Raw genomic sequence first — 270,594 nt, forward strand, 5'->3', positions numbered from 1 at the left:
ACGAAATCCAACCCAAAGTTGAAAATTAGGATTGTCATGTGAATGTGAATCAGTGAAACAGAAGTAAAATGGAAGTCGAAAATGAATGTATAGAGGAAAAAGTAAAATAATTAAAGCACAAATATTAGTATGAATAGAGCTAGGCTCCTTAATTTTAAGTGTAATGTCAGGCCATGTGGAGAAGTGTATAAGTAGGTGATGATGTGTAATATAATATGTTCACTAAACTTGTGTGTTCACATTTGCCAAAGTATAAACTGTACTTTTTTATTGAAGTAAATACTGTATAGTAAATAACTCCAAAGTTAAGTCTTAGTAGATTGCTGAACAAAGCTTTTTATGCTTTTACCTACTTTTAACCAAAATATTTTAAAACAGATATTTTTGAACCCATTTAAGTGTTAAAATCCTAATAAAGCAGCTAGTTTGAGATCACTAAACTGGAATGGGTTGTAGAAAACTGTGCCTGTAACAGTCTATAATGTCCCCTGGGTAACTTTTCAGATGGTCTCATAATTTTGATTCTACAGTTACAAAAACTACAGCTAATAGCGCTGTAAAATGATTAATAAAGTATACATAAAATACAATTTGATCTGGCAGTTGTTCTTTACATTGTTAAAATAACTCATTTTGAATGATGCATGGGCCAGTAGAAAGGCTCCAGTTTTTAAAATAATTTCCATTTATAAACAATAAAAGTATATTGGTCACTCCCGTTACTTTAACACAGCTATCAGAACGGTAGGGCTTTTTACCACCTTTGGTTAAACTTTGCATGTGTGTGTGTGCGTAAGTGTGTATAAGTGTGTGTTAACGGAGCACATCTCTACCAGCTGATGCCCTGCATTGATACAAACCCCCCAGCACCAATCTCCCCCCTTTTCCCACCCTCACTAATTGCTGAGCCGCAGTCTCGCGCACATGCGCGGCGCACTAATGCTGCGCGCACTATGCAGGAGGCCGTTTCTGAGGGCACCGATCCATAGCCTCTATCTGCTGCTGCTCTATCTGCCTGCGCTGCTTAATCGACAGGCCTGGATGAGTCTGAGCTCACAACACACGCCTGCCACACAAAGCTGCAGGTGGTGTCCACTGCCATTGTCCATTATGGGCCATCAGGTAATAGGGGACATTTTTTTGTTTATTTCAAATTCAGGGGAAGCTTATTCACTACAATCTTAAAAACAAGATTAGAAGCAGAAAGGTTTCGCTAAAACATAAAAAAAATACTTTTGGTTCACAAAAGAAACTGATTTATTTTTAAAGAATAATATTCATAATAAAATGTTTTAATGGGTGAATGTTAGAAAGTTAGTTGTTTTTTTGCTTCGGTTAAAATAAAAGAAATAATGATTTAGTAACTTACAGTCAATGTATAATATAAATACTGTTACCAAAACAAACATTACATTGTATCAACACACGTTAATGCTATAATTTACCCCTGACAGCTTTCTGAATGAGGCAAAATACATAACAACAAATCCCTGTAAAAAGACAGTTTAGACAAACAAAACACACTCACTAGATACTGAAATAGTTGACGTTAATTTAAAAGTGTAGATGCTTTGTGTAAAATCTAAAACATTATTTTTCGTTTTACACTGAACGCTAAATTAAATAACTGTAGAATACGTCATGTAAAAATACCGTAGACAGTTTTTTCGGTTATCATTCCTATTATTTCTTATTACATTTGGTACAGCAAAATACAGCAATATCATATAAAGTGTATAACTCCACAAAATATATTTTGTTTAATGTTTAAATACACTAGTAAATTAGCAAACAACACTTTAATATGCAAATCATGTATAATGTAAGCTCATTGTAATGGGACTGGCTATGCCATTAAAGACCTAGCTATACGACATGCCTGTTCCATATTACCAAACCAACTGTCTTCCCTGACCTGATGTCCAATAATACCTGAATCCACCTTACTAACCCTATATCTAAAGGGTAACCTCCACTATTCAGCCACACTGCATTTTCCTGCAGCTCTACAGTGACGGAATCAATAAGCTAGATTTTCCCTGGTCGTGCAATCCATACGTCAGCCTCCAGCTTTCAAGGGTTAGTGTGCTAACTACATGCATTTGTCCAAAATGTTTAAGGGCCGCCCGTGGAAGTCGATTGACTCGTCCATACAAGAGCTCGCGCGCCACCCTTCACGTTTCTCATTGCGTTAGAGGAGCCCGGAGTCATCCAGTTCTCTCTAATCGAGACAATTAGTCCTGAATTATCCCAGGGCCCTGACAGACGTTCCTTGTAACTCTCTTTTATTTTCAAACGGGCCCCCTGATCAGCAGCTCTCATTACAAACGCTGATTAAACTGCAAATTATCCAGCAGCGGCCCCTTTCGCGCCCGTAACGGCGCGCTCAATATCAATTAGGCCGAGCAGGCCGTCTGCAGCCTCCGCGAGCCTCCAACTGCTCCATGCTGCCATTTATTAGTTTGGAAAACAAGGAAAATACTAATAATCAACGGTCAGGGAAAAGGTGGGACACAAAGAGAGTTTTACGCTTGAAAATGACTCTCTAGGTCACTTCGGTGGATTTGGAGGGTGCAGGGCGAAAAGCCTATATATATATATATATATATATATATATATATATATATATATATATATATATATATATATATATATATATATTTACTGAGTATTATGTCGACGTTGTTTCACTTTTTGTCATACATTTAAAAGGTGCTCTCCGAATTTAATGCTGTAAAACAAAAAAAAAACAATGTCTTCCATTAAACGTTGTATGTGAGCAAATAAAAAAGAAGCATTCCAGAAATTTACACATCCATATGAACTGTGCATTTACACGAAGCTTTTATAAAATCATGATTTTCTAGTTCTAATATACATATTATTCATATATGTAAATAAATAAGTCCTCTTTCGAAAACAACGCAGATCTAATATCCAGTGCATATAGTAAGTCACTGCACATATAGTTTAGTACTTCCCTTTGATGCAATATTGATTTATTTTGATAGGCTCAAATTGAAAATGGGTCCCAGGTGATCTCATATAATGGCTGGTGCCAAAATTTCTAGATGTGGGCCTACAGTTCATCTGAGCTTCATTTCATTCACGTCAGAGATGGTGAGCTGGGGAATTATTGCATTTTAATATGTTTAGATTTGTTCAGTAAAACAAATGAAAACCTTACAATATGAATACACATTTAAGGGGGTGACGAATGATACAAAACACATTTTGTACACATTTTTATGCTAATACGATAGCAAGAATCAGAAAAAAAGATTTTTTTTACACCGAATAAAGCTAAGATGTAGAACACGAGTCAAACTAAACATGTATACCTCTAATATGTAGTTAAGACCCTGCAAACAAAATAAAACTCACATATTTTTTAAATAAATGCACTAAGGTCAAAGTTTCGACAATTTCGATCAAATTAACTTCACAGGAAAGTAAACCATCTATGTTGTTTCAGTAGAAATAAATATAAAAATATTTTACCCCAGGTCACTTTAGAACATTTCTACAGGCCGTATAACGTATAAACGTCAATAATAACATTATATGAATAAAGGAATACGCCAAAAAGTGTTGCACTACATTTACAAATTACAGCTCTTAAGACCTTTAATGTTTTGACTTAAATCCCAAAAACACTAATACATGCAGATAGGGTCACAAAAGGGCCAGTATCTTTGTACTAAACGCATAAGGATAATCTCTATTTTTAATTATTGGCATCATTCTGTGTCCTTTCGCTAAAAAAATGAAATTGGGTTCTCTGGGTTGGTGTTAAAAGGCAATAAAACATTTTAAAATATTTATACTAACACTTAATATATCCTATATCCCTATATCCTTTTCCACTGTAGTGCAACACTTTTTCAACACGTTTTAATTTATTCGTATAATGTTATTCTTTACGTTTATACGTTTTATGGCCTATAGAAATATTTCAAAGTGACCTGGGGTAAAATATTTTTACATTTACTTCTACTGAAACCACATACATTTTTTGCTGAATGTCTAATAATACACAAAATCCTCATTGTTCGGAGATCACACAGCTGACGAAAATAGTTTTGAGGCCGACAGAGTTAACAGTAATGAAAACAACTTTACAGTTTAGTATGGTAGTCTGCACTTTTACGTACAGCCACTGGATTTGTTTCTATTATTTTAGCATTATAGCTTCAGTACAAAACAAATACGTAAATACTAAAAAAAAACATGAATTTGGGCAATTGGTCATGCGTGTTGTAAGGGTGAAAATTGTGCCAATTAGAACTTTGTCACTGAACTGTTGTCCTAAATTGACATCTATTACCGCATAAGCAAGAGCGGCGCTGGTGGGCACTGGGGTGGGTTGTTAGCACAGTGTTAATTTCTGGGGCAAGAGAGGGCGCAGTCCCAAAATGTAACATTAGAAGGTTTGCCCTCTTGACCTACAAGCATCTACTTTGTCAAGACATATAAAGTTTACGATTTATTAAGATGGGACAACTTTTATGTTAATTTTTAACATAATAAAGAAATATATTATTATTATTATTATTATTATTATTATTATTATTATTATTATATGTACATGCTTCAGGCAGAACATTTAGTTATTTAGTTATATTTAAATATATAAGATATTCAATGTTTCAGTTTTTTAGTAACTGGTGGTACTTTAGCTAACCGGCCAAAAAATAGCCTCGGTTGTAAAAAAATAAGATGTAAAATAAATTCTTTACACTAATATCACTATAAAAAACAAGGTTCCTTTATGAAACCAAGAGTGGTTGCTCTATGGCACTTTTTACAGAGCCAAAAGCTTTTATTTTTAAGTGTACATTGTTACTGATGTAAAATAGTATATTGTGTCCTTATACACCCCAGCCAGTACCATGGAAACAAGAGAGAAGTCGCATCCAGGTCTATTTTCCCTCAATCTGGTTCCCTAATAGGTCTAAATGAAATAAAACTCCACAATAAGGTCCACTAATCAGAGCTTCATCATATGGAAATGGAAGATTGCACGAGGCAAACCTTGTAGCCTGGATTCCTCTGCAGTCAGCTTCTCTGAGCTGGAAGCAGTAAATTTGCCCATGACTCATTTGGAGGACTTAACTTGGCTAACAGAGACAGGATGCCTTGATGGAAATGCATCAAAATCCCAAGTAATTGACATAAAAACATGACAAACTATTTCAGGCTCTGTGAGCAAAGAACACACATGGCTATGGATGTGCCCCATAATGCAGCTGATTAATGGCGGCTTGCATGAAAAATGAATTCCCTGCTGTCACTGCGACAAGCTAGCAAAGCCGGAAAGAGACTATTAGCACGGGATCATTATCAATAGCAGTATTCTCGAGCTCTATCATTGCAATCAGGCCTGAATTTATTCAATAGATTTAGCTCATTTGGGCGTAATTGATAAATAATCAGAATGTATCAGCGCAACTTGCACGGATTTCACCAACAATCAAGTAAAAGCAGCCCATTTACCACCTGACTTGGTCCGAATTAGAGCTAAATCGACGATCAATTAATCTTGGAAGGGCTCGCGCCGTATTTTGTGGACAAGCAGCAGAGAAATAGACATTAAATGAGTGGAACGAGCAGAAAGGAGTTGAAACGTCACGGCCTGGGGGATAATGAGCTAGGCAGTAAATTGTCAGATTTATGGCGTCAGTTAGCAGCTAGAGAGTCAAACACGTGATAGTGTTTTCAGAGAGCAAATATGGAGAAGATTGCTGTGAGAAATCAGATGCACGATGACTGAAGATCATTGTGAATAGCCTACCAGATGAGATGAGGGCCTAGTCGAATGCATGTCTGTCCCACTTGGAGTGCACCTCCTCTGGGTTGTAAAGCCTCCAGGCTGCAGGAAAATATAAATCATAAATCAAAACATTCAGTGTAGCCTATAGCTTAACTTAACATTCCATTGAGTAAAGTACAATTGCAAGAGTGGGGGTTCATGTTTCAGGGCACATTATGGCATCAACCTTTTATTAGAATTATCTATAATAAACATTTTAAACTGACTAAGAGAACTGCCATGTTATTCGGGCTCATTACATTCTCTTTTACCTAACTCATTATGTCCCATAATGCCTTACATCATCCTAAAAGATCTTACCTGATCAGGGTTGAAAGTTAATACCATAGCGGTGATAAAAAATAAACAAACTATAAGGAACAAATAAAGTATAGGGAGATGCCATGACCAGACATTTGTAAACCCAATACCAGACAAACTACCTGCTGTTTGATTTCACTTCCAGAAAGTGATGGTAAACAAAACAATTGTCAAGGCAGTAAACTACTTGCATTGTTACTTTTTATTGTTAGCCAATGAAAGACACATGGTTGGATGAACAGCAATTTTTTGTATGGGAGGGGAGTGGTTTGACTCATTTAAGCTTTCTGGTTCGCTATAGCCTTTCAATGTACAAGGTCAGTGAAACTAATTATTTTCAGTACTAATTTGCTGATGCATTAAATTGCATTAGCAGTGTGATTATGCTGGAATTTAATAATTACCAGCACATGTTCCTAATTTAGAACAACTCAGAATGACCACTGACCCAAGTCCTCCCTTCTTTCAAGCCATTGATCCTCCTCTCTGAAATGAATGATGGTAGAAGCAAGCTATATAGGTTATAGTGCACTTGGGTTTCTGGATTTCTTATACTCTTGCACAATAAGAGTATGTTTGCTCTATAATCTGTCCCATCAAACTGTACAATACACGTTGTTGGTTTTCTTTTCTTATAATTTCATCTTCAGTAGAAATAAAGTTCCTCTTTCATGTGCTTTGTAAAATTGGTTGTGTGAGGACTTCTGGTGCTTTAAAAATGTGATATGACCTGAAATTTTGTTCTGCCTTGGTCTTCGATCATAAGTACCTTTGGTTAAAAATGGCAGATTAGCAGAAACCACGTTTTTTCTTCCCCAGACTTATTACAATCACAAAATAACGCGAAGACGAACTTGGAGCTAACTGGTCATTAGTTGTTTAAGTTCAGCCTAGGATAGTCTATAATTATGCGTAACATATATCGGCCTAAATCTGGAAGATGCGCTAGTGACTATAGTAAACATGTGTCCATCAAAGGCGACGTTAATGGAGTGCGTTTTACGCGTTTGGAGGACAGTTGTCGTGTTCATCCCCCAAAGTCTCATTACCCGCCGTAATGGAGGCTAGTTACTCCGTGACACACCAGAGCTCTGTTTCATTACGGTAATCGCCGTCCAATGCTGATTATTTTATTTAGCCCCTTAATTGTATTCTTTCCGGATAAGTCACGTTGTAATCGGGTCCGCGCGGAGCGCCCCCAGTCTAATCGCGGTTTGAAATGCGCCTGAGGGTCGCCACCTTGCCTGGACGAAGGAGGACACACCCCATAAAGTCCTTCTTGGTGATGGTAGTTACTCTTGTCAATGACAGATATTATCAAAATTGTCCGAACGGCCACGAAAGGATGGAGGGAAAATTGATGTGCATGCGACTACTACTACTACTAATAATAATATTAATAATGATACAAATAACAATAAAACGATTATTATTATTATTATTATTATTATTATTATTATTATTATTATTATTATTATTATTATTATTATTATTATATTATCATTGTTTTTATTATTGTTGGTGGTAACAGTAGTATTAATTACTAATTGTTATTAGACAAATCTATTTAATGTCAGGCATTTAGATTACATTTAGAATAAAAGGGAAAACATACAATACTAAAAAATCAATAAAAAAACTGACAGAATACAGAAGAATAGTTTGAGCATTTTCTTAAAATTGTAGTTATTATGTTAATTATCTGTAAATAATCCACAAACTCGTCCATAAGGCATGCTTTTTTATCATTTTTTGTTTAATTTGTGTCTTGTGTCTTCTAACGCTATTATGTTTGTAATTCGGGAAAATAATCACTTCCAAAAAAATCACTGACCATTAGATGCTCCTTTTGTTGCTTCTGAATGGACTCCAGTTTGAGGGTTATGGACGCCTGAGAGATATCCCGTTTGTTCCGAACTGGTTTCATGCTCACCGGCGGCCCCTCGGCGTTGTAGTCATATACACACACATACACACCGAGAAGGGACAACCTCGGCTCGGTCATCAGACTGATCGCATGTGTGTTGTGTTGTAAAGGTGCCGAGAAACCACTATTGAACGTTGTTCGGCTGAGCGGAGGCTCATGCGTAAAATCATGCAACTGCATTCGGTGCATCACCAATTTCCTAACGGGCCAAAAGTGGGTTTCATTTATTGGGTTAAACTGCGTGTCATCCAGTTTGAATGAAATAAATCTAATTAATTGCACCAGTGCTGATGATGACATGTTGACACACACACACACACACACACAAAAGCAACATTTCAGATTTTTCCAAAATAAACTGCCCAAGTCATTCGCACGATCGCAGTGTGTATTCACCGCCTCATAACAACACACTGATCTCACTGCAAAGATCAGATTTGGCACTAACTGCCTGAAGTGTTTAATGGCCTCGAAAATGACTAGTTGGAAATGGACTTTGGATGTGTGCTTAGCTGCCTCAAAGACTTAATCTCGCTCATGATGGATGGGTTCTCCTCAAACAGTTAAAGACTGTGTAGGCAGAAACCTGAAACAAGAAAACCCTCAAAATCATCGCTGTTTTTCTTTTTCTTGGCGTGGAAATATTTTTCTCCCCAGCACGACGAAAAGCAGCAGGGCTGCTTGTAACTTCGTCCTCTCTTTTTTACCCTTTTAGTTTGACTTTTTTGTTGTTGAGGCTTGGTGTGCGGGCTAAACGCACTGTATAACATTTTTCTAGCAGAAGTAGATTTATTATAAACTGTTTGTGTGCTATGATTATGAAGTCATTTATCGCCTATAATAAGGGGCTGATACAATAAATCAGCCGCGCTATTAAGGAGACAGTAATTGCAGATGGAGCTGCTTTGTGGATGCCTGGTGGTTGGTTGCGGCCATTTCCAGGCTTCAAGCTCTGATTGGCTCTCATCTGAGGAAGCTCATGGGTTCATCCAACTATTAAGCGCCTCCCTGTCTCTCTAAAGAACATTATAATGCTGGGAGCCTCCTTTTTTAAGCACACCGCGAATTTTTCTTCATTTGCCCACTATATGCTTTTTAAAGGGAGTTAAAAGTTTTTAGGGCTAGCAGGAGCGCTGCGCCATGCTCTCTCACGCCGACCTCCTGGATGCTCGCCTCGGTGAGTTATCGCCACCCAACTCCGGTCTCCAGCTCCACTGTAAGCTAGAGGAACTTTCAATCTATACAATTATGAATTGATGTGGACTTAATTCGTAATCTAATTTTCAGCTCTAAACGACTTGATATTGTAATTCATTATCTGCTGAATTAATTACATCTAGCTCGTTTCATCAACCTGTCTAAATATTGATAGAATGCAATCATGACTTAACGATGGGATGGAGTTTGAACTTTGTTGGTTTAGACAGGTTGAAGAAGATCCTAGTGTAAGCCTAGTTCAGCGTTTAAACCCGAGTGTGTGTGTTTTGTTTTATTCTCTCCTTGTTGATGCTGGTACTGACTTGATGTTTGCAGTTTTCCTGGTCAGATGGAAAAGCTTAATTCTTGCCGCCCCGTGTTCTTGCAGGGATGAAAGATGCAGCAGCAGAGCTGCTCGGCCACCGGGATGCTTTAAAGTGCAGACTCGGCGCCGCGGACGGCGGCCATCCAGGCGACCTGAGCTCCGGCGCGGTCGACGCGGTCGAGGGGACCACCCTCCTCCCCGGGGAAGACATAAGCAATGGCGGATCAAACCCCAACGGCTTGCAGCAGGTCGGCTCCAAAGAGCAGGACAAACAGCAGCAGCAGCAGAGCTCGGCTCAGGGCGGCGGACAGCAGAGCCAGAAACAGAAACGCCACAGGACCCGCTTTACTCCTGCGCAGCTTAATGAACTGGAGAGGAGCTTTGCAAAAACCCATTACCCGGACATCTTCATGAGGGAAGAACTGGCGCTCAGGATCGGATTAACAGAGTCCCGCGTGCAGGTGAGAGCAAACAAATTAGGATAGTCCTGTTTTTCACAAAGGGCATTCCAACGTTTTATTAGATAAAATACTTCAAGCGGAGTTGTGTGTATAGTTTCACTGAAAATTAAGAAAAAAATAGTAAAAGGAATATTTAAATAAATCAATTGGAAAAACATATAAAAATGGTATTCTTCTTCTTCTTCTTCTTCTTCTTCTTCTATTATTATTATTATTATTATTATTATTATTATTATTATTATTATTATTATTATTATTATTATTATTATTATTAACTGTGGAATCGTAGCTGAATAATATGGTTGAAGTAGACTTACAAACATATCTATTTTTTTGGATTAAAATAATATTGTCTCTTATTATTATTATTATTATTATTATTATACCAACGCTGTCCGTGGTGCTGACTAACAACCTACCTCTACTGACCCTCTGTACTAAGATAATACTAAGCTAAATATATTGGTTTTTTTTTCTTTGTTTATTCGTATACTAATCCTAAAATTTCATGCTGCTTAAAATATATTTTTTAGACTTGCATATGTCAAAAATATACGCCATGTTAAATTTCTACTTAGCCCGCTTGCAAAATATTTTCTTGATATATTTAATAACTTTACACTCGTTTTCATAATTAACCGCATCATCATCAACCAAACATTGCATTAGCAGTAACGACTCGGGACCGTTTTCATATGATAATTATTCACTAAATGATGCCGCGCGATTCATTCAGCTGAACGCGATCATCATTATTTGTCAAACCAAACGTCTCAGACGTTTAAATATTGAATGATATTTTCTACGAAAGAGAGAAGAAAATAGATGTTAAAAATAGCGACCGCGGTTTATGATATATTCATTCTCAGCCTTCATTCTCAGCCTAGGTGATAAAGCACCGAGGCCAGCCAACCATTTATCTCCAGGAATGGCCTTTCAACCATAACGGCTTTATCCCATCCATGCCGGCAAATATTACTTCCCAGCTTTTCTGAAGAACTGCGTTTCTGCACAGCGCCAACTATCCAAATGTTGGACTTTAATTGCGCTCTTAATGTTTGTATTAATTATAACCCGGGTTACAGTTTGCAAGCGCTGTGGTGCTTGTTTTAAACGAAACCTGTATTAAAATTATTATTTGTTTAATATAATATTTAAAATTCCGGAAAAAATGTCGTTATAATATTATATTTATATTGGTCTGTAAGTGTAAATCATTTTCAAAACGGCTTTATAAGGACTGTGAGGCTCTGATGGTAATAATAGTTTTGATATTGTTTGTCAAGCAAATGCCTCAAATTTCCAAATTGAAAAATATATGTATTTTACAGAAAGTTTCAGTGAAAATCTATGTAAAATATGTTTATTTTATATTTATATTTTAAGCAATTTTAAAGTATTTTTATTAGTCCATTAATATCTTCAAGATTCACATAAAATCAAAAACAAAAACATTTCGAATTTCGTTTTTAAAATATGTTTTAATTGCCAAGATACCTTTGCCAAATATGTTTTTAATAGGGCAGGAAATAAACACGTGTTACTCAAAATAGTGTTTATGGTGTCCAGTAAGTAACCAGAGCGCTTTGAAATATGTTTGATTCCAAGTATGTTGAAATAGAGTGTATAAAATATATTGGTGTTTTGGTATAGTATTAGTTACCTTTCATAAAATGATATGCCATTTCACCTTCAAGGACCTCAATACTTTAAGCCAGTTAGGATTTTTTAATTTTTAATCCATCTCGACATTTTCAGGTTTGGTTCCAGAACCGCCGCGCCAAATGGAAGAAGCGCAAGAAGACCACCAACGTATTCCGCGCGCCCGGCACGCTGTTACCCACCCACAGTCTGCCGCAGTTCCCGTCCGCCGCGGCCGCCGCCGCCGCTATGGGGGACGGCCTGTGTTCCTTCCACGCCAACGACACGCGCTGGGCGGCTGCCGGAATGCCCGGGGTCTCTCAGTTGCAGTTGCCACCCTCTCTGGGCCGCCAACAGGCCATGGCACAGTCTCTGTCGCAGTGCAGCCTGGGAGCAGGACCGCCCCCAAACTCCATGGGCCTTTCCAACAGCTTACAGTCCAATGGTTCCGGGCTGCAGTCGCACCTGTACCAGCCCACCTTTCCCGGCATGGTGCCCGCATCCCTCTCCGGTCCGACCAACGTGAGCGGCTCGCCCCAGCTGTGCAGCTCGCCGGACAGTGATATGTGGAGAGGGACCAGTATCGCTTCACTGCGCCGCAAAGCGCTCGAGCACACGGTGTCAATGAGTTTCACCTAACGGGACAGACCGAAATTATACAAAAAAGAGGTCCTCGCAAAAAAAGAATGAAAAAATGAAAAAGAAATAAAAAAAAACACCGAATAGTTCACCAACAGTACAGGAGCACTCAGGAGCTGAGGGTGGGCTAACTATGGGGATTTATTGGAGCAATTGGCAGCCATTAAGGAAAAATGGAAAGTGGAAATTTCAGCAAAATCCATACCATTTTTGCACAACTGTTGAAAAAAACATTTGTTGACTTAACCGTTTTTAAAAGTGAGTGGCCTGGCAACCTTAAAATCAGTCATAGAACTTCGAGTTACAAGTTAACAAACAAACAAATTGTTTGTTAACTTATGATTTACTTATCAAAATCACAACATTTAAGGCATACAGGTGAACTTACAAACTTACCCATTTAAACTAATTTTTACAACGAGTTTTTTTGAACGGATGGTTAACGTATTCTGGGCCATCTGGTAAATGCAGTACCTGTACAGTTTCTGCACTACAATCAACTGTAGTCTTTCCAAAAAGCAAGAAATTTGTCTATAAATAGGCTAAGACTATCTTTATTTCGTTGGAAAGTAAATGTAACAAGACCTTTATTGCAGATATATGTCCCCTGTAGCAAAAACAGATGGCTCATAACATCACCATCCACCTTATTTTATTAATGTGTTGGAGAATTTCTGGTAATTTTCGGTGTATTTTTCCATTGCCATTTATTTATTGATTTATTTACTTATTTATTAATTTATTTATTCAAACGTATTTATTGTTTTTCTTCTTGCGTGTGTTCCTTCCTAGTAAAAGAACAGCCACGCATCCGGTGAAATTATGTCATTGATCAGACTACTAAGGTTGATATTTGTTTAAGGAATCCCCGTGTACTGCATGCCACGATTGGTTTAAAGCATGGGGCACATGTGGGTTGGTTCTCACCGTTTTGTACAGGCGAGTATGATGTATTATGAGCAGGTTCTCCAAGAATCCGGTTCAGCTGCATGTCCATTGGCGAGGAGCACCGAGGGGAGTTGACATAAAGCAAAATGAACTTGACTAGGATGTTCGTGTAGATAAAAAGCATTCTTGTTACCTGCTGGTCTGTTTGTGATATGTTTTGACTTACTGTATGTGCTTATTAATGAAGTGTTTTTTGTTTTTCTTTCCTTTTCTTAAACGTTTATCCTTACCAAAATGCAACACACCTGGGCAGGTTTATATCAATTTATTGTAAATGGGTGAATAAAATCATTTTCAGTAATGTCCAACATGAGAATGGTTCATCATTGCATTGCGGGACATAGACGTGTGAATATCAATCAAGGAAAAATATCACCCCTTGATGTGGAGAGTAAAAAAAGCCTCAGCAATGACGGTCATTTTTTAAGGAAGCGCAATGGAGGAATGTTTCAATTATTAGATCAGTTGACTGTGCTTCTTCAGGCACGTCATTTCATCTCATATTGGCTGTCAAAACGCGCTAAATGTTCTCAGGTTTCACGCCAGTATGTTGTCTGGCACAATTTCTCGCAGGTTTGCTCACTGCATCACAGGGAACATAAATATTTTGGCTTATAAGGTCTGCACTATTGTGTTTGTCTGCCTTTATGGCTAAGGCTCTGCATCTTCAAGATCACCGTAGTGCCTCCACTCTTGGATGTTTATAGGCCATTACATGGCAAGAGATCTATATACACTCATAAAAACAAAGATGCATAAAAGGATTCGTTGGAGCGATGCTTCAGAAGAACGTTTCCGTAGGTTGAGCTAGTTCACGTGTGAAAATGTGTTCACATTATGGTGAATACATTTTAAGCGTTTAAAGAAAACAAGATCTTCTCTTAGGAACAGTTTGCTGAAGTCAAAACCCAACAACATCATTTCAATTAATCATTACAGATGTGCTAAATGTGGTTATGAGACATTTCTATAAAGCAAATTTCATATTTTAATTCAAATGTAATTTATTGGCCATTTTTGAAGACAAAAACAGTGAGGGCGGGTGTCAAACATGGGGACACACATATACGTGCAAACACATGAAAGCACTATCAAAGGGTGCCATGGCATATCTCAAACAACACAGAGATCTAGTGATTGACAACCAGCAGAGATGTCTTTTTGTCCACAATGGAAGGAGCAGGATTGGAACCAATTAGCGAGTAATCACAGACATGTTTTGCTCCTGCACCCTTTGTGTGCTTTGAAGCAGTTGCCATTGGGGAAGCGTTAGAGGCCACAAATATCTGCTTTGTCCCACCAGCATCTCAATAATGGTCAGTGTGTGTTTAAATGCATTTAGCAAAAGGGTCCTGCAGTCAGAAGAGGCTCATAATCAAGCAATAAGTCCGTTTATTAAATGCTTCAAATAGTAGCAATAATAGCCTTTGAGAGCAGTTAACCACAAATAACAGCATACAATTAACACATTTTACGGCATTCCCAGGCAGTATCCATAAATAAAGCTGTAAATATTATTATTAAGATTGCTTAACGGTGCAATTAAGCGGTTGTTTCTCAATAGTTAATTAAATTAAAGAATACTAACACATGTCTGCATATACTATAGTATTGCAAAACGTATTTCGTAAATAAGGTAATGCTGTTTTTATTTAGTTCCACCAGCAGCTCACCTGATTTATTTTAAAGCATTTAGCTATTTTAATTGACAAAAACACACATCAGTTTGGTCTGTTTAGAGAAGAATTTCCATTAGATTATAGATTATAAAGAATTCTCCATAGCAAATGAAAACGTACGCTCAGCTTCTGGCTGACTATGATCAAATAATCAATCAATCTTAACAGGAAAAGAAACCAAAAAAAGAACAACAGATAAGCATATAATAATTGTGATGTAAAATTATTGTTTTTTTTTTTATATTTGTATAATATGTATTTACGTAAAGCTATTTGCACCATACACAGAAGTAAACTTTTAATTATTCAGAATTTTCAGATACATCGTTCTTGTCCTGTTAGCAGATTCCTGTAAAGCTGCTTTGAGGCATCAGTTGTAATCATTTTGATTTAAACATTGAACATTTTTAAATATCCTTAAAAACTCACATAAATGTTTAAACAGCGGACAAACTGATCAATCTTGTAAACGGAAGATATCTCAATCAGAAAAGTATCAGGGGCAGGTTAATATACGTTGATAACGTTGATAGTTATATGACATATATACGAGAAACCTCTCATTTCCTAACAGCAAAAAAACATTAAATAAACGTTTTTTTTTGTTGCATTTGGTTATTTTTTACATTTTTTTACATTGAATTAAGGTTCATTGAAAGAAAGTAAATGTATGGGGTTCTTACAGCCTACATTCACACTGCTTTTAGGCGAAAAGTGCTCCCTTCAAATAATAGCAGTTTCTATAATAATATTAATAAAATTATTCATATTCAAATGTTCCTCTCTGCACTAAGATACCACAGGTCAATCTATAAAAATAGAAATACTACAAACAGCATACACAAATACAAACAATAAGTGCAAAATCCAAAACGTTAAATTAATGTTAAAACAGTGTAAAATCCTTGTGCACGAATAAATCCATACTGGTGTCTGAGATTAACGTTTATTCAACATACTTTTGTTAATTGAGGATATGCATATGTGTGCATGTATGCATACATGCATAAGACGTGGAACATTTACAATGCAAAAATAACCACAAGGCTAGTCAGTATATGGCCTCTCTTTTTTCACCCTTTTCCTTTCTATGGAAAGTTAATTGTCTCTGAGAATTAGTGGATGAGATCTCATGAAACAACAGAATGTGCAGGGCCTGCAGGAGGCTCCCCTGGTCCCCGCACAACCTCCGCTTACACATCCATCATCATCAGCCTCAGCATCTGCTCGGAGAGGGCAAGGCGCGCGCTGCCTCCTGCGCTTCCCCTTTAGAGGCGCATTTCTTATTTTCTGCAACGTGCCAAATTTATGGTAAACATCATATGATAATCAGATGATTGCGGAATGTCAGTGACTTGGGGGTCTGTCAGATTTGTCGAGTGAAGCTTTGCACTGTAGAAAATATTAAGCTCTTTGTGAAGCAGAATTACTGTGCAAATTCCTGTGTGATTTTTGTGTTTTCCTGATTGTGAGATTCCTCATTAAATGTATCAGCTAACTTGCAATCAAACATCTAATTAGTTCAATCGGGCGTGCTCGAGCAGGGGAGCATACATTTAATAAATAAATTGCGTACCGAAATGGACGTCCATGACTAGATAGGGGCATACCTGCTTTAGATGAAGCAACTGTGGGTCAACGGTACAGTAGTAGTGTTTTCAAAAACTTTGTGATTCAGTGATTTATGCAAGTAAACGTGTAATTATTTGTGGAGCAAACATAAGCATAAGTTACATTAATTCTCACCTACATGCTGGATAATATTGATTAAAAGTCCGGCACACCATTATTCACACTCCCTCCGATTCCACCGATTTTTCCAAGCGTTCAACATGTTTCTTTCCACCATGAGTCTAAAACATCAGACCGTGTGTTCATAACCATTTTGTGTAAAAGCTTTTTTTATGAAAATGACTTTACTTTTAAACAATCTCAATTTTAGTGAAGACAGTGGCGGCGATAGGAACAAGATATTCCAATGCATTTTATTAGCATAAATTCACAAAAGCTAAATGGTTGTGTAAATGGTTATGAATGCACTGGTATATTTAGTCTAGATTTGAGAGGTTTTGGCATTATTATTTTTTTAACGAACAGTGAAGAAGTACACAAAAACAGCCTTAAAAAAGAAAATATGAAGAGTACATATGCAAAAAAACAGATAGATGCTATTCTTTAAACATATCTTTACCTGTTTTATCAAATGAACTATTCTTATATATTTTATATTCACTGCTGTTTTCGTATATTCATATTACATAGGTGTCCAAATAAAAGTAGCAAAAATAGAAAAGCAGATTTTACCTGTAGTTTCTATATCAAGAATATAATTTTACCTAAAAAACAACATATGGATAACATACATGGATTTCTTCAGTATTAAAAAAATCTTATTAGTTTTTAACTGCACATATAATGTTAAAATATCAACAAGATTCTTTAACAGAACAATAATATTCTTAAAGATATTAAGCCTTAACCTCAAATCACATGGAAAAAGTAATCCAGCACCAGCAGTTACTTTATTGCCTTTTTCAACCAGCATGAACTCTCACTGTACAGTGAAGAAAATGGTTACTTGCTCTAATGGCCTATAACACTGTGAAGAGGCAAGTCAATTATTATATTGTACAAAACATTACTGAATATTACTGAATAGAGAAAATAGCTTTGGTGGAAAAGACTACACAATGATAGTGAGTTAGTGTTGGTAGGACACACCCATTATTTAAATAAATTATACCAGGAGCCAATAGGAAAGATAAGGAACTTTTAAACTGTACTAAGACAAATTACTTCAGAAACTTTTTTCTTTTTAAAGAAAATTACAACTCTTAGCACAACCAGTATCCCAATGTATAAGGAGCTGATTTCCCAGTGTCCATTATCTGTGCAGCATCTATTGCAGTTAGTTACTGTAATTAGGAAGGAACAGTATTTAATTTAAACAGTACTTTACTGTTAGATTTTCACTGTTCAGTTACATCAATCTGTTACAGTGTAGTTTCCGACCCTGAAAACACTGTATACCCAAAAAGCCTGAGCTGCTTTTTAGAAACACACTCTCTGCTTTTTTCCTGCAGTGTTCTAGCTTCTCCTGCCTATACTTGCCCTTGAGTTCCTCTGTGTGTGCATGGAAAGCACCCTATAGGCCCTGACAGGAGTGGCAGCTCAACGGTAAATCAGAAATCAGTGCCGGAGAGAGGAGCAAGCCACCATGAAGGTCACAGCCAGGAGCGTGCCATCTCATGTCTATCCACACAGTGCACACATCCGTGACCAGCAGGATGTCCCTGTCTGGGACCTGAGCGGGTTGTCTATCATAATCTGGTGATCCCCCAGTGGTTTTGATACTCGATTATCCTGCACAGATGCATGACATTTAATTGCACCTGCGCTGACATAGATATATAAAACACACACAGAAACACACACACATATAAGACCAAAAAAATAACAAACAAATAATATGTGTCTTTGTGACATAGATGTTGGCTGTTAAGGTGTTGCTAGGTGGTTGCTGGGGTGCTAGGTAAGATAAGTCCACAGTCTTTGGGCTAAATTTTGGAGTCCATAAACATTTGCCTAAACGGTAAAATGCAAATATGTTTGGCTTTTAGAGCTGTTTTCAAAAAAAAAATTGGATTTTTTTTTTGGCACTAATATGTCCACAAGCGGTTTGGCAAGTTTGTGGGAGTCCAAAAACATTTGGCTAAATGGGAAACTGCAAATATATCCAGCTAATAGAGCTGTGCCAGACACGTTGGCCTAAATATTGCAGGTAAATATAGCTAAATAGTGGAATACAAATGTTTTTGGTTAACAAAGCTGTGTTCATAAACTTTTGGCCAAATTGTGGAATGTAACGGAGCTATAAGCTAATTACGTTGTGTCCACAAACTTTGGGCTAAATGTTGGGAGTCCAAAAACATTCGGCTAGGTGGAAGACTGCACATATATCTGGCAAAAAGAGCAGTGTATGAACACGTATGGCTGAATGGTAAACGGCAAATATATCCAACCAACATAGCTGTGTCCCCAAGTTTTTGGTTAACATATTTGGTTAACTTTGTTGTTTTATTCTATAAACTATGGACAACATTTCTCCCAAATTCCCAAACATTTATTTGCAGATAACAAAAAAGATGCAGAGCTTTCAAACCTCAAATAATGCAAAGAAAACATGTTCATATATACTTAAAAAGTTTGAAGAGTCCAGAAATCAATATTTGGTGAAATAACCCTGTTTTGTACTCACAGTTTTCATGCACCTTGGCATGTTCTCCTCCACCAGGAGGAGAACACACTGCTTTTGGATAACTTTCTGCCAGTCCTGGTGCAAAAAATCAAGCAGCTCAGCTTGGTTTGATGGCTTGTGATCATCCATCTTCCTCTTGTTATATTCCAGGTTTTCAATTTGGTAAAATCAAAGAAACAGTGGTCCCTTATTTTGTTTTTGTTTATCTAAATGGTAAACTGATATTATAAGAATGTGTCCACATACCTTGGCTGAATGTTGGAGTCCAAAACATTCAGCTAAATGGTAAACTAAATAAAAAACAGTACATCTGACTAATAGAACTGTGTCAACAAACGTTTACCTAAAATTTGTAACTAGTGAAAACATAATTGCTTAAATAGTAAGGTTCTAGAATATTTGACTAATAGAGTCAGAACACAAACTTTTGATTAATATTTGGAGTGCACACAGTATTTGTATAAATGGTTCATTGCAAATATGTGTAGCTAATAGAGTTTTGTCCACAAACCTTAGCTAAATGTTGAATTTAAAAATATATATACATTTGTAAACTAAGTCTGTCTTCTCTGTTACTGGTCAGAAGGTACGTCTCTAGATTGATGTGCTAAATATATTCTGGAGCGTTCACATTGAGCGCTAATCTCAGTAATCTGCATTAAATTTGGACCATAATCCAACTAGATACGCCTGTATGTTTTCCAATGGAGAGGAAATGAACACATTTAGACAGCGTGTACGTGTGTCTCACGTTTAAACACTGCCACCTGCTGGTTACATGGCTGCTGATGAATTTCCTCCCTGAGTGGAAAATTAGCCTTTAGCAGTCTGGCACTTTTTACATATTACATGAATATATATTTAAATTGGCCTAACAGTTTAAGTTTTTACCTTTTAAGTTTTTACCTTTATCCTAGCAATTCCTAATCAAGATGAATACAGTATGAATATATTTATATTTTCTAGCATGCAAATGAAGTAAATATATAGTAAATATAATTCTGACCAGTAGGGGGTCTTTTGGTATGCTTAGGGCCTGCAAATTTTCAGACACAGTTCTGGAAAAAAAATAAAAACTGAATATATATGAATAGATGTGTTAAAGGTTAATCATGCAGAAAGGGTCTTCAGGAGTTCAAAAACATTTGTATAAATGGTCCACAAGTTTTTTTTCCTTCTAAATGGTAAACTGCTCTTATAAAACTGGCTTATAGAGTTATGTCACAAACCTTTGGCTAAATGTTGGAATGCAAATGTGTTTGGCTAATAGAGTTGTGTCCACAAACCATTGGCTAAATGTTGGAGTCCAAAAACACTTGCCTAAATGTTGGAGTCCACAAACATTTGGCTAAATGTTGGAGTCCACAAACATTTGGCTAAATGTTGGAGTCCACAAACATTTGGCTAAATGTCAGGGATCCAAAAACACTTGGCTAAATATTGGAGTCCAAAAACATTTGGCTAAATGGTAAAATGCAAATGTGTTTGGATGTGATGCATCTGTCCACAAATGTTTACAAACAGTCCCTTGAAAATAAAACAAACAAACAAAAAAAATATGTAATTGATGTCTAAGATTATTTAAATGGGCAGGGATATTCCAAAAGGATGTTATGGACTGGGATTTTCTGTACATGTTTAAATAATTTGATTTAATAGTTTTATAAAACAGAAATTTAAAACAAATCAATGAACATCCCTTTTATTATTGATCAAACACAGATGAAAGTTGTTACACAGCCTAAAGCATGAGGTGGGCCTACAATTAAAACAACATATCCAGAGTTTATAGTAGAACATTTACACTACACTGAGCAGATCCACTGACTAATGCAGCAGCTCACTCCTTCATTCACCTCCCTCAGTGCAGCCTCACATTAGCATGAGTATGAGGGCACAGATGGCATGCACCCACCTGCTATAAATACAGCTGGATTCATTTCAGGCTTAGAGGCTACGTGTTCCTGCTCACTCTGAATGGAACACCCTGACTTTTCCACTTTCTCACTCCAGAGGTCACCTTATTGCACTGGCCCAAGATTAGCCTTGCATTGGAGCAGGAAAAGCGGTCATAGTTCAGTGTAAAATAATGATTTTTACTTCAGAGTCTCAGACTAGGCCAGTCTTTTCTGTGCTCTGTCCAATAATATGAGTCCTCCACTACGGGCCTGTAATGGTATTATGAGGGACACATCATTAATCCACTTGCAGAAAAGAAAATCATCCCAGTAGAAAGTCTTAGCCTTTCTGCTGATCAGATCAGACAAGGCCAGGTCAGTATGTATGGCCTAGAAGAACCAATATGGAAATCTGATGTTATTATTAAGAATTAAACATATGTTTTAATATACAGCTCTGGAAAAAAAAATAACAGACAACACTTAAAAATGATGAGTTTCTTTGATTTTACCAAATTGAAAACCTCTGTTATCCAAAAGCAGTGTGTAAGACTGGTGGAGGAGAACATGCCAAGATGTATGAAAACTGTGATTAAAAAACAGGGTTCTTCCAAAGTTTACAAACATGTTTTCTTTGCATTATTTAAGGTTTGAAAGCTCTGTACCTTTTTCATTATTTTGACCATTTCTCATTTTCTGCAAATAAATGCTCTAAATTACAATATTTTTATTTGGAATTTGGGAAAATGTTGTCCGTAGTATTATAGAAAAAAACAACAATGTTCATTTTCTGATTCAGAAACTGAAATGGATTTGTAATTTCGTCCACAGCTGTATATATAGTTTAAATATATGATAAATACACCAATATTGATTTTACATTGCCTTCCACTGAATGTTAGGAAGCTTTCTTCTTTCGACTGTAGTTGCAATAAAGCTGGCATTTAAGTTGATTTTAAATTAGTCTATATGCTAAATAAATATATGAAATGTAAATGCATATGTACATATGTTCAAACATGAATGAAATATATTGCTGTTGTCAGACAAAAAAAATCATATCTCCACAATGGCAACTTTAAAGGAGAAAAAAAGTACTTTTGAAGCGTTCCAGCGATGCTTTTATCATGAAAAATATCAAAATGGAGACACAAGGTTTTAGCATGACAGCAACATATATATCCTATATTTGGAAATTGCCATGTTTCAGTGTGTGCACCACAGCCTTCTATTTCTAAATGTCTGTGGCAAATCCACCATTTTCTTTTGATGTGTAAACATTCATATTACTTATATTCTTTCTCCAGCTACTTGTGTATACGCTAATCCAAAAATGTGATGGTTTTGAATGCTTTTGCTATTTAAATATTTTTAGTTTGTAATAATTTTAGATTATCTTCATTAAAACTAAAAATAAATGTTGATTGAGTGATTTATTGATAGATCTATCAATGTATTTTTAGAGCTAGCAAGCATTACATTGCTTAACTAAGTGATCATTTTAAAGCAAGTTATCAATATATCAAGTATTTGTAGATAAATACCTTCACTATGGATCCAACATTTTATTTATAGGATAAATGTATACATGTTCAGAAAAAGATGAAGAAATTTTGTCTACTGGAAAACAAGGGAAACACATTGAAAGAGACAGGACTGTTGCCATTAAAAAGATGGACACAGTTTTTTACCCCATTAAAAAAAAATTAAATATAATAATAATAAAAATATATATTATCTCTATTATCTCTTTTTCAATGCGTATTCTTTCTTTTATGACTATTTAAATTGTAGATTCTTACTTAAGGCATTAAAACTATGTATGAACACATGTGGAGTTTTATGTTAATAACAACAAAAAAAATTATATTCTAGTTTCTTCAAAATGGCCACCCTATGCTCTGATTACTGCTTTGCATACTGTTGGCATCATTCTCTCAATGAGCTTCAAGAGGTGGTCACCTGAAATGGTTTTACAACAGCCTTGAAGGAGTTCCCAGAGGTGTTTATTAGCACTTGTTGCCCCTTTGCCTTCACTTTGTGGTCCAGCTCACCCCAAACCATCTGGATTGGGTTCAGGTCCGGTGTGTTGGATTTGAGCATATGGTTCCACTTTAAAAACATGGTTACTTTTAAATTAATTGTGTTGAGCTCAAACAGCTACTATATTGTTTTTTAGTCAAGACAACTGTTGATTAGTTCTTACTGTTGAACGCCTTTTGTTCTCTGTTCTTAAGCATAAGTTTCTTAACATTCTTTCTATGCTTTACTAACAAAAAAGCACTCTTAATAGAGTGGACACAGTGTTAAAAACTCCAGCAGCACTGCTAATCTACTGTCTAAACTACTCGTATAAGTGCAACACACACTAAATAACACATCACCATAATCCCAATGTCACTCTCTGCATTACTAAGAATTAATTACTGCTAACTAATCACCCAAATAATACATGTCCTGTGGTGGTTCTGTGGGGACCTGACCATTGTAGAACAGAATAAAGAAGGATAGTACAGTAAAGCAGAGAGCTCCTATATACTGAAGCTGATATAAATGGATAATGGGTGTAAAAAAGAAAGAAATGGTCATAATGTTATGCCTGTTTGATCTGTGTATGTCCACCACTGATCCCAGCCTTCAGCCTAGTCTACTACACAGTGAAAGCATTTTACGCATCGCTCTGGTCAGAAATGGCTAGACAAATTCCACCAAACACACGGAGCAGTTTTATTAGAAGGGTTTATTGAGTCTAGATTTCCAGTAAGACCTGCAGTAGTAGTGGAGATTGCTGAGGGCACGGCCTGTGGATGTTTCATCAGCCAGGCTCTCAGCTGGACGTTCTGAGATGAAACGGCTCATTTCCTGAACTGAATGATGGGTGCTGGAACTTTGATGTCCTGGCCCTTCTCCAGCCTCTTCTCACACTCAATCAGAAAGTTGACACCGTCGACCACGCACTGAACAAGCTCAACCTGGAACAGTGAAGGTTGAAATGAGCCAGCTTGCTATTAATACACCTTAGTTGTCTAAAACAGTGCAGGCAGTTTTATCACACACAGGTTTGGTTTTAGACAGAATTATACTTACATAGAAAGAGTCTATTCACTCCTTTTTTTTTTATAATTTTATTTCTAATTTTTCCCATTTTCTCATAGACGCCCTGTGCTGCAGACATCACCATAGGAGTGATGTGGGGTGAGAGCGCCATCTACCCACCCAGAGGGAGCAGGGCCAATTTTGCTCCGTCTGACGCAGGCAGTAAAGCTGCATGAGCTGGGGTTCCAACCTGCGACCTCCTGCTCATAATGGCAGTGCTTTAGGAGTCTATACACTTGTAATATACATGTGCTTGAATATATACAGTTCTACAACAACATGATAATGTTATAAGGTACAGGACTTTACATGAATGTTCTTATATTTAAGCAAAATATAACTTTAAAACCCTAATAGAAATGTAGAATCAGGAAGAAAATGCTTTAGAGTGAACACCATACCACACAGCCAACACAGAGTCAAAAAAAAAGCACCTCAGAAAATGATGCTTGCTTTTACGGCCCACAACATAGAGGCTAGAGCTTAGATCAGCCCAAAAAATCCAGCCTGACACGGCCCGAGACCGTTCTGCCCAAGCCCGAACCGACCCACCCCATAAACTGTTTTTCTAAGCCAGAGCCTGGATTAAACCAAACTTTTTGAAATAAATAGAGCGTTAAAACTGAGCTTTTTAAAAACATTTTCATTTTAGTGCAAAACAGGGTTTGGGCAAAGAATCTAAGCTTTAATAGAAGTTAATACAAGTTTACCTATAAGGAAGCTGGAGGAAAATCACTATACAGTGAAAGTGAGTATCAAAAACTGGGGGGGACTCCCAGGAAGCAAATACATTAGGCCAAATGCCCAATGAAAAAAAAAGAAGAGGTGAATGGCAACAGACTAAATTCTAAAATTTAGTTCCCCTAGCTTAACATAGTTTAGTAATGTTTGGAAATTGTGGGTTTACAGTGTACTTGCAAAAGGTTTTAAAAATCTACTGCAGGGATACAGTTTTCGGCTATTATAAGGCTCTTGAAAATAAAAGTGACAAAAAAGATCAAAGTGCTCAATTCTGGTCAGGCTATGTTCAGACAGCAGACAATCCGGATTCTGCTTATTTGCATGTGATCAGATCAGTCCAAACTGAGATGCATCTCTATAAATGTTATTTTAGTCACATTTTCAAATCACCTCACACTGAATTTTGGAAGTGTGAAGAACTTGTTTTGAAGTATATTAAATGAAAATAATGATTATTGAACACTTCAAAAATTCAAGAACACTTACATTTATATGGACCATTTACATTATGTAATGGTTTTATGAATATAAAAAAAAATCTGTAAGTGGTTATTTATTCTATGGCATTATAGTTTTACTATTACTTTTTACCCTTAATACAATAATGTGTTATTGGGAGCTTGCCACCAGTCACATTTTACATATTTTCATCTTTTTGGGGAAAAAAAGCACTTATTGAAAAAAAAGTATTTGAACCTTTTTTACCTGTGGTAACTTCGCTACTATATGACTAGAATCTGGATTATCTCTCGAAAAGATTTTAACCACATGCTGTTACACTTCATAGACAAGTGTAAATGCATTTATCTCATCTGTTTTAAGTATTAGGATTATGTCTGAATAAAGTCAAGCCACTTAAAATGTGCGAACACACCAAATACACACTTAAAGTGTTTTCTAAAAATAAGCATTCCTACAGTATGGCAAGTATTTACCTCAGATTTGCCCAGTCGGTCGAGGTTGGAGATGTCAAAGGTATCACCTACAGCAGCAGTGTCCACACCACCTGTTCCACGCTTCTGTAGCCTGAGGTTATCCAGAATCTTAGAGAAGCGTGGGTCCTTTAGAGAACAGAGACGTGCAGGATCATAAGAACCTCACTTCAGAAACTTCTGCACTTTACCTAAGATAAATGGTTCTTCACATCCAAGCTTGTAGTGTATACACAGTATTTAATAGTGATGGGTCTGACGACCCTGAAACCTCGACACATGCGCCGAGCTGTCAAGGCGAAACCCCGTGTCGGTGCGCGTATCAAGTTAAGGAAAACCACGTGACCGATACACTTCCTGTATCGTTTGGTAGCGATGGGTCTGACGACACTGAAACTTCAGCGCATGCACCGAGCAAACAAGGCGAACCCCTGTGTCAGACCGCGTATCATTTTAAGGAAAACCACGTGACCGATGCATTTCCTCGCGCAGTTGCTTGCAATGACTTTCTTAGTCCAGCAGATGTCGCCATTAAGTGATACAGCAACACAGTTTCAACACAGTGTCGATACAGTTTGGGAAATGTGCCATACACCCAATGAGGCTTCATCTGCCCATCACTAGTATTTAAGCCGGACGACGCGGCACATTATATTTAAAGTCGCTTACTGCCCATTGACAGTATATATTAACTGGACCAAGCCATCCCGCTGATTTCAACGGAGCCAGGTGAGGCCAATCGTGTCACTTCCTGATCGGCTTCTCGTGGGGCGTTAACCGGGAAAGTGAGAGATTGCGCAGGCGCCAGCATGACGCAAATCTTTCGCCTGCCGTGAAAACAACCGTACTGTTAATATGAGATGCACAGACCTATTCAGTCCACAGTGAGAAAAGCTCCATTCCGTCCCAGAATAGGGCTTTTATTGAATGAACAGCAGATATAAACTAGAATTACTGATACCCAATATTAGTCCACGGATTTACTGAGGAATATTCATAGTTTGTCTATATAACAAGCATTTAGAAACTCTGTAATGATAATAATAAATGTGTAATATAAATTATAGTTATATCTATACATTATAATTCTTCTATTTACTGCTATCTTACTATCTACAATGTATTATCACTGTTAGTAGTAGTATTATATTTGCATAATAAAAGGTTACTTTTTAGCCCTGTTCTAATTCAATCAGCTCTGTACTTTTAAATTAAGAGGAGCAACTTCTCCAAACATTACAGCACGGTATTTTGGGTCGCGGTTTTTTTACGTCATTGTTAGCATAGTTGTATAAAAATTTTATTTTCTAAAGCTATGAACAGATTATTAATCTTATGGATCAAATGGCAGAAAATCCGATCTTTGTAAAAAAAGAACATGGTCCGTGTCATAATCGAAAACGGCTTGGAAATACATTTATTATTAGTTCAAAGACACCCCGAAATGAATGGAAGTGAATGGATAGCTTCGCTCAAATGGTCCTCTCATCCCTCAGCAGCACACTTCCGGTGGCACGTTTTGGAAGGGAAAAGCTGGGGGGCTGTAACTGCCCTGTACATTGTTTACTTCCGTTCAGAGACGGAGCTAAGACATGATGCTGACAAAGTGGGCGGGGCTGGACGGCATGACGCTAACAAAGTGGGCGGAGCTGGAAGCACTGAACGTCCAACTCCGCCTTCCTGCAGGCTGCAGTCAGTACCCTCTCAAAATAACCGGAAAAGCCGTGGAGACAGTTGCTTCAGGATGAGCACGATCGTTTGGCGAATTTGAACTAACCTAGAGTACTGTGCCTGAAGTTACTGCTGCTGGTATAAAAACCACAATAGCAGCAGCACTACTATGGAGACGAAATGAATCTGTTCATTCGTTTTATCCAATCAGCGTCAAGTTAAGGAAAACACATTGATACGTAAGTGATGATGAAAGCATGTAGGAGTATCACACAAAGGTCTTTGGTGCGCTCCCTAAACCGCAGTGTGAAAACAAAAATAAGCAGACCAAATATATACAATTTAGCAAACACATGAACCTTGGACTTTCAGGTGTGAAAGCACCCTCGTGGGTAGCACTTTACTACAAGGGTGTTTTAATGAGACATTACTTTTAAACATTTAAAAATGTTTTTACTGCGGTAAGTACTGTTATTGTGTTACTGATTCACGATTTAATGTGTGGCAGTACCTTGCTGAGAAGTGGCAGACGGACATGGACACCAGCCCTGAGTCCGGTGCCCAGGTTGGAGGGGCAGGTCAGGATGTAGCCCAGATGTTCATTCCACATGAACTCCCAGCCTCTCTCCTGAATCAAACCCTCCACCTACAGGAAAGTGATACAATATCCATGTATGAATATATGAATTTCTAATGCTACATAATGAGCATACGACAATCACATTCCTGTAAAAAGTTCAGACACACCTGTTTCAGTCCTCGGCAGAACCTCTCAAACACCCTTTTCATATTGCCGCCCTTCTCCATGGAGATGACGCGGGTGTGGTCCTCCTCGTTGATCCAGATCAAGAATGTTTTCTCATTGTTGTGCCTGTAAAAAACACATCAGTCAGGTTTAATATTGTGTCTACATAGAAAAATACATTTAATAGTCTGTTTAAATTTCCCAAAAGCTACTTTTTAACATGCATTACTTGATTAACATGTATTTTGTTGCTGTCAAACTAAAACCTTGCATCTCACTGTAAGCAAATCTCATAAAACTTTTTTATTTTCAGTGGAAATCAATCTAAAATATTTTAGCTTTTAATTCTGTTATGAGCATTTATTTTCTATTCTACTCTATACATTCTACATTAAACAACTGTCAAATTAAAGTTACTATTAAAAAAAAAGATACAAGGTTTTTGAATGACATAGAAAATATCCTTTTTCGTTAGAATAGTCCAAAAATAATGAGCAAATTGTCTCATATTAACCTTCTGAGGTCCACAAACCTGATGGCTGTCTCAAATAAAATTTTCTATTAATATATTTGCTGTATCAGCACAGTTGTTGAACTGTATTTGATTCATATACTAAATTATGAGGCTATGAAATTTTTTTGAGGAAGTTTTTTTGTGGAATTTTAAGGCTGCATTTACAGTAAAGTCATTCTACAATTATACCATGAAGGAAGTCCTTAGGGATTATTTAAATATCCATTGGTCATTTTTACATAAAACATAGACAGAAAGATTTACAAATTACAGAAGAGAGGTAGATGACAGACATGGCACTGGACAGAACATAAGACTCTCAAATTTGCATATTAAGGCATAGATGTAAACATAAACATTGAATTGTTTGACGCGTCAGCAAGTTTATGGACCTCAGCTGGTAAAGGGGAAATTCTATGTTTTTCCAAATTTGTACTGTTGCATTACAGAGAGACTTACATTAAATGTAAATGTACATATAGTTACTGAATAGTAATCCATAAGGCCTATCTGGGCGGAATTAGTTTTTTAGGGGGTCCTGGGGTAATTTTCTCTTAATGTAATGTCCTCTGAGAATTTTTTTTTTAGTAAATGTCGCATTTTTTCACTAGCATACAAAAAACAAACAAAACAAAAACTGTCAATTCTCATAATCATGAAATGTATGTATGTAATATACATGTCAGTCAGTATATAAGGCATGCAGTCTATAAGTGGTTACTGGTGGTGCAAATTCTCATGCACCATACCAGATTCCTCTGGCATCAGGCCAGTCGCGAGCCATCCCTGCACATGTCAGCAGGGGTGAGACAGGCTTGTCAAACAGGAAGTGATCCTGGGATAAACAGACCAGTCAAGAACAAAGGAAAAAAACGAGAAGGGGATTTTAGCAGGATAGGTAGGGTCAGGATTTAGTGCTAAAATGTCTCAATTGTAGCTCTCCTCCCTGCCCAGTCATTCCACCAATTATCTCCTATTTCACTCTGATTAAGCCGTTTAACTAGTGATTCATTCAGGTGCAGCACCAATACACTAACATAATGACACACTGGAGTGCACTCAAACATAAATGTAGTGATGTGAACCTTTCAATAGGAGCAATTATTATTTTATTGGATACTTCTCTACAGTTTTAGGGTTTTGGGTCTTAAAATCATCACTGTTTAACATTTCTAATGAAAGTTAACTAAAAATGGAGCTTATTCAAAACACTGTTTTAGATGAAGATTTACGAAAACTTTACAGTGTTTTCGTGTGTATAGGGGAAATGGAGCTTTATAAAAAAAACACTGACATCACAACACACTAATGCTTCTGGCTGAATCTCAAATCTACCTATTTACTCCTTATATATAGTTACCTAAATAAAGCATAACACTACAATGTGTAACAACTACAAATATTGTCAGTGAGAGTATTTATTTGCAGAAAATAAGAAATGACTGAAATATTAAAAAAAGATGCAGAGCTTTCAGACCTCAAATAATGCAAAGAAAACAAGTTCAAAGTGTTAAGAGTTCAGAAATCAATATTTGGTGGAATACCCCTGTTTTTTAATCAGAGTTTTCATGCATCTTGGCATGTTCTCCTCCACCAGTCTTACACACTGCTTTTGGATAACTTTATGCCACTCCTGATGCAAAAACATCAAGCAGTTCAGCTTGGATTGATAGCTTATAATCATCTATTTGGTAAAATCAATGAAACTCATATTTTTTAGGTTTTTTTTTTCAGAGCTGTATGTAGAACACTGTTCAAGCTAAGTTTTCTTCTATCTTTGTGGTGTTTTTATGTCTTTGTCTATGAGGTTTTGTGTCCAATATTACACCCTTTGCTAAGCATGTCACGATGCTCATCACTGTGCAGTAAAATACCAATCCACCAAAGTCAATGTGCAATGTGAATGGAAAGTGACACAGTTGGAAACATTACGGCCTAAACGCATCTATTTTTATTAATTAAGAGAATTAGTAGTAAGTGTAATGTCCATATACGACTGTACAAGCTTTTAATGACCATTGGCTAAAGTAGAGATAAAATAAGGTGTGAAAACTTTAGTAGATGTTTAGATTTTTTTGCCAAAGTGGACAGACAGAGAAAGTATGGTCACTCCTACAAAATACTAGAGACTAGCAAACCTACACTCTACCTGGAGCTAACTACGTCCTGTTCCTTACCAAATGCCTCGAGCATCAGGCCAGTCTCTGGCCATACCAGATGCAGTGAGGAGAGGAGACACAGGTTTATCAAACAGGAAGTGCTCCTGACATCCGCCAGCATGACAAAAGAACAGCAATATGTTTGTGTTAGGTAGCATAACAGATTTTGTGATTGGGTCAGTTTCCCCAAACAGGGAACTACACAGCACTTTGAAGGGATATTTCCCATTGAACAGAAAATATAGTCTAGGACTAGGCTTAATCTTTGTCTAAGAACCAAGCTTCACATGTCTACCCCTTCTAATGAATGCATTTAGCTATTTTAAAGTGGTGCCCACTGTTGATACAGCATCATCAGCGGCTCCTCCCACCCCTCGCACTACTTGCCCAATTAAAGTTAGCTGTGGCCTCTTTTTAAACTGCCTCCTGTGTAGCATTACCATGCAGCCAATGTGCTTGAAGAAAAGTACCAGATCCCTGGCTCTGATTCATCAGCTAACAGACGCCTATGAAGACCAACATTACATTAGAAGTCATGTGTGGAGAGAGACATATCTACCCACCCAGAGAGAGCATGGCTGGCCAACTATGCTCTCTCGGACTCTGGCTGCTGATGGAAAATGAACATGAACCAGGGTTCAAACTTGTGATTCTCACAATCTTCTAGAGCAGTGGTTCCCAACCTTTTTCTTCAGGGACCCATATTTTTACCATTGTAAGCTTTGGTGACCCAACATAACCCCCCCCCCCAAATGTAAAAGATGTAAGTGTATAATTGGCAGGGGCTTAGAAATGACAAATAAAAACTGACATTTACTATAGATGAATAAAATAAACACGTAAAAAAGGAAAAATTGATACATAAAACATAAGGATTTTTTATCTTATGAAGAAAAAAATAATTAGATCAATAAAATAATACAACTATTTAAAATGAATAAAAAATAATTAATATAAAATAAAAACAAAAAAACAAAAAAGAATAATATCAGTTTCAGTTTCAAATCAGTAAAACAGCTCACCAAAACCTCAACCTGTCCAAATATTGGACAATAATTGATTAACTTTACAGGCCCTCACTCATTTTCATTTATTTAACTAAACTTTTTATATTCTTATATTATTATATTCAGCCTCGCGCTGAATTCAGCTCCGCGCTGCCGGAGAGAGCGCCCGCGCGCGCGCCAGAGAGAGAGAGAGAGAGACAGAGACAGAGAGAGCGCAGCGCAGCGCGGTGCTTACCCTAGACTATATATAGTATTAAAATTAAACCCCTTAAAATCAAGAGGGCTTCGCGACCCATCGTGGATCTTTGGCGACCCATAGGTTGGGTCGCGACCCATAGGTTGGGAACCACTGTTCTAGAGTTTGGTTATAAGAGTGTATGATAAGCTTATGATAAGCACTAAAAGTCAAGACTGTTCCAGAAGCTTCTCGTCTCACTGGTGGCCTGAAGCACAAATGCCTTTAATAAAAGGTAAGCTCAGTTAGCTTTAATGAAATATCTTACGTCAATAAGTTGCTGCTGCTCCTTATCTGTCATATCAGTCAGACTGTAGTATTTGCCGGCCAGATCCCCTTTCAGGCCAGACAATGCCTGAACCACCACACGCTCTACCTCACGCCTCTCAGAGCGTGTGCAGGCTGGGGGCAGGCTCAGGCCACGGATGCTGCGTCCTGTACGCACACGGGATGACAGCACATAGCGCTCATCGAACATCCCAGAGGTGAGCTGCAACAGGAAGAGACCAGAAAGTTATTAAAACTTGTTATACGAGTGTTATCCCAGTCTAGTCAAACAATGCAAAAAAAAAAAAAACATTAGCGAGTGAAATTATCTAATTTCAAGACAATAAATCTTTTTTTTCTCTGATGAGAATGTTTGTCTTACTTTTGTATTGTAAGTTTATGATTGTTTTAGTTCTTTTAGAAATAATGATATATTAATGATATTGATATTAATGATATTAAAAATAATAAAGTATTCTAAACTCAAAATAAGTCACCCGTCAAGTTATTTTGATTATTGTGAGCAAAAAGTCTTTGCCTGAGTCTTTGCTTTTAAGCCCTTCTTTACTCATTTTTTAAGAAAAAATTGCTTACCCCATTGGCAGTCTTTCTTGTAGTTAATCTGAGCATGTAGTCTCAATTTAACATATGTTTTGCCTTGTTTTTTGCTAATGGATTTTTGGTAGTGTGTCTTAGCTCCCAACACCCCAGGCACCTGCAGACTCAGACGGTTGGAAAATTAGCTCTAGAGAGGCACAAAATAAACAATGGGCCTTACTGGCTGGCTGTCTTGTGGGGAAAAGTCATTGGCACCTATTAAGGTACCTTTCTTGCAAGAAATGTTATTGGTGTCTTAATAAATGTCAATCTTTTGGAGCCCTTCTGCCCTTTTAGTAGAAAAGAGTGACATTATGAAGTGCCTTTGATGCAACATCTACTAGAAATTGTTAAAAATTATGCCACACCAATGGACAAAATGTGACATGGCGCTCTAAAGGTGCCCTCAAAATGGTATAAACTGTATTTGGTGAAAAAGTAAAAAAAAAAAAAAATATTCCCATTAAAAACAAGCTTCAGTTTCATCCATGTTTCTAGATGCCCTTTTGATTTTTCTATATGCCAAATATCAATGGTACATGTTAGCTTGTTCCAGGAATAGTAAGAGCTGGGATACAGCAAAAATATAAAAAAAATTATATCAAAAATATCAGCCCATTTTGGCAGCTTTACCTTGGAGCTGTCCAGATCCGTAGGGTGTCTCATGGTCGTTGGGTCGTAGCCGTTGTGTCTGTCCTTGATGACTGGGTTAAAGAGATCAGCAAACACCTGAGGATTACAACCATACTCATTAACACCGGCTGGGAGTACAACGAGAGGCTAAACCCACAACTCTCTCTGAGCTCTGTAGACAGTGTGTGGCAACTGCACCTCATAGCTCTCCTCGTCGCCGGCCACCATGCCCACGGTCTTGATGAATGGGTGTCCAGGGTTATCCACCCCAGTCTGGATGCACTGGTCAAGTGTCCAGTCATTTGGGGTGAGCTTGTCCCTCAGACGAGCGTAGATGGCAGGGGTCAGAGCAGACGCCATGCAGTTGTTATGCTTACGAAGATCAGGGAAGTCAGCGCTGTAAGAACGTAAACACAAATTCACATTAATACCATGTTAACAAATCCCGTGTTTTTTGTTTAAAAAAGTAACTTTGTAGAAAAACAGATCTGTCAAGATCTGTGGATCTGAAGTGTATTCCAATAATCTGGTGACAAGATCTGTAAGCTTGTGTTTTTATATATGCTTACAGAAAGCAAAAGTCAAAAGTACACTGATATGCCAAATGTCACGGGACAGGAACTTATATCGTGTCTCATGACTTTTGCCATGTCCCATGAAAGTTAAAAAATGCTGAACTGATCTACAGGATATTTGTGTGGGGTCTCCTGCATTACATATGGATTTTTTTTATCAGTTTTTTTGTCTGCTCTTTTAAAAGTTCAAGCCAGATGCTGTTGGTCACAATCATTACCACCACACTGTGCTGTCCACTGTGGGTGGTAATCCCATTACGTTTGTAACACTGTGGATTGAGGAGTTTTAAATGCTCTCCCAACTTCAAACTTCTAAAATGACGACAGACCAAAGCACTTAGGCCATACACTTCATTACGTGGAACTTGTACCAACCAACTACAACCATTTAAATGATGTTCTGAAATATTAATCATATAAGATTTTAATAAAGTACTCCATAAATGTGCATATACATTAAAATGGCCTACCAGCACAGACAGTTTATTACAGACATCTCCCCTTACTCAGAGCGTACAGTACGTACAAGCCACGCTCCACGAATCGGGTCATGTTGCCTTGCATGTGAAGTCTGGCACGGAGAGTGGAGTAGAGTGTGACGACTCTGTCATTAGACCTGATTTAGAGCATTTTGGTTCCTGAGCCAAGTGTGTGAAAGCTCCTTAGGATACACGGCCTGGCCTTTTACAAACATCACAGTGCTCCTCAGGCTTCAGCGAACAGTAAAAAACACGTTTTACAATTTGTATTAGGAGTATGCAGGTCGTTGATGTAGCTCAGAAACTGCTTATTTGTTTTAGTCAACTCTGATTGTACAAGAAGTTTTTTTTTTATTTGTATAATCTTATCTGTAACTGAAGGCATGCCAAGCTTAAGCTTTGTGTTTATGACATTTTAGTCACAATGATTCCACCTCTCACCTGGGAGGATAGAGCTTCTTCTTCTCGGCAGCAGAAACACCTGATTCGCTCATCAGGTAGCCAGCCCCCAGGGTGCCTGCCCCGAGGCTGGCCATGAGTACAGCCGTGTTACGGCCGGACAGCATCCGAGTGAAAGTGCTTGCCATCCTCACTGCTTAGATATCCAGTCAGCTGGTGGGGATTAGAAAGAGATTAAATTTTTACTCTTCAATAAGGAGTGACTGTCTTAATACTATCTGAAGATATGCATATAAATGTACACATCATTTTGCAATGATGAGGTTATGGCTATGCATAAGCTATATACAGGATATTTATATCTATCCATCGTCTATATATGTACAGACAGTATTTCATCATTGAAAAATTATATTTGAGGTTGTATGCATAAAATGTTTTGGTGGTTTGCTCAAGTGAAAAGAAACTAACAAATCTTAACTAAGAATCTTAAATAAGTTTACATTTTCAATTCAAAATTAGCTGTAAATGTGATGTGTTTAACATGAAAAAACATAATATAAAAAAACTGATGAAACCTTTCTACAGACCTATTTGTACACAGCAAATTTGCAAGCAATTATACCAGTGTGAATTTGCTGAGTATATTTTATTACGTATCTAGGTTTAGTATATATTTATTTTCATCTTTGTATTCTGTGTTCTTATGTTTTCTGTACAGATTGCATTAGATATGATACGAGATAATATATTATAAATACAGATACAGATAAATATATTTGAATAAGAATTGAAATATATAAGAATATCATCATTGCCCATAAATAAAAAGTATCTTCAAAAGTGCATCGTTACAGGAGAGAGATAAAACCTTAACTTTCAATAGAAGTCAGTATAAAAAGAGTTTATTTGAGGTAATTTTGGATAAGTTCTATTGGTCGATTCATCAAGAAGTTTTGACACAGTGTAAGGGTCAGTTTATGAGTTCAAATTATTTAGTAAACTAAAAATCAGCAAAAATGAAGATAGAAACAATATAAAATGTTTTATATATGCATATATAATATATATATTTTTCTAATTTAATACATTTATAACACATACTTATAACATATAAAACATAAATCAATTTCCTGGACATGGATTCAGTCTAGTCGAAATGTATGTATATTTTCCTTATAACGGAAGACTTCATCTCTTAAAATACTGTGTATTCCAGGACTAGGCTAAAATCCCCCATGTATGCAAACATTTAAAGATGAATATCAATTTAATTAAGATATTAATCATTTAGCAAGGTGTGTCTAAGAAATTGCAAATAACATTCTTCTGCCTTTGAACTCTGTTCGTATCAAGGTGACTGTATCAGTATGTAACATACACTATCTAATATTTCAAATGACCCCAAATGTTCCAGTCTCACCTTTGGATGAACTTTAGAGTCTTGGGAAATGTTTAGTCTAAAGGTTAGGTCTAAAGTTCAGTGTAAAACGACACTGGTGTCCAAAGCAACAAGACATATTGCAAACATGAAATATTATTGTAACTTCAGTGAACCACGACCTACACAGACTAAACACAACACGTCACACACACGACATCACCAATCTATATACGACACTGAAGAAACTAGTTATAGGCTCCAGACAAAGCTTTAATTCTGCCCCGGGGTTATTTTGGCTGACGGCTAAGAGGCATGAGTGAATGTGGGGAAGCTAGAGTGCTGCTAGAGCGCTGTCCTGCAGCTGAAACCAGCAGCACTGACAGTATTAATAGCAACAAGTGTAGATTAAGCATTACTGCCAAGTCTTTGCTGGCAGTAATAAGCTCCACTGACCACATGATCCACAGTGACATTCTAAACCGGTCAGAGGGCTTACATATGAACAGGGGGTGGAAAAGAGAGAGAGGCCTGGGGTGATCAAGCCCTGCAGTGCGTACAAGATGGAAACTGACCACTTTACAGGTGGCTAAAGTTTTTGCTGATAAAGAAACTAATCCTTGTGGTTTTTATAAGCATGAGTCAGTTCAAAGTCAAAACTAACAGATTTAAGAGAAAAATAAATTATAAATGGCAAAATGTTATCAATGTGAAAAACTGGAAATTTCAATTTAAAGTCAGATTTAACTTTAAATTGAAAAATAATAATAATAAGTGGAATTTTATAAATGGCAAAAATTTTATCAATCGCAAAATTACACAGAAATTTCTATGTCGTACTATGTTGAAACTAACAGATTAACAAACAAAAAAATATAAACAAACAATTTTTTTTTAAAACATAAGGCAGTTCTTTTTTGAAACCAGTGTAAATTTACATTTTTAATCACTGACAATATTGCATTGAAAAGTTAAAATAGCAATAATAAATATATTTTTAAGAAGTCAGTTTTATTTTGACACTAATGAATACTTTTTATTAATTTTATTAATTAAATTTATTAATCAGTGGATAAATTACAATGAAATGCAAAAATAGCAAAGGAATGAATGAGTTGAATTTTTTAAGCTTAATTTTTTAAAATAATTTAAACAAAAGTTTGACCTTACAAAACACAATCCACTGTACTGTTTTAGTACTCACGTAAATCTCTGAAATAGAAGCCTATAGTTATTTACACTAAATGCACACAGCCATAATCCTCCATTCAGCCCATACTGCCATTCATAAATTATAGCAAATATTTATCCCCATAAAAAAATAATCAAAATGTCTACTCCCTTTTAAAAACTGATTGCCCTGTACTCACTGTGGAGAAAGAAGGGAGAGAGTGGAGGTGTGGAAAGAAGGGAATGAGTTCCAGTCACACAGTCCTGCAGGTAGGGCACTGTGGAGTGAGGCTGTGCTGGGCCCACGCTGCCAATAAGAGCTCATCCCAGCAGCCAATCCAATTTCGGCCGTCAGCACGCGAGAGCCCTCGGCACCTCCCTGCTGCTTTGCCCTTGAGCTCTGTCCCTCACAGAGCGGTCAAAACCTTCGGGCCTTTCCACACACCGGGACCTGACCTCTCCGGCCCTATACTGTACACAGCTATACGTACAAACGATCACACGCCACACCTTCAGCATTCCACGGTCACATGAGCCCACCACCATAGCTTACAGTAGTTACATAATTGTCTATGCACAGTATTTTATTATATTAATATTATAAGAGAATTTACAAAATATCACAAGCTGTAATTTGTTTGAATGAAGCTAAATGAAACTAATGGATCATGTATATGAGCTTTGTAATAGAGTAAATAGAGTAATAAAGTAAATTCTATTTAAAAGGTACATTTAGTTATAGAGAATAAAACATTTTGTGTGCATGCATAATTAAATAAAAAATAATAAATGTGCATACTAATACTTATGTCAAGTATATACACTTTAATGTAGCTGAACACACAGTACATGTAAAGGTGGTTAAAGGCCTCTGGTACGTGTATATCTGAAGGTTGTACTGTGGTTAAACTGGTGAGAGCTGTGTGCAAGAGAAACCTGAGAGCTTTGGTATTATCAGGCTTAATACCAGAGCCCCTGCTGGGTGGACACTTTAATCTCTCTCTTCCTCCAACAGATTAGAGATAGAGATAGAGAGAGAGAATGAGACAGAGCGAGAAAAAGACAGACAGAAAGATCTTACTTACAATTCACAGATCAAGTATAACATTATGACTACATCCTTGTTAGTACACCCATTATCCATTTTTATTTTCAGTTTCACTGATTGTATACAGTAGGAGCAACTTGTAGTTCTATAGTAGTAGGACTACAGATTGTCCTGTATGTGCCTTTTTGCATACTTTATCATCATCTTCCTTTACCCCTGTTCTTCAAAGGTCAGGACCTCACAGGATAAACCACAAGAGAGGAGGCATTATTTGAGTGGTGGGTCATTCATTTTCAGCACTGCAGTGACTCTGATTGGGATTTGGGGGGATGTAGGGCCTCCTTTTAGAGTGGATGAATCCGATTCCAGGTTATGTTCAGTCAGAGAGAGAGCGCACTCAGCCAGAAACTTCACTTCAACCACACACTTTGGTTTTACTATGAGTGAATGAGCCCTTCTGAAGTTTCCATTGCTCCACCAGCCGCTGTGCATTTGTAGGTACGAAAATGAGCCAAAGAGTTTATAAGCTGAGAGAGTGTACAGTTGTAGGTCAGAAAACGAGCCAAAGAGTAGATAAGCAGCGAAAGTGTACAGTTGTAGCGCGGAAAACGGGCCAAAGAGTCGAAGAGCTGCAAGAGTGTACAGTTGTAGAGCAGAAAATGTGAGATGGTCTTCCTGTACACTGGTACCATTAAACACAATATTAAGTCCCCTTTTCAATCAGAAATGCTTCTGCTTTCAATTTAGAAACAAAACAAATGGAAACTGCTGCTTTCATTTTAAATATCTTTTCAGTAGATACGAGATATTATTCTCTCATATTATACATTTTTGTGTTTTAGGAGTACTTCAGCCCCCTGAATGTACCGTTACCGTGCGTCCACACCGAACGACGCAAGAGCGTTGACAAGAGCTCAACTTTATGCAAATGAGCAGTAACAGATTCCCATATGTCCGGTCTGAAATCTCTGCTCTGATTTTCGGGTCCTATTGAAGATTTATTCCACCCGCAAAATGAAGAGTGTAAAGTAAGTGTAAGTGTTTCTAAGTAAAATACACCACTAACCCAGCAGCTACCCCACTATACTACTAACCAGGAGGATCCTTACAGAATTTCCTTATTTAATCGAAAAATATGTATGTCATGGTCAGCACAGAATAGCAGACAAGCGCAGATACTGATAAAAACAATATACGTTTATTATAAGAATAAACAGATGTAATCAGGGTCGATACAGAAACAGGGTTGATCACCAGTAAACAGAGCAATGAAGACAAAACCATACCATAGACGAGAGACAGTCCAGAGTTCATACACAAGCAATCCAGTATCAGAGGTAATCCCAGAGGCAGTGGTGAAAGCACAGTCCAGGTCATACACAAACAATCCAATATCAAAGGCAGAGGCAAGAATCGGCGTCGAGAAAATAAAAGCAAGGTCATACACAAAGTAAACTGAGACAATAGATAAGTAACGCTTTGTATGAGGATAACCTACAATACGCGGCGTGGTAGTCTGTTTGGCGTGCACCTTTATAGTACCAGTAATCAGTATTCGGGACTTCCTGGAGAAAGCAGGTGAGGTGTCACGTGATCAGGTGAGTGCGTGATGTCAGCGGGTGGTGCATTCTGGGTAGTGTAGTTGTTAACCTGAGAACCTCCGTTAGAGCTTGGTGTGGAAGGGACAGAGGAGCTAACAGCACCAGACGTGACAATGTATTAAAACTGTGAGAATTATTTATTAAATTAATAGAACAATTTATGAAAACTGAGGGAATTATTTATTAAATTAAAATAAAATTTTATTTAAACCGAGGGAAATATTTATTAAATTAACAGAACGATTTATAAAAACTAAGGGAATTATTTTTTTAAATTAACAGAAAGTATTATTAAAACAAAGGGAATTATGTTTAATTAACAGAACGGTTTATTGAAACGAAAGGAATTATTTATTTAATTAAGAGAAAGATTGTTTATTTAATCAAGATGATGATTATTTATTACATTGAGGTAACATTTTTTTTTAATTATGGAAATAAGGAGATGGTTACAAGGTTATGCTTAATTGGTGCCAAAACGATTTTTTTGAAAGTGTAGTTTTTCCTTATTTTTTCACTTTGCAATTGTTTTCAAAGAGGAAATATCTACAATTTCCTAAAAATGCAACACACATAAAGTTATGTAAAAACTTTGACCAGCCCAATGAAAATGTATGTGCTCTGTGATTTGTATTTATATGGTCTATAACTTATTCATACCAGTAAATCTGACTTTTTGAAAGAAAATATGTTTGTGCCTGAATGGGTTAAAGAAAAAATGTATATATTTTAAACTCTTTCCATTCAGCACCAGTGTTGCCTGTGACATACAACACACTGAGGGTCTTCTGTAGGGGTGTGTGAACATGTTACGTGACCTGCCTCAGACTGCACAAAGAGTGAAATATGAGATTCTGTCAAAGAGCCAAGAAATGCCGGCGTCACTCGCACTAGCTGGAAATAAATAGTTCTGCTAAAAGCCAAAAGAGAGTTTGATCTCAACAGGACACACTGAGGACAGTTCTAGGACATCCTATAGGTCCAATGTAACATTAGACACATTACACCTCTCTTCTGCATCACTGTTTTTTACATTCAATTAACATGTAATGTGTTCTAATAGAGATTTAATGAGGCTTTAAGATGTACTGTACTGTGCTAATGTGTATATTGAGGGTGTGGGGAGATATTGGACCTTTAAATGTTGATAAATATTTAATACTTGTGATTCGCTCTTAAAACCACAAGGTGGCAGCATAAGCATTTGAGCGTATTGCTGTCACAATCTAATGAGAGTGTTTAAGGGTGTTTAAAAGATTCTGTTACATTACGTTTAAATATTATATCATATAATAAAAAATATAAATACGTTTAAATTAAATGTAATACGCAAGTATATTAAATAAGAAGTTTAAACACATCTTAAATTGATAAACGCAACATAAACCTTTAACTTACCTGTTATGTTATGGGTCAAACTGACCTGTAAAAAATAAATAAATAAATAAATATAAAAAATATAATACATATCTAATAAAAAACACACTTAGAAACACTTAAATTTTTATGTGTTTATATAATATGCCCATATATTAATATGTGTTGCTTACATACGTTATTATATTACTTATAATATGCCCATATATTAATATGTGTTGCTTACATTCGTTAATATATTACTTACACATACTGTTCTGGTAAATGTAAAGTTGCAGTGACAGGCTTCAGATGGTACAAACATCAAATGTATTGCAAAATTGAGCCAATTATTTGCTTGTGAATGATAATAATTAAACCATGAAATGTAAAGTGGTGACATTTTTATTAAATATAAATATTGAGTATATAGAAATATTCATTCAGCTAAACATAATGTTTATGGAGAATTTATATACTTTTATAGGGTCAATTAAAAAAATATATGTTATAAATATTTATTTATGTATTTATCTATATATTTTTCTGTATATGGATTTTATATGGCCAATGCTTTAAACTATAGGTCTTTGTGATGTCACTGCCAAAACGTATAATTACGCAATGTAATACTTTCTCTGTCCAAGAAATGTATTATCTTAGTTTAATGTACTTTCAGTGTATTATGGACATTTTCTTCATAATAATCATAAAAATATCTAGTATTACATTAACTCTAGCTAAATTTTCAATTCTACCTTAAATGGTGTAGCACTTACAGAAATATTAACACATATATAACCAGATAGCATTCGTCTTTACAACTGAACATGACCAGAACACATGCATATATTCTCCACCTAGAAGGTTTTTATTTAATATTTTTAAACAATCTAATAATGTAGCTGCAATATCACTTGTGTCGAGGATTTAATTTTTAGTTTTAAGAATGTAACTTCTAATGTTTTCTTAATGCTAGTATTTATATAACTGGGAATGCTATGTAAAAAACATTCTAATAACATTGTGATACAAACCATTATTATATCATACATCTTTAGAATGTTCCTGGAATATTATTTCTGTGACTTTACAGATTAATCTTCCTGGAACTTTTTCAAAAACATTGCTAATTGCTAAATTGTTTTCATAATGTTCTCTGTTAGCTGGAAAAAAAACAGGCAAACTTCAAATAATTTACTTGTTCATTTTTATTTGAAATGAAAGCATGGAATCTGAGTACTGAAGCTATACATTCTCTGAAAGAATCATTCAGCAAAAAAAACAAAAAAAAAAACAATAAATAAATCGCAAAAGGACAAATAGTTTCGACATCATACAAAAAGCATTTCACATAAGGAATCCTGCTTCAACATGCGTCAACATGCAGCACACAACAGCAATGCCATGTGCACACACTACTGGACAATTCAAACAATAATAGTAATAATAATATTAAAAAAGGAAATAGACAAAGGACTGTAAATAAATCAGATATGCTACATTTCTTTTGCCTAGTTTTGCAAAGTGAAACAGTACACTAGAAGTGCTTGCAAAATGAAAGTATTACTTTAAAAAATCACCATAACATAAACCTGTGAGTGACTATGTACAGAAAAGGGTCGAATAAAATACAGAAAAGGATCAAATAAATAGGTCAAGAAATAAATAAATACTACTATTACACACTCAGGTAAGCAACGCTACATTGCTGAAAGTGCAACCCACCCTTTGCAGACCCGCTCCCATCTCAGACAACTCGTATACCTTTTTAATGTAAACATCCATCCATCCACACACACACACACGCACACACACACATACATACACACACAGAGGAGAAATAAATCTAACCGAGAAAAGTTACGTCAGACAAAATTATCATTGTCTTCATACAGCACAGTGGTAGATATAGATCGGCACAGTCATGCAAAAACGTTGTATCTCGTCAACAGAAGTCAATGTAAGGATGTGTCATTACCAAGTCATTTCTAATGGATAATTTCTATTGGTCCAATCATGACTGAAATTACAATAGATTGTAACAAATTGTGGACATTCATTTTAATAAATGCACTCCAAACTCTAATTTAGACTGCATCTATTGCTGACGCAGGTATGCAGATGCACATGCACAGCTTGACTAGTCCCTGTCACATCGATGTTAAAATACCAGGTAAAAAAAAAATAGCCAGCGTGTTTTAACATTTTGTGTGTGTAAATTTACAAACTGTCAAGAGGCAAAAGCCTGTCTCGAGCAAAAACAAAAGCTGCAGGTAATTTGTATGGCAGCCGAGGAGAACTGTGAATTCGAGAGGAAAATAAACACTAGAGAGAAGACAAATAAAGCTCGAGAGCAATATTTTGTTCAGCTTGCACATGTTTCTCCCATTATTCCTCGCGAGCTTTACATTTGCCCTCATGAGAAGTTAATTTACACACGCAAAATGTTAAAACAAGCTGGTTAATTTTTTTTCACCTGGTATTTTTGCGCCCCCGACTTTTGACATTGATGTGGCGCCATAAAGGTGTGGGCTTAAGGGTTATAAAGTCACCAAAACAGGATCAACTCTTTTTAAATCCCCTCGGTGGTGTCCCAACACTTTTGTCCATATAGTCTGGAGATACAAGGTTTTTGTGTGACAGCGACGAAAGTTATGGCCAGTTTTGACAGTTCTCTGCCAACTATATGCATATGAAATATCCAGCTTTCATAACCCTAAGAATGGACAAAAGAAAAGTGCAGTCCGATGAAAAAAGTCGTCCGTCATTCTTTTGAGGTTTTAATAGAAAGAGACTATACAGCAGCTTTAAAACACCAACACGAAGCATCTCTCACAATGTCTTTTTCCAGCATGCAAACATGGTGTGCTGCATGCAAACTGAACTAATAGAAAGACTGCCCCCTCAGATCCGGGGAGCTTATACTGTAGTGTTAGAAAACAACCAGTTACTGTGAAGCTGTAATGAAGATCCTTCAGTGAAGACCCATTCATATACATGTAGAACCGTTTTTACCAGATCGGAATACCCAAAGGTACTGTACAGCCATGGATTATCAACTAGCATGATATTAGCTCTGATACTTCAAGTGCAAAACATGACCTAAACATTATTTGTGCTCGATGCTACAACCTGATCTTATTCTAAAGACTGAGCTGGAAGGGTTAAAGGATGAAAGGAAAGTGTGAAATGGCTTTTGTACCTCTGGTTTCTTCAGTTTACGACTGCAAAGCAACTTTGCTACAGCGACTAAATGTTCTTTGTAACTACTGTTGCAAAAACATTGTTTTTTTTTCATGTATTGGCAAAAGGCACCTTATTATAAAGACAATTTATGATCATTTTTATTTTTTACATTTTCTATATATTTTCTATATATTTTCTATTATGTTTACTTTGTCCTCGTAATATGATTTAGGGATGAGTGGGAGTTCATTAAGGCTATGTTCAGACTGCTAGGCCAAATCTGATTTTTGGCGACTAATTTGTAGATCATATCCTGATTGATTTTTGATAATCTGAACTACCGGAAACCACATAAATATTTTTGTGGAAGTGCCAAAGTTTAGTTCTTGAGGCGGTCCTCGCGAATCTGAGCAGATCATTTGCAAATAACATTGCAGACAGTCATCTCAACGGATCAGATTTGCCTGCACATGTCTGAACATAGTCTAAGGGCGTTTTCACACAAGCCTTTTTTTCAGATTCGGGAGTGCTTTCTCTGTGAATTCTGTTCTTTTGGTCGAGATTGAAAGCTGCTTTTGAGCCTGGGAGTGGTCCAGAGTAGGGGTGGGCAATATTATATCGTATACAATATATCGTGAAACAGAAATATCATGATATTAAAAATCCATATTGTGATAATAGGGCTGTTCTGTCTTAAAAGTAGTCTATTATTTACTGTGAAGCTTTAGGTGTATTTATTGTATAATTGTTTTAGTTTGCAGTTTATATGCATGCACTAAATATTCTGCAATATTATTTGCTGCATTATATTATTTTATGCTATATTTTTTTATTTTGCCAGATTATGATTATTCTGTTATACTATTATACTATATTCCTGAAATTAATGAATTATTTTAGTTTCCCTATATCGTCAAGTATATCGTTATCGAAAAATACCCTGAAATATCGTGATATTATTTTAGAGCCATATCGCCCACCCCTAGTCCAGAGTACCAATTTCTGATCCTTCTGAAAATGATAGTCTGGGGTTTACTTCAGGCAGACTCTGGTGAAGTTTGCTGTAGATTTGGATGCCATGTGTGGGGTTGTGTGATTGGTTCTTTTTGTTACATGGCTGTTCAACTTATCCTGTTACCTCTTCTTTTTTATCAGTATATCCAAATAAGTCTACACTAGACTATAGAACTGGAGCTAGTAACTGTAATAAGCTTAACTTTCGGGAGTGAGTATGAGAACTGACAGTATCTCGCACTGGACTGCATGGATAAAAATATTTTTGGACAAGCTTTTGCATGGTGAAATGCCACGAGTCCCAAAAGCTTTGTTCCGCTGCCCTTAAGTGTTTTAATCCAAGCAAAACAATAAAGAACAGCAAACAGCCTGGTAGTCAATCCACAGTTTGAATGGAGTTCTTGTGCGTTAAAACAAACCAGGGCTAAAAAAAATCAGAATCAGTCCTGGGTGTGGAATTAATTACTTGGGACAAGTGTGAAAACGCCTTAAAAGATTTATACATCATTTAAAGAAGCACAATCTGCATTAAATATCCTCTGTAACTCTGATACTTAAGTCTGTAAAAAGCTACTGTACATTCGGATTCGTTTCAAACGCACCCATTAAAATTAAAGTTACAATCTGTTTGTTTTGGTTCACTGCAACTGTCCTGTGGCAAAACAGAAAGGAATGAACTGGGACTGACGAATGACGAACTAAAGGAAGTCCAAAAAACATGGAGTGAACCCACAGTCTAGTTCATGCACAAAATCACCACCACAACCTATTAGAGAACAGATCTCGAGCCCCTACAGCAAATCTGTACCACCACTCACCGTGTAAGTTCTGGCATAGAGTTCTACTACTGTACATGCTACATTACTTCCCTTCATTGCCACCTTTCTCCACTCTCTCAGCAATGTAATATAATATATATATATATATATATATATATATATATATATATATATATATATATATATATATTCCCCCTTTCACTGCCTTTACCATTAACACTCACTTGACCCTTGACCTGCAAGTCAGTGGCAGTGGCTCATTTAGCTCATGTCTCATTCAGCTTCACTTCATTTGGAACTTCAACTGAGGAGCTTTTTGACTCGAAGCGCTGAAATAATGATGACTTTTCGCTCTCCTCTCCTCACCCACTCACACCTCGACCTCCACAGCGGTAACTCTCCGTTTCCATGTCCTGTCTTCAGTATCAAATGAGAGACAGAAACCACAACCCTGTGAAAGAGAAGCACATCTGGAAGGGGGGCTGCCTGCTGCTGAGGCTGTGGTTCAAGCAGGGAGCCTGGGCTCGATCTTCAGAGACAAGTCATACAGCGTGTCTTCATCCATGATCAAGGCCTTATCCAGGAGATACTGAGTGACCTGGGTAAGATAAAGATGGAACAGAAAATGAGTAAAAATGATATTGAAATATTGAGTATTGGTTGATTATTGGAAGCTCTTCACTTCACAAGATGAGTATCTAAATATAGATTTTAGGTAATGCAAATGCTCAAACAATAAGACAGCACATGTGTGTGCTATTTCCAGCTAGATTTGCCTCACCTTTATTTTTCATGATGTCTGCATCACTCGCATAACCAGTCGTAATTCATTATTAGTGGCAGTGCAGTCTAAAATTAACTCTTGAACAGTTAAGCTAACAAATATTTGTAAAATAATAATGCATTGGTAAACCTGTGCTTCTGGATGCTCCTTTTGTCACTTTTCAAATTTTGATTTCCAAGATGGTTATAATCAAATCCACTCTACTAAACCATCCACTAAAGTTTGTTAGACCCCTTCTGCTCTCTCCCAGCATTTCAAAATACAGCACTTTTAGCTGATGCTCCCAACAGGCTTACAATGCTAGTGATAGGGGCCTGGCATTGCCCATGCAAAGAAATCACTATTTTTACACCCCAAGTTCATTTAACAACAGATTTCTTCTTTAAGTCTACTCAATATTTTGAATGAAGATTTTCCATTGAAAGAAAAGTATAGTCTATGAATAGGCTTAATCCATGTCTGAGAAATTGCTCATTAGTGTTAAATTAACACTGTATGTGTTAAATTCTATTCAAGCTAGAGCTGAACATCCTGAATAAGTTCTCTATTCCTCCCTCAGAAGGCAAAAAAGAAAAATACAATCTATTTTGAACAATAATAAATATCTTGCTTGGTCTATACTTTCTATATTACAGCTCTGGAAAAAATTAAGAGTCAAAAATTAATCAGTTTCTCTAATTCTGCAATATATAGGTATTTATTTGAGTATAGTGAATACTGTTGTTTTATTTTCTAAACTACAGACAACATTTTTCTCAAATTCCAAATAAAAACATTGTCATTTAGAGCATTTGTTTGCAGAAAATGAGAAAAAGCTGAAATAACAAAAAAAGATGCAGTGCTTTCAGACCTCACATAATGCAAAGAAAACAAGTTCATATTCATAAAGTTTTAAGACTTCAGAAATCGATATTTGGTTTAATAACCCTGGTTTTTAATCAGTTTTGGCATGTTCTCCTCCACCAGTCTTGCATACTGCTTTTGGATAACTTTATGCCACTCCTGGTGCAAAAATTTAAGCAGTCCAGCTTGGCTTGTTGGCTTGTGATCATCCATCTTCCTCTTGATTATATTCCAGAGGTTTTCAATTTCGTAAAATAAAAAAAAAATCATATTTTTTTTTTCAGAGCTGTATTTTAAACAACATACTGAGCTTTATATATCACAATAGTAAATTAATTATTCCTTTAGGTAAAGGGATGAAAGGTCTGATTAAAAACTTTTGTTCTCACCTTGGGTTGATGCTCTATTCTGTAGGGAGTTTGCTGGAACTGCCGGATCTCGCGAATGATGTGAGATATCTGTTTGTAAAGAGACATTTTTATAATCAGCTGCCTTTTTAAATAAGCTATATTTGAATGGAATGCTGTGTCAAAGATCTTGAATCTACCATCCTCATCTTCGAGAAGTTGACCAGACCCTCTTCTGTAAAGTTTGGGGTTCCTTCTTCAATAAACGCCAAATCTGTCAGATACATTCCCAGATAAGGGACACTAGGTGGATTGCAGCTGCAGAATGAGAAGAATAAAAGTAGCAATAAAAATCAGTAACATAACAAAGATAAAGACGGTGAGTGTTTACGAATAGTGTTTATTTAACTCAGAATCTCACTTTTTCAGGGTTTCTCTTAGATTTTTAAACCGTCCCTCTGATGACACTGTCTTCTGTAGCTTGTCCATGAGTGCTTTAGTCTGTCCAGAGATAATAAAAAAGCATTATGTCAGAAACAAATCCAGCAAGTGCTTAGCCAGCTCAAACACAGAGCATTATGGGTATTTATTTATTAATCTGTTGCCTGAAATAAAACCAACAGCCTGCATCTTTGGAGTGTTCCAGTTTTGTGTCTTTTCTATACTGATATCTGTGGTATTATAGTATTATAAGTAGTATTATAGTTACGACATTATGACTAAACTATACTATATTGATAAAGTATTAAAAACAGTAATGCAGTAAGAATTTAAAAATTAAATGTACTGAATGGTGAAAATATATACTTAATTGTACTTAAAACATTTAGAAATGTCTAAGTATGCTGTAAATATACAGATTTATGTACTTACTGAAAATATATTAGATTATTAATATTAATATATATAATAATTAATAATATTAATTAATATTATGCTTTCATCAAATGTTTGAAAGTAAACTTTGATCATACTTTTTAAAAAGTACATTATAGTGTATTTAAAAAAAATTGATTACTATGAAGTACACTTTTAGTTTAATGTAATTTAATATACTTCCAAAATACTTAAAAAGTGTGTTAAAAACTACTGTTAGTAGTCCACTTAAAGTACCATGTGTATTTTTTTAGAAAGTAAGTTAAATTACTATAAATTACTACAATTAAAACATTTTACGTAAACTTATAACACGCCAAAACTGTAGTATAGTATATTAAAATATATTTTTATACCTAACAACGTACACTAGAAGTGTGCTACTTACAAAAGACAGGAACAAGAAGCATATTTTTAACATCATATACATTAACAACATATGTTTTAACACATATATTTAACATACATTTTTAGTACATTTCCAATATACCTGGTGTATAATAGTGATACAGTTGTAATACTAATTAATTGTATTATAATTGTACTGTAACCACATTTAAAATATGGGGTTACATACATAAAGTAGTATGTTTAAATATTACTTAAGTATATTTAAAATAGTTTCATTTTAGTACAGTTAAGTACACTTTAAGCACAATTTATGTAAGACTTTTGTACTATTTTTATACAATTAAAGTTTAATAAAGACAAAAAAGTAGTTCCATTTTAACACTATTTAATTAGACTGATTAATAATGTGGCTACAAGAACACTTTAGTGCACTATAGCATAATTATGCTTATTATAATTGAATCTACTTTTTTCACTAGGGCTAGCTCTAAAAAAAAAAAAAACTGTCTTTTAACCTGTTTGCTGATTTTAGCCCATGTCTTCTTTAGCCTGTAGATGGCGCTGCGGTTCAGAGCAGAGGTAATCTCCAGCACACCATTGTAATTGTTCAAGCAGCGACAAATGTCAGCCACGGCCACCCACTTCTCTATGGAGCTGGCCCTGGAGCCTACATCTGTGTGGCTCATAATCTGAGAGGCTACCAGGTTACTCATCTGCAACAGACAGACAAAGAAAGATACATGTTTCTTCAAAAGCCTAAACAACAAAGCTTTAATCTGGAACAAACTGCAATAATTGTAGTAAAAGGTTTCACTCTCACATCATTAAAATGTTGGCTAGTCTTCATGATATAAGGAGTTCTCTCAGTTTTGTCCATCTTCATCCAGCCCTGGCCCAGAAACTCCCTGAGTACAGAAAGACAGAAGGAAACACAGGGTCTTGTTACTGTCCATTCACCTGTAAGCTTTGCCCTTCACCTGGCAAACATCACATGCACAATCAGCTATGGATAAAAACATATATATGTAGCCTTTATTTTAAGTATAATTAGTTTATGTAATGTTGGATTGTATTGTTTTTTCATCCCCTGTTTTTTAAGTCCTTATATATTTCAAACATGTATTGTCCACTGATGTTATACAATGTATCTGCATGTGTCAGTTCTTTATTTTTGATAAATGGATCAGGAAAGGGTGTAAAATTACATGATTCATTAACTTTGGACCGCAATGAATCATTGACAAGTTGCAAAGTTGTTCCCGTGGAAAGGATGCATTAATTTAATTGAAGTCATATTCATTTAAATACTAAACTCTTTTATTTGATGTTAATGCTGGACCATAATTCAATATAAAAACATATATTGAGCTAACAAATGTTTCAATAGAAGTGATATGTTTTTTTACATTACATAAATTGACAAATTAATTGCAGACAATCTTGGCAGTTGCTTTATTTCTGTGTATATTAATATCAGAATTAAAATGTATAGATATAAATTAAGAAATATATTGTGTTAAATATTTTGCCATATTATTTAGGCTTATTTCACACTACTTGTCTCAAATGTGTAAAATTATTTCCACAAAATAACTTAAGCTTAATAATAGTAAGGGTAATAATAGTAGAAATACACAGCAAAATCTTTCCACTACTTGTTTTACACTGAAATACCTTTTTATTAAACCTATTGCATGTCTTTATAACACTGCAAAATCATGTATTGATCACAGTGGAAATACACACAGAAAATTACCCCTAACTCTACTTCTGTACACACAAGTTATAATGGTGGGAATGTGATATCCAGGTATTTACTTTACTAGAAGAATAGAAGCAGTACTTTACTTTGTTACTATTTTAAGAGACAGTATTCGAACAGTGTGCTTCTTTGGAATCAGGCCAATTTAGATTTTTTTTTTATTTCAACCTAGTATTTTTCAGGGATGGGGTTATTGGTCACTCACTCATAAGGAATACTCCGGAAAATGATGTGGTCCAGCAGAGTGATCTGCTCAGCTATCTCCATCGCTGACAGTGATTCAAAGCATTCTGCCTTCGGGCATTCAGCCTATAAAAGAAGAACACACACACACACAGACACACACACACACACACACACACACACACACACACACACACACACACACAGACCCACGCATTAGTGTGTACAAACAGCCCCTAAACACTCCCATCTACTGAAGATCAGCCCTGCACCCAGTTCTAAGTAAGATAAAAACACACCATAAGGTTCCACAGTAAGCCTGGATAATAATGTCCATTTAGACAAATGATTATCATTTGCAAAATTATAGTCATAAAAGATCTTACTCTGAACCTGGTTCACTTACAAAAAACACAAGTTTTTCTTGATGATAATATAATTAAAGCTGGGACTAGCTTATAATACTACATGATGACTTATAATGATAATGATAACTATATTCTGCACATCCCAAGTTTCTTGATATTTGATTGGTTGGAAACCGAAATACAGCCAAACTGGTGCCATTGTTCTAGACTTTTATCTGAACTTACTCATTTAACTCTCGACTTGAGAGCAGATTGTATGTATGCAGAGTTACAATGTATGGACAAAAGTATTGGGACACCTTTTATACATTAAATTCAGCTGCTTTATCAAAGCCATGCAGTCTGCATTAGTGAAAGAATGGGTGGTACTGTAATAGAATATTCCACTCCGTCAGTTGTGAGTGGTAATATTAAAAGAGGAAGTGTAGTAAAGCCACAGAGCTGGGTATTCAAGTGCTGAGGAGCACAGTGCAGAAATCCCACCTGCACTCTGCTGATCAATACCTGCAGAGCTCCACACCTGCCATTAGAGCTGCAAAGGGGAACCGACTGCACACTAATGAAATTGGAAATAGAATTTAAATGTCATAAAAGCTACTGCAGTTGTAATCTCCACAAGTCCCAATACCTTTTTTCCATACAGTGTACTTGATGTTACTTAAATGCAGGGTAGCTTTCTTTACCAGACTGAAAATCTACATTATCACTTAGCATTAGCAGATTAGTCAGTTGGTAGTGATAGACAGATTGAACATCTGTGTCTTTATAATGTTTAAAACAATTTTCCATTATTCCAAAGCAATATTGATTTGTTTTAAACCTGACTTTATATAGACCCGTAATATATATATATATATATATATATATATATATATATATATATATATATATATATATATATATATATATATATATATATATTCTTCCTGTGTGTACATAGCAGCAAACTGAACTGCATAAACAACATAAAAGTGACAGCAGATGTCAAATTAAATGACAACTAATTAGCCCTTGGTATGTGTGCTGGTGTTAGTGTATGTGTGTGTGTTTGTGTGTCTGTTTGTGTGTCTCAGCACACCAGTACACAAGCTGACTATATGTGACAATACACGCTCTGATAGTAATTAGCAGTCTGAATTCCTGGTGCCAGGGCACACACTGAGGTACGGATCAGAGTGTGTGAGTGAATATATTTACACCCGTGCCAAACAATCTGTATGATGTGACATGAATACAGGATGATGATTCTTATAATTCTTATTATACAGAATAAATTCTTATGTAAAGTCGAAAGTTGTCCCTGGAACACAGCACAAAATAAGCAGTGAGATTTTTTGTGCATTTTTAGTGCATTGTGGTGAAGTAGTATATAGTGTATATGCCTAAAAATGTGTGGAAACTTCCTCCAACTATATAGATCATGCAGGCTTATTAAGTAATTTCAAAAAATAGCTTAAAACATAAACATCATTTTGGCTTGTCTTTAGATTTATATTGTATAATTCTTATTTATGCTATTATTTTTAAGCTTTTTTAAGTCCTGACGATTGTTTGTGTAAAAATGAAAGAAGTAGTATTCCTGAGCTGGGAGAGGACAAAATATTCCAATTAATAGTACAAGTGTGTCCAAAATCCCCTAAACTCATGGACTGTTGCTTTAATTAATAATAATTTTTTTAAATCCATTTAATTTTATTATTTTAACACATTTTATTTTTTAATTTATGCTTTATTTCTTCCCATTTTGCCCACTTTATCAAATGTTTTATCTTATAAAATTCATGTTTTTTGCACTGTGAGCTGCATTTCAATATATAAAAGACGCTATATAAATAAATAAATACATAAACAAATGCTTTTTACATTACCCTACAAGATTAAGAGCTGCATATTTATGAGAAGTGAAGAACTGGATCTCCTAGCATAACCCATACAGAACAGATACATACTGTAGGTGTACCAGACACTGTTTTTTTTTTGCTGAAACATGAATTGTTGTTTTGTCAGCAGCAAATGAAAGGCTCTTCACTGAAGCAAGCTTAGCTGGAAAAGCTTTGAAATGCAGTAGTGAGTTAAGCGCGTTGTGAGTGAGGGCGCAGTGGGAATACGCGCTGTGTTGCTGCTGGGAACTGTCCCAAAGGGAGCGCTGCCTCTGCAGTCAGGCCAGAGACGGCTGGAGGAGGGAAGAAAAGCAGCAGCAACAGGCTCGTCCGTCTCACTGCCTAAAGTTGTAATTATGGGCCTGTTGCTCAGAGAGACTCGCTGTTTGAATGTCTAATTCAGTCTGACATTGCTTCTCAGTCTCAGGCTCCACCATGGGGGAAGTAAAAGCTGGCTTATTTTCTCTTCCCTTCATTTCTCTTCCAAGCAGTGTGATCTTTAATCGATGCTGTATTGAAGAGAACTTGACTTTGAGGACTTGGATTTTCAGTCATGACTTTCACAAGTTACCAGAAGTCTTCTATAAAGGGTGTGAACTTTAATCCCTTAAGATTCAGTGAAAACATCCCACCTTTTAATTTTAAGTAAATTATCTTCTTCAAACGCACTGCACTGATTCTGAGCTGTACAACACAGACCCTTCATTAGTGACACTAGAGTAGTTTGGAATTTACTATGTATAATATGTAATAAGAACATGCAGTGGTATTTTACACATTTGTGCATATATTTGACTTTCATAAGTAGTCCAAAATAAGCAAGTTAAGAAGTAATAAACAAGCAAGTCATCTGTTTTCTAACTCTTTGACAACGTTGTTTTAATAAGGATTACATCTAAATTGTCAAACAGTTAGAAAATAAATGATGTGCTTATTTATTACTTGAGCTCAATAACCTAATATTACTACATTACATTAATCTGACATTTTAGGTCATACTAATGCAGACATATAAAAAACTCTATGTTAAAAAGGTTCACAAACTCTATGCAAGTATCATTGCGTATCTAGTATCTTCAATCAATTTATCTCCAACAATGTATGTTACAACGTACAGTTATAAAAAACACAATATTTAATATCTAGTCATTCTGAAGCATTTCTATTGGTACATTCAATTTGAACAGTTAACAAAATATCAAGATCACCTGTTAGCTTTAAACTGTTTTAAACTGTAAAAAAAGATGGTTTTGCACAGCAGAATTGCTAAGCTCTAAACCTCTTTACTCTTGAAAATATTACAGTTTTATCATTATTATTAATATAATTGCAATTTTGGTTGTGCAAAAATTGACTGCATCCCTACTATGAAGCTGCATCTAAGCTTTACAGGTCCAGTTAATGACTAAAACAAATCAGTGTAAAAGAGAACATGTGTACTCAGTGTACACTGACTAATGTTTCCTACACCTTCAAAAGACTCTAGTACAGGAAGAGTCAGGTTTGGCTGACCCACATGGCAACAGCACCTTTAGCTCAGATTAACATTGGACTAAGCCTCAGTTTCAGCAGTGAAGAGAAAAAATGGAGGTCTGAGCAGTGAAGAACTGCAGAAATAAAGTAATTGCTAAGATAAGAAAATAAAAAAGCAGCTTGTCTATCCTTACTGAACTATCAGATAATGATTAGTCTGGTATTAATATGGGGTCTGATATTATATAATTGTACTTAAAATTTTAACTATATTTGCTACTATATGTGTCTTAATATTTGTCAATCTATCATATGAGAATATTAATATAAATATCTTATTGACAAATCTATTATAAAGAAAACATTAAACACTATTCTTTTAAATATTTTTAATAAGAAAATTAATATCACAGGAATAAAACTCTGGTTCTGACTCATAAGGCCTTTTGTGCGATGACTGTAAGGTCAGAATGTTAAGAAAAGGTACTTCTAACCACCAAATTGAATGTCACAATGAAAGGACAGAAGCAGCTCACCATCTGCAGGATGTCCTCTATCTTCAGCTGAGCATCTTCCTGATCGTCTTGAGAAAGGGCACTGTCAAAGAGAGAAAGAGAAAATGAAAAAAGCTGCAATAGACTGAGCGACACCAAAGAAATACTTCTTCAGAGATGACTTGAAGGGAATTCTATTCTTTACAGGTGCAGAAAAGAAAAAGAAATACTTGCATTATGCATGGGACCTACTTCAGTATGTTTGCGGTGGCTTTTCTCTCCTGAGGGAGGAGGTCTGGATCTCTCAGCACCTCCTCCAGAAGACCCATTACACCCATCTTCAATTCAGTGTTCAGCTCAAAGTCCTGCACAAACATAACAATGAGCATAAGAAAACCTATTCTGGAAGTATTTTCAACACACTGTATAGCACATTAGCGCCAAATGATGTATCCATGTTCCACACAAGAAGAACAAACCATGCCACCTAAATATGTTTGAGGTAAAGTGGCTGAAAAACTTGATTGGCGGCAGCACATCTCAACACAGGCTGGAAAAGTGAGTGGCACTAATACAAAACAGCTGCAATAGGAGCAATTTGCAACTAAAACACATGACTGGCTATAAAAAGAGCATTTTACAGATGAGTTTTTGACCAATCTACGTGTATTACAATTGTGAAATAATTATTTTGATGTGTTTGATGTGATGTGTTCATTCCTATTGTCTTTTGAAAAACAGAAAAATGAATGAAATCTGAGGCTGTAAGTTGGAAAGTCCACATTGTTATAAGTTATTACAAGAGGTGTTATCTTCTGAGTGAGGCTGAGCACTGACCAGTGTGCCCATGGCAAGGTACCAAAAATTTTGAGTAAAGATGGATGAGACCTGATAGTGGGTACCAGATGAAATGGATAATTGTTTAGATTTTTTGCGATATTTAATAGGGCCGGGACAAAATATCAATATTGTGAAATATCATATTGTTACATTAAACACAGACACTCTAAACTCCCTTAAACTAAACCCCATTAAGACTAAAGTGAGTGGTACTAATACAAAACAGCTGGAATAAGAGCAATTCGCGACTAAAACACATGACTGGCTATAAAAAGAGCATTTTATAGATAAGTTTTCGACCAATCTACATGTCTTAAATTTGTGAAACACTTCAGAAAACTATTTCTTAACATAAAAACGTGAAGACTTTCATATCCCACAATCTACAATACCTATAATACCGAAATACCCCTAGCATTTAGAGAAATCCCTGTGACGCATGTGACACATGTGGCAGTCAACATTGGATGTTGGTGATCGTTAACATAAAAGTGTGAAGACTTGGATTTCCCACCATTTACAGCATATATTATCAAAATATTCTGAGAAATTGGAGAAATCCCTGTGACTAAGGTATATGGTCGATAGTCAGTATTGGATGTTGGTGACCTTTGGGCCCTCAGATGGCACTGCATTAAAAAAAGCATGATTCTGTTCAGGTTATTAATGTTTGAGCTCAGGAACGCTTTCTGTGTCTATAAGCACAGTTCTATTTTTAATGCAGAGCCACCTGAGTGTACGAAAATCACCAGCATTTAATATTGCCTTTTATAATATTAGCCTTATCCAGGGATTTCTCCAGATTCTCAGAATCTTTTGATGATATTATGTACTATAGATGTTGTGATATCCAAATTTATGCGCCATTTTACACTGAGGAACATTTTTCTAAAACGTTTCCACAATTTTTAGACACAGATCGTTGAACCTGTGTCCCTCTTTTTAAATTCTCTTTTTATATCCAGTCATGTGAGTTAACTGCATATCCTCCAATTGATTTTATTTTATTTTATTAGTAGCACATATTTGTCCAACTTTTTGTTGACCTGTTTTAATGATTTTGAGATGTGTTACTGCCATAAACTTATTAGTGACTTCTTTTTTTCATCAAATGGTAAAAAAAAATGGTTCTGTAAGAATTGTAAATTATTACATTGTGTTTTTATTTACATTTTACAAAGCATTAGGGCTATACATCAAACTCAGTTTAAATGTGATATAACTTAATTTAACCGTACTGTTAAAAAATACACACACACACACACACACAGGTACAAATACAGGCATATATAAGACCGCTGATTATGCAATATCGATAAGCGAGGAGTGACCGATGTCCACAGATATCTCCTAGCTTGCTTTATACAGCATTAACCGCAATATATTTTGTCCCTTTGACAAATTAGGAGCCTTCTCCTCCCATCTGACCATCTTAAGTAGGAACGGCATGAAAAACCGGGGCCACATCGCTATTAATAAGTTGCATGTGGAGTCAGCAATGTTTAATGTAAATGAAGCAAATATGCAGCTCCGCATTACGTACCCTGAACACAGAAGAATGGAGTGCCCATGCTCTATCAGGCTTTTCTATCAGAGATTGCACTGCCTCAGCTTTCCGGCCCCCTGTGCGCTAATCAATGGATAACTCGAGCTCTCCTCTGCCTCTGCCTACGAGTGCTGCGGGTGGGTGGCTAATCTCTGGTGCCTTGTTTATAGCAATGTGCTGCGCTCTTCACCAGGAAGCTCAGAGGACGATATGAACAGATGATAAAAAAGACATTTAGATGCAGTGACTGCAGTTATATTCATGTGTATTTTGATGTGTCATAACTCAGTTCATTCCTATTGTCCTTAGAAAAAAGAGAAAACATATCATTCAAATAAATCTGGGGCTGTAAGTTGGAATGTCCACATCAGTATAAGTTGTGAGGTGTTATCTTCTGAGTGAGGCTGAGCAATTACCAGTGTGCTCATGGCAAGGTGACAAAAAATTCGAGTAAAGTCTGAGACCTGATAGTGGGTACCAGATAAAACAATTTTCAAAATTTTGCAATATTTAATAGGACTGGGACAAAATTGCAATATTGCGATTCGTATCGTAGCGTATGGCAGTAATAAAAGGTGGCATCAAATATCAGTACTTTTATTGAGACATAGGCACCCTAAACTCTAAACACCACATGGTGGCACAAATCAAAACTATAGGGTAAACCTGCGGTGAAGAATATCGCATGTCAAATTCTATAAAACTGACACAGATAAATACATACTTTCTGTTATTTGCTTATTCAGGAGGATTTTAATTTCTTCACTAACACAAATGGCATGAAATATCATAAAGAACTGTCTTGTGATATATCGAGTATTAAAAAAATCACAGTATCATATAATTGTTTTTATGGGAAATTGCAAAAGTCACAGGACACAAGACTATGTCTTGTAGAATACAAAGCTTTATGTTAGAGCACAGGTAAAGCAATGGGCGCCCCCTGAGCAGAGGGGAAATGGCATTGCATAAAAGGCCCAACAGTGGCCGCTTGGACAGCTTAACCTGGGTGTTAAACCCACAACCCCTTGATCCATAACCCAATGTTTAAACCATCACTGCCCTTACAAAATAAAGCCTGAAGTACCTGCAAAACCAGCTAACAAAAACTATAGTTCAACATAGTTTATTAAGGTACAAGCATTGGCTGACCATTAGCAAAACCAGATTAGCCAAATGTTCAAGGTTATCCCACATATAGCACAGCTGGGCCCGGAATCTCCCAAATTGCATCTATAAATCAATTCACATACACAGGCCCACTGAGTGTGTGTCTTGTTTGCATATGCTCGCTATGAAAAATGAACAAACCAAAGAGGCTTTTATGCTCTGAAGCACACTAATGGCATAGCAATTGCACAGAGACTGAATGTAAAAAAGAGAGATGTTAAAATGTAACAGAATTCACTGTCGTGCCAGCGTAACTGGGCAAAAATGCAGGTAATTACCGGATGCCATTTTAAAAGCCGTGTTAAAAGCACCTCAGCTGAAGCTCTGAAGACAGCCCCATTCACACGGTGCATTTTAGACGCATGCCATTCAAAAAGGACTACTATGTAGCCACTTTATAGGAAGGGAGCAGGGGGATCTGAGCTAGAAGATTTGGTAAAGAGTAGAGTTAAGCTATTTAACATCCCCATCTACAAGCTGAGGGAAAATACTGAGCTTAGCTGTGCTGCCTTTACTGAACATATTATTAGAATAATGTTGGGCTGACAAAAGGCCCTGTACTGAAGACTGAAGGTGTCTTGGCATCATACATAATGGCACCATAAACAATAACACCAGGCCTTTTGGATGGGTGACACATGACAATAAATGGTTTGTCTTGGTGCTGACCACACATGAATTAGTTGGTCATCTCCTCCAAGACAAATACAGAATGGCAGCCGGTCATTTAGAGTGACAAATCTCTCTTTTATCTTGAGCCATTGTAACGTTAACTTTAACTTCCTCCACTAAATGCACATTCCAGTGTAGATACTGCTGCCTTCTCTCAAGAGTTTGCATTGAAGACACAGATGCTATTCCCATTAGAAAAGCTCCACAATCGAGTAGAAAGCCTCCCCTGGACAGGAAAGACATCCTTATTCTTAATTTCAGATAAAACAATGAATGAGCAGTGACCCAATACTTTCAAGCATATATTATAATTTAAAGCTTAGATAGTACCACATAAATGTTAATACGGATACCTACTGTACACAATATACAAATAAATTGATAGATCAATACATGCCATATTGGCATCAGTCCAGAATCCCCCTAATTCATACTTTAACCCCGTAAATTTATAGCTATGTGGTGACATTGCAGCATGCAATTTGTTTGCTTTTTTTGTAGTTTCACTAAAATAAAGTATAATTCTAAATGTTAGGGCCTTCAAATTAATGCATTAAATTTTGTTTTAGGTTAAACAATTGCCTTTCTTTGTGCCCTTTGACCCGGCTATTTGAGGTCAAAGTGGCATCAATCTGTCAAAAATTAGCAAAAACATGTTGACTGGTTTTCGAGTGGGTAAAATTGTTCAGGAGATTTATGATTTTTTTCATATATACATGTATAGTATTTAAATGTCTGCCTTCTTTGTTGTTTGTTTGTTTTGTGTGTTGAAACTCAATAAAAAATAAATAGCCCAAACTGTTAGAATCGGCAGTTAGCTGTTAGCCATTATGGCTAATCTGCCATTTTGAGCTTCATGTCAAAAATCCATAAGGCCAGATCATATAAATTAATAGATGTATAGTAAAACAAAAGAACATCCAGTTTTTATTTTATTTGGAATTTATTTAGTAAACTTTTGATTAGCATATTGTGAAATCAAAATTCTGCTTATATCTAAATCTCATTGTTATGTGTTTTATGCAAGGCTTTGTGTTTTTTTTTAAGTTGTGCATTGTACGTGTGCAGTGAACTGTGGGTAACCGAGAGTCTCGAAGGATCAGTTGAGTCCTCCAAATCGTTCCAAACTTGGCTCGTCTTTGTATAAATGATCCCTTCGGTTTTTGGTTTGGAACAGCATGTTGTCGTAGCGTAGAGAAATAAGGCTTTGGGATGCAGCTCTTATTACTGCTATATTTCACCCCAAAGAATCTAAAAAAAAACAACAAGAAATAAGAAAAGGAATGGTTCTGTAAACTACAGCTCTTGTCTTCTGTAGCCAGGATGCGCTGGACAGATAACTGTACAGAAACACAGACACAAGAAAACAGCCGAGGTGCCGCGATGCTAATTAAGAGAGCTGCAGCCCCCCGTGCTGCCTCCTGCGCTCTGGGCCGCCCCACAGCAGCCAGTGGCCAAGCCCTGCAGTGCCAGCAAGGAGGTCATATAATTATCCTCATTTCAGCACACACTGCTGCAGCTGCCGGCACAGCCAGCCCCACGTACTGCATACAGCGGGAACCAGAAACGGCCTGCTGCTGTTTCATCCATCGTGTTATTTTCCTTCTTTAATAGAGCAGACATTAGAGAAAGATTTAGCTAACAAACTTACTCATTTAATAACTGAATATTCACCTAACTAAATAAATTATTCAGTAAAATGTACTCATTTGCTTAATAGCCCTTCATAAGACACGTACTTACACAAATCAAACTAATCGAGCTATTAAAATGTTTATGTGGTCCTTTTGTTCATTTTGGTAGATAACATTTGCCCCAATTTTTGCAATCTATAGGCAGGCCATCAATCACGCACTGTGCAGCTTGATTTAGGGCGTGTCAGAGTGTCTTTGCTATCGTAATGACGGGAAAAGTATGCCTTGCCCAGCTTGAAACGTGCAAAAGGTATGTAGTAGTCCTCTTAATTAATCATGCGTGTTTTTTCAAATCAAATCAAATGTATTTATTTTTATAGCGCTTTTTACAACTGATGTAACAAAGCAGCTTTACATAACAAAGAATCAGACAAAAACACTGAACATATAACAGTTTTTGGGCATAACGTGAAAGAAATTAATCGAGCATGTCATTTTCAGTAAAGACATCATTCAATGTTATTTTATTTTGTATTCTGTTTATTGTTGATGTAAAAGTTGAGTTTGTGCTCTGCAGTGCATCCTTGTGTGTGTGTAACGAGCAGGACTGTACACATGTTGTGCGCATGTGGTGCACCTGTGTTGCCAAGATAGCAATGAACGTCTGACTGTTGACTGTGGTCAGAGTTCAAATCAGTCAGTGGCGCACCTGTGGTTTCCGTTACCAAGATAGCAATACACCAGAAATTTACCTGAACACACCTCAATTCCAGCCAATCGGCGTAGATAAATTCGTAGATATATACTTTGTTGCAGAAAATAGACTGTACTGTAACCAGCAAAAGCTGTTGTGACCAGAAAAAACACCCAGGAGGGTGAATATATGTGGCTTTGCAGGGATGTTTTTTTTTATTTTACAATATTTTGTCCCCTTTCTCCTTAGTAATACTACTGCTGTCAATTCAAACGAAAAAAAAAACTTAAGACTTAAGAAACTTGTACTTTTATAAAATAAAATATAATAAAATGTAATAAAATTATAATAAAAATATTTTTATATAGTCACACTATTTGTTTTTCTGTTTTTACCCAACCACAGCCAATAAGTTGTAGATTTATCCAAGCAAAACTTGCACATATGCACTAGGGACGTAATACACAAAAAAAGATACTTGAATAAACTGCACATTTTATTTTCAGTGATGACAGCAGTGAACATAAAAATATACATTTGGTGCTGCATTTGAATGCTGCAATTATGCTTTTCAACACACACACAAAGCAGCAGTTCATCAGTGTTGGAGAAACAGACCCATCTAATGGCAGCATTTGCTCAGATGTGGCGTGTGTTCAAAGCAGGCCTCTCTCGTTTTCCAGCCGACCAATTTAAACGCTTTGTTCCTCCCCCTCTCCTCCCTCACGCCCGCACCGCTCACCTATGCCGCCGGAAAGGTCAGTTTTAACAAGCGCTCTCCAGATGAATTTGCTGCAGCCGCCTTGGCATAATTCGACAAAAGGGTACAAGAGATCAATGCAATTAGTCCTCGGTGCGCCTCCAAAACAGACAAAGGGAAGCAAATTGCATGATGGCCACTTACGTCAAGGCTAACACAAAAGCCACAACACACTTTCACTGTTTCAGATGGTTTGACCAAAAACGGGCACACAGCACATGTGTGTGTGTGTGTTTGCGTGTGTGTGTGTGTGTGTGTGTGTGTGTGTGTGCGCGCGGCACAGATCATGAAAAAAGATCATAAGCCGATTTGGCTCAGTAAAGCTGTGAACATTAGTGCAGTAATATCCCGCAGATGGAGACATATGAGCCAAAGTGGCACACAGAGGAACGCTGCAGTCGGGAGGGAGGGAGGGCAGGGGGGATGTGAAAAGTTTATGAGGAAGCGACACTATAATGAGAAAACAGATCAATAGAATGGACACAGCAGGTCCTAACACGCACACACACACACACACACACACACACACTCACACAGCCAGAAAAAACAAAACGACACCAGTAATAACAATCTGGTGCCAAGCAAAAGGAATAATGAACCCAGTCAAAGGAATTAAAAGGAATTTACAGTAAAAACTGCATTTTTACAAATACAAAGGGCCCTATCTCACATACTGCGAAAGTTATTCCACGATGCTCATTGCTATCTTGCACCCCACAAACATCTACATTGTTGCACATTGCTTAAATATCAAAGACACTTATAAATCTACGCTGAAGGGCGTGGTAGTCTGGAAGGTGTGGTGGTGTGTTCAGGTAAATTTCTGGCCTATTGCTATCTTGACAAAAAAAAACACAAGAGTGCCGCTGACGCTACCATCTTGGCAACGCGTGTACACTCCCCTAGCTCGTTACAACACTCATGGACACAGCAGTGCACAAACCTAAATTTTACATCAACAATAAACTTAATAATGAATAAAATAACATTGCTGTTCCCATTAATGATCTGCTCGCGCCAGTTAATTACACTGCTGAGAAGCGCTGAAGCACTGCGCAGTTAAAGTACCAATGCGCCAAAGTCAGAGAACACCTGGCTCTAAAAGGGGATGGCATGTGACATGCTGATTAGTCTATTTCGCATTACACCCAAAACACACCTATGTTTAATTAAGAGAATATGCACATACCTTTTATGTGCTTTGAGCTGCGCAAGGCATACTTTTCCCGTCGTTATATGATAGCAAAGACACAGTGAAACGTCCTAAATCAAGCAGCACAGGGCATGGTTGACGGCTCATCTTTAAATCTCTAAAATAGGGCCCTGAATAAGTAAAGGGGTGTCCAAAAACTTTTATCTGGTACTGTATAAAATTGCAAAGGGTTAATCACAGGGTCACACCAGAACCAATAGTCTATTTTTTACTCAAGGAAAAAAAATAACAGCAACTGTGTTTAGTTTATTTTTACGTTTTTAGAGGCAATCCACAGTAAATGTGAACTGCATGCCTAGATAACCCGGGGGCACGGGATGACACTCCACATCTCATCACTTGGAAGCAGGGCGACTGCACACTGGCGAGGAATAATCCCCGTCAGAGTGGGAGTCGAGGACAGGCCCAATAAAGACAGACATGTCTAATCAGCGCTCCGCAGGGAGAGAATAGACTGCTCAAACAGCGGGCTTTCAGTGTCTGCGTCAATAGGAGCGATCAGCGTTTATTGCTGTTATTGAACAGGCACTTATCGAGGGTTAAGTGCGCGGAATGCTGATTCACTCCTGCTAAGTGCGAAGGTTTAGATGTTTAAGGTGCTGTTTCCTACACTTTCATTACATCTGGATTTAATAGCCGTGTATCACGAAATAAAACGCAGTTGACTGGCTGCTACTGTAATTAAAATCTGGCACTGTTTGAACAGGATAATTGGTTTTGCTTGTGATAATGGCTTGGAAAATGTGAAAGGGATGTCATGCTTCCTCTAACTTGTAAAACAGGAGGCGTCGAGCCCAGAGGTTAAGTCTGGAAGCTGTCTATGCGTTCACAGCCAGGGGATCGACGAAACTCCGATGGCACAGAGAAAAGAACTCGCCTGAGGAGCTGTGGAGGAAATAAAGTGCTCAGTTTCTGCCAGTTCTAACCTCTAGTTGGTTATTCCCCTGCTTAGCAGTCATCTGGAGCAGGTCAGTAAGTTGAGGGAATACACATACTCCCAAAGGTTAGAGTTCAACCTCTTTAAAAACAGGCTTGAGGGTGTAGGCATGTGGTGGTCAAATGGCAGAGCTATATAGCTTTTTTCAAATTTTAAAATGTAAAAGAAAAAGTAGTGGCATCAAGAATGTATAAAATATTTTCTGGAGGTGACAGTCAAAGGTTCTTAAGCTTCAACCTATGGTTTTTACTTCAATCCAAATGTACTAGCCAGTCTAGAAATCAGATTGCAATGCTATTCGGAAGGCAAATAAAGTTTTTAAAGTTACCAGAAACAATAAATGATTTAATAAATATAGACTGATATGGGTAGTGTGTAATGCATACATAAAGTTATAGTAGATGTTCCTAATGGTGTCCATTAGAAAAGAGTGAAGTGTTGATAGCTCAACCAACAGAATCCCACACATTTTTAATGGAGGATAAGTCTGGCGATGCAGCTGGCATATGGCAGCAGTATGTGGACGAGCATTGACCTGTTGAAACAGTGCATTTGAGTTCAAATCAAGTTAAACCCACTGTGTCCTGAATCCAGGACTATATACCATTGATTTTAATTATATCCACAGCACTACTGTGGTAATTATGGATATTGGAAACATATGGATGTTATGGAGTCATCAATAACAGATATTCTGGATGTAAAAATAAAAGCAAAAGAATCATAGAGAGCCCACCTGGGAGTGTTTGGAGACCCAGTGGCGTAGGACATTCAGAACCCGGTTAGTAGCAGCCCGGCGTATGATGAACTCTTTGTCGCACGTCCTCTCTGAGTTGTTGAAAACTAGAAACAAAAAGAAACAACAGCAAATAGGCACAATTTCAGCATAGGATATTGACTTATTCTTTTGTTAAATTTAAATATTACAAATTTCTGACAACTGACCATATCGTAAAACTTAAAATCTGAAAAATATGAGAAAAAATCAGACAAATATATATATATATATATATATATATATATATATATATATATATATATATATATATATATATATATATATATATATATATAAATATATATATATATATATATATATATATATAATTATGTGCCATCTATTACTGATTCTGTGTTGTTCTCCACCATGTAAAACAGTAAAGGGTCACCTCAACTCGGGAACCCACTAGAAATTACAACTTGATTTGTGGTATATGTGCAACTTCCCAGTAGGGAACTCATTTTTATCTTAATTCTGAAAGCATTCTACTTATCACAGATGGGTATGGTTTTCCAGCACAAATCAGATATAGAGGAATGTAATTAAACAATTACTGATGGTTCATGGTTCAGGGGTAAGATCTAAGATTGTATGTCTTAATCGTACAGTTAAATAACCTCTATAAGTAAAGAGATCATGCTGTTTTGATACGCTATTTGAATATAATGACACAGTTATGCAATTCCACTTATGCACTAATTCACTATTCCAAGGACCCCAAGGCAAATAAAAGATATTTACATCTTTTATACAAGTCATCAGCCTCAAGATTTGAGCCACTATAATCTAAAACTGAACTGATATGTACAGTATAACTAATCTGAACTGGCTGAATCATCATTATCTGTGTGCAGCTCCCATGGCTTAATGTACAGAAAAGCTTGTGTTGTAGCTACATTGGCTCGGGTCTATAAAAAGCTCGGAGAAGGACGTGATGTTCTCTGCTCTGTCTGTGCTGGAGCTCTGTTGTCTGCTGTTAAGTACCTGGAGGGCTGCTGTGGCCGGCTGCTGCAGTGGCGATGGCGAACGCCGAGGCGGGAGAGACCGAACAGCGCGAGTTCTCTGCAGCCGGGACTGAAAGAGAGGGGGAAATATTAATATAACGTGCCTTTTGTGACTGGAACACCGTTTTAAAAATACATTTTTCAATATCTACTCTGATTGAACACATTATTATAAATATAGAAGAATTTTACACTTCCCTTTAAAGTACATTTATTTTTCATTTCATACAGTTTATACAGAGTTTTAAAAGAAAAATATTTTCATACAGTTTTTTTTTAATTATTTCAATGTTTTAGTCTACTTGATATAAACATCCCTTTAAGAAAGTAACCTTTGACATCAGTGACATCACAACCTTCACACAAGGCTCTTTATGAGGACATACAACGTTAAAATCTTGCAAGTACAGGCAGCTGCAGGTTTTACATGCACTCGCTGCAGCTGTTCTCCTCTAACTGCGCGAGCCGAGAGACGTCCTAATGGCGACAGAACTTATTACCCACAGACTAGAACATCCCCACACACCTGCGATGCTGTTTCTGTTCATTCCCCAATATAAAAATATGATATAAATCTCTCTTTAACTAAATACTGCACATTATAATGATATTGTGATGATCTTCTCATGATCTCACTTGTCATTTTATTAATGTAAAGTACACTAAAATTACTTTTGTATTGTATATCTTTATAGAGAAATCCTTTTTCTCTCTAAAACTAAAAACGCTTTGTTATTAGTATTATAATATAAGAGGGAAATGCAGGGCTAAATGCAGAGCTAAGCATTTAAATATTACGGCAGGTAGGATACAAAAATAATGTATAATATTTGCTTTGATATAATGCAATTCATAATTTACAGACCATTTCTTCTCCTAATAATAATCTAGCTGTTATTCTATCTTATATCCATACTAGCTTATATCCATGTAGTTTAATGCAATATCAGATACATTTTTACTTTGATTCCTTTTATAAGAACTGTTTTAAAAATCTGATAAACCATCTGTCAAAAAAAAAAAAAAAAAAGGAAAAAATTAATTCACAAAGACAACAGGCTACATGTACGAGAAACAGGTCAATGGGGTAATGCAACATAAAGTAAACAAACACAAGGTTTCCATTGACTACAGCATAACTTGACTGCCAGTGTTACTGAGTGTATACATGAAGGAGTTTGGAATGAAAGGCACTTTGGGAAAATTTCCACCTGGGTTCCACCAAGGCTAACCCAGGAGTTAGCAACCATTTGGAAAGAGCTTTCCATGGAAAATATGTTCGCATTAGAGACTACTGAGGGCTGGGTCACACAAATGTGGGTCAAAGAAGAAAATAATAATGTATATTTATGCTGCATACATGACATTAACAAAATAGCAGGAGTGTACTAATAACAAACAAGATGAAAGCCTGCAACGAAACCGCAGAATAAATTGTTTGGATGGAACAGAGTCCGGCTCCGACCCGTACCAAGTATGGAAGTAATTAGGAATATAGACAAATACTATACAAGCTACAGTCAACTCTTCTATACATAACACTCCTTTAATGTCATCCAAACACATTATTAAACTGACTCTAGCCCAAGATAAATTGGTAAGACTGACACACTAATACACAGGGGCCATTTATTAGCAGAACTGGGCTTCTTTGAGGACTGGCCTGACCACGCTTGGCTTAAATTTAATGCATAGTGGTTATGCTGAATGCTGTACCAGGCCACAGGAACTACTGGTAACAGATGATGGAGAACTGGGTCCACTTCCCAATTCTAATCTACTTAAAAGTAATAAATAAAAAAAAACTAATTCACATACTGAAATTTTCTCTTCTTATTATAATGAGAACACCAGAATTGCTGTGGTGTTTTTTTTCAGCTTTATTTTTAATTTGGACATGTCACAAAAATGTCTTGCTTTAATTGTTCATGTTTCCCCAAACACTTAACCCAATCCTAACTGTTGTGACAGCTACATGAGTTACATTTCTTGTAACTACATTTTCCTGAAGCTACAATTTCTTGTAGCTAGATTTTGGGCATTAAAGATGTTTTTATCAGATTTTATATATCTGTATTAAGAAAGAAAATCATGTAAATATGTGATTTTTCACTAGGGATGCAACGGTTCTCGATATTTTATCGAACCGTTCAGTTCGGCCTGTTCGGTTCGATACACCTGGAAGAACCGCGATATTTCAGTGCGCGCACAAACAGAGCAAACAGACGCTCTCAGTAATACACAGCCCCGCAGTGAAGCAGCACTGTAGGATAGCAGACTCGGCCACATGGCCTGGGGAGGGGCTGCTGAGGGCGTGCTGCTGATGAAGCACGTGAGGACATGTGTGTTTTCCTCCTTTCCTTGCCCTGCCCCTCCATCTCCACCCCAAAACCCCACCCCCGCCCAACCTCTATTTTTTTACTTTTTACAGAAGAAAAAACTCTTAATTTGAGTTTGCTAATTCCCTGTTAAAAAAAATAAACGTTTGAGTTTATCCAGCTGTCTCTGGTTGGTTCTGGTGACAAAACTTTAATGTTTTATTTGTGGTTATTGATTGGATACTTTCTGTGTATTCTGTCTACTGGGAGATAATCAGGACTGCTTTAGGACCCTGGGGACACTTTTATTTATATACTTCTCTTGGCATGTCTCTCCACAACCATGCAACAACCAATCAGATTATTTTCTGAATTTCCCAAATGCAAATCTCTGAAAGCTCTGAAGGCAGATTTGAGGGCTAATTAAACAAAACTATCTCAGCTGCGTGATCACGTCCAGTGAACGCGAAACAGAGAAAAGGACATTTAAAGAGGAGTCGTCAGCTTATAAATCCGCTGTTTGGGACCATTTTGGCTTCAGCGTTGAGTTTGATAAACAAGGCAAAAACACAGTCAGCAGATAAAGCACAGTGTGATATCAGTTTAGTATTTTCCTAAAGTATGTGACTGGCTGACAATATTTGTTGGTTGAGTTAATTGAATAATATTAATATTTACATTTTATATTACTGCACTTTATTTAAATTTGCCTGTCTTTGATAAATAGTAAGAATAAGTGATCCTTTTTTATAATAAATGTTGTGATTTTAATTAATCTGTTCCTTTTTTCTGTTTAATATTGGCTCTGCAAGTGTGAGTAGGAGCACCTTGTTAATTTGAAACAGAAAGGGCTAAAAACATGCTGCATGTTGGAGCTAAATAATAAAAATATATATCGAAACCGAACTGAAACCGTGGCCCAAGAACCGCGATACAAACCAAACCGTGGCCACACTGTACTGTTGCATCCCTATTTTTCACTATACTCAACCTGCAAAACTAGCTTAGCTCAATTTTCTTTCCCACACAGAGCAACGCATAGTAAACCCAGCGTTACCTCCAGGCCCTCTGTAGCGCAGGTGCCGTGGGGTTGAGGGAGAACGACAGGGTGAGAGATCTCCAGCTTCGCTGCCTTGTGGAGACTCCGGGATAAACTTGTCCAGTGAGACAGACTCCAGCACAGCTGATGGAGGAAGGAAACACCATCAAACACACAACAGGTTAGTGTTAGGCTGTTTATACTGTTTATAGAGTGTTTATATTTTTTAAGGCATGGAACAATGTATCGGTATCTGTCGTTTTTCAACCAAAATACACTATTGGCTGATTGTTCTGATCAAATTCGGGACCCAAGATTACACTGCAGCGCTGTTTGGTCATACAAAGCTGCATTTCCTTGTCCAGCCACTAAATGGACTCCGGAGATGGAGCACACATTGAGACTCAGCAGCCACTCAGTGCTACATGCTCAGCTGGGCTTAGCCCAGTCAGTCTAGAGCTGTTTCTGCAGTTCATATGCTCTTTCACTGGTACACCTTTCAGCCCAATCAGTGAGTAACAGAGCTAACAAACACCACTAACAATGAACACCACCAGGCACTCAGGAGCTCAGTCCAAGTGTTAGATTATTGTTGTTACTGTTAAAATAATAACTTACATATTTTAACAATGAGGGTGAAGAGTAGCACATGCCTGCTCCAACACATCTGAAGTCAGCCACCGGCTCTGTTTGAACTGCTGCTGATGCATCATTGCAAGCAACCAACGTGCTTGGCTCCTTGTGTTGATCGACATCACCCTAGGAGTGATGTAGGGGGAGAGCACCATCTACCCACTCAGAGAGAGCAAGGACAATTATGCTCTCTTAGGGTTCCGGCAGCTGAAGGCAAGCTGCATAACCAGGATTCAAAACAAAGATCTCCCGATCATAGTGGCTTTAGACTTTAGTGCTGGAGCACTCAGATATCACCCCATATCACCTGATGTTGAAAAGCTAAGACATAATTTTACTTTTATTGTATTTTACTGATATCTGGAACTGTATATGAGTGTGTTAATAATGCACTTCCCTATATAATTTATGTGAATAATTTACTCTGTAGACTGCAGTAGATCCTGTATTTTGATAGTATTAAAAGATTGTTCTTGCCATAGCTTCCGTAATATTGGTATAACTGGTACCTTTTAACAGATGATTTGCTTGTCTTTCTGTAGACCCTATATTTATGTCATATATTTATATCTGTTAAAACAAAATGACATAAATATATAAACAAACTCCCGTCATCTCGTTGTGTTTAAGTAACAGGGCTACATAAGCATCTCACTGTCGACTGACTACCAAGCAGCAGTTCTGGCCTCAGTTTCATTATAAAACAGCCTCAATCTAAATAAAGATAGCTTCACATAAGCAAATGTATGAAAGTATTTTCACTGATGAAGACAAAATGGGCTTATTAGCACTTATGTCAACATTTTGATACAAGCAGCACTAAAGCACCTCTACAGTACAAAATCTCCTCTCCCACTACCGTACCAATAGATAGTAGAAAAACTAATCAAATCTTGGGGAAAGCAAATGAAATTGTGTGATTATTGGATTATTACTTTGTGCAACGCATTGTAAACTGGGAAATGAAAACAGTAGATCAACAAGGCTCTCCGAGGATGCTCAGATGGTGTGTAAAAGCCATGCATCAATGCTAATGATATAAAGAAAAAGAAAAAAAACATCCTTGTGCCAATGTCGCTGATTTCACAAGCAAAGGAAACAACAATAACAAGAACGCAGGATCATTACTGCAATTTGTAAAGAAACGAATGGAATCAGAACAGCAGCTGGATCTGGGCTAGTTCTGTGGAGTCTAAACAGCACCATCTTTCAAAAACATTCCCAAAGAGCAATTATGGGTCTATTTAGCATGCAGCTGACTTCAGATCAGTACTCTGACAGAGCTGACAACTTAGAATACAGATGAATCAATTTGCTGAAAACAGAGTGAGCTGTGCTTGGATGCCAGTAGGTTCTAGAAGCCAATAATAAAGAGGAGGAATGCTTGCTTGGCCAAACAGTTTAACAAGCTCTGTTTCACATTAGGAAAAGCACACAAAATCGAGAATGTTTGCTCATGACCTGCTCCCTGCGGTTTATAAGGAAACACTAGAATACTTGTCAGATGTATTTAAAAGAAAATGTGTTTGTTCAGTTTGGCTTTCAGACTAAACGCATTGGTTTAAAATGCTATTAAACTCACACAATTCAGGATCATATAGAAAAAACAATGCTTTGGGTGAGAGATTAAAAAATACAGAGCCAGAAACTTCATCCTGGCATCTAATGAGGCTAGAAAAGTGCTTATTGAGACTTTCATGAGGTAAAAGTTAGTTTTGGTGGGGTTTACTTAAAATTTGATCAGTCATTTAGCTGTGATTTAGCAACAAGCTGCAAGCGACATCGTGACAGAGCAACAAATTATCTTTTTAATATTCTTTATCTTTGGATCTCTGGACTTCGATCTCCTACCAAACTTCATCCTTGTCCTAAACGCGGATACTAAACATGGAAGAGATAACTGAGAGAAAACTGTCGTTTTATATGGCTATTCAGAATGAAGCTTGAAGCTTGACACTGAAACATGTTCACCATGACAACTTAAAGACTTGTCGTCAGCCAGTGTACACACAGATTTAGGATTCAGACAGCTGTCATCACTTATCTTATCATTATTCCTATACACAACAGCATTTTCGTAGTATTATTCAGTTAGGAATGCTGAAACTACATTAGCAAATCATATGGAGTCCTGAAACTGATGCAAATTATGAAATTAATATAGTTATAAAAGTGAACAAAAAAATGTGGACTCATATACAGGGTCTAAGGGGTTAAGGCCCTGTTGACAGGTGTCTAGAAATTTTTAAAAACAGAATTTTTTCTCCCTCCATTACCAACCACAGTGGACAGTGTAGAAAGTGGAAATGATCGTGACCGATGGTGTCTGGCCAGAATTGTCCATGCAAACAGATAAAGTACTTAGAAGTAGGGGTGGGTGATATGGCCCTAAAATAATATCATGATATTTCATGGTACTTTCGCGATAACGATACTCTTGGCGATATGACGAAACACTGCACCAAAATGAATATTACATTTTCTTATTGCATACAATATAATATGCACACCCAAAAATGATACTGGGCAGATATAATCTGTCTCTAGTTGATATATAATGGGAAATGAGAACAGTGTGTATCTAAAAACAGCAAAAAAAATAGTACCCTGATGTGATTAGGGGCGGGTGATATGGCACGATATTTCAGGGTATAATATCATTCACGATATTGAAAAAAATTGGCGATATTATCGCGTACGATATGATATGGCACACCCCTACTGTGAAGCTAAAAATGACATACTTGTTTAATGCAAAAGGACTAATCCCACAGGTCTCACAGGTCAGTGCATCATTCTTTAGCTTTAATAAATCATGACATAAGTCATAGTATAACATCAGTATTACTTAGTTAGTATTGACTAACAAACTGTGCATAAATAGAATGAGAAACAATTAAAAACAATTGAATTACAGAATGGTAATGTAATGGTAACACCATCACTATCATCATGATCTCTCCAGAACAATCTATGTGGTCTTAATGATGGTCTTACCTCTCCTGAAGCTACGCCGATGTTTACAGAGGGCGTCTATGCGGGGGGCATCTGGGTTGTCTTCCGGAGCTCCAGGACTCTGCTCAGGTGAGGAGGGGCTCTGTCCTTGGCTCTGGCCTGGGGGGGAGCGGGGGTTATTGGAGGGTGGAGGGGAAGTGGTGGGGTTGGAGGAGGTTGGGCTGCTGGCAGCTGAGAAGGAGGTGGGATTAGAGGACAGGTCCAGTGCGCCCACTCTGGAGTTGAGGGGGGAGTTGAGGGAGAGCTTTCTGGTGCGGACGGGGGAGGAGGTGCGGGACGGGATGGAGAGAGGCGGAGGAGAGGAGAACTTGCGACACAGCCGGGGGGATTTGTCGTTGGGGTGGTCACCACTGCTGTTGGTGCGGTTGTTCTGATTGGTGGCAAAGAAAAGCTCCAGAGATCTGAGTAAAAAAAATAGAGAATGGCAGCAAGAAAAACATGTATGAATCAGATTGTGGCCAAAATCTCTACTATGTTCATATTAAACTGGTGTGCCAACAGTCATGGAACAGCAGGACGTAACTCAATCATAATGTGGTACCCTATAATGTGGACTTGCATGGGAACTGCCACACTTGTATAAGTTGTGAGGTGATATCTAGTGAGTGAGAATTTTGTACACTAACCAATTATTGTTTAATGCATAAATTAAGCAAGGCCTGATAGTGGGTGCATTTATCCATTTACGAAGTTCTGACAGTATTAAATATACATCATATGAAGCAATACCACCCATCCAGCAGACATAATAGTGGTAATAATTGTGACCGGTGGCTTCTGGCTAAAATTATCCACAGAAACAAACAAGCAACCCTAGAAGAAATCAAATCCACATTCAAAGCCAGAGACCCCACACATATCTTACAAAGGCAAAAATCATGGGACACAATAATTTTTCCTGTCCCATGACATGTGGCATGTCAGTGTGCAAACAAAGAGTAGCAATCCAATATTCTGTAAAGGTTGTCCACCCTGGCAACAGTTTGTATGAATAAATCAACTGGATGAAAAGTAGCTTTTCTCTCCATAAGTGGACAAAATGAGTCTCAATATATATCTATTCATCTTTATCTAATTCTTGGTTCCACATGTCCCACATGTCAAATACGGACTATTCCAGTCTCATCAGAAAGCTCATGTGAATTTTAGCCCAATCATCAACTATCCTAGTGTACATTTCCACATTTTTCAGTGACATTTTTGTGTGGTAAAAACTGACACCTGTTTCTTCAGCCTCAGAAGCAAGTTACATATGTGTGACATGTGAGGGTGTGACTGTGCAGCACAGCAGCATGCTTCCTGCCAGAGTTTTTGGATAAGGGGAAGTTGGCAGGAGGGCCTGATTATTTCTGACTGGAGAACAGACCAAAACAATGCAACATATGGATGATGGATGGGGAAGCAGGCACAATGAATCATCTGAGCAGAATTAAAAAAGAAGGATCAGACTAAATCAAGTTATTATAGATTCACTAATGAAAAAATAAATATATTGTTTTCTAGCCACTGATTAAGCCTAGCAGAAGACTAAAGACGCTTATAGTGAATTTTCATTATAGATGGTAATATATCTGCTATCAATCTCAGCCGATACTGATCTTTAATTTGTATTGAATAGAATCATTTTAATAAGAACATATAAAAGTAGGTCATCAACCTTAAACTTAATAATCACTCTATTATACCAAAGGAACAAATATACTGCAACATATAACAGTTTGAGTGTGGCTATTAAAAGCTGTATTTGTTACTGAACTGGTTGGGTTCCCTAATTTCCTTCTTATCCCCATTTCAGTTCTGGATTGCAATTGCAAACAAATATCAGTAGAAGTCTAAAAAGAAATTGTTTTACATGGTGCCAATCTTTAAAATGTCAATAGGCAGGCTATGAATGTGATAGAAACCAAATTAAATAACTGATAAAAAAAACTCGTCAATAGTTCGAACTGTCTAGATTAATAATAATGTACAAAAACGTTTTCTGATTCTGTTTTTCTCTACTGCTTTTCGAAGAGACCTTTCCCAGGCATGTTATAAATGAGTGGACTGGTCATTGGTTGCAGTATAAATGGGAGTTCTCATACATCTCAGCATGACATCTGTTTAGAAATACACAAAGGGCCAATCAGCTTGCTGTTTACACTGTAAGAGAAGAAGGGTCAAGAACAGTGTAGCACTAGCAGAAAAAAACCCTTAATGTGGAAATCTGTGCAACCCCATTAGGCAGAACAAGCCAAAATAAAATCATGGTTTTGGAGCAGAGGAAGGTCGGCAGTATGGAGAAGCTACTGGAGAAAACCCTCCTTGATTTGGAGATCTGTGTAAGCACTGTAGCTAAAACAAGCAAAAAGAAGGCCCTCGAGGAGATCAGCGAAAGTGCATTAGCCAGAACAAGTCCGAATTCATGTTTTTGTGCATTGTTGATCCAAGCAGTACAAAATATTCTTCAGTTTTTATTTTATCAGTTCTTATCTGTGATTTAAAATATGTTTTTGTCTTTTGGTCTATTCCTATTCAGAGAGATTGCGACATGGTCTTGTGTGACTAGAAACAGTTGCCCAGGGGAAAGATGGTCATTGAGTGAACTGACTTTCTAAAAAAAAGTTCTAATAGCTCCAAAGGATTTTCGCAGGCTTTTGTTGGTAAACAGATGCCATGCCAAGGGTTACGGAATCTATCATTGATATTGTAACCAGTAACAGATAGTAATACAGTAACGGTAACTGTAATACAGTTCTGGGAAAAAAAAGAGACCAGAAGAAGAATTAAAAATTCTTTTTGATTTCACCAAATTAAAAACCTGGAATATAATCAAGAGGAAGATGGACGATCACAAGCCATCAAACCAAACTGAACTGCTTGAATTTTTTGCACTAGCAGTGTCAAAAAGTTATCCAAAAGCAGTGTGTAAGACTGGTGGAGAAGAACATGCCAAGATGCATGAAAAACTGTGAAATTTCTGAGCTCTTAAAACTTTATGAATATGAACTTGTTTACTTTGCATTATTTGAGGTCTGAAAGCTCTGCATCTTTTTTTGTTATTTTAGCCATTTCTCATTTTTTTGCAAATAAATGCTCGAAATGACAATATTTTTATTTAGAATTTCGGAAAAATGCTTTTTGTTAGAATAAAACAACAATGTTCATTTTACTCAAACATATACCTATAAATAGCAAAATCAGAGAAACTCATTCAGAAACTGAAGTGGTCTCTTAATTTTTTTCCATAGCTGTATATCAGTACTACTTTAAGCACTGGGAGCAAATGTAGATACTGAGCAATGCCATCATTAATTTCTAACTGTAACTGTTGGTGAATATCAAGGTCCACTCAAATTCATTCTACAAAAATAACCAAAACTCATCGAAAAGTGTTTGATGGGTTTTGTAGATCGCAGAATAAAGGACCATAGGAAAAGCAGGTTGTAGAGGATATAAAGCACAACAGGGGTAAAAAAAGAGAGAGTGCAAGCAACTGGGCTGGAGAGAGTAAGATGTAGAGAGATAGAGAGAGAGACAAAGTAAGAGAGAGAGACAGAGACTTTGTATGTTACTTTGATTGGTCCATGGCAATCTTCCTGATCTTCAAGCTGTAGTCTGGACAGATGGATGTGATGGACAAGCGGTCAAATGAGTGGTATTGAACCCTGTGTGATAAAGTACGGAGGAGGATGAGGGACAAACACATCAAAGACCAAAACAGACTCCACAAAAAGTATGAAACAGTGATCGTCAGAACAATGAAAGTCAGACACTGGAATTCACAACATACACAACTGCTTTCCAGGGAAATGTCGGAGAGAAATGTGGTGATACGGTCACAACAGCAACAAACTACGCTGACAGGCATTATATATATTTTTTTGTTGGTTTTTGACAAGTAGCTGTTTCGACGAGTGGAAAAAGTCATAAACTAGAAAGCACAGCGCAGAGGGAGATAAACACTGATGACACTGATGAATTTGAGGATGCTGAGATCTTCAAGGCTTTCTGAGCTGTTTTGTTGCTTTGATCAGGCCAAGTAACTACGGTACAGCATTCTAACCCTGGAGAACACCTGCTTTTTTTGAAAAAGGAAACATTTTAATGGTCTAAAAGGTCGTTATGTCAAAGGGAAAAGTACACACAGGGCAGATCCAAAAGTATTTGGAATAATTGTTGTATCACACACTGGCAGTAACTGATGCACTAATGTTTTACAACTGTTTTGATGGGCTTTAGATCCACTAAAATTAAGGGGTTTCCAACAAGACATTAGGGCACTATGAAGCTAGTTAATTTTTTTTAACACTAAGGAGACCCTTGTCTTGTACATTGTTTTGAGCACCAGAGCAGTCCAGAGTTGATCTCTGGTCCTCCTGAAATCAGTGGTCTGTGGATCATTTTAAGCATGGTCTAAGTGAGGGTGTAGAAGCAATCCGCAAAGCTGGTTTATGTAAAGTCTGGCCACTTCCAATTTCCCCCTTTATATAAAATATAGAACTTTATAACTCTGAAGAAAGTTTATTGTTGTTAAATGATGACTCTCATTACCAGTTTTCTCCTACTCAGAATAGATTGCTAGTGGCAGGTCTCACATCTGCAAAAAAAACTATAGTTCAAATGTGCTTTTCACCTGTTATTATAATGGAACTATTCTGGATTATTTCTTTTTACAACATAGCCCGTCTAGAATATAGCACTGCAACGATCAACAAAGCTAACAAAAATATACTATTGACTCAGGGACTGGTGTAAGCATTGAAACTTTTATTTCAGTAATAGTTTTAATGATTCATGTCTTTTGCTGCACTTTTTTTTCTTTTGTTCTTCTCTTTATTTTTTTTCTTTTCTCTCTCTCTCCTCCTCTCTCTCCACTTTGTTGTATAATATATGCTGTATGTTTTGTTCTATAAATACATAAAAAACTATAATCACAAAAAAATAGAAGAAGAAGAATTCTACTGTAGCAAATAGAATTATGTATTTTTCCAAAAAAGGAAAAAAAAAAAGAAAAATGAGTGCCTCAGAAAAGTGTCTGCTATCTACTCCCAGTGCTGCATGTAGGGTTGTGTGATTGGTTCATTTTGTAGCACTTTTCTCATTCCTTTCCTTTCCTTTCCTTTCTTTTCCATCAGTAAATTCTAATAAAACAACACTTTATTAGGACTAGAGCAAGGTAACTGTAACATGGTTAGTTTTGTGGACTAAGTGCGGGTGCTGACAGCGCGCCAAAAAACACACATTTTGCGTTGGCCTGTGCGGACAAAAATCTTTTAATAGGCTTTTCATGGTCAAACACAACAAGTACTTCAGGAAAATATAATCTTTTTGAAACTAGCACACAGTTTCTCCTCAGGATGCACACCACCGCCAGACTGCTAGTTATCAGAAAACAGGTTACTATGTGAACCAGGCTCAGAAAAGCAGCACTCTGGGAAATCATAGCTCAGAATAAGCAGCACTCGGGGAAAATTAAGACTCAGGGAAAGTGAAACTTAAGACCGTGACGCATGTAGAAAAGAGTGCTTGGGAAAGGTGCCACTTAGGAAAGTAACCCCTAGAAAACCAAAGTGGTGACATTAACCTGCTTTTATTTTTTTAATGCCAACCGTAAAGTGAAAAATTGTGTGTTTTATTTTGAGGCAAAATATTATATGATTGTACATAGGATGTAAAGCAACATCTGAATAACTGAATAGATGCAATATATGGTATATTTGTATAATTAACAGGTTAAGTGTTAGATTCAAACTCCAAAGTACAAAGGTACCATTTTGTGTAAAAAGATACCAAATCCTTTAAAGGACCTTCAAGTATATATCAATTGTATAAGTATGTGGTTATAAATATAAACCCCATGTGTACTAATTTTGGATAAAACTGATTTAAAAAATCAGAACTGGGGAATATTTTGTAGCACGGGGTGAAATGTGCTAATTACCAAAATACACAAACATTAAAGTACTAAAAGGATGCACACACCTGACAGGGATGGAGGTAAAAGGCTTCTTGTAGATGTCAGCCAGCTTGTCCATGACCACGGTGGCAGTGGTGAAGATGCGGTAGGTGTGCAGGAAGGTGTTGAGGAAGTCGATGGAGAGGAAGCGCAGGTCGGTCAGCCTCTCCAGCAGCCGCTCCACGCTGGCGTAGCGGATCTGGGGAACCTTGCAGGAGTTGAGCGTCTTGCTGAAGCAAATGTCAACATCATCTTTATGGAGACGCGCATCGGATCTAATGAAGAGCACACAGCAAAGCGGCTTTACGACCCGAAGCCTGGGGCAGCGTCTACTCAGAGGTGCAACGACAAGGCAGTCAGTAGCGATGGACCAACATTACCAAGACAATGAAGTTTCAAACAATGGAAACATAAATATTGGAGAACTTGGTGAATTTGTTTAACTCAGTGGTTTCCAACCTTAGTCCTGGGCCATTTGTGTTTCGAGTAGAGACAGACCAACCAGTATTTTTGGGGCCGATACCAATTGCTGATCATTTTTTCAGATCAGCTAACTGACCACCAATACCAATCAAAGGCAGTGCTATCCATTCCAGGCAAACTTGTTAATGCTGGTAATGTGTTGTGCATTATCTCTCAAGATGAAAGGAACTATACATTTTCAATTTATTTTATTTATTTTTATTTATATAGCACTTTTTACATCACAAAGCAGCTTAACAGATAAAAAAACTATGTAGTGTTAAAACACCATTTTTAAAAAATATAATTCATTTAGATTTCTGACTGTTTGTAAGCTAGCTCTGTTGTGTTGCTGTGCTAATAGCTACTCACTGTATGGTCTGAAAGATGCACTCTAAAGAGGGGTTTCCAGTTCTGTGGTAGTGTGAGGACAAGTGGTCAGGAGGTTACCGGAGAGAGGTGAGGCAGAGACGCAAAAACAGTCTGGAACCAGGTAAGAATCCCTTTTGAAGTGTTTGTGACAAATTAAGCACCCGAACCCAAAAACAAAAATGAAAACAAAACGAAATTTACAATATATATACAAACTATTTACACGCTACACTGGTAGGAGTTAAAGGTGGATTGGCAGCTACCACCACAAATGCTAATACTCAGCTCAATAAACTCCCGTCGGCATACCAGCCACGCTCAACCAGCCCCCCAATAGTGTACCCGCCTGCCTTTAAATACCTTTAGCCCATCCCCGGCTAAACCAACAAGTAATTAACTTGAGGGCAGGTGGGTAAGACAACTATACATGATTGTATATGTACAATATTAACATATTTACAAACAGAATGACATGCATGTAAACATTTGGACGTCCAGGTAAGTATTGATGATAATTTTACAATGTTAATGTATTATTTTCTCTGTTCTCTTTTTCACAGGTACCCCCAGGCTCCCCTGCCCCAGGACACCCCTTGGTCTCTACCCAGACCTTAAGGACCCGGGTGGCTCGCGCGCCGCCATTTCCACAGGATCCAGGTAAGTACTGTGTTTGTGTAAAAATGTCTTTGCAGGTAAAATGTCTCTGGAGTTGGTGGTGATGTATTCAGGGCCCTGACATCATCACACACCCCCCCCCTCAAAGTCAGAGCTCCTCAGAGTCTCTTGATAAAAAGTCAGCAGTCACATTCTGAGCTCCTTTTTTGTACTTCACTACACATCTGAATGGTTGTAGTGACAAGTACCATCGTGTGATTCTTGCGTTTGTGTCCTTCATTTTGCGCATCCACTGCAGCGCACGGTGATCAGTTTCCAGTGTAAACTCACTGTTAATCAGGTAGTACCTGAATGAATCTAAGGCCCACTTGATCGCTAGAGCCTCCTTCTCGATTGTTGAGTAGTTCCGTTCTCTCGGGAACAACTTCCTGCTTATGTAGGAGATGGGGTGCAAGTCTCCCCCCTCAGCTTGTAACAGGACTGCACCTAATCCGACTCCTGATGCATCGGTTTGCACAGTGAACGGCTTACTCCAGTCCGGGCTTCTCAAGACAGGTGCAGAGCACAAGCACGACTTCAGCGTCTTAAAGGCCGCGTCGCATTCTGGAGTCCACTTGACCTTCTGTGGATGACCATTTTTTGTGAGCTCTGTGAGGGGTGCCGCGATTGTGGAGAAGTCGGGAATGAATCGGCGGTACCACCCCACCAGACCAAGGAATGACCTCACACGTCTCTTGGTGCTTGGAACAGAGGCGTTCATGACAGCCTCCACCTTGCAGGCTTGTGGCCGCAGCACACCATTCCCCAGCACATACCCCAGGTACGTGACTTCGGACTGCGCCATATTGCATTTCTCCGGATTGATCGTCAGTCCAGCCTTCTTGATCTTCTCCAGCACCACCCTCACATGCTCCACATGGTCTGCCCAGGACTCGCTGTATATGACAATGTCATCGATGTATGCTGCCGTGAAGTCCTCCGTGCCCCTCAGCACCTTGTCGATTAGCCTCTGGAATGTAGCCGCTGCCCCATGCAGACCAAACGGCATCACTGTGAACTGATACAGTCCACTCGGAGCTCTGAATGCTGTGAGCTCTCTTGCACTTGGATGCAATGGTACTTGCCAGTACCCCTTGCATAAGTCCAATGTTGTTAGGAACCTGGCTCTGCCCAGCCGTTCCACTAGCTCATCTGTGCGTGGCATTGGGTATGAGTCGAATGCAGAAACTGAGTTGAGTTTAGAGAAGTCCACGCAAAATCTCAGTCCCCCATTCTTTTTGGGAACCAGAACCACAGGGCTGCACCACTCGCTGGTAGATGGCTCTATAACTCCCATTTTCAGCATGCTCTGGACCTCCTTCTTGAGATCAGCAACGAGTCTTGCTGGAACTCTGCAGCTTGTCTGTCTTATGGGATCCGTCTCTTTCAGCTTAATGACGTGTTCCGCCAGACTTGTGCGTCCCGGCTCTTGACCAAACAGTCCATCTGGGATGACTTTACTCAGCTGCTCTTGGTGCCTTGGGGAGAGGTGGGCGAGGGAAACGGTGGGATGATGGTCTTGTGCCACTGGAAAATACTGTTCATCGTACTCCTCCTCATCCTCCACAGCTCTCAGCCAGAGATGGACGGTGGTCTCTGCTTCCCTGTCATGCCAGCGCCTCAGCATATTGATGTGGAAGGCTTGAGTAGTTTTCTTGCTGTCGGGCACATAGAGTTCATATGTGGTAAGACCCAACCGCTTGGTAACCCTGTAAGGACCTTGCCACTTCGCCAGAATGCTGCTCTCGGACGTTGGCAGCAGGATAAGAGCCTTGTCCCCTGGCTTCAGTTCCCTCTTCCTGGATGCTGCGTCGTACCATCTCTTCTGGCTGGCTTGAGCTACCTTCATGTTCTCTTTCACCAGGCTTGTAAGTTTCACCATCTTCTCCCTCATCTTGAGGACATAAGAGAGGACATTGACCTGACGTTCAGGCTTCTCCCCATCCCATGCTTCTCTCAGCACATCCAGTGGTCCTCTGACTTCACGTCCGTACAACAGTTCAAAGGGTGAGAACCCACTGGATGCTTGTGGCACCTCTCGGTAGGCAAACAGGAGGTAGGGAAGCCACTTGTCCCAGTCAGACCCAGATTCTGACACAAACTTCTTGAGCATTGCCTTGAGTGTCTTGTTAAAGCGCTCCACCATGCCATCGGTCTGTGGGTGGTACGGAGTAGTCTTAATGCCTCTTATGCCTAACAATGCCATAACATCCTTCATAAGCCTAGACATAAAATTAGTGCCTTGGTCAGTTAGGATTTCTTTTGGGACCCCTACCCTTGAGATCAACTGGATCAAAGCATTAACCACTTGTCTGGCCTTCACCTTTCTTAAAGGGAATGCCTCAGGGTACCTGGTAGCATAATCACAAATAACCAAAATATACCTATTACCCTGCTGGCTTCTAGGCAATGGGCCTACAATGTCCATGGCTATGCGCGAAAATGGGACTTCAATGATTGGTAAACTGACCAGGGGCACTCTGTCTGACTTTTTAGCAGGGGCAGTTAGCTGGCATGCTTGACATGTTTTGCAGAAGTTGACTATCTCCTGGAACATTCCTGGCCAGTAAAACCTGCTGGTTATTCTTTTGATTGTTTTACTCTGGCCTAGATGTCCTGCCAATGGATCTGCGTGAGCTAGATTTAGCACTTCCTGCCGCAAAGGTTTAGGAATTACAAGGTAACGCTGCTCATTTTTGACCCTGTACAATTTACCCTGTTGCACAGTAAACTCAGTTTCGCCCCCTACATCCTGTCCTGCTTTATCTGCAGCTTCAAAGAGCGTACGCAGAGAATTATCGTTGCTTTGTAGACTGCCTATATCAGTAGACAACTTAAGCCCCACTATATCTGGTTCAGCAACCCTCTCTTCTACTCTGGTACCCCTTACTTTATCAACTCTTCTTTCTCTTTTGCTTTTACGCACTTTTACGTCACCCGCAAAAGGAAGTTGTTCACTAATTTGTTTATTTTCTAAGCTCTTGCTGAGCTTGGTTTGGGCTCTAGTAGCTACGCACACATCTGCTGCTAGGCTACTTTCACTCAAGAGGTCTACGAGTATTGGCAGGTCCCTGCCCAAGATTACATCATACGGTAAGTTCTCCACCACCCCCACTCTTAAACTATAAGCCTGCCCATTTATTTCAACTATGACCTCAGCTGTAGGGTACATTTGTTCATCGCCATGCACACACCTAATTTTAACTTTGGTCCCCTGAAATTCTTGGGCTTCAGGTAGGCTTCTCCTAGTTAAAATGGTTTGGCTCGCTCCCGTATCGATAAGTGCCTTGAGTACTTTCCCACCAATTTTAACCCTGACAACTGTGTCACTGTCACTATTTGCTGCCTTACAGTCACTAGTTTTGGGTACATATAGGAGTCTATTGGCCCTAGTGTTCCCCACTGGACATTCCCTGCTCTTATGTCCCAATTTACCACAAGTAAAGCATTTTAGCATGTTCACCATTTGTTGCTCACTGCTACCTTTGCTTACTGTGTAGGGCTTTACTTTGGACCTAGACCAACCACTTTCTTGACTGAACTGTTTATAAGAGGCATCAAGACTTCTCCCATATCCCCCAACAGTCCTACCTGGCTTTTCTGCCGTCAGGAATCGTCTGCCCCAGTCGAGGTGCCGGACCCCCTCAGAATGCCGTGCAGTGATGTACGCATCAGCCAATTCCACTGATCTGGATGTTGTTTCAGGGCTGCGTTCAAGAATCCAGCTTCTCAGTTCAGGAGACAACACTTTCAGGAACTGTTCATGGATGATGACGTCACCGATTTCCTGTTTCGTTTTCTGTTCGGGCCTCATCCACTTTTCATACAGGCTTTTCAGTCTGTTATGCAGCTCCCTGGGGGTCTCCTGTGGCTTGACACATGCTTCCCGGAATCTTTTCCTGTACGTGTCTTTGTTGATTTCATACTTCCTGAGCACTGCTTCTTTCACCTTTTGGTAGTCACCAATGTCGTCAGTGTCCATTGAGATGTATGCTTCTCTTGCCTTGCCCTCCAATGCCGGAATGAGATAGATAGCCCAGTCCTCAGGTGGCCAGCCTGCTGTCTGTGCAATCCTCTCAAACATCGCGAGGTAATGCTCGATGTCATCGCTCTCTTTCAGTTCTGGTAGTCTAGGTGTCGGGCGAGGTGCAGAACGCTGTGGTGGTGAACTACTTTGTCTGTCCACAGCTGCTCTGGTCTCTCTGCTGTGTCTCAGGATCTGTGATGGATTCTGTTCTGAACCAGTTTCCACTTCATCAGCAGATCGTCTCTGCTCTCGCTTTTCTTCTTGAACAGCCTGCTGAAAAAGTGTGAATTGGTGTTGTAGTGAACGCCATCTATTTTCTTGTTTTGCAGCTTCTTTTCGCCATGCCTCATCTCTTTCTTGCTGTCGAAGAAGAAATAACTGGAGGGACGCTGCAAGCTGCTCCACATCTGGGGTTGAAGTCTTTTGCTCTTTTGCAGCAGCTTCATCCATAATGGGAAGATTCGTTGCCCTCTTGACTCTTTCAGTCGATTCACTGAGTCGACTCCTTGCTGAGTTTCGGTTCGCAGGGCTTGAACGGATCTCCGTTTTTTTTTTTTCCACCCGTTTTCGTCCCGCTTCTGCTGCAGCGGATCCCGGGGCTCTTATTTTGACAGGCGTTGTTTGGGCGCGTCACAATCCGCTCCTTGCTCCCTTCGTAGTGTACTTCCGGGTGCTCGCGTTGGCTTCTAGCGGTGTTTAGGACCACACAGCCGGCGACTTCTCCCTCTGTTGCACCGCGGCGAAGCGCGTAGCGATGGGAACTTTTCCGCACTTCAAAGGCGTCTTCACTACCTTCCGTCGTAGTAACGTCTCGTACTCTCTCCCTTTTAGACCGCTGCCACCATTTGTGGTAGTGTGAGGACAAGTGGTCAGGAGGTTACCGGAGAGAGGTGAGGCAGAGACGCAAAAACAGTCTGGAACCAGGTAAGAATCCCTTTTGAAGTGTTTATTGTGACAAATTAAGCACCCGAACCCAAAAACAAAAATGAAAACAAAACGAAATTTACAATATATATACAAACTATTTACACGCTACACTGGTAGGAGTTAAAGGTGGATTGGCAGCTACCACCACAAATGCTAATACTCAGCTCAATAAACTCCCGTCGGCATACCAGCCACGCTCAACCAGCCCCCCAATAGTGTACCCGCCTGCCTTTAAATACCTTTAGCCCATCCCCGGCTAAACCAACAAGTAATTAACTTGAGGGCAGGTGGGTAAGACAACTATACATGATTGTATATGTACAATATTAACATATTTACAAACAGAATGACATGCATGTAAACATTTGGACGTCCAGGTAAGTATTGATGATAATTTTACAATGTTAATGTATTATTTTCTCTGTTCTCTTTTTCACAGGTACCCCCAGGCTCCCCTGCCCCAGGACACCCCTTGGTCTCTACCCAGACCTTAAGGACCCGGGTGGCTCGCGCGCCGCCATTTCCACAGGATCCAGGTAAGTACTGTGTTTGTGTAAAAATGTCTTTGCAGGTAAAATGTCTCTGGAGTTGGTGGTGATGTATTCAGGGCCCTGACATCATCACAAGTTCATTGTGTTAAACATTTTTCTTACACAATCTACAAATCCTTAACTCCCGAATGTGATCTGTTCCATTCTTAGGACTGGCTAAATTAAGAAAAATATCCCATCACATGTTTTCACCTAATCTAATTCTGATGTGTTTTCTACACTCTGTGAATAACAACAACCAGAATAAAAAAAGGAAATGGGTTGAATTTTAACTTGATTACATGGAAAATATGGGCTGCCTTGTTGCCCATCCTGTCTCACTTAAAAGGCAGTTTAATGATGAAGATCTCTGTATCTGTGTTTTCAATAGCTTACTGTGAGCTATGAGGGTTTAGCTTTGTTTTCATTAGCTATAATCATTTTCATCCAATAAAATAGAAGACTAGATTACTAAACTTTCATTGTGAAGATGACTGTGCACTTTCCTGCCTCCGAATTCTGTCTGAAAAGGCAGCATATCGTACGTTTCAGACACGGCCATTACATGGAATAATGTATAAAGGCAGCACCAAAATTAGAAACCACTAGTATTTGATGGGAAAATGCAACACAGTAAAGAACCTAAAGTAAATATACACAACAGTTATAATGATAAGCCACTGAAATGTGCCACAGAAATGCCATAAAGACAAGAGCGGAATAAGTGCCCATTAGCACACATACACAGACCCACACACGTATACACACATACAGCATTTATGAGAGTGAAAACACACAGGCTGTTACTCTCTCAGACTTACTTTATCATGTGCGGCACGGTCACTTTGGAGTTCTCCTCAAACACACTGGTCATCAGGCCGTTGCAGCGGATGTTGTCTATGCACTACAAAAAACAGAAATTCATCAGTTCTCTGTATAGCAAGGATTGTGTATGTGTTATTTATATATATATATATATATATATATATATATATATATATATATATATATATATATATATATATATATATATGCCTATATTAAATCATGTTAATGAAAGCCAATTGTCAGGCTACTATACTATATTTAGGTCTGTCATGATATCCATTATTGTATTGATGTGTTGTTTACAATGTCCCAGAAATCATGGGAATAAATTATATTTATAAAGACCATTTTATATCACTAATATAATTATAATAAAGAAACATAACAATGAAATCACCCCATTTAAAAAAAGCAATGAACATTTTTGATAATTGAGAATAGGCAGACTTTGGAATCGGAATATAAATAATCTTTAAACATAATATATTGTTGCTGTCCAATGAATAACTAAGCTTTTTGCCTATTTTTTTATTATCATTATTTTATTATTTTATTAAATCATGTGACAATATGTTTTTAGATGTTATATAAAAAAGTTTGCATTTTTCTACTGAATTTATTTTGTCATTTTTGTCGATTTTTACTTTAATACATATTTTGAACACACAAACTGTTCCTTACACTGTATCGAAATTCCCTAATGAATGGACCAATAGAAATTCTTCCAAATGACATGAATTTAACTATTTTTTACATTGACTTCTATTGAAAGTTAAGGTTTTATCTCTCTCCTGTAAAGTTGCCATTTTAGAGATGCATGTTTTTAATTGACAGTGCTGATATAAATTAAACAAAATGTTTAATTAAATGTACCAGCTCACTCCATTTAATAGACTCTCCTTATCACTGTGGTGTATAATGAAATAACAATTGATTCAAACTTTATGAAATATTTTTTTTCATCAGGTATACTATTAGTATTAGTTTACTGCAGGGTTTTTTTTTTTGCAGTTACCAATAAATTCTGCCCTCTATTTTTGGGGAACCCCTGGTAAAATGACACTTTTTGTTAAAAAAAAACAAAACAAAAAAAAAAACACTGAGAACATGTCTTTACATGTCCTCCTTTATTAATGCATACCTACTGTTTATTTGCTTCTTTATCATCTTTTTTCATCTTGTGTAAAGAAATAGCATATTTCTCATTGTGCTCATAGTGCATTAATTCATTTTAATCAACAGCAACAAAACCATAGAGGCCATGTTTACTTTACATGTCTCATTAATCAATTCCCATTTGTTCTGCTCAGATTGGATCTGCCTGCTGGTCTCTATAGAAAACAGTGGGAGGAGAAGAGTAAAATGCTTCACATCATTGCAGTATAAATGTAAAGTTATCATACATTAACTTCATTGTTTCAGATTGGAATTATTCAGGTCTGTGTGGACATGTCAAATACAATTTTTTCAAATCATATTTGAGTCACTTTTATATGTGGTTCTAAATCGAATAGGTGTCCTGTTCATGATCATGCAACATGAATGTAAAAGGTCTATATGCCTGCGCTTAAAGTTAATACCAGTGTTCAGACTTCCTACCAGAATCCGACTCCTTTAAAGTGAAGTGACCATTTAAATTACCAAGACTAGGTTCCCTTAACTGAACTAATATCCACAATTCAGGGCTTATTCCCAATTATAATAAGGTTTTAACTATTATAAGGTTTTACTAAACCTTAGGCTATAAAGGCTATATTGTATAAATATTGCAGAGTTGTTTAGTTTTTTTAGTCTGCATTTTCAGTCTGCATTTTAGTCAGAAGAATAGCTACGTTCATTAAGCTAGCTAGAAATTCTTTACAATTTGTGGCTGTTTAAATGTTAAAATGTAAACCGTTTTTCGTCTTTTCAATGAATACTTTGAAAAATTTCGAATTAGGATTGTGTCTGGTTGGTTTTACTGCTCGACTGTATGAAACTATCCTCTAAACCATTGATATTTTAAAAAAAAAGCCAAAACACTTGTCATATGTTTGTCAAACATCTCTGGAGTCCACTTCAGTTTCTGAATCAGTTTCTCTGATTTTGCTATTTATAGGTATATGTTGGAGAAAAATGAACATTGTTGTTTTATTATTTAAACTACAGACAACATTTCTCCCAAATTCCAAACAAAAATATTGCCATTCAGAGCATTTATTTGTAGAATATGAAATAAGAAATGGCTGAAATAACAACATAAACATTATGCATATTCATAAAATTTTAGGTCAAGTTCAGAAATCAATATCTAGTGGAATAACCCTGGTTTTTAATTACAGTTTTCAGGCATCTTGGCATGTTCTTCTCCACCAGTCTTATACACTGCTTTTGGATATAAATTGATGCCACTCCTGCTGCAAAAATCATGCAGTTCAGCTTGGTTTGATGGCTTGTGATCATCTATATTCCTCTATATTATATTCTAGAGGTTTTTAATTTGGTAAAATCAAAGAAACTCATCGTTTTTTAAGTGGTTTCTTATTTTTTTCCAGAGCTGTATGCTCTTAGAAACTTGAAAAAATTTGTTTTTAGGATTATTTTAGGAAAGTGCTGATATTGAAAAATGCATCTATACATTATGCACAAAATTACTTCACAGCTCCATTATCTCATTGTTGGACTACTGAAATATCCTGCAATCTAGGTATTCCTGGAAATACCAAAAGAATCTTCCATAAGTCCAGAATTTCGTTGGCAAACCTATAGACAACTCTAATATAAAAATATGAGCCACTGCTGAGTGAATGACCAAACTGAAGGAGTCTTTCACCTGGCTGATATCGCTCGTCCAGGCTGCTTTCTCCTGACGCGATGGAGCCAGAAGAACCACGGTAAAGGCAGGAGTATCTGCAGGCTCCACCACGATCTTGAAGTCCAGGTGGCCGAACACCTGCCCTGAGGTTTTAGCTGAGACAAACATATACAATAAGTGTATTTATTCAACCAACTATGTTTTAATAAGCTACTATAACATTTCATAGAATCCACCAATCTGTAAGTGGTGTATCACAACCATGCCTAAAATAAGCTTAACTGTATTATATTGATTACTCCAGGAAACCTCTCCAGAGAATATATTCAGTTGTAATCCTTTTATTGTGCTATGGACACATAGCTCATTTTTATTACCACTGGGTAAACACTAAAAGCATTATAAATAATCAGATGGCAAGCTATCATAACACCAGAGATAAGCATGCACTTAATTAGCCTCTAGGGATTTCTCCAGTTATCATGAGAGGGTCAAGATGAGGTAATCATAAACTATTCAAAGGGCATTCTTGCTGGCCTTTAGAGGGGCTAATTGATCCGTATGATGATGGCATTGATCCAGGAGACATTTACGAGAGCATGGTCTGGGCTCCATCTTATGACCTCGCCTTCTGACAGTTAATTAACCTGTGCCATATACCACAGGCAAGTTAACGGTGCATGCAGTCAGACCTCTGTATCCCCAGATTATTGGTAAGTTAATGGGGCGAGACTCACAGTCTTCATCACTGGCGTCGGGCTCCTCGATGAGGGTGCACTCAATCAGGGACAGCACGCCACCTTGCTGCAGGAGGGTTAAAGCAGAGGTGAGTGATTATGATATGAGCTTTACTTAAATCAGTTTCTGTTTACACAACTAGCGAACGGAACACTCTTAACTATGGAAGTAAAACAGTCTCACCAGATTTTGATATTTAAAAGCACTTGAATTTCTCGCACTGAATTATTTTACATAGAATTATTGCACATGATTTGTTTGCCTCTAAATTAAACACTTCAGTTTTTCAATATATCATTTTCACGTATTTTATTTAAATGTAAAAAAAATCAAACGCAGAAATTCAAGTTTTAAAAATTCTATTAAAATAAATTCAGGTTGCTCAAATTCGACCTGTCAAATTCACTGGTTGGTTCTTGGCTCGATTGAAGACAGAATCGATTGCTTTTCCTGTGTGTCCCGGATGTTGACAGTGAATTTTGAACAATGCATTTTAGCAGTGAATTTGACAGGTCGAATTTGAGCAACCTGAATTAATTTAAATTAAAATTTTAAAACTTGAATTTTTGCTTTTTATTTTTTTTTACATTGAAATAAAATGTGAAAATTATATATTAATTCAAGTGTTTAATTCAGAGGCAAACAAATCACATGCAAGAATTCAATGTAAAGTAATTCAGTGCTAGAAATTCAAGTGCTTTTAAATTTCAAAATCTGGTGAGACTGATTTACTTCCATACTTAACACTTTTAAAAATAAATATGCTACAAAGGCTTCTTTGAGCAATTTCAAGAAAGAAGAACCCACGTTGTTGCATTACATAATGTAAATAATGCTTCAATTTTAAAAATCCCATTCTTTAAGCCTTTAAAAGATGCTTTGCATTTTATAGCATCTCCTAAAGAGCCTGTGGTAGCACCTACACATGTATTATTTTAATAGGTTTAGAACGGTTGACGAGCTTTAGCTTTTAACCAGCTAGACAACAAGTATGACAAAGCTTGACCAAGATGGTTGACCAGCATCAACAAGCTGGTTGAACAGAAGATAGATAGATAGATAGATAGATAGATAGATAGATAGATAGATAGATAGATAGATAGATAGATAGATAGATAGATAAATAGATAAATAGATGGTCAGAATGACCAATAGAATGGTCAGCATGAATGGTCAGCAAGTCATAAGCTGGATTTTGCAGCAGACATTGTCTCTACAGTTGCATTTTTTTATGTTATTTTTACTATGCTATGTTGGGAAAATCACATTCAGAAATTTAAACACTGTTAATATTTTTATGTGTGTACTCAAATTTGTGACACTTCGGCTTGTATAGCTATCATAAACATAAGACTATCTCAGGAAAATCTTTCAGCTGAAGCTGTACGAATCAGAATTGCTCAGTGAACCCCACATCTCACCCTTTCTCCATGCTCAGCGAAGAGGAACATGTTCATAATTGATAATGCAACTTTATTTCCACTGGTAAAACACGGAAAATGCCAGAAGTAGTGCAATTACACAAAATCACAACCTCTGATCTGCCCCTGCTCTTTCAGAGACAGCAGTCAGCAACCTCGCTACCGTTCCAGCAGTTTAATGCAAACATGCCTTCACACATCCCTTCACGTTAACCACACGAGTTCTTTCAGCCTGAGAGAAAATAACTGCTCTGATTCAGATTAAATTATACAGCAAAACACCCAGTTAAAGCAAAAAGAGCACGTTAGCCGGTTGTGGTACTATTTGAAAATGAAATTGTGGCAGTGTGTGCAGAAGTGTGTTCACTAAAGGTCAGACGGAGAGAGAGTGGGTGGGCTTAATTCCAAAAGGATCAAGCTTTTGAGTAAAAAAAAAAAAATGAACAGGGGGATGTGGAGCCTTGTTGTATGTGATTAACACCACTGACGTAATCAGAATGGTGAAATCTGGAGCCAGGTTTTACACTGACATACTGAACGCTAGGGTGAGTTTTGTAATCATACAAAAGTCTGTGCTTGAATTAAAAAAGAAAATAACATGCTAATAAACAAAAACTACTTCTTTCAACAGGAGTTACTCAGAAATGGAGCACATGTATTGCTATATTTATCATTAAATTAATTAAAAAAAAAAAATAGGATTTACAATGTCGCAAGTTAAAAACTAGCAAAATGACAACAATGATGTATGAAATATATTAACAATAAAAGCCAAAGCTCTTCATTAACGGATCTTTGAATAAAAAGTAAAGACTAAAATGACTGTTAAAGTTACAATTTATTCAATTATAACAATTTTTTTTCCACAGTAAGAGCTTAAAAGTTTGTAGCACCTTCATCTTAATGTAACCAATATAAAAATCATTGTGATGCTTCACTAACTTGTAATGAGGAGAACACCTTTGTTGTTACTCTGTGCTACTCTCGCTTCAGCACACCAATAACTGCACTATGTCACTCTGGTGAAGTTGGCAGGACATGCTCATTAAAACTGCATAATGCCCTATTACTCCAATCACATTCATGTAAAATCCTGAAATATTTCTACCTTAAGCCCTATCCTGACGGGATTAGTTTCTCAGGGGGACGTCTGTAAAAAATATTTCACACTTTTACTCAGTGATAAAACTCTTGCATCAGGACTGCAATAAAAAAATTAAATAAAATTTTGGCTTTCTCGATCACATGATATTGCGTTCAGTAGCTCCTCCATTCTTACTTTTTAAGTGATGGTTCTTTATCCTTAAGTCTATCAGCTTGTCCAGACATGCATGTGTAAAGTGTGTCTTTTAAGGCTTCTTTACACTCAACTTTAAAACGGATATGAACTAATTGTATATCTTGGTGAACTAGAGGACTCACTTTGAGCAGGTGCAGTTTGCCTCCTGAGCTGCGTGTGCAGATGAGGAAGTGTTTGGTGAAGAGGAAGCACTGTCTCTCTCCTTCCTTCTTTAGAGAGAGAGAACCCAAGCGCACCTTACTGAGCTTTCCCCTCTCCACTGAGGGCAACTGGATCAAAGAGCCTGAAAGATAAAGAGAGAGAGAGAGAGAGATTTACAGCTTCTATTTCTATGATTTTTTCATGACTTTTCCATACGATTTTTGAAACATCAGTGCAGACGTGGACAACAAAACCAAAAATCTACTAAAACTATAATTAAAATTGATTATAGTAGGTCTAAAATGAATCAGATAATTTTTTGTAATAATAAAAAGTATGTCAGATCCTGAGAGCTCAACTGTGAAGAGCTTATTTAGTGAATTAAATCTGAGCTGCTGTATTTGTTAGCTCAAAATAGATGTTTTCCTTTGATTAACATGAAAGACAAATATTTGTAGAGCACATTTCCATGACTTTTCCAAACTTTCTGGGTATTTTTATTTTTCCAAAACTTTATCCAGACCTGGAAATTGCTATTTACAAATTCCATGACTTTTCCAAGTGTTTTCATGATTGTACTAACCCAGCTATTTTCTTATCTGTACACTATAGTTTTGTTTTATCTGGAGGTCTGCAAGAAACTGATTTGGCATAACATCTAGAGTATTAGTTTCAAATGTTTAGAGGAATATAAATACACGTGTATTAACAGGAAAGATATGGATATATTTTAACTTTTAGTGTTTGTTAGAAATTATATAGAGGGGTCAGATCTGAGCTGCTCTGTAGTTCAGACACTGCTGGAACAGAATGAATGGAGCTTACCTTGCCTCACAAATGTCTGACTGGTGTCCAGGAGGATATCACAGCCCTCTACGATCATGCGCTCAATGGCCAGGTTTTTACGAATGTTCTCCGTGTCACTCACCTCATCGTGCATCACCCTAAGCACAAATATTGAGGGAATAAACCATTTATAATTAACAAACTATACTACTTAGTCACCAATATCTTCCTAAAATATTTTCTATTTAACAAATTTGATCTTGAGAACAAACATTTTGAGTAAACGTTTTATTTATCGGATTTTAACAGCATAACTGTTCTTAGCTCCTTTCTTATAATGATAATCCCATTGTCCTCAAAAATTAAACACATCCCAAATAAGATGGTCAGTATCTGTATGAAAGCTTTGTCTGGTTATAAATGTTGTTCTTCTAAAGTCCCACATAGATTTCTAAACTGCAGTTCAGTACTCTAACTTTCTACAATTTAAATATATTTTGCTCACAATATCAACACTCATCATATTAACACTTGATAAAAAGCATTTATACATATTTTAATAAAGGCTTTTTATTTTAAAAGGCTTTTTTTATTTGCTTTTTATTTGCTATGATTTTCCAAAATGGGCTCATGAAAATTCAGCTACATTTACCTGGAGAGCTCTTCAAGCTTAGACTTGGCAAACTCCAGACTCTTACGCTCCACATGCTCATGAGGTGTATGGGCCAAGAGTTCATGGAGGGTTATAATATAGCGAGGGATCTGCCACAATAAAACAAGCACAACACGATATGAGACAATAAGTATTCACATGTTTGTTTGGTAGTACCATAGTTTTGTGTTAGACAAAACACAAAAAACAAAAAACTGCCATTTTGTGAAGAAACTGTGCACTGATACCATGTGCTATATGCAATTTTATCCAGTGAAAACTGAACTTAAATCTGTCATTTGCTGAAAGTATGTACAGCAGTGCTCTAATACACATTATTGGCAGGGGTCTGGGAGAAGGAGAGGATGTTTCATTATTAGCCATTGTTCGTTTTTAGGCTTTTTCACTTATTCGTAAATTAAAATGTGTTTTTTTGCCCTTTCTGATGAACAATTTAAATGGCCAAATATTCAGTGGTTTAATATAAGTTGATCTTCCTGTGCCCCTGTTGCTTTTAAATTTGACTTAAATTTGACTTTAAAATAGTCATAGTACAAAAAAACACAAACAACTCAGTATGGTTTAAGAAAATGAATTGGATGGTTATGAATAAGGCTGCACAATATTGGAAAAATGTTCAATGTTCAATATATATCGCAATATTATACAATGCAGGGCCCATAACATCACCAGCCCCTCCCACATCTATGCGCTGTCTCACCAAGCGCTCAAAACCCGAGGAAAACAGCAAAACAACAGTAATCTGCCCTTTAATCAGGCATTTAAATGGATTTTTAAAAGGTAAATAAGAGCGTTTTTCTCAGATTAATAGCGTGAATTCAGCTGTAACTGGAAATATCTGCGCAAAACTGTGAGGGGCTGAGGTGCACAGCTTTCGACTCGTGCATTCACAGGCATGTGCCCAACCATGTGGATAGAGGCCATGCGGTTACCTCGTGTTAACTCCTGCCCCCCCCTTACACTCCCCCTCATGCTTCTCAGGCAGCAGCAGCCTGTCACTTACACAGACACAGAGACAACGCTGTGTATCTAATTCTTGTGTCAAGAATTAAAACATTGCAACATGATGTGTTTGATTTATTTGCTTTAAGTGACATTGCACGTCCTCATGATGATGATACTTAAGCGATATATCGTGCAGCCCTATTTACGAGGTTTCATTACTTGTACATCGAACTTGAAAACTAAAAAGGCCAAAACTATAGCTTATCAGTACTATATGGAGTTGTTCTGTAATTTAGACTTTTTTCCTCCAAATTGTCATTTTAGCAAAATAGCATGGAGTGTCGGTCACACCTGGAACATGGGGTACGTGAGGAAAGTCTCCAGCATCCTTCCTTCACAAGCAGCATTGGACTCATACTGTTTCAGCAGCTTGTCAAAGTCTCTGTTCTGCTTACAGTTGGCTAGAACCTGCAGGCTGTACTGGTGGTTCCGTACAAACTCCTGATAGATGTTCAGCATGGGCAGCAAGATGTCGAAGAGATCAGCTGAAAGAAGAGAGAAAATGGGAGGCAGCTTAAACGTGAGTTTAATTCAATAAAAAAAAAGCCTCTTTAAAATGTATGACTGAGTTCCAACCGATGATGGAAATCTACAGCATAATTGACATTAAAAAGGAAGTGGCCTCAGTCTTGCAGTCAAGGTTGTAAGTAAAAGGCTGTATTTAGTTGGCAGGTCTGGCGAACGCTTATCTGAAATGATGGAAGGGTGTTTTGTGGCGGTTTCATTGTTACAGATGAGCATGTGTCTGCGGAGATAGCAGGAAGTCAGACGTCACCGAGTGTGTTTGACTAAGATGCTGTGCTTCAAAAGCTCGTCCTTGACGGTCCGCCTGTCAGCCTGCCGTGCGCTGTCTCAGAGTGCTGTACGGCTCTCGAGTGCAGTAATTAGGCTTGTGAATGGAGATGCTGAATAGTGGCAGCTTACCTAAAACCAACGTGGGCCAGTTCGCTATCCTCGCCTTCAGGCCCTGGTGGAATATCTCATGTAGAAACATGATGGTTTCACTGCGGAAAAGGAGGAGATCAAACGTCACTTTTGCACTCGAGAGAGAAAAATGCAACACATTTCCAATTTTCAACTGTTTTAAACTGTTATTTCACGTAATATACTGTCTCCCCTGGATTTCGCAAGATCTGAGCCAGATAATATGTCCAAAAAAAGTTTGGGGACAGTTCAATTTCATGCATTATATGTCCAAATGTTTGTGGACATCCTGTCTAATAAGTGAATTCAGCTACAGGTACTAAGTTGCACCTATTGTTGATTCACATGAACACAAACCCAAACAAAGCTTGTCTTATCCATGTACAGAAGTACGGCCAATAGAATAAGAGAAGGCTAGAGGGGTGTAAAGCCCCCTCAGCATTAAGGAGTGTGGGGTAAGGAAACTGTGTTCTTTAGAATGATAATGCTCCATCCAATAATTTTGGGATGAGTTGAAGATAAAGTAGGACTATGATTATTCAACATCATGACAACCAATGCTTGTCACTGAATGCAATCAAATCCTCATAGCAACTCACTCTATTACCTATCATTTTGGAAAAAGCATTACTTCTGCCTACTAGTAAAGTTATAAGGAGTGTTTGAGTCTAGAGATCCAATCCAAGGCAGCCAAACACAAGAGATCAAAATCTATTCAGTCTTAAAAAGCAGTTTTTTTTAACTAAAATATATAGCAAGCCAGTGGCCATGTAATCTGGTTCAAAGTAAAAACAGTTAATGTGTTTTCACACCAGCACTATTTGGTTCAGTTAAAACAGACCAAATGGTTTGTTTGTGCCCTTAGTGTGATTCATCTCAGCAGGTGTGAAAACAGTAATTGCACTCGGTGCAGATCAAAACAACTGGACCGAGACCAGCTAAAACAGCTAACGAACTCTAATCACTCTCAGTGATTAAGTATAGTCTAGGACTGCACAGTATTTTGAATGGAGATTCTTAAGAATTTGAACAACCCACCAGATAAACTCAGGAAGGCACACACACACACCTGTTCAGGAAGATGCTGCTGACATCATCATGGCTTATAGGAGGTTTCTTGGAGCTGGCAGCCATGCGCAGTGGCCTGAGGAAGCAGTTGACCAGGATGGAGAGCTGGTGGACGTACTCGGTCTCAGCCTCCACCATGTTGAAGACGATCTGGTTCCTCTTCCTCATGCTCTCAGCGTGGGGTGAGCAGATGTAGTCCTGAACGATGATCTTCCACTTCCTCCGACACAGCCAGCCTCGCATAAAACTCTGGACCTACAGCACAGAGGTCATATAGGTAAAAACATATGACTCAACAGCTTTACCATGATTATTGCATTTAGACCTTCCATCTCCTTATAATTAATTTTCAGACACTCAAGAGGGACTTTATTACATACATCAGGTGTGTTAGATTAAGGATTAAGGTTGGAGCTAAAGAATATTTTACAATTCATTAAATTTTCCAAAAAAAAACATCAATCATTTATCTTAAGTAATTCTAGTCAAATTATTCCAAATGTTTGCTTTACATTATCTCATTGTTATCATATAGAAATTGGAAAAAAGGGAATTATGAAAAAAATTATAAAGGGAAATTCACAAATTACATAGAGCTTCTTCACTTGGACGTCTACGTTGTTTTTTTTTTTTATAGGAAATCCATAAACACTAACACTTTACAAGAGTCTATAATATCGATCAGTTTTTATTTTCCAGTTTAACAAATTTAACACACTCCATTCAGCAACTAAATGGAAGAATCCGGTATGAGTCTTCTTAGATCTGCAATAAAGCTCTTAGTTAAACCCTATAATTTAATGTTCATACACAGATTACCCTCCAATCAATCTCTATAAAAAAAAATCATTTTACAGTGAATCTCTTCCTCTGGGTAAAACATTTAAAAATGCATACAGCATATGGTACCTTTTTAATTTTCTTTATATCTGGATCCTCCTCCTCTTGGTACACTTGGTAAGGTCGCATCCTCTCCTTGGTTTTGTTCAAGGCTATGATCTTCAAGAAAAAGAAAAAAAAAAAACAACCAAAAACAAGTCTGATCATTTTTTCTGGACATAGCTTAGATTCATCCGTACACTCATCGATGGCAGGCAGTTCAATAATGCTTCATTTAAAGAATGTTCTTTTCTGTATATATATTAATAACTGTACTACCCTTTATTGACACAGCAAACTTAAAATAAATCCAGTCTGTTTGTCCCATACTTTGCAACGTATTGCCAACCTATTCACTTGCATACAGAGTATTTCTATTGTTACAGTGTGTCTGGTTATTGAACTCCATTTGTCCTGGTTATCTGCTTGGTTCACGGTTCATTATTTGTTTGTAGCTCACATTATATTACTATAATATTACATTGCTAGAATATCTTATTGTTCATTGCTCATTGTCATGCACCAAGAAGCTTAAGCAACATACATCCATACATACATAGTGCATACATGCCCATACAAGCATACATAGTGGACACATGCCCACGCACACATCCATACTACATATACATACATTTTTAAAAAGATAATATAAAATTCATACATATATTCATATAATGAATAAACTGCATTGTACACTAGTCTGACTTAACAAACAAGAAGTTGTACCAATTAATTCTAATTTAATTCTCCCCCTATGAACAGTTCCGCATCCCATTTCCATATCCTGGTAAAAAAAAAAACACAGATCAACGACTTTTATTTCCTTAGTATTTCAGCAGTGATATTGAGAAGGGAATAACAGAAAGCTGGTAGCAATTCTTCCTGCACTTTAGTGCCCTAAATGCTTCCCACAAGGCAACAGTTGGAAGTCCTAGACAATTCTATCTGTATTTCAACCCTTAACAGGCCAGGATTTTGTCAATTGTCTGCCTGACATTATACCAATAAATCTTGAGGATTTCTATTTAAGCATTACATTTAAAAAAGCGTTCATGTTTGATAAGGAACATTACTGAAAAGCATATTTGTAATTGTAATATAAATTGCTAATGTCAAAATGTAATGTATAAAATCATAAAATCATCTTTTTCCTGAACTTCGTTTTAAAAAATATATATTTTAATATTTTCCTGAATACAAATCAAACAGTTCATTTACTCCAAACCTTTATGTTTGTCTAGTTTTTACATCTATTTCCAAACATGCAGAATTTGGTTTGATTCCTGTTACTGATCTGGAATTATTAAGTGGAGCAGAGAGAGTGAACAGGCAGCTTTTCCAAGTGTCCTGTAGGAAATTTCAAAGCCCTCAAATTTTCAGTAGTTATTTTACTGTAGAAAAAAGGTTTTTGTATTACTGTAGGCAGTATACAGATATAAGGCATGTTAAGGGGTTAAACTAGTTTGTAGATACAATTGAGAATTGAGAATCAGAAACTCAAAGTTATCCAAAAGCAGTGTGTAAGACTGGTGGAGGAGAACATGCCAAGATGCATGAAAACTGTGATTAAAAAACAGGGTTATTTCACCAAATATTGATTTCTGAACTCTTAAAACTTTATGAATATGAACTTGAATATGAAGTCGGAAAGCTCTGCATCTTTTTTGCTATTTCAGCCATTTCTCATTTTCTGCAAAAAATGGTGTAAATGACAATATTTAAATAATATGTTATTTGGAACTTGGGAGAAACGTTGTCCGTAGTTTATAGAATAAAACAACAATGTTCATTTTACTCAAGCATTTACCTATAAATAGCAAAATCAGAGAAACTGATTTAGAAACAAGGGAAAAAAAGTTTTATATCACCTACATCTGTAGCCTGTATATGGGTATAAGGCATGTAAGGGGTTAATCTAGTTTGAGGATATAGTCAATTGAGAACTGAGTATCAGAAACCATTAAAAAAACACACAGTCCAGTCATAACATTATGACCACCACCTAGTCTCTACATTTATTAACCTTTTTTTTAGCTTCACTGAACATATAGCAGCACTTAGTAGTTCTATATACTGTAATTACATACTGTAATTCATTTGACTCCGTGCATATGTTATTATCCTCAGTTCACGCTGTTCTTCAATGGTCAGGACCCCACAGGAGAGACCACCACAGAGCAGCTATTGTTTGGCTGGTGGGTCATTCATTCTCAGCACTGCAGGGAAGGTGGTGGTGTGATAGCGTGTATTGAGCTGGTACAAGTGTATCAGACACAGCAGTGCTGCTGGAGTGAGAACTGTACACCAATCAGAAATATCCAGCCAACAGCGTCCTGTGGGAACTAATGAAGGACTAGAGTATGACCTACACAAACTGTGCAGCAACACAGAGATTTAGAGCTTCTGTCTCTGATTTTACTTTATCTACAAGGTGGAGCAGCTGTAGGTAAAAGTGTGTAATTGAGAGTGAGTGACATTGAGTGCTTAAACACAGTGCTTAAAAACTTCAGCAGCACTGCTGTATCTGATACACTCATACTCCACCCAAATAATAGCTGCTCTGTGCTGGTCCTAAGGGGTCCTGACCATTGAAGACAAGGCCTATCACAATAGCATTTTTTTTTTTGTGGACGATATATCATCTCTGAATTTATTAATTTAAAGACTATTTAAATGTCAATAACATTTATACAAAGCATTTTTACACTTTTAAACACACACAAAAAAAAATCATAGTTTGGCAAATGTATACTCTTTTTTTACCTACTGCAGTCCACACCATGGTATGGAGTTGCAGTTACTGAAGATATTTAACAGCATGACTGGCTAAAATACTGTTCTCTGTTATATATGTGAAAAGAAATTCAAATAAACACAAATAGGCAATGTCACAGTTATCAAATATTATTGAGGGAGTGTCCATTCATTGTAATTCAATGTAATTATTGTGACAGGCCTATTGAAGACCAGGGTGAAAAGGGGATAATATTAATAAAGAGAAACAGATACACAAATACAATGTGCAATTATAGAACTACAAAATGCTCCTCTATGGTCAGTGGAGCTGATAAGTATAAACAATGAGATATGTTAATAATCTTCTGACTGGACTGTGGGACTGTAAATATACAGCTCTGAGTTCTGGAAAAAAATAAGAGAGCACTTAAAAATTATAAGTTTCCTTAATTTTACCAGACTGAAAACCTCTGGAATATAATCAAGAGGAAGATGGATGAACAAAAGCCATCAAACCAAGCTGAACTGCTTGAATTTTTGCACCAGGAGTGGCATCAAGTTATCCAAAAGCAGTGTGTAAGACTGGTGGAGGAGAACATGCCAAGATGCATGAAAAATGTGATTACAAACAGGGTTATTCCACCAAATATTGATTTCTGAACTTTTCAAACTTGCATTATTTAAAGTCTGAAAGCTCTGCATCTTTTTTGCTATTTCAGCTATTTCTCATTTTCTGCAAATAAATGCTCTAAATGACAATATTTCTATTTGAACTTTGGAAGAAATATTGTCTGTAGTTTATAGAATAAAACAACAATGTTCATTTTACTTAAACATATACCTATAAAGAGCAAAATCAGAGAAACTGATTCAGAAACTGAAGTGGTCTCTCAATTTTTTACAGAGCTGTGTGTCACTGAAAAAACAACAACAATTAAAATGCGACTAGTCAGCCAAAATGGATCAGCCTGCATATAATTTGTACTGATAATTACTTGATTCAGAATGGCATGCAGTCAGATAGCACCAGGCCTCACATACACACTGGCCTCAATGAATATTCAGTTAGTCAGGAATGTGGGTCACTAAGAGGCTGTGTGGGTGCTCTCACAGCAGATAACCATCTCACTTCCTCTCCACACACTCAATCTCCTCTCTTCACTCAGCAGCCAGCATCAAACGCCTCGCTCGCCAAGCCTCTACCGGCTATTCAGCCTGTAAGCAAATTGTGGTTTAAATGTCCTTTAGGTCATCGTTTATTAAGCATCAGCCACACACAATGCTAACAGTGCAAACAGTGGGTAACTTTAGCAAGTTACAAGCTGTTTAAATGAGGAACAGCTAATTAGGGGTGGGCGGTACGGCCCTTAAATAATATCACAATATTTAAGGGTGTTTTTGCGATAACAATATTTATGGCAATATGACATCACATTATTTTTTTAATTAATTTAAAATATATACTACTGCAACAAAATAACTATTTACATTTTATTTAGCATACATTCAGTAGAAACAAAATAATATTTGTCTAATGTTTGTCTATTTCCTTCTAATTTGTTTTTTTCAATTTCCATTAAATCCCTTCTCCTGAGTACTCATTATCCTGTCATGTAATTAAACCCTGTCTGTTGTGTTGTGTCTTTGCAAAGTAATGCCAACTGATCTAGGCGTAAATACCAAAACAAAAGTGAACAAAGCAGCCATGAATTGAATGAACAAGATAGATTTTAAAGCATATTTAAAATATCTTTTAAAGAATGATCATTTGCTGCATAGTGATCATTCTATTTCTGTCTGTTACCTTGCCTGAATGACTTTCTCCTCTATTTGGTTTTGCCCCTTTAATCTGGTTTAAAATCTGGCTTGTTCATTCGACTCATTACTGCATTATTCACTTTTGTTTTGGTGGGTTTTTTTTTTTGTTAATGCTTAGCTCTGTTACCACCTATCATCTACAACTTTCGCTCATTAAATCTTTGTATTTTATATCTGCAACTGTCTGGTCTGTAAAGTCTTTTACTTTAATGTTACATTCAAAGTTTTTTTTGCCATAACATTTTACAATACTCAATGCATTATTACAATGCAGGCATTTTTTTCTGAATACACACATTTTATGGTGGTAAGTTTGCTTTCCAAAAGTACAGAAGTTTATTTTCTTGGCTCTTAAATATTCATGGTTATTGGAAAATCAGCTTTTTTGAATGAATTAAAAATTCTGCATTCAATCTACAGCTCTTTGATTTTATCAAATTAAAAACCTCTGGAATATAATCAAGAGGAAGATGGATGATCACAAGCCAACAAACAAGCTGAACTGCTTGAACTTTTGCACCAGGAGTGGCATAAAGTTGTCCAAAAACAGTGTGTGAGACTACTGGAGGAGAACATACCAAAATGCGTGAAAACTCAATGTACTCAAATGCATGAGAACCAGGGTTATTCCACCAAATATTCATTTTCTGAACTCTTAAAACTTTATATGAACTTGTTTTATTTGCATTATGTGAGGTCTGAAAGCTTTGCGTCTTTTTTTTATTATTTTGGCGATTTCTCATTTTCTGCAAATAAATACTCTAAATGACAAAATTTTTATTTGGAATTTGGGAGAAATGTCCATAGTTTATAGAATAAAACAACAATGTTCATTTTACTTAAACATATACATATAAATAGCAAAATCAGAGAAACTGATTCAGAAACTGAAGTGGTCTCTTAATTTTTTCCAGAGATGTATATCTCACACTGAAATTAAGTACTAACAACTTTATATACAACATATAGAGAGCTACATTGTCTTGATGTTACATTATGATATAGAGGTACGGTTCAGGTTGAGGTTGTATGCCATCTAGATGCTAAAATGCTTTTTCTCCACTCTAACTCAGTCCTTCTCAAATGCACCATCCAAACAAGTGTCACAATGTCTGTACATCAGAATTAGATACCAAGAAAATCTTTAAAATACCCCTGTATTGAGAATATGGACATGTGATAGGTTAACATTCTTCCCATTTGAGTATAAAACCCACCTACGCTGTGTGCTCCCTTTCTCTCTGATAGCAAGTATTAGGTTTATCACGGATACAGCGGGCCCTGGCTTTACTACACCACAGGTTCCTCAGCTTTGCTCTGACATTTGTACAGGAGTGAGCAATAACACATCACTGATCCTATAATGCAAATAATGGGGCATGAGTTCTGTCCCCATGGTGACTGGACTAATCCAGTGGGAAGGATAATTCCCCAGTAGCTCAGAGCTGGAAAGGCAGAAGTGTACAGCCCAGAGGCTGCACCACATCTCACAGCATCTCACCAACATGATGAGATCTCAGCAGCACAGGACAGGGCTGCTTATAAATACAAAATACTAATACCAATAACGATTGATGCTGCTATTTTTCTATATACAGTATTCTCATACATATAAGCCATTAGTATGGGGTGCTGACTAATGTAACAGACTTCAAACAAATCATAAAGCTTTGATGTTAAAAACATGCATAGAAAATGCAACTTGCAGTATAGATTCTGGAACAAGCATGTTTATTGGTTCTTGGTTCTTGGTTATGTTGTTTGTACTGTAAAACTATTAAAATAAGATTTATTAACACATTTCCTTTATTTCCTTTTATTTTAAAGCAATCATACTACTTTTTGTAGTTAACCATGACTAATCATATTACTTAGTATAATCATGACTAGTCAAATACTTTATATAACAAATTAAAATAATGAATATCTTTGCAAAGCTTATTTCCAGTCATGTAAGATTAGGTTTTCATCTGTTTGAATAAGGAGAGGCCAAAATACAGGAAACCAAACGTCTGTTTACAGAGACTCAAAAATGCACAATTTTTGGGGGGGCTTGTTAGGCTACTGCCCCTGCGCACATCTCCACAGCGAGCTGGGGCTTCCCCAGTAGCACGCTGACTCTCCTTCTATGCACAACAGGTGCCATGATTCGCGTTACAAAAAATCCCATTTACACATTGGTCAGTGGCCTCTCTCCTAAATAATAAGGTCTCTGCAATATTACACCACCGACACTGAGCCAGTAAGTGAACAGCTCACGTACCTCTGCTTTCAGTCGCTCAATTTCCGTGTCCTGGTCCTCCAGCTGTGTGCGCAGCTGATTGGCCGCCACCTTCTCTGTCTCCACGATCTGCACCAGGTGGATGTACTTCTGCATGAGCACTTCACGCTCAATAATGATGTCAGAGTAACTATAAAAAAAAGAACAAGAAAAGATTTAAAACTTTTAAATAGGGCTGCACAATATCATAGTATCATTTTAAAATTAATATCATAGTGTTTACAGGTGCACAATATCTACGTCACAACACACACATTATAATATGCCCCAAATTATATATTTTACTCTACTTTATTAATAAGTAATTAATGTCATGATGTAGTGGATGATCGACATTTAGTAAAATCTGTGAAAATACCTTTATTTTATAATATCGCAATATACAGTATTGGACACACCTCTTGTCATTCATGTTTTCCTTTATTTCTCTATTATTATTTATTTTTTTTCTACATAGCAGACAAATATAAAGGTCATCAAAACAATTAGGAGACACATATGAAATTACGTAGTAAACTGTAAAAAATAAAAAAGTGTCCTCAACATTAATCCCCTGATCTAAACCTGATCAACTGAGATGGTGCTTTGAGGTGATTTAACTGAGATGAGCTGGAACTTCACAGCATGAAGGAAAAGCAGCAACTATTGTTCAGTACCTCCAGGAACACCTTCATCAAGATGCTGAGAAAACTATTCCTGTGTTCCTGTATAATTGAAAAAGAGTCTTCAATATTACATTTACAATGTACAAAATCATAAAATGAAAGAATACACGTTGAATGGGAAGAGTTGTGTCCAAACCACATATCACAGAACAACAAAACATCACAATGTCAGTTTTTCCAGTTTATCGTGCTGACCTAATTTTAAAGCATGCCTTACATACATTTTTGCAGTCAGTGACTTAATGCACCAACTGGCCTACTGCCTCTCCACTGAAAAGTGGAGAGGCAAATCTTACATCCCCATTTAATGTGCTACACACATAGTTGTAAATGTTCACAGCATTGTAACCCCCACTGTAAATATGACACATCCACTGCACCACACCAACCACTGTGTATGTAGTGTATGTATTTATTATTAAGTCATAATAATAATATGCAGAAGTGTGACTGCAATGAAACGCTCTGACAGAACTGTGCATTACTGCTCTGTTCTATTTATTTATTTATTTTATTTTTAAGCTTGGCGCTAAGGATGGTAAGCCGGTGGGCCAGCGGTGGGAGCACCCAGGGGTTAGTCTCACTGCTCAAGACCACATCTGTTCAGGAGTAACCCGCTAATCCCTGTCATTCCAGCGGATCGCGCCAGTGACGCAACTCAAATCTGAACGCTACAGCTCCACTTGTATAAAAAGCCTGTCTGAGAGATGCTGCCAAGCATTCAGAAAGCCTCACATTCCAGATGGCCTGTGAACAAGTGTGTGAGTGCTTGTTTGTGTGTGTGTGTGTGTTTTGTAGACACTCTCATTGTATCCCTCCTGTCTGTCTTTCACTTTGTAACTGATTAAACTGAAGAAAAAAAACTGAAGTGACAAATCCTGGCCAAAAAAAGGTCACCACCTGAATTTAACTAGGTAAAAGCTAAACCCCCCATTTGCAAAAAGTTATTTAACCCTAACTAATGCAGTGAGTAGCTTCTCATCTGTTAAACAACCATGTGGAAAACTAGAAAGACAAATCCTTTAGTTGTGGAAAAGATGGGTCAAATTACTGACATGTATTAAGCAGAGAAAACATCTTCGGAGGTTGCTGAAACTACTAAAATCGAGGGAAAACATTACCTTCGAGGAAGGAATGTGGTCGAAAAACAATAAATGATCTTGAATGAGCATTTTCGAGGATAACTGGAACAGTTGAAGACATTAAATCATAGAAAAACCACACTAGAACTGATATGTTTAATAGTGAAAGTAAGAGCTTTTCCTCTCGCACAATGCAATGAAGGGAACTCAAGGAATTGGGACTTAACAACTGTGTAACCTTAAGAAAAACACTTATAAGTCTAAGTGGAGGTAAATCAAAAAAATCTCCCAAATCTCCCAAAGGAAGCATAAAGAGTGGACTGAAAGAGTGGAGCACTAGAAGAAGGTCATGTAAAGGTCTGATGAATCCAGATTTCCAGAGGGATGGAGAAGTGATGCACTCATCATGCCTAATGCTTACCATACAAGCCTGTGGGGGCAGGGCTATGATCTGGGGTTGCTGCAGTGCAGTTGGTCAGGTCTAGGTTCAGCAACAGTATGTGCCCAAACAATGAGGTCAGCTGACTACCTGAATATACTGAATATAGACCAGGTTATTCCATCAATGCATTTTTTTTTCTAGGATTCAGGGAGCATGAGCACAATCAGACCTGAAGTCCACTACCAATCTTTGGGATGTGCTGGAGAAGACTTTGTGCTGTGCTCCAAATATCCAATCCAATCAACATCTTAAGGAAACATTTATGCAACTATGGACAGAATAAATGTTGACATTGCAGAAGCTTGTAGAAAATGCCACAGCAAATGTAATCCAACCAAACTGCAACCAAATTTTAGAGTGTGTGACTTATTTTGGCCAGGCAGTATACATCCTTGTGTGATAAACTAGCTGCCCGCGGGGAAACCTGCAATAACAGTCTTGTGCAGCAGTTAATTGTTTGTGCAGTAGTGCTTTCTCGAGAGCCCACGAGAGAAAGGAACACCAGAGCTGTCAGGCTCAGTGCTGTTTATTAGGTGCGGAGCTGCTTCACAGTGACAGCAGTTGTTAACGCACACCGTGCCAAATACAGTGCTTGAATTCCTTTATTCTGAACGGTACGGGGCTTCATCATTCGCTAATCCTGGGAATAAGACACTGTCATGGATATGAGGTGTGTAAATAGGGGAATTCTGAGTACAGACATGCTGGCAGAAACATCTTATCTGTTAAACTCTCTTCCTGTTTGAAATACCTGAATTAGTTTGTTGAATGTTGTTAGAACTAGTGCTAGGACGAATGACACTGGTGCATCAGCACTGTGCTGAGCGCACAAGAGTGAAACCCCGTATTGGTACTTACGTGTACCAATAATCCCATATTATATTCCTTTAAACAAATCACGTGACTGATACAGGAAGTGTATCATTTGGATGTGCCACGCCAAATTTTATTTTAGTTTATAAGGAAACAAACTGTAACGACATGTCATGGATTTGTTAGATGGAGTTTTGCCATTGCTTTTGGATTTTTAATTTTATTAAATTAATATTTATTTCTGTATTTTTTTTAGTGCACAATCTCTGAAAACCTCTTGATATGGAGGTTGATGGAAACAAAACTAATACCACAGTACCATAAGTACCATAAGTGAGGTGCAATGCTACCTGGCTGAAAGTAACACACCCAGAACACACGATCCATTACAATATTGGAAAGATAACCACAAAACATATCCACATCTTTAGATATTTATGCAAACAGTCTTAATCTGTACCCTGTGAAAGTTTTTTCTAAGGCAGGAGAACTTGTATCCAAGAGGAGATATCGCCTTGGAGCCAAGAAGCTTCAAAAACATTTGTTCCTCAATAAAATAAATAAATTAATGCACTTAGTCATTTTTTTGTCTTTTATATTATTTAACACTTTCATTAATGAAAATCCACACAAGTTGCACATTTTAGCTGAATTGTATTAGACAAATGTTCTATATTTTACAGTTAGCTTAGCATTTGTACAAGGCTTTAAGCAAATTTTAGACTCTGAACTTAGACTTACACTTTTAGAACTGAACAAATTGAGCAAATAAAATTATAAAATGATATCATATTTTCAGTGAACTAATGTTGATTAAATATTTTACAAGTTGATGAGTTTTCAGGATACTTTTTCAACTTATTTTTTATTTTGTTTACCTGAAATGATGTTATAACTACTGCGGGGGTCACTATTGAGTGACCAACATAGTGTCAACACAGTTTGTGTAGTGTGTCAATAGACTCCTTGAGGTATCATCTTCCCATCACTAGTTAAAACCTTTTCCCCTACGAAACATATGCTCTATTTTAGCTTAAATATATGTTAACCTGCTCTCTAAATAAAAACACTACTCAGAAAATGTCCAAAGTTAGCATTTATTTCATTTTTACTTGAGCATAGTAAAGACTTACGTTTAGCAGCAATGGAGTATCTCAAACAGAGGTAGCTGCACCAATGAGCCCTTATATTATATAGGGAAGTTTCCCGCCTTTGGAGTGGGACATACCACTCTTGAAGCTAGAGCAGGGGGGTATTATAGTGGTATCTTGTTCGATTCTGCAATGATTTTGTATGTATTTGTAATTTGTATGTAAATGTAATTTTTGTTTATGTTTGAATATGTAATATTTGGTGTCAGAAGTGGGATGTCTAAGTCTTGGCAGAAACGAAGGCAGACAGCAGCCATCCAGGGGCCAACTGGACAGCAGGATGAAGTTGGAGCAGCAGGTGGAGGTGCAGAGGACAGAACCAGAATGTTCAGAGCTCACCAGAGCTCACCAGAATGTTTTAATCCCACTTCTGACACCAAAAGTTACATTTTGAAGCAATAACAAAAGATTTTTTCTAACAAAATCATTGCAGAATAGAAAAGATACCACTATAACACCCCCCTGCTCTAGCTTCAAGAGTGGTATGTCCCACGCCAAAAGCAGGAAACTTCCCTATATAAGGGCTCATCGGTACAGCTGTCTCTGTTTGAGAGACTCCATTGCTGCTACATGTAAGTTTTTACAATATTCAGCTTAAAGGTTAAAAACTAAATAAATTTTAACTTTTTTCCTTTTTTTATTTGTGGAGCAGTTTAACATATTATTAAGCTAAAGTTGAGCATGTGTTTGCTAAGGAGAAAATATTCTAACATGCAACAACCTAAGTCAGGTATTGCAAACCAAAGGAACGTTTAACAAATAAGATGTTTTTGTCAGCATGTCTGTTTAGAATTCCCCTTTTACACATCTCAGATCCATTAACTTATTTAGTTTAGTTTGTACACCATACATTAAGCCAAAACATTATAACCACTTAGCGAACAACACTGACTCTTGGTGCTTGTACACTTTTTAAAACAAGTTTCAAATTGTGCTTTATTGAGCAATGCTGCAAATTAACCATACTCCTCCATTAAAAAACATGATTAATGGAAGTTGAACTTGGCTTATTCTTTCTATAGGTTTCTCCTCTGTTGCCAGTTTAGGCATCCAGTTTAAGATCATACAAAATATCAACATAAGTGATAAGGAGGTGCAGCTAAGTGGGTTGTATAATTGTCAGATCAAATTTTAAGAAGAAAGTATTACTTTTTAATTGCAGAGGCATAATGCCTCTTTCAAATATGATGTGAAACAGAAACGAATCTACTATTTATCTGTGGTCTAATCACGATAATGCAGCATCTCTCTGGTATTAAATGTGGGATGTATTTATTTAATTTAATATTCTTAACATTTAAATAGTCTGTTTCAATTTATTCCACTGTTAATTTACATCTATTACTCTTAATGCACTGAACAGCACAGTAGGAAATGCATACAGTAACTGTGATATGGAGGTAAAACAGACAGTCATAGCCCTGTGTGTAAAAACTTTTAAAAGCCTACAATATAATCAGGCAATCAGGTAAGATGCTGGCTAACATAATAGCTGCCCAAAAACCCAATGCATTAGCTTCACCAGAGCTTTATAACTGAGTTTTACATCCACAAAATAACAGATGTATGGATGATTGGGTGGCTGTTTTGAATGTCACCTGGAGAAAAAGCATCTCCACTAGCTACACTAGAGGTCCCTCTGCTAGAACACAGTGGTAAAAACAAAGGATCAGAGCTGAATCTGAATAAAATAAGCAGATAAGCTGAAAACATGCTGATCCACAAACCTAATCCACTGGACTGCACTGGGACACCCCTCACTCTAAAGTCCCTATATGTTGCCATATAATACGACTACTGTCTGTGTCACACAGCTCACACAACCCCGCTTGTGTACCTGGCCTGCTGGATGACCTCCACCCATTCGTCACACTCCGCTTCCTCCTCAGTGCGCAGCTCCAGAGGCTTCTGGGCATCGTGGCCAAACACAATGAGGAAATAGTGCTGTGGAAAGACAAACACAACCTCAGCACACAGGAAGAAATGACCAGAAATAAGTACAAATCACAACATAAGTCTAAATGCAGTTTTTATTACACTGTTGCTTCATTTAAACATGTTCGGTTACCATACCTTTAGCACTTTGTGCAAAACCTGAACTCTAGGTGTGAATTTATAGTTGTAAGCATACTGGGGAACTGCTGAAGTCCGTAGGATATTACTGTGAAACAATACGTGGTACATAAAGGAGTATCTACCCACAGTGGAATTATTTGAGGCCCTATGACAGAATATTATGGAGTGGTAGAGCAAGGGTGTTTTCACAACTGTAGTTTGTCATTTCTTTGGTCCGAATCAGTTCATAAGTTTGTTTACTTGGAGTGTTTTCTCCCTTTGTTTGGTTTGGTTTCACACAGGCACAAACTTAAATGCACCTAAATAAATACCAATAAACCAATATTTGTTCTGATTATTCAGAAATGTCTTGTGGTGGAGCAAGAAAGTAAATATAGCGAGAATATTCTGTGTTCCAGTGGTATATTTGTACAATTAAAGTTGCTTTAACAAAGAACGCTGAGAATTTGCCGCTGCGCTTTTAAACACAGTTTTCAATGGGAGGGCAGCACAAATGTTGTGCAGCTGCAAGAAGTGAATGCAGCACACATCGCTCATGCAAACAGCATGGAGCAGAGACAGTGTTTGTTCAAGGCTGTGGTATTTAGCATTATCTGGTTATTATCAGATTAAACTGTGATTTATCAGATTAATCAGCAGTTTAGCTCAAAAGGAGTATATTTGGGTTGGATAGAGACTGGATCACATGAGATCCACAAAAATAGAATACCCTTCTAAAACAATGCAAACGCATTTTAATTTGGCATTTTTTAACACTTAATATCTGTTTTATTCAATTCACAGTGCCAGCCTTGTTTAAATTAGGTGGTGCAAAAGAAAACTGGATGTCGCTACATCCATACTACAAGCAAGATACACTTCTATGCATTGCTTATTTGGAAACATTTGCTGGTTTGCTGGGTTTTTTAATGAGGATTCCAGTCTTAAGACACCAATGAGTTCATCAATAAAAAGATGAATAATTTTTGTATTAAAACTAAAACTCAACAAAATAAAAGATATGGGCAAAGGCTAAACATAAAATAATGAACATGTATTTTCCCACATTTTTAATACTTGTTTCACTTTTTCCACTATTGCACTAATAACATACGATCAATCCCATAAATATATTTTCTTTTAAAGGAAAAAGCAATAGCTAAGAACAGCTGACCAAAAATTACTGAACATTTTAAAAACAAGGCAGATTGTATCCTCAAAACATAATTATTTGTGATTTATTATTAGGTATTTTCATGTATTAAGACAAACACAAAAAGAGTTTCTTCCCATTTTTGTACAAATAAATCTGTGCAAAATGTACTTGGTACATCTCTACTTTTCACTTAGTTCAGTCGTTTCAATGGGGAGAGTGGAAACAGTTGGAACTTGAGGCAGTTGCAACACTGCAGATTTCTCCAATCAAAAACAGGCTAGAGTGAGGACACTAATACTGCTCATGCTTAGGTGGTCCCTCCTTCTATTTGCAAGATTGCAGCCAGTTTTGTTTATCTTTTCTAGGAGAACCAAAAAGCAAGTTAAAAAGGTATGATAAATCATAAAATATGATCAGAAATTCAATTTTAATCTGTCTGCCAATATGAGGAGAGTTGCAAACAGTCTCTGAGTTACTGAAGGTAATGCAAAACGTTTTTTTTTTTACTTTTTTTTCCTCAATCTCTCATACTATGTGCACTTTTCTCCATATCCTTAATGCAAACAAAAAAGACAGCCCAGCTGCTTCAGTAAAACTACAGCCCCTACTCTTATACACCCCTACACTACATATACAGTGAAGACATTACCCTGCCTGACACCCCGCTGAGGGTGATGACCCTGTAGTAAAAATGGCTTAGAGGAAATGAGCTGAAAACATGAGAGCAGTGGATGAAGAGTTCAGCCTGAGGCCATTTCCCAGGCAAATAAATACACCTGGTCACCTCACTGCAGCTGGAGGAGAGCATTGAATCAGCCATTGTCATTCTAGCCTGAGGGAGAGGTGATGGTGTTAAAGTGAGGGCACCTTTTAGAATGAGGACTGAAAGCCCTTAAAGCCACATTGTGCTTTACAGGTGACCCTGAGTTTATGGTCCTGCAGAAGATTTGAACCATAAGTGTATTTCCTACGTATAACCCCTGCTGTACACTTTGCCATAACAAGCAGGAGCTAGGTCTTTTGGTTTCAACAAAAGACAAATACAGAGTTAGAAGAGTTAAGAAATCAATATTTGGTGGAATAACCGTGGTTTTCAATCACAGTTTTCATGCATTTTGGCATGTTCTCCTCCACCAGCCTTACACACTGCTTTTGGATCATTTTAAACCAGTCCTGGTGCAAGAATTCAAGCAGTTAAGCTTCTTAATTATATTCCAGAGGTTTTCAATTTGGTAAAATCTAAGACATTTATCATTTTTAGGAGGTCTCTTATTTTTTCCAGATATTGTATAGTACAACTAGTCACACTGGTGCATTGTCTGTAATCTGTTGGATATTAAGGAATTTTAAAGTGATTTTGTACTACAGAAACTTCCTACACTCTACTGAGAAGACTTTCCACTCTGAGTTGAAACATTGCTTTGAATATATGTTTGCATTCAGCCCCCAATAATATAGTTTCACTGCTCCACAGACTAATGCCTGGGGTGCTTTATGCATGGTGACTTTGCCAAATCATGATATATCAGTATGTAAATTGATTGTGTGAGGTGTGGCTTCAGCCCCGTTGTTGTGTCTGTTAGCATAACAGCTCCAATCCTGCAGAAGCTGTTAGCATCAGGGCTAACCTAATCCAATCCTGCCGAAGCTGTTAGCATCAGAGCTAACCTAATCCAATCCTGCAGAAGTTGTTAGCATCAGGGCTAACCTAATCCAATCCTGCAGAAGCTGTTAGCATCAGGGCTAACCTAATCCAATCCTGCAGAAGCTGTTAGCATCAGGGCTAACCTAATCCAATCCTGCAGAAGCTGTTAGCATCAGGGCTAACCTAATCCAATCCTGCAGAAGCTGTTAGCATCAGGGCTAAACTAATCCAATCCTGCAGAAACTGTTAGCATCAGGGCTAAGCTAATCCAATCCTGCAGAAACTGTTAGCATCAGGAATAACCTGCTCCAATAGTGCAGAAGCTGTTAGTATCAGGGCAAACCTGCTCCAATCCTGCAGAAGCTGTTAGCATCAGGGCTAACCTACTGTAATCCTGCAGAGGCTGTTAGCATCAGGGCTAACCTGCTCCAATCCTGCCGAAGCTGTTAGCATTGTGGCTAACCTGCTCCAACCTGTTGTGCCTGTTTGCATCACGGCTCCAAACCCTGAGCTGAGGGCAGCTGTTCCAAATCTGTCTAGCCCCAATGTTTTACATAGAAATTAGTCATTTGCTGCTATATTAATACTTATAAGGTCAGATTTACCACCATATTTATGTGGCAACACCGCAAAAACACACACAGCAGCTACCTAAAAGAGATCAAGCAACACAAGCCAAATGTGCATCCATGTGTTTTTGTTCTTTGAACTGAAATACACACGGCACTGTGTGTAAGCAGGCCAGGACCAGCCTTCTTATGTGATGCCAGGTTACACTGTGTGGGATTACATATCACTGTTACCTAACTATACATATGAAGAGCAGAACCGGGAGCACAGTCCAGCAGTGAAAGTAGAAGCTTCTTCCAAAGACAACTCAGCCTCTATCCAGCGCAGCCACATCATCTCTGTATCACAGATCAGGGACAGTATGTAAACACAGTAGCTGTATTTGAACTGGCCAGCGGTTTGGAACTCGAGTGATGTCTGAAGGTATGAAAACAAAACTGTGACTAGTTTCTATTCAGCGCCACAACCATGTAAGGCTGAGAACACAGTACAATGTTAAAAACAAAGCTGACCAAAAAAAGCTTGTTTGGAGAAATGCCACAGAAGAACTGCTGTTATTGCAAAAATTCGATTCGATTCTCGATTTTCCTTTTTTTTTTTTTTTACAGCAGAGAGGCCTATGCCAGTTTTAGGTTAGTCTATGGTCAGTCATTGGTTTGATTACGGTAATCAAATTTACAATATCTTATTTCAAAAGGTGGGCTTGATATAAGTGATGCAATGTGATACAATTGATGTGCAATACACCACATTAGGCACTAATGGTGAAATTTAAATAATTTAATTAAGATATATATTTAATGCCATCTAGTGTTTTTTTTTGGTAGCAGCAGTGTGCACATAACAAAATAAATAATAAAAAATTACAGGAACAGTCATGTACAAAATAATAGAACAATTAGAGCCTTAACAAACTGAACCCTATCCTACTATAACAGTTAAACATGAAAAAAAAGACTCGGTCCCTGAGAATGACACGTTTTTTTTCTTTAACAAAGATATATTATTAACTTTATCTGAGAGAAAGATGCTCCTTAAGGTACCAAAACTATTAACATATTTGACGCTAGACAAAAAAACTGTTATTTTTTCATATTTTCAGGTTTTTCTTTAAGAAGATGAAAATGTCCACATTCTCGAAATTGTGACACCCCTATTTATTACGGTACTTTATTTACTACCCAATCTGAATTAGGTGCCACAATTTATTGTTACTGGTAACTTTTATTTTCCCTCCAAACAGCACTGCAATCTGACATTCCCATCTGGTTACAGCTATTGTTTATTAATGAGTGTATATGTGTATATACTGTATAATGCTCTGTTTACAGTCAGAATACATTATTTAACATTTTTTTTATAGTATTTTACCATAAAGGGAGTAGTTTGTAATTAGTGATTAAACCTCTGTGTTTTTTCCTTTCCTCCTGGTGTATGGAGGTCTTACTTTCTGTGGTACTATCGCCTCATATAGGGTGACATATAGTATACAGCTTGGGGAGAAAGAAAGAGACCACTTCAGTTTCTGAATCAGTTTATCTGATTTTGAGTAAAATTAACATTGTTGTTTTATTCTATAAACTACAGACAACATTTCTTCCAAAACAAATATTGTTTCAGACCTCAAATAATGCAAAGACTCAATATTTAGTGGAATAACCCTTGTTTTTAATCAGTTGTCGTGCATCTTGGCATGTTCTCCTCCACCAGTCTTACACGCTGCTTTTGGATAACTTTATGCCACTCCTGGTGCAAAAATTTAAGCAGTTCAGCTTGGTTTAATGGTTGTGAGCATCCGTTTTCCTTTTGATTATATTCCAGAGGTTTTCAATTTGGTAGAATCAAGTAAAAACATCATCATTAAGTGGTCTCTTAATTTTTTTACAGAGCTGTATAATCAATATAATCTTCAGCCTAAGCTTCATTGTCCTACAATACAGTATACAAGTAATTTGGAAGCCCTGCCCTGTCCTTCTTCTTCTGTTTACCGCTATTTATTCATGTACATGTCTATACGTACACACCCGCACTTCTCAGTGTCTGAAGTCGAGTTCAAGGGATTAATGGTTTACTGTTTTGGAGCGCAGACATGCATGAGAGTTCTTACATAACCCTCACTAGATCTATTTAAAATCTCTCGGGCTGGCTGCTTGTGGGCCTCTCCTCTCTGACCCTTTCAGCTGCCTGGAAACAACAAGGCTGCAATGTTCAGACACTGCCACCTCCCAGCTCTCCGCTGTCTGCTGCTGCGTTATCTAATTGTTCCCCTCCACAAAATCAATGCAGCTGTTTGCGTTAGGAGTTTTTGTGCAAAAAATCTTAATTTTTCTCATAGCCATCAGTCCTTACGTCCCTTTTTTACGTGTGATATATAAACGTCAGTGCTGCGAACAGTGCATCCTGACAAGGTCTCTGCTGAAGTATGTACTGCAGTGGCACACAGCGCGATTACACCATCGCTGTAGTGGGCTTCCTTAGCAACAGGATGCTTTCAAGGACAGAGAGGATGCGCTGGCTGCACACAGAGAGCCCTCCGCAGCCACAGCCGCTCGAGAGCAGCAGCAAGTTTAATTGTCAAAACAAGTTTGCACTCGTCACCCGTCAGAGATTAATAGAGCATAATATGTTTATGCTTTTTGCTGCGTCTGGAAAGTACGGTGGCCGAGAAAGCCCAACGCAGTGCAAATTGAAAAGCGCAAAAGCACAAAACACATCCATCAAAATTACAACACAGGCGCAGCAAATGGAAAAACGCGCTGCAACTAGAAAAACGCGCTGCAAATAGAACCACAACACAACGGAAGTGAGTCACAACACAACGGAATTTTCCCGGGGGACCTTAAAAGATACTGTACCAGCTAAGCTGCGTCTTCAGTAACGTCTCGGACTTCACTATGTGTACAAAGGACAATAAGTGGCAAACAAGGCGTTTTGTGAAGCAGAACTTTTAATAATATGCACACAACCGTGGTAATCACAGGTAATAAACATAACTTACTTTTCAGAAGCTTGTTTGCCACTTACTGTCCTTTGTATACAGCTGGTACAGCATCTTTTAAGGTCCCCCGGGAAAATTCTGTTGTGTTGTGACTCACTTCCGTTGTGTTGTGGTTCTATTTGCAGCGCGTTTTTCTAGTTGCAGCGCGTTTTTCTATTTGCTGCGCCTGTGTTGTAATTTTGATGGATGTGTTTTGTGCTTTTGCAGCGCTTTTCTATTTGCACTGCGCTGGGCTTTCTCGGCCACCGTAGGAAAGTCCTCCACACATGAGAATACTAAAAGGATGTGACTAATTTAATCAAGCACACAAGAACGCATTCAGCAACCCTTGAAAACAGCTATAAAGAAAAGATCCCTGTAATAGCATTATTAGCTTCTAATCAAATGTACGCCTAAAAATCCGCTATTAATTACAATAGTTTAACTGAATGTGTGGATCCTAAGAAACATCAAGCATGCTGATTAGGGCTGCGAATCTTTGGGAATCCCACAATTCGATTCAGAATCGATTCTTGGGGTCACGATTCAAACATTAGCTGAGCTCCTCGGTACAGTTAAAAAGCTCCGCACGACAGTAGCTGAGCTCCGCGGTACATTTAAAAAGCTTTGTGCAACATTAGCTGCACCCGCAGAATTTTTTTTTTTTGAAAATTAGAATTAATTTTGAATCGTTCAATGTTAGAAATGCGATTCAAGCTCAAATCTATTTTTCCTGCACCCCTTATGCTGATTAGTCTAAACTAACTGTCAACCACAGTTTCATTATTTAGTTAAAATGTCTGAGATCTCTGTAAGTAAAAGAGGGCAATGATTTGAATTAATTGACAGAGAATACCCTCTTTGAACCATATATTCTATACAGAACCAGAAAAAAGGATCATAAAACTTTTAACAAAAGTGGAAACCTTTCAGAATAGTGGAACTGGTTCTAAAGATTAAAAGGCCAGTTATTTTTTACCTTAGACAGCAAGTATTTGCGGAAGCCTCAAGACTTGCCTACACTGAGACTAAGTGCCCTACAGGCCACCTCATAGCATTATCCCTCCTCAACCAAACCTTACAGTTACAGCTCTATTGCTACAGTATTGGTGTGCTTTGCAATACTTCATCCAACGCTTTAGTGCTGGGCAGTATACTGGTTCATTCGGTATACCGTGGGGTGAACTTGAACGTTTCTCTCATACCGCCATACAGCTAGAGGGCGCTGCAGAGCGCCATGCGGAACAGCACTGTCAAAGAAGAGAGTCAAACGCTGGTCTAGCTCCGTCAGAAATCAGAACATCTCCTGCTGCCGTTTTACATATATTAATGCTGTAGCTTGAAGGATGATATAAATATATTTGTTAACTGGAGAAAGAAGGGAATTGTAGCTAATTTAAATACTTTAATTCCTCTAATGGTTTCAGGAATAACATATAGTAAATTGATATTACACTTGTGTCTTAGTTGTGCAATAGAACTTTTGAGAAATATCTCTTTGAATACTTTTTTTATTGTTTATGGATCTATTTATTAAAATATTTAATTTTGTAAAGGGAGCCGTGTTAAATTTGTTAGCATATCTATTTTCAAGATCTATTGTTTACATTCTTTAGCTATTTTTCTGATGATGAAGTCTGATTTCTTCATATACTGTGTAATTTTGTGAGACAAAGTAAACCCAATACTAATCAAAGCCTTAATTTAAAATATTTTATATTATATGCACTACTAACAGTACAGTAACTCACAAACCTATATTAAAGCCCAGTCATGCAAAAAATAATCATAAAAATAAATGAATAAATATACCGTGATGTACCGTGAAACCATCAGAATCTTGAAAAATACAGCGGTATGCATTTTTGGCCATACCACCCAGCACTACTCACCATTATACCTGGTAAGGTAAGGACTGCGTACAACTGCTCAACCTTTGAGACCCATTGACATGCCATGAAGCTTCCAACACCCAGTGTTTGTGTTGATGTCAATGCCAGAGGACGCTTGTCCATTCTGTAACATCATGTTGAGGTTATTGTTGTCTTTACTAAATGTTTCCACTTTTTAGTAACACATCAGCATTCAAAAACTCAATTGTGGAATATCTCAGAGGGCTGACTTGTTGCAGTGGAGCCATCCTATTACAGTACAACACTAGAGTTCAGTGAACTCTTTAAATCCACCTTTTCTTTTACTCATGATTGTGAAGGTAGACTGCATGGTTAGGTGCTGGATTTTATACACCTGTGGAAATGGGAATGAATGGATGAATAGTACACCTGAATTCATACAAATGGGTTCAACAACCCTTTGGGCTGGAGAGCTACCAGTCTGTAGCACTTAATTTTCCAAAACAGAATATTTTTTTTGTGGCCCGCCACATAATGGCTTGAAAAATATATGGCCCGCTGGAAACTTAATTGCAGACCCCTGATATACAGTATATCACACAGTTATACACACTACTTCTTTATACTTGATTCTGTAAGCTGCCAGGGGGCAGTGAACCATGCCCCAGTGACAGGCGAGTGTTCCAGGCTCTCCAGGCTCTTTCAGCACGTTGTGGGTTTACGGGTCGGGGGAGCCGACATCATCACGCACACCTCCCTGACCGCTCAGCTTCCCTCAACAACTCACTCTCTCTCACATATCCAGCTCAGTAATTGGAGCTGTGGATTTGCCAAACTCACAGAAGGAGAGAGAGACATTCAGAAAGGGAGAGAGAGAGAGAGCAACTCTTGCATAACATTTCTTAACAAATGTCGAACGTATTTTCAAACTCTGTCACTTCACCAGCGAATCCCATTTCCATGGCAACGTGGTCTTGAGAGCACGAGCTGCGTTTAATAACGTTTTTTTATTCATTTACCTCCTCGTCATTATTCATTTAAGCTCCTTTCCTCTATTTATCCTTTTCATTCAGCGCTGATAACGAGGAGCACTTACATAAGGCAAATATCAGCAGCTGCACAGTCTGTTACACTTCCATAGTTCTACACCAATACTTCTCCATACCTCTCCATACAAATGCAGAGCCACGCATGACGCCGGCTCCTGGCTCAGCACTGATGACGGACTTCTGGGCTCCAGCACAGATGAAGAGAAGGAGGAAAGGTCTGAGCCGGGCCGCAGGTTGGCTGCCAAAACTAACAGAAAATATACTGCAGCCACAGTGCGCTTTCTGGATATGATTAAATCCATCTTTTAAAGATTACAAAACAGAATGGCAATATGTTCACCGCTTTTAATAAGCACTGGGTCAGGCACTGTAAGATCTACCTAGTTGACCTTATTTAAAAAAAGCATGCATACCCACTGCCTTAATGTAAATTTAATTGGAAAATGTATTGTACGTTGTAATACCCAATGCCTTTTAGAATAGTTTAATTATACTTGACATTAGATGTGCTTCTGACAACCCTGTACAGGCAATTAGGAGTATGCCATATCGTATCATACACAACATACTATGTACAGTAATATCACAGTAATATCGTGATTTAAAATAATAATTTTATCATTGTGATAATTGCAGTATTCTGTCTTGTCCAGATCACTGTTTACAGACATTTATGTTTGCACTTCATATGCATGCACAAAATACTCTAGATTTTTTTTGCAATACATTATTATTTTATATATAAATTTTTCATATCATATCGAGAAAAATTATTTCAACTAAATTATTTCAAGTGAAATGTCCTGTAAAAGTTAACATCACTTTATTTTTCACTACCTGAAACAATTTAAATGCCAAATTAATTCATTTAACTTAAACCCACTCTCAGCCGCAGAGAAAGTGTACTTGCTCTTACAGCCTATAACACCAACACCTAGAAGTCAAGTATTACATAAGGTATATCTTCGCTGTCGGATAAAAAAAAAAAAAAACAAGTGTCTATATTTGTATTAAACTACATAGTTTGAACAGACTAAATATCTGTTACACTGTGTCAAAATGTATTAATGAATGGACCAATAGAAATTCTCCTGAAATAAACTCTTTTCACATTGACTTCCAAAGGCAATGAAATTTAAGAAGGTTTTACTTCTCTCCTGCAAAGCTGCTGTTTTTGAAGTGAATGTTTTTATTGGACAGCGACGACATACATAAACATAAGAGAAGATAGCCCAGGGGGAATGACAACACATTAACAGTGAGTATCAGTGGCAAAGGGAGGAGCTTAAGATGTTTTACCCTTAATATTTGCAATACTTAAACTTTAGGAAAACTCTTATGATCACAATAATTTTACTGAAGAATCTTAGTTTAGTCTTTTATCAGCTTTTATAATATGGTCATCAAGAGACTGAACGGTGCACTCTAATCAATAGATAAAGTAATTTTTTTTACCTTGCAACTAACTGAAACTAAAAAACAGCTAGTAAAAAGTGCATTGTGTGTTTTTAATTATTTAAGGCCTGAGATCTACAACATTGTACAGCATGAAAAAAAGCAGCTTGGCCCTCAGTAAGGGAGGACTTTGAAAGCTGACTGCTGCAGAATCAAACGAAACGGGCCCACGGCCAACACATAAGCATGCAAAGACCGCAATGTCTGGATGATGAAGCCACTGCAGATTCAGTTTGACCACCCAGGAGAAGCAGATGGAACCATTTTTTTTCCTTTCTTTTTTTCTCATGTCGCAGCTTTAAGAGACCTACTCAAGAACCCCGCTGCACTCACACACAAGGGAAACAGCTTTCAGTCTTCTATCAACACAAACCTACGGCCCCTCGCTCCATTTTCTAGGCATTCATTTTTTGTACCACCAGTCTGGAATCTAAAATTCCATTTTCAGGCACAGGAGAGCATGTTTTAAATAGAGTTCACTGTACACCGAGATGAGTGACCATAAAAATATGCTCAGGTGGAATTTACTGTTTTTTTTAGTCCAGCCAGACAATTTCATTCTGAGCTGCTCGGGTTCACTTTCAGCTACATACTAGAAGAGTGAGCCAGCAGAGCCTGGAGCTGGAACTGAGGGTGTTATGACTCCTGCCTGGAGGACAGCTCCTGGCAAAAAATGATATTTTATTTCTGAACTGCAACCAGCTTTTTGCTGCCTAAACCTGAACCATCACCAGATCACTATACCAGCTTTCCAACATAACTCAAATGTGGAGGAATATTTCCAACTAAAACCATTTATAGTAGTTTTGCATTAAATATACAATATTAAAAAGAAAACATCAAAATGTGTAATGTAGCAACACTGGATCAGATTAGATATATTAGAGCTGACACTATGTGGAAATTCCATTAGGTTTGGGACTCCTTTTTTGACTATGTCCAAAATGTGTCTTCCCTGGCATGACTCCCATAATGATTGGTTGTGATTCCAGAACCTGATCTTTACATTGTGTATGATTTTATGTCCTTGTTTACTGAGGGGTTTATTCTGATTCAGGTCACATTATACTGTTACAGCTGTTATTCTTGTAAACATGTTCTGTTTTCTTTTGCAAAACCCGAATAAACAGATTGATGAAAAACAAAAAAACAAAAGAAGGAAGGCATCCTCAACTAGCAATAATATCCTAAACATTTTTTCTGTCTTTTACAAAGTGCTAAACACATGTTCTTTTTTATTCTCTACACCTTTCTGTTCTCTCCTTTGGGTTTAAAAGGCCTGAAGATAACCAATTGTTCCCCTTTATTCTGACTTAAACCTTTTTTTTTATCTCACGAAATAATAGTGGATTGGACTGTACTTATTCAGAAATTTTAGACAGTACTATAAAATTATGTTAAGCATTATGTACAGTATATGCATTATAAATTGATCAGTTATTTTTTACAGGTATTGTCTAAGTTAAGGAACAAAATGAGCACAGGATAAAGCATGAAAAAAATCATCAGTCTTAACAAAACTTTGTAGCTCTATTTTCACTGTTTTTTTTTTTTTTACACATTTTGACATAATGTAAATCTGTTATCTGTCTGTTCTTTCTATTGTGTCAGAATTCTATAAAAAGCAAATCAAGGATCACGGAAACACTACTGGAAAGATTTTATTTCTAGTCATTTTGGAACATTTCAATCAGTTATTTTACCATGCAATTTGGAACAAATAAAGATATTGACTGGCAGATTCACATTATCTTGTGAATCATATCGTATCTTGTGTTTAGGATGACATGGAAGCTGTCCATTAAACAGTGTGAACATTACATGATCCAAAATCAATTGGAATAAAAAACAACATTTATATTTAATTATATTAATTGTAATCTTGCATTACTTAGTAAATTCACTATTCTTGAAACACTACCATTTTTGGACAATAACAAAATGCTGATCACCAGCAAAACCAGCATATGTTGCGTTTTAACCATGCTGACTGACCATCTGAACCAGGACCAGACCAGCATAAAATAGAATTCCTGCTGATCAGAGCTGTTCTAGAGAGAAATCATGGTCAAAACAAATGTGTAACAGAGTTTTATAATGATTATAACTAAAAAAAAAAAAACAGTACTGAATGTGAATCAGCTACGTATAGCATTACCATAGGCCTATATTTGACCTGTTTAAGAAGGTCAGTGTCAGTGCTAAGGGTATACATTTGTATAAATTTGAATTTGAGCTAACAGTGACCACTGGTTTTAAAAACATTTTGTACAAATGAGAAGATTAAACCTGCAAAACCAATTTTATATCAGGAAAACATCTAATGATAATATTCAGGCCACTGTGGGCCAAAGCCCAACCTATACTTCAGTCCAAGCTAACGATTAAACGTAAATGAATATGATTATCAGATTTGTGTGAGCAGATATGAGCATTCACAGTGGGCTACGTGCTTAGGAAAGAAGTTACTGGCTAAAAAGAGATGAGGGCTCTGGAAATAGCCTTGTATTATTAATAATTAACAGCAGATGAGGTTCAATCATTCCCAATGCCTCAACAGAGATATAAAAATGGCGTCTGAGGGAAATGACACATTAACTCTCAGGTTAATGTGCACTTAACTCATCTGTCTGTTCATTCAGCCACTAGCTTAAACAGCTACAACCACTGACATTGCTAACTAATAACAAGGCATGACATTCTTTTAGCATTAGCATGCATTAGCAGGCGGGAGAGCTACTGCAGAGTTGTGATAAGATGAAGCCTGAACACCAGCTGTGCCACGGCCACTGGCAAGCTCAGTATGACATAATTCACAATCTGGGGTGAGCGCAGTAATGAGGAGGCCAGTAGCTGTGCAGCTTTGAATGCTGGGAAGAAGTGTGGCAGGGTCGTGTCCTGGAAATGCACTGGGTCAGTATTAAAGACAGTGAGATTGAATTAAGCTGAAGAAAAACAAGCTAATTTGGAGAAACATCTTAGCTAGCTTGGTGGTGAGGCAAGCAAATCATTAGCAAATCACTTGAATAGCTTTTGGATAGAAAAGGGGCTTGAGGTAAAAGTTGGACAATATTGACCTTATTTGTTATTGTATTGTGATACATTTTCTTATCCAAGCAGTGCATGCCTAAGACAGTAACATTCGCTAAACTAACGCAACCGTAGCATTTGTCTGTTTACTAAAAACAGGTTGTCTCTCTCTGTACTGTGGCTTTGTGTCTCCATGTGTGCTGAGGGATCAAACACGTTTTTAACATCTCAGTAGAGACAAACCAACAAAGCATTATACATTTACCTCAGCAATGCCATTTTAATCATGATGTCCTCATATGGGGACAGTTATTATCCTTGCCATTTGGGACCAGGTTGCCTCAATTACACTAAAAATACAATTTAAGTTTTCTACAGTAAGAAAATAAACTAGTTTTAAACATAAAATTCGCTGAGAATTTTGGCTGTAGAAACTTTGACTGGGATTCCTGCCAACTTATTTTCAATCAATTAAGTTGAACAATGTCATGTGACCCCTAGATGGTACAGGTGATGGCTTCCTATGTGGCCCAAGGGTCAAAAAATTATGGTGCAGAGAATTAAAAACCTAACGTACCCATTTAAGGACACACTGTCTCAAGAGGTTAAGTCACATGTAAGTGAAATTTATATAGAGAAAGGCAGCCAATCTTTTGGTAAACAAACAAATGCTAAGACTATGTTAACTAGCTAGCTAACATTTAATTTTAATGTAGCCTACTTTTTAGGCTAAGGGCAGAATATTTTAACAAGCCAAATGTCTTATTTCAGAGAAGCTCAATCCACCAGAAGGCCCTGGGTTTGATCACTTTCACACAGATTAAAGTTATGCATGTATAAGAACTATCCATAAATGAATAACAGCTTTCCTGGTTTTCCTCTGCCAGGGCAACATGTAGAGATTGTATCTACGGGTGAGTCATTCCCTAAGACCTGTGCCAAATTGGCATGTTCATTAAAATTCTCTTTCATGTAAAAAAAAAAAAAAAGAACAGGATATAATTTGTCCTGCATAGTTTCTATGACATATTGTTTCTAATAAAAACAGACTCGCCCACCTAATTAAGCATATGTTTTATTTTTAATCAAGCGTTACTGAAGATCCTGCATAGATGTGACTGGCTGAAAATAATGGAATATTTGACAGAACTGATACACGAATTGGCATTGATGATGCATAATGTTGCTCTGGTCCTCTAGTGCTTCAATAATGAATAGCTCAGTTTTTAGCCGAGACATTTTTCATATTAGTGTCAGCTTCAAAATCAGTATTTTAAATGCCTAGCCACATTAAAAATGATGTTACATGCAGTGAGACTACCAGCAAGCACATAACTGGAAAGCTTAAATGTTATTTTTGCATCATCCTGACATCAAAAACAATCCTGTGTGCTTCTTTTCGGAGCATCTGGCCCCCTGCCAGCCCCACTGTTTTCCACATGCAACAGCACAACCACTGCCCTATTATCTAAGTTATGCTGAGCACCATGCATCTGCTAATGCTGTAAAAAATATTATTGTGTGCTATCTGGCTGTTAACAGAGTCATTAAAACAACTATAAAACAAGCCACGGAGTGAAATATTGTACAGATAAAAGGTCAGATGATTATGTTCATTACTGTTTATTGCATTAGCCATTACACACAGGCTCCAGGCCTTATGGAGAATTTCCTCACCTACACATTTCTTACATTGGAAAGTCATGCCAATGCAAATCTAATGCAGTACCTTGGCTACATTTCAGGTGCATTTTTCCTTAAATGTGCTAAAATCTAGCTTGGAAAGTAAGACACCTCACAAAACAACTTCCATACACACTGCTATGGAGCACAGAACAAAGTAACCACTTTGTTTTTCAGAACTACAATAGAATGTAGCACAAATGCAGCAATGCAAGATCCTCTACAACTACAACAGATGTGCTATTACTTCTGTCATAAGTCCTGATAAAATGCTTAATAATCCTTTAAAATCGTAATCTTATTCTAACCCACATCATAAAAAGTTGGGACGATATAAAAAACACATAAGGTTCTGCAGTGTTTTTTTACATTGAATATATCCTAGGAATTATCAAGCATTTACCACTTTTTAATTGCTTCACACAGTACCTAAAAGACATGTTTGCCAAATATTTTCTGCCAATATGTCTTTCAAAATGTCCTCAAAATTGTCAACACATTTTTTTAGTAGGGACAGGTCATAGACTTGTATCCTGAATCTCCACAGTCATGCCTTTGTAACGTGTGCAGACTGTAGTTTTGCATTGTCTTGCTGAAAAATGCACAGACTTTGTTTGAAACAAATTTCAATGATTCACTAGGATTACTTAGTATGACCCTAAAATGTTATCACAATATTTTAGGGTATTTTTGCATATATATATATATATATATATATATATATATATATATATATATATATATATATATATATATATATATAAATATATATATACATATACACTGCAACTTAAATTTTACTATTGCATTCAATATGATATGGCACTCGCCTAACTGAGACATTAAACTATACAAGCATTTTATCAGATTTGTAACAGAAGTCAATGATCCAGAATGTCATGATACTAATAATGAACTCCAAATATCTCCATATATCCAGGATTACAGTAAAATAAATTATACTGGACAGATAAAATAATTGGAAGTGAGAACAGTATGAATTATTCTTTTGCTAAAAACAGCAAAAAAAAAGAAAAAAAAAAGAAGTAGTACCCTGATGTAATAATTAGGGGTGGGTGATATGGCACGATATTCAGGGTATAATATTGTTCACGATATTCAAAAATGTTGGCTGTATTATTGCGTACAATATGATATGGCTCACCCCTATGAAAAATACTTAATAGACAACTGCAAAAAAGTTTTATTTCATATATATTTAAGTATAAAAAATGTAAACATTCAGTTGAAACTTACCAAGACAATGTAATGTAGCAAGAAAATCTACCTGAACAATATTAATATTCACATAAATAGCATAAATACCTGTAAATTATAGACTGGTTTCAAGACAGAATACTGCTATTAACACAACATGGTTTATTATATAAATAAACATTGCCTTAAAAAGGTACCTGTGCAGCAATATTCAAATGTTAACTCACCCTGTATAACAGCATCAGCATCAGCCAAGAATGCCATTAATGTAAAAGCAAATGTAACACTTTAGGTATGAAGATAATAGTACTGAGCCAACAGATCTCCATTAACATGATACTTAATGCAGGTTATGGCACAACAGCCAAACTAACACTCACATGCTTCCTTTAAATAGGCCTAAATAATGTTGACATGTTGGAGATGTTACTGATTTCTTTATTCCCTGTGGTGCACCACATGAGGCTGAGCTATCAGACACAGTTGGAACACTCAGATTATGAAAACATGGTAGAATTTCCAACTTCAACATCAGACATTAATAGAAACATGTATCACGCTTACAGTGCCAGTCAATTTGTCACGAACGGGGTGTCAAAATCTGTTAGCTCTGATATGAAGGCTGGAATAACAGTCATTATGCATAGAAAATCTGATGTAATGAGACAGAAATACACCTCTGTTACTCTAGAGATTAGAAAGGGTAGGTGGATATCAAATCCTTAAGATAGACTCAGCTATAAAGTACGCAAGACGAGCCAGAGAACACATGTTTAGATTGAATGAACTACGCTAAATCGTGACACTGTAAGATGTGGAAGCATTAGCACATTTTTTTTCACACTGAGAATTTTAATTTTTGATTATGTAAAAATCTGTGATTCAGGATTTGGTGTAAATATTGTTTGATTTGTGATTAGCTACAGAGGTTGTGTTTACTACTATATACTTTTAAATAGGGATACACTAAAATGCATATTTTTGTCTAAAGCTGTAACCAAAAAAAAAAAAGGAAACGTTTGTGTAAAAGCCGAAAATCAAATACAGAACACAGCTTTTCATTCATTTTGGCTCTTTTTTATCCTTGCGGTCGACTGGCTGTGGACTCCCAATAATATTTCAACTAGAGCTGGGCGGAGTTAGTGATCAAGAGAGGAGCAACTAGCTCCCGTAATCTGGAGTTGGTTCGGTTTTTTTGCGTCGGTCAAACAGGTCCTCGCTAAGTTGTGTTTAAAACTGATTGCTTTTAAAGGAAGCAGCACTACTAGTTTATCTCTACACCTTAAAAGCATGCAGTGGAGTGGGAGAAGTGCTGCTCCCATCAGAATAAACGCAGCAACAGCAGCACTAGTTCACCATCCAAAGTAAAACAAGCAACCGTCCCTGAGACATCTTCCAACCGTGTACCAGGTCCTGTATGCACTACAGTTTATGATTTTTTGCATATTAAGGGGAAAAGATTATCTCATTTTTATAGAACACTGGCACTTATTTAAAAGCTTTCTTTTGCAAGTCAAGCCCAATGGGAAAAGGTCTTTACTTAATAGCATATTAAATTGTACTTGTTTTCTCTTTTGTCATTTTTATCAAAAATGGCACCATTTTATTTATTTCTATAAGTTTTTTGAGGGCTCTTTATTTATTTATTTTTTAAGTTTGAGGGTGCATTGTGTCAGTAACTAAACTATGTTGGAGAAAGCTTTCTAAAAGTTACTGGATGTAAGTTTCTTACTGTTTACAATTGTTTTTTTTGCATGTTTCTGATTGTACTTTAACCACAAATGGGAAATTTAAGTAAAAACAAAATAAATAAAAACTTGTTTTTAACCATTTCTTTCTTTTCTGTAGTTTTAGTATGGGGGAAAAAAATCGATTAAAATCGAAAATCGGATTTTTAAAAAATAAATCGATTTTTTTGGGGGGCCATATCGCCCAGCTCTAATTGCAACCAGCAGTTTCAAAAACTGATTATAACCTATTTTACAGCATGCAAACTTTTAACATCGATGGGCCGGTGGGACGAAGTTTGTCTGGAGCCTTGCAAATATTCGGTGCTTTCCTCTTTTTAACCCCAAACTGTGCCTTTTGGCCAAATGTGCCTAAACTTTTGTATAAGACAGTACATGTTTCATTACTTAAACCTCCCCCCCTCTCTCTCTGTCTCCCCCTCTCTCTCTCTCTCTCTGCCTGACTCATTATCTGAGCTTCTTACGGATGATGATCCACACAGGCCTCTGTAATATGCAGCCTATTTCCCTCATTTATCAAACTGATTGCCTGTCAGATAACCTGCTCCCATAATTAGCTACTATATGCTAGGTCTATTGAGCATTACAGAATCTACAGGTAGTGTGCAGATAAAAATGATGTTATATATATATATATATATATATGGTAAACAGAAGGGAGGATGGGTAAATGAGCCATAAGACAAGAGGCTTTTTCATTGGTTAAGAGGACTGGAGCACTCTTGTCTTGTATGAAAATGCTGGACATGTGTAGATGTGTATTACGCTGTAGTGAATGATGCAGTTAAGTGACGTGTACATGAATTACATGTACAGCAGCTACTTTATTGTATGTATTAAAAGCATTTCTACAGAGTGCAATCCTGTTTATGTTTCTCTGCATACATTATAAGCCTTCTTTACCCTGGTTATCAATGGTAAGGATCCCACAGGACCATCACAGAGCAGCTATTATTCAGATGGATCATTGTGAGTACTGTAGTATACACACTATGCTGCTCTGGGAAAAAATAAGAGAGCACTTAAAAGTGATGAGTTTCTTTAATTTTACCAAATTGAAAACCTCTGCAATATAATCAAGAGGAAGATGAATGACCACAGGCCATTAAACCAAACTGAACCGCTTGGATATTTGCACCAGGAGTGGGATAAAGTTATCCAAAAGCAGTGTGTAAGACTGGTGGAGGAGAACATGCCAAAATGCATTAAAACTGTGATAAAAAACCAGGGTTATTCCACCAAATATTGATTGAATATTGAAAACTTTATGAATATAAACTTGTTTTCTTTGCATTATTTGAGGTCTGAAAGCTCTGCATCTTTTCAGTTTTTTCAGCCATTTCTCATTTTCTGCAAATAAATGCTCTAAATGACAATATTTTTATTTGGAATTTGGGATAAATGATGTCTGTAGTTTATAGAATAAAACAACATTGTTCATTTTACTAAAACGTATACATATAAATAGCAAAATAATCAAAGTCCACTACATTAAGTCTCATTTGTCTTATAGTGGTTCTAAGTGGTTCAGCAGGCCAAGCGCTACCACTATGATCAGGAGATCGCTGGTTCGAGTCCTGTTCATGTAGCTTGCCATTGGCTACCGGACCCCCGAGAGAGCACACTTGGCCTTTCTCTCTCTGGGTGGGTAGATGGCGCTCTCTCACCACATCACTCCAAAGGGTGATGTCAGTCAGCACAAGGCGTCTGTGAGCTGATGTATCAGAACCGAGTCTCTGCGCTTTCCTCCAAGTGAGCTGTGATGCTACTCGGCAATGATGCATCAGCAACAGTTTGAAAAGAGGTGGTGGCTGACTTTAAATGCATCAGAGAAAGCATGTGCTAGTCTTCACTCTCCTGGTGTTGGGGCATCACTAGTGATAGTGGGAGTCCTAATGAGCAGGTTGGGTAAATGGCTGTGTAAATTAAGGAGAAAAAGGGGGGAAAATAGAAAAAAGTCTCATTTGTCTTTTCCCTTGCTCTTGTTTTCATCACAAACAAGTAAAAGAGGTATATTAGCAGTCAGAGGGAGATCTGTGTGCAGCCAGCTCAGACTGCTGAGATCAATGGTACTGCTAGTGAACAGTTACCAAGTCTCCAGCAAACTCCAGCTGAAACAGCCTCATGTGCTCAGGCTGGACAACACATTTAATAAATGAAATGAAACAATAGCCCACAATATTTCCCAGGGGCTACTTTAAACCGATCTAATGTTCAGGCAGTAAACCTGCAGTGAATATTAATTTTCAAATTTTGTGAAACCGAGACCAATAAATTAATAATTCCTGGTATTTGCTGATTTAGGGCATTTAGAGTATTTTATCCTCTTCAGTAACACAGATACTATGGTGATTGTACTGTAAGATGGCCTACAGATTTGTACTTAAAAGAGTACAAAGCTTGTCGCTGGGGCTGTATCTTATATTGATGTACATAAGAGTAGGTTTCAGTAAAAGTCTTTTTTTGTACCCATGTTTTTTGTACCAGTAAAGATTACAAACATTATCATTAACTGAATGCATGTCAATAACGTGATGCTAAATTGTCTGGCTTTCAAATAAAAAATGTATAAATAAAATATATATTGTATAATAGTAAAGTGATATAGAATACTAAATGTACCTTTTGGCTAGTTAAATGGTACAAATATGTACTTCCTGCTATTAGGAAAGACTTTGTACTTTAGAGGAAACATATCTGACCATGTAAAGAACAACATTGTACCTTTGGGGGTACAATTCTGAAAAGTGTACCTTTGAGTACAAGAAAGTACTTATATCGTACCTCTGTTTTTAGTGTGTATACGGCACCTGGACTTTCTGAACTAAATTAAAAGGTCATACATTACACTACATTTCTGGTGTTAATTACTTAGCCCTGTTCAAATTCAGCAGTCTCATAAAAGCCAAAACGGTTTTATTATTCGCTCATATAATGTCTGTTTTGATATTATTAAACTTTTATTATACCCAATAATGTAATAAGTAACAGAAAAGGTCCCAAATGACTACTGGCTGGAACTGGCTGTTCTGCATGCAATTACATGAGTTCAATTGCTCCACTTCACTGTAATATCAGCTCAAATCAGTTATTTAACAACCAACATAAACCGACACATTTTTTAAAGCCCACGTGAACGGAACTGTAACCGTTCTGTCTCTGATTACAGTCTTTAAGCCCTCGCAGAAAAAACACCTGTTGGCCAGTTAGTGTCTTCTGAGGGTTTTTTCCTCTGTATATCCTCCACAGGAGCTGCAGCACCTCTGAACAACAGCAAGCGTTCTCTGTGGGCTAGTCTAGATTTATTTCTGTGTGTGTATCGATGTGCATACACATACGCAGCTGCGTGGGCGTCCGTGGGTGTGTGATTAAGCTGAGGCTTCTAGATGCTGAGCGACTCTGTTCCTGCAGAAGAGAGAGAGGTCAGACCTGGACACTAAAGCTACACTGAATCAGCTGAATGCTTCGGTTTGTTCAGACAGGTACATGGATCAGGCATAACACTGTGACCACCTCCTCATTCCTACACACATGATTCACATTAATCAGCTCCAATGATCATATAGTAGCACTTTAGTAGCACTGTGTAGTTCTGTAATTACAGACTGTATTCCTGTATCAGTTTCCCTGCATACAGTATGTCATTATGGTATGATTTGGGTGGAGGGTCACTCTCAGCACTGCAGTAACTGAGTATGGTGGTGGTTAGTGTGTTGTGCTGGGACAAGTGGATCAGATACAGCAGTGCTGCTGGAGTTTTTAAACACCTCAGTGTCACTGCTGGACTAAGAACAGTCCACCAACACCACCCTGCAGGCTTCGTTCTGTGGGTGTTGTCTTGAGATCACTGGTCAAAGAGTATAACCAGCACAAACTGTGCAGCAACAGATGAGCTTCCTGGGTGTAGAATGATCAGTGTAAATTCAAATGCATCCTTAACTGGGCAGAATGTGTTTTTTTAATTGTAAATTTTTATATATTGTTTATATTTATAAAAAAAATGGCTATAATAGATTTGCTTTCTTGATTTCATTAAATAGACATGATCATTTGAATAGGCAGAGTTGCTATTCAAATAGTTTTTTTTTTTTTGAGAGAGAGATAAAACAAACCAGGTCTTTAACGAACTGCATGAGGTTTGAAGATTCTAGACTATAGAATGCCTCAAGAACTAGCAAAACACTATGTTTTTTTCTAATGTTTTTTTTTTCCTTTATTTCAAAATGTTCTGCATTGTAGATTAAAACTGAAGTCATCCAAACTATGAAGAAAAATATATGGACTTATACAGAAAAGATAAAAGTGTTAAACAAACCAGATTATGTTTTATATTTTAGATTCTTCAAAGTAGCTCCTCTTGCTTAGAAAGAGACAGCTTTGCACACCTATGCATCTATTGGGTTTTTAATCAGTTTTATGAGGTAGAGTCACCTGTAATTCAGGCTTTCAGTTAACAGCTGTGCTGAACTTGTCAAGAGTTAGTTACTTACTGCATTTTTTGAATCTTAATGTATTTGAGAGCATCAGTTGTAAAGAGGTAGAGTTGGTATACAGTGAAAAGCTCTATTTAAATGAGAAATGTTCTAATCCATATTACGTCAAGAACTACATAACTAAAGTAAAGAAAAAAATACTTTAAGAAATGATGTACAGTCAATCCAAAACATTTCAAGAACTTTAAAAATATCCTCAAGTGCATTCACAAATACAATCAAAAAAGTTATGATGAAACTGGCTCTCATCAGGACCACCCCAGGAAAGGAAGACTAAGAGATATCTCTGTTGCACAGGATAAGCTCATCAGAGTTACCATCCTCAGAAACGACAAGTTAACAGCTCCCTGGATAAGAGCACCTAAATGTTTCACAGAGTATTTTGGGTTGTTCAACAAAACTTAAGTTACTACATGATTCCTTATGTGTTCCTTCATAGTCTGGATGAATTCAGTATTCATTTACAATGTAGGAAAAAAAAATTAAACATTGCATGTGTCCAAACTGCTACTGTATATAAAGCTTGTATTAAAAGGATCAAGAATAATTGAGGCTGCTTAAGTTGCTTAAACAGGAAGTTTTTATTATTGTTTTATGTAGTGAAATAATACAATTAACTTTTAAATATATAAGTGCTACAAAGTGCTTTAAGGACTGCTAAAGAACCATATTTGATTCCAAGAAGTGTCATATTTGTTAAACAGTTGAGACAGTAAATTGCCTTTCAACTGGTGAAAAAAATAATAATTTAATAGAACAAAAAATGGGTCCTCTATGGCATCACTGACATCTCAGAGTTTTAGTTAAGTTTGGGAACCTTAAGTCACACCTCTGTTTTCTTGCACACATTTGCACATACAGGCAGATATTTGTATTAACTGCATTTATATTTGTGGTCTACTCTACTTGTAGTCTATGCCCCTTGTCTATAGTCTATTTGTAGTATTGTTTCATGTCTGTTATCTATCTGAATTGGATTACTAAATGCTGCAGTGTAAACAGGACTGCTAGCACTATTATAAATCCTGTATGATCGATGTATTCTGGGCACCACAGTTTGTCACAGGGCGTCACATCACGTTTAACTGCCAGAGGAAACAAATTACTCAAAATACAAATTATCATGACTACCTAACAACACTGGAACTTGTTGTTGCTCCACACAAAAGGAACAAGCTACTCTGCCAAGAGCATCATCATCCCCACTATGTTATTATATCCATCTTCATTTCATAACGCTACCAGATCCCACATGACTAATGCCCAAAAAGGCTGATCTGATTCAAGCACATTCCCCCGTGATACTTCTCCCAGCCCACGGGTTAATTCGCTGTGTAATCTGCATGAGTAGCTTTCATGTCAAATTAGGGTTGCCTATATATCTCACCGTGTTATCAGAGGCAAACAGCCATGTAATCCTCCATTGATTCTCGCACATTCCCTCTGCCGTGCCCAGTCTACACCATTACAATGTCCATCCCTCACCCAGATACTGATCATTACTGCTACACAGCCTAAAGCTACACCTGCTGATCAGAGGGCTGTTATCTCTCCGTCCAAAGAACAACTGAAACGAAGCTTTACTAAAGGCTATGACATCATACCACCACAATGAAAGCATGCAGAAACAGTAAAACAATGAATGAACTGCTTCCCTTAAGTCTTAGAAAAGTGGCAATATTTTAAATTTAGAAAGCTCAGGAAAAAAGTAAGAGACCACTTTTCAGTTTTTCTGATTTTGCTGTTTATAGGTATATGTTTGATTAAAATGAACATTGTTGTTTTATTCTATAAATCGCAGACTACATCTCTCCAAAAATGCAAGTATATATATCGTCATTTAGAGCATTTATTTGCAGAAAATGAGAAATGGCTGAAATAACAAAAAATATGCAGTACTTTCAGACCTCAAATAATGCAAAGAAAGAAAGTTTTAATGGATCTTGGCATGTTCTCCTCCACCAGTCTTACACACTGCTTTTGGATAAATTTATGCCACTCCTAGTGCAAATTGCCTTGATGCTTTGATGACTAATTGCTGTGAAATTTTATTGCAGCGTTTACTCTAACGTTATGTTTTTTTTTTTTTAGCAGAGACAACAGGCAACCCCTGTCCCTGTTGGCATTTCATATCAATACGCTGCTGGAGCCAGCAGTGAGAGCTGGAAAACGGCAGGTTTAAGGTCATTTTTTTATTTTCTCACATCAACAAAATCAAATATATTATTCAGCATCTAGTATGAGTTTACTAGTCCTTCACAAACTGTATTTCTTCCAGTTAAAAGATACAAAGTGAACAGGGCTTGGATTGTAACATTTGCTGAGCTAGCTTAGCTTTAGCATTTGTTTGTTTACTAAAAGACTAGCTTCATTTTAAAGACTGGTTAATTTCAGGTTAGTAAGCTGCATGTGATTTGAGGAGCAATGCTGTGGTAAATTTGTGACTAAATTTGCCCTTTTGTGGTAGTTAGCTAACTAAACGTGTGATTAGAAAAGCACTGCTGAGGTAGATGTATTGTCATTTGTTGGCAGTTATAATAAAGTAAATCAGCCTGCTTAATAGGGCTGTGTCTTGGCAAGAATTTTGGTAATATGGTATGCATAAAGGTATGGGGATCACGATTCAATATTACAATATACTGTGATACTGTAAGCAAGACAATATATTGAAATTATTTAAATAACAATACATCATGTATCTAAAATCTAAAAAGAATAGCTTACTGTTTATCCAATCAAAACAGTGGGATGTGAAAACATATCTTGAGATCCTTGGATATAAAACACATATTAAATCTATACAATATTACAAAACAAAATATTTTAATACTTCTATATATTGCATTTAATTTAATCCTTCTACTGCTTAATTCTACAGGTGCATCTAACAAAACAGAGCATCAGCTTATATACATTAATTACACACATAGTGATCTATATCAATCATCTGAGTTACTGAAATAAATGTACCTTTCAATGAAATATTTAGACGAATTAAAAAAAAAATTGTTAAACTAATTTTCACCGTTTCTGCTCCATACTTGCGCTCAAATGAGGAAGTTGAAAATGTAAAATACAAGAAGAATACAGGATATGGGCCCTTTAATGACAGCACATTATACACACTATGCAAATTATATCACGCTAGTCGGCTTCACTGATACTACAGTCTTTCATTCATATTTTGGTCAGGTAGGAACGTTTGAATGACAGATGGCTTTATTCCAAGCCTGAGAAATTCACACTAAGACTACAGCAGTGTTAAAGTTAAGCCACAGTAAAATGCATTACCTACAGAAGTGGAAGTGAACATCAAAACATACAAAACCTCACAAGTAAGCCCAAAAAAAGACTTGACTGGAGGAGTGGAGGAAGGGATGAATAATGAATAAGGGAAGGATCTGGAGTGCACAGTGCAACAGGCTACTGCTCACACGGATCCCATCAAACAGAGACTATATAAAATAATATATATATATAAAGCATGGTCTTTTTTTTAGAATTGCTTTATGATTTGCTATATAAATAAACGTTGGAGTAACCGTTTCTATTCTATTGCATTTCATGAGCAACAAGAGAAATAAGCACAACCTCACCTGATTCCCAATGAGGTACCTACTTATTTCAAAAGTATTGGATAGAGGACCATCATTCCACACAGTTCCACTGCTTCATAGATCAATACTGGGAGCTTTGTCCATATTTGGAATGGGGCACAATGGCAACAGGTGCTTCAGAGGGTCCTATTCTATTGGCAAGCTGTGTGTGTCCACCCCGTTACAACTATTAACATCAGTGATATAAATACTGTTTCCTTTTTGAGAGACGAAGACATTTGCTGTATGTTCAGCATAAACTAATTCAATTTTTTAGTTTAAATTAATATTTTTCATATGGTCTCCATAATAAGCTGAGGTAAAGCTTAAGCTTAAGTCCACCCTTTCAAATGGTAAAATAACACAGTACTTAATATAATTTAAGCTAATTAAATGTACCCATCAAACAAACTGTTCAAATTAAATGTTTGCAGTCAGGAACCAGTTCTTTTTTTTTTATCAAATGCAATATTTTAATCAAAATTGCCCACTCTGTTACAACAAGCTGCATAGCAGGAAATAAAAAGTTTTATATGTGTGATAAATAGTCAACAGGACCAAACGAGGGCCACAGTATTCTAATAATGACCCACTGGTAGGACTTGAACCCCATACACATGGCTGGTTAGCTGGTTGGTTACAGGTGTGGGAATCCCTTACTCCCTTACTTCAGCATCACTGATCCCATGTTACCAAAGCCCCCAAAACCATACATACACACATCTCTGAAAAAATAAGAAACTACCTAAAAATTATAAGTTTCTTTGATTTCACCAAATTGAAAACCTCTGGAATGTAATCAAGAGGAAGATAATCAAGAGGAAGATGGATGATCACAAGCCATCAAACCAAGCTGAACTGCTTGATTCTTTACACCAGGAGTGGCATAAAGTTGTTTAAAAGCAGTGTGTAAGACTGGTGGAGGAGAACATGCCAAGATGCATGAACACGATGATTAAAAACCAGGGTTATTCCACCAAATATTGATTTCTGAACTCTTAAACTCTTTACGAATATGAGTTTGTTTTCTTTGCTCTGCATTTCTCATTTTCTGCAAATACATGTTCTTAATTACAATATTTTTATTAGAAATGTGGGACAAATGTTGACAGTGGCTTATAGAATAAAACAACAATGTTCATTTTACTCAAACATATACCTATAAACAGCAAAATCAGATAAACTGATTCAGAAACTGAAGTGGTCTTATTTTTTCCAGACCTGCATACACGAGCATACACTTTGCGCGCGCTTGTACACTCACCAGCTTATCCAGGGTCTCCTTGCCGCCGGTGGACACCTTGGGCGCGGGGACGCGCTCGCATGTGCAGCCCTCGAGCAGGTAGATGCCAGAGGGGCGCGCGCTCTGCTCCGTGTCGAAGTAGAAGAGCACGTTCTGGTAGAGAGCAAAGTACTTGTCGTGCCAGCGGCTGTTCTCCGTGGTCTTCTTGCTGAGGAAGCCGCGCTTGGTTCCCTCCTTGCGCGCCACCGCGGACAGGTACAGAGCGTGGCCCTCATTGTAGCGCACGCTCTTCTGCATCTTCTCCCCTCTCTCCGTTCACTCCCGGGGGGCGCGCGCGCAGCCTTCAGCCGCTCACCATCACCCTCCTCCTCCTCACTCGGTGTGTGCGAGCGAGCGCGAGCGCGAGCCCTCGCCCTCACGCGCGTAAATAAAATGAATGAGCGAGAGAGACACCAGCGGGCGACGGTAAATGAGCGAGGCACGGCACGGGGGCGCACGGAGGGGCGCGCGGGCGGTTTAGTTGTTCTGGCGAGTTCAGCAGAAGCCAGGAGGAGCCGTGGCGCGCGCGCTCAACTCAACTCATCCTCAGAACTTCACGAGCCCCTCATCCAAAAGAGTTTACCGTCCAGTCCATTCTGGCGCTCGAGCGAAACTTTTCGAACTCGGAACCGCAGAAACCCGCTACACACCGAAGTTCGAGTCCGGCTCTGAGCGCGTGTGAACACTCGGACAGACGGTGAAGAGAAATCACGGGCGCAGATGAAGAGCTGTAAGCGGATTTAACCGAGTCTTAAAGAGACAGCGCCCCTTTTCCCAGCGCGCAGAGCGCTCAACACTCGCCGGGATTTGATGCGCTTTATGTGTGCGCGTGCGCAGCGCAGCATAGCGTATTTAATTATCTCCATGGGCGGAGCGAAGCGCACGCAACTTAGACCATTACTTAGTGCACGATCAGAGATTTTATGCACAATAAATTAAACAAAGCTACTATGGGTCTGCAAGAAGTATGGAAACCCTGAAAAACCTCAGAAACAAAGGTTTGGTGTAAAATAAACTTGGGTTTAGTAAAACTGATGATGAGTATGATTTTTTTTTTTGTCAAAGAACTCCTTTTGCCCCCAGCAACTCTGTTGGAAGCATCAGTACAATCTTTTATTACTGATGGTTCCAACAGGGTTACAATGATAGCAATAGGGGTGTTGCCCATGCAAAGAAATCGCTAAAAAAAAGAGTTTTTTTTTTATTTACCAAATTGAAAACCTCTGGAGTATAATTTAGAGGAAGATGGATGATCACAAGCCATCAAACCAAGCTGAACTGCTTGATTTTTTGCACCAGGAGTGGCATAAAGTTATCCAAAAGCAGTGTGTAAGACTGGTGGAGGAAAACATGCCAAGGTTTCTGTGATTAAAAACCAGGGTTATTCCACCAAATACTGATTTCTGAACTCTTAAAACTTTCTGAATATGACCTATTCGTTCTTACTCGTCAGTCAAAATATCTTGACTTAATTTCAAGACAGTGGCACACAGAAAACTACCTTAAGGTACTGTGTGCATAAACAGTGTTTTTAATAAGTTCTCAGTACCTCATTTTAAATGTTAGGGTCCTCAGAATTCTACCAATGAAGTCAGGAGCCACTCTGTGCCTGTTAAAAGGTGTAAAAATAGTTGTTTCTTTGACCCTATCATTAGCACTGTTGGGAGCACCAGCTAAAAGCGCTGCATGTCAGAATGCTGGGCAAGAGTTTGTAATCGTTATCATGTTTTACTACAACCCAAGTCCATTTTACACCAGATTTTTCCATTAGGATAGGCTGTCTACACTGACAGGATTCTGAGGAAACAAGGCATTATGTCAGTTGAGTAATTTAGTCTTTTATTTTATTGGGTGAAAATGCTAATGGCTAATGTCAACACAGCTAAACGCTAACATGGAGCAGTGAGTTGACCATTCCTTAGCAACAGCTGAACAAAGTTATTTCCTTTAAATTAAGATACAGAGACCTCAATCACTACACTTCCTTCCAAGTAAGATATAGTTGGCAGCAAAGCATTAAGCATAAAACATTTCTTGTTTTTTAGACACAGGGCACATTCCTTTTGAGATTACTAATATGCTAAACTTTGAGAACTTCTGAGAAGTTTAGCATATTCCATTCTTAGGCAACATAACAGTTTTTTTAAACATACTATTTAGTGTACAACAAATACATCAATGTACATTTTAAAATACTCCATACCTGCCTTAAATGTCACTTCACAACTTTCTTATAAAATAATCATTTTTAAAGAACCAAGATTTTCTGTCCGAGATGTTATCCTCCTTGTTATCAGTGCGATGTGGAAAAAGTGCAGAAATTCATTAAAAAACTCATCAAGATGGTATCGCACTGCACAACCCACCCCCTCCCCCCCCACACACACACACACACAGAGCCACTCAGAGCTAGAGTTCACAGCATGTGCAATCATCATAATCAAAACATTCTTATACATTCTACCAACCCCACATTCACCTGACTTCAGAGCTGACATCTGAGTGGAAAGGTCAGGCAATAAACAGAACAGGAAAGTCAGAGGTGCTGTATGAGACAAAAGTATGGAATAATAGAGAGCCTGCACTTATTAGCACAGCTTACACCTGCTAGTTTTTTTGAGCCAAGCAGTTATTATTTTTGTTCCTCTGCACACGCTTTAAGTCATCGTGTTTAAACACTTTCCTCGTATGCCTGTCTGTCACCACACTGGGCGTAGCGACAAAGTGGAGAAAACACCTGTGGGGGAAAAAAAACAGTGTAAAGAGTGTGGGATGTGTTCCATTATGCACTTTTTTCATTTGGAGAAAAAAAATAATATTCTTCATGGTAGCATGGATTATGTGCCATTATTTCAGGCAGTGGTTCACAGTCTTCCTAGGGAAAGAGAGAAATGGCACAGTTTGCATTTCTGTCATTTTTAACACCAGATCATTAGGCCTCATTCAACAGTATCTTCCCAAGGACTTCAAAATTTATCCTGAGATTATGCTATGTTCATACAGCAGACAAAAGTAACCCAAATCTGTTTTTTTTTTTGTGACTGTGTGAACGGCAGAAAAAACATTTTCCTCGATTAGTCAATTATTCTAACAACTAAATTATTTATTATTATACCACAGTTAGTTCTGACCCTGTCATGTGATTGACTTAGAGCCATTCCATGAGTGCCAATATCAGCCTGTAATGCACTGTAACCATAGCTCTCCATGTATTACTCCGCCACATACAGGTAACCTAGCAACGATGCAGCGCTTACCAGCCAAACAGAGCAGCTACAAACAGAGCAGTAATGGAACTATTTTAACTCGCAGAGTGTTTTTAACCAAACAGATCAAATTTTCTCATCATCTTTAACTCAAAATCTTTTAAAGAACAGTGAAAATAGAACTGTATAATCGCAATAATACACACGTGCTTCATGCTATAACATGTAATATTGGCAGAGTGCCGTAGATCAGCACAGCAGTGCCAATATTACACATTATAGCACAAACAGAGTGTGGCTTAAGTCTACATTTTTTTGTGTGTTCAACTTAAATAAAAAAGAAAACTGTGTCTCTCAATAATTGCAAATGTCTAAAATCATCTGCTTTTGAGAAATATTTTTTGGTCTTAACAGGTAGCTTCTGTTTAATATCTGTTTTATGGACCAATCATATAAGTGCCATTAAAAGCTTGCAGAGTGTAAGAGTAAGTATTACTACTTTATTATTAATGATATTATAGTTAATAGTGCAATATAGACCCATACATCACTGCAGTTCCCCTCCCAAAGTGCTTCTCCCTTTTTTCTTTCTTTTTTTTTTTTTTTTTTGGAAATTTGCTAAGGTAAGAGTGGAGTCAGTTAAAATGAAGGGGTCTATCTATTCTTTAAAGCGACAGTCTGTAAAGTTTTGGACATTTGAGGAGTGAAATCTCTGGTGAAAATGTGTAACTGCACCAAGTCATTTTATTGTAGGTTTATGTAAATATTTTGCTATGTGACAATCTATTTTAAGTATATTTTTTACTGTTGTTTATTAATGAAATACTGTCTAAATTAGTGGAATTACATCTAACAAACCTACCAGACCATTCCTTTTTTTCAAATATATATTAGACATGGCAGAGATGATCATGCTAGGACACTGATACCATTAAACACAATAGTTTGTCCCCTCCTAACTACCAAATTTAAAAGAAGAAAAAATCTTAAGGACGGCTGCTTTAATTAGTGGACCTAAAACTTAATATGTAAACTTATAGACTTACTTATTAAAGTTATAACTTTCAATTATTTAATCAGTGGGCTCCTGTATTTTAGGCAAACCTGAGAAGGAAACAGATACAGGCTGAGTAGAGTAGTGAAGAACCGCTGCATGTGCAGGAAGAGTGCATGCTTCATGTCCTCAGTCCATCTGTTTACACTTTCCAGAGGAGTCATTATAATTCACCTCAGCTCCCACCTTGTGCCAAGCCAACAGCATAATATTAAAAGAAGCTGGAAGGTTTCATATGTTAAAACAGCATTAGGGAACCTGAGCCAATCAGATAGCGCCGATTCAGTCTGGGCTTCAGAAATAGAATTAAAGAACAACTAGACATTTTCCTGGCAGCTAGAATCTGCCTAAAAAAAAAAACAGATCTGTGTCACATTAAGGCAAAACCAACAACCCTGTGACCAATAACCACTGCACCTAGTAGATGGATTAGCTGGGGTCAATTACAGTAGGCTACTGTCTGTCTGAGAGCTAAAGAGGAGTAAATTACCTCAGTTTCACACTTTTAAGAAAAAAGAAGTAACATATATAAATAAATAAGTTTTAAAAAATAAATCAGACGTACAACATTGTACAAAGGACCATTTCTGATTTAATGATTTAATCATCATTTACACACATTATTTTATATTGTGTACACACTATTTTCCTGTCCAGCTTATCCTGACTGAATGCACTGGTTCTACATTTATAGCACCTTGGAATTAGAAAACACGTGGCTTTATGAAAGCTCCTGGTAAAGGTCTAATGACTAAAAAAAGGTGGAGATGTTAATGGGATTCCTAGCAGCAGATCATAAGTGTGAGGAGAGTGGAGATTAGCACAAATTGCAGGTTTTTTTTCACTAGCTTAGCACTCCTCTCATTAAAGGTTTCACTTTTTCCACTCGAGCAGGGCTTCCCTGTTAGTGATTTTCCAAGCTTCAGACAGTCCTTTCACAGCTCTCCTAGAGAAACACAGAGAGAGAAATGAGACCATTGTTTAACTGCAGATCATTAGACCACATTCATCAATATCTTCCCCATGATCAACTTAGGTTTGTCATTCGAAAAATTCCTAATGAAGGCCATGTTCACACAGCATGTGTTTTGTGAAAAACATTTGTGTTACAATTTTACCTCAATTTTCGGATCACTGGTTGTTTTTGGCACTGAGAAAAAGTCTTAGATTGGAGGCAAATCAGCACTCAAGTTTTTTTCAGCACAGTGAGAACATCTAAAAGACACAACCTGAGTTGATTGCTGATGCCACACAAGACTCCAACAAATATCCAGTAGGTATAATTTTTGGACCTGTTGACAACTCAAAATGATGTGAAAATTGTTGTGACTGGAAGTTAATGCAGCAACTAGCAACAGCCAGTAAGAACGCACACCGCAGGGTGAAGAAAAACTTAAGAGTGGAATTTTCATGATCAATTAACACAACATTAACAAGCCTGCATTTTTATATCCATTTATTTTTGGCATTTTAAAATGTACATTTTCTGCTGCATAATGTACTGTTTCTTAGGGACATCCATTCTGAAACAACAACAAATAAATCTTGATTATGTTTTTGTGACAAAACATGGTTTGGGGGAGCAAACAGACTGTGTGCTCCTCCTGGTGAAAGATCATGCCATAAAATGAGAAATGAAATCAGTTCTGATTTGGGCCACTTTCACGTGATTCATCAAAGAAAAAATGTAAAAAGCTCACAAATGAAATTTAAAAGAAAGTGTCCATAGCCAAAAAACAAGCTCTGGTTTCAGTGAACTAGTATAAATGCATGACAGTCACACAGTCAGTGACCAGCTGTGAGCGACTGGAATAATTTAGGAGTGTAATATTTAATAAAATTGTAAAAAAAAAAAAAATTTTTAGATTTGATGAGAAAATCAAATTTAGGCATTGTTTCCTCTTTACTGTTGTGTTGCCTGCAACACTTATATTATTATTATAACTGTATGTTGGTTGGCAAATATAACTCATCATTCTTGGTCCCCTCATTCATGCCTACAGGTGTTTAACTCTTGCTAATCTGGACGCTTTGATGTCAACCTAGATAAATACTGGCTGTAATGGGAAGTGCAAGCAGCACATCCAACCGGTCTGTACACACAGGCGAGTGATAACCATCTATGGAAAGCAGTCTGCACTGCTTGTTGCTGCAGCAGGAACACATTTGCTTCATCACTGATATTATGATTTAGCACATCACAGCAATGACCCAATTTGCATTTAGACAATTCAATGGCTCTGAGATAACAGATATTACAAACATGGCAGTTATGATAGTCGAAAGCAGCTGCGTGATGATATTAATAAAAAAGCAAACAAAGCTCTCACTCTAAAGCACACCGCTGCACATGCCTCATGCAGGTACAGCAAGGGGCGTGTGTGTAAAGCTCTAGAAATGACAACAGTATCAAAAATCTTTTCTGTAAAGTAAGTCAGAGACCTACTACTATTCCACTTTTTTTACGATATGTTCTGTTCACAGGATCACTATATGAACTACTTTAAATCAATGGACTAATCAACTAACAGCAGAGTTTAATTAATAAAGTTTTAGAAGTTCAAAACATTAATATTTGGTGGAATAACCATGGATTTTAATCACAGTTTTCATGCATTTTGGCATGTTCTTCTCCACCAGTCTTACACACTGCTTTTGGATAACTTTATGCCACTCCTGGTGCAAAAATTCAAGCAGTTCAGCTTGGTTTGACGGCTTGTGATTACTCAGTTTCCTTTTGATTATATTCCAGAGGTTTTATAATTTGGTAAAATAAAAAAAAAACAAAATTTGAAAGTGGCTTTTTTCCAGAGCTGTATATCTCAACACTCATTTAACACCCATTCTTTTCTTTCCTTCAGTCATGGACAGCAGAACGTTTAATAGATGTTCTAATAGATGGGGCCAGGCAACAGTGGTTCAATTCAATACATAAATTTAGATTTAATTGGTCAGATCAAGTTCAGATTAGCACTCAATAAACCAGTCAAACTTGAAAGAGCAGAAGTTAATTGTGTTTGATTGAAGATATTTCATGTTATATCTGGTCAGCTTTTTATTGATTAATTTACATCCATTCCTGTATTTCAGCCTTGCAACACATTACAAAAAAGTTTCTAACAACATTTAAAACATGTTTTGTCACAGAGCATACCAAGTGATGTCCCATTTTTTGGCCCAATCCCATTTCACCCCTTGGCCCTATCACTTAGCTGTACCACTCTGTTTTTTGTGTGTGCACGTCTAAGGGTAGGGTGTCCTGATTCCTGTTAGGCTGGACAGGAAGTGTTACATGATTCTTCAAACTGATATTTTTAGAGGCACACTTAAAACAGAAGGCTACGAGAATCACTATCAAGATGGCGACACAAGCAATCAAAGAAACCCTTAAAATAGAGTCTTTTTCTTGTTGTTTTACCATAGTTTAATGCGTAGTTTCAATCTTTTATGGCAATTTTCTCCATAGCAAGCATAATAGCTATCTTACTTATTCCACCTTAAATGCTGCATCAGAAATTAGAGGCTGCATTATTTAAGGTGGAACAGAAAACTAAAATGAACTATAAGAAAATAAAATGTAAGCTAATTTCAGCTCCCCATCACAGTGAAATTAAGGAATAGACAATAATAATTAATTGCTGCCCCCTTTCTGAAGACATACAATGCCCTATAGTTAACTATGCTGAATTTTAGCTCTTCACTGCTATAGCTATATATGTATCAGATGCCTGAAGGGTTATCCCAATTGTTAAAGGGAGAATTTCACCCCTTCCTGTGTAACTCTTCTAAAGGGGTATGTGAAAGACAAATGGGATTGAGCATTAATTTTAAATTGTTGACAAATTAGAAATTCTCTACCCATATTTGCTCCTCAAAGACTCTAAGCCTATCTTAGATACTGATTTTGGAACAAATTTTGATTACAGTTACATATTTGACATCACATAATTACTTAGCCTAAATTGCACTGTCCAAACTGTTTTGGGAATGTCCTGCAGGCCTGAAAATTAAATAACTTTGACCAAGGAAAAATAAAAAATATATATTGGATTCTTTTGAATGAAACAAAAGTCTAAGAATCTTTATTTCTATTTTCCAGACTAAGTCATTTGCTAATTTAATGTTGTGTAGGATAGATCTAGCTTTTCTACAGTAAAAGCTGAATAAAAATAAATATATATATCTATATATAAATAAAAAAAGCGTTTTCCCATCTGTGGTAAATACTGAGCTTTAGAAAGCTGTATATAAGGGTACACAGCCCACGTACTGTACCTGCGGCTATTGATAATGGCCTCCAGCTCTTTGGATTTGAGCGCAGCAGTCCTGAGGATGCTCTCGGGGATGTTGGCCAGCCGGGCCACGTTCAGCCCGTAGCTCCGGCCCGCTGCTCCCTCCGTCAGCTGATAGAGGAAAGTGATGAACTCTGGCTGCACCTCCTCCTCTGTGCAGGAGAAAATAAAAAGAAAGAGATAAAAGTGTGTTATAAAATCACTTCAGAGGAAAGAACTCAAGAAAGTAAAGGAATAACATATATCTATCTCTATAAAATATATTGCTCAATCTAATATAAAAACAAGTAGAACTGGACAATATGACAAAAACAAATCTTATTTCCACCTTCTTAAGAGAAATGGTGATATACTATATGAAGAAAACCTAATGATGTTATTTTAAATGGGCAGATGTTATAATAACAGTATAATCTGCACAGAACAATACACCGTTGAGTGTCATCCCTCTAGAAATCATACAATAATATAATTATATTACACAGCTCAGTTTCTGAATTAGTTTATCTGATTTTGCTATTTATAGGTATATGTTTCAGTGAAATGAACATTATGGTTTTACTCTATAAACATTTCTCCCAAACTCCAAATACAAATATTGTCATTTAGAGCATTTATTTGCAGAAAATGAGAAATGGCTGAAATAACAAAAAAGATGCAGAGCTTTCAGACCTCAAATAATACAAAGAAAACAAGTTCATATTCATTAAGTTAAGAGTTCAGAAATCACATTTTGGTGGAATAGCCCTGGTTTTTAATCACAGTTTTCATGCATCTTTGCATGTTCTCCTCCACCAGTCTTACACACTGCTTTTGGATAACTTTATGCCACTCCTGGTGCAAAATTTCAAGCAGTTCAGTTTGGTTTGAAGCCTTGTGGTCATCCACCTTCCTCTTCATTGATTTTACCAAATTAAAAACCTCTGGAATATAAATATAATATATAAAATAAGTGCTCACTTATTTTTTTCCAGAGCTGTATACTTATATTATATATTTGATATTGTTTAGTCTTTGACATTTTAGCATTGTGGTTGTTTTGTGTTAGAAATTTGTTTAAAAAAAACCCAAACCAATAGAAATGCTTCATGATGAAAAACATTTAATAAAACACCTCTAAACTAGCTTCCAATGAAAGCAGCTGTTTTTCTGCTCCTGTAAAGCTGCTATTTATGCGATATGAGACGCATGTTTAAAAATAATTGCACTAACCTCTGTCTTCTGTCTCTCAGTTTGGATTTTAACCACCTGTTACTGCAGATATTTTTCTTTAATTGATTTATTCAAAAAAAAAAAAAAAAAAAAACTTTCCAATTTATTTAAATTTTAAAGTTTTTTGGTGAAGTGTATCCATCCATACTGAGTTTTCCATTATGTCTTTGCAGTCATGCAAAAATCTCATGACAAAAAGAAAGAGTAGACCAAAAAAACATTTCTTCATTTCAATATAAAAACAAACTCTAAGCCAGTTTGATGCATTACTTCAATGTAAAGAACAACTGCGGGACTCCTTCTAAATGATCCAAAATGGTACTTTTTTACAGGAGAAAAAGTAAATTTGTGCCAACAAATTTGAGACTTTTTTTTATTTGTCCAGCTATTAAAAAGGTGCGACACTATTATCAAAAATACAAGTAGAATTTTTGTTTTTAACAGAAATGAGATCACACTTCTCATACATGAGAGAACTTTTAAATATGTTACATTCTCAAGCCTTTTCCGTTTTTTTTAGACTAGTTGAATGTATCGTACACACAGACAGTTCAACATTCCTCAGCCTTTATTTAAACTAAGCACTCTCTCATGGAACCACAAACCATTCAACTGCTTTATGACAAACTACTGCACCTCAGAACCTTAAGGCTACTTTATTACTGAGCCGAATGTTGGCTGGTGGATACGCACACTGTTCTCTGGATGAGGGGAAGTATATTTATTATGCAGCAGGCTTAAGGTCATGCATAACTCACTCTGACTGGATGTGCTCTTGGGAGTCTCGGCCCCAAAATTGCCATTCAAATGATGTTTTCAAATGTAAATTCAATCTATTTCACTCAACGAGTTTAATTTTCTAAATCACAGAGAGTACAGGCTGCTTTTATATTTCCATACTGCAAAAAACGCTACACATCTGATGCAGTGGTTAAAAGTTTAAATGTTTAAAAGCCTCAAAATCAAAAGCCACAGCATTTACGTACAGAAATTCTGCATATCACTAGATTGATCCCTGTCATTTACTCTTATTTCCCTTGAAATAGGTTTTATCTTTCATTAAATGTCAGGATGTGAAGATGTCCCATTAGACACCATATCTGAAAAAGGATGTGCCCTTTATACTGTGTGAACATAATAATGGAATAATAAAGGACCAACGGAAATGGAACGCAATAAAATATAAAACTAGAAAAGGGCATTTCTAGAAGGAAATGCTAAAAGGTTGAGCATCTAAAGTGGTTCCTATGGTTGCTATGGTGTTGCTATGTAGGCAGTGTTGCTATGGTATAGCTGTTGTTATGGATTACAACTCAGTTTACCTGCCCTAAGAAAGTACGTCAAGTTTTGGGGGCTTTCAAAACACAGAAACTCTATGGCTTGGGCATGTGTAAAAATGAATGGGAGTGAAGGAGAAGAACGAGGGATGAGAAAAAGACAAATAAATTGATAGTGTGGGTCAGTATAGCTTAACAAGCAGTTAAGTGGCTGCCGAACAAAAGGAAGACTGAGACTTGGTAAAAGCAAAACTGAATGACAGTAAATGGGACTAAAAAGGGATAAATGTAAAATGACACAAATAAATTGTTTATTAATAATAACAGCAATTAAAAGACAACATTTATTCTAGCAGGCATGCCCTGAGATAGTATATCCAAAATGGTGCCTCTCGGTAGAGCAGAATTACAGCACCCTATTCATTATTATTACATATAATGTTTCTTAAATGCCATTTTTACTCAAACATGATTATTTTGCTTTTGTCTTGGTCTTAAAATAAAAAAGTGGCAATTTTTGCAAAATTGCATTTACACACTTTAAACACAGATACCAGTTAAAATATACATACCGTCACCCACAATCTCTGGCTCATTAAGCAGAAAGGCCATGTGGTAGTTTCCAACATGCAGTGGATAGAGCTTCTCCAGCTCACACAGAGGAGGGTAGTGGGTCACAAACAGGGTCAGACACTTCACCTGCAAAACATTCAATATTACAAGAGTGAGCAAGCAGCCCTTTTTAACGAATGAGAGGCTAATTAGCATGTTTGATCAACATTAAAATTCAGCAACAGGTGGTAGCACTTGTATTCTCACTGAATGAATGGCTATCATCTACCTAATGAAGCAATGAGTATGGTCTAAAGTCTACAGAGCACAGGAAACAGTAATTAGTATCCTAGAAGGGTTAAAAACAAGCATATTATAGATTGTGTTTGTAAGAGCGTGATGAATAAATGCAGCTCACGGTTTACTGGAGTGTTTGGTTATTGGTTATCTTATATTATCTTATCTTCTCGTGAGCTGTCTGCCGGGGTAAATCTGCTTTGTGAAGAGCAAACTGACACTTCCTCATCTATTAAATTTATGGACATAATCAGCCTCCTGGCAGACTGTGTGTGTGTGTTTTTGTGTGTGTGTGTGTGCGCATGTTCATATCTCACAAATGTGAATGTATTTTTTTTTTAGCTACAGAGAGGTAGGAATGCACTGAATATTGGGCATACAAAATTAACTCAAAATGAATGTACAGTATAAGACAGAAAAAGACTAAATAATTTATATCAAAGAATTACATTTCTGATGACCAGTGTTGGGCACGTTACTTTGAAAAAGTAATTAGTTATAGTTACTCCTTACTTCTCCAAAAAAGTAACTGAGTTACTAACGGAGTTACTCCACTATAAAAGTAATTAGTTACCAGTAAAAGTAACTATCGCGTTACTTTTTATTATTCGCCCGTCAAAAAAAGGAAATCAATTATGCATTTACTATTATTATTAGAAAAATAACAAAAAATAACAAACGAAAATAAACCCAAAATGTTGACAAAAATATAATCTAACGAATTTCAAAAAAATAAAACGAAATTCTCCACACAACCAAAGAAAATTACTAAAACTTGTAATACTGAAAAAAGCGGAAAAACGCGTCTGGGGATGAAATTTAACAAACCAAGCCACACTCAAAAGAAATATGTATATATAAAACAAAATAATGGACAAAAACAACAATTTAATGCCCGTTAAAATGGTATTAATATAACAGCTTCACCAAAAGAGAATAGAGCTTAGATCCTGCCCAAAAAATCCGACCCAGCCGGAGCCCGTGCACATTCTGCCCAAGCCCGAACCATAAACTGTCATTATGAGCCCGACCCGATCCGCCCCATAAACTGTCTGTTTTCGGGCTGATTGAATGAGCGAAATATAATCAGAATTATGTTAATTAACACTGTAACATAGAAGCATAGAACTATTATTTAATTTAAATGATTTTTAAGAACAGCTACACACAATGCTGCAAGTCAAACGCGGAGGCGTTCACGTGCGCCCAGAGCTACGTGATTACAGTTTTCATTTTTATTATAGTTTAATTTTATTTTGTTTTTATTTTTTCTGTTCATTTTAGGGTGGGCTTGCTAGCGCGAGCGCTTTACACAAGAACTAACGGACCACGAGTGCCGCGCGCTCGGCACAACAACTCCCGCTGTACAACTCCGCTGTACAACAGCGCTTATAAATAAATTAAACACAAAAATGAGGGTATTCTATCAGTAATTTCAGTTCGTTTTAGTTAGTTTTATAAACACAAAATACAGTTCGAGATAGTTATGTTTTTCCTTTTAATTACCGTTTTTATTAGATTCAGTTAACACAAATGTTTTTCACTTTCAATTTTCGCTATTTCGTTCGCTTTAGTGAACAATAATAATTGGTTACTTAGCAACATTGTGATTATCACACCAGAGCTTTATATAAAATAAAAATAGGAGCCCGATTTTGGGACGGTCTTTGGGTCAGGTCGGGTTCGGGCAGAGAATCTAAGCTCTAAAATAGAAAGCAGCAGCACCACAAAAACCGGAGCAGCTAAAAAGAGCTTAACGTCCTTAATTCGGAACTTGGGTTGTCCACGGCAATCACTGAATTGATTAGAGCAGCAAATCGTCACAATTGTGCCTCACTTCACCACGCCAAACCACAGGCACAGCGGCCAGAAGCTCAAGTTCACCGGACAGAGGAGGGGTTAACCAGGGCAAAGCGAAATAAAAAAAAAAGTTCATAGAGCTGCTAAAGTAACGTGCAGTAACGGGGTGTCGGAAATGGTAACGGCGTTATAGTTACAGTCATAGTAATTAGTTAGATTACTCGTTACTGAAAAAAAGTAACGGCGTTAGTAACGCCGTTAGTTTTAACGCCGTTACTCCCAACACTGCTGATGACACACTCAATTTTTCTGCTACGATGTTAAGAATATTCAGCGTTCAGTAAATATTCTGATAATGTTAAGTGTGGGAGGACTTACGAGCTCTTAGGGGAGCTCCCAGCATGCTCAGCAGCCACACATTTTCTTTGATTTGGGTTACAGTATTTTTTGCTCTATAAGGCGCAGTTAAAATCCTTTCATTTTCCCAAAAATCATCAGTGTGCCTTTTAATCCAGTGCGTCTTATGTACACATTTTTCAGTCAGGTTGTAAGAAGCAGTAAAGCTACTCCGCCAAACTGCAGTGTTATTCAGGTGTTTCAGTTTAGTTCTCCAACACTGAGACTGGAGTAGCATTAGCATTAGCCGCTAACCACTATTTCCCTGTTCAGAGGGGACTGTTGTTGGCCTGTAGCCTGCTCCTAACCCCGGCTAGCACTGCTGGGACAGTTAGCTGCTAATGCTAATGTACAGCCTTAGTGCTGGAGAAATCCGGGAATCTAAGCTTACTGCCAATAAACAGAAGCCCTTTACTCATTCAAATAAACAGGAGAGTTTTCAGGAGAGAAATCTGTGTAGATTTATATCCAGTGCTCGTTTGACTCCAAAGGAAAGTCTTTTTTTAATGACAGTTTTGTTTAGTTAGCTTAGCTTTACTTAACTTAGTTAGCTACCCCCCCTCCCATCACCACCCAGCAGTGAGACTTTGAGTTAAAAGTTCCTTATATTGTCTCTTAAAAGGCGCCTTATAATCCAGTGCACCTTATATAAAAATAGAACAGAAAATAGATGTTCATTGATGGTGCGCCTTATAATACGGTGTGGCTTATAGTGCAAAAAATATGGTAATAAAGGTTTTTTTTTCCATTGTTGTTGGGGCAGAGGTTATATGCGAGTTGGGAGATTATGCATGTTCGAGTTTGTTCAATTACAATAGTGTAATGTAGTAGAGTTAATAGCACACAGTTGCTATTGTTGCTCCTGTTGTTGGAGTGAAGAGTGGATAAGGGTCGCCACCACTGGAGCCACCATATTAAAGGAGCACCACTGTTTGTATGCAAATCTTTGTGTCATCTTTCTGTTTAATTAGAGTTACTCTATAGAACTATGACTGGGCTTTTTTACTCCACCTCTGGTGATGGTACATCATTTTTTTTATTGTTGTTTAGTGATTGCTTCTTTTTTGAAAAAAAAAAGAATAAACAAATGAATGATGAATTCATTAATTCATATAAAACTGTTTTTGGGTTGGGTTGAGGGGTCCCTTGGGCACAGAGGGAATATCGGGGGGAGCTGCAGCATGAGGATCCAGACAGTCTCAAGCATTAAATTAGTTTTACTGACCAAAATTGACTGTTTGTAGATTACAGCATAAGTCAAGCCTTGAGATGACGGGCCAAATTTACACAGAACCAGCTGAGCCACTGAGATTAGGGGCTGCAAGTCTTTTTAACTTTGTCATTTTGCTGGCTGTGCTATTGCAGAACATGGCCCCTGACAGCTGTGCACTGGGCAACAGTGACAAGCCAAAAGTCATTAAACAGGAGTTTGTAAATTGATCATGAAGTGTTACCTCAGGGGATGGCTTGGCAATGCCTACACATGTATAAGTTGAGGTAAGTGAGGTTGAACACTGGACAGTGTGATCATAGTAAATGAAGAGAAATTGATTATCAGAATTAAAGCGAGGTCTGATAGTGGGTGCAGATGGATAACACATTTATTTTCTAAGTCATACTAGGAATACATCATAGAAGGCATTACCACCCACAGTGGACAGCACAGTGGGTAGTAATGATGGTGACCAGTGGCATCTAAAATTGGCCATGCAAACAGACAAGCAACTCTGCAAGTCAGTGCATTCTCTTTTAGTTTCCATGGAACATGGCAAAAGGCATGTGACATAATACTAGTTCCTGTCCCATAACTTTTGCATGTATTTGCAATGTATTTATATACACTAGCACGGGTGTCAAATGCACATTCTGGTTTACCAGTATGTACACACTAAGGATATACACACACCAATATTGTGCAACAGAATTGCCTGCTGTTTTTTCTATATATATATATATACATACCTGTGAATGCCGATACATGAACATTCATAAAAGAAAAAAATATACAGTATGGCACTATAGCTAGACTACAGCTCTGAAAAAAATAAAGAGACCACTTCAGTGTCTGAATAGGTTTCTGTGATTTTGCTATTTACAGGTATATGTTTGAGTAAAACAAACATGTTGTTTTATTCTATAAACTATGGACAACATTTCTCCCAAATTCCAAATAAAAATAGTCATTCAGAGCATGTATTTGCAGAAAATGAGAAATGGCTGAAATAACAAAAAAAGATGCAGTTTTCAGATCTCAAATAATGCAAGAAAAAAAAACAAGTTTATATTCATATTCATTCAGAAATCAATATTTGGTGGAATAACCCTGGTTTTTAATCATAGTTTTCATGCATCATGGCATTTTCTTCTCCACCAGCCTTACACACTGCTTTTGGATAACTTTATGCCATTCCTGGTGCAAAAGTTCAAGCAGTTCAGCTTGGTTTGATGGCTTGTGATCATCTTTCTTTCTCTTGATTATATTCCAGAGGTTTTCAATTTGGTAAATTCAAAGAAACTCATCATTTTAAGTGGTCTCATTTTTTTTCCAGAGCTTTATATAGAGAAAAGTATTTGGTAAAGTATGGCAGCATGTTGAATGATCACCACATACTTACGTCACCTTATCCCCAACTCATCCCAAAAAAGTACTGGATGGAGCAACATAATTTCTGAAATGAAAACACAGCTAAACAGCTCAATGCTAGACAGCTGTACAGTATACCCCTCTAGTCCACACCTGGCATTAGGAACTTCTCTACAGGGGATACGCAAGCTGTGTGTGTGTGCAGTTGCACACCTGTGTCAGCAATAAGTGCCATTTAAAGTGGAAAAATGCATTCATTAGACGAGGTATCCACATTATTATGGCTTTTCCCCAAGAAACTCTCATTCTCCTCCTCACTCTCTTGACTCAGGGACGTGAATCTCGGATCAGTTCAGTCCAGATAACCGAAGAGCAGCTCTGCCATCAGAGACCCGGCCAGCTCTGCTTCCTGCACGCAAACGGAGAGCTTTGCTATGGCAACCGGCCTTTTTTTCTGCAGCCAGAACGCAGCGATGCTCAGCAGAAGAATGCAGCCAGAGCGCAGCGCTGCATTCAGCAGCGTTACACAACACACGTATTTACATCCTCAGATACCGCACAGGTGAACGGACAAGAGCGGGACCAGCCTAGTTGCCATGGCAACCAAAAGAGACACACACATACACACACACCTCTCTGGATATGACTCCCTAATCCAGAATTGCATGTAAATGACCAGGAAGAAACAGCAGGGATGACAAAATGCCCACTTGTATTTACACTAAGGGTGGGAATCACATGGCATCTTACAGTATGAGATCATGATATGTTGCCGACATAAAAAAATAAAATCATGATATTGTAATTCTGCGATACTCAATTCTCAATAATACTTTACTGCATCTGTGTTGCTGAAAAAGATAAAGTACTCCTAACAGGAATTATGGATTTATTGGTGTCAGTTTCACAGAATTTGACAAACAATATTTATCACTACAGAATATTAATTTAATTAAAACCTATTAATTTGATTAGCACCACCAAAACAGAATATTGCACCGAAAGTGGCAAATATGTTCAATTCAGAAGTTCAGAAACTGGAACTCTATGTAAAGTAGGAACAAGCATTTATGAGTGAGTGACCTGGGGGGGTAGCGGGGAGTTTGGGGCTAAATCTAGCAACAAAATCTAAAAAGCTCGAACAGCCGTGTTCACTGAGCATTTATTTCTGTTGAGGTGTTTCGTTGTCATGGTTACAGTGACACTTTAACCCAGTAAAACCTTAGTCACTTCGGTAAACCCTAAACTGTTTACCCATTATTAAACTGAAACATAAGAGGGATTGTATGCAACAAACTTAGTACTTAATTTCCCTAGTTTAGGTTAACACATAAGGGAATAAAATGGGTCTTTATCTTTTAGAACTTATAGAAGTCGTTGATACTGTCCCTTTATGATATGTGTAAATAATTCTGTCTTATCGGCTGCTCTGTAGCCTATGGTGGTTCATTCAAATTCCTCCTGAAACGCTTTTTAAAACTCCAGTGACAAAAGTACTGTCCTATTAACAGTTGGAAATTATAAAAGAGGTGTTTTGCCAGTTTAATTTCCATACAGGGAATGTATGGATGGGTAGTCAATGGCACATTTATAAACAACGTTAACAACATTTGCCTACTTTATTAACCTGTTTCATTTTAACCCCTTAGTCCACACTACATTACTGCAATAATTAACCTTGGTTTTATAAACCCCGTAACAAAACGCTGTGCTACTCCACAATACGTGCTAATCCAAACAGTTACTCATCTTTAAAAGTATATACCCATTTTAAAAAGAATGGAATACAACTAATAAAACAGTTGTTTTATTCAATTACAAAGAAAGCACCCTCAGTTTCTAAATGTGGGAGCATCTTTGTTCTACATTTGTCAACCATGAAAACAAAATTACAGGTATTATATTCTATGCACCAGCTACGGGGCCTGGAAGCAGTGCACTGTCACAAAACACATGCAGGCTAATCATACCTTTCACACATTCACTTACATATACACACACAAAAGCAGCAGGTGGTAGAGCTCTGCTCTCTGCCTGACTGCAATGGCTTATGGGTAGCCTACAGAGCAGCAAAGACATGGGAAGGTTATACATTTCAAGTGTAAAAAGTAAAATATGGAAGACAAGAGAGATAGATCTAACCCCAATCCAGAGAAAGTATGAAATTTTGCCATTCCTCAAAATTGTCCTTACATATTTTTTAAGTTTTGAACAAACTGAAGATCCTCTAACCATTTGCTTCTCAAAAGACTCAAAAGCCTTTTTGTGGATACTGCTTTTGTGCCTAATGATGATTACATCCATGACATGATCACCTGTTGACATCATGATATGATCACCTGTTCACATCATATGATATGATCACCTGTTGACATGGATGGATGGATGGATGGGTTCACAACAAATGCTTAAGAAAAGAAAGACTGAGTGAAAGAGAAAAAGAAATATAGAGAGAGTGATAGAAAGATTGAGAGAATGTTTGTACAATAAATAAAGATAGGGAGGGCACAGGGGAAGGAGAGAGCATGAGAGAGTGTACTTAAGAGATAAAGATAGAACACAGGAGAGAGAAAAGTAAAGAAAAAAAGTGAGGAAGGGAAAGCAAGACAGTGTGTGCATGAAAGAGAAAATAGTGATAGCGTAGGAAAGAAAGGTAAAGAGAGTGCGAGAGTGAGTGATAGCACAAGACAGATAAGAGTGCAAGAGAGAAAGATAAACACATTGGGGTATAGAGTGTAATAGAGTGAGAGAACAAGAGAGCAGGAGAGTTTGTCTGTGTTAGATAAAGACAGTGGAAATGCAGAAGATAAGAGAGAGAGGTAAAGAGAGAGACAAAGCACATGACAAAGATAGAGAACATAGAAAAAGTAAGAATGAGAGAAGACAGACAGATTGAGAGAAACAGAATGAGAGATTGAAGGAGTGGAAGAGAGAGAGCAAGAAAAAAATAAAAGAAACGGCATATGAGGGACTGAGCACTCACAGCAAGTGAGTGTGTGAATGAGAGCTTTCACAATTTAGATAAAGGGAGAGAGAGGCAGATCAATAAAGACAGAGTGAGAGAGAACAAGATTGTGAGCGTGAGAGAGCATGCATGAGAGAGAGAGAGAAAAAGACAGGAAAAAAAGAAATAAGAGCAAGAGAAATAAAGCCCAAGATAACAAAAGAGAGGGTAAGAGAGCGAGAAAGAGCATACATATGAGAAAGACAGAGAGAGAGCGCGACAGAACAAGAGAGAGAAAGAGCATGAATAAAAGTGTAAAAGAGTGCAGACAAGAGAAAAATGAGAGAGTAGGAGAGAAAGCGAAAGACAGCAACAGAGAGAGGGAAAGAACTGCAGAAAGAGTCAGAGGGTGGACAAGACGGAAGAATAAAGGCAAAATGAAGAGAAAGAGCGCAAGAGCAGGGGAGTTGAATGTATGAATTAAACAAAATTAGTGAGAATACAGGAGGGAGAAAAGTAATAAGAGAGAAAGATAAAGAGATAAAGAGAGCAAGATCAAGAGAGTGTGAGTGAGAGCATGCCCAAAAAAAAAGATAAAGATAGTGAGAGCACAGAAAAGAAACATACTAGAAAGAGAGAAAGAGAAAGAAAGAGAGAGAGAGAGTGTGAGAGCAGGACCGCTCCCACTGGTCAGATGAAGAAGGTGAGAATGCAGGAAAGAGAAAGGTAAAGAGAAAAAGCAGGAGGGAGCAAGATCAAGAGTATGAATGACAGCATGCACGAGAGAGAGAGAGAGAGAGAGAGAGAGAGAGAGAGAGAAAGCAAGCGCAAGAGCACGCACAGCTCAGTCTGCTCAGCAAACACATGCAACAGTGTGCAATACCCAGAGGAAGCTGCCAAAACAGCAGCGCTTCACCTCCAGCCATTCCTGCCCCTCTACCCTCACTGTTATCACTATTAACACTGCCTCATCAGCACTTCTTCTATATTCTACCTTCTACCATGCTTTGATGTCATGAACAGCAGCATGTCAATCAATTAGACAGGAAACCTGAAATCTACCATCCCTCTACGAGATGTTAATTTTTTTCTTTCTTTTTTTTGCCGCCTTATTTTTACCAAAAATAGCTCACGCCTGTTCTGTCCATGTCATTATTCGAACAAAGCCTGCTGACAAACTGCTCTTCAATTTGTATTCAGACAGACAGCACACAGTGTGCTGGAGACAGAGGAGGAGAGACGGCGTATCTAAGTTACAGGTGTATCCCCCCGCACGACTGCGCGAGAGAGCGTGACCATGAGATCCGACTCCCAGGAGACTCAGATATGCCCTGCAGCAGAGTAAATAAAGGAAAAAAAAACAAGACTACAAACAACAAGCGGTTGTGAGCATCACATTATTGATGCTGCTAATATATTATACGCTAATTAACAGGATTTTTTTTTATTGTTGCTGGTCTGCTAATCAATCTAGAATAATGATTTTTGTTACATATGCACAGATGTATATGTGGGTATAAACAACTAAATGCTGGACAGTATGATGGAGAACACCACCACTTCACACAAGACTGAAATTCTATCAAGAGCAGAATTAAACATGTGTCACTCCCATTTTACTCTTGCTCCTAGTAATACCATTTATCTATTTTCCAGCTGAAATAATACATACGCTGCTTCTGAACACACTTAAAATACCCTCATTAGTCATGCTTATTTTTATTTATCTTATTTTGTGTGTTAATAGCTCTTTAACTTTCGTTGTATTTATTTTTTTAATGCATGTTTGATTATAGGTGCAATATTTACAGTACTGTGCCACTGCAATTTCCTTTTGGATCGTTAAAGTACTATCTTTTATTATCTTATGTTAGTTTGTTTCTATGCCTTTATTGCTGTTAAATCAGTGTTGTTGCACAAAATTTGACAAACTTATGTCTCTGTCCAATGAAAAACAAGCATCTCCAAAACAGCAACTTTACAGGAGAGAGATAAAAAAAAAACTTCTAAGTAAAAACAGTCATTCTAAAGAGTTTCTATTGGTCCATTCATCCAGAAAGTGTAAGAGACAGTTTGTGTATTTAAATTATGCAGTAAACTCAACAAAAATGAAGATGTGAACCAATAAAAATGTTCCAAAATGCATTGGAATAAAATCTTTTTACATTAGCCGAGCTTAAATTTGAGCAGTTACAAAGTTTATGCCCAATTATGAAATTTATTTTGGCATAAAAAAGCCACTACAATCAATCATAGGCATAAAAAGGCATAAAAGGCATTAAAATCCACTACAATTATGCGAAAAAAAACTGTGGTAATATAGGTTACTTTGATTAAGAGCAGCTTTAAGAGATTTAATGATTTTGATAATTTTTACAGACATTTGAAATCAGCCACCAGTCACCTGTGCCAACTAATAAAAAAAAATTGCCCATGCTTTATAAGATCTGTGAAGATTTGTGAAGTGTATGCTAGTGGGGAAAAGTGAGAAGTAAGAGTAACAACAGTTAATCATTGTGTGTTTACTATTGCTTTGTTTAAACATAAGAATGATACTAATGAAAAGGTACCTTGTGTTACTGGACATACTGGAGGTGTGAAAAGCTTGATATATCAGTGTTTATTTGCAATTTAATTGTCAATTACTCTTTTAAATTTTGGCTTTTAAAAAAAAAAAAAAAATGTAATTACAATTTTTGTTAGCTTTTTCTCTATTTAGTTTATTTGTTAAACTATTTATTTGTGACTTGAATGCCCGCTACTGGAAACTTAGTTAGAGCTAAAATTTGATATGAGAAATAGTTTGTAGCTGATATCAGTTCTGATTGGTTGCCCTATATTTTGCATTGTTCAGCATTAACACGAGGAGCTAAACCAATGTGTATGTGGATCTGTTGGTATTTGTATGCATCTTAAATAGATGTTTGGGTGCTTTAATCACAGGCACAGATCATCTTCCTTAAAAGGTGATGAATATAAATGTTTAGCACCCACTGGTTGATTTTTCTTTATTACACCAGGTTTAAAGGTGCTCCTTATAAAAGGCCTGTTCTACTAATTATAAAAGCTTTAACAGAATCCTGCTTGGAAACTTCAAAAGCATAATTTTTAGATTTCTCTTCACCTCAGAGAAAAGAAAGTTAACGTCCCATAACACAACTTGCTTCCACTGCAGTAACTTGGAAGAGAATATTACATGAAGTTTTGCCCCAAAGGCCAAACAGCATTATTACTTATAGAGATAGATTGCACTTTGGAGCTCTTAATAATCCCATATTAAAGCGGTCATAAATATGAATGAAAAGGTAAATTTTTCAAAATACAGGCCCTTTGTTCAAAGGCAGACACAGCGTGAATCTCCATTATACTCATCCTTGAAAGGAATGATTTCCCCATTGTGTTTCTTTAAATAAACCTCACAGCTTCTAGATATCCTCTAAGCTCTTTAAACGTTCAGCAAACTGTTTCACAACAGTGCGATTTTTAAAACGAGGATGATGCCAACCGGTGTTATGATCACAGAAGGGCTTTCATACTTAATCAGTGTATAAGCAGAATACATTTAAAAATACATTTAAAAAAAGGCACAAAATAAAGGTGCCATCATAGTCAAAGATGTATATTTCAATTTATGCACACGTGTATTCCTAAAACAAAGACACAAACATATATAACCAGAATTTATTGTTTGTTCATTTGTTTTGAAATGTTCACAATGTAAAATAACTGAAGATTACATTTTTTTTCACATTAACTTGTGTCTTCTCTTTTGCCTGATTTAAGAACATTTGTAGCTCTGTAACTTTTGTAACTTTTGTTTCTGGGCCTTCTCTTCTTGACACTGTATGTAGTTTAACATGTAACATGAGTGCCAGATACACACTCTGCCCCTCCCCTTCCCATGTTCTGTTCATGGACACCAATGTCGTCACTACCCAATGAAAAACAAGTATCTCCATTATTGCTGATTTTTAGTTTATTACATAAGTTGAACAGACAAACTGTCACTTTACACTATGCCAACTTTCTTGATGAATGGACCAATAGAAATACTTAAAAATTACTTGAAATAAACTCTTTTTCCATTGACTTCTCTCCTCTAAAGTTGGTGTTTTGGAGATACCTGTTTTTCATTGGACAGAGACGATATGGACTTCCCCTGTTGTTGACTGGCTAGAACATTGTTGTTTGGCTTGGCCTGAGCCACTTAATGTACATCTCAATTATTAAGACAGGACTGAGTACAAGCACCAGACTTTTCCAGTGTTCTTCCAAACCAGACAACAGGTGAACTAAGAGGAAACAGTCACTTATCTTTCTTTTAAAAACAGTACATTTTGTTGAAATCATACAGCACCTTTAGCTAGGGGTTTACGCCTACTAAAGACTCCAGACTCTGGAGTCACCTCAGTTTAAACTCACATCAGTTAAAACTACACTCAATTTGGTTTGAACTCTGGCTTAAAGCCCATAGATTTAAAACCTGACTCTGACCCGCAGCCTAGAGACTTGAGACTAGAGTATGGATTTAGGCCCATTCCCATTTTACCCCTTGGCCTTACCACTTACCCCTATCCCTTCTTTTCAAGTGTAACCCATCCCCTTTGAACTGGGACAACCCTTCAAGCACCCGATACGTCATCAGGAGCCCTAAAGTTCAGTAACCTAGTTGCTGGTTAACTAGATAACTGGTTAACTAGGGGGCACGTATTTATTATTGTCCTTTCCTTAATTCATCTGTGATGGGGAGCTGAAATTAGCTTATATTAGCTTTTGTTTAATTTTAGTTTTCCGTTCTGCCTCAAATGCTGCAGCCCCAGCTGTCTGTTGCACCATTTCAGGTGGAACAGGAAAGTTAGCTAGCCAGCTAGCTACAGGGACAAACTACTATCAATCTTTATGCTTGTTATGAAGAATTTAGCCATAAAACATTGAAAATACACATTAAACTCTGATAATATAGTGCTTATCGCCACTTATATCCAAGAAAAACGTACATTTGTGGGTTTCTTTGGTCGCAAAACAGAGGGTAAGGGTTGCACCTTTAAAACATCTGACAACTCTGTTCACTTGTGTAATAGGAGTAATTAGTAAACATTAGAGTCATGAGAACAGGGTATGTTAAAAAACACTAAAACTTAGCATGTTTCTTTACCACAAACTGTTCTGTTAAACAGTGACTTACGTCTCGTATGAAGAACTCCAGCGTGGCGTAGGCAATGGCGATCCCATCATGTGTGCTGGTACCCCTGCCCAGCTCGTCCAGTATTACCAGAGAGCGAGATGTTGCATGGGACAGGATCTCTGAGGCCTCCAGCAGCTCCTCCATGAAAGTGCTCCTACCCCTTGAGATGTTGTCAGAGGCTCCCATCCTAGCAAGAAACATTTAATGCAACACACTGAGAGATGATGACTAATGGAGGAAAAACACTGCTTTAGATCGGCAGTACAATAGACCTGCAGAGATGTTCTCAGCTGGAGCAGTCATCATACTGCTAATTCAACCATCAAATGGAGCATGCTTCAAAGAAATAGCAATAAATCCCATACTGCTCTTTCCTCTCGCTGTGATCATTGGTTTTGCCAAAGTGTGCAACTGGTTTCCTGGCTGGAGAACAAGAGTGTGTTGCTTAATAACTCGAATTAAAGCACTTTAGGAGCACTGCAGAAGCTCTAGTCCAGGGGCAGCACTATCAAGCATGACATTACCACGGTCAGATGGCAGAGTCGGTTAATAATGGCTGATCTCAGCAACGATTATATCTCAAGAGCTGAAGAAGATAATGTGGGGAAATGGCTGCAAATTCATGTGATACACTACTACTACGCTACTTCTAAATATAACGAGCTAAAAAAGAGAACAAGCATGATTATGAGGAAAACACGTAGTAGAGGCCTAATTAGCTCATCCATTATGAATAAGAAAAACATGTTGAGCCAGTGTAGGAGCAAATACAAAGTATCACGCTTCATCAAACATGCTGCTGAAGCCAAATTAAACTGGGATTTCTAAAAAACCCTAGACAGTATCTGACAGCACCTCTAGTCAACAGTAGAATTTCTGGGACCACCACAATAATGTTCAGAGCCTGTATGATCTCATTCATTTACCATAAACCTCACCCAAACAGGCTAGTTGCTCGTAAGCAAGAAGTTAATGCAGAAAATAGCAAACCTTCCCTATAAATAGTTAAGTAGCCATGTTCGTAATGTTCCCAGTATGTTCTCACCCCAGTGACTCAGAACTGTACTTGAGCTCCAGAGATTCAAGACCACATTTGACTCAAGAGACTCAATAAGCAAGAGGAAAATGAATAAAATTGTATACTTTCCTTATAAATAATAAGTACAGTAGCTATGTTCTCAATGTTCTCACCCCAGACACTCGAGAATTAGCTTGGACCTGAGCTTCAGAGACTAGAGACTGGTTTCAGACCTGCAATCTCGAAATTTAAAACTCTATTTGGACCTCAAGCAACTCAAAACTGGACTCCAGGGACTGGTTTTATTCCCAAAAGACTAAATATTGGACTCTGGCTCAAAATTGGATACTGAGACTTTGAGACTGGACAATGTCTACATCAAAACTTTTATTTAACCTTTCTTTGAGTAAAGGATGCAGAATAAATGCTTATTTACAACGTCTTCCTTCACTGTAGCTGGTCAGCCTGAATGTCACTGCTTTACTCACATCTGGTCAGATAAGGTCAAAGTGTCTTCATCTTCTTCTGAGTATCATTCTCCATTAAAAGCACTGCTCAACAGCAGCTCTTCATCCAAGAAGCCACGTTTTCCACTACACAAGTAGTGCTTACCAGGAAACTCGGGGCACAGTACTTAGTACATTTAGGAAACAAGCTTCTACTTTAAAAACGGGGCAATAAAAGGTGATCCAAACCAAGGAAGCTGCAGCATTAAACCCCTGACTGACAGATTACAGGTTTGAATGGATTCATCCTTTTAAGGCTTTTAATTTTTTCTTTCTTTTTTTTTTGCATTCAACTTCATTTCCTGTTTCCAAGGCAACCAGAAAACGATGAGTGAAGAAGTGCTCAGTAACCTTGCTGATAATTCAATAAAAGTCCATCAGTGCTCACATACCATCAGCACTGAATGTGTGGCAACTTCCAGACCAAGGACAGACTAAAAAGTTGGCAACTGAGAAGATCTCAGACAGCGCTGATCTCCAGTCATAAATTTACGAATTTCTGTGGGATTCTGATTCATAATTTCATGAAGTGTTCATTAATTGAACACAAACAAATAATTACCGTATTTTTTGCACTATAAGGCGCATTTAAAATCCTTTAATTTTCCCAAAAATCATCAGTGCACATTTTAATCCACTGAGTCTGTGTATGAAATTTTACCAGTCAGGTTGTAAGGAGCAGTAAAGCCACGCCGACAAATTGCATTGTTATTCAGGAGTTTCAGTTTAGTTCTCCAGGACCGGGCCTGAAGTGGCATTAGCATTAGCCGCTAATCGCTATTTTCCCGTTCAGAGGGGAGTGTATTGGCCTGTAGACTCCTCCTAACCCCAGCTAGCACTGCTGGGGTATCATTAACATTACCCACTAACCGCGCTAGCTATTTCCCCGTTCAGAGGTGAGTAGTATTGGCCTCTAGCCTGCTGATAACCCCGGCTAGCACTACTGGAGCAGCATTAGCATTACCCGCTAACTGTGCTGTAGCCTGCTCTTAACCCCTGCTAGCACTGCTGGTACAGTTAGCCACTAATGCTAATGTTCCAGCCTTGGTGCTGCAGGAGTGGTGTAGGGAGAGAGCGCCATCTACCCACCCAGAAAGAGGGCAAGGCCAATTGTGCCCTCTCAGGGCCCCGGGAGCTAATGGCAAGCTACAAGAACAGGATTCGAACCAGCAATCATAATTGCAGCACCTTAGACCACTGTACCACTCAGAGCCCCTAATATATTTTACTACTATAATTAATACAATTTATTTTAAGCAATTGAAAACACTAATATAAATATTGTATCATTTTTCCAAATGTAATGCTGATTCTTTTATTCACATTTAAATAGCCATTATAAAAAGCTTAGTCTTAAGTAGAAGAAAAATAAACTTATTCTGTTGTGATTAATCAGATTATTATATTTTTTAATCAACTGACACAAAGGCTTTTTACTCTACAAGACTACAACCCAACAGGTTCAGATAGCAAACCTGCTAAATATTTTTGCAGGGATTGCAACGCAATCAATCACTTTAATTACATTAAACAGTGATTTGCTTCTTATCTGCGTCTTTTGCCTACGATTTCCAACGGCTATCGGTGACTGATAAATCTGCCATAAAATAATGTAGTGTGAACCTGGCCCAAGTGAGTCTTCCAGCTTTTCTGAATCCATATAATTGTTTCTGAAATTCCAGAACTCAATTTCTAATTTCCAAAACTGCTTTTCTAGGCATTATGGTCACGAAGCCCAAAACCATTTATGTATACAATGTAATGTAAGAACAGGATATTTTTCAGGCGGAGACTTTTTGTAGTTTACAAAATTACAAAATGTAAAATTAGAAAAAAGAAAAAAAATTAAAATGACATGAATTCCCTTGATGTCTGTCAGTTACCCCTCATGCTTGAGTTTCACGGCACAAATGCAATTAGCACTGAGCATTTGCTTCTTTGCTGGTAAAGTGCACCACGGGCCAGTGCACCCTTCAGGCTTAATTGGCTGCTGTTTGAACGTGATTTTCACCTGTTAATTAGAACAAACTGACACATCTCTAGGGAGGGAAGACAATTAGCCGCCAATGTGTACAGCAGAAGGAATAATGCACGGGGCAGCAGGTTGGAGAACAGACTATTACCGTATTTTTCGGACTATAAGGCGCACCGTATTATAAGACGCACTATCAAAGAACGCCTATTTTCTGCTATTTTTCCATACATAGGGCGCATCGCATTATAAGGCGCGTTAAGTGACACTAGAAAGGGTGCCTATATCAAAGTGAACAGGGGTGGCGCCATGTTTCCCTTCCCCCACCGGGGGTGGTCGCTTGCCGGTGGAGCGTCTCAGTATACAAATCTAACGTTAGCTCTTTCAAAGTCAAACGAGTGCTGGATATTAATCTACACAGATTCCTCTCCTGAAAACTGTTTATTTGGGTGAGTAACGTGCTTCAGTTTATTTACAGTAAGCTTAGATTTCCAGATGTCCACTAAGGCTTGCTGCACCAGCGTTAGCATAGCTATCCGCTAGCACGCTAGCTAGTCACCTAAACTAGTAAAGTTAACCCAAACTTAAACGACAGCGTTACACTGAGTAATCCTGCGTGTTCTGGTAAGACAGTGAGATATTAGCTAGCGATTCGTCCCCCGTAGCTTGTTTTAACACTGTAAACAAGCAGATTACAGGCTGATAAAACTCACCTCTGAGAGAGTTAGCGCTTAGCATCTAGCTAATGCTAGCCAGGCAAAGCAGCACAGACTTACAGGCCGATAACTCACCTCTGAACGGTGAACGCTTAGCGATTAGCATCTAACTCTAATAATACTGCTCCAGCAGTATTAAAAGTGCTAAATTTAGAAAATACTGATCTCTGAACAGTGAAAAAGCTAGCTAGCTAAGCGGTTAGCATCTAGCTAATGCTATTGCCTGCTCCAGCCTCGGAGCGGCACGGCTCTGCACGGAGTGTGTGTTTACTGCTCCTTACACCTGACGGGTAAAATTTAGATAATACTGATCTCTGAACAGTGAATAAGCTAGCTAATGCTATTTGCTGCTCCAGCCTCGGAGCTGCACGGCTCTGGACTCTGTATAGCACTGAAACTCTGTATAACGCTGCACGGAGTGTGTGTTTACTGCTCCTTACAACCTGACGAGTAAAATTTAGATAATACTGATCTCAGTGAATAAGCTAGCTAGCTTAGCGGTTAGCATCTAGCTAATGCTATTGCTGCTCAGCCTCGGAGCTGCACGGCTCTGGACTCTGTATAGCACTGAAACTCTCTATAACGCTGCACGGAGTGTGTGTTTACTGCTCCTTACAACCTGACGAGTAAAATCCATACAAAAGGCGCACCGTATTATAAGACGCACTGTCAATTTTTGTGAAAATTAAAAGTTTTTAAGTGCGCCTTATAGTCCGAAAAATACGGTAGTCAAAAAAAAAGGGTCTGAAATCAAAGTTCACCTTTTTATCTCATTGGCTGATCGTTGTGCCTTTGGCATTTCTTGTAAAAGAGATGTGAAAGTGGAGAAGCTTTAAATTGGTGACATTTGAAAGGTTTTTAAGTGAACGTCCTTCATAATCATTTATTCACAAAATGGTTTCTTTATGGAAGCAAAAGTGATTCCTCTACAGCCCACAGCCACCAAATTCAGTTCCAACCATAATTATTTTAGTATACTATTAATATTGGCCCATTTGATCTGTTGCACTACAATCCCCAGCATGCACTGCAACGTAGCACCAACTTAGAAGTTTCTGAATTTAGCAACAAAATTGCTAACAACAAATATCGACTTTTTTGTACAAACCTACAGCTACATCCTAAAGAGAACAATCACCCAAACTTCCCAGTGCTCTCTCGCTCCTGCACACTCTTCTTCAAAAACTGACCGCAAATGGAAATTTTCTTACAGCTAAGAAAAGATGCCTAACACATGTCTAGTTCAAGAAAACAGACCAGTTTAAAAGGCATATCTACTGAGGACATTTAATACATATCTATAGCTAATGCAGCCTATAGTTACATAAATACATTTTATGTACAGTTATATATGTTTATTTTAACCTGTGAATAATAAGTATTAATGTTCTATTTCAAGGTCTGTTTCAAGTGCCTATATTTTGTTAGATTCTGTAGATTTTAGCATTTCCAATTAACGATTCCAATTAACAATTAGATTTACTTGTTAAGTGTTTTTCAAAAAATGTATAAAAACATACACATTCTCTGGGTCTCAGCTTTGTTGAGATTTTTTAATATGGCCCTTCTCCCAAATTTCACATACAAATATCGTCATTTAGAGCATAAGAAAATGAGAAATGGCTGAAGAAAACGCAAAAAGATTGAGTTCAGAAATCAATATTTGGTGGAATAACCCTGGGTTTTTAATCACAGTTTTCATGCATCTTGGCATATTCCCCTCCACCAGTCTTACACACTGCTTTTTTCTGCTTGGTTTGATGCTTGTGATCATGCCTCCTCCTCTTGATTATTTTGCAGAGGTTTTCAGTTTGGTAAAATCAAAGAAACTCATCATTTTTAAGTTGTCTTTTTTTTTCCAGAGCTGTGGTATATAAAGGCATGTGGAGTTCTCTGGAGTAACTGAACACTTGGCAACTTTAGGAAGCTGGTGACATTAAAAAAAAATATTAGAAATGAGGGGTATATTTATTAAGTGGTGGCATCAGGTGAATATGCTGGAACAGATATTGGACGGAAAAAAGGCAACAAACAAATGCTAAAACTAAAAATGCACAAAACTAAAAGAGTACACACAATGTGTGATGTGATGTTATGTGTGTATACATTATTGTAAGGTAGCAGAACAGTACAGTCGTCTGAGCACAATGCACAACTGTGTCTATTATGTCAATTGAAATTTTACATTTCTTGCTCCTGGTCCCTACAGTTGGAATGTAAATCGCAGTTTGAATCATCACCAAAGGACACGTTTTTCTGGACAAGCTGCGAGATACAGAAACATCACTGAAAGTTAGAGCTTAGATTCTCTGCCCGAACCCGACCTGACCCGAGGACCGACCCGAAATCGGGCTCCTATTTTTATTTTATATAAAGCTCTGGTGTGATAATCACAATGTTGCTAAGTAACCAATTATTATTTTTCACTAAAGCGAACGAAATAGCGAAAACTGAAAGTGAAAAAACATTTGTGTTAACTGAATCTAATAAAAACGGTAATTAAAAGGAAAAACATAACTATCTCGAACTGTATTTTGTGTTTATAAAACTAAAACGAACTGAAATTACTGATAGAATACCCTAATTTTCGTGTTTAATTTATTTATAAGCGCTGTTGTACAGCGGAGTTGTACAGCGGGCGGTGTTGTGCCGAGCGCGCGGCACCTCGTGGTCCATTAGTTCTTGTGTAAAGCGCTCGCGCTAGCCGCAAAATATGACAGAAAACACTGAGAAACTGCAGAACTATGTATGGGATTACAATATGCGTGCGAGGCAGATGAAAGAGAAACAGGAGATACAGTGTGTGAGAACATTTACCTGTGAGTAGCTCATACCAGAACACGCAAATCTCTCTCTCTCTCTCTCTTTTTCTCTCTCTCTCTTTCTCCCTCACGTTTCTTAGATTGATCTCTCTGATGAGATGTGTGAAAACTAATAAAAACTAGCAAGCCCACCCTAAAAACTTACTGAACAGAAAAAATAAATAAATAAATAAAATTAAACTATAATAAAATGAAAAATGTAATCACGTAGCTCTGGGCGCACGTGAACGCCTCCGCGTTTGACTTGCAGCACTGTGTGTAGCTGTTCTTAAAAATCATTTAAATTAAATAATAGTTCTATGCTTTTATGTTACAGTGTTAATTAACAGAATTCTGATTATATTTCGCTCATTCAATCAGCACGAAAACAGCCAGTTTATGGGGCGGATCGGGTCGGGCTCGGGCTCATAATGACAGTTCATGGTTTGGGCTTGGGCAGAACGTGCACGGGCTCCGGCTGGGTCGGGTCGAATTTTTTGGGCCCGATCTAAGCTCTACTGAAAGTGAAATAAGTATGTGGACTAGTCATACAGAAGTTACCACAAATATGACTGATTACTAATTAGTTTTGAGCATTTGTCTAAAGCATTATGTTTTACACTTCCCCAGAGTTGCATAGCCAAGTTAGTAAGCAGTGAGTTGAGCCTGGATTCACACAGACAGTGATGCTTTTCTCCCTACTACAACTCAACAATGATTTTAATCACAATGACTTTGAATGGAGGGAAGGGCAACCTATTAATTCCATTGCTTTAAAAAAACAACAACAAATAAGCAGGTGGTCCATTTCAAATAGACATACATCATGGCTGTGTGTAGTTTCAAAACTTTGGAACAAAAACTTTCATAAAAACAGACAAGGAGAACACTTATCTGTTTTTTGTAAATGAACTGATTAAACTGAGATTCGCTGAAATAGATTTGACGAATAAATCAGCTGAATGAAGCAAGAGAGTTTTTTTCCTTTATTCACTTCTAAACAGTAACAGAATTCAGTGAAATCGTGGTTTAGTAGAAGTGTGACTGATATTCAGATCTGCTTAATTCACCTTTAAATCACAGATCATAGCTGTGATCACAGCAGTTCATAAAAAAAGACTGCTTCTCTGAAATCTTGGCAGGAGAAGAAAGAACCTTACTAACCTCAACAATGCTTTCAAGGAATTTTTGAAGCATTTCCATGGTACAATCATCATGCAATTGTGAGACAATGGTTACATTCACAAATGTTATCTAGTTTATCATATGAGACACAGGTGTCTTGTTTTTGTGCCGGTGAGAACAGCAAAAAAAAATGTATTCCAATTCTGGTCACTTTTTCAGATATCCCAAGTTGCTATAATTAAATTCAGGGAGGTACCCCCTGACCTGTTTTTGTGACCTGACATTGTTTTGTACTTTTACCAGACATGGATATACTTTAGAGTAGTCAGAGGTGAAATGAGTTTTGATAGGAGTCATGATGCTCCTGAACGCATCCCACCCAGGAGGGAAAGAAGAAGAAAAAAAAAACACTGCCCGTCAACACTTAAAACTGATTGGCTGAATCACAAACCCTCTTTGTTTTGCATGCGTTTCATGAATATACACACGAGGGGAGCACCTTTCTTTCCTTTTTTGTGGCCTATGCATGTGCCTTGCATGTGTTCTTGCTTCTGTAAGATTTTATCTGACTTGTGGGAGCCATTATTGATATGCGGTAGACTCCCGCAACTTCTGTGATACTTAGAAAGTCTGCTTTTTTCATTATATATATGGTATCGAAATCCAATGTATATCCGATACCGAGCAACAAAATTCAGAAAACAAGAACAGCCAGACCAGAATTCATGTTTTATGTCAATCCAACAAGACAATTAGTGAGGAGAAGAGTGAGGAGAAGGAAAAATGCACAACAGCAGCAGCCAAAGGAGGTAATGGCTGCAGAGTCACGTTTATGGAAACCAAAAGAAGTGGATGTGGTTAAATAATGTGCCCATTTTACTTTGAGCTAGAACACATTCTCATGAATGTGATAAGCACAACTGTCAGACCCTGAAAATTCTTGATGACTCCTGTGATGCTGACAAAGATGAAACCCAAAACCTCACATGAAGGTTTGCTCTTTTGTGCATATGTTTCAGTTTAGGAGTGAACTGTTTGGAGAAATGTCTGATATAGATCACATTACAAAAATACTAAAAAAACAGATTTGGGCCACCTCCACTGATGTGGAAATGTAGAGAAAAAAAAAAGTATCAACAGTTAGGTTCTCATGTTTTTATGTCAAAAGGTCAAAAACTGGCAAAAACATAAAAATATATCATTTTCACACTTTTTGCCATTTTTTTGCCCAATATTTGTTAGCCAGTACATGATACTCTTACAACTTTACCTTTATTTGCACTCTCACCCTCACTATTGCCCATAGTAATAGTCATATTAATCAATAGCTTACAGTAACAGGAGGCCGTGCTCCTAGAGCATAAAGGTCAACTGACCTTTCCATGTTGCGCCCACATATGAATTCTTTCTTTCAACATATGAATAAAGCTTTCCACAAACGCTGGCAAAAATCCCATTCAACCTAATGAGAATTGTGTTTCAATAAGCTGAGCTTTCAGTTTAAAATGCTACAGTCCAGCTCGGAGCTCGACTATGATTTTGCTGGTAATCGAAACCAGATCAATTTGTAAAGTCGTATATAAAAAAAGTCTAGATAAGACTAAATTTAAGTTACAGGTCTATAGTCTACTTTTCTGCATTCTAAATATATATATCTATAGGCAACCATATAAAGGAAATGGCTGAATAATTTATCCCAGACAAGGATATACCAAAATTAGTTTAGTTTTAGATCATATTCTAGTGTTTACTCTATTGTTAGGTTTGTTTTCAGCAGCGACAGCACTTCACTGCATTCAAAAAGACATCAGAGTTAGCTTAAAGCTATTAACAAACAGCTATCTAAAGACTGAGCTCAGACAGGGACTTCAGTCTGTCATCAACTCAGCGAGTAATCCAGCTCAGAAAAACAGTCTAGCCCAGATGAGGCTGGCTGCATTACATATTTCTTTTTTTATTCTTTACATATACAGTGCTTAGCAATTGTGGCTAAAGCTTTCCAGCACAGTGGAGGCTGGCTGCTGTGTCTGCATCAAATTGAAAGTCATCTACAGGGTTTTGCAATAGCATAGGCCAGCACAGAAAAATATTGGTAATAGAAACTGAGTATTGTGCTTTGTTGGGCCATATGCAGAGTAATTTATGCTAAATAAAACGTTAATATTTATTTTGTTGCATTAGTATACTTGAAATTAATTTAAAAAATTTTGTCATACGTTTTGTCATATTGTCAAGAATATCGTTATCGCAAAAATAACTCTATATATTGTGATATTATTTTAGGGCCACATTGCCCAGCCTTCTGCTGGAATGTTAAAAATGTTCAGTGTTCAATCCTATTTAGAAATTGTAGATTTGTTAGTGTTTTATCTTTTAAAAAATCTATTAAATAAATAAAGAAAATCATGGAAACGTGAAAACAATTGTTCAAGATTTGGTGTTAAGTCAAATGTGTAATGCTGTTAATTTTAAGATAATAATTTTTATTTTGGTCTCTACAATCTCAAAAAAATTTAAGGACAGAACAGAATACTATTTTTGGCCAAAATTCAGTCATGCTTGTCTTGCCTGGCAATAGTTGTCAGAAAGCACTAGGCAATGCAGGACAGGTCATTCTGCATTAAACCCATGACTACTTAGCTCACACTAAAGCTCTCATTCAGTTCTACATAGAGAGCCCTTTCTATGCAAATTCTTCCCTGATCTCGCTCTCTCTCTCATCTCTCCCTCTATCTACCTTTTGCATTCAGGCTAATTACACTGATCTCCAGTAAATGTACTGGTGGTCATGGTTTCCTTTCCTCCATCTCCAGACTATTCCAACAGGAGGCTGAAGTCTGCTCGGCCTCTGAGGTGTTGTCATGGCCACTGGAGCTCGAACTGTCAGCTGTCCAGCCTCGACCCGCCCATTTAACGAGCAGGAAATGAGGGGACAATGGCGCAGCGCGTGTCTGATTATTCAGAGGGAATGGCGAGCTGACGGTCGGAGAGGGAACGTTTCAATGCGCTCATTTGAGAATGCTTGATCACGTCCCCTCTGTTTGAGCGCTTTATTACCCAATACAGGCGCCATTAGGAGCAGGCCTCGCTTCTCCATTAGAGCAGAGCAGGTGGGCGGAAATGATCGATGTTCTTTGAAACAGATCTCACACCCTGAGAGGAGTGTGTTCAATGGGAAGTCTAAACTGAAGACTGAAGGTGGGAGAGAAACGGAGGGATCTGGGAATCTTGTCTTAGAAGATACGATTATGTAACTAACAGACTGGAGCTGTGGATTGCAGCACCCACTATAGACAAAGTGTATTGGTCAGAAATTTACAAATATAGACTGAAATGCTGGAAAATGAACAAATGACACCATAGATCCCAATAAGGTGGATTCTGCTGTACATCTAATTTTAATACTTGAATAGTCATAGAAAATAAATCGATCAACAAGTATTCTGTTAACTGTGAAGTACATAGACTGTAGCAATACTTATAATTGTACTCTTCACGTCTTAATAACATACAATAATCTTTGAACTTATATTATCGTGCTTTGTAATAAGTACTATATTATAAGAAATTCTTGCAACTTAAATCAACTTTATGTGAAAATTGTTTGTAAATAATATTACAGGATTTTAACAAACAGTGTTAATCAGTTCTTGTGAGAGGTCTTATGTTGAATTTATTCAGAATATTTGAACATTTTTACATTGTAAATGTAATGTCAGAAACTCCTTAAAAATTACAAGTTCTCTGCTCTTTAAAATGCTCTAACTTTATTATTGTTTATTTTCTTTATATCAGTGCCATGGTAAAAAGATTCTCCCTTCTACAGCAAGTTTACCATCAACATGATTTTGACCCTTGTAATTCCCTGTGAAATCATGTGTGTCACTACAAATACAGGGGCTGGACAATAAACTGAAACACCTGTCATTTAATGTGGGAGGTTTCATGGCTAAATTGGAGCAGCCTGGTGGCTAATCTTCATTAATTGCACATTGCACCAGTAAGAGCAGAGTGTGAAGGTTCAATTAGCAGGGTAAGAGCACAGGTTTGCTCAAAACATTGCAATGCACACAACATTATGGGTGACATATCAGAGTTCAAAAGAGGACAAATTGTTGGTGCACGTCTTGCTGGTGCATCTGTGACCAAGACAGCAAGTCTTTGTGATGTATCAAGAGCCACGGTATCCAGGGTAATGTCAGCATACCACCAAGAAGGACCAACCACATCCAACAGGATTAACTGTGGACGCTGTAAGAGGAAGCTGTCTGAAAGGGATGTTCGGGTGCTAACCCGGATTGAATCAAAAAAACATAAAACCATGGCTGCTCAAATCACGGCAGAATTCAATGTGCACCTCAACTCTCCTGTTTCCACCAGAACTGTCCGTTGGGACAATAAATTATTGTGGTTTAAAACCACGTGTTTCAGTTTTATTGTCCAACCACTGTAAGTGAACATTTGATTACCTGTAAAATCAGAAGATGAAGTGAAAAGTGAAAGGCTGTACCTGGTAAATATGCCGTCAACAATGCCAATAGATGCCTCTCTGGCTGGTACAAAGGATCCCAGCTGGGCCATAATGGTAACCAGTGCTACCTGACGAATATATGAGCTTTTTCCCCCCATGTTGGGCCCAGTAACAATCATGGCACGCTTCCCATCACCCTGAGGAAAACAAAAAATAATCATGTTAAATATTAACTATATCAAAACCTCTTTGAAAACAGTCACAAGCACTTTTAACACTTCAAAAACTTGGACTTCCATTTGTATAAATTGTGCTTGGATTAGATCTTGGCCTGCATGCATGCATAACAGTATACAGTCAGTCAATTTATCACCATTAAATAAGAGAATCATCTGAGGACAAGCACAGAAACACTGATGTCTTCAGGATGACTGATGAGGTTAAAGCCCAAAATCAAACCAAACTACTTAAAATCAAGAAATACATTTATTCGGATACAAACAAGCTAATATAAAACATTATTTTACATGGTAGATAAATTTTATCTTAATTTTTATTAACTGAGTGGAAACCATCCACTGCTGTGAGAGAGAGTGAGAGAGTGCATGAGTGAGGGAGAGGGAGTTTGCGCGAGAGAGACAGAAATACACTGGTCCAATTCAAAAGAGTGGCCTATGTTTCAATCCCATTTCCTCGCTGGCAAAAAAAAGATGAACCTGCTGTAAAAAAGACAGGGCAGCCTCTGACATCAGCACAGCCACCCACAGCCTTCTATTGCTACATCTAAACGCCTCAGCAATAATCAAGCTCACAACGTCCCCCACGTCCACAGCAAGCAGAGTTTCAGAGAGCTGATCAGCCAGTGCAGACAATAATAACCAAATATTTAATGAAAACAGAATAAAACAAATCATATAGACTCATATCGACTTATTGCATGGTGATATGGCCAAAAATGCATATCACAGTATTTTTCAAGATTCTGACGCTTTCACGGTATATCACAGTATTTTTTATTTTTTGGCATGACTGGGCTAATATTGGTTTGTGAGTTACTGTAATGTTAGGAGTACATATAATATAAAACACTAAGGCTTCAAATTAAGGCTTTGGTTGATATAGGGTTCACTTTGTCCCACAAAATTACACAATATATGAAGAAATCAGACTTTATTAACAGGAAAAAAAACAGATGAAGAATGTAAACAATAGACTTTAAAAAGAGATACGCCAACAACTTTAACACTGCTTACTTCACAAAACAGAATATTTTAAATAGTTCCATAAACACTATAAATGGGCCTAAAATACTTAAAATATAAGTATTCAAAGAGATATTTCTCAAAAGCTCAAGTAAAACAAAAGTTTGATATCAATGTACAATGTTATTACTGAAGCCATTAAAGGCAATCAGCCACAATTCCCTTCTTTCTCAAGTTAAAAAATACATTCAAATTATCCTTAAAGCTACAGTATTAATATATTTAAAAGGGCTATAGTTTCTTTCTATTTTACTGCGATAAAAACACTCATACAATAGAAACGGCAGCAGGAGTTGTTCTTATTTCTCTCCATGCAGAACAGCACTAGACCAGCGTTTGACTCCACACATCTAAGGACATATACCACCAAGTCCAGCACATCTAACTATACTACACAACATTACACGCAGGCCAAGAACACAATGGAAAGCTGCCAAAAGGTGAAACAAGTAACTAATATAATGTAATATAATTAAAGTCTGGGCTGTGGCAGCATGATAACTTTGCCAAAATCAGGCTACAGAATTAAAACGACTTTGTCTCAAAATATCTGTTCCTCTTTTCAGCAAAGATTTGGGCACCAAGAATATAATTACAGAAGACGCTTGTGAGAACTGCTCTGTACAAATAATACAAAACAAAGATTAAGCAAACAATTAAATCCTGCAAAGCACAAAAACTGTAATTCTGACAATGCTAATGATGCACATTTATGGCATACCAGTATACTGTGTAATCCTGCAACAGATTCACTATTAAATAATGCACTGCTCAATGTGTTCCATCCAAAACACTGTCATAAACTGAAAAAAACAGCCATTCTTTTACTGTCATACATTGTTAATGTCGCACTTTGTTCCTGACAAGCCGAAATAAAAACAAATAAAAACACACTATTCTAACTTAGCTAGGACAAAGCAAAGAAACAATCAAGTATCAAAAGCTTTATAAGACTGCACGTCAGATTATACTGGAGAATTTTGCATTTTAGGACAGATATATCAGACAATTTTAAGCCTACAGTGTTTTCTATTATGCTCATTACAGTAGGTTGCCTATTGCATATTAGAGTAAACGCAGGAAAGGTGTGGAGAAAAACAGACTGACAAATTGAGATCCACTCACAGTTGCTGGTCCAGGGCACCACAAGAAGCAGCATGACTGAGACTCATTTCAGTTCTTCCCTAACTATTGCTCTTACAGTAGGCAAAGCATAACACAGAAACTTCAATTTGGCATAAATAGGAGCAATAATGCACAACAGATGTGGGTTGAATTATTACTGCAAGTGTCACAATTTAACACTCATTGTGTGGATTTAACACTGGCAAATTTACTTTATGGTAGCAATCGTGCTTCAGAAATAGAAGCCTGTGAAGGGGCAGAAGCCTGCAAATGGCCAAAGCCTCCTGCTGAGTAGAAGCCTGTGAGTGGGCAGAAGCCTGCAAGTGGGCAGAAGCCTCCTGCTGGGCAGAAGCCTGTGAACGGACAGAAGCCTCATGCTGAGCAGAAGCCTGTGAACGGGCAGAAGCCTCCTGCTTGGGAAAAGCTTTTAGAAATGGGCAGCAGCCTGTGAGTGGGCAGAAACCTCCTGCTGGGCAGAAGCCTGTGAACGGGCAAAAGCCTCCTGCTGAGCAGAAGCTTGTAGAAATGAGCAGATGCCTGTGAGTGGGCAGAGGCCTGTGAGTGGGCAGAGGCCTGTGAGTGGGCAGAAGCCTCCTGCTGAGCAGAACCTTGTAGAAATGAGCAGATGCCTGTGAGTGGGCAGAGGCCTGTGAGTGGGCAGAGGCCTGTGAGTGGGCAGAGGCCTCCTGCTGGGCAGAAGCCTGTGAACGGGCAAAAGCCTCCTGCTGAGCAGAAGCTTGTAGAAATGAGCAGATGCCTGTGAGTGGGCAGAGGCCTGTGAGTGGGCAGAGGCCTGTGAGTGGGCAGAGGCCTCCTGCTGAGCAGAACCTTGTAGAAATGAGCAGATGCCTGTGAGTGGGCAGAGGCCTGTGAGTGGGCAGAGGCCTGTGAGTGGGCAGAGGCCTCCTGCTGGGCAGAAGCCTCCTGCTGGGCAGAAGCCTGCGAGTGGGCAGAGGCCTGTGAGTGGGCAGAAGCCTCCTGCTGGGCAGAAGCCTGTGAACGGGCAGAAGCCTCCTGCTGGGCAGAAGCCTGTGAACGGACAGAAGCCTCATGCTGAGCAGAAGCCTGTGAACGGGCAGAAGCCTCCTGCTTGGGAAAAGCTTTTAGAAATGGGCAGCAGCCTGTGAGTGGGCAGAAACCTCCTGCTGGGCAGAAGCCTGTGAACGGGCAAAAGCCTCCTGCTGAGCAGAAGCTTGTAGAAATGAGCAGATGCCTGTGAGTGGGCAGAGGCCTGTGAGTGGGCAGAGGCCTGTGAGTGGGCAGAAACCTGTGAGTGGGCAGAAGCCTCCTGCTGAGCAGAAGCTTGTAGAAATGAGCAGATGCCTGTGAGTGGGCAGAGGCCTGTGAGTGGGCAGAGGCCTGTGAGTGGGCAGAGGCCTCCTGCTGGGCAGAAGCCTCCTGCTGGGCAGAGGCCTGTGAGTGGGCAGAGGCCTGTGAGTGGGCAGAAGCCTCCTGCTGAGCAGAAGCTTGTAGAAATGAGCAGATGCCTGTGAGTGGGCAGAGGCCTGTGAGTGGGCAGAGGCCTCCTGCTGGGCAGAAGCCTCCTGCTGGGCAGAAGCCTGCGAGTGGGCAGAGGCCTGTGAGTGGGCAGAAGCCTCCTGCTGGGCAGAAGCCTGTGAACGGGCAGAAGCCTCCTGCTGGGCAGAAGCCTGTGAACGGACAGAAGCCTCATGCTGAGCAGAAGCCTGTGAACGGGCAGAAGCCTCCTGCTTGGGAAAAGCTTTTAGAAATGGGCAGCAGCCTGTGAGTGGGCAGAAACCTCCTGCTGGGCAGAAGCCTGTGAACGGGCAAAAGCCTCCTACTGAGCAGAAGCTTGTAGAAATGAGCAGATGCCTGTGAGTGGGCAGAGGCCTGTGAGTGGGCAGAAGCCTCCTGCTGAGCAGAACCTTGTAGAAATGAGCAGATGCCTGTGAGTGGGCAGAGGCCTGTGAGTGGGCAGAGGCCTGTGAGTGGGCAGAAGCCTGTGAGTGGGCAGAAGCCTGTGAGTGGGCAGAAGCTTGTAGAAATGAGCAGATGCCTGTGAGTGGGCAGAGGCCTGTGAGTGGGCAGAGGCCTGTGAGTGGGCAGAGGCCTCCTGCTGGGCAGAAGCCTCCTGCTGGGCAGAGGCCTGTGAGTGGGCAGAGGCCTGTGAGTGGGCAGAAGCCTCCTGCTGAGCAGAAGCTTGTAGAAATGAGCAGATGCCTGTGAGTGGGCAGAGGCCTGTGAGTGGGCAGAGGCCTCCTGCTGGGCAGAAGCCTCCTGCTGGGCAGAAGCCTGCGAGTGGGCAGAGGCCTGTGAGTGGGCAGAAGCCTCCTGCTGGGCAGAAGCCTGTGAACGGGCAGAAGCCTCCTGCTGGGCAGAAGCCTGTGAACGGACAGAAGCCTCATGCTGAGCAGAAGCCTGTGAACGGGCAGAAGCCTCCTGCTTGGGAAAAGCTTTTAGAAATGGGCAGCAGCCTGTGAGTGGGCAGAAACCTCCTGCTGGGCAGAAGCCTGTGAACGGGCAAAAGCCTCCTGCTGAGCAGAAGCTTGTAGAAATGAGCAGATGCCTGTGAGTGGGCAGAGGCCTGTGAGTGGGCAGAGGCCTGTGAGTGGGCAGAAGCCTCCTGCTGAGCAGAAGCTTGTAGAAATGAGCAGATGCCTGTGAGTGGGCAGAGGCCTGTGAGTGGGCAGAGGCCTGTGAGTGGGCAGAGGCCTCCTGCTGGGCAGAAGCCTGTGAACGGGCAAAAGCCTCCTGCTGAGCAGAAGCTTGTAGAAATGAGCAGATGCCTGTGAGTGGGCAGAGGCCTGTGAGTGGGCAGAGGCCTGTGAGTGGGCAGAAGCCTCCTGCTGAGCAGAACCTTGTACAAATGAGCAGATGCCTGTGAGTGGGCAGAGGCCTGTGAGTGGGCAGAGGCCTGTGAGTGGGCAGAGGCCTCCTGCTGGGCAGAAGCCTCCTGCTGGGCAGAAGCCTCCTGCTGGGCAGAAGCCTCCTGCTGGGCAGAAGCCTGCGAGTGGGCAGAGGCCTGTGAGTGGGCAGAAGCCTCCTGCTGGGCAGAAGCCTGTGAACGGGCAGAAGCCTCCTGCTGGGCAGAAGCCTGTGAACGGACAGAAGCCTCATGCTGAGCAGAAGCCTGTGAACGGGCAGAAGCCTCCTGCTTGGGAAAAGCTTTTAGAAATGGGCAGCAGCCTGTGAGTGGGCAGAAACCTCCTGCTGGGCAGAAGCCTGTGAACGGGCAAAAGCCTCCTGCTGAGCAGAAGCTTGTAGAAATGAGCAGATGCCTGTGAGTGGGCAGAGGCCTGTGAGTGGGCAGAGGCCTGTGAGTGGGCAGAAGCCTGTGAGTGGGCAGAAGCCTCCTGCTGAGCAGAAGCTTGTAGAAATGAGCAGATGCCTGTGAGTGGGCAGAGGCCTGTGAGTGGGCAGAGGCCTCCTGCTGGGCAGAAGCCTCCTGCTGGGCAGAGGCCTGTGAGTGGGCAGAGGCCTGTGAGTGGGCAGAAGCCTCCTGCTGAGCAGAAGCTTGTAGAAATGAGCAGATGCCTGTGAGTGGGCAGAGGCCTGTGAGTGGGCAGAGGCCTGTGAGTGGGCAGAGGCCTCCTGCTGGGCAGAAGCCTCCTGCTGGGCAGAAGCCTGCGAGTGGGCAGAGGCCTGTGAGTGGGCAGAAGCCTCCTGCTGGGCAGAAGCCTGTGAACGGGCAGAAGCCTCCTGCTGGGCAGAAGCCTGTGAACGGACAGAAGCCTCATGCTGAGCAGAAGCCTGTGAACGGGCAGAAGCCTCCTGCTTGGGAAAAGCTTTTAGAAATGGGCAGCAGCCTGTGAGTGGGCAGAAACCTCCTGCTGGGCAGAAGCCTGTGAACGGGCAAAAGCCTCCTGCTGGGCAGAAGCTTGTAGAAATGAGCAGATGCCTGTGAGTGGGCAGAGGCCTGTGAGTGGGCAGAGGCCTGTGAGTGGGCAGAAGCCTGTGAGTGGGCAGAAGCCTCCTGCTGAGCAGAAGCTTGTAGAAATGAGCAGATGCCTGTGAGTGGGCAGAGGCCTGTGAGTGGGCAGAGGCCTGTGAGTGGGCAGAGGCCTCCTGCTGGGCAGAAGCCTCCTGCTGGGCAGAAGCCTGCGACTGGGCACAGGCCTGTGAGTGGGCAGAAGCCTCCTGCTGGGCAGAAGCCTGTGAACGGGCAGAAGCCTCCTGCTGGGCAGAAGCTTGTAGAAATGAGCAGATGCCTGTGAGTGGGCAGAGGCCTGTAAGTGGGCAGAAGCCTCCTGCTGGGCAGATGCCTGTGAGTGGGCAGAGGTCTCCTGCTGGGCAGAAGCTTGTAGAAATGAGCAGATGCCTGTGAGTGGGCAGAAGCCTCCTGCTGGACAGAAACCTGTGAACAGGCAAAAGCCTCCTTCTTGGGAAGAGCTTGTAGAAATGGGCAGAAGCCTGTGAGTGGGCAGAAGTCTGTAAACGGGCAGAAGCCTCCTGCTTGGGAAAAGCTTGTTGAAATGGGCAGAAGCCTGTGAGTGGGCAGAAACCTCCTGCTGGGCAGAAGCCTGTGAACGGGCAGAAGCCTCCTGCTGGGCAGAAGCTTGTAGAAATGAGCAGATGCCTGTGAGTGGGCAGAGGCCTGTGAGTGGGCAGAAGTCTGTAAATGGGCAGAAACCTCCTGCTGGGCAGAAGCCTGTGAACGGGCAAAAGCCTCCTTCTTGGGAAGAGCTTGTAGAATTGGCCAGAAGCCTGTGAGTGGGCAAAAGCCTGTGAATGGGCAAAAGCCTTTGAGAGGACAGAAGCCTGTGAGTGGGCAAAAGCCCCCTGCTGGGCAGAATACTATGGCTAGTCAGAAGCGTGTAAATGGGCAGAAACATTCTGCAGGGTACAAGCATGTGAATAGGCAGAACTTGTAAATACGCATAAGCCTATAAGCGGGCAGAAACCTCCAGCTGCCAATAAAAACAAGGTAAGATTGATAGCATTTTAATGTCTGCCTGAGGCCCTACCTGAAGCTCAGTGTCATTGGGCACATACTGGTCCTGTTCCCCCATCAGCATGTCGATAACAGGGTGTCTACCATCCCTGATCACTATGTGGCGCTCCTGCTCCAGAACCTCAGGCCTATACAGAGCACATTAAAAAAAATGATTAGAACAGGATCATGGGGAAGAATATCAGTAAATAATAGAAATGCATGGAAAAAAAATTAAACATTAACCTTTTTTTCACCACTCCATACATTAAAAATTGTAAGTGTTTTTGTCCTGCATTTTAAAGAAAAAGCGATTACAAATTATCATTTAAAAATACTTATCAAACACTGAACATGTTAAACATCACAGCTTTGGTATGAATTCAATTATTTTTTTTTTTTCTCACTGTGAAAGTATGTGTAAGAATACTACTACCATTGAGAATATAAACACTGAACCAACATTTCAATTGACGGGGGACAAATGATTATGCTAAAATCATAAAATTACAGATTTATTAATTCATTTACATGAAAAATATAAATAAAATGTATCAATTTCAATCTTTCAATTTTATTTTAAAGTTTGATTTCCACTCTATTTATGCATTTTCAATATTTTCATACAATCAAATAAAACAGAAAATGAACAGCGGGCACATTAAATATGATTTTCTTTTGTTACACAAAACATCCATGGATTCTTAGTTGCATGGAGTGCATAGTTGTGCTTGCAAGTACACAAGTACGTAGGCTACCATCCACAGAACTCCCATTCTTATGAAACACACTAAGGAATCAAAGAAGAACAGCATACAGGAAATTTATAGAGTTGCGCTAAATATATATAAAGGTTTGGAAGTGTACGGAGCGTCTCTGCTGCTCAGTGGAACAGGAGGGAGGGGGTGGAGGAGCACAGCGGAGGGGGTGTAGTTGGCGTAAACCTCGGCCTTCAAAGTCAAATCCACTCCCCCACACAGCCTGTGAGCAGCTGAGGGAGTGGGCTCGGTGCGCTCCGGGGGCGGGCTGGAGCCTACTGCTGGCCAGGGAGAGCTGGAGAGAGGGCCCTCTGGGGTCCCCCCACTCTCTGTCCTCCATCAAAGCTTATATAAGAAGCTTCAAACACCTCCCGCAAAAACACAACAGAGAAAAGCAGCCCCGACTGGAGGTGCGAAAATGCGCTTTTTACGGCACCAGGAGCTGCAGGAACGCTGTCTTAACTTGGCCTGCATCTTTTCAAAGAACAGTAGAGAAGGCGAGGGATAACAATAATAGTTACATATAGTCTGACATAAGTAGCTAGGCTAAGTGCTAATCTGTTTTATATAGTGTTTTTTTTTTTTAGCATAAACTCATAGCAAAAAAATAATGACAAGCTTCTTATCTTGCTAGGTAATAAGGCAAAACCTCTAATAAAACCTGCATCATTAACTTATAGTGAGAATTTAATCGGAGCAAATTATTCAGCTAATTAAGGCAAAAGAGTTTAAAAACATGCTTTTTCTGATCATCTCCAAAACAGTACTTTTATATTCCTTTGCTAAGTTTTGGTAGAAATAGATAAAATCTCAGCTATTTTTTTAAACAGATAAGACAATAGAGTTATATTAAGGATTTAAATGGCCTTTATCAAAAACGATATATTTATAAAAGATATGCACCGTTAAAAGATAATAATCGTGTCATACGATACTGCCTGTTTCTTTTGCACTCGTTAAATTAAATTATAGGTGTTTGCTCACTCAACAGACTATCATAATTAAGCACAACTTAAATTATTTGACTGAATTATACTAAGCAAAATTCACTCTCTGGCAACTTAAAAAAAACATTAGATGATGTGACTCATGCTTTGGAAAGGTTGGAATTGTTCTGCACACATGTGGAGAAGTTCTCACACTGGTGTTTTATGAATATCTTGCAGTATAACAGTGATAAATTCTGGTTGTTTTGCTGCTAAAATGTTGGCAAACACAAGCTAATTGGCTAGCTAGCTAGCAAGCAAGCAAATGCTAAAAACAACCAACAAATGTTAGCAATGAAGCTATCTTAGGGTAAAGTAGGTAGCTCCCCTGAAATAGTTGAACCTTAAACGGTGCAGCAGTAACATTTAAGGTGGTGTTATGGTAGAAATTTCCGCAATAAGTTGGTGAGTAATAAACTAACTGAGCTAACAAGCTAGCTAGCATTTGTACAAACAGTGGTCTGAGCTGCTGTTTTCTGGTTCTATCTCTTGTGTTCTCTCTTTTGCGCATCTTAGAGGATAATAAAAAATAAACCCTGAATTTATCTAGAAAATTGTTCTGTGCCCTCTGTTATTTCTGTAACCAAACACTAGGATTTCCAAGTCACCTGTGTTAAACATGGGGGAAAAAAAGCTAAAAAGGTAGGTTGTAGGTTTGTGTGTGTGGGGTGTCAGCTTTGTGTTTACTACACCTGAAACTGTATTAAATGTCTTTTCTTTTAGAGTTGGGAATCCAACCTTTGGTCCTGATAGTTTAATTTAAAGTATGAAAAAACTTAATGCTAGATTTATTAGCTTCCCATTGGTAAAAATTGTTCTCTTTAGCAACTGTATGATGGCGAAGTTCGCTTCCTGACAATTAAGATTAATGCTGAATATTAGCCTGCATTTTACATAAATATTACTTTATTAGTATGCATAGGTTGCAATTTTTTTTTTTTAAAGAATAAAAAAAAAATCTTCACATTTGCTCTAATTAGCTCTAGTTTTAGCTAAAGCATTAGCGTTAGCATTAGGCTTTCAACAGAAGCTAGTTTAATAGCTCAAACTTTTTCCTTGGTAGAAAGCAGTATGTCTATAGTTTGTTTTATTGAAATTTAATTCAAATTCAGTTTTCTACTTTCAAATAGCACAAAAAACCTTATGAAGTCATTATTTTATTAAACAAAAAAATATTTAGTACTGGCGTCTTTTAAAGTTTTTTTGCAACAGTTACTAATAGACTAGATATTATTTTATATAAGCTAATGTCACAAAAATCACAACTGTATGAACAATTTACTCTGTTAAAAAATAATTTACAACAGAACTGAATTACACTAAAGCTCAATATTTTTGATGCGAAAATAAAAACAGCTTGTTGTCTTTGTTAGTCGATACTTAAGGTTTCCAAAAAATTTAATAAATAAATAAATAAGTGATATCAACACCTAAATCAAGCATGGCTAAATATCCTTTATGCCATCCACTTCGCTGATCAAATTCAAATCCATTAACACAGCACTAATGCAAGAATATGAATATAGCTGAATAATTACAGCGTGATATGAAAGTTGACAGAAAGTTCACTGGATTTATTACACACCTGCAATAATTGTTTTCTTTAGCAACCTGTGCCAATGAGAAGAAACAGTCCATGGTTGCTAGGTGACCCACAGCTTTCTTCAAGATGTAGTAATGCTCCCCAAATAGCCTACAGGAACAAGGAGCGTGAGGTGAAACAGCACTGGTCAAACAGAGACTCTGTTCCTGCAGAGGCCACGAGCATGTGAGGTGACATTTACAGCTAATGCGACATCCTGCAGGCAATCAACAGCACAGCAATTAAAGCATGAACCTGCACAATGAACTTCAGCTGTTCTGAAACACTGTAGCCTGATTAGAGCAGAGTGTGCAATGAGGAATTGTTTCAGTTAGAAAAAAGTTCCACTGAAACCTATAGGAGTTTTTAAAATACGTACTGGAGGAAGTTGATCCACTCCTGGCCACTGTCGATGACAAGTTGTTCTCGCAGCTGAAGTAGGCACCGGTATTTCTCCACAATGAAAGGGGAGTGATAGCGGCCCACCACTTTAGTGCTAAAAAAGAAAAAAATATTGCAATTAATTTAACTTTAAGATTTTTTTTAACTGGACAGATCATGAGTTTAAACAATTGTAGGCCCATTAAAGTCACCTATAGGAGATCTCTCAACGTGCACAGCACAGCTTGATTTAGGGCATATCAGTGTGTCTTTGCTATCATAACCACAGGATAAGTTTACTTTGCAAAAGGCATGTAATAATTCTCTTAAATCAATCATGGGGATGTTTATGGAATAACGTGCAATAAACCAATACATCAAGAGTCAAGTCAAAAAGGTTTTTATTGTTGTAACATCCGAGTACAGGTACACAGTGCAACATGGAACAACAATACAACAAAAAAAACAAAGTGCAAAAAGTGTAACGAATGTGCTACACAGAACTAATAACACTACAATAAATACAGCAGACAAGAGACAATATAGGAGACAGGACAGTGTAGTACCGATAAAGTACAAATTTAATTTGCGTGGTGAAGATAAGATGCAGAGATATGTAACATTTAGGTCATACATGATCACAGCAGTTACTGAGGTACAGTGTTTCACTTTGCCATTTCGTTTAAGAGCAAGGTAAGCTCTGACTTTGGCAAATTGCTATATCAATGGCACAGATAGATGGACATGTCCAATGCTTCCATAACCAGCAGGGGTGTATGCGCTTGTTACACGCACATGTGTTGACAATTCACTGTCAAGTTAGCAATGAACATCTGATGGTTGACATCTGCCTAGGTGGTTTTCAGTCTGTAGTGCTTTCAATCTGTATTTTCCATTGCCAAGATAGCAATTAGGGGTGGGCGATATGGCCCTAAAATAATATCACGATATTTCATGGTATTTTCGCAATAACGATACTCTTGGTGATATAAATTAATGTTTTGTTTTTCAAGAATACACTACTGCAACAAAATGAAAATTTTATTTAATTATTGCATACGATTTATGTCACACCCCTACCTGAGATATTAAAAAGTACAAGAATTTAATCTTAATTTAAAACTTGTAATAGAGGTCAATGATGCAGAATGTCATGATACTAATAATGCACTCCAAATATCTCCATATATCCAGGGTTAAAGTAAAATAAATTATACTGGACAAATATAATCTGTCTCTAGTAGATATATAATGGAAAATGAGAACAGTGTGAATTTATCTTTTGCTAAAAAAAAAGTAGTACCCTGATGTGATAATTAGGGTGGGTGATATGGCACGATATTTCTAGGGTATAATATCGTTCACGGTATTTAAAAAATGTTGGCGATATTATCGTGTACGATACAATATGGCAAACCCCTAATAGCAGTACACCTAAACAGAAATGTACCACAACACACCTCATTTTAAGAACACCATGCCCATCAGGATAAATATATTCACAAGCACCAGTGCCATTTAAACAACACAGGCAGAAGATGCCTGCCCTGACACACGATTTGCTTCCCTGGTAGGGGTGGGCGATATGGTCCTAAAATAATATCACAATATTTCATAGTATTTTTGCGATAATGACAAATATGACGATATGACAAAACACTGATTTTTTTTTTTTCAAGAATACACTGCTGCACAATACTAATAATGCACTCCATATATCTCCATATATCCAGTGCTGCAGTAAAATTAATGAAACTGGACAGATATAATCTGTCTCTAGTAGATATTTAATGGGAAATGAGAACAGTGTGAATTTTTCTTTTGCTAAAAACAGCAAAAAAAAAAAAAAATAGTACCCTGATGTGATAATTAGGGATGAGTGATATGGCACGATATTTTAGAGTTTAATATCGTTCATGATATTCAAAAATGTTGCGTACGATACGATATGGCACACCCCTATTCCCTGGTGTTCCTAATGTTTTACAATAGTCTTCATTACAAGCGCTCTGGCATCCCAACATTATGTTAATAAGGTCCTGCAACCAGTGGCCCTATCTTTTCTGAACCCACACTATTTCAGGATGCACAATTTCAACAGGACAATGCTCGTCCACATACTGCAACTGTCATAAGAGCTTGTCTTAAAGTCATACAAGCTATGCCATGACCAGTTGCATCACCAGATACATCCCTAATTGCATATGTGTTGGTAGTTAATGGAAAGAGCTATCACTCTACAATTAACCACAACCAATTACCATTTTAACTAGATATTTAAAATAAACAGAACACTGATTAAAAAAGATTATCAGTGGATTTAAACTGAATTCAGAGGGCAGTATCTGGTGCCACAGAGGTGAATGCATCTTGGTGTATATCAGTAGATCAGATTAATGTCCACCCACCTGTTGATTTTCACCCAGTCTGGGGGGACAACTGAGGACATGCTGTTCTTTACCTCAATGAGGAACTAAAAGAGAGGGAGAGAGAGAGAGAAAAAGAATGAGAAAGAGCAAGAGATAAAATCTTCTATCTTCCAAAGCTCTAATCTGCCTGACACGACTCGGCAGCTGTACAAAAAGCTGTACACATCGTTAAGGGTTTAAAAAAAGAAAGAGGACTCAGATCCACTGTTCTGTTTCAGCAGATGAATGAACGAACACACAGTGTAAGGATTACTGGCTCACAGCTCACAGGCATCCATTACCTCTCAGCTTAAATACCAATGCAAACACACACTTGGAGCCGGGGATGTGAATATAAAATACCGGAGCTTTAGTGTGATAAAGGAAACATGCTGATGCATTTACATCTCAAACACAACAGGGCATCATCAAAATGAATGTGTGTGTAACAGGGTTATACATCACAGTTATGATTATGCAATATTCTCTTCACTTGAGCACCTGATGAGCCTCTGTTATGTGCTGAGCCTGTATGTGTAGCATCTTAATTTACCTTCAACGTACCTTCATTTACCCTCAATGTTTGTGACACTTAAAGAGTGTAATATCCAAACTCCCCAATAATGTATTAAAAGGTAATAAAAATGATACACTAGAAATTCCCAATAGTCCAAAACATGTGACAAACTTTTGCACTTACCCCAGTTAAAAAGGTAATTAAACCCAATGCAATACTGTAATATATAACAAATAATCAAATAACATATTTAAGGATTGAAATACATTGTAATAAATACATGTAATACGATATTACAAATAATGAATACACATGATATATCTGAAAATGTCAAACTCCCCAAAATGTAAAAATTATATTATTATATTACATTAATGGTCAGGGGTGATTCAAGGATCAGATATTTTAGGGGTGCTCACCACCCAACAAACCCAGCCACTATGCCTTCAATCAAAAATATTCTTAATATCAAAAGAAATACAATCATTTACATGATTCAATCACATTCAAATCAAATGTGCAGAGAACAGTCATGTCGGTTTCTTTGTGAACATCTATTCAGCTGCTAAGAATATAAAACAGGAGTAGATTTTTACATATTTTTTATCAAACATTCCTCCCACATCTGCATTTTTTCATCATCATCTACTCTATCATCATCTATTTAAATAGCTAAAAGCTGAAAGCTACTCAAAACTCAGTATAGATAACTTTAACTATCAGATACACATGCAGACACTACTAGTCAAGCACCTCACCTTTAATATAAACAAACAAACCTTCCAACAGCACCACAGTTATCCTCCCTTACTCCAGTTCAACCAGTGTCTGATTATCAGCCTGCAGCATAAGCTCACTAAACTTAAAATGTGTCAAACTACAACAGCTTAAATAGTGATGTTTAATTGTGTGTGCTTTTGTGTACATGGGTGCACCCAGTGCACAGCAGCATGGAGAGAAACTGACTGTATATTTGCACTGCAAGAGCTACATTTTTATTCCTAAAATTTTGTTAATTATCTGCTTTTTTAGATTTAAATATTTTAGCTAATTAGAGACAAGCATCTTTTAAAAAAGTCAACCAAAAACACAACAACTTTATGGTTTTACTTTAAAGGCTGTAAGGATTCCTTTTAGGCCCAGTTTTAGTAAAACATTTTTGATCCAGTAAGGTGCATATTACATACTTGTATTACAAATTTGTTTGTTTTTACATTACAGAGAAATTATTACAATATTTTTACAATATTTGACATTGCTACACATGTCAAATAAATAATTGACTAGTAATTGCTAAAAACATTTAGTGACCATTTGCTTTATATTTGGTGCACATTACAACACATAAGTAATACAATAAGTATTTATGTAATTAAATACAATTATCTCAAACATTTCAATTATGTTCTCCATTAACAGAGTTGTCACTCTGTTAACTCACTTTTCAATGAGTTACAAACAAAAACCAATCAATGTTTAAAAAATAATAAAATAAAAATTTTACATAGGGATTCTATTCACACTGCATTATGATAGCAAAGCCTGTTTTATGAGCAAGTAGAGCATGTATTTTAACTTCCTTGGGTTTTAAAGCTTAAGAAATTCTCATTTTGATCAAGTCTACTTCAAATCGATCTATTACAACAATAATAACTTAAAGAACAATAGAGGTGGGTGGTGGTGGTGTTTTTTTATCCAAACCCGTTTCTCCTTTGTTTATGGTTAGCTTGGGAGATCATTAGGGTGAGCTGATGTATTTCTTATGTTCTTTTAGTGTAAATAGACAGCAATGGGAAATTAGACTGTCACAAGCCTAATTTAAGTTGTGCTTAAAGGTGCCCTAGCCTGGAACCCCGTAATTATCTTGACATAGCGTTTAGTGTATGGAAGTGATTTAGTGTGAACCTCTTTCAAGTGCTAAACCTATGTAATTCAAGTAGAATAGAGATGTATAATGAGCCAATTTTAATACTGAAAACGGCCCCCAGACTTTTACATAAACATAGCAATATCCAGTGGCACTAAATATAGAAGAGGTCAAGTCATGGAAAAGAATGTATCCAGACTTTTGGTGATTTGATCAGTAGTTTATCCAGCTTTGGCAAAAATTGTGGGGTTATTCTTGACTCATCACTGAAATTTAACAAGGTGAGTCTGTTTACTCTGTGGACCAGCCTCCCATCTCTTTGAATAAACGAGACCAAAATACTGGAAACAGAAGGTCAAATTACTGTTATAGAGACTGTTGTCTCAAATCTGTGATAAAATCTGACAAGAATTGTATACAGCTATGGAAAAATTTAAGATCAGTTTCTGAATCAGTTTCTCTGATTTTGCTATTTATAGGTATATGTTTGAGTAAAATAAACACTGTTGTTTTATTCTATAAACTACAGACAACATTTCTCTCAAATTCCAAATAAAAATATTGTAATTTAGAGCATTAATTTGCAGACAATGAGAAATGGCTGAAATAACAAAAAAGCAGAACTTTCAGACCTCAAATAATGCAAAGAACACAAGTTCATATTCATAAAGATTTAAGAGTTTATAAATCAATATTTGATGGAATAACCCTGGTTTTTAATCACAGTTTTCATGCATCTTGGCATCTTCTCCACCAGTCTTACACACTGCTTTTGGAGAACTTAATGCCACTCCTGGTGCAAAACTTCAAGCAATCCAGCTTGGTTTGATGGCTTGTGAGGTTTTCAATTTGGTGAAATCAAAGAAACTCATAATTTTTAAGTCTCTTATTTTTTTCCAGAGCTGTAGATATTTCATACCTTTTGGTTCAATAATGTATGAAGTACATGATTTTTTGGCTTTTTGTGGGTATTGCTCTTGCAAAGACAATGAGAGGACCAGCACGCTTACCCTCCTGCTGCAAGCGGATTGGCTGTTTTTATTGAATGGGCAGGACTTCATCCAACATACATCATGTTGAAAATAAAAAGAAATCTCATTCATATTCCAGCCAGTAGAATGTGTCCTCATTAATAAGGTCTCAGGAATCAGTCAGTTCAGTACTTTGGTCAGCTTTAGCTTGTAAACATGCTCTAGAAATAAACAAAATTTGTCAAACAATGCTAAGTTCATTACTGTACTGCATTATTTTCTCATGGATAAATATTATATTTTCCAAGTTCTCACTTTTTAAAAACAAATTACCCATAAAAGTTGAAAGAAGAAAAAATATTCTGCCATTTCCAAACTAATGCCAAAAAAAACTGTTTCAATTGCCTACTTAAGTCATCAAACCATTACACTTCAATTACCAGTAAACTTTGCTACACATCTAATTTCCATCACCAAAATGACGTCATTCAGTGTTTCACAATGGCTAAAGTTCATGTGAACGCAGCTTAATTCGCGGTTCAGGCGGTCTGATTGCTGATTGCTGTGTCACAACGCAAGCTCCTTCACTCAAGCACTGCCCCTCATTTGATGAGGAAAGTGAGGGTCGCAGCTCAAGCTGCAGGCGCTGACGCAAACACACAGGCACCAAACAGAGCTGGAGTAGTAAAAAAGAAAAAAAAGGGCAATTGGATGAGCCCAAATGATTTAGGCTGGTGAGAGACAGTGATGAGAAAGGGCCGGTGTCTGCGCACTGTGGGAGGAGAAAAGCTCGTTGTTTATGCATGAGTGGTAAGTAGAGGGAACAGATGGAGAGGCAGGTCTGGGACTGCATACAAACCGTGACATTTCAGAGATTGTCCTTTTACCTTCTGCACTGTAATTTGATACTAATTATTTCGCACCTCGACCTTATTGAAATAATCAGAGAAATTCTTAATCTCCCACATAGATTGCAAGATTGCAACTGGTAACACATTTGATTCTCAGTTCTAGGGCCTGACCAATTCACTGTTTATCTGATCATAATGGCTATGGTTGTTGGAGAACCTGTAGTTTGATCCAAATACAATATCAGTATTAATTAATGAGACCAAAAAAAATGAAATTGTATTTGGTCTGTAATGTGCCATAGTTCAAGAATGAGTGTTTGAGGATACTGACAGTGTGAACCTTAAACACTGCAGTCCACTAAAGAAAGTGTTTCAGGCTAATCACAACAGCTACTTCAGGAGACAATTGAGGGGGAGCAAAAGCCAAGTAAATTGAGATTAAGATGTCAAAGAGTTCCCAGCATGATCAGGGTTAAACATTTTTAACCTTTATGGTGTTGGGGTGAAGGGTATACAATTACTCTGCTGGTGGAACCCCCATTTCAAGAGAAAACTATTGTCTGTTGATAGGCCTGTCAAGATAAGACAGTATTGAAAAAAAGGCATTGTAATTTTAAGACCATTAAGTGAAAATGGCTAAAATACTATTTACTGTTATACAGCTCTGGAAAAAAATAAGAGACAACTGAAAAAGATCAGTTTCTTTGATTTTACCAAATTGAAAACCTCTGAAATATAATTAAGAGGAAAATGGATGATTACAAGCCATCAAACAAAGCTAAGCTGCTTACATTTTCGCACAAGGAGTGGCATAAAGTTATCCAAAACCAGTGTGGAAGACTGGTGGAGGAGAACATGTCAAGATACATCAAAACTGTGTTTAAAAACAGGGTTATTCCACCAAATATTGATTTCGAAACTTTATGAATATGAACTTTTCATATTTTTCTTTGCATTAGCTGAGGTCTGAAAGCTCTGCATCTTTTTGTTAATTTCTCATTTACTGCAAATAAATGCTCTAAAATGCTAATAGTTTTATTTGGAATTTGGGAGAAATGTTGTCCGTACTTTATAGAATAAAACAACAATTTTCATTTTACTCAAACATATACCTATAAATAGCAAAATCTCAGAAACTGAAGTGGTCTCTTATTTTTTTTCCAGAGCTGTATTATCCAACATTATTCCGTGTCCATTTATTGTACGATGAATCAATAATGTAATTATCGTGACAGGCCTACTTATTGATGATCATTTCATCCCCCAGTGATTCAAAACACTTAACAAATACATTCCTAACCAACTTAAAGAAGTTAAAATGTAAGTATAGCATTAAGCTGTCAGTAGTAACAGTAGTAACTACTGCAGTTTCCTTCTGAGCAACACCTGTAGATGTTAACATGGAATCACCTTTGCTCTTTTCACATTTTTACTTCAGGGGTCAGCCAGGTTGATTCAGCTTTGATGTTCTTTCTTTATAGTGGAAGGGAAAAGATGAGAGAGAGGGCATAAAGGGAAGAAGATGAAAGAAATACGATCTCTCTGATGGTCTGCTTTCTGTACCTCTTGTCCAGACACGGTGGCATAGTTCAGTGACGGGTTTCGAAGGATGAGGCGAAGCTCTCGTCTATGCTCCATGATGTCGGAGAGAATGTTTTGTATCTGGTCTTTCCTCTGCTCGATCACAGGGAAATCTGTGAGATCCGCAAACAGCTCAGTCTTATTTCCTGTCCTGAATAAACACAATACGAAACATATTCGCATAGTCATTATCTCACAAAAAACTTAGCAACTTTAAAGAAGAAAGAAAAACTTTTATGTAAAATATTTTATTCCAAGTAATTCTGGATGATTTCTACTGATTCATTAATTAATTTATTTATGCATCTAAGTGTAAAGTATCTTAAAAAGTGCAAACAAACACACTGGATTCTGAATTATAGATAATTCAGTTCAGATATATTCATTATAATGTCTGATCTAGGGTTTAGTGGTATTCACTTTCTTATATCATACTATTGAAAAATATTACCTCAATATATAGTATTACAATGTTTAACTATTGTGAATCAGGAGAGAGAAGAAGGTTAGCATTAGCTTAGATAGCTAGCTTATACCATCATAACATTCTGTTCGCCACAGAATCTTTGCACCAGGAGTGAAATAAAGTTATCCAAAAGCAGTGTGTAAGACTGGTGAAGGAAAACATGCCAAGATACATGAAAACTGTGTTTAAAAAAACAGGGTTATTCCACCAAATATTGATTTATAAACTCTTAAAACTTTATGAATATGAACTTTTCCGATTTTTTTTTTTTTTGCATTAGCTGAGGTCTGAAAACTCTGCATATTTTTGTTAATTTTTCATTTACTTCAAACAAATGCTCTAAAATCACTCTTATATCATACTATTGAAAAACATTACCTCAATACATAGTATTACAATGTTTAACTATTGTGAATCAGGAGAGAGAATAAGGTTAGCATTAGCTTAGATAGCTAACTTATATCATAACATTCTGTTTGCCACAGAACACTGTTTCTGTCAATAGTATTTGTTACCTTCTTTTACTAACACATACTTACTTGGCAGCATTTTCATTAAGTACTTTGAGGAAGTTGTGGGCGGGGCTGAGCAGCTGGGGAGTGTCCAGAAGTAGGCTTTTTAAGAGGGCAGAGCTAATCTGTGATTGGACGGCAGGGATGAGGGCTTGAAACTCTATACCCAAACGGGACAGCGTGCTGCTGAGGAGGTAGAACTCCTGAGTGGAACACTACACACACACACACACACACACACACACACACACAATAACATGAAAACATTAAAATAACAATGAAAAAAGCACATTTCAAACCATAAAAACAATGAATAACACACTGACGACTCAACTGTGTAGACTGAGACAGCACTAACTAATATAATGGCCACAGACCCTCTAAATAATCCCAGTAATTCTATTAACCCGCCCACTCTGAACATCATTGTCTTGTCACCCTTATCAGACGGGCCAATTATAATCAAAAAGTGGGCGGCCTTATAGAATTACCAGGATTCTTTCATGGGTTCAAGTGAATATTAAGCAAATTATATCGACGCAGTACTACTCCTCTCCAGTTACTGAAGTGTTGAGTCCCAGCATGCACTTCTGTGTGTTTATTAGATCCTATCAAGCCCAAATGTACATTGTACACAAATGTACACACTTGCAACCCATGCTTGCTCATATTTTGATCCAGGCCAGCTACATCATGTCACAGCTAATTAAAGCTTGGTCCAAACTTTGCATCTGTTTTTAAACATGCAGTCTATTTAGGCACATCTAGCTTACTACTAGTCATCCCAACTAATCATAATGATGAGGGAATAAAAAAGCACCCTCCCTGTTTCATTAAAATGCAGGAGTGTGGTAGCTTCATGTAGGCTGCAGGAAAACAGACTTTTAAGAGCCCAATGAAGCGACTTCACCAGTCCACTAGTCCATATACTGGACTATAGAACAGCAGGTCCCCATCACTCTCTCTATTATATGTAATCGTACATGCAATGCTGCTGCAAGAAGAACATGATGAAACAAGCAGGAAAGTGGGCGCAAAAAAGCTGAGATTTTAAGAATTTTAAGATTATTTTCTAGACCTACAGCTTCTTCTGGGCTTAACACTTTAACCCCAGTGAGTAGACCACTAAACATCTCACCAATAGTCCATTTAGGAGTCCATTATAGACCTACAGGGGTTGGACAATGAAACTGAAACACCTGTCATTTTAGTGTGGGAGGTTTCATGGCTAAATTGGAGCAGCCTGAAGGCCAATCTTCATTAACTGCACATTGCACATTAATTAGCAGAGTAAGAGCACAGTTTTGCTCAAAATATTGCAATGCACACAACCTTATGGGTGACATACCAGAGTTCAAAAGAGGACAAATTGTTGGTGCACGTCTTGCTGGCGCATCTGTGACCAAGACTTTGTCTTGATGTATCAAGAGCCACGATATCCAGCGTAATGTTAGCACCACATCCAACAGGATTAACTGTGGACGCAAGAGGAAGCTGTCTGAAAGGGATGTTCGGGTCCTAACCCGGATTGTATCCAAAAAACATAAAACCACGGCTGCCCAAATCACGGCAGAATTCAATGTGCACCTCAACTCTCCTGTTTCCACCAGAACTGTCCGTCAGGACAATAAATTATTGTGGTCTAAAACCAGGTGTTTCCGTTTCATTGTCCAACCCCTGTAGGTGATTTTTATCCCACTTTCTCCCAATTTTTACGGCCAATTACCCAACCCACTCATTAAGACTCCCCCTATCTTTAGTGACACCACAACACAAGGAGGAGGAATAATGTGAAGAGTAGCACATGCCACCTCCAATACATGTGAAGTCAGCCACCTCCTCTTTTAGAACTGCTGCTGATGCAGCATTGTCGAGTAGCATCACAGCACACTCGGAGGAAAGTGCAGCGACTCGGTTTTGATACATCAGCGGAGGGGAGAGATGAATCTAACCTGTATTTCTCATGGGAGAGAGCGCCATCTGCCCACCCAGAGAGAGCAAGGCCAGTTGTGCTCACTCAGGGCTCCGGCAGTCGATGACAAGCTGCAAGAACAGGATTCGAACCGGCGATCTCCTTATTACAGTGGCAGTGCCTTAGTCCGCCCGTCCATTCAGAGCCCTAAATGCTCTCCATTTTTTGTAGATTTTTCATCATAATTAAATTTCATCACAATTCTCAACTCCTAGCTAGGACCATTATCATATGATGATGGCAGGAATAGAAGGTTGAATCTTCAGCTGGAAAGCAAGTATGGATATCTGTATTTTAATACATATAAACAAATTAGTGACTTAATGAATTAAAAAGACAATTCATGAATAAAGGACTATTTACTCTTTTATTTTTTTCTACTTTTTTATTCCTGTCATAGAAAAAGAGTCTAATTTACATCCCAGAGGGTTTTGCTATGGTGCTCCTAAATGGTTATTAGCTGGTTTTTAATGTAAGTTTATTGCTGTGCTGTGTTTGTATTACTAATTATGAGCTGTTATGTTGTTGCTAAGTAAAAGCTGTGAGGGTGCTACAGTGCGTCATGGTGAGATTATGATATATATATATATATATATATATATTTTTTTTTTTAGGCAGTTGCCATAATGATGCTCAATGAAAGCTAGGGTGTTGTTGTGTATCCCAGGTGGTTGCTCATGGCTTGCTAACATATTTTGATTGCTTTGTATTACAATCGTATTTGTAAAATTGTTACAAATGACACCTGCCAAAAAGTTTGGGCCCCATTCGTTTCTATGAGAAGTGGAAAAAAAAAATCCACAAATCAGTTCCTAAATGGAAACAGCATGTCTGACCATAAAGCTGTATGCAAGCTTAAATCACACAACCAAACGCACCAGTCTGGATCACTCTGGATCAGTATCGATATCTAGAAATCTACAAGAAGAGATACATAGTCTATGTCTCACTCCCTTCCTCTCAGTTAATTTTATCTTCTATGGTGGGAACATACGGTTCTTGATCATGCAGGGCTGAATGACAGCAGAGGCAGGCAGGTTAATGAGGATGGCCTTTCTTCTTGACTGCTTCCCAGCATCCGCAGACCTCCAAGACAATGACCATTCGGTTCGCCCTCTTTTCATTATGCTAATAGAGCAATTCAAAGGAAACACACCATTGAGCACCGTCCCCTCAGCCAGCCCGGATGATTCTGGAAATGAATGCACTGAAGAAGACATTAAAAGGGAAAGAAATTACTGCTTCCTAATTATGAAGGAGAAGTGTGGGAAACGAGTCTTTCAGAGGCGACGAGGACCTTTAGAGTCAGATACTGACGCAAAGCAGCAACCAGCAAGGTGCGGCCAGAACTTAATGAACGTTGAGTTTGCATCCATTAAGGCTAAGGACATTTACCTACTAATTCTGCTTTATGTGCATGTTTACATACTCATCATTAACCTTAATTAATCAATGGAATAATTAAATTAAATCTTTACTGCTGTATCCATTAAACCTTACATACATTAAAATTAGGGGCACACAAAAATGAAAATAGGACTTAAAAGGACTTGGATTAAAGGATCTGTTGTTAAAATTTTGGTTTCAGATATTAAAAAAAAAAAAAATAAAAAAAAGCACTTTCAGAAGTCTTGTTGAATCCATGCTTCCATGGATTTGAGTTGTGTCACTGAAGAGGAAGAGGAGTTAGATCACCGAAACGCCACGTGTTGGTGCATACTGGGAGTTGTAGTCTTTAGTGTGTGTAATAGTGTTCATGGCACACACTGACATCCAGTTCATCACAATAAGTGCTTTTTTGCAGTATATTCTGTCTACAAAATAATTGCAATAAACAAAAAAGTATGTTTTTATTATATTAAGACTAATGTTATTTCAGTGACAATAAATAATGCTTTTTTAATAGCTTTTTTCTTCTCTTGTTTTAGTTCACAACATGTGTATAGAAATGCACTGGTCAGTGCATGACTGGCAAAAATATCAGTGATGCAATACAGAATGTGATGCAACTTAATTACATAAGTGTTGAACCAACATAGCAAATAATAACATATCATGCTCAATCCATCACAGCGTCCATCTGAATAGATGTCCTTCAAGCAGCCAGAAGCTAAATAACAGCAGTACAACAACTTGACACTGTCCGAGTTGTCGACAGCGGTCATGTCTGCAGTCAATCATCTAACATATGCTCAAGGTGCTGTATAAATAATTCAGTGTTAGGAAGCCTCCAGAGTCCCTAAACCACACTTCCAGAAGCGCAAACAGATCCTTTAATGAAACACCTCTAGGCTCGATCTGCAAGTCTTCAAGAACTAAGCAATTTGGACTTAACTAAACTAATCCATCCAGTTTTTCTAGTGTTAGTGGTAGTTTTTGGGAATTAATGACATATTTGAAGGTGATCGAATAGGGGGTTGACTTGAGGAGGATAACTTGCTTTGGATTAGTGCTGATTTAGTTGAGTGCCCTTTGTGTGATGCCCTTTTTTTTTAATGGTACCCAGGGCTGGAACATTCTTAACAGGCACCCCAGGCAAATCTCAGGGAAAAATCAATACATTCTACCCCTCAACATTTTTCCAAGAGACTGATGCTGCCCAAGAGCTGAGCTCTAAATCAATTTTTATTGCTGAAATATGATGCATTGTTTTTTTTAGTGTCAACAACACTGTAGTAGTGTTTAAATTCAGCAACTTGAGTTTTTTTACAGTGTATTTTCCAGTAAATGCTGTGTAAAGGGTGAATATGTTAAAGAGCAAATGCAACAAGGCAACAAAAGCCCCTCCAGCCTGTCAAGAATTGGGATGCCCTATCCCTAGAAATGCACATGTAAAACAGAGGGATAAAGATAAGTGGTAGGGCCAGAGAAATGGGATTGGGCCTTCATCTGTTTATACCTTCTTATGATAGATGCTGCAGAGACCCCTCTCCAGGTCCGGCAGGCGATTGAGCAGGGCCTGGATGGAGGGTAACACACTGGATTCTGAGGACAGGATTTCTGCCACCGCCTCCTGACGAGACAGGATCTCCCTGAGTGAACATGAAAAAGCCACATCAGGACAAGGAGAGATTTAGGACATAACACACATAAGCCCCTTTTACATGCAAAATCCGGGACATTAATCAGGGTACTTCATCGCTGCATCTGCATTATCTCCCACAATCATTCTCTCTCAATTCAACTGCAAAAGAAGCAACACTGAAACATCACAGTACACACTATGATTCCACTTTGCTGAGAAAGAGATTGAGATTTGCTGATTCTGATTCATAATTCTTTTTCTCCATAATTTATTATACATTTCTGGATGCTGTGGAATTTTTGTCTTACAGTATTTTAAGCTGTTATTCTGAATTGTGTCAATAGCAGATGCCCAAATTCAGTTAAACTATATTAGACTGGTCATTCCTTTAGGGATAACAGCAAAATGTTGGTTTTAAGAATAAATCTGCTCCCCAATAGACTTTTACAGTACAAATATCTCATATAACAGCATAAATGGATGTCAGTTGTGCAGGTAGGGCCTTCTGAAAATGTTCTTAATCTTTGTTTTGTTAAAGCTCTATAATTATAAATAAGCTGAATTGAGACTTTTTTTAACCAGAACACTAAATTAGAATTTTCAAAATAATAAGGAAATTTCTGTATTTAATTGTATAAATTAAAAATCAAATCAGAAACTACATAGCCAATGCTCTGCTGACTCAATAACTGCAAATTTCCAGACCTGTTGCTAGAGGTGCAAAAAGGGGATTTAATATGGAAGCTCATAAAAACAACTGCAGGTGTTTATATACAGCTCTGGAAAAAATTAAAAGACCATTTCAGTTTCTGAGTCAGTTTCTCTGATTTTGCTATTTATAGGTATTTTTTGAGTAAAATGAACATTGTGGTTTTATTCTATTAATTACGGACAACATTTCTCCCAAATTCCAAATAAAAATATTGTCATTTAGAGTATTTACTTGTAGAAAATGAAAAATGGCTGAAATAACAAAAAAATATTCAGAGCTTTCAGACCTCAAATAATGCAAAGAAAACAAGTTCAAATTCCCAAAGTTTTAACGGTTCAGAAATCAATATTTGGTGGAATAACCCTTTTTAATCACAGTTTTCATGCATCTTGGCATGTTCTCCTCCACCAGTCTTACACACTGCTTTTGGATAACTTTATGCCACTCCTGGTGCAAAAATTCAAGCAGTTCAGCTTGGTTTGATGGCTTGTGATCATCCTTCTGCCTCTTGATTATATTCCAGAAGTTTTCAAATTTTGGTTAAATTAAAGAAAATCTTCATTTTTAAGTGGTCTCATTTTCTTTTCCAGTATACAGATAAATGCATGTTTAAAGGATAGCACTTTTCTGTTCTTGCAAAGAAACTCCTCATATATACTTTCATCCTTGTGAGTTCATGGTCTCTTCAGGGAACTTGGCAGCATGCAAATCTTCACTTTCCTTGTGGCACCCCTGTTCTCTATTCCACACACATACAACAAAAAAACTGCTGTGGGGAAAAAAGTATTTAAGCCTTTCGGTTTGAAACTCAATTCAGTATGAATGGCACATGGAAATGTAATCAGATTTACATCTTACATCTTACATTTACATCTGCTCAAATGAACCGCACCAAGGGTACAAACGAACCAGAGTCCTTTTTTACCCGACCAAATAGTGCTGGTATGAAAATTGCCCTAAAAGTAAAGGCAAGTGTGCTTTCTCTCACCCCTTTTTTGTATTTGCTTTATATAAATAAATAAATCAACTTTTTAAACAATCCTATTCTACGATAATTCACAATATAATGCTTAAAAATGTTTATTTGCATTCCTAACTCACACCACATTAATGACCCATCACCAATGGAGCACAGACAGTAGCGATACCATAGGGACCTTTACAATCTGCAGGGGGGCAGAGCCCAAACGAACCGTGCCAAGGGTACAAACGAACCAGAGTCGATTTTAACGGGACCAAATAGTTCTGGTAATTCTGGTGTGAAAATTGCCCTTAAAGTAAAGGCAAACTTGCTTTTTCTCACCCCTCTCTTGTATTTGCATTGTATAAATAAATAAATAAATAATTTAATAAATAAATAAACTTTTTAAACAATCCTATTTTAATATGATTCACAATATAATGCTAAAAAATGGTTATTTGCATTACTAACTCACACCACATCAATGACCCATCAATATCCAATGGTGCACCGACAGCAGCGATACCTTAGGGACCTCTGCAATCTGCAGGGGGGCAGAGCCTAGAATAGTACTGTACATACTTTCCCGAGCTGAGACTGGAGGTGTGTGTTTTTGGAGTATGCAGGAACTCACGATGCAGACTTCAGGGGCTGGCTGACCCATTTCTTCAGCAGCCTTTTGCCGAACGGAGTGTGAGTATGGTCCAGAACCCAGAGCAGGCTGCCCTTCACTGAGCCTGTGGTCTGGGAGAAAAGAGCAGGAGGTCATTAAACTGACAGCACCGGCGCTGACATTACACAAACGCCCGCAACGAGGAAAGATCGTTATGATTTCACAGCAGCCGTGCTAATTAAGTGAGTCATGCTGAGATGAGTTAGGGGAAAACACACACAGCACACAGTGTTGTTGCATGTGCCTGGTCATTACAGCGCTGGGGGGAATGAATATGAATATGAAGGAGAAGTCGCGAGGCATTGTGTGTAGCTATGTGTGAGGGAGGGAGACAGTACAGCGTGTTGTGCTGCACTGGAGAATATTTCCTAACTGTGTCAGAGTGCTTGTCCTCCACAGGTGATGAGTGATCCAGAACTTACCTGGTTACAAAAGATCTCCAGGTTCTTCATGGTGGTGGCACTTAATACCATGTGGTCTGAATCACTCAACAGTCTTCTAAATGAACTGTGGAGAAAGCAGTGGAGAAGAACACTAGTTAAAGTTTGGGCGATCTTACATCTCTTGCGAGTCACGGGACTCTCTCGCACATTTATAGTGTCCCGCAAATCATCTACAATATCCCAGTAAAAAAAAAGCAAGTGGCGAACATACAAGACTCTTCTTATGCTCAGTAGACCTTACACTGCAATTTTTGGGGCAGAATTTACATCCTGATTAGTTTCTTCTTGAGCTCAGCAGACCTATCATTGTTTTCTGTGGATGGGATTTATGCTTGTTCTTTCACTTTGGCAGTGTAGAGGTGTTGGAATGCAGGATATATAAAATCCATAGTGGATAAATGACTGTAAGACATGTTAGGATATATTTACAGGTCTTATTCTTTCACAAGTATAATTAAGCTTATTTATACTAGCTCCTAATATATATATATATATATATATATATATATATATATATATATATATATATATATATATATATATATATATAGGAGTAATAAAGATATCCAAAAGCAGTGTGTAAGACTGATGGAAAAGAAAGGTGCCAAGGTGCATGAAAACTGTGATTAAAACCTGAGTAACTGCAACAAACATTGAGTTCTGAACTCTTAATATTTTATGAATATGAAGCTGTTTTCTTTGTATTATTTGAGGTCTGTAAGCTCTGCATGTTTGTTGTTATTTCAGCAATTTCTCATTTTCTGCAAATAAATGCTCTAAATGACAATATTTCTATTTGGAATTTGGTAGAAATGCTGTCTGTAGTTTAAAGAATAAAACAACAATGTTAATTTTATTCAACAAGCATATATATAAATAGCTAAAACAGAAAAACTGATTCAGAAGTCTCTTAATTTTGTTATATTAGGGGACAGGGACTCCCTGAAATTAAGTTTTGCAGGATGGGATATCTGTAATATGTCAAACAAAATGGCAACTTTTAGAAGAAGTAAAAACCTTACTATCTTACTTTAAATAAAAGTCAAATGCAATACGATTTTATCCCAAACATCCCAAGCATTTATTTTTTATATATATAATTTTATTTTTTAATTTTTCCCATTTTCTCCCCAATTTTGCACAGCCTATTAACCAACCCACTCATTAGGACTCCCCCTATCACCAGTAACACCCCAACACACCAGGAGGGTGAAGACTAACAAATGATTCTTGCAACACATGTGAAGTCAGCCATCCCTTTCCTTTCTGGCCGATGCTAATTCAGCATTGCCGAATATTATACCTTTGTAGACAATCACGTTTTACACACACAATAAATAATAGTTTAAACTGGCTAAAGGACCATTTGGGACTGGACTGGACACCAGCTCCTCTTATAGGTCTGGGTAAGGTTGTTTTGGTCTAAATCCAAGCGTGATGGATGAAGGGTGAAGAACCAGAGCCGTGCAGAAGACCAAAGTGCAGTTTAATATGTGAAACACCTTAAAACACAGGCAAGTTCCTAAGACAGCTATAGAGATGGTTCTATTGGAATAGCACATTGGAGTGTGCATTTAGAAGACTAAGGGTCACTGGTTTCAGGATCAAATTAATGTAATGTAATGTTGTCAAAATATCTGTAATATAGGCCAAAGGTGATCTGGCCCGGTACAAATTTGCAGGTGTAAAAAGAACATAAAACATATCAGCCAATTTCCTTTTATGAGAAATGTTTTAAAATTGAAGTCCCTTTTTACCCCCAAATAGAAAATCTGTGCAAGGGAGCAAAAAAGGAACACAATCCAAATCCCCAGAGACGAGCTGTTCTACACGGCGAAAATGAGCTGCACAGTACAAGGCTTTCATTTCTGACCGTGATGCATGCTAATTAAGGCTCGTTCTGTGAGCCTGTGAGGTCAGGACCCTGTTATTTCTTGTTAAACAATGCCCTTAATCAATCCTTAATTATAGCTTCATTCAGACAACTTTCCACCACCCTAAACTGCCACACAAACCCTGAATCAGCCTCCCCTCCTCCCGTCGCCTCGTCTCGCATCACATAACCGCGGTTTAAAGAAACTGTATTGGCCCTTGTTTGTTTGGATGCAAAGACATTAAAAAAGCAGCTGTGAGGTACATGTGCGCATTAGGAGAAGAAAACAGCGAATCAAAAGAGGCTAATCAGCTACATTATGCTTCAAAGCAGGCGGCTGAGCTTTTTTAAGTGCTTGAGAAAAGGCCTAATAAAAGGGTATATGTGCACATAATGACTTCCTAATTAGCATCTTGTTAAGACATGATGGATGTGTGTATAAAAAAAAAAAAAGTCATTAAAAGTTGTTTGGTAATGTAAAAGGACATGCATATGCTTACTGGTTATGAAATGATTCTGCAAATAGGACCCACTTTTAGAGAAGCACGAGTGACGCATTTTGACTTTATCAATGAATCAGCCAAAACTCAGACAGAAAAGCTGTTCAATAGGGTTTCGCTTCATTGCATTGATAAAAGAAGGTCTAAATACTAGAGCTGTGAATAGGCAAGAACCTGGTCACATGATATAATATACTGCAATACTCTGAGCAAGGTAATATATTACAATATTTTAATCAATCAAATTCTCTTTCATTATAAAAAAAACACAAATTTGATGAAAACTTGATGAAAAATGGCCAATCTTTATGACAAGAAACAGTATCGAGAGTATGTTACTTATACACACACCATATAATGCTTTGAAAAAAAAAAGAAAGAGACCACTTAAAAATGTAGAGTTTCTTTTATTTTACCAAATTGAAAACCTCTGGAATAAAATCAAGAGGAAGATGGATGATCGCAAGCCTTCAAACCAAGATGAACTGCTTGAATTTTTGCATCAGGAGTGGCATAAAATTATCCAAAAGCAGTGTGTAAGACTGGTGGAGGAGAACATGCCAAGATGCATGAAAACTGATTAAAAACCAGTGTTATTCCACAAAAACTTTATGAATATGAACTCGTTTTCTTTGCATTATTTGAGGTCTGAAAGCTCTGCATGTTGTTTTTTGTTATTTCAGCCATTTTTCATTTTCTGCAAACAAATGCTCTATATGACAATATTTTTATTTGGAATTTGGGAGAAATCTTGCCAGTAGTATAAAGAATGAAACAACAATGTTTATTTTACTCAAACATATACCTACAAATAGCAAAATCAGAGAAACTGATTCAGAGACTGAAGTGGTCTCTTTTTTTTTTCCAGAGTACAACACTGCTATCTAATGATCAGGGTTTAAACACAACACTAAATGAATCACTGTCTGCTTTCAATCATTACATGTAAACTAATCTTTTTTTCCTCTTTTTTTTGAAAATCGAAACAATATTAAAACAATTTTCTCTATTTTTTTTACACCCCTACTATTTACATATAAAAAATGTAAGTCTTTTTAGATAGAGTTACTATGTAATGTAATGTACATGTAGATGGTGGTGAAGTACCTGGGACAGAGCAGAACTCTTTCCAGCTTAAACTCAGTCAGATACTGGATCACTGGACCCAGACAGCAAATCACCGGACTTTCTAAACTCAGGTAGAAAGAGGCAGAACCTGCAATGAGACAAGAGAATATGTGAAATTACGTAGAGCAAATAAACATTTTGCAGATAACAGCATTTTAAACTGATATTGTATTGTGTATACATTGCTATGTACTTCTAATCTGTCTAGTCAGAACAACTGTACATTAGTGTCTTTTTACAGTTTTAGATGAGGGCTTCATATTGCATTTTTATTACTTGTGTATGCCCTGCTGGTCAAACATTTTTCAACAGAACATTTTGCTTTATTTTCAGTCTCAACTCTGTAAAATCTAGAAATAATCATACCAACTGATGATACTAAAATTGGACAAAGAATAACATATAAAAATAAATAAATAAATAAATAAATAAATGCTCATTAGATCTATGAGAACTGCTTGGCCAATTGACATGCATTTATCCAAAAACTCAGCCAGCTTCAACAGTACTAAAACAGTAACACAACCAAAGTGGTGAGAAACAAGTGAAACTGCATAAACAAGATCCTGGCAGGCAAATGGTTTAGCTAACTTGCTTCCTTGTAACACTGCCGATGAGGTTAGCTTTAGCAAGCTAGTTAGCGTCATTCAGCAAGTTTCCCTGACCGAACTAAGCAAACTGGGGGTAAAAATAAAGTTTGGCTTAAGCTGTGTGGACTTATCTTATAAGGTTATCCCAATGCTTTAAAAGAGGCAGTTCATATTATTTTGTTTCTAAACTGAAGCATTTCTGAGTGGGATAAAACATTGTGTTTAATAGTAACAATGTGCTGGAATGACCATCCCCGCTAAGCCTAATATATTTAAACTGGGCTGTCTGGTCGCTTTTCGCGGGAGTTCTTCTGGCTACGTCGCGTGTCTACGTACTTACATCACATGTACAGCCTCTAAAAGAGGATTCAGCTCAGTTTTACTGAATGCGAGCAGCTGGTGGAGCAATGGAGACTTCAGAAGGGGAAACTCAGACCTCAGTAGCTCATTTACTCATAGCAAAAACAAAGAAACGAAGGAGTGAAGTTTCTGACTGAGCGTAACCTGTAATTGGATCTGCTCTGAAAGGAAATCGCATCACACCCCCCCAGTTTAAAATGATTCTTCCGCATGCTCAGTGCAATTACCTATTCTCACCAGAGAGGGCCCTAAATCCCCCAAACTTATGGACATCAGCTTCAAATAAGAATGTTCAACAACTGAAGCACTAACAAAAAAAACAGATATTACTGATACACATTACACAATACAGAATGTATTTCCCTCGGTCACAAACAGCTTACAGACAAAGAGTGATGAGTAATCATTTCAAATAAGAGAGATCTGCACCATGTAAAGCAGCAGATTCAGCCGCAGTTGTTTCGGCCTTGCATTCCTCTCATTCAGCACTATGATGACATCACACTGACGTCAGCCAGTAAGCAGTAGCATCAGCACCATCCCAGACATGACATCAATATCCCAGAGCCAATATACGCAATTCCTGCCTTCTCAGTGGTGAGTATATGCTTTTGCATTTTTCAGAAAGCAGTCATCATTTTTAATACAATGTTTCTGAATAGGAGGTTTAACAACACAGGTTTAATATGACTAACCACTGCAAGGTCAAGATTTAGTTGATTTAAGGTATTTTGTATTAAATTATCTTAATTCTACAGATTCTTCTTAATTCATTCATTTTAAGCAAATAGGGTTTGTAATGCTTCACATCATCCAATTAGGAGTTACATTGTAACGTTATGGGCAATATTGTAATATGGGCAATATTTATTGAGCTACACATACATACAAATAATGCTAATAATAATAATGGATAATGCAACATGCCAGATGTCTCAAAATAAAGTTGTAGAGGTTCCTAATGATGTCCTGCAATAATCATTCCCATACAGATCGAACATTCAAGCAGATCCTGCAGATTTTGCAGTAGCAGTGGAGTGTTGATAGTGGAATTCTTTGCACAAATGACTCTCACATGTTTAGATCTCACTCGCTGTATTCTTGGTCATTTCAGAATGAGCTATTTTAGAGCTCTGTCACTTTTATGCAAATAAGCTGTTGAGGGCCACGTTTACACTGTTTACACTGAGAATTTGCCACATTAATGTTAGCTTGCGCTAAATTGCGGAACACGAACAGGCTAGTTCATGCTAAACTGCAACAGAAACGCAAGTGCTTACCTCTCTCTCATCTGCTGACATGCTGCAGACAGTAGGTACAGATCCCTCTGTTAGTGGCTAATCCTGCTGTTTAGTGTCTGAGGTTCTCAAACAAAATGACAAAAAATGATGGATCTTTAACTGATCTAGTGGATCTGGCGTGAGTTGCCAGGGTGTTCCTATGCAGGTTTCCCTTATTGTGACAACACAAAAATCGGCACTTAGAAGCATAGGATTCCTGATACTAAACTCATTCAATTGATTTACAGAAACGGGTGGACAGATTTGTTTGTGTTTGTAGTGTTTATAGGGGCAGTCAAAACCCAAGTGGAAATACAACTCAACCCTAAAAGGTGAGTTTTGCATATCATGTCCCCTTTATGAAACAATTACTCTATAAAAAAAACGTCTATCTAAAAAAGGACATCTCATATTGGAACTACTGATCCAGCATTTGCTGTGTTTGCTTAATAAAAATGTCAGTCAATGTTTTTTGCCTTAGCTGTGCAAACACCTGCTTAAAACCCTCTGTCCTCTCACCAAATCCATCAGAAAGAAAATGAGTTCCTGAGTACTGTGAAAGTATCACAGGGGGAAGCTTCTGGACTCTGGTGTAAAAAAGCTCTTGTTATATCACAGATGAATTTACTTTTAGCGACTCCCGGACCAGATGAGAAACGACGGCCCCAGGCCATTGTCAACACGCTTTTATCACAGAGTTGAAGACATGCCAGGCAGAAAACGGGCACCTTCACAGAGAACATCAGAGCCGGTGACACGGAGAGGTAATGAGTGGTGTCTAGAGGATGGCGCGCAGGCCGAATAAGGGTGATTTAGTCCCTGGATGTGACAGATACGGCCACCGCGGCTCATCCTCTGCGCCTCCAGACTAACGACAGCAGCTATTGATCTCAGAGCCGCCTGTCCCTCAGGGAATGATTTTTCAATTACAGGATAAAACCCACACACTGAAGCCCGTGGCAGGCCGGCCAAGTGACTCTACATTCAAAAGACCAGCTAGACAGACAGACAGACAGAGCAGCCTGATGACTGTGTGGTGGTGATCTGGTACATCTACAAAAACCTCCATACTGTTGCTGTGTGGGATACACACACTACCATTCCACTTTCAATGCTGGTGTCAGTCACTGCTGTGCTGAGAATGATCCGCAAACACAATGTTATCTAGCCAGCACTGTCCTTTAGAGGTCCTTTTGGCTCACTGATGGATGGGGCAGAGGGTGGCTGATTAGGGGTGTAACAGTGCATGTATTCTTTGCGACCCACCATCATGGTACGTGGGGTCACGGTTCGGTTCGTGTAAAAGCACACAGAATACACAGTACAGACTAGAGGAGATTATCTCTATATGTTTGGGGAAAAAAATATGTGTAGTTTAGGCAGTTAAAGTAATGCTGTTGTTTTTATTCTTAATAAAGCGCCACAATTATCAAACAAAAGGAGAGAACCCTGGTTTCAAGCATTTAATAAAAGTGCCCCACTCCAACATTCCATCCCAAAAAACAAAACATGATTATAAATAAGTTCCATTGTTATTATGAAGTTAATAAAGGTGAGGCTATACAGAATTCCCAGCCTCTTTATTTTTTCCGCCGACAGTACAGAAAACATACCGAAAACGTAATGAACAGAGGTGCGAAGCGAACTGTGAATTTTCTGTCCCGCTACACCCCTATGGCTGATAAATAACTGTCAATAACAACCAAACAAAAAAATTCACCTGTTTCTAATAAAATGGCCATAAGTGGATTTGACCCACTGGTGGATTTTGACAGACATGTTTCAAAAAAAAAAAAAAAAAAAAAAAAGGTGGTCCAGCGGTCTAAAGCGCTGCCACTATAAGCGGGAGGTCGCAGAATCACTGCTCATGCAGCACAATTGGCCCTGCTCCCTCCGGATGGGTAGATGGCACTCTCTCCCCACATCACTCCTAGGGTGATGTCTGCAGCACAGGGCGTCTGTGAGCTGATGTACCGGAGCCGAGCAGCTGTGTTTTCCTCTGAGCGCGCTGGCTGCTCAGCAATGCTGCATCAGCAGCAACTCGAAAAAAAAAACGGCAGCTGGCTTCACATGTATCGGAGGAAGCATGTGCTAGTCTTCCCCCTCCTGGTGCATTAGGGCATTACGAGTGTTGGGGGGGGGGGGGGGGGAATCCTAATGAGTGGGTTGGGCAATTGGTCGTGTAAATTGGAGAGAAAATGGGAAAAATTTGAAATAAAATTATAAAACAAAAAAAAAATTAAAGTGCTTTATTAGCTAAAAGAAAAAGTTCAAAACTATATCCAGCACATTAATTACTGGTTTATCATCAATGCATAGAAACAAAAGTATCCAAATCAAAAATAACCCTGTTGAGTTACACAATTCACATACACAAACAGACAACACACACATTTGGACAAAATGGACGCAGACAAAACAATAAAATAAATTTTACCTTCTTCACAATTTTTCACAGTCCGAGTAGACCTGCTGGTGTAAAACTCTCTGACGGTCATCATGGCAGTGGGATACTCAAACTGGGTGCTTTCCTGCTTCTCAATCCGAATGCGATCATCTGCCTGGACACTGGAGTTCGGGTCAAGTAGACATTAATGGAAAAAAGAGAAAAGAACAATTTAATTCCCTTAACTGTTCTCTTAGTTTTTATACATTTTTGTAGGACCCTCGCTCACAGGACCGTGCCCACAGGACCGTGCCCACAGGACCGTGCCCACAGGACCGTGCCCACAGGACCGTGCCCACAGGACCGTGCCCACAGGACCGTGCCCACAGGACCGTGCCCACAGCATCTGCTCTGTAGTGGTCCTGTGAGGTCCTGACCACGAATAAGCAGGGTGAAAAGAGGCTTACAAACTATGCAGAGAAACAGAATACTGAACTACAGTCTCTAACAAAGTGCTCATATAATGTAAATAAAGATGATAAAAATAGACAATGGATGTAGAAATCAGGAGGTGGTGTTAAATGTGATGTCTAATGGGTGTAGATATCTCTAAAAATGTAACTTGTATCTTCACACATTTAGTGTTTCATAAAAATGACATTCATTAGAAGTGTTTAAATGTGTCCTATTCGTCAACACCTTCAAACATCACAACCAACAGCTTCCATATCACCGATATGAAGGCAACGCACACACACACACACACACACACACACACACACACACACACACACACACACACACACACACACACACACGTGTGCACCCAGCAAAGGCTGCCATCATTCCATTCACTCCTGTCTCCCTTCCATTGAACATCACCACATCTCAAGGACTCGCACTGTCTTTTGTCGTCTTTTTACAGTTGCTGAGGCAACCAAAGCACACATGCACACACGTGCATCTTTCTAACTCCCTAACTGTCTACAACCATATCAACGTCGTCATATCATATCATAAACGACCCCTGTGCAAAATGTGTGGAAACATCCGTCACAACAGACAAATCTACAGACTCACACACACAGAGAGAGAGAGACAAGACAAATGACATATTCCTTGATCAGGTCAAGCAAATAAGCTTTGTGGGGAAAGACATGTGAACACACACATGACAAGAGCAGAAACGATGATTTATATATATTGAAAAAACAAAAAACAACAAAAAAAAACAGCTTCAAACGGAACAGCTTCAAACAATAAAATCTAAATATTTACATAAAAAAACAAATAATATAAAAAAGATTAAAATCTTCAGAAGAAAATAACTATAATGTAACAAAATAAGTAATGTAACATTAAATTATGTAATGTAACAAGAAATGTACCAAAATAATAAAGTGCTGAATAATTAGTGGATGCAGTTAAACTGCAAACTTACAAAATAGACTGCTTTAAGACAGAATACCGCTATTATCATGATAAGTCTGGATATTACAATGCCAATAAACTAGGTATGCACCGAATATTTAGCAACCGAAAATATTTAGCAACCAAATTTATTTGTCTGAAAAAGGCAAAACAATAAAAAATAAAAAAATAAATAATAATAATAATAATAATAATAAAAACAATAAAAAAAACACTTGCTGTGTTCAGTCAAATAAAAACAAAAAAGTGGATGATTAATACTGAACAATGACTTGTCTGTTTTAAGTCATACTGTAGCATTTCCGCTAACACTAGGATTTGTTTAGCAGCAGACTTACAACTCCCCAGGCAGAGAACCGGCAAACCACAGACAAAAAAAAACAGTCAAACAGTAGGTTTCAATTATTTTTTTCGCATTACTCGCATAAATGTTATCATTAATAAAGCATTCAGCATAATTTATCAAGCTTAGTATGAGTTTACGGCCTCTTTATTTGTTTTCCAGCTGAAAGAAGCATAAAGCTAAACTAGCTGTGCTGGCCTGCTGAGGTAATTAGCGAAACTAACTATCTTAACTAGCATAGCCTAGCACTTAGCATCTTGTTGTTTTCCAATGAAAAAGTAGCCTCCATTTTTGTCGATTTTTAGTTAACTTAATCATTTTAACCCATAAACTGTTCTTTACCTTGTGTCAACATTTCTTGATGACCAAAAGAAACTCTCTAAAATAAAACTCTCTTTTTACATTGACTTCTATTGAAAGTCTCTCTCCTGTAAAGCTGTATGGGGATCCATGATTTTGGTCAAAATTTTATTTCTCTGCGGAAGTTTCACTCACATGCGATTAGAGTGTTACTGCTGCGGTAGTTAGTAATCTAGCTAGCTAGCTAGCTATCTAAAATGTTTGACCAGATAAGCCCTGCTTAACATATATTCATGATTACATTTGTTCAATAACACATTTAGGTTCTGAAATTGATTTAAAAAGTAGCAAATTTGGTTGGGCTCTGAGTGGGCCAGCAGGCTAAGGCGCTGCCATGATGATGGGGAGATTGCTGGTTCGAATCTCGGTCATGCAGCTTGCCATCAGTTTCCGAAGCCCTGAGAGAGCACAATTATTTGGCGCTCTCTCCCCACACACATTACTCCAAATGGTGAGGTCACTCAGCACAAGGTGTCTGGGAGCTGATGTATCAGAAGGCCTTGTAAATTGGGGAGAAATGGGATAAAAACAGAAAAAATAAATAAATAGAAATAAATAAAATAAAATAAATAATAATAAAGTAGCAAATATGCTGAAAATCTGCAAAAACAACGACAAGCTACTGCCAAAAACAATTAATTTCACTGCATCCCTACACCACACACACAAGCCCATCTATAAAGTGGTCTTCACTCACTACACTACCCTACAAAACCTACAGCCCCTCATGGAACAGTATTTATGGTCATCATACCAAAGGCGAGCTCACAACTATCACTGTTATTCTTTTAATCAGGTTTTATTTTTTTTTAATCACCAGTTTTATTGCTGTTCTCAAACCAGTTCAACACACCTGACACGGCTCATTGATGTCTTGCACCCAGAAAAGCAGTACGAGATAAGAAAGCCATCCCACAAGTCAATAGACAGCGTCAATACAATCACACACTGAAGCTTCTTCCCCGCTAAACTTATCTACACATACAGTGCTGACATTTATTGCACTGTTGAGTATATTGTTCTGTTCGGTGCTATGTGTGAGAGAGAAAAAAAAAAACATTTCACAGTTTTCTTTCCAGAACTTTTCAAAAGAACTGTTCCAAAGAGAAGCACCCTGGGACTTATGTAATCATTTTAATGGAAGATAATGGAAATAAAATATCAAATATGAATACAAATTATGTCCCTAGGATTAACAGATACTTCTAACCAATACTTTAGTTGTTTGTGTGATGCAGGGTACTACCCTCAAAAAAAAACCGGTAGCACTTTAAAATAAGACTACCTTTATAAAGGGTTTATACATGGTTTACAATTAGTTTATTAACCATTACTAATTGGGTTGTAAACGCCTTAAAATCATTAATAATCAGTAAGTGGTGGAATGATTGAACTTGGAGTTAAATGGTTAAACTGATGTAGACTGATGGAAAATATGGAGATGGAGAAGCAAGCTGGGTTAGACGGAGAAAACATAAGTTGAATATCTGACAAGATCTAAAGTTTAACAATATAGATGGTTGTGGGTTCACTATTTGGCAAACAACAGGTCATTGTTGCCCTTTTTATGTATGTGTTATGATTGATTATTAATGGCTTTTAAGGCATTTACAACCTAATTAGTAACCATTAATAAATGAATTGTAAGTCATTTATAAACCATTTATAAAGGCAGTCTTATTTTAAAGTGGTACCAAAAAATCTGCATGTGCTTAATTTTACAGCTTCTGAACTCTTTTTTGAAACATTTTTATTTTATTAATAAATGGTTATGTATCAGTATTGGCAGATATGCACATGAAATAAAACAAGACATGAATCTGCCCACAGTTTCCGCATTTGCTAGTTTTCAGACTTGTTTTGAGCATATGGATCAAAGCCTAATAGAAGTAGAAACAGTTTGGTAGTTAGAGACCGATGCCTAAAACAGCTTACATCTCATTTTCTTCTGAAAGATCCAGAGCCAGTTCTCTCCACACTCTGCGACAGTCTTAATTTGTCATGAAACAATGTGAAACAAGCAGACTATTGAGCATCATCCAAGAACATTTGTAACAATATGGAGCTAAGAGGCAGACCACCTGCTGACTACTCTCCCCGCTGTGTGTAGTACAGGCTGCTGATTGGGTCTCTCACTTTGCTTATTTTCTCATGTTTAGGCCTCATCTGTACCTCATCAAAGTGGTACACCATTAATTTACATGATTTAGTATAAATGTTAAACAAATCAACCATAAACGCAGGCTTGGAAAGTTTTACTGACCAGTCTTCTGCAGCCTTCACTAATAAAAGTGTTGTTGTTTTTTAGTGTATGTAACTAATCAAACATTAAACACTTTTTCTGCAAATCAAAGTGAACAGCTGATTTGGATATCTTAAGCATTGCAAAAAGGCTCAGATTTTTTGTTTTGACAAAGTTTTGTACATTGATTAGTTATCAGGTCTGAGGCATTACATTACAATACATAAAGAAATACATTCTCAGACTATTCAAACATAGTACTCACCTTTCTTTCTGCATTTAATTTTTCTATTTCTGTAGCTTTTTACATATTTAGTTACTTAATCCTTTCTACATTTCTGTATTTTCACTATATTATTTTCCCAGTTTCAATTTCTTTACATAGAACTCTGAAAGAAAAATTAAGAGACCACTTCAGTTTCTGAAAGTTTTCAGTTTCTTTCTCTGATTTTACTATTTATATGTATTTGTTTGAGTAAAATTAACATTGTTGTTTTATTCTATAAACTACAGACAGCAGTTATTTGTAAAAAATAAATAAATAAATAAATAAATGCAAATAAAACAAGTTCATATTCATAAGGTTTAGGTTTGAGTTCAGAAATCAATATTTGGTGGAATATCCCTGTTTTTCAATCACAGTTTTCATGCATCTTGGCATGTTCTCCTCCACCAGTCTTACACACTGCTTTTGGACAAATTTATGCCACTCCTGGTGCAAAAATTCAAGCAGTTCAGCTTGGTTTGAAGGCATGTGATCCTCCATCTTACTCTTGATTATATTCAAGAGGTTTTCAGTTTGGTAAAATAAAAGAAACTAATACTTTGGTTGTCTCTTATTTCCAGAGCTGTATTTCTGCATTTCTTTCCATGTTTGTTTAAATTTCTTCTGTATTTCTTCCTGTCTTTCTTTCTGTAATGCTCATCATATTCCATATTTATTTCCACATTTATTTTTGTTTCAATGTATATTAATATAATTTCTTATACTTTCCATATTTCTGTTTTTTTATTATTACTCTATTCTGTATTTTTCCATGTATGCCTTTATGACTGTTTTTCTGTATTTCTTCCAATATATTGGCGTAGTTCTTAGTGTGGTTCTACCCCAAGGAGCATTTTAAATCCAATAAACACTAACCTGCATTAGCCGACACTGTGGTAAATAGCAGTAGCACCCATGACACAGCATCTGGAACGCCCACCCTCCCCCCAAACCTCTGTGGAGAACCACATTACGCACACCCGTCGCAGCAACCTGTAGACAACAGTTGCTAGGATAACCATCTTGTCTACCCCTGGGTGTCTCTGCAAATGAGTGAAGCTCAACCATTACAATTCCTTTCCTACATATTTGTGTTTGGAATATGCCTAACAAAGGAATAAGGCAGCGATTTCCCAAAATAAAAGCATATCTCAGTTTTAAAAATGTACAATATTCTAAACAAATTCTACAATAAGACCTACGTGGGACATAATGGGTAGTGATACCTTTTTTATACACTTATTGCCATCAAGAAGGAGTTGCTGGAATAGAATTAAATTTTACATGTGTAAATATTGTGGTAGTGTGAGGACAAGTGGTCAGGAGGTTACCGGAGATAGGTGATGCAGAGACGTAAAAACAGTCACCCAAAACCAAAAACAAAACAAAACAAAACAAAATGTACAATATTTACACACTATTTACACACTGTCCACTGGTAGGAGTTAAAGGTGGATTGGCAGCTACCACCAAAATGCTAAATGACCAGCTCAATAAAACTCCCGTCGGCATACCAGCCACGCTTAACCAGTGTGTGTTCCCCCCAATAGTGTACCCGCCTGCCCTTAAATACCTTTAGCCCACCTCCGGCTAAACCAACAAGCAATTAACTAGTGGGCAGGTGGGTAAGACAAATATACATGATAGTTATCGTACAATATTAACATATTTACAGATAATAAGACAAGCATGCATAAATTTGGACATCCAGGTAAGTATTGATAATTATTTTACAATGTTAATGTATTATTTTGTATGTTTTCTTTTACACAGGTACCCCCAGGCTCCCCTGCCCCAGAACACCCCTTGGTCTCTACCCAGACCATAAGGACCCGGGTGGCTCGCGCGCCGCCATTTTTACAGGATTCAGGTAAGTACTGTGTTTGTTATATGAATGTCTGTGTAGGGTTCTTGGTAGATGGCGATGTGTTCAGGGGCCTGACATCATCACAAAAATAATGATGATATAGAATCAGAATCAGAATACTAGAGTGAAATTAAGAGATACACTTAAAGAGGAAACTGTAGCTTTATAGGCTCATCTAGATTGAATACAATATGAGATACAGTTGGGCATACAGGTGAAAAAAAAATCACTGACAGATCACACCAGAAATTGGAGAAGTGCGTCACCCAACAGAAAAAGCAGGATTTACACAACTGTTGTTTGATCCTAAACAGAACCTGGATTTGAGACTACATGTATCCAGTTCACACCTGCACTTTGAGCTGGCCAATTGCAATCAGATCACCAAGGACACATGTTGTTAATTCTCTCTCTCCCTCTCTCTATTTGTCTGTGTGTGTGTTTGACAGAGTAAGTTCCTTACTGAGCTAATTTCTATGGGAATATTTTTCTATTATTCCACCACACTGTGGAAAACCACATTCCCCATACCTGAGGTCTTTTCTTTTTTTTTTACTTGGAAAAGTAAAATCAGATCTTATCTGGTCTCACTGAAGATATATGTTTTAATAACATTTGCAGAAAGATTTAGAGCTGAGACAGATCAGCATTAAACAAAGCACATTAGAAAATAAGCTTCATCCAATACAAGACAGGTCTGTGGTTTATGCCTCCTTTAAGCCAGTGGCAGTGAATTGAGGAGCTCCATACCAGTTTCCACGTTTCTCTCCGCAGAACCGTCTCTCAAGCAAACAGAACAAGAAGGGGAACAGTAACGCGCTCAGCAGTCAAACACCTGCGAGCATCAGAGTCAAACAAGCACGCAAACAAGCATATTCCAATAGCATGACTAGATAGCTAATGCTCAACAAGCTTCAGTTCCGAGCTGCATAATTGGAGTGCCCTTTTAAGAGTGGATGCGGATGTAGAAATGCCCACGCGCTGATTTGACAGCTGTTCAGGTGAATGGCGCAGAAACCTTGAACTTCCTTCCACTTATGACAGGCAAATGAGGCCATGATTATGCTCTGACAGGCTGGCAGCGGGCTCACTTACAATCTGACACTTTCACACCAATCTATTGGGAAATGTGCCTTTTACACCCACAGGTTCTGAAGTCTGAAAAATGGGTTTGGTGGCGTCCAAGCGTGCGTTAAAAAGTATGACAGGTTGCCCTGCTATATAATTACTCCCTGGAGCAACATCAAAAATATTTGCTTTTTTTAATATGCTGGCTTGACTTAGACCCCTGTGTACCTATATGGCAACTTGGGGAAGAGGAACGGGGCAGGGGTCATTCACCAATGTCTTAGCAACTGTACTGTCAAGCTCAAGAAAACACATGGCAGTAAAACAGCTAGAACTGTCTAAAAAACAGCTGCCATGGTGAAGCTGTAACAATGTGAAAACAGTAAGAAATGAAGCTGCTATGGAAACCAGAAACACTGCACTGCTTCCCCATGTGTGCGTGACTGACTTGCTGGTTCTTTCCCAAACAGGGATGTCAGGTTTTTGGGTTTCCTGCCAATAAATGTTGTTGCAGGAGGAAATAATAATGTCATGGGGTTCATTATTTTATAATTTAATAAATAAAAGGGAAACATCACACAGAAAAAAAAACTGCAAACCTCTTTCGCCTTAGTTAAGTTTAGTGTTTATGACTCCATACCACCCGAAAAACACTGGACATGAGATTTATGACAAAACAGCATTGCTAATAAATGCTTGTCTCAAGTTCACCAAGAAAAATTGTCTGGCAAAATAAACACCTTATACCACCTATGAAGCATGGTGGTGGTAGTGTGATGGTTCAGAGATGTTTCGCTGCATCAGCACCTAGATGCCTTGCTATCAAACAAGGGAAGTTTGAAATCTGCTCTGTATCTTTAAAAGCAAGTCAGATAAGACTTAAGCTTAGTTGGGTCATGCAAAAAGACAATGATCAAAAGAACTGTAAATCTAAAGAAATCTAGATCTAAAGAAAGTAAAAACTGTGTTCAGTGTTCAGTAAATGTGTCAAAAAAGGGTGTTAGAAGAGAGCAGATGTAGCCCAAAATTCCCCCACAGTATTGAGAAACATTAACAAGTACAAAACATTTATTTGTAGTTGTAAATAATGTCAAAATAATAATGCCATGTTTCTCCTGCAGTGAAAAGGGATGATAAATCCTAGCCAGACACAGATCAGGTCACAATTATTACCACCCACTGCACTGTCCAACGTGGGTGCTAATGCCTTTTATGGCTGTACTCTTGTATTGAACCCACAACCTTATTGATTGACTTATAACCCAACACTCTAGTCAGTGGAGTTTTCAAGTAAAAATCCACCTGAGAAAAGTGCTAGGCCAGATGGCACACTGTGAATTAGGGGGAAAGGAGGATTCATAAACAAAAACCTGTGAAGCTTGGTGGTGGCATTGTGATGGTTTGGGATGCTGTAATGCTAAACAAAAACTCTTATTTTTTGTTTTTATGTCTTCAAAAGAATGTCAGGTCATGTCAGGCTAAAGCTAAAGCTCAGACGGGTCATGCAACAAGACAATGACCCAAAGCATTTAAGCAAGTCACAATTTTTGCAATGGCCTAGTCTAGGGGGGGTTGTGTCTTGATTCAACTTATCTGTTGATTATCATGTTCAATGTTCAAGTTTGTTAGAGAAGGGAAATCTAACTGTCCCAGAGGAATAGAAACAAAAGGATTAGTAACCGAGAGCAAAACAGATGGGGAAAAAGTATAAAAAAAAATAAAGACTGCAATTCAGAGATGGTGCTTTTGACCTTGATAAACAAATCCAATTTAATGCCCATCATACTCTTCTGAAATGATCAGTAAATCAGCAGGCCTTTCCCATCATCGCAATGTCCCCACAACTGCGGCTAATTAGCCTTCCACACACAGCGTCCATATGTTCGCACAAGGAGTGCCATTTAAACAGAGGAGAACAGGAGACGTGTGGCAGTTAACACCAGCAAAAAATGTGTTTTTAGCATTACTATGTACAGCTTCTCACTCGATTAGCACCTAGCAATAACATCCAAATAAAGACACATTTGGTTACCTAATCTAATTATTTCTGTCAGTGTAAAGGATTCTTTATGCTCAACATTAAAAACTGCATGGATATAGATATACGGATAGAGCTTTCTGTATGTACTTGGCGTTCATTTTGTCCGTATTTGTGCACATTCCAGATTTAGTCATCTAAACCCAATAATTTCTGTCAGTCAAAAGGCTTAAGACTTAAGCTCAATGTTAAATACTGCATAAATACAGATACGGATGGTGCCTTCAGTCCGTACTCTGCGTTCATTTTGTCTGTATGTGTACATTCTCCGACAGCAAATATATTTGGTCAACTAACTCAATTATTTCTATCACTGAAAACCATACCTTAAACTTAATTTTAAATACTGTGTGCATACAAACACAGTTAGAGACTTTATGAAGTGTTAAATTTGTCCATATTTTTCTGCATGCTTACATATACAGACATACTTGGTCACCTAATCAAATTATTTCTATCATAATAAAATATCTCTTATGATCAAATGTTAAATAGTGCATGGGTATGAATATGGACAAAGCCTTCTGTCTGCACAACAAACTCTTGCTTCTTTAATAAAAAAAAAAAAAAAAAAAGTGCTGCTGCACAGTTTGTACTGAGCTGCTACTCCTACAGGCTGGGTCAAAGGGCAGAGCAGAGAGCTGGTTTCATTCATTAATTCATGATTTGTGGCACAGCTTCACAATACAAAACCTTTAGATTGTGAATAATGATGTATTTAACTTTGCACCCAGACTTTTTTTTTTTCTTCAAAAGTCAACCTGAGCAATATGCAGGATCAGACGGCACCCAGCAAGTTAGAAGAAGAGGAAGATGAGTTAAAAATAAAGAGAGGAATAAAAATATAGAGACAGACAAATAAAAAGCAAAATGGAAGAGGACAGAAGGAGAAAAAAAAAGAAATATTTATTTAGAATTCTGTTCGAGTCTATTTATTGGTATGAATATCAATCCCTGCGGGGAAGAAAGCCCAAGTTCAAACTGGTTAAGCTGGTTGACTGGTTTTGCCATTGGCTAGCACAGGACATATTCTTTTTTTGTTTATGCTTGATGATTAAACTGGTCTACAAGCATGATTAACCTGACCAAGCTAGGTAAGCAGCATAACCAGCATGAATAAGCTAGCGGACCAGAAAAAAATAAATGCTGGTAAACCAGATTAGATCATCCAAAACCATTAACCAACCAAATCTGGATTTTTCTGTTGGCGAGCACAACATAAACTTCACAATTAAACTTAACTTAAACTTAACCAGATATATTTAGAGCATTTTGACACACTGTTGTCAAGCATTTTAGGTACTCGTTAAATGTGCTAACAGCCACAGGAACTTACACAGTGTGCGCTGTCAGTTTACACCAACAGCTCAGATATTCACATATATAGCTTTCTGCCAGTCTTCTGATAAATCACACCTGTGCACACACACCCTGACAGCTCACAGGTGTTCCATTGTCTAAAAATGACGTCAATCTATACTAAATACTGCAGTTACTGTGATGCTAAAAGAAGCAAAAAAGATCAGATTTGTTAAGACACGTCTCTCTTTGAGCTTAATATGAGCTTGATTAAACTCTCATTTCATTTGTTTTTTGTATACTATTTAGTGGAGTGGAGTGCTTTAAATTCATATACATTCACATAATAAGGTTATAAGTTTTGAAGACATATGATGCTTGAATTAAAAGTACTAATTACTAGAAGACTATCCTTAAAAACTGAGCCAACCAACACTGAATTAATAGCAAGGGAGACAAAAACTGAATCTTCACTGGGCTAAAGGCTCTCTTCTACTATCTTTTCTATCTGCTTTCCGAGTCCTTTAAAATAAACTGGACTACCTCAACTGAATACACATAAAGTTAGAACTTATGTTTTTCTGCTAAGACAGAAGAGGAAAAGCATATATTTGAAAACGAGTGAGGGAAAGGCTAAAAGCTAACCAGCTACAATCTCTTCAGTTTGTAGCACATCAAAAGAACATCATGCTGTGGAGACAAAGTGTTAAAAGTATGCTAATATGCTAAGTGAGCTGGTGCATTGCTCCATACATCAAATAACAACACTTAACAAATGTGTTTTTGGTGCCTTTACAGTCTTAAAAAGGTTAGGAAGAGAATACCAATATATCTAGGGTTTATTTCAGTATTTTATTTAAAACACATGTGCCCTTTTGCCATATTACAGTGTATTTTTATTGAAAAAGAAAATGTCTTTTCAACCCCTTCAGGAACAGGAGGGTAAACATCAAGTCCAACCTCCAGCTTTTCTTCAGATGAAGGAGTTTCATGTCTAAGTGAAGTTTAGCTGTTCTGCTTCAAGCCCTCCTTGGCTTGGTGATCTACTGGGAAATCTCAGACAATCCCTGCAAGCAGGATGTACTTTTTGCTTCATGCTCCGACAAACACAGTCGTAACACCATCTGAGAAGAATAGAGCACTATTCTGTTCAAAGTGAGGAATAATAGCACTGTGAGATACAGACAGAATCACTCTGCAAACAGTATGCGTGGTAAACATAGTGGACATATGTTAGATATTAGCATGTTTTCCCAAGGCCAAAAGATTGTAAAAGAAACACATTACTGTTAAAGATCATGTGCTCCCATAAAACTGTTGGACTGTCCATAAAGTACACTATATAGTGTGGTCAGATGTTAGATGGCCAACACCTTACCTTTTCTTCAACTCCCTAATGTCCTGAATTAAACACCATAATTACACAGAACCCAGCTCCATTGCTTCAAAGTTCAATGTTGGGTTGCTATATATTCCTATATTATTATGCATATGTTAAATATAAAGTCGTTATCTATTATTTAAAAGAAGTGATCTCCTTGTAGAGGACGTGTATTCATTTTCACAAAGAAAATCAGCTCATATAATGGGGCTGAGGATACACACATTTTTGCATATTTTTACCATTGATTATATCCATTTGCATATGAGATATTTCTAAAAAATAATATTTTCTAAATGCTTCTGCAGAATCTATACTATTCTTGAATGGAATCATATCAAGCCATGAGTCCAGATCATGATTCGGATTTGTTTGTTTTTTTCTTTGCAGCTCCAGTTTTTCAAGTGTGAACACACACTAAGTGTGTTTATATGCACTTTTCTATACTCAGATTACTGCAAATATCTGATTATTCAAGTATTCATGTAAACAGCATACTTTGATTTTTAGATCTTACTCTGATCTCATTAAGAAATCCAATAAAGAGAGCTGGATTTTAGCTAAGTAAAAGTATTCCTCGGTCTATATATACGTTTAACTAGAGTATTCTCAGATTTTTCAGTCTGTGCATGAGTGAAAACAGACAGTGGTAGTGGAATTGGGAGAATAGCATTAACACAGATATGCAATATGTTAAAAAAAACACATTCAGAGCCAAACTAAAAGTTTATATCACATCTTAGTCTGAGTTTAGTGGCCGGATGCAAAGCAAAAATCAAATTTTGATCAGATTACTAATAATTGAATCCCCAACTGAATTTAAACCACAATGCTCTGCAGTAATCCAATTATGAAGCGCATTACTTTGCTTTACAAAGTCCACTGTAATGTATAGAAACGCAAAAAAACAATTAGATTTTTTTATTTTAAGGCTTTTAAGAAGAACTCTAAAGCAGTGATATTCAATCCTGGCCCTGAAAGATCCCCTGCAGGGCACATTTTAGTGTTTACTCCCCTCCCAACTCAGCTGTTCCACCTTAATTAGCCTATTATCAAGCTCATACTGAGAAGGAGAATACTAAAATCACACCACACCAAACCAAACCAAAGTAAAGTAAACCCCCACGTTGATGATCACGGCAAGAGCTTTCCTCCACAGCAAGCTAAAGACAGACACTAAACTTGATGCTACATGCTATCTCCCTAACCCAGAGCGTTTCTCAGGGTGATGAAACACTCGTGCAGGCAGAGCTGAACCATAATGAAGGCCATCCATTCTCCTCCTTCTTCACAGACTAACCTTTTCTCTTTAGGCCCAGAGGCCACAGAGCGGTCCGCAAAGCAGCACTGAGTATCTGACAAAGGCTGTGGTCAAATAGAAAGGAAGATATGGCTAGCCATGCTCCATCACTGCATCCATCTCAATTCACCACGTCCCTCCGAAGCAGACGGCATTGAACAAATGAGGCCAGAACGCTGCAGAGTGGAGCATGCTGACCGTATTTACAACGATCATCAATAATTAAGACTAAAACAGAAAAAAATATGCTTTACCAAACATTGCATTTAAAACTTTATTAATATATTATTTATGTATTAAGTTAAAACAACAAAGTGCATAACATATTACTGTAAAATTACATATTTTTTTGTGAAATTACTGTAACAAGATACATATGACTACTGATCATCATGTAAGTGTTCTTATGAATCAGCTAGTCAAGTCAACCAGACAAAACAATAATTTAGCCAGTGATGCTCTGAATATATGTTAAAAACATCTAATATTTGGTTAAAAATAATAAATACAATTAAAACAACCTTGTTAAAATCTGAAATCATATTTTAAGTAATATAATTAAATTGAGTATATAAACAAGATTCCAAAAATCATTAAGCAATAAAAAAAAAAATAATAATAATAAATATATAAATAAATAATTTAATAAATAATGAAATGCATGCACTGATCTAAAATGATTTTCTCAAATTATGTACTGACCTCTTGTGGCGGCTCACAGTAACTACAGGCTATTGAGTGTGACTGAAAGTGATGTGATAAGGCTTACTGGTAAGAACATTGTAAGTGACATTAGTGACAAAAAAGCTTTAAAAAGGATTAATGAATAATATATACATTAATACATTTATTCATATTTAATTAGTTACAAACTGGATTAAACACAGACTATAAAGCAAGTTGTTTTATTTTGAGTTTTAGGTTGGGGCTGCCCGTGTATAAAGTCAATTAATGCCTCTCATTAGATGTCAGAAAATGTGTCTTATTTACATTCTTTTTATTTAGGTAAAAGTTTAGATATTAGGGTTTACTTCTGTAGAAGTTAAAGTATCAATTCAAGCTTTTTACTTAAGTAAAAGTGTAAAAGTACTGGTTTTAAAACTACTTAAAAAGTAGAAAAGTAAAAGTAACAGAAGGGGAAAAAATGGAGTCTATTGTCCCAAAACACATTTTTCTAAAAAGCCATAATGACTATAATGTTATATTAACATGGTAATTTTAATAAATTTGGAATGCACTAGGCTGCCTATCATTAGCATATCATTATTATCATTTATAGGCTTATTGAAAATGTATTTTAGTATAATGCAAACTTAATAAAGAAGCTGAGACATTTCGGACAATTTTCTTGTGACGTGTGCAGGCGTGACTGATAAGCGCCTATAAACTAATAGGATGTCGGAAAGATATATGTTTATACTTCTCATTCAACTACAATCAAATTTACTCTATCTTGATGGAGAGATTTATCTGGATAGGGTTTTTTTTTGAACGATGAAAAGCCGGAAAGAAAACAAGCTGAAGTGAAATAGGAGTAACAAGACTATTTTTAAAATTTAAAGAGTAGACAGTTCAGATACTTGTGTGAAAATGTAAGGAATAGAAGTAAAAAAATCATCAGAAAAATCTAATTACGTCAGTAAAGTATAGATAACCAACATTTTTACTTAAACTAGGTACCAAAGTATTTTTAAATAATTATTTGACACCTCTGTAAATATGTTACATTTAGTTAGCACAGAGCACAAGACACTCTTGGGAAACAAGTATATGTATCAGATGCCGATCCACTCTACATACCCTAACTGGCTCATATACTGATCATCCAGATCAATCATCAATCAGAACACAGCTGAACATGAATGTAAATATATGGATGTCTCACCTGGACAGAGCAATGGTGCGCAGCAGGCGCTCTGTAGGCTCAGACAGGTCGGAAGGCACCAGGATCTCTACAGGCTGGATCTTCAGAACTCTGGCCTCCAGCTCTGAGCGAGAAGTGTTGTCCTTAAAACAGTCCAGCATCACATCTCCTGTGCTGGGCTGCACCACCTGCACAGAAAAGCACCCAATCTTAATCAATCCACTCTGACCTGGTCAAACCAATCAGCATGGATTAAGAGGGGCTAATTCAGAACTCACTCATTTAAACAGTCCCGCTGGACATGATTTAATTAAGACAGGAAAGATAATTTTCCAATTACTGCTAAACCACACTCTTTAAGATAAATCTGAAAAAAAGGGTTCTCAGGATCGACGCAAATATAGAATCACTTTTTAAGGTTCTCCTGAGAAGGACATATCCACAGTAATAACCTTTAAATAGTGCAGCAGGAAATGCGCAAAATACCATATATCATAATATATTTCTTCAACTTGATCAATATAATCAATATAAAATCCACAGCCTGTGGTATATGTCATTATGCTCGGACATTGTCAGGCTGTGAAAGCCTATAATAATCTGCCCCTTCTGCCCAGCTTTAATTCAGTGAACTGAGAGTAGCACCTATTTATGAATATTATGACTTAAAACCCACTGCCAGTTTTGCGAGATTGTCAAAATACGGTAGTTTTGGCATACCTTTATCTGCATGAAAATTACTTTATTGGAATTTATTAGAGACATTCACATATGCCAGATGTTATTTTAAGGGATTCTAGGCTACTTCAAAATATCTTAAAATGCTGGCTTTTTAAACAAAATATTATTTAGCAAAATCCAAATAAAATTTAATAATCTGAATAATAAATAAACTTGTCTGTATGTTCCTAATTATTTGTTGTTATATCTGACTTTTATTATGCAATTTTCCAGCCTGAGGAATCTTAACATTTTTGAGTGTGTGCGTGTGTAAGACAAAGAGTATAAACTTCTAAAAACAAGCAGTCAAAGGTTCAGAGGCAGAAACCTAGAAAAAGAGGCTAGCTGTGATGCGAACAGTTGAAATCAAGCAGGCTTAAATCGGTCAGCAAAAATGCTAACATCCGAAATTGGCAGTGTTGGAGCAGTTAGCCACAATTGGCAGGCCTGGATCAGTTAGTCGCGATACAAACAGCAGATATGTCATTAATATGGAGACCATCTACTGGTTCAAGCTGCCAGCGCTCAGAGGGAGGGAGCAAAATTGACCCAGCTCCCTCCGGGTGGGTAGATGGCGCTCTCTCCCCACATCACTCCTAGGGTGATATCCACAGCACAGGGCGTCTGTGAGCTGATGTACCGGAACCGAGTCGCTGCGCTGTCCTCCAAGCACGCTAGCAGCTCGAAAAGAAGCGGTGGCTGGCTTCACATGTATCAGAGGAAGCATGTGTTAGTCTTCACCCTCCTGGTGTGTTGGGGCACTACTAGTGATAGGGGGAGTCCTAGTGAGTGGGTTGGGTAATTGCAGCATATTTTTTTTTTAATTATAGTCTAGTCCTACATTTATATACAACCTTCATTTCTTTGAGTTCAAAGTAGGCTCTTACCACCAGGCCTACAGTCAGCTCCTTGCTCAGCTTGTCCCAGTTCTCGCTCACACACATCAGATAGCTGGTGGGAGGGTCCTGCACCACGTCTTCAGCCTGCTCCAAATCCCCTAGCTTCAACAAGGGGTTTACATCTGAAACAGAGTAAAAAAATAGACTGCACTAGACTGCACTTTAATTTAACACTCTGATCCTGAGCATCATTATTTGCTATTATCATAAACCTTTCTCTATTTAGTGACTACAACTAATGATCCAACAGATTATGCAGATATGAAGGTGAGGAACTGCACTGGTAGATCATCTGCAATTCTTTTAGTGAGTTCATGGAGTTAATCAGAGCTTTCCAGACAGTAATTAAATCCTTGACCCTACAATGGAGAGGATTTTCAGTGCAGAGGAAAAATACATTGAGTTAGTAATGCCCACACAGATGAAGCTAACAGCAAATTAACTCATCATTAGCAGACTTCCCAGTACAAACACACATGTAAAGACTACTTTTATATAGGCATGATTAAAAATTAGTCATTTAATGGGACTAATAGCCTGACAAATTGGAAAACTACTATTTTTTATTGATAACATTTTCCAGTTAATGTTACAGTGCCTTCCATTACATACTTGATTGTGAAGTCAAGTATGTCAATAGAAGAAATTATATCTCAGAGACAGCTTTGGAAAGCCACCTCTGTATATAAATATTGAGGTGTTATCTTGTGAGTGAGATTAAACACTGGTCAGCATGCATCGCAAGGCATTGTGAATTATTAAGAGTTTAAGCAAGACAGGACAATGGGTGCCAGATGGATGGGATAACTAATTTCTAGGACATTCCAAGATGTGCAGGCCGTGTTAATGGCGTTTTTCTTAGGAATATATCACAGAAGGCATTACCGCCCACAGAGGACAGTACAGTGGGTGGTAATGCTCATGATCAGCTACATAATTGTCCAGAAATGTCTATGTGAACGGACAAACAACTCTGGCAGAAATCAATCAATCACATCCACATTCAATGCAACAGGCCTTACATGCATATCCCATGGGTCAATGTACAATGTTCTTTAGCTTTCATGGAACATGGCAAAAATCATGGGACACAGTATTAGCCCCTGTATCATGATATACTACAATTGCATGTCAGTATATAGTCTTACAAAAAATATATAAAAACAGACCATTTTAATATTTATTAATATGCTTACTATAAGTATGTGTGAAAATGCTTGTGCAGAACGTTTATAAAAGAAAGATTTTACACAAATATGACTATATGCAGCTCTGGTCAGAGGTTTTGTGCAGCGCCACCGAAGTAACATAGTAAAGTTGCAGCATTCCAGCCCAGATTAGTATTATTAGATATATTACTTTAGCATTTAGTGGAGAAAGAGCATGATTTTAAAGGTGATGTTTTAAGTTTTGGTAAATGCTACACTTTACGATTTTTTAAATTAATTATTACTGAAAAAAAAGTAAAAGAGAAAAAAAAAAACTATCATCAGCGTACCTTCCCCAACCAGTGTAGACTTGGTGTAAAGTGCACTCAGTTGCCGGGTAAAAAGAGAGCTCTTGTTGGCACTGGAGGCTTTGATTGCTGTGGTTTCTGTCTGCTTCACAACTCCAACCTTTAAAAAAAATTAATAAAAATAACAAAAAACAGCTTCCAAATATCTATTAATCTACATTTTACATCAAACTCATAGTGTGAGCTTGAAGGGAACCCACTGACTTTATAGCCCTGAGAGACGAGGCGGCGGACGTGGACAAAGAGGCGGTGAGTGGGGATGCTGGCTGTCATGAAGTTGTGATCGAGGTGACAAAAGATGTTCAGCTCCTTTGCTGCGATCTGTTGATACAAAAAAAAAGGAAGTCTTTTTGAAATTCTGCATCCTGTAAATGTATAGTGTGAGTAAGTGTATAGTGTGTGTGTGCGTGTGTGGTTCGACTGGGAGCAATGCTGGTTTGTTTGTTCTAACTGCAGCAGGACATGACCTTATGATAATCGTGATGTAGTCCATTGTGTTTATTTGTATGTTTATTCACATATAGTAAATAACTACAAACACTATTTTCCCTTATAGAATAACAGTGCCTTCTAAATAAAATCCCTGAGCTCTCAATGGCTAATTTCTTTTACATAAAAAAGCCAATTCATTTATCCGTACTGTTTTTTTTTTTTTTTTTTTTTTTGCTCAGTTATCTCTAATTTAGTCACATACATTTTCTACTCAATATTTAGGTATCACATTTTTGCATGGTGCAACCAACACTGTCAAAAGGTAAAGGCCTTTTTTTTTTATTTCACCAATGCAGCATTTGGACATGCTTGGAGGAGAACACTAATGGCCATTAAAAGGTGTATATTTTACAAAACAACAATACTTTTGAGAAGATATACACTTTAGTATTTGAATAGACATGTTTACATAGGAACACTACTGCAACTTTCTGAACACACAGTACGCTTCATATCTCACCTCTGCATCCTCTCCAAAGAATCTGTACTTGTAGCCACACTCCACACAGAGAAGAGTGTCTTTGTATTGCTCCTTAATCTCCATATACTGTTGTTCTAGGGGAGTGTAGATGCTTTTTGTTCTTCTGTTGGGACCTGCAGGTTCTGGGGGACTTTTCTTTGTAACCCCACCACCAGCAGCAGCAGTAGCAGTAGCAGCAGAACTATGGCCAGCCTTAGCAAACTTGCTGAAGTTAAACCCCTGAGAAGAACATTAAAAAAATAAAATAGATAAAACATGTTGAAGTACATACAAATGATTCACAGTTTAACATGAACAAATAATTGAAACTTCCTTAATAAAGGGATAAAGGGATTCTTTAAGCAAGTCTTTATAATTAAAGTTTTTTTTCTGATTAAAGAATCTCCATAGAAATGTTACACTCAATAAAGTATTCTAATTTGAACATTTGAAAAAAGAATACAAAGTCTTTACCAAGAGCAAATGTAGATCACTTAGATCAACTTTTTATATATTTAGAATTTTGGAAAAATGGGAACAGCATGTGGCTGGAGCTTGTCATGGTATTTATACTTGTCTATGAAACTCCACTAACAGAACTGCATACAGCATTTACTATTAAGGCAGTTGTCAACCTGTTTGTTCTGGTTTGACTCTTCTTCTGTATCCTCCTCCATCTTCAATTGTTTGTATCCCATGTCTGGTGCTTCCATCTCCATCTTCACACTCTGATCTGGAGCTCTGCTCTCAGTATCTGCTTGGCAGCTGAATTCTCGCAGCCTCTCCAGAGTAGAGGAGGATAGGCTGCCTTTAGAGGTGGATGCTCTCTCATCTACAACGACAAGCAAGAATTAAAATGTACACATAATGAACATTTCACAGAAACATATAAACATAAAAAGTAATAAAAATCATACATTCATAATAAAAATTAAACACTCATTGACAAAAAAAAACTACACACCAAAAGAGGAGTTGCTGGAATTGAATTAACTTTACATGTGTGAATGCTAATATATGCTAATCTGGCGAGTGTTGCAGTCTGAAATAGATGATCTTGAACTTGTCTTGCGCACACGACCTCCTTTTGTTGTAAAACCAAATTTTAAAGATCATAAGTTTGAGTAGTTACCACCTACCTCTGTTCTTACATTTGATAATGCTGCTGCTGCTGAAGCCCACTTCATTCGGGTCCTCATGAGACTCTTCCACATCATGAGAGAGTTTGGCTCGCTTCTCCAAAGACTCTCTTCTATCAGCCTCTTTCTGCCTCTTCTACATCACCAAGCCAAAAAAACAAGTCCAAAAAGCAAGAATAATGAATCAGATAAAATCATTAAGCACTTCATTCATGTTTTTTTCTTATTGTGGGAACATGCCTGTTAATATGTTAGGATTAAAATCTTGATGTAACATAAAAGACAACAATTTCATAACTTTTGCTCTAGAATGTAAAACATTTACTTAAAGCTTTTGAATTGTTCAACTTAATGGAACAGAGCTGGAAAAATAAAAATACACTTTTTAAAGAAGATACTTTTATTTTTAGCACTAACCAACCAGGGTCCTGTGATGATGCTGTCAGGACGTTTAGTACATGTGACTTAGAAGCTTTGTGACTTTCCACAACTTTTAAAGGATCATGGGCCCTTTTGGGTTAACACTTTTACTAGTACTATTACTCTAATCTTAATCTGCTTTGTTGTACAAGAATTTTGAACCACAACACATGATTTACTTTCTGAAGTATTAGACATGCAAATTTTATTTAGTCTTAGGTTATTTGTTTTGGGCGATGAATCAGTTTTATTAGGTGTAGATATAAACACTACAATTTGGATTCAAACTAGAATGTTGGTGTCTTATAAACAGTTTGGTAGACTGATTTAGTACGGAAAGAAATGAGGCAAATGCTGATTTTTTCTGAATGACTCAGGCAATTAACCATTGGAGAGATGCACGGTTTGTTTGTTTTATATGTTATGTATAAATGAATGCATGGACTTAAGGAATAGCTATGGTCATTTATGTAGGGATAATAATACATCCCTATGGAAATGTATAAATATTTATATACAGCTCCGAAAACATGAGGACCATTTCAGTTTCTGAATCAGTTTCTCTTATTTTGTTATTTATAGATTTATGTTTTAATAAGATGAACATTATTGTTTTATTCTATAAACTACGAACAACCTTTCTCCCAAATTGCAAATAAAAATATTATCATTTAGAGCATTTATTTGCAGAAAATGAGAAATGGCTGAATTAACAAAAAAAGATCAGACCTCAAATAATGCAAACAGATACATAAATAAAGTTCATACTCAAAGTTTTTGGTGGAACAATCCTGTTTTTTAATCGCAGTTTTCTTGCATCTTGGCATGTTCTCCTCCACCAGTCTTACACACTGCTTTTGGATAACTTTATGCCACTCCTGATGCACATATTCAAGCAGTTTAGCTTGGTTTGATGGCTTGTGATCATCTCTCCATCCTCCTCTTGATTATATTCATACAGCTTTAAGTTTGGTAAAATTCATTTTTAAGTGGTCTCTTTTTTCCATTGCTGTATATGTGTGTATATATTTATTACATGTATATATTTGCTACATTCTTTTTTAATGCAATAAAAGAATATGGGTATTGGTGGTAAGATATATATTTGTATATTTTCTGCAGAAGAATGGAAAAGAAGATTTGTGGAATAGAAATGTAAATATCCATAACCATATACATTTTATTATTATTATTTATTTAGTTTTTCTCCCTAGAATGACCAATAGAAGGGGTGTGGTGGGGTGGGAGTGGTGTGGAAGGGAGGAGTTGAGGTGGGGTGGGATGGTAATGAGGGGTAAGCGTAGAGTCCCAGCGTTATATGTACACATATCTGTGCAAATATATATATAAAGGGGGTGTTCCTATGTTGTAGTTGTATTTGCATTGTTTATTTTGCACTGTTCTTAAAATAAAAAAGGTACTTATCATAAAAAAATCTGCTTTATTATGGTTCAAGTAGTAGTAGGTCAGTGTACTAAACATAAACATTAGCATGGGATGCTGGATTCCTTCTAAACACCCAAATATCAAATTCCTATTTATTCTGAACAATTATAACTACTGTAGCTAAATCAGCTGGGGTAATAAGAGCTATGTTTACTGTCAGTCTAAACCCAGTGAACACTGTAAGAGTGAAGACAGCCAAGGACTGTTCTCACAGAGGATTAACCTTTAGCTAATCTCAGTAATTCAGATTTTCAATCTCAGAGCTATGGAAACCCATTCCCACCACCTGAAAAATAAAAATAATCCAGCAAATAAATTATTATTATTATTATTATTATTATTATTATTATTATTATTATATTAACTTAATTAATTAAATTTATTATTATTAAAACATTGAATTAGTATCTCAAAACATTGACTTAGTATCTCAAAATATTGAGATAGTATCTCAAAATATTGAGATGGTATCTCAAAATATTGACATAGTATCTCAAAATATTGAGATGGTATCTCAAAATATTGACATAGTATCTCAAAATATTGAGATAGTATTCAAAATATTGAGATAGTATCTCAAAATATTGACTTAGTATCTCAAAATATTGACTTAGTATCTCAAAATATTGAGATAGCAGTTTACTTAATAATAATAATAATAATAATAATAATAATAATAATAATAATAATAATACAAATGTTGCTGGATTATTTTTATTTTTTAGGTGGCGGGAATGGGCTTCCATACAGAGCAGATCAGGCTAGATCTGCCCTAATAAACTCAATAACTCTCACTCACCTTCCCTCTGCCCTGCTGATCGTCCCGCAAGACACTGGCAGACTGAGCCCCGTTCCCCGCTGTTCCCCCGCAGAAGAACCGGCTGATGGTGGTCTGAGTTCTGGACTTCTTCTGTGAAATCCTCCCTCCTGCAGCTCCTCCTCCTGCTGTTCTCCTAAAGCTAGAATGCATGTTCAGCAGCGAAGACTTAAGCTTAAATCAGATCACATAGCTCGAGCTGAGCTTCAACTCCAGGCTGCAGAAACCGGTTTAATATCCGAGCAGAAGCTCAGCCCCATAAAAACACTCCATGTTTGGAGCTGCACGCACGTTGGCGCGTAAGTGACGTTCACTGGCCGTGCCCACGTGAAGTCACCGGCATTTTCAAGAGGGTTAAGGCTGCGCAGAAAATGCGCATGGCTATTTTACTGTGGATATACAGCTCTGGGAAAAAAATATGAGACCATATAAAAATGATGAGTTTCTTTGATTTTAGCAAAATTGAAAACCTCTGGATTATAATCAAGAAAAAGATGGATGATCACAAGCCATCAAGCCAAGCTAAACGTTCTGAATCTCTGCAACAGGAGTGGCATAAAGTTATCCAAAAGCATTGTGTGGTGGAGGAGAACATGCCAAGATGCATGAAAACTGATTAAAAAACAGTGTTATTCCACCAAATATTGATTTCTAAAAAAACAATGTTCATTTACTCAAACATATACCTATGAATAGCAAAATCATTGAAACTGACTCAGAAACAGAAGTGGTCTCGTATTTTTTTCCAGAGCTGTAATTAACCGCAAGTTAAAAGAAACCCAAAAAAGGGCCACCTTAATGCTTCACAGATCTCCAAGTGTGCCTTTGGGCATCTCCAAGTGTCATTTTTTTGCATCTCCAAGTGTCCTTTAGGGCATCTCCAAGTGTCCTTTTGGGCATCTCCAAGTGTCATTTTTGGCATCTCCAAGTGTCCTTTCGAGCATCTCCAAGTGTCCTTTTGAGCATATCCAAGTGTCCTTTTGGGCATCTCCAAGTGTCATTTTTGGCATCTCCAAGTGTCCTTTCGAGCATCTCCAAGTGTCCTTTTGAGCATATCCAAGTGTCCTTTTGGGCATCTCCAAGTGTCATTTTTGGCATCTCCAAGTGTCCTTTTGGGCATCTCCAAGTGTTTTTTTGGCATCGTCAAAAGTGTCCCTTTGGGCATCTTCAAATATCCTTTTGGGCATCTCCAAGTGTCCTTTCGGGCATCTTCAAATGTCCTTTTGGGCATCTCCAAATATTCTTTTGGGCATCTTCAAGTGTCCCTTTGGACATCTCCAAGTGTTCTTATGGGTATCTCCAAGTGTCCTTTTGGGTTTCTCCAAAAGTCATTTTGGGCATCTCCAAGAGTCTTTTTGGGCATCTCCAAGTGTCTCTTTTGGCATCTCCAAAAGTCCCTTTGGGCATCTCCAAGTGTCTTTTTGGGCATCTCCAAGTGTCACTTTCAGCATCTCCAAGTTTCTTTTTGGGCATCTGCAAGTGTCCCTTTTGGCATCTCCAAGTGTCCTTTTGGGCATCTCCAAATGTTCTTTTGGGTTTCTCCAAAAGTCATTTTGGGCATCTCCAAAAGTCTTTTTGGGCATCTCCAAGTGTCCCTTTGGGCATCTCCAAAAGTTCCTTTTGGGCATCTTCAAATATCCTTTTGGGCATCTCCAAGTGTCCTTTTGGGCATCTCCAAGAGTCTTTTTGGGCATCTCCAAGTGTCTCTTTTGGCATCTCCAAAAGTCCCTTTGGGCATCTCCAAGTGTCTTTTTGGGCATCTCCAAGTGTCACTTTCAGCATCTCCAAGTTTCTTTTTGGGCATCTGCAAGTGTGCCTTTGGACATCTCCAAGTGTTCTTATGGGTATCTCCAAGTGTCCTTTTGGGTTTCTCCAAAAGTCATTTTGGGCATCTCCAAAAGTCTTTTTGGGCATCTCCAAGTGTCCCTTTGGGCATCTCCAAAAGTTCCTTTTGGGCATCTTCAAATATCCTTTTGGGCATCTCCAAGTGTCCTTTTGGGCATCTCCAAAAGTCCTTTTGGGCATCTCCAAGTGTCCCTTTGGGCATCTCCAAAAGTTCCTTTTGGGCATCTTCAAATATCCTTTTGGGCATCTCCAAATGTCCCTTTGGGCATATCCAAGTGTCCCTTTGAACATCTCCAAGTGTTTATATGGCATCTCCAAAAGTCATTTTGGGCATCTTCATGTGTCCCTTTGGACATCTCCAGGTGTTCTTATGGGTATCTCCAAGTGTCCTTTTGGGTTTCTCCAAAAGTCATTTTGGGTATCTCCAAGTGTCTTTTTGGGCATCTCCAAGTGTCTTTTTGGGCATCTGCAAGTGTCCCTTTCTGCATCTCCAAGTGTCCTTTTGGGCATCTCCAAGTGTCCTTTGGGGCATCTCCAAATATTCTTTTGGGCATCTTCAAGTGTCCCTTTGGACATCTCCAAGTGTCCTTTTGGGTTTCTCCAAAAGTCATTTTGGGCATCTCCAAAAGTCTTTTTGGGCATCTCCAAGTGTCTCTTTGGGCATCTCCAAAAGTCCCTTTCAGCATCTCCAAGTGTCTTTTTGGGCATCTGCAAGTGTCCCTTTCGGCCTCTCCAAGTGTCCTTTTGGGTATTTACAAATGTTCTTTTGGGCATTTCTAAGCGTCCTTTTGGGCATCTCTAGGTGTCCTTTTGGTCATCTCCAAGTGTTCTTTTTGGCATCTCAAAGCGTCCCTTTTGGCATCTCCAAATGTCCTTTTGAGCATCTACAAGTGTTTTTTAGGCATCTCCAAAAGTCCTTTTGGGCATCTTGAAGTGTCACTTTTGGATGACTTCAATTATCCATTTGTTTGTATCTGACTGTTTTACAGCTGCTGGAGTTTCTGCTGTGCTTTTGGAAAGCAGCAGTAGAATCTGAGGCGTTTTACATTACATGATGAAGAAAATACAAAAAGAGTAGTTTCTTTTGACCTTTTTAAACGTTTTTCATTCTCCGTAAATTAATATGTAGCCGTAAAGCATTATTGTGAGGGAACGTGAGTTTAAAACTTGTTGATTGGCTACGTATAGTCAGTCACTACGCTTGTGATCAGCTGTTGATTTGCGCTGTGTCTGTAGGGGGCGGGGCAGAGTGAGGGGAGGCGAGAAGCGCAGCTGCTCTGTGTTGAAATGGAACGTAAAACCTCTTTATATTCGTAACTTTTTGTGAAGTCAGAAGCATTGTGAAACTTCCTCTCAGGAAAGGTAAGCACCAGAGGTTTTGGAAGAAAAACAAATGAGGTTTACCTCAAAGGAGTGCAGAGTTTCTGAACCCTGGACCTGAAAGCACACTTCCCTGCACATACTGGCAGTATTTCTGAGTACCTGTCTTGGAGTATCACTGCCCCGCAGGTTTTAGAGTTTATACTAATTACAGCACACCTGCTTTATTTAGTTAACTTACTGACCAGCTCTCGCTAAAATAAACTTAAGTAGGGCAGTTGATATTCGTTACCAGCACTTATTTAACCCACTCTCTGGCAGCCATAAGATGTCTATGGCAGCAGTTTATGCTTGAGAGAGTTTTTTGTGCTGGAGTTTTGAACGGGGTGGTTTAGAAAGTTTGGGGGCGGGTTAGGTTGACCTTCCTCAGCGAATGCTATTGGCTGATATCTCCAGGGTTTGTGACGGGGAAGGTCGAAGAGCGACGGCCAGCAGTTAGCTAGCTGGCAATGCTCACATCCAAACAACCCGCTCCCCGGCGCATCGGCTCTTTCTTCCCGGGTTTAGTGCCCGGAGCGATTGGCTCGCCAGCTCTGTCTGCCAGGGTTCAGTGCCATGTGAGGGTAATGTGAGGGTGTTCTAATGGCTTAGTTTGATGGATCAGATGTGCCTTCAGTACCACGGTTGAAATGTTCTGATATTATTCAGTTTTATTTACAGTGTTTTATTTTTAAGAGAGGGCTGTGTGGCTGGGTTCCTTAAATGCTCAGCACCTCATATCCATCTCTATTTGATATCTCATATCTATCTCTAGTTTGTCCTATTCAACATTGCTTGAATGTGGCAGCAAACCTAAAAACGCGTAAAAACGCATTCCGTGCGTAAAAAATGCGCGCCGTGCGTAAAAGCGCATTCCGTGCGTAAAAACGCGTTCCGTGCGTAAAAGCGCATTCCGTGCGTAAAAGCGCGTTCCGTGTGTAAAAACAACGCCGTTTATAAAACTCACGCCATGCTTTTAAGCACATTCAGTGCATTTTTCCCCATGACGGTGATATATAAATCAGATTAAATAACTAAAACACAAATCTGCATCTAGCCTAGCTACAGAGCCCCTGCTCTAGATATTTAAAAAAGGGTTATTTACAAAGAGAAAATTTCTTCTAAGATTGCCTTTTCCATAGGAAACCTTTGCCCTACCTCAATCAAATGTCAAAAGAAAAATACTGTGTCAAAATGCTAATTCAGGGAATTATGTTGAATACTTACAGTGTCACATTGTGACATTAAAGTGTTCTTTTTCGGCATCTCCAAGTGTCCCTTTTGGTCATCTCCAAGTCTCCTTTTGCATGGCTTCAAGTATCCTTTTTGTATGATCAGGTGTGAGGTGTCCAGATCAGACTGCTGCTGGAGTTTCTGCAATGTTTTTTTGGAAAGCAGCAGTATAGTTTATAAGGGGTAATTAATATGATGAGGAAAATACCAATAGAAAATAGTGTTTAAACCTCTTAAACTTTCTTCATTCTCCGTAAATTAACATGTAGCCCATAGGCAGTCACTATACGCTTGTATTCACGTGTTGATTGGCATCTGTGGGGGCGGGTCAGAGTGAGGGGAGGCGAAAAGCGCAGCTGCTCCATGTTGGAATATATCGTAAAAAATCGTTATATTTTGAACTTTTTGTAAAGTCAAATGCATTAAGTTGTCTACTAAAGACACTGTACTAGTCTACTGACTCCACAAACAGTTGGAGACAAGTAAAACGTCCTCTCAGGAAAGGTAAGCACGAGAGGTTTTGGAGGAAAAACAAAGAAGGCTTACCTCAAAGGAGTGCAGTTTCTCAACCCTGGTCCTGGAAGCACACCTCCCTGCACATACTGGTGATGCATGCTTCTTAGTACTTGTCGTGGAATATTACTGCCCCGCAGGTTTTAAAGTTTATACAAATTACAGCACACCTGCTTTAATTAGTTACATTACTGACCAGCTCTCGCTAAAGCGAACTTAAATAGGCAAATGTTATCCGTTACCAGCACTTATTTAACCCTCTTTCTTTAACTCTGAAAGGGTGTGCTAATGGCTTAGTTTGTTGGATCATGTGCGCGCTGTGCCTCCAGGACAGGATTATTTACTTGCGTTTACTTACAGTGTGTTATTTTTAAGAGAGGGTGGTGTGGCTGGGTTAGTTGAGTGCTCAGCACCTTATGACAATCTCTGTTAGAGTCTATAAGGGGGTTCATTTAATATGATGAAGACAATACAAAAAAAAAAATTTTTTTTTAGACATTTTAAACTTCCTACATCAGGCACGTGCAGAGGGGAGTGGAGAGTACTGGAGCACCTGCCCGTTTGGCTCTTACTGCCCAAAGTGCCCTTTTGTCAAATGTATTTATTATTTTTTGGTAAGTGTATGTGTGAAAGTCATACTCATTTTGGCCAGGAAACTACTGTATTTTACCCCTCTTTCCCGACTTCTTTACGTATTAGCATTTTCCCGTTAATTTACGTATTATAATAAATAAAAAAGTATTAATCAAGAGACAGGCCACTGGCCGCTGTGTAAACGGCTCTTAACGCCAATCATGGAGCCGGTTAAAGTCCCTCCCTATGGCGTCAAATCAATGTCAGGGGCGCAAAAATAACAGGTGAAAAAAATTAACCAGCGTGTTTTAACATTTTGCGTGTGTAAATTAACTTCTCATGAGCACAAATGTGAAACTCGCGAGCAAAAAGGAAATCGTATGCGCGCTGAGCAGAATATCGCTCTCGAGCTTAATTTTTTTCCTCTCGAATTTACAGTTTTCCAAATCTTGTTGTTGATTGGCTACAGAATACAGTCACTACACTTGTATTCACCTGTTGATTGGCGCTGTGTCTGTGGGGGGCGGGTCAATGGAGGGGAGGCGAGAATCGCAGCTGCTCCGTGTTGGAACGTGAGACAGTGAACAAACAGCAAGAGACCAGTGAAACTTTTTCTCGGGAAAGGTAGGCACGCGAGATTTAAAAAAAAAAGGCTTTTTTAACGGAGTGTTTCTCAACCCTGGTCCTGAAAGCACACCTCCCTGCACATACTGGTGTAGCATGCTTTAACCCAGTAGTTCTCAGTACTTTCCTTGGAGGATCACTGCCCCGCAGGTTTTAGAGTTTATACTAATTACTGCACACCTGCTTTAATTAGTTAACTTACTGACAGTAAGGGTTCGATCCTCAAACGGCAACTGGCAGCTCTCGCCAAAGTAAGCTCTATTAACTGAGTGAGTTACGCTCATTAACAGAATTGAGAAGCACTTATATATAACTCTGAAAGCGTGTGCTAATGGTTTAGTTTTTTTAAATCAGGTGCGCGCTGTGCTTCCAGGAGCACGGTTGAAACATTCTGATATTATTCACTTTAATTTATTTACAGCAATTGTTTTAAGGGAGGGCGGTTTGTCTGGGTTCGTTGGGTGCTCAGCACCTCATATCCATCTCTATTTGACAGTTTTTAAAATTAATTGAATGTGGCAGATAGTTCTTCACCTTGTGCCTGTTTTAACTATTTTGTAGCAAACCTAAAACGCGCACCGTGCTTAAAAGCGCAATCCGTGCGTAAAAACGCATTCCCGTGTGTAAAAGCGCAATCCGTGCGTAAAAACGCATTCCTGTGTGTAAAAGCGCAATCCGTGCGTAAAAACGCATTCCCGTGTGTAAAAGCGCAATCCGTGCGTAAAAACGCATGCCCGTGCGTAAAAACGCATTCCCGTGTGTAAAAGCGCAATCCGTGCGTAAAAACGCATTCCCGTGTGTAAAAGCGCAATCCGTGCGTAAAAACGCATTCCCGTGTGTAAAAGCGCAATCCGTGCGTAAAAACGCATTCCCGTGTGTAAAAGCGCAATCCGTGTGTAAAAACGCATTCCCGTGTGTAAAAGCGCAATCCGTGCGTAAAAACGCATTCCCGTGTGTAAAAGCGCAATCCGTGCGTAAAAACGCATTCCCGTGTGTAAAAGCGCAATCCGTGTGTAAAAACGCATTCCCGTGTGTAAAAGCGCAATCCGTGCGTAAAAACGCATTCCCGTGTGTAAAAGCGCAATCCGTGTGTAAAAACGCATTCCCGTGTGTAAAAGCGCAATCCGTGCGTAAAAACGCATGCCCGTGCGTAAAAACGCATTCCATGCGTAAAAACGCACGACGTGTACAAAACTCACGCCACGCTTTTAGGCTCATCCAGTGCCTTTTTTCCCCATGACAGTGATAATATATAAATTAGATTAAATAACAGAAACCTAATAAGGATCCCCTGAATAAAGAGCCCCTGCTCTAGATATTCTTAAAAAAAAAGGTTGATTTACAAATGTAATGTAAATCATGTTTTTCTTTTCTAAGATTGCCGTTTCTAAATAAACTCCTCCTATGGGTAGGAGGAAAAGGAGTAAAAGAAAAAGGGAAGGGGGGAAAAACTGAGGTTGTTTCTGTTTAGCATTAATTTCTCATTTTCATTGTGTCTTACAACGCATGCATTTTTTCCTCAAAATATATTTAAAAGAAAACATTTGCCTTACCTAAATCCAATGTCAAACAAAAATAAAAGGAAAAAAAAACAATGTGATAAAGTGCTAATTCAGGGAATTATGTTAAATAACTTTTCTGCCTTGACTACAAAAATGTATGTTATGTTCCAATTGTAGTCAGATTGTCCAGTGTTTCTGTTTCTTACAGTGACATGGTGATACTGTGACATTGCTTGTTGACAGATGAATTAATTGTGTAGTTCTATTTGTGTAAAGCCCCATGCTTAAGGTATTGTTTGGTTATGGCTGTTCTGCAGTCAGTCGTATTCTTCCTTTTCTTCAGTTGTTTTCCATTATAATGTTTTATCTTCTACAGTAGCTTGCTAACATTGTCGTCTAATCCTAGCATTGTTTTGGATTGGCCAGGCCAGCATACAGGGACTTGTATTAGGGAAATGTATTATTCAGGACTGTATCAAACATTTTATAATAATAACACTGAATGTTCATTTATTTAAACAATGTTTGTGTATTATTCTATGAGTAGATTTTAGAATTCTATTATCGTTGTGTTTAGATCCATTATGTGTTTTGATTTAACCCTTTCAAACCTGAATTATGTGCCATTGATGGAAAAATATAACTAATAGTAATGCTGTTTTGTCTGTATTGCACACAAATGAAGACTATAATATTCTAATATAAAATCTTAACATTATTAACATCTTAACATATTAACATTAAATCCAATTATGGATATTTTCCTGCATATTTTCAGGTCCTTTCTTCCACCAGCAGACTTGGGTTGATGGCAACACTGGGACAGGTGTGATTGACATAGGAAATATCTTCTAAAAAAATGTGTGGAGCAGTGGTTAATTAGGTTTTAAGAAAGGTAATATATACCAGTCAAAAGTTTTGACATACCTTAAATTTAGTGTTTTTTCATTATTTTATATAATTATATTATAATAAATGTTCTGCATTGTAGAATAATACTAAAGTCATTCAAACTATGAAGAAAAACATATGAAGTAATGTAGTAGTCATTTGGAATGGCTTTCAGTTAACAGCTGTTCTGAACTTGTGAAGAGTTAATTATTTGAATGTATTGCCTCTTAATCTGTTGTAGGCAGGGCAAGGCAAATTTATTTATATAGCAACTTTCATACACAATGGTCATTCAAAGTGCTTTACAAATTAGAAAATACAAAAAGAAGTCAAATTAAAAATATGTAACATGTAGAGTATCTCTAAACTGGAAACCATGCAATCTGGCAACCTTGCTTAATAAGCATAGTAAGCACTAGGTTTTAGATTACAGTAGTGACTTCTGAGCATTTACTTGTTTAAACAAAAAAAAACACTACACAAATCTCTTCCTTCTTCTGCTTTATCTTCTTATTTTCATCGTACAAATTAAACAACACACATTTATGATAAATTCCAAACCTTTTTATTTGTAATAATACAAAAACAAGGCTTTCCACTTCTAGATAGGTGAAGAGTGAACACACTGATGGAAAAGCAATGATTTTCTTCATACACTCAAAAATAACGGTGCATCAAAGGGTTTCTTGAGAGATACCATAAGAATAAACACATTTATGCTAATGAAAAATGAAGTAAAGCCATTGAATAGCCTTATGTAAACTCAGGGGGATGGCTTGGGAAGTTGTGAAGTGTTAACTATTATTATATGAAGTTGTGAGTGAGGCAGAACACTGGCCAGCGTGCTCATGGCAAGGCAACGTGAATAAACAGAATTAAGCTGGAGTGAGGCCTGGTAGCGGTTGCCAGATGGATGGTATGGATATTCAATTTGCGAAAGTGTGCGATCATTTAACATTCCTCCATCCACACAGTGTCACGTGTGTCCTGGTATATACATAATAGAAGGCTTTGCCACATGGCATTACCACACACACACTGCAGACAGCGTGGTGATGAGTGTTAATGATCTGACTCATCACTCTGACACGTCTGCTTCCATGAGACAGCCCAAAATTCATGGGACACTCATGGTACTCTAGGAACCCATTGTTGCACCTGTTATTATTTTTAAGAGTGCATCACTTGAAGCAAAGACAGTGTGGTAACAGACTTTTTAAGGAACAGGACTTCTTCTCATATTATTAGGAAGTTCTTTTCCATATCGGTGATATGATTCTTGGATAAACGTCATGCTTTTTAACCAACTGCTTGGAACAAGAGGCGAAATTCCAAACTCAAAGTGATACTGCTTCAGCCAACAAATCAGAAAACAAAATAATCAACATCAACAGCTTCACGGCTTTAAGCATGAGGCACCACTAGTGTTTCACACACACAGCTGTCTGGCCGTCACATGACCTTATTAGACTCTTAGTGGGATTAAAACACATGCACACACACACCCACACACACACATCATGGAGAAACATATATAATACATTGTTTGTGATGAACTGAAGTGAGGGAATTATTAGGGAGTTTTGCATATATAAAATCCCATCATGAACAGGCCTACACAATGCACCTCTTCAAATTTTCAGTTTGAAATAAAAGAAAAACTCATATTGCTCTTGAGAGCGGTGGTGGCTGCTCTCAAATATGCCTTGAGTATGGAGTATACAGTAATTCTTTAAACATTGAGGTAAACACGAAACCGAAGTCAAAATTTAAGCTTAACCCGGAAAACATATGTTTTAAGAATGTGAGAGTGTGTTTACATGCACCTCATAATCTGATTACTGCAGAATATCGTTGCAGAGTTCGTCATTAACTTGGGTAATTAGATAATGGGAAAACGTAGTGCTTACATGACTCTGGATACACAATAATCAGATTTTTGCTTTGCAACCAGCCAAAAAACTCAAAATAGGTGACGAAAAAATCATGTAAAAAATAAAAATATTGAGCTCTTCATTAGATTTCTTAATCCTTACTCCTGATTCCAAAAGATCCATACATAAATTAGCGTGAGTAAATAAATTAGTTAAATAATAAGCAGACAATTGCAGCAATCAGATAATGAACTGAACTTTAAACACACTCAATGAGAATAAGTGTTTAGGTCGCATTGCATGACTAAGTCATGAGGTTAGTAACAGTAGTCATTTTAAATGCCTCAAGATGGACTGGATGTTTCAGACACAACAAAATGTATTTGGCTCAAGAATAAATAGGATACAAAGGTAATTAAGAGCATTTAAATAAATTCACATATTACAATCTCTAAGCATCTATAATTCTGTTATCTTGCTAAGCTCACATGTATTCCAACAGTTCATTCATTGAGTATATTTCAGTTTTTTTACAGCAACATTTGCCCTGCGGTCTCTAAACCCCCTGAGCATACACAACAAAACCATTTCCAATACTGATGAAAAAAAAAAAAAAACAGGATTAAAAAAAGGGGGGACAAAGCAAAGCCATGTTGTTGGGATTTTTTTCTATTTTTGTTTTTTTAAACACACCTATACATCACAACAAAATGCAAGAAGAAAAAGCATGATTACTTTGGTAGAAGAGTCCCTAAATAAGAGTTCTGATAAAAGAGAAACTCTGCAAAAAAAAAAAAAAAAAAAAAATCCATCATTTCAGATTGATCTTACTTTACTCCCACAAATCCAGGTGGATTGGATTTGAAAAAGATTGCAAATTATTATTATTAGATCGTACTTTACCATCACAATAAGGTATATTCTGCTGACTAGTGCCCAGTAGTATTCCAGATAATGGACTTTGCATTGCATAGCATTAGAACCAGACTGAACACAAAGTGTAGAGTTCATTCATAATATCTATTGATGGATTTGTTGTGAACAGAAATTAAATAATACATGTAATGTATATTATTAATGACACTTGTAGAATAGATTAATTTATTATCGCTGTCATGCAAAAACCTATATTTTTTCAGATAGAAATGACATGGTATCATTTCATTTAAGTTAAAGGAAAAAAAGTTAAGAACTAAGAGTGAGAAACAGATATTATGTGGTTAGCACTAGATACTAAGTGGTATTTGGTGCTCACATAGTATTTGGTGCTTACCACCTAGTATCTGGTGCTTAGCACCTAGTATCTGGTGCTCAGCACCTAGTATCTGGAGCTCACCACATAAAATTTGGTGCTCACCACATAGAATTTGGTGCTCACCACAAAGTATCTGGTGCTCACCACATATAATTTACTGCTCACCAAAGTAGATGGTGCTCACCACAAAGTATCTGGTGCATATTACATAGTACCTAGGGCTAACCACTTATCTTGTGCTCTTTTTTTTACTTAAATAAAATTACACCATGTCCTTTTTTAACCAGAAAAATATACATCACGTCCCTTTAGAGGATCTGTAAAAACTCTCTATCTCCAAATTCAACATCATTTTTCAGCAGAAGAAAAAAAAAACTTTCCAAGCTTTTAATTGAAGTCAATGTAAAACATTTTTTGCAAATCCAAGTTGAGTTTTTGAGCATTTCTATTGGTCCATTCATTATGATTTTTTTACACAGAACTGTCAGATTAAACCTTCGCCAAAAAGTGAAACCAGCAAACATTGAAATACAGGTTTATGCCTGACAGCAACGTTACACTTGTCATTCAAAACAGACCAGTTTAGTACCTGCACCAAGAAACAGAAAATGGACTGTAGTAGAACCAATTATGCAAACAATAAATAAAAAAAATCAGTCATAACTGTGTAAAAGTAAAATGGTGATCTTTGCCATTGGCTCTGAAGACTGAAACAGTGACACCAAGACTAAAAAGCTGAGCTTGAGGAAAATTAGTTTTGTGGAACCTTCTGTTAATTTGTTTTCCTGAACAAGTAGTGTTACTGCAGTTCTATCAGTCCACTCGGTTTAGAATGAGGTGCATAATTCAAACACAAGTGACACATTTTCTTCTAGTCAAACACCAAAACATACTTCTAAGCATTCTTCTACTGCATATGTTGCACACTTCACTCAGCTCCATAGGGATACTGACTTATCAATGTTCTGCCCACAAATATTAGCAATATTATTACCATATGTTTTGCACTATAAGGCGCACCTAAATTCTTTAATTTTTCCAAAAAACTGCACTGCGCATTTTAATCCACTGTGCCTTAGGTATAAATTGTACCAGTCAGGTTGTAAGGAACAGTAAAGTCACTCCACCAGATTCCAGTGTTATTCAGGAGTTTTAGTTTAGTTCTCCAGAACCGGGGCTGGAGTAGCATTAGCCGCTAACTGCTGTTTCCCCATTCAAAGGGGAGTATTAACCCCCTTTAGCCGCTAGCCGCTAATGCTCTCGCCTTGTGCTGGAGTAATTCGGCAATCTAAGCTTACTGTAAACTACTGTTAGCTACTCCCCCACCACCACCCAGCGGCAAGACCTGCTAAATGAGAAGTTCCTTATAGTGTCTCTTAAAATGTGCTTTATAATCCAGTCCTTATGTATGAAAATAGACCAGAAAACAGATGTTTATTGATCAGGTGTGCCTTATATTGCGAAAAATATGGTTGTATTTGGAATAGTAAGGAGTAGTGTTCATGATTCAGTCAGATAATGATTCTGTGTAACTTATCGTCTGCTTCCGACTCTGTTCTTTCAAAACAAGTATTGCTAGCTTAGATCATGTTTATAAAACTCTGTTAGAAATTCAGTTTGATATGCAGAAAAATGCCAGTGCAGATTTTGCCAGAATATTCATGGTTATAGAACAGTAGTCAAGCTTTAGTAGTTTCTACATCCAGGCAGTTGCTAGGCTGTTGCTATGCAGTTGCAATGGTAAAATGAGTTTAAATGAGTGGTTGGTTTGGAATTCCAGATGGATGAAATGGTGCTACTACATGGCAACTATTATATTGCAGTGAGCAGAGTGAGCATCAGATTAAACCCTCTAAACGAGTTACAATGACCTTAATGCCTCTCATCCAAAGCCTGTTTAACTGGAAATGCAACATAGTGTAGCTATCATTGTTGTTTAACATTTTTTATTGCGTTTAATGAGCGATTTGCTAGTGTTCTCAAAAGCTTGACCAATTTAGCAACAGTTGCTATGAAAGAACGAGTTTGCTAGGAGAAAACATATGGATAGGTCTGCTACTCCAGACATACTACAGAACTCATGACACTTGGGACTTGATGATAACATCAACAGCACCAGAAATCGCCAAAAGCTGTAGATGGCAGCCTCACAAATGCCTATTATTTACATAGTAAAGCATTAAAAATTTGAAAAAATTAGCCAATGCATTGAATCTAATGGCACACCCCCATAAAAGGATTGTATAGTGTTTTTGATTATACCAGACACTGTAGTTGTTATTAGAGGTGGGCAATTAAATGATAAATTGATTCATTTTCTTGTGCAGCAAAAACTGAACTCAACTCTTGTGCTGCTTAAGAAAGTATTTCAATGGCAATTTTCAAAAATCTGCCACTGCTGAAGCATTGTTTCTGCATGTCAAAACCTTGATAAATATTGTGTATCATGAGAATCATGTGAAAATATCATTATACAATATTTTTTCCATATCGCCCAGCTCTAGACGTTATGGTCTTCAAAAGAAGTACTTATAAATAATGCTTGCTTGCATTTCCCACAGAAAAAAGTAGGTGCACAAGTGTTACAGCAGAGGAAAACTAAAATGTAGTTTTACACATATGGTTCTGTTCTCTAAAGCAACATAAAGCTGATATAGGTTATCTCTTACAGGAGCATTAAATTCATTTAATAAGATGTAACCATTTTCTAATAAAGATACTAAGAGAATACCTCTGTTAGATTGATATTTGAACATGATGGAACATACAAAAGCCTTTCCTGAAGTGTAAACATGTTTTTTTTTCTGGATGCCCAATGTTCATTTACATAAGGACAAAGTATATAAAATAAAATATATGTACTTAATATAATTAAAAACAGATCCTATTAAAATGTAAAAAATAATAATAATGGAGCTAGCTTTAGCAGTTCTTTTAAAGTTACTGTTTACATAGTTTTTTCTGTTGAGTTATAAATAGATATCTGTCTCTGTTTAATATTCAAAAATGAAAATTTCATCCTGTTGTTACTGTTACATTCAATGTTTCCTGTGATTCTTCAACATAAACCTTACCATTCACACAAACACACACGCACACACACATACAGACACACACACACTTCCCTTATAAATGAATAACCTTGTCCTCTTTGCAGCAGCTCTGGTGATGAGGTGTGCTCTACGTGCGGTTGAGTGTCTGGAAGATTCTGGAGATTTGGAGCATGACGGGGCCCGTCTCAGGGTCATTCATCCATTGTGTGCTGTTCAAAGGATTCTCGAGCATGTCCTCAAAGGCTGCAGGCCAAACACACAAGACACCAGCATTAAATCAATGACACAAACAGAAGTCAGCCAGCCAGAACATCCTAGTGAAAACATCAGGAAAGGGCTTGTTTTGCCTTTAGCAGTGGAATATGAAAATTACAGTGAAGAGATCTTCACAATGGGCACATCCTCAACCTCATTCACAGGAAGGGAGGGAGGGGCACAGGACTTTTTAAGATCATCATAACATTAGCTGGGACATTATCAGAATACAGTGCCCCTTGGCTCTTAAAACTGAGGGCTCTAGAGTACAACCAATTTGGTCACACGTGCAACCTAATTTCTCAATGTTGTGACCAAATCAAATCTTTGGTCACACCGGTACGACACGCCATTCGATCAGGAAGAGGTGTCCTCGACTCTGAAACTTTTCCTGCGGTTCAACAATAGACACACATTAAACCCATATTGTGCTCTAAACCAATCAGAGATAATAAAGGGCGGGACCCCACGGTGATACAACCTGGTCGAGCCTGGTAACTAAATATCAATGCTTCTGACATTAAGAACTCAGGACCAGAGTAACATACAAATATAATACACCTATTAGATCAAACAGCTGAACTTACTCTACCTAGCACCTTTAACACAGGGACATCATTTGGATATCAACAGAATTAATATGGGAAACATACATCCCCTTACCCTTACACACACACACACACACACACACACACACACACACACACACCGGGTAAATAGGTCATTATTGGACATGTTTAAATAGCCTGCTCATTTTTATAAAGGTAAACTACTAAATTATGTGTTATTTAATCATATATATTTAACAAAACAGGGGAGCACTGTAGGACTAATGCTTATTTTGGTAGTCAACTAATCTAGCGTTTATTTTTCCGATTAGTCAACGATTTTTTCTGCCTTGCCCTCCATCTCTGCTTGCTGTGGGTATGACTCCTGTTTCTAGCTTTTCCTATCGCTTAAAAATGATAGAAACAGACGAAATTAGGATTTTAATGCTCTTCAAATGTCCAGTACATTGCTTTGAAATGCGGAAAGTGACGCTGGAAGTGGTGCTACAAATAAACAGTAAGTCAAAAATTAACATTTAAAGTAAACTAATTTTTATAATCGACACTGTTGATTATATTGACTATTTGTTGCAGCCCTACAGCACAGCAGACATTTCAATAAAAAAAAACAGATCTAATAATGAGATTTTACTGTCTGTTATACATAAATGCATTCTTATTTTTCCTGGGACTCCTAACTACAAATAAAAAAAAAAAACATATCATTTCAAATCCAATTTTGAACTCTATTAATGTATAAATCATATTTCAGGGAATGTCAAAAACTCTTCAAGGCTGAGAGGTTATCCACCAATCCACCAAACTAATCACAGCTCACACTGCAGAGTGTCAGCAAATGATCCTGTGAGGCAACAAAGCAGCAAAATTGAGCCAACAATACAGCAATCCATGCGGATGCATATTTGCAGAGCTCAGCAAATTACATGTGGGCAACACTAACAAAAGCGAAGCACAGGGGCTTGTTGTTGGGGACCACTGAAACATAAAGGGACAGACTTACCCAGGAGTGTTTTTGGGTTTGTGAGGCCCAACTGTACCACGGGGTTTTCCAAAATGGCCTGGAAGAGGGGGCTGTTGGTGTCGATACCCTTGTCCAGCTCCTCGGGGGAGGGCTTTCTGTCGCCCAGCAACCACTCACACTACATAAAAAACAGAAATACACCAACAAAAACAATATGATTCCCCCCTTATTTTTAAATTGTCAAATAAATAAATAAATAAATTCCATTAAATTTGTACACATGTAGTAAGCATGTTAATCCGTTTTTTCACTTGTTAATCTTTGATAAAAGCTGATAAATTCTCTCAAAACATCTCAAAATAACAACTTAAAGCAGTCGAACATATTCATTAGAAGGGGTGTACACAGATATTTAGATATTTAGAAGCTGTGTACACAGCTTCATACATACTTTTCATTGGTTCTTGGGCCATCTTGTAGGCACTCCTCTTTTAAAGTCTGTCCACAGATTTTTATTGATGTTTATACTGGACAACAATAACAGTATGTATGGTAAAAAGAAAATCAACTTTGTTGTGTTTTAGATGCTTACCTTATTTCATATCAATTTATATAGATTTTGTGCTGAGCACATATGGAAGATTTTCAACCCCATTTTCTCCCTAATGTAGCCTAGCCAAATAACCTACCCACTCGCTAGGACTGCCTTCAAATATCTGCAATGCTTCTGACAATATGAGCGTGAGGATTAGCATGTGTCATACAATACATGTGAAGTTAGCAACCACGTCTTTTTAAACTGACACTGATGCACCATCATTTGGCACCATGCACTTGGAGCAAAGTGCCAGATCCCCATCTGCGATACATCAGCTAATAGACACCTGTACCAGCCACAAGAATGCTGGAGAGAGTGATTAGGGGGAGAGTGCCATATTTCCACACAGAGAATGCATGTGCCAGCCAGTAATGTTACCTTTAATTTTGTCAAATGGACAACAGCATATAAACAATCATATAACACAGAGCCTAAGTGTGAACTAGTCTTTTAATCTGGTGACTTACAGCAGCATCCTGTTGGTTGTTGTTGACGCGAAGTGCATCAATCACTTCCTTCTCGTCAAAGCCCATCTCCATCAGTGCAATCACTGCCTGTACACAAGCACAAAGAGGTGAAATGTTAAAGTTCTACTTACTACAAAACACTTACATGCAGAAATGCACAACCAGCCTTCATTATAAACTCCTTCAGGGATAAAGAAAAAAAAAAAAAGCTTTTCAGCATGTTGGAAGTAACAAGACTTTGTTCTATAGCTTGCTCTGTTTACAGAGTAGACTGTGCCTTGTCACATGACACTAACCCGTGAGTCTGGCCTGAACTCTCTTTTCCTGCGGATCCTCTTAAAGATCTCAGTTAGTTCGTCCTGCTTGGCCTCCTCAGAGTTGGCCTGGGAGGAAGTGCGTGACAGAGCTCCTGGGGCAGATGCAGGAGGGCCTACAGATGCAGAGGCGGCTGCTGCTGCTGCTGCTGCTGTTGCTGCTGCTGCACCAGCTCCTCCTCCTTGAGCTTCCTGGCCGGGCAGGGGCATATCCACTGTGGGGTCATCCACATGTTCAATCAGCCACTCCATAGCCTGTGTTACAGACATGCTACAAAGGAAGAAGCTCTGATTAGTGCATCTGACTCATCGCAATTACACCAGCAGAGAGGATAGTGAGTGCAGTCATAAAGGCCGAGCTAAAACACTAATAATGCTTGCACAGCAAAAACACTCCTAGTAAAACTGTTCTATGTTTATTGTAGGGTTTTAAAGGGATGGTAAAATTCTAATAACAAAATCTAAAATATCCAAATATTGTAAAACATATAATGTAAGTGTGCATCTAAGATAACATGAAATAAACTAAACTGCAGTGCATATACTCCTTGGTACTACTTTTCAGTTAGTTCTTAGCTCTCATGAAGATGAAATTAATTAAACTGGATGAATGTAGTCCAGCCCTCAATCAGAACAAGCTCATTCAAATATGTATGTGTGTAAATCTCTATCATATTCTAAAAAAATTGAACATATTAAGCTCACCAAACACAGTGGTGGTCAGATAAAGGGTTAGACAGGTGTACTTACTGGTTTAAACGCAGTGCCTTGATAGCCCGGCTCTCTGGGAAACCCATCTCAGTCAGCTGCTGCAGGACAGTCTCATCCACCCGCTCCTCTTCATCTTCATCTAGCATGGCTTAAAAAGTATATAGGAAACATAGAGTGTGAAAAAAAGAAAATACTTCAAAATTACTGTCACAATAATGATTTTTGTAAGGACATTATTCTGTCTTAGAGATAATTGCAATAAATGACATTGTCCTTTTACAAGAATTTGATGCTGCTTACATCATGATAATATTATAGAATAATAAAGCAATTTCAATCTTTTTACAGCGCAATAAAATTTCAATAATTAAGAATGTTTATGACATTGCAATCTAAGTTTTTTTTTTTTAAATATTCAAAGTAAATAAAACTTAAATAAAATCACAGTTTTTAAACAAAGATGACATACTGGCAAATTTCATAAGGTTTGTAAATGTGTTCATCTGCACTCACCATTAGCCTTCTTGAAGAGCTCCACAGCATCAGGGTTCAAAGCGAGAATTTTCTGTGCTACCTCAATCAGCGAAACAAGAATTTTCCTTAGTTCTGTCTGGAACTGGTGATAAAAAAAAAATAGACAGATAACACCTTTTTCAATTAATTCCCATCTCACTGCACACCAATGAGTCAGACAGTCAAATAATTTAAAGTGACAGTTTTAGCACCCATACAGCCCTAACAATGGATGCTGTTACTCACGTCTCGGATGTTGTGTTGAGTGACAGTGCGGTCAGAGTGGCGAGTGGTCAGATTTGCTGTGGCTTTGAGAATAGCATCCTTATCAGGAGCCTTGGCCTCCTGCTTCTTCTGTCAACAAAAAAAGGCGTGCAAAACAAAACAAGCTAAATAATGTATCTGTTTTAATCAGTGTTTGCAACATTCAACACTTGATGTACAGATTCACTGCACAATTAAGTGTGGGTCATTTAAGAGAGGGGTCATCACAGTGCATTACCTTCTCTTCAGCAGAAATGTCAGCCATTGGTGGGCGAGGTGGCTGTGGCCTCTTCTTTACCAATAACAAGCAATCTGGAGAAAAAAAATGTGAATCTTATATATGGAAACAGTTCCACATAGGAAGGAAACAATGCCAGAATTATTGTTAACATCTCAAAGTAAAACCGTGCAATACCTTTATCTTTAAGGTTTTCATCTGCAACCGTTTTGGCTTCTGTGAGAACCCTCTCTGTAGCTGCATGAATAAGTTTATGGTGTGTAAGCGTCTTAGGATCCTCTAAACTCCCATGGGCACACTGTCAATTAAGAAACATAGTTTAGAGTACAATAACTGCCATTCACACCTGCATATACAAGTCAATATCTTCTTATAGTGGTGCAGGGCCTGATAATATTAAAAAAAAAAAAAAAATTAAAAGCATAATTCATGCCTATTGATGTGTACTTGCCAACTGATTAAACATGTCATTCATGAGATGAGCTTCAATAATCTTGGAAAAAAACTTTGGAATTGGATTTTGTCTTACCAGTTCAATTTGTACATTTATCATTAATTACTACATTTAATATGATATGCAGAAAAGCTGAATGATTTTTAGCTGAATGACTGTACATATACAGCACTTCAAAAGGATGAGTTTCTTTGATTTTACCAAATTGAAAACCTCTGGAATATAATCAAAAGGAAGATGGATGATTACAAGCCATCAAATCAAACTGAAGTGCTTGAATTTTTGAATCAGGAGTGGCATAACGGTATCCAAAACAGTGTGTAAGACAGGTGGAGGAGAACATGCCAAGACACAAAACTGTGAATAAAAACCAGGGCTACTAATATTGATTTCTGAACTTGACTTAAACCTTAATGAATATGAGCTTGTTTTCTTTGCATTATTTGAGGTCTGAACGCTCTGCATCTTTTTTGTTATTTCAGCCATTTCTTATTTTGCAAATAAATGCCCTAAATGACAATATTTTTATTTGGGAGAAATGTTGTCCATAGTTTACAGAATAAAACAACAATGTTTATTTTACTCAAACATATACCTATACATAGCAAAATCAGAGAAACTGATTCAGAAATTGAAGTGGTCTCTTATTTTTTTCAGAGCTGTATATATATATATATATATATATATATATATATATATATATATATATATATATATATATATATATATAAAAAATTCATTTTGCACCACCTGCTAGAACCATTGCAGTTAGCTAACTGTAGACACCAACAGTCATCAAGTTATAAGTATCATGAGTATCAAATTCTTAGTACAGCTGTAAAAATCTGGATGTCACATGGTTGTGGAGCCCACCTTATGGTGGCTGTGAGCAGCAGCATACTCAAAACTGAGCACTAAGGACAGGTTTAGGGTCGTTTTAGCTAGAGTCGTTTCAGCAGCAAAGAGATAGATAGCTAGGTTACAAGCTGCAGCTAGTAAATACTGAAGCCTGGAGAGTGTAGCCATGGGGATAAAATGCACTGTAGTTAGCTAAGCTAGCTAGTTTAGCTAACCAGCAAACCCACAGCTCCAGCTATAGCTAGGTGACAGCCCGAGTTGCTGAATTATAAATAGCTCTGTCTACTCGCCTGCTGGTTTCTAAAAATACTTGGTAATGGCAGTGACGATCCCACAGGGCCCGGGTAAAAGCCCTGGGTAAGCAGCTGAGGATATTCAGCAACGCAAAAAGCCTTAGAAATAAGAAAAATAATGAGATATGGCCTAATCTGACTAATAACTACCTCTACGAATCTAGCTCATCAATTAATTAACTAGCTATAAATGTATACACAGGGCTTATTCCAAGTTTCCACGATTTACTGTACTGTACTGTAACACTGATTATGCTGGTACATTCTTACACATGTTTTGGGAGTGCAGTGTGATTTCTAAATTCTGGGACTACATTTTACATTTTCTGATATGCTTAAAATTCATGTTACACAAAAAAAAACATGTCTTTTTTATTAAGTGATGATAGTTCTTTTACATTTACACTATTTCAAAAGAGACTAATCTTTGCTGTCTTAACAGCAGCTAAATATATATTTTAATAATATTTAATTTGTTTAAAATAATGGCTGTTATTCTATTATGACATTGTCTCTCTTATACAGACTACTGCAATTATGAAAATAAAGATAAAGCAGCTACACTTGTGGGGTGGGATACCATTAGATCAACCTTTTAGGACTTGCTTTTATCTCATGAGGCAATATTAGACTCTCACCTTGTCACTTTTTTCCTACTTATTGACAGTGTGACAGTGACTATCTCTTTATCTCCTTTATCTCTTTTTTAAGCCTAATTGTAAATTATATAGTATATATACTATATAACAAAATGATCACGAGCGAAATAATAGAAAAGTGAGGGAATAGATACACAGCTATACTCCAGCTGCAGCTGTAACTACTACGTACATGCTTCAGACATTTCTCCTTCAGCTTCTCTATGGTGGTATCTTCGGTCACTTCCTCCAGCCACTCGGCGCCCTCCATGGTGCAGATGTGGATCTTCAGGACTTTACCTGCGAATATCTTCTCCTCCTGCACGAACATCGCCGCGATCAGGCCGAAGCCCTGCAGTGTAGATGTGCAGAAATGTGGTGGTGGTGATGGTGTACTCTGAGCTCCGGCTGCTGCCCCAGGACTCCTTATCCAGCCACTGTAGGTTAACTAACTGGACAAGCTCCAGTTATTAACGTTGCTCCGTCATTTCCAGCCCCATAGCTCGTCTCGAGTTCACCCCTCTAACCCGAGTTTAACAGATATTCCAGTAGAGCATGGATTCTCAGTAAATAGCTGGATATATTCACCCTGTTTTTGTTGACACCTGTGTTGCAGGCGACAACTGTACACGGAAGAGCAGGACGGCGCTACTACGCACGCGCGGGTTCTCCCTGCACGCTGATTGGCCGATCCGTTTATTTTGTCACAGCCTGTAATATAACGGAATATTATTATTATTACTAATAATGAATTTTTTTACGTGTGTTTAGGAAAATAATTTAATTCTTTGTTTGTCAATATACTTTTTTCTTTATTTATTCATAATAACTGATGCTATATGTGTTTTAGAGTCAAGCAAGTGTTACATGTATTGTATTAATCTACACTGCCTGACCAAAAAAAAAAAAAACAACCTGTATTTAACTAAGCAAATGATCTGGGGTTGCTGCAGTTGGTCAGGTCTAAATTCAGCGAGAGTATGTGCTGTAAGAACGAGGTCAGCTGACTACCTAAATGTACTGAATATAGACCAGCTGGTTATTCTATCAATTGAATTTTTCTTCTCTGATGGCACGGGCTGGCATATTCTAAGATGGCAATCCCAGGATTAATCGGGATGGAATTGTAAAAGAGTGGTTCAGGGAGCATGTGTCATCATATCACTCATGGATTCTCCAACATTTGTTAAATGATAAAATTATTTTGCTCAAGTGCTCAGTATGAATCTATTAATTTTGGACTCACTCGGGAGCTCCCCCTGGTGTTCAAACAAAGTGGGTATTTTATTCTGTAAAAATCATCTGATAGAATTTGGAATAACAAAGAGCGACATCTCCCATAGCAACAAATTCATTATTTTTTCTAAAACTGGTACAGAGGCAACATTTTTTTATTTTTTCAAAAATAAAGTAAAAATAAAGTTGCTTCCTTATATTAGTTTGTTAGACACGTTTGTGACAAATTCATCCCTGTAGATGCCAAACCATTAGAGGGCGGTATAGCTCCCTCTTTTTACACAGGAACCCGCTTTTAAACTGAGGGAAGAAGTCCAGCACTCGACAGGAGAAGTATTTACAGTCAGCTGGAGTTTATTTAGATGAGTTTTAATTTAGACTCCAGTCTGGGGGTGGTTTTAGAGCCAGAGGCAGCTAGTTAGCTGCGTAGCTCCATATCGCTTGATTAGTTTTAGTTGACAGTTCAGTGTTTTTACAGCTGGGCGGGGAGGGAAGACCCCCCTGCTGCAGGGTGAAGAGGGACTCAGTCTGTCTGACAGTGGAAGATCAGGAGAAACTACTCATCAGAAATGTCCAAACACAAAGCATCCAAGAAAATGCTCATTATTGAGGATGATGGTGAGTATTATATCTCCCTGTTCCGAACAGATCATACCTGAACCAGCTGATTAGCCTCAGTTAGCTATTAACTAGCCCTCTACAGGAAAAGCTGGCTAGATAAAAAGACAACTGTTGCTCCTGGTATTTATGGAATGTATTGTCTTACAATGCTTGAGAACAAATGCTTTTTTTGCACGGTCAAAACTGATGGCTGAATGATCCTACATGGCAAATTATTTTAAGCCTAATTATCTATATCACCCCTTTTAATTAAAATCAATAGCTAGTATTTATGAGTTAAAAGGGGGCAAAATATTCTAAATATCAGGCCGCTGGCATAACCATACCTGCATCTAATACAGCTCTGCAAAAATTTAAGAGACCACTTCAGTTTCTCTGATTTTACTATTTGTTTACTATTTGTTGGAGTAAAATGAGCATTGTTGTTTTGTTCAATAAACTACGGTCAACATTTCTCCCAAAAACAAACGACAATATTGTCATTTAGAGCATTTATTTGCAGAAAATGAAATAACAAAAAAGATGCTAATAAAACAAGTTCATATTCATAATGTTTTAGAAGTCCAGAAATCAATATTTGGTGGAAAAACTCTAGTTTTCATTCATTTTGGCATGTTCTCCTCCACCAGTCTTACACAATGCTTTTGGAGAACTTCAGTTTGGTTTGATGGCTTGTGATCATCCATCTTCCTCTTGATTATATTCCAGAGGTTTTCAATTTGGTAAAATCAAAGAAACTCATTATTTTTAAATGGTCACTAATTTTCCTAGAGATGTATATTCATTCTAAAAAACAGTAAACAGTGATCCGGTATGCTTGCTGGATGTAATAAGTCTGTCACAATAATTATGTTATTAATTATGTCGACTTACCATATTATACAATGTTGATATTATGGAAGCTCATTCCCGCCACCTAAAATAAGTTATTTTGATATGTTGTGTTATTATTTTGAGATACTAAGTGAGCAAAATAATCAGTACCTCAGAATAAACACTTAGTATCTCAAAATAAACATTTAGTATCTCAATATAACCACTTAGTATCTCAAAATAACCACTTAATATCTCAAAATTATCAGTTGGTATCTCAAAATAATCACTTAGTACCTCAGAATAAACACTTAGTATCACAAAAAAAACATATAGTTTCTCAATATAATCACTTAGTATCTCAAAATAAACTCAGTACCTCAAAATAACCACTTTGTATCTTAAAATAACCCTTTAGTATCTAAAAAGAACCATTTAGTACTAATATTATTTATCACAGTTAATTTAAAACAATTTACAAAAACAGTGAAATTACAATGTAGTGGTTCAGTGGTTTGGTCTTCTTAGTCTTTTATATGTAAATATATGTATTTATTTTATTTTTATGAGATGTGGTTGTGATTTAGTGTTTTTTGTGCTTTAAGATCCTGTGGATGAGCCAAAAGAGGGTGGAGATGAACTCAACCCTTTCTCTTTTAAAGAATTTATCCGGAGCAAAAACTATCCATACAGCAGCAGCGATGGTTTTGAGGTGAAGTACAATAAGAATGGCTTTGGCCATTGCTGTCTTTCCTATTACAGAAAAATAGATTTTTTTTTGTTTTATTATACTACTTCCATTCAAAGTTAAGAATATTTTGCTGCTTTTATTATTGTCTCTATTTAGTTTTAATTGGACAGCAACTAAATGCAAGGGATGCATTCAAGTAGTTTGTGTTGTTGTTTACAGTCTGTCTGCTGATTTTTTTTTAATGTTATTAATATCTGCAGAAAGCACATGGTGGTGCCTGTCATGTGGAGGACGAATATAACTACCCCAGAGGATTCGACCACAGTCACAAGGGTCAGTTTTTTAATGATCCCTCGCTGCTTGATCAGTCCTTTGACACTGAACCTGACGATGAATGGACTGAAAGTTACCAGCCCTCTGCTGTGGAAGAGGCACATGAGTTAGCACTGTGTGGAAAGCACGGTGCTTACATGGATCACTCACTACTGTCCAGTGAAGACAAGGACGACACTGCAAACGAGTGGGAAGTAGAGGAGGGCTTCTCGCCAAAGACTCATGTCCACAGGAGAAGCACTGGCAGCTATGAAGGAGATGAGGAGACGTCGGTCATCGATATATCCTACCATACTAAGATAAGCAGTACGGAGAACAGGGTCAGGGACCAGCAGAAGGTACTGAGATCCTGTGTTGCTTTATTTGTTTGGGTTTTTCATTAATGGATGCTCATCTGATTATTCAAGTAAACAGCATACTCTGATTTCTTAGATCAGAGTAATGTATAAATCTGATAAAGGGCAGGATTTTAGCTCAGAAACTGTATTTCTCAATTCATGTATACTCTTAACTGGAGTATTCTCAGATTTGTCAGTATGTGCATGTGTGAAAACAGACCCTGGTACCACGAACAATGTTTAACAAAGCACCCACAAGATGCTGACAAAACACTTGTGGAGCACTGCTGAAACTAAAGGATTTATCTTCAACCTGGTGTATTTTCTTTTTGAATCTCGATGTTTTTTTTTTTTTTAAGAGTTGCAACCTGAGGTTTGGGATTTACATGATGTTTACACATGATGTTACTTTATTCTGTGAGTTTTTTTGGCTGCTTACAAAGCAAAAATCTTATTACTCATCCAACTGATAATAAACACCAATCATTTAATATTGTGAATAAATATCAACACTGTGTTGCAAAACAAAATATTTTGATATTACACCACAAGTAAACGCTTTAATCGTATTACTGATAAACTGATGTTATGCGGTTCTGCATCAGATTATGAGATGTAAACATGTAAACACATGTATACTGTATTTAACACATGAGAAGTCATACATTTCTGTCTTTTCCAGCTAAGAGAAGAAAATTCCCTTCTTAGGAAGCAAATCAGAGAGCTCATCAAAAAGTCAGAGACAGACTCCTCAAAGTAAGAGTGAATACTAAATTTACTTCTGTTATTCTTTTTATAACCTATATTAGGTTTAGATTTCTTGGGGTCCGTTTTGCCACAGTCATCAAAGAACTTTGTATCTCTTTTTTTCCTTTTTTGAGCTGATTTGATTTCTTTTTCATTTATTGTTATTTGGCCATTGTGGAGATTTAAAATTCAGACTCTAGGTTTAAATATAATGAGTATCATAGAGCTATAATATAGAAAAGTGTTTAGTGCTTTAATCTCTGTGATCTTTGCTGAAGTTAGAATAGTCTCTGTGCTCTTTTTCAAACATGTGAATGGAATCAGAGATATGTAGATCTAATCAAAACACTTGTCGATGCTCTGCAGGATCAGACAACTCACAGATGAGTTGCACAACCGAAAGTTACAAGAGGAGAGGGAAGCTAAAGCCTTAGAGACAATGGTGCAGTCGGTGGAACAAAACCTTCAGTTAATGACGGTATGAAATTGATTTATATTTTCTGATTTTCCCCACAATATACAGTCATACCAAAAGTAATTGGATATTAGTGTATAGAGACTGTATGATGAAATTGAGACTGTATGATGTTTTACACAGAAACGTGCTGTTAAAGCTGAGAACAATTTATCCAAGTTGAAACAGGAGGTCCAGCAGCTCCAGGTTTGATTTTTATTAGTTGTCTTTTATTTATGATTGCATTGCTAACTGCTAAATGTTTTCTGAACCATTTTTGTTTAATATAGCATATCTAATTCTTTACTATTTCCCGCCAGAGCCAGTTAGACGCATACAAATGTGAAAATGAGCGACTTCGAGCTGGAGAAAGTGCTGCTTTAACCACAATGAGACACAATGCGCACATGGCATCGGAGTATCTTAACAAAGCAGCCAGAGATGCAGAGACTTCCATTAAGTACGTAAAATTTATTATCACTTTGGCTGCATCCTAACTGATTACTACCAGAGATGTTATTAATGAGGAGACCACCGACTGACTGCAATATAAATAAGAGATCTTATAACACTCAGCCCAGCATCTGTTTAAGAATGGTCCTGCCCTTCAACAAAAAGAGCCAGTCAGTTTGCTAGTTTTGCCAAAAGTGGAGAAGGATCAGTGTGCTATTGGTGAAGCCCCTGCTCAATGTTCACATTTTATCAGTGATTGAAAAATATGTTTCTTTAACTGTATGACCTAGAGTATTTTGGTCTCTCTGAATTCAAAGAGATAGGAGGCTGGTCAGGTCTCACCTTAGAAAACCGCCTAGTCAGTCGTGTTGCAAAAAAGGATGCAGAGTTAACAGATTTTCCTATAAGAACATTTTCAATACAAACTTATTAACCTGCCAACCTTCCCTCTCACTCAAACACTCATTAATTGACTGCACACTTTACCACCACAAAAAACAGCAACTATGTGTAGCATCTATAATAAAATACTTTTTATTCCAATGCTGGAACACTGATAAAGTTCTTATCATTTACTGTATAGAAAGCACATATCTGACCATCACCATCCATACTCAAAAAATATTTAGTAGAGAGTAAGAGAGAGTAAGACTATGCAATAACACAAAGAGTCTGGAAGAGTACTTTTAAAATATTCAGGTTAATGTAAATAAATTGAGTAAAGTACTATGTTTTGAGTCTACTGTTTTGGTCATTTTGTTTGTAAAATAGTCTGAAATTGCACAAAATATTTACATCCAATAAACTCACCAGTCCACTCTTTATTAAAATAAATATGTTAGATATCGCAGGGATGGTTGTGACAGGACATGGAGATATCAATAATTAGAACATTGTGTCCCCTTCCAACTACTGCTTTCAGTTTGAAAGACAAAATCTAAGGGATTGCTACTTAAATTTAAAGTTAGAATTTTTTTATATAGAAAAGATTTAATAAATTCTAGAGAAATTAAATAAACACTGTGAATTTAACTATAGTGTTTTTTCCTCTTTACAGGCAATTGTTAACTGGAAGAGAGGCCTTGTGTCTTGTATCACAGCTGCTGGGTTCCATCGACAAGATTACAGAAATTCCAGAATAATCATTTTATTATTCTTGGGTGTGAAGTGCCTTGGATGTCTCATGTCGTCTCATCTCATCTCATCTCAACTCAATCTCTACTGTTTTTTTTTTTTCATTTTCACATAACCACATGCCTTTTAAACAATACAACGGATGAACATAATGTTTTGAGTGGTTGTCAGTGTATATTATCATATGATCATGTTTTATATGTCATTTTAAAACAAGTGAGTTTTCTGTCCGTTTCTAAATCAGACTTACACAGTGGTGGTGAGGCAAAAGCTCACACGAAAGCTGTGATATGGGGCGGAATCCTTACAAACACTGATGTACAGTATCACCATCATATGGTTCAGTTCTCATGTAAGAGAGCACTCACTTCTTACATGAACAGATTTCAACGGGACCCCACCATTGTTTCCAGATAATGACTTCAATTTGGCCTTTTGCACTGTGGCGCTCAACCCAGATTATTATTTCACTCCCAGAATGAAGAGCACTTCTAATAGTAGTTAAAATCTTTTATATTGGAATAGGTTTTTGTATACTTAACGTAAAAGTGTACCTTTTCATAATATTACATCTGTGTAATATGTAATATATATTTTATACAAAGTAAAAAAAAAACATGACTGATCAGGTTTACACCACTGATATTAATTTAAACAGGGCATTTATTTTCTCCTCACTGTTTCTATAAATTGATAACTTTAAATTCTGAAAGTGGGAATTTATTCACACACATTAAATCTGCATGCATGTTGCACTCCTATTTGACCAAAGAGTCATATAAACTGAACATAAATGTTGTGTTTTTCCTGATTTTACTTTTCACTTCTGTATCCATTTGCTTCACTTTTTATATAACTATCAAACATGAGTTGAATTTATTTATGTTACTAATCAGATATTTAGATAGAGACTTTTATAGTGCCTTATTGACGAATGAATCAATGAATAAATAAATAAATAAGCTACTTTTAATGTGACCAGAGATTCATTATATGAAATTTTAGAAACTTATTTTGACACCAGTAAAACCAATGATGTGCTTAGTGGTAACGAAATAAACACATTTTTTTAACGAATGCCTGTCTATTACATGTCTTGTCTGGGATCACAAACACAGTTTGTGTATAGTGCAGTAAATAGTTTGATTCCTAACACAAAAACAGTATTAATGAGTTTTATTCAGAGCTGTTTGTGATACTGTAGCCATATTATCCGTCTATCGTCTATCGTTGTCTTTCCTTTTATTCAGACAACGTTTTTTTTTACATGCGTATTTTCACTGGTAAAACGCGCCATCTACAGGCGGTCGCGTGTAACTGCAGCAAGCATTTAAGGTGTAACCTGCCGTTGGAGTTTTTTAATTTATAAACCATATTATGAGCCATGAAAATGTTTACGTACATTAAATCCCACATAACGGGAACCCCACGATAGTAAAGAACATTAAATAATCGATTTCGTGATTTAGAGCCTTTAAACAACCTTTATTTAACATTGCGTAGTTGCCATCGGTTAAAGGTACACTGAATTAAAGTAGGGCGCTCCCTACAAACAACAACAATAACATTAGTTACACATTAATAATAATATGTTGTAGGGCACAAATATTTGAGGTTTTTAAACAATGTTTGTTATGTAAAGTAAAGCCCTGTATAAAACCGTAATAATATTATTTAATTATTTAATATTATATGTAACTGGAGTAGGTACGTAAGTAAGTTTTTTTTATACAGAGGGGGAAATTATATATATACAAATAAATAATATATCAATCAAAAAATATAAATATAAAAATAATCTATAATACCGTTATGTGTTTTTTTTGTTGTAATACTATTACTAACACTAGTAATAATAATAATATAAATAATAATAATAATAATAATAGTTAAAATAGGGCTAATGCGAATAATAATAATTATTATTATTAGTAGTAGTAGTATTATTATTAGTAGTAGTAGTAGTATTATTGTTATTAATATATATTTGATATTATTAATATAGTAATAAAACACGCCTTTTATTATTATGATAATACTTTTACTACTAATATTAAAATAGTAATAATAATAATAATGAGAATATATATTTTATATTATTTTATATTATTATTAATAGTAATAATATATACTTTATATTATTAGTATAATAATAAACTAAAACACATAACGGTATTATATATTTTTATTTATATATTTATTTTTATGTATAATTTACGTACGTACGTAACTCCAGTGGCGGGAAAATCTACAGCGCGTGTCATTCGATTGTTGTTTTTATTCAAAGCGTTTGTGAGCTTTCAGCGCAGCAGCAGCTTTTGCACGGAGGAGACTTCAGCACCGAGCTTTTCATCCATTTTATTCTTCTTTATTAATTGTTTAATTATCTGTATTGTCTTATAATTATCTTATAATTTACCTGTTATTGTAACGTTATTTGTATTGTTACTAAATCTGTTTTCGACACCCTGGGGTCTGGTATGGCCCGGCGGCAGTTTTTAGGGGTGTACACCCAAGAGGTTAGTACAAATTTCTCGATTTTTACACCAAGTTCACAAGCAAAAAGGCAAAAAAAATTACACTAGAAAGATAGATCTGGAGCAGCATGAACTAAAGTAGTATCCGTGTGTTTAGGAGGCGGAGTGCGATGTTTCCAAAGATTCATCTCGTCGCACTTCGTCTTTTGAGTATCCATCCACCATCCATCCTGCTATTAAATTGAAACACATTAGAGTTGTGATTTTTAAGTTCAAATGACATTTCTGAACTGGTTTCTGTAAGTAACCACTGTAACCACATTGCATTAAGTGGATTTAACTAACTAGCATAACATTACCTTTTTTACCTTTTTTTTTTTTAAAGGTAGTTGAGAGTTCACAGATATGTAGCATAGTCATGTGGATTAAATGATTAATTTTTACATTACATGCTAAATAACCCAATATAAATGCTTCAAAATGATATAAAGGTTTTAACTGCTTATTTAATTTTGTCCCGCCTTTTTGGGTGAGTCTCTATCAGACTGTTATTGTTGATTATTTAGATGATTCGTTCACATTACAGAAGTACAGCACATTGAACAGCTCCATATATAGTACATTTATTAGAGGCTGGGAGCACCACCACATTTAGTGACTCACATGCTCTGATACACTTACACTTTTTTCCAGGCTGTGGATGGCTTGGACCATGATGTAGAGGGCTTTGGTGGTAGGCAGTACTCTAGGGGAGAGACGATGTTGGAGCCAGTTCCCAAATTACAGGTCAGAGTTAAGACACACTTTTGCTGTCTTTTTGCTAATGTAACACTAATGAAGGGACTAATAAAGGATTTTATTATCTTTTCCTATTTTCTTAAACAGTGCCAGGAAGCACACACAGGAGACAAATTGGATCACCCAGTCCTGCTGGTTGGAGAGGCACGCCCTCTCCACAGACTGGACTTTCAGGACACAGAGCCTGAATTTGAGCCAGTGCCAGCTGCACAGGTAAGAGTTTAGAAAAAATCCTGGTAAATATTGAAAAGCTTTCTGCACTGAACTTATTTTCTACCATTTAATCACTTGATTAAAGTTCTAAAGCTTTTTGGGAAATTACTTTGTCTCTGTCTCTTGTAGGATATCGAGGATATCATCATAGAGGATGTTGTGGAGGAGGTCGATGTGGAGGTCCTGGTGTTACAGGAAGATAGGCCAGATTGTAAAGGCCAAGGGGAGGCTTTTGAGAAAGCTCCCAAAACAAAGGTCAGAGTCCAGTGTTATCTAAAACTACACGCAAATATAAATAAGAATGAGTACTATGTACTATAGAAAGTATATATATATAAAGTGTTTATGTAGACTTGTGTATACAATGAACCATGACCATTTATATTGCACCTAAAAGGATCGCTGTGAAGATGTAAGAGCACCTATAATATGATCACATATCTTAACAGTTGATCAATTGGACTGTTTAGTCGTATTTCCTGTGCATGTCTATGGGATATCTATGTCAATAGGTTTTACACCATGTCTTATTTTATTCTGTGTTTAACTTTTTTCATGCAGAGAGGGTGGCTACAGAGGATACAGTTCTTCTTCAGCTGCTTCCCAAAAATCAGGAGAAGATAGCAGAAGGAAAACTTTGCTCGTTAGAATGGGCAGAATGATAGATACACACACACACATACATACATACATGCATATATTTATAATGTACATATACATTTACAAACATATATACACTTACAATGATAGATGCATATACACATACATAGAGAGATACTTACACTTGTACATACTTTTTTAATCCTGTAAATAATTAAGGATGAATAATTATAATATATTTGTTATTAGGATCATTATTATATGTTTTATATTAAATATTAATATTTATTAACAGGATGGATAATTATAATATATTTATATTATAGGATAATATATGTATTATTTATATGATTTATTTTATTTTTATATAGATTATATATATAGAAAATTAACATTTTATATATTTATACATACATTTT

General features: G+C 37.6%; 6 protein-coding genes and 1 long non-coding RNA gene across 15 annotated transcripts; 3 read left to right on the forward strand and 4 right to left on the reverse strand.

Moving 5' to 3' along the window:
• The first annotated feature begins 9,082 nt into the window (after positions 1-9,082).
• otpb (orthopedia homeobox b) lies at positions 9,083-13,579 on the forward strand. 2 transcript variants are annotated; one of them, XM_007243938.4, is made up of 3 exons: positions 9,083-9,276; positions 9,646-10,043; positions 11,802-13,579. In XM_007243938.4, exons 1-3 carry the CDS (start codon positions 9,201-9,203, stop codon positions 12,321-12,323), a joined length of 996 nt encoding a protein of 331 aa, XP_007244000.1. In that variant the 5' UTR covers positions 9,083-9,200; the 3' UTR covers positions 12,324-13,579. The 2 variants fall into 2 exon arrangements, with proteins under 2 accessions (XP_007244000.1, XP_015459908.1); XM_015604422.3 differs by having other exon boundaries at positions 9,083-9,237.
• A 10,249-nt stretch (positions 13,580-23,828) lies between these two features.
• ckmt2b (creatine kinase, mitochondrial 2b (sarcomeric)) lies at positions 23,829-206,005 on the reverse strand. Of its 3 annotated transcripts, none has more exons than XM_049470191.1 (10): positions 205,994-206,005; positions 35,199-35,369; positions 33,902-34,100; positions 33,704-33,799; positions 32,475-32,696; positions 29,555-29,640; positions 28,294-28,417; positions 28,058-28,192; positions 25,879-26,004; positions 23,829-24,078 (listed from the first exon to the last, which is right to left on the reverse strand). In XM_049470191.1, exons 2-10 carry the CDS (start codon positions 35,342-35,344, stop codon positions 23,962-23,964), a joined length of 1,251 nt encoding a protein of 416 aa, XP_049326148.1. In that variant the 5' UTR covers positions 35,345-35,369; positions 205,994-206,005; the 3' UTR covers positions 23,829-23,961. The 3 variants fall into 3 exon arrangements, with proteins under 3 accessions (XP_049326148.1, XP_007243998.2, XP_049326147.1); XM_007243936.3 differs by lacking the exon at positions 205,994-206,005 and adding an exon at positions 37,908-38,035; XM_049470190.1 differs by lacking the exons at positions 29,555-29,640; positions 205,994-206,005 and adding exons at positions 30,983-31,068; positions 37,908-38,035.
• rasgrf2b (Ras protein-specific guanine nucleotide-releasing factor 2b) lies at positions 45,265-141,352 on the reverse strand. 3 transcript variants are annotated; one of them, XM_007243934.4, is made up of 28 exons: positions 140,559-141,352; positions 112,604-112,710; positions 106,596-106,743; positions 99,809-99,898; positions 98,901-99,154; positions 97,832-97,911; positions 97,199-97,392; positions 95,882-95,991; positions 95,269-95,387; positions 94,425-94,585; positions 91,581-91,647; positions 90,862-90,998; positions 88,043-88,125; positions 80,276-80,524; positions 77,866-77,958; positions 74,294-74,712; positions 70,682-70,807; positions 67,287-67,376; positions 66,258-66,364; positions 56,308-56,420; positions 56,098-56,158; positions 51,863-51,966; positions 50,716-50,800; positions 50,411-50,608; positions 49,090-49,169; positions 48,869-48,986; positions 48,711-48,779; positions 45,265-47,292 (listed from the first exon to the last, which is right to left on the reverse strand). In XM_007243934.4, the coding sequence occupies exons 1-28, from the start codon at positions 140,832-140,834 to the stop codon at positions 47,200-47,202; spliced, it is 3,831 nt and encodes a 1,276-aa protein (XP_007243996.2). In that variant the 5' UTR covers positions 140,835-141,352; the 3' UTR covers positions 45,265-47,199. The 3 variants fall into 3 exon arrangements, with proteins under 3 accessions (XP_007243996.2, XP_022523354.1, XP_007243997.2); XM_022667633.2 differs by lacking the exon at positions 70,682-70,807; XM_007243935.4 differs by lacking the exon at positions 77,866-77,958 and having other exon boundaries at positions 140,559-141,351.
• Positions 81,131-220,493, forward strand: LOC111197675 (uncharacterized). 2 transcript variants are annotated; one of them, XR_007428793.1, is made up of 3 exons: positions 81,131-81,204; positions 81,644-81,740; positions 220,460-220,493. It is a non-coding gene; the product is annotated as an uncharacterized LOC111197675 (long non-coding RNA). The 2 variants fall into 2 exon arrangements; XR_007428792.1 differs by lacking the exon at positions 220,460-220,493 and adding an exon at positions 87,131-87,317.
• msh3 (mutS homolog 3 (E. coli)) lies at positions 145,406-237,727 on the reverse strand. 2 transcript variants are annotated; one of them, XM_049470189.1, is made up of 24 exons: positions 237,395-237,727; positions 234,742-234,865; positions 234,226-234,422; positions 233,591-233,830; positions 232,843-232,959; positions 232,621-232,738; positions 231,111-231,244; positions 229,525-229,691; positions 214,097-214,227; positions 209,409-209,517; positions 205,908-205,992; positions 205,447-205,556; positions 203,014-203,146; positions 198,170-198,357; positions 197,147-197,315; positions 191,378-191,442; positions 188,968-189,084; positions 188,592-188,699; positions 185,297-185,411; positions 178,024-178,181; positions 165,376-165,562; positions 152,190-152,316; positions 149,112-149,280; positions 145,406-145,782 (listed from the first exon to the last, which is right to left on the reverse strand). In XM_049470189.1, exons 1-24 carry the CDS (start codon positions 237,563-237,565, stop codon positions 145,710-145,712), a joined length of 3,312 nt encoding a protein of 1,103 aa, XP_049326146.1. In that variant the 5' UTR covers positions 237,566-237,727; the 3' UTR covers positions 145,406-145,709. The 2 variants fall into 2 exon arrangements, with proteins under 2 accessions (XP_049326146.1, XP_007243994.3); XM_007243932.4 differs by having other exon boundaries at positions 234,730-234,865.
• Positions 237,728-248,477: 10,750 nt separating this feature from the next.
• ubac1 (UBA domain containing 1) lies at positions 248,478-259,915 on the reverse strand. Of its 2 annotated transcripts, none has more exons than XM_022667445.2 (10): positions 259,461-259,915; positions 257,202-257,322; positions 257,025-257,098; positions 256,769-256,873; positions 256,523-256,625; positions 256,049-256,157; positions 255,281-255,569; positions 254,985-255,071; positions 253,959-254,097; positions 248,478-252,377 (listed from the first exon to the last, which is right to left on the reverse strand). In XM_022667445.2, exons 1-10 carry the CDS (start codon positions 259,596-259,598, stop codon positions 252,262-252,264), a joined length of 1,281 nt encoding a protein of 426 aa, XP_022523166.2. In that variant the 5' UTR covers positions 259,599-259,915; the 3' UTR covers positions 248,478-252,261. The 2 variants fall into 2 exon arrangements, with proteins under 2 accessions (XP_022523166.2, XP_007243992.3); XM_007243930.4 differs by having other exon boundaries at positions 256,769-256,876; positions 259,461-259,914.
• Positions 259,916-260,773: 858 nt separating this feature from the next.
• entr1 (endosome associated trafficking regulator 1) lies at positions 260,774-267,164 on the forward strand. Its single transcript, XM_007243931.4, has 8 exons — positions 260,774-261,121; positions 262,543-262,649; positions 262,889-263,299; positions 263,982-264,055; positions 264,413-264,524; positions 264,645-264,707; positions 264,821-264,960; positions 266,011-267,164. Exons 1-8 carry the CDS (start codon positions 261,073-261,075, stop codon positions 266,093-266,095), a joined length of 1,041 nt encoding a protein of 346 aa, XP_007243993.2. The 5' UTR covers positions 260,774-261,072; the 3' UTR covers positions 266,096-267,164.
• Positions 267,165-270,594: the final 3,430 nt, after the last annotated feature.

This window comes from Astyanax mexicanus, chromosome 22 (assembly GCF_023375975.1).
Source record: "Astyanax mexicanus isolate ESR-SI-001 chromosome 22, AstMex3_surface, whole genome shotgun sequence".
Classification (NCBI taxonomy): Eukaryota; Metazoa; Chordata; class Actinopteri; order Characiformes; family Acestrorhamphidae; genus Astyanax; species Astyanax mexicanus.

What these genes read in the sequence shown, in the direction of transcription:
- otpb (XM_007243938.4), top strand. Translation starts at nt 9,201, where the DNA reads ATGCTCTCTCACGCCGACCTCCTGGATGCTCGCCTCGGTGAGTTATCG. An exon ending in CTCCGGTCTCCAGCTCCACT is followed by an intron (nt 9,277 to 9,645) that starts GTAAGCTAGAGG and finishes GTGTTCTTGCAG; the next exon opens with GGATGAAAGATGCAGCAGCA. An exon ending in TAACAGAGTCCCGCGTGCAG is followed by an intron (nt 10,044 to 11,801) that starts GTGAGAGCAAAC and finishes CGACATTTTCAG; the next exon opens with GTTTGGTTCCAGAACCGCCG.
- ckmt2b (XM_049470191.1), bottom strand. Translation starts at nt 35,344, where the DNA reads ATGGCAAGCACTTTCACTCGGATGCTGTCCGGCCGTAACACGGCTGTA. An exon ending in AAGAAGCTCTATCCTCCCAG is followed by an intron (nt 34,101 to 35,198) that starts GTGAGAGGTGGA and finishes ACGTTCTTACAG; the next exon opens with CGCTGACTTCCCTGATCTTC. An exon ending in ACCGACTGGGCAAATCTGAG is followed by an intron (nt 24,079 to 25,878) that starts GTAAATACTTGC and finishes TCACTGTTCCAG; the next exon opens with GTTGAGCTTGTTCAGTGCGT.
- rasgrf2b (XM_007243934.4), bottom strand. Translation starts at nt 140,834, where the DNA reads ATGCAGAAGAGCGTGCGCTACAATGAGGGCCACGCTCTGTACCTGTCC. An exon ending in CTGGCCCACGTTGGTTTTAG is followed by an intron (nt 97,393 to 97,831) that starts GTAAGCTGCCAC and finishes CTCTTCTTTCAG; the next exon opens with CTGATCTCTTCGACATCTTG. An exon ending in CGGCCACAGCAGCCCTCCAG is followed by an intron (nt 66,365 to 67,286) that starts GTACTTAACAGC and finishes TTTTGTTTCTAG; the next exon opens with TTTTCAACAACTCAGAGAGG.
- msh3 (XM_007243932.4), bottom strand. Translation starts at nt 237,565, where the DNA reads ATGCATTCTAGCTTTAGGAGAACAGCAGGAGGAGGAGCTGCAGGAGGG. An exon ending in TCTTTGGAGAGGATGCAGAG is followed by an intron (nt 232,960 to 233,590) that starts GTGAGATATGAA and finishes TTGTATCAACAG; the next exon opens with ATCGCAGCAAAGGAGCTGAA. An exon ending in TGTGAAAAATTGTGAAGAAG is followed by an intron (nt 209,518 to 214,096) that starts GTAAAATTTATT and finishes GTCTCATTGCAG; the next exon opens with GTTCTGCCTCTTTCTACCTG.
- ubac1 (XM_007243930.4), bottom strand. Translation starts at nt 259,598, where the DNA reads ATGTTCGTGCAGGAGGAGAAGATATTCGCAGGTAAAGTCCTGAAGATC. An exon ending in TGAAAACCTTAAAGATAAAG is followed by an intron (nt 257,099 to 257,201) that starts GTATTGCACGGT and finishes TTTTTTCTCCAG; the next exon opens with ATTGCTTGTTATTGGTAAAG. An exon ending in GCTCTTCAAGAAGGCTAATG is followed by an intron (nt 256,158 to 256,522) that starts GTGAGTGCAGAT and finishes ATACTTTTTAAG; the next exon opens with CCATGCTAGATGAAGATGAA.
- entr1 (XM_007243931.4), top strand. Translation starts at nt 261,073, where the DNA reads ATGTCCAAACACAAAGCATCCAAGAAAATGCTCATTATTGAGGATGAT. An exon ending in GCTCATTATTGAGGATGATG is followed by an intron (nt 261,122 to 262,542) that starts GTGAGTATTATA and finishes TTGTGCTTTAAG; the next exon opens with ATCCTGTGGATGAGCCAAAA. An exon ending in AAAACCTTCAGTTAATGACG is followed by an intron (nt 264,525 to 264,644) that starts GTATGAAATTGA and finishes TGTTTTACACAG; the next exon opens with AAACGTGCTGTTAAAGCTGA.